Source organism: Anopheles cruzii, chromosome 3 (genome assembly GCF_943734635.1).
Source record: "Anopheles cruzii chromosome 3, idAnoCruzAS_RS32_06, whole genome shotgun sequence".
NCBI lineage: Eukaryota > Metazoa > Arthropoda > Insecta > Diptera > Culicidae > Anopheles > Anopheles cruzii.
The window spans coordinates 29,155,545-29,402,618 of NC_069145.1; the positions used below are offsets into that span (position 1 = coordinate 29,155,545).

Consider the following 247,074-nt stretch of genomic DNA (forward strand, 5'->3'; position numbering starts at 1 on the left):
CTACTAGCCTGACGTCACGCCACAAAAGTGCACGGGTTGTGTCTGCTGCAGGCTCCCGGTTCTCGGAAGGTGTGTATTCGCATCACAGCAAGCGCTGGCCGTGGCCAGGACGCGATTGTTCGCTCCCGATATCGTTAGCGCACACAGGTGCTTCGGAGCCAGCGAAGAAAAAATTGGCGACCTCCCGATGAAAAAGGGAAAAGTGAGCTCAGCGCTTGACACCATAAACATCATTCCGCTGCAGTGGATCGGCCCCCGTCGTCGACTTTTTTTCGGGGTCTGGCGTGTTTGTCCGGAATCCCTGGAAACAATACACGACGGCGGGCGTACTCCCAGAGCCAGAGAGGCAAGTGAGCGCTGCGTGTGTGTGCGTGCGATGCGTGCTGATCGCATCGTGCGGCCGCAGCATGCACGTATAGGGTGATCCATCAAGTGTTTGGATGGTAAACTACCGATTACTTGACTAGTGGCGTAACCGACCGAGAAAAGTTGGCTTGGACGACATTTGGTTTCAACAGGACGGCGGCGTTACGTACCATACAGTGACAGTCACTTCAGAATCTAAACACTTGGCGCAACACCCTATAGTAGGCCGTAGCATCTGCGTGGCGTTGGTAGTGGTGCTGCTGCCGTCGTCGTCAGCGCGAACGGAGTGTAATTTGTGTATGAGCATGTTTTTTTTCGGACGTTCTGTTCATAATTTTCTTAAGCCCTGCCGCCGCTGCGTCGGAAGATGGCCATCGATAACATGGTGGACGCGGACGGGAAGGGTTCAGTGTGAAAAATACCGACACATTAATCGAAGGCGCCGTCCCATTGGCCTCCTCACGCACGGTGGCTGGCTAGAATTCCACCGATTCCGTGTCACGCCGCTGACCCATGAGACAGATGCTAGGGAAGTGGAAATTCCTGTTCCTTGCCTTTTGCTCGAAGATGCGCACCGCCAACTGCGATTTGTTCTGCGATGTTCTTCTGACCGGGGGTCCGTCTCCTGTGCAGATAAAATGCATTAACGTCCGTCGTTATCATGCTACCGTCGTGGCTGAGCCGTTGGGGTCCGTGATATGGCACACTTGACACCGTTTTCTATGCTCCCAGTGCGTCTCACTTTGCCGTGCGAACCGGGCAAACCGACAGCTAGTTAGGCGACCGTTAGCTTCCGCGATCGCTGCGTATGCAACTGGATCACTTCCTACGGCGACTAACGCCATACCGGTTTCCTACGTCGACTCCCTGCCACCCGGTTAATCGGTTCGTTCGGAGAGGCCATTTACATATGCACGCGCTGCCAGTGGTGTGAGCAGGAGCCCTTCGGCGACCGGAGATGGGTCACTTTGGGGCCACCCATTGGCTGCAACAGAGCGTCATGCAAAAGATCGTTCGGAGGTCCTCTGTGTGGTACGCAAAACCAAACTAAACCTTCGTTTCTTTTGCCTTCTACTTTCAGGAACACACGGCCACGGTCCGTGGGGGACGCATTAAAGAGGCAGTTCATCAATTTCCGTTTCCGGATCGTGTGAAAATGGAATGTCGTGCCATCGAGTGAGCTTCCCGTGAAACCTTCTCCCCGCGAAACTGACTGTGCGCCAGTTTAAAGAGTTAAAACGGACCGATTGGGTGTTGTGGTTTCAAAGTGAAAGTCGGTGACAGTGGGGGCGTGGGCGTGGGAAACAAGGGCCCCGTCGAACGGACGGAAGAAAGTGTGGTATCGGAGTGAAACGTATTTTCCATCGGGCCTAAGTTCTCGCTCCGCACGATGGATGATAAAAATTCTACCGGCAGCGGCGGAGGGGGCGGTGGCAGCAGTACCGGCGGTAGCGGGGGCGGTGGCGAAACGAAAGTAATCTATCACATCGACGACGAGACGACACCGTACCTGGTGAAGATACCGCTGGCGGCGCCGCAGGTCACGCTGAAGGACTTTAAGCTGGTGCTGAACAAGCAGAACATCAACTACAAGTACTTCTTCAAGTCGATGGACGCGGACTTTGGCGTGGTGAAGGAGGAGATTGCGGACGACGCGACGATACTGCCGTGCTTCAACGGGAAGGTCGTCTCGTGGCTGGTGACGGCGGACGGTTCCAATCAGTCCGACTGCTCGGAGCTGCAACCGACGGAGATGATCGACGGGCGGCCCACGCTGGCGCAGCTGCGCAGCATGAATAAGCCGACGATCAACAGCATGATGACGATGCCGATGAATCCGCTCACCTACCAGTCGGCGTCCGTCGTATCGAGCGACCTCGACTCGACCAGCCTGTTCGAGACGGAGAGCGAAATCACGCTCGATCGCGACATGACGGAGTGTAGCAGCGTGCAGCGGTTGCAGGTGCGCAAGAAACCGCAGCGGCGCAAGAAGCGGGCCCCGTCCATGTCCCGCACCTCGTCCTACAGCTCGATCACGGACTCGACGATGTCGCTCAACATCATCACGGTGCAGATCAACATGGACACGGTAAACTTTCTCGGCATCTCGATCGTGGGCCAATCGAACCGGGGCGGCGACGGTGGCATCTACGTCGGTAGCATCATGAAGGGTGGCGCGGTGGCACTGGACGGCCGAATCGAACCGGGCGATATGATTCTGCAGGTGAACGACGTAAACTTCGAGAACATGACCAACGACGAGGCGGTGCGGGTGTTGCGTGAGGTGGTCCAGAAGCCGGGCCCGATCAAGCTGGTGGTGGCCAAGTGCTGGGATCCGAACCCGAAGGGCTACTTTACGATTCCGCGCACCGAACCGGTGCGGCCGATCGATCCGGGCGCGTGGGTAGCGCACACGGCCGCACTCCGCTCGCAGGACACCATCAACACGGACCTACCGGAGTCGGTGCTCGAGCGACTGCACGCCGACATGGACATGAAGGACATTGTGCGCGCAATGACCAAGCCGGACAGTGGGCTCGAGATCCGCGACCGTATGTGGCTAAAGATTACGATCCCGAACGCGTTCATCGGCGCGGACGTGGTCAACTGGATACTGGAGCACGTCGACGGCATCGGTGACCGGCGGGAGGCGCGAAAGTATGTCTCGCTGATGCTGCGGCGGGGCTACATCAAGCACACGGTCAACAAGCTGACGTTCTCCGAGCAGTGTTACTACGTCGTCGGTAACGGCATCCGGCAGGACATCTCCAACATGTCCCTGGACGACACGGAAAGTATGCTGAGCGACATTGCGCCACTGCCGAACCCGCCGATCTACATGACGTACTCCGGCAACTACAACCCATCGCACGGCTATCAACCGATCCAGTACGGGTGCACCGGCGAGCGCCACCCGTCGTCCGGCTCGAGCAGCTCCGACATCCTCACCAGCAAGGACACGTCCGCGTCGCAAAGTGACATCGCGGCCGTCATACAGCAGGCCAACCAGATGACCATCGCCAACGCGTCCAACAAGTCGTCCGGCTCGTCGAACCGCGGTAATGAGCAAGACATTTCAGGTACTTCATTTTTCGCTCACTCTCACATCCCGTCCGTCCTGTTGTCCGGACTGTCCCCGCACCGCGGGCGCGTAAGAAGGCGATGGCCTTCGGTTTGCTATCAATCCTTTTCCCTGTACTCCGTAAAACCGGACGTTCTTTTCGTTTCGTTACTAATAATTTTCTCGTTTACTTTTCGGTTCTGCTAGCACTCCGTTACGGTGACGGCACCAGCACTGGAGGTGGGACCCGTTTTCTTTTTTATTTTTCGTCTTCATCTATGGTTCTTTCTTCAAACAAAATAAGCCCGCTAATCCCGCTTGGAGTGTTTAACATACTGCATATTGGATTACAGTGACGCCTTTAATCTTCTTTCACTGACTTCGCTTGCATTTAATGCAAGCGATGGCAACAGCTAGTAATGCTTCCAGTAGTGTACATACTAACACAATTAGTATGAATCAAGAGCCAATAACATTCCAAACTTTGCAAACTAATATGTAGTCCCAGTTCCTCCCAGCTACTCAGCTTCTTTTTTCGCCACACCACGCAAACTGCCGGTGGTGCTAATTAGTCCCACACGGAAGCCCCCAGGGGGGGACTTGTGTCGCCTCTTTTTGAACCAGACTACCAGATGAATATTGTTGTCCGTCTGTCCTTATTTTGTGCTACAATGCCCGGGCTACGAGCTCTCCTGCTGGGGCATCATCGTAGCGTCAGGACACGATGCCGTTGTCAGCCTGTCACACTTTTCTTTCGTGTAAAAATGCATCCTTTTTTGTTGGTTTTTGGTTTCCTTTCCCCAAGCAACCTGTATGATACGTTATCACAAACACTCACACATACACACACGGTTCACACCACTTCCCGTCGTCGTCGGAATCCGTTCCGTTCCTAACCATTCCCATCGAAAGGGGCCAGCAGCAACCTCGGCCCAACGCAATCGCCGTCAAAACAACGCCGCCATTACACGAATTTTCTTTGTTGGTTTTTTTACTTTCAGTTTTGAGCTATTTATGATTTGCTTTCATTTCGATCCCTTCTTTGCCGAAAACAATGAGAAAAACAATTTAACAAAACAATCCAAACGGAACACGCAACCAAACCGAGGCGCGCGCCTCACGATTGGCACTATGTGGTCCTCTGTCGACGCCACCACCAACCCGCTGGACTGACACCATCACCTTCCTCCGGTTTCGATCCATCTCTCCTTTCCATTTCATTCTCCTCTTCCATTTCCACAACCCCACTGCGACCAGTGGCCGAATGACTATTTTGGATTAAATGTCGTGTTGCTGTAAAATTTCCCATTCGAAACGAATCCGTTCTCATCCTAAAATTGCCGAACGCTGACACAAACACACTGCACAACGATTAAACAAAAAATCGAAACATTCAACCAAACCAACCAACCAACCAATCCGTTTTCTCGTTCCGTTCCGTTTGTGGTGTTTTGTTGGTGTCTCTCAAGACTTTAAGACAACGCGCGTGGGCAGCGGCGGCGGTGGAGGCGGAGGCGGCGTCGGCGGTGGCAAGCTGATCAGCACGAACGACGACGAGGGATACGAGGACAGCATCTACTTCCAGCACCAGCCGATTCCGCCGCAGCAGCAGCCGCAACAGCAGACCACCCTGCAGCATCAGCAGCAGCTTCAGCAGCTCCAGCAGCAGCAGCAACAGCAGCTTCAGCAGTCGTTTGGCCGCACCGGAGGCCGCAAGGAACCGGGACACATTTACAACAATCAGTAAATGGGATGGCACCGGCAGCGGCAGCCTACGGTGGCGGGGCATCAGGGCCTAGGCTGGGCGGCGAAGTAAAAGCCAAAATAAAATTTAAACAAAACGGAACGAGGCGCTACCCACGAAGACGGCGGACGACGACGGAGGCACGTCACTTGCGGCACGGAACGACATTCGTCCCGTGTGCCACGCCCGCCCAACAGGTGACCACAGCGCGGTGTATGTGAGCGGCGGAAACGAAAGCTATCGCAAACTATTGGAAAAGCAGGGAAAACACAGAGAATAAGTTAGGAAAAGTATAAAACAAGGTAAAACACTAACGTAACGTAATGTATGTATGTGTGTGTCTGTGTGCGCGGGGATGTTGTGTAAGTAGAGCGAGCAAAAGGGCCGGGAAAATGATAAGAAAAGCGAAACCCAGAGAATGCTTTTATTTGGTAAAGTTCCACTGCAATATAGGGCGATGTATGGCGTTTGGCATACATCATCCAGCACACAGAGGGTCCGGCCAGGGCACATGGCGGAGCATAATTGTTGGTGTTCTTCTCGGGTGCCAACCGCGCAAACACAGGCCGGCAAGGCGGCCCCAGGTTTTCCCTCCTTCTTCTTTCTTGTTTAGCTTCCATTAGCAGGTTCTTCCGAAGGAAAGGAATGGGCTCGTGTTTATGTGGCGTCCTCATTTCACTTCCATTGTGCAACCAGCGGGCGCAGTTTGTGATCTTGTGTCCTCGCTAAGCTGTGGTCACACTGCTCCGCGTAAGGACATTTTAATCGCATTTTCGAGATCGTGGGTTTTTTGTTGGACCCGGCCGGATTTGGTTGCGATAGCGCAGGCAACCGTCTTGGATTCCGTTCTCTTCCGAAACCATTGTAAATGTGTTTATTATGAGTACTTTTAATATTATTATTACTACGATTATTATTATTACGCGAGTATCGATTATTTTATTGGCAAAACGGCAACAAATATATATATATAGATATTTTACAAAACGCTAGAGTATTTATACCGGAACTGAACTGCTATGCTATGTGTGTTTGTGTGTGCGCGCGCGATCGAATGATCGGGGAGGGACAGAACGTATGATCTTATTGCAGAACGTAATTGGAAAAGGTGCAGTAAATTTGACGATGAGCAGAGGCAGTTCGAAAAGGAGCAAAACACAGAAAACAAACTATAAGTTTAAGCAAATTATACGAGTAGCGCGAAGCAGAACTAAAACTAAAACTGGATACATTTAAAACGTAAGGTAATGAACAGGCGGAACCGACTAATACTAAACCGGTGTCAGCGATCGTGATCGTAGCTGTGCGATGCGGTGCGTGCATGATGTGCACCCCGAAAGGCTTGTGCTTTTCTCGGATGGACAAGGCAAGTGCCGGCATCGCACGGGTCACTGGACAAAGCGCGGCCATTTGTCTCACTAATTTATAAACTCAATCGATCGGTGGGGGTAAGATGCAATTTGCGAATGAATTTTTGCCCGTAATCTCGGCCGTATCTCTCACGTAGTCGCAGCAGTTTGTCGCAGCTCCGTTTTGTAGTGGCGTTCAGGGAAACGCGCGAGGAGTCCAGGCGCGATCACGATCAAGAAGTAGCCCGATACCCCCAAGGATAGAAGTGCACGGGGTGGTGACCACAACAGCAACAGTGCGGCCAAATTTCTACACTCACGCGCCCTCGGGTGGACGGAGCAGCACACTAATAGTGGGATCAAAACACGGACAGCACAGCCACTGCGAATATTGCGATCAAATACGAATTTATATTGAGAAGGAAACAACAAAATTTAACAATATACTATTGGCGCCAACCACGGAGGCCACCGTGGGCGGCAGGGGTTTGCAGCACGCAGCGTCGTGTTCTGTGTAGCAAAGTGTGGGAATTAAGGGAAGGAAAATAAACATGGAAAGCCGGAAGATGCAGGATGATGATTATGCAAAGTAATAAAGCAAATGAACTAATTGAACTTGTAATCCACCTAAGCTGTGTCATTAATTGGGGTGCACGCCTGGGTACAATGAAAGAAAGCGTCGAATGAATAAAATTCCCTAAAATCGGTATCGATGATGAGAATTACATTGAATTGGGGTGTCCACCATTTTAACCGTTCAAATTAAACGCGAATCGCTGGCATTTTGATTTTATTCATTTCCAATTTCCATCTCCAATCTCCGTTGGACTAAGTAAACCTTTTTAATCAATTTTCATTTTAAATTTTTTGCGATTTTCCATGTCTTACCGTTAGGCACACCTTCGACGGGCCCGCGCTACACTTCCGTGCGATGTTTTTTTGACAGTCCGTGACAGTCGCAGTCGCAGGTTTATAGTGAGTGGTTCGGTTCGGATTCGGTTGAACGTTGAATCACGATCCAAATTATACCAGCGCTGGCGCTGTAAACAATTCAGATTTGAAAAGAAAACCCTTTGTAGGCGAGGCCGCGTAAGGTCGCTCGCCCAATTTCCGAAATTGTGCAACGTTAGTGGACGCCACGCCAGCAGTGGCGGGTCGGAAACGGTCCCGGAAGTGCCCGGCAATCGGACGGTGCTCGAGTGTGGCCTCCCTGTGGCCGCGGGTGTTCAGTTTCAGTGAAAAACAGATTTTGCCATTCGCCAGGAGCCGTCGCCAGCATCATTCATCAAAGCAGGCGCAGCAAACGGGTGATCGTCTGTCCCGCTCGCACCGCCGTCCGTTGGCGGAGCGCCGAGTGTGCGGTCTCGCTCTCCACGCGGCCGCTCGTTCTCTCCCGCTACGCGGCTCTCTTGCTGTGCGGCGTGTGTGGTACGTGCCCCGCGACCGCGACGATGCTCTCGTGAGAAAAGTGCATAAAAGAGCGAGGCACGGCGTATGCGCGAACGCAGTGATTCTTCTTCGCGTACTCTGCGTAACTGTGTGTGTGTTTGGTGAACCGTGCCCGCGAAAGTGTGTGTGTGTTGATTAGGAGGAAAACATCGCACGGCACGGAGCGAATGTCAAAAACGCACGGAGCGAATGTTGCGCCCGCTCTCTCTGCTCTCCGGCGATGCTCAATCCGCGAGCGAAAACCGTAAACGGGAGAGAGTGACGGTAAAATAATAGTAATAATAATAATAATAATAAAAGAATAAAGCATCTCCATTGACAGCGGCAGCAGCTATTCTGCGGCTGCGGAACAAAAAACGGGAAAAGATGCTTAATAAAGACGGAGCAGGCGGCGCCGTTTCGTGGTGACGGCAGTCGTAAATAAGCGGAATACGCGGAGTCAAAGGAGGCCCACCAGATTCAGAGCTGCCAGCCACTATCGCGGATTCGGTGTGGCCCGTTGACTCATTGAACAGCGAGAACCGTCGCTCGATCCGTCGCTCGATCCGGTTGCAGAGTGCAACGACCAAAGGGCCTCCTCCTCCGCTAGGAACACAAATCCCTACAGGGAAACGGGGAAAAAGAATTATCGAAAGTCAATCCCGTCGGATCGGGTCGGTCTCGCACGCGCGGTAATACGCCCGGTCGCCGTCGGTTCGCATTTCGGGTCGCGTTTCACGATTTTACGGGAAGTGCGCGAAGTTTGTTTATTGTTGTGTTTTTGTGATTGTTTGGTGCGCGAGTGAGTTGGGAGGTCTCTCGTTTCAATTGCAGTCGTTGGAGGTCTCCGGAAGTTGATGCTTGCCCTCGCGGGGCGACATCTGGCGCCGGGAGCGAGAGAAATGGCGCCACAACGTGCCGTGTAAGCGAATCACAAAATACGCCGCCTGAAAACGGATTAAGTCCGGTGCTTTAGATCCGCTGCCGCTGGGACGAGTGCCCATTTGCTGGCGGGTCAGGTCCTCCCTCCCGGGAGCACGAGGTAAGGTGGGCCGTCGTTGGAACGAGGCGACTAAGGCTTGTGGTTGATTCCATGGTTCCGGTTCCTTTTGGGAAGTTACATTCCGCAATTGGAAAAGCAATATTGGGAATAGTTCTGTTAAGAAACGATTAAGATTGACGATTGATAAGGCCGACGATTGATTAGAACTTGAAGAAAAACTGAAATTCTGGTCGTTTATTGATCATTGTCTGTTTATTGAATCGTCTACATAGATCAGACTTTTAGAATAATCAAATCAAACACAGCATCATTGGAATGTTTAGAAAAGTAGCAGTATTTTTGCTGAGCTAACAAATTCAAATTTCCGCGCCATTGATTGGCTCTATAATAAACACAAAGGCGACACAGAGTGAATCTGTTACTTTTTTGTTCCTTTTTTTCACTCATAAAGTGGCCAATCTTCTCCATAAATTGGCGAGTGAATATAATATCTTGCTTCATTTTGTTCCAACACCATAACAAATTGATACTGTGTGAAACGCACGGTCGGATTCTATGGATTTGGTGACCGGCAACCAGAAACCTCACAGAACCCATAGGGAATGGGGAATGTTTTACAACGCATTTCATCAATATCTAGCGAGAGAGCGTGCCGTGCGTGGCTTGCACGAATGGTCTAAAAATGATCGGGAGCTTCCCTTGAACAGCATTCGATGGAACATAAAAAGCCAAAACTAAAGTGAATCTATTGCACAGTAGCCAGTCCCGACGGAAGCGCTCGGTCGCGGCTCAAAACCCTATCCGCCGGCCAATATACGGCGTCAAAAGCACAGCGTATGGGAGCCTTTGTGGAAGCGACGCATCGCCCGTGGGGTATAAAAACTGGAAGCAACAGCCCCGAGAGTGAGAGACACGCAGTCCCAGCATATAAAAAGGGCATAGAAAAGCGGACGCGCCAACTAAACTGCTTGGGATCAGGTAGCGGCGCCAGTGTATGCGCCTTCAGCCCCAGATCAGGAGCGTCCCCCAGCGCGCGAAGGGTGGATATTTATTTCATTCGTTTTAATATTTTTCCCACTTCACTTTTCCATTTCCCGCGACTTCCAACTATCCTGAAGATCCACGAACGCTCTTCTGCTGCTGCTGTTGCTGGTGCCGCTACGATGCTTCCAATGCATTCCGCGGCTGTCCTTCGCACCTCGGCCTCGGCCTGGCTCTATTACCTTGATATGTGAGGAGAATTCATTCACACCAGCTCCAGAGCTCCCGCTCCGGCTCCGGTTCCGGAGAACACCCCCCAAAAAGGGGTTTCGCTCTATCTTCGCCGCGACTCGCCACTCGCAGGTGTTGAAAAATGGTGCTCCGCGAGTGCTGCTACCGGTTGGGACGTTTTTTGCGCCCTTTCCTCTGCACCTTCGAGGTGCTTCCTGTAATTTTTGCTGGGCAAAAAAATGCGGACTTCATCGGCCGGTCCGCGGAGCCGGCGGGAATTGGACAGGTTTCGTCCGTTCCCTCCGTCCGGCGTGCGCACGGGCGCATGATGTTGTGATATGCTGCAGCTGCAACCCGAGGGCCTATAAGTGCGCCACGCTCTAAACGATTCACTTGTTGGTGGAGGCCATTTCTTGCGCTTCGCAGACGGGCGCTCGTTTGCTCCTCTGTGCGTCTTACTCTGCCGGGAGCAGCAGCAGCTACCTTGGAGGCCACCATTCTACTGTCCTCCGCTGCACACGGTGGCCAACGCATCAGCATCTTTATCTGTATATCCGATTCTTAATTTCATTTCCCGTGGCTCCTGTGCCGAGGTGCCGCGGTGCGCTCCGGAGCTTCGGGCGTGCGAACGATAATTCGCTGTTATGTGGCAAATAGCATAAATACGCGCAGAAGATACGCGGACGTTCGCTCGTTAATGAGTTGAGGAACGTTTTGTTTACGGATAGCTGATCATCCTTTTTTTTGTTGGTTCTGCAGGCCACACTCATTTCTGGCTCGCTTGTGAATGAAACTGGGAATCGGAATGCTATAATGTACTGCAGCATAAGCACATTGAAAGGGCCCTCGAAGAGAACAAAAGTCATTGAACTAGCACCATTAGGAGCGAAGCTAATGAGGTTTGTTTATTCCGTGGCGCACTTGAAATATTTTTTATGTGTCTTCGATCGTACGATATTGCCTTAGTTTTTATGCTGCGACCCGTGCCTCATCGTTGTCACAAATAGTGCCAACTCAACTCTCGAGATGACGCGTGCGGCACACATTTAAGCGGTAGAGCCAGGCGAACGGAACAGCGGACAGAATGGCGCCGGAGAACGGGATGTGTCTATGTTTAGTTTATAATTAAAACAGCCCTGTGCCAGTCGGTGGAGCTAATCGTGTTAACCAAATACGACAACTAAGGCCCACAACACCTCCCCCAATCGACACGGTCGGGCGTGAAGCGGCCGTCACCGCGTCTGACCCTCGTCGGGTGTATCGAGTTTCCATCGCGCCCCGTCGCTGTGGTCGCACCGTGAAGGAGCATCGGATACACGCAGTTTATGCTCCCCGAAATGTCACACTTGTGTTTTTTTAATGACGTGTGAAAAGGTGTATAAATGAGACAAATTAAAAATACCGGACCGGAGGTTGGCAGAGGCAACATTCGTTTTTGGGTTCTATCCGTGCTTTCGGCAACCGCAGTATGGGTCGGCCGCAAGTGTTCCGACTGTTTCTTGGTAATTAAAAACGAAAGGCTGGCTGCGTTATTGGTTGCAATAAACTTTCGTTGATTTATGGCGAGCCCCCGAGTGCGTGCGTGCCGGCGGGCGACTTATTGAACCCCGCCACGGCCATTTGTTAAATAACAACCGATACTACGAACGGCCGCCCGGTTCGATCTTCTGAGATTGAAAAAAAAGAACCGATATTTCGAGTCTTGCATCAGTGATTAACATTCTTATGCTGCCACCGTGCCCTGTGTTACCACATCACTCACCGGGCGCTCTGGCCGGAGGCCGAACTTTTCCCGAGCATAAAAACATTTCCATTCGCACCAACTAATCGCCGCGCATTAAGGGCACAATTTCCACTTTTGGTCGTCGCGCCACTGCCGAGACGGCCCTTTTTTCTTCCTCGGCTCAAACCGCTGGAAATTTCGTCACTCAAAGCCGCCGTCGGGCCACTTGTGAAAGGGAAAACCTCGGGCGGCCTCGGGGCGTTAGAATCAATTTTTCTTCCCTCAGCCCCCACCCGTCTTAGGCACCACCCTAAAGGGCCACGAATTTGTGTTCCCATTTCCGGCGTCCGCTACATTACGCGCCCTGACCGGGACGCCCGAGGGAAGGAACCGGAGAAGCATACGGGAAAGAAAAAAAAGTTTCTAGGCTTCGGTTTCTTGCTTTCGCATTATCGAAGTAAATTACACTCGATAATAACTTTATGGTCGGATCGCGCACGGACCAATCGATTGGTCCGGTGGTCCCCCAACTTCCGACGCCGAAGTCTCGAAGTCTGATGGAAAAAGTTGTCGGCCAGTGGTCGGTGGGTCGGAGGCCTAGGCTCGGTACCGCGACCCGAGCTCCGAGCCGGTCATTAGTATCGACAACCGTCGGGTCGGGTCGGGCCGATCCGGACGATATTCTAGTTTTTATTTTTCGATTTTCGGCCCCATTCCGACGGGGGGAAACTTTTAGGCTTTTCGGGGTCTCGTCGGTCGGGTCGCGCTTCGCTAGCTTTTGTGATGATTTATCCGATTTGGGGCCAACGGAGCAGGGTGGCCAACGGTGTGCGTTTCTTAGAAGCGGATCTTTTCTTTTGTGGTTGGTTGGTGGTCTCCAATTGAAACAAACACCTTCCCGGACGGCTGCGACGAGAGAGCTTATCGTCACGCCGTTGGGCCACGATGCCCATTTGCAACCACACCGCTAACGACCACCAATTCCGGGTCGGATTGCGCCTCCGGAACACCTTCGCGCCGTGGCGCGGCTGAGGACGATTGGAAAATTTACCGTCGATTATTGATTGCCTTTTCGCTTTGAGAAACACCAAGAGAGAGAGAGAGAAAGGACGAATGGAAGGTAAAGAAGGACCGAAAGTCGGAAAAGCGTCGGCTGCCGGCTGCCGACTGCCGGCTGCTGGCTGGTCGAAGTTTAATTAGCTAAGTTGTTGATCCTGTCGTGTCCGGTGCCAGGTTAATGGTTTGGGCGAACTGAATTGACCCAGCACCTCGAGACGTCTGCCCTCGTTTGGGTCGTGCCCTCAGTACGGTGGCTCCGTGGCAAGAAGGACAATGATAATGTTGCGCAATTTATTACGATCAACTCCCGAACGGTGTTTTTCACGAGTCCCATTTCCCGACGCACGGAATGAGTCCCGTCGCGCCCCGCCCGGCTGTGTTGGTCGTGAATTTGACAAACGGAATCACATTCAAAATGCTGGTGCTTTTGAGAAGAGAGTAGGAAATATCAAATTTGTTGCACAATTTGACAATTGTTTCATTGTCGCTGCGCTAGATGCTGTCCTGTCGGTTAGAGACAAATTTTTCCTTTTAAATGAGAGTAATTTAACTACGCATTACCAAAAAGTCTGGCACAGTGTCACAAGGAAATATTAAAATCATTTTGTTATGATTTGTATTTTTTTGTGTGAGAAGAATTTCACAAATTATAGTAGACAATATTAATTATTAGCATGTCCGGCGAATTACGTTGTGCCGAATATTGTATTTGTTTTATTAAGCTCCTGGCCCAGTAGTGTATTTCCTTGCCCACCATCGACACCGTTTCGCTTTCTTTAGTGACCTGTCAATATATATTACTTGTTTCTGTTAAAAGGCGCATCGGAACTTACGAACGTTGGAGTTAGAATGCCGGAACCATTGTAAAAGCTTTGACAAAATGACGTATGAACAAAACGTTGCATATCATGTGCCAAAATCTTGGTAATCCGACGAAAATGCCCTGCGAGGATGCTGCCTAGGGTCTGAACTATGCCATGATTGATTGCCTCGTTATGGACAATATGCATGCTTCTGGCTTCATTCAGCTTCTGCTTGGTACAATCTCAAGATGTGCTTATTTTTACGCTCCACTTGTAAGGGGGGTCAGAGCGCTCGTAAGGGTTCCAACTCGACCTCTAAAACCCTTGTACCGACAAACAGCTGAAGCACATCCTTCCGGAATTGGCACCGAAATCCCCATACTCGCACCGAAAACGTTCAGTTTGTAAGATTCAAATCGATCGATTAATCGGTTGAGATGCTCGGGACACGATTAACATTTGCGTGCTTCACCCACAAGCTGTTTACAAGACCGCTTACCGAGTGCTACGAGTCAATAAACACTCAGGTCGGTATTCTCGAGATCTCATAAAGAGACATCGCCCAGGAATTCGGATCCCCACGTGCCACGTTGTTTGCCGAATCGAACCGAGACCTACGCCTATAGGGCTTCGAGATTAGAATATGCCTTTTCCCTTCTGCTCGTCTGTGTGTGTGTGATTTAGCGCGGGAACTCTCGATAAGCTATCGGTTTTCCCATCATTTCCCGTCATGCGTGCCCATCTGGAAACGATGGCTGCATTTAAAATTCCGGCTACTCCAAAAAGAGAAGGCGAGTTATTTGGAAAATTAACTTACGCTACGCAGCAGCAAGCATACCATCGTCGGCTGCCATCTTACGCTCCGTGAAGTGAATAGTGTCCGAACATCTGGACCATTATGGGTGCACTCTGTGGCAACCGATACCTTATGCAGCATGAATTGCACCCAGCTCCGAGAGGCCCAATGGCCTGGATGCTAATTGACCTTCAAACATGCAGTGTGTGAGAGCCTTCCGTACTGGTTGTCTGGTCGGGAGATTAGTAAGAATAAAAAGTTCCGCGCCTGGGATGGGTTAGGAATTCGAACCCAGCTCTAGAAGGGTGGTCTTCTGAGCGCAAAAATTCCGACATGCAACACGCGCAACATCTGCAAACGTTGGCCGCCGGTGTGTGTGTGTGTGTGTGTCGCGAAGCTTGCGTGTGCAAATTGGATGCATAATAAGTCCGCGTCCGTGACGCGACCCAACGAAGAGATGCACCAGCAGATCATCATTCCGGCATCATCATTATTCGGGCGAGCCGTCCGGGAGTGTGGCGTATGTGCCACGGTGTATTATTTGTCTCAAGACGAAGATACGGACAAAGCACCGAATCGGGAAAGAAACGCACACTCACTGCGGCCATAAAGCCAACCGCAGCCGGGAGGGAGAATCAGAACAGATTGGCTTTGGCCGCACATTCGCCCAGCCAGCTACAGTGTCTCAACACAAGACGACTTTGGTCCGACTTTCGGGACGATCGGGTGCCGGTGACCGTTTGGGATTTGTTTCGTCTTTGTTGTGCGGCGATGGGCCTCCAATTGGCTCGTAAACGGAAATACATCCCTTATTGTGATGGTGTTTTGTTGTTGGTACCGGCCGATCTCCGGCCCATCGAGGGAGACGGAAGAGATGCGCAAGAATTTAGTGATAATGTTTGTGGCAGCAGTTGGCGGATATGGTGGTGCGCACTTAAGGCCCTTCGGCCCCCGTCGCCACTTGCGCCGCCCCCCCGTTTGATGTTTATCTCGTCTCGTGCGCCAAAAGCAATACCGATTTTCGTTCGGGTCCGCGCGACGTTTGACGACGCGCAAAGACCACCAAGAGCGCACCGATCTGTGTGGTTGATGTGCGTGAGAACACGCAGACCTCGCGGTCCGGTTCGATTTGCGATTTTAAATTCGTTCTTCACTCGTACGCTTCGCTTCTCGTATCTCTCCCTCCGGGGAGAGCGCAATATGCAAATATCGGCACAAGCGTCGTTGAAAGGCACACCGAAGGTGCCCTCCCGCACAGCAACAAGCAAACAGCTTCCAAGCGGGGTGCGATTTTTCCGACACATCGCGCCTCATCGTCGTCATCGTCGAATCAATGCTTGGCAAAAATTATCGTAAATAAATCAACGCGCGCGGCGCATGTGAAGTTCCGTGGAACACCGGTCAAAGAAAGGCTCGTAATCGGCGTTCTTGTATTTTTTTTTGGTGCGCAATGCATCGTCGGGGCACAATATTTTGATGTCGGATGGGTTGGACAACATTCAGAACCATAACTTCAATAGAGTGGCTCGAATCATGGACGATGATGAATCTGTGACACTTTATGCCTCCGATGCTTCGACAGAAGGGCTTTGGGCTTTTGTGTCAAGCTTAAAAAACATTCAAATGATATTGCAATAGAGTTTTTTAATTCCAAAAGCCAAAATGGTCCTTTTTATGAGCATAATAATAAAAGTTGTTCTCGTGATTTCCTGGAAACAAAATTCATCAATTGCGCCAATCGTCAAGCGCTTTCTCTTCTGCTATTCCCGATGACAATTACTCCATTCCCAATGCTGAGCCCAATACATTCAATACCCTTTTGTCCATGTTAAAAGTGCCATGATTGGACTCGCGGTATCTCTTTGTTATTTTTATACCTCTTTCAATGAGTTATTCTTACACTTTGTTGGTGTAAACTTTGTGATGTTTAGATCAATAACCAAAAGACAATGTTTGCAATAATTTCCATGAAATGCTGAATGCTGAAAGATAACTGCAACGAACGATGAACGCAAGCCATTCTACGGATCTTCACTCTATTCTCGCACCGCGCATTGAGCGCTTCGATTGTGCAATTTAGTGTGCAAATTGGACATGATCGCCACATACTAAACGTCTCTTCCCAACAACCGGCACTGGGACTGAAATTTGGGAACATCTCGCCCGGAAATGACCACCCCGAAAGCGTGTTCGATCGAGTCTCTCGGCTCGCGCGCAACAAGACTTATCTGCGCCTTCCGTTGCAGTCCACCATACTCTGGTCCAAAGCCAACGCCACGCCGCTACCGGCATTCGGTGTCGGCGGTAAGCGCAAGTGAGAATCGTTTTGGAAACTTATGAGTGTGTAAACATGCCGCCGGTGGCCCGGTCAACAAACACATTTGTGTCGATCGAACGCGCGCCGACCGCGGAATGGTGTTTCGAAATACCGGGACCCGCATCGGGTGATTGGGAAAACGCCGCTACCACCCTGGCGGGCGGGCGTACCGCCCGCTGGTGGGTTCGTGCGAGCGAGGCGCAAACATGAGTCACGTGCATATTTATTCAATAAACATTAAGCTATCGATGCAGCGCCAGCTTCTTGCAGTCCGCCCGTCCGCCGACGGACGATTCGTTGGGGGAGAAAATTAGGACTTCCGAGGCTTCTCTGTGCGCCGCCCGACGGCTTCCGATGTTGGTATGGAGTGGCAATTCCGGCACGACCGGAACTAATAACCGGGCGCTCTGGAGGCGCTGCGGGTTGGGTTCATTTAAGCAATTGTCGGATCAATTATGCGTTGTTGGACCGGCGCGCGCGCAGGTATTGGAAACATAGGATTGGCTTGCTTGCTTTTGACGGTTTAAGCTTGCTTCGAGCATAATCGTTTATGGCCGGCGAGAGATAAACGCCCTGTGGGATAAAGTACTGAAAGCAACATTGTTCAACTCCATGGGCAGTAATACGGTGTTAATTAATTATACACAAAGATTGAACTTTGTTGCGTTGGGAATGTTAAATTGCTAAGTTCTCGTCCTCGAAGTGAGCGTATTGTGATGTAGTTTACGATGAGCCATTTGATGGGTAGTTTCAATGCGTCATGCCGAGATATTCTTTGAACTACAAACGGACGTATCGATTGTGGTTATGCTCAATAATTCTAAGAAAGCATAAGTCTCCATGACCCGAAAGCGATTCTATTCAGTTGCCACAATATAGGAATTTTATTCGTCATTAAACGTTTCCACAAAGCGCCTATGTATTGGCTTCTAAATTGGTCAATTAATCTTACCGCTTGGTGCTTCAATTCACACGGCCGTCCGTTCATTGAACGAATTTCTCTGATGGAGATGAAAATGAATGGTAAACCAATTTGAATCCCAGCTAAACTCAATTGGTTCGCACCCGAGAAGAAACGGTTTGCGGAGAATGAAAATATAATTGTAAACTCCATTCTTTTTTGCGTGACGTGATTTCCTTGCAAAATAAAAACCACGATAATAACCATTCACAAATAGAGAAGTGGCCGTCGCGTTGCATGCAGGCGGCCGTGGCACATGTGGCGTGATTTTCCGTGCGGTTTAATAATCAAATCATTTGGCGAATGACTTGCCATTCGTCGATGAACGACTTCCATCGGAATGGTTGCGATTTTCAAACTCGCCCGGCGCTGTTCTGACGTCCGGCCATCGGCAAACCGTAAGCTCGAGCTTTCCACCTGTTTTCCACCCGCACCATCCCCCAAAGGTTTCCATTTGTTTGGGATAATGGAAAACTGCTGTTCGATCGCGGCCCGGCTACCGGACGCGAAAGGCACCATCATCATCGTGGTGCACATCATGTTTGTATGCAGAGCCCATGGCAAGCCGATTAACAATACGCATTTGCATATACTGACGACCGCACGCACGTCACGTTCCAGGCGCGCCCGATCGAGGACCGGCTGGCCGTGGGCCGATTATGTGTCTACAAAATGCACAAAATTGAATAATTGCCAGTATCGCGCAATTAATGATCTTGTTGCGGTTTTAATTATCGTTGCTCCCGTCGACCGGGAACTCTGGCTACGCGTTATCCTTTAGAGTGTTGCCGAGGGGCGTGCCTGTTGTTCCTGTTTTTTTATGCCCTCCGTCGAACGAGGACAAGGACGAAAGCGTTGCTGTCGATGAGCTGCCGAGCAGAAACGCTACCTGACGTGTGCTGGTACGGTTTCTTCGAACTTTTGTGCTTTATGCTGCGTGGCTGACTCGTTTCCTTTACATGGCCGAAAGGGAATGTAAACTTCCCGGTCGGTTTTAAGTGTTTTCTGTTATGGTTTTTGCTATTGGTCGGTTTTATTTATTGGTTTCCAAATGCTTTGAGTTTTGGGGTTCTTTTCATAGAGTTGTCCACATCCTCTTCTTTCATTTTCCAATTTTCAATTCTGTGTTTGGAATTTTTTTTATTATTCTTGTCTTTTCATGTACTTTTTTTATCTTCATTGTCAATCGCGATTTTTTGTATTATTATTAATTGCGCAGCGCTAAACCAGTCAATTTTTCATCGACATCTCGCTCGAAACGTTCGCAGTACTCCGCTGGGGGTTCCGCTTGCAAGGGGATAAAAAATGAGGAATGGAATCGACGGCGAACCCGTACACACAATCAACCTTTTTCCCAGTCCAGTCCAGTCTTTTGGCCAGTGGGCCGTGCCGACTGTTTTCACCGGTGCGGGGCAACTATTTGTTTAATTTCATAACTATGAGCTGCCGGTGCTCAGTGAAGCAAGCGGAAAATTGGTGGGTTCTTCTTAGCGTTCGGTACCACCTCCTTGTCCGCTCGGCTGGCAGCTGACAATCAACCCCAAGGGGATTCCCTCCTCATCGGGCTGCGGGAGCCTCATCCCAACCTGGCCAAACTACAGAAACGCCACCGCCGCCGAAGTATTGCGGGTCAGTGGATGATCCGAAATAAATCACTTCCCGTCCTCGTGGCACCTGGCAACCGCGGACGCGGCACAGTGCGGCTGATTAATTCCGTATCACGTTGCGTGTGTCGGTATGTTCGTTCGACCACCCTACGGCTGGCCGGGTGTTGAAACTTGCCGCCTTAACCCGCTTCGGATTTTGCGCATTTCTGATTCCGACCTATGATTTGGCTTCCGTTAAGTTGGCGCTCGCGGGCGCGCTCGCGCATCAAAAATTAATCAGCTGAATTTTATCGCCAACCCCCCACACTAATGGCAGTGATTTTTCACCACATTCTCATAAATCATTCATTAATCAAATTCCGAAAGTGAAGCCGCCGCGCTGGGTTCTCTCGTGCTCTCTCGTTCCCCGGTTCGGGCGGGCGATGATTGGGCGTTTAATTGGGCTGCTTATCACAAATCACGAACGCGCACCACCAACTTTGGCCAGCTGTTGTGAAGTTGTGAAGAATGTCGGCCACATTGCCGGGTGGCGCTCAATGTGGCCAGCAGCTAATCGCATAAACGGCGGAAGCTTAAGCATTCGTTCACCGGCGATAATCGTACCGCACGATACGATATTCGGGTCTAACCGCGGAATGTTGGCAATTTTTCAGCTCGTAAAGGACAAAACGAACGCCGCACTCGGCGCCACCGGCTTTGGCAGCAGTGGAAGGTTAATCGTTGAAATGCAGTGGATGTGGTTGGGTGGCTTCCAGGGATGTCGGACAAATTTCGTTTGGAGTTTCTCACCGACGCAAGACATTTTACTGGCTGCGAAACAATTTCAAGGTTCCCTGTTTGCGTTAGCGCATCAATCAAGTTCTTCGGCAAACTTCACGGTCACCAATGCGATAACTGAGGACATAGGGAGCAATGTTTACTATCACAACTAATTTAACCATCTTCGTTTATCTTCGTTTAGTTAGAGCATTCATTATAATCTTGGGGCAATAAATTTGTAATAATTGTTTGCAACAAACCAAATTGTTCCTACAAGACACATCGCGTCATGCATGCAATCCGCTGGCAAAGCTGTTCGGAGATTTCGAAGCTGACCAACTTTCGAAGTAGTTCGTCTTTGGGTGACGAGGAGGATGGACTGTGTTAGTTTTCATGTATTTGCTGATAAACCAGAAATACTTGAGCATGTGGAAGTCTATATTCGATGCAGATTCCTGTTTACCTATGTCACCACAATCTTATTAATATTTTAAACTAAGTGTAATAAAATTTTATCTGTCAAACATGGATATCGTATAAATTGTTTTCTATTTAAATTTTTATTTCAAGTTCTTCACCTCCAAATTACTTTATAGTAAGTTTAAAGTTTTGAAAGTTGTGTGATTGAGTCCATCAGTTGATTGCTATTTTTTGCAAAGTTTATGGAGTTCCTGTTATCCTCCATAGATACTCAGTCACACTCTTGACATTAAATAACTTTGGGGGAATTAAAACATTAAACACAGAACACCTAGTTATCAGTGCTCTATCCTGGTTATCAGTGTTCTGGCCCTCCATTAGACCAGTTATGGAACAGTGGTCCTTTTTTGGGAGCCGACCGCAAAGTCTCAGAAGAATGGTCCCTTTTTGCTTAATCCGTAAAACAAAATACTATCTCACCCGTGACCGGAATGGCGCGCCGGAAGCAGCAAAAACCGTGCAGATCCATTACTATTCATGACGTGCGCCGGCAATCGCGGCACACGCCGCCACCCTGCCTTATCTCGTGAATCTTGTTGATCTTCTTAACGAAATATTTGCTTTCCTGGCTGTCAGTCTGCATCCGAGCGGGTCGCAAAAACAGCCGTGAACCGAAGTAAAGCAAAGAAACAATCAATCACCGAAGCTAGTTGGGGCCAAATCGAATTTCTTTTTAATTTTGTTGCAATCTCGTTTTTTGCGCTCTTGTTTTTTTTGCAGAAGCTGCGAGAACCAGCGTAAAGTTGGCGAAAGGAAGAAATCCCGGTACGCCCCAGCACGATGAAGCCCAAGAAGCAACAGTCGGCGGACAGGAAGCAGCAGCAGCAGCAGTCCCAGAGTGGTGCCGTATCGGCGCCCGGTACGCCAGCGGCAACGACTGCCGCTGGAGACACGGGAACAACGGTAACGGCGCCGGGAAGCGTGGTGGCCACCGCGACGCCCTCCTCGCCGCCGGTGCCTGCAGCACCGTCCACCGCCAAGAAACCGGTGAAACGTCTTCAATCAAAAGCCAAAGAAGCGTCTACTTCCTCGACGGAACCGACGGCCGGCGCCGCGGTGGCCGGTGCCAAATCGTCAGAGAAACTTCCAACCAATCAACCGGCGGCCGGAGCGGTAACGGGAGGTTCCAGCACGCAATCGAATAAATCGAAATCGAGCGGTGGTTCCGTGGCGATTGTGGCGAAAACGTTTCATCCTCCAATGGGCGATCCAGCGCAGCAACCGCTGGTTGGCGATGGATCGGAAGTGGTGACACCATCGAAATCTGCGTCTACCACCGCGACCGGTGGTGGAAAGAAGGCTTCGAAGAGCGCGAAAGCTGTCGATCCGTCCGCCAACTCATCAACACCTGGTGAGTCGAAGAAGAAGACAACCCCGGCGAAGACGGCAGCGAAGAAAGTGGCCACCGCGACGGACAGTGCCAACAAACAGCGGAAACAGTCCGCAGCCAGTCAGTCAGCGGCGACAGCGGCAGCTTCAACGGCGGCGAGTTCTGCGGCCAAAACGGGTAGCCCTCCGGAACTGGCGTCACCGGCTGCTGAACGGTTGCGCGAGAAGGAGAAGAAGATCCAGAAGGAGCTGAAGAACCTCGGCGTGTCGGACAAGACGCTGCACCAGATTGACGCCGCGTTCCTGCTGGCGGACGAGTCTGTCAATCCGTCGATCAGCGAAATGGTGAAGACGAAATCGCGCACCACGGTAGCCCACGCAAAGTACGGGCCGGACTCGCACTCGAGCTCGGGGACAATGGGCGTCTCGGGCAGGAAACCATCGTTGACCACGGAAGACGCGCCGACCGTCGTAGCGCCGCCCGGGGACGGTGACGAAAAGTCCCACAAGGAAGCCAGTGCTTCCGGTGGAAAGGCGAAAAAGTCCGTCACGATCAAGCTGGACGAAGAGAAGCCCCCGCCGGCGAAGGGTAAGGCTCCGAAGGGTGGTGGCCGCAAGGGGGAAGAAAAACCCTCTCCCGCGCCACAGCCAACCGCGGAAGGGGCAGGCAAGGGTAAGGCGGCGGCGACCCCGAGAAGCTCAAAGTCCCAAAAGAAGACTCCGGAGACGAAGCAGTCGCAGCAGCAGCAGAAAAAGGGGGCTGCCAGCGAGAAGGGGGTTGCGGAACAGCGCAAGTCTGCCTCGGGGGACTCGGGGGTCGCCAAGCAGGTCAGCTTCGAGCCGGGACGGGGTAGCTCGGTGGAGCACGAGGATCATGAGGAGAAGAACGCCGAGGTCCAGATTCAGATCGATAGCATCGTGAAAGCGCTCGAGCGGGAAGATAGCGACACCGGTGGCGCTGGTGGGGCCAGGAAGGACGCTGGCGAGCAAGCCGATAAGAGGAACGATTCCGCTTCCGGCGCTGCTCAGGGGAAAGGTGCGGAAGTGAAGGTGTCGACACCGGCAGCTGGAGGCGCCAAGAAACAAGCCGAACCGAAGCCGGCTCGTAAGCCGGCCCTCAAGAAGGACACCGGATCGTCGAAAGCGGCCGGCGAAAAGAAGAAGGGTGGCGGTGAGAAGAAGGAGGTTACGTTTAAGGAGCAACCGCCGACCTCGCCGGCCAAGCGGAAGTACGTGAAGAAACCGAAACCGGCCGGCGAGAAGAAACTTCCTGCGGCGAAGGCGGCGAAACCGAAACCGGCAGCGACCGGTGGCAAATCGAAGGCTTCCGGTGGCGGTGGAGCAGGCAAGGCGGCAACGGCGGCCGCCAAGGCGAAGACGGAATCGAAGGGAACAGCTAAGCCATCAACCGTGGCCGAGCCCACGGTGCAAAACGAAACCAGCCCTAAGCCGGCGGACGGGAATGAAGCGATACCAGTGGAGGAGCCCGCACGAAGCGAGCCTTCGGAAGTGGCCACTACCACGCCCGTGAAAATCTCAACGGAATCTCAAAAATCTCAGGAGCCTCAAGCGGAGGACGGTGTTGGTGGAACATCGTTGGCACCGACCATAGTACAGTCCGCCCAACGGGACCGATCCTCGACGGAGAACGACGACGATTTGCCACTGAAACAGCTTCAGGCGAAGACGCAGTCCATCGGACCGACCAAGCAACCGGAGACGCACCCCGCCACGGTGGAACCGGAGGCAGCTCCGAGTAAACCGAACGGAACTTCCGTTGCCACCGTTGCTGGTGCTGCTGCTGCTGCTGGTCCCATCCTAGCCGGACTGCTGAAAGCGGGCGGTTCCGGTGCTAAAACGGCCAAACGTCCGTACGTCCGGAAGAACCCGAACCCGCCCGGTAAGGGAGCGAAACCCGTGCCCGGTGGGTGTGGACCGCAGGGCGCGAAGGCGGACCAGCGGAAGGCACCGGAGAAGAAGGACGTGTACGACTTTGACGACTCCGAGAGCGAAATCGAGGCCCCGGTCAAGGCGGGAAAGCCGAGTTTCAAGCGCAAATCGTCCGTCGACCTGTGCCAATCGTCGCGCGAGGATATCTCCCAGCTGGCGGACGATCCGGCCAAGCCCAAGGAGCCACCGAGGGTAGAGGATGCCGCAGCGGCCAAGCCCCAGGAGGGGGAAGCTAGTGCCGATGAGCAGCAAATGGCGGACGAAAAGGCATCGAAGCAGCCGACGGCGAAAAAGCAGAAGAAACGGCCCGAAACGCTTTCGTCGTCTTCGGTGGTCCCGAAGCCGAAAAAGGAGCTCCGCAGTGGTTCATCCTGCTCGTCCTCCGGCTCGGAAGCGGAAGATGGCCGCCCTCTGGACAACCTGGCGGTGCCGGAAGCGAAGGTGAAGAAAAAAGCGCCACCGAGAAGGGTGAAACAGGAGTCGCGGGAATCCCGTTCGTCCGACAACGATGACGAAGAAGGCGAACCGGTTGGCGAGGGGGAAGATGAGGATGGTGAGGAGCAGGAGGAGGAGGAGGACGACGAGGAGGACGAGGACGACTCGGACGGGTGTTCGTCCGGCGACACCGTGCGGACCCGGATCGCCAAGAAGCGCCAGTCGGCCAAGAAGCGCAACCTGAAGCTGTACGGATTCTGGTCCGGACCGAAGCGGCACCGGGTAGCGTCGCTGAATGCGATTGCCAAGGTACACTGCCTGTACGAGAACGAGCGGCCCGCGTTCGACGCCAGCCTGATGGTTCGCCAGTCGAGCGGATCGCGGGTCATCCGCACGATCACCAAGGACGGAGAGCGCATCAAGAAGGAGCGCATCTGCGACGACGAGAGCGCCGAAGGGGGCGATGGTGACGGAGGCCGCCTGTCCGGTGGGGACGGGGCCAGCGAAGACCAGGACGTCGGCAAGGGTGGCACCGTGCCGTCCGATCGGAAGGGGGCCGGTGTGAAGCAGGAGCGAAAGTCGGAGCCGTCGGCCACCAACGAGCGGGCGGCCGAACCGAAGGGGGCGAAGGTGAGCGTGAAGGTGGAGCCGGCCAAGAAGGAACCGGTGAGCGACCCGGAAAGCGACTCGTCCGAAGAGGAACCGGTTGTGACGAGGTAAGTTCCGTCCTCTAATGCCATCGTTAATTAACGGCGAACCCACGCCCGACCGACACGCGCTGCTGCGGCCATTTTGGCAATTTTCGGAACCGATTATCGTCGACCCTTTTTTGCGGATTGAAACCGAACCGAAGATGAAGCACAAAATTGATATAGTCCGCTAATTTACCCGTTGATCCGTTTCGGGCCTTAGGCCTTTGAGGTTTGTCGATAGGATTTTGAAGAAGGGTTGCCGAAGGATCGAACAAGCAAACGGCGGAACATAGGAAGACGACCCAGAAGTAGATTCGAAAGAGGTTTGTCCTTTATTTTAATCCAATCACTCAAAATTGACAACGAATGAGTTATGGATGATGCCCGTTTTCGACTTATTCAAGCGATTTACGTGAACTTAGTTTATTACAATAATGGTTAACCGGAGGAACACAAGCTTAGATCGAGGCACATTATCCAAATTATGCTACGGAATGCCACGGAATTATTTTAAACTAGTAATATTTTTAGAGTTTTGAATACAGTTTTCTGTGTGCTATTTCGATGCTTATTTTCACAAACGTGCACGTTGTGGGGAAGTCCACGGCCGCAAAAGATCACCGATGGCTCTAGAGCGGTTTTGATGATTACTCAGAAATGCTCAAGATTTTAACTTTTAAATGGCGTGTAATATTAGATCATTAGAACAGCATTCACGGATGTAGATGGTAACAGAGACTTGTTTTGACATCTGGCAAAGAAGAGTAAACAGATAAGGTTAAAAGGTTAATAGAGAAAGCTTCGAAGTTGTAAAAGTTTAGTAAGTCAGTCTCATTTTATGTTACATTACAAGTAGGAAAGTAGTTTCAGTTATCAGCTGTACACGGATCGTCTACTTATCGTAAACAGGTTGAATTGTTATATAAATTTTCTTTTGGTTCCTCACGTGGTCAATGAATTGTTCTAAATCGGGGCTTTACATTATATCCTCCCCAGAACGTTACGCTGCGTCCCGGGATTGCGCGGAGCCGGGAAACACTGGGACCCGGACGGGTCCAGCATGGAGTCGGACATCGAACAACTACCAGACAGTGACGAAACGTACGCACAGGTAAGTCGCTCGCACACGCATTCTTCCCGAACTTCCGCAAGTTCCACAAAACAGTTCCTTCCAAACAGTTCGTATCCTTTCACTCCGTTGCTGATGGCGATGTTTTTGGAATCTCCTTTTCACAAACAGGGCAAGGACACGGACCCGACGCGCAAGCGGAAGTTAAGGAAGAAGGCCGCAGCCCGCAAGAGCAAGGCGAAGCAGGCGGCGCTGGCCAAACAGGAGAAGGATAAAGACAAGGCGGCCGGCAATGAAAAGCCGGAAAAGGCGCCCCCGAAGCCGCCGGTAAAGAAGATCAAGAAGGAGCTGAAGGCCCTCCTAACGGACAACGAACGGCAGGACGACGGGGCTGCCAGTTCCGAGTCGTCGACGGGCTCGGAGAAGGCGGCCGCCACGGCGGCGGCCAAATCGAAAGATGATGGCGCGAAGAAGCGCAAACGGGAGCCAAAGGTGGAGCGGGCCGCGAACGAAGGGCCCCCCGACTACACGGAGTACATCGGCAAGAAGCGGATGGCGAGCCTCAATGCGACCGCCATGCTGGCGGCCACCTACGAAGTGCAGCGAACCCTCTACCGCAACACCGACTCGAGCGACTCCGAGTGTTCGGCCGCAGAGAAGGCGCCCAAGTCGAAGAAGGCCAAGGAACAGAAGGATCAAAAGGATGCGGCGAAGGCAGCGGCATTGGCAACGGCCGCCGCCGCTGCCGCCGCTTCCGCTGCCGCAGCGGCTGACGCTAGAGAAAAGAAGGAAGCGGCCGCAAAGGAACCACCACCGCCGTCGAACGTGGAGGAAGCCAAGGCAGTGGCAGCTGTGCCCTCGGTGGCACCGCCGCCGTCCCCACCGGACTACAAACAGGTGGACCTATCGCTGGGCGGTTGCTGCGATCCGTCGGTATTGGCGTCGTCGTCGATGCAGCCCTCAACGTCGTCGTCGTCGTCCGCCGCAGCGCAGTACCAACAGCAGCAGCAGCAGGAAGTGCTGGCCAAGAAGAAGAAAGTAGTCATCAAGACGGAGCCGATGCGCGATCGCAAGGACGATCCGATGGAGGTGAAGCGTGAAATCGAGGAGGTAAGAACGGACGTGGCAAAAACCCGCCATCGAATGATAAGATCGCGCGTCGTTCGCCTGGAGCACCGGCGACCGGACGATTAAACGTTCTCGCGTCTTCTTCGCGAAGTCCTAGCTTCCCGTGGCTTTAGTTTTCAATTCCGTCGCTTATCTGCTTCCTCTTCATCGCTCACCTGTCCCTCTCTTTCTTTATCTCTCTCTCTCTGTTATAGCCGCGCCCGGTGTCGAGCAATTTGGTTATCGCGCAGGACACGGAAGTCACGATTACCGGCGTGTACGTTAATTCCACGCTCGGCACCAACCAGGAAGCGTACTGCAAGATGCAGTACCGCGTGCAGCAGAGTGTCACCGAGGAGCGGCTGGTGCGTCCGGGCGATGGGGCCCCGCCCAAGTCCTACACTCCACTGTCGGCCCTCTCCAGTATGCGCCCACCGAACGATCAAAGTAAGTTCCGAGAGGAGATTTTCTTAATTTAAATCCTGTTTTTCTGGAACACCGTCGTTCCGCGGGAAGGCTAATGAATGACGTACGTTGGTCGCCTCATGGGTGCGTGCTGCTGTCCGGATGATCTGGACCGCTGCATTAAATGTAACCTTTTACCATATCTTTGTGGGAAGAATTGAGTTGAGTTTTTCAAGGTCATCGTCACAAAAAATGCTCGAAATGCAGAGACTTCCCCACACGAACTCAAGTCCCAAATGGTGTTAGGTTGTGGAAATGCGAAACAAGAAGAAAGCTGTGGTTTGCAAGTAGCAACATCGAGAAACTATTCGGAAGCTGGCCAAGAAGCGATTCACTAGCCACTCTGGATCCCTGGCCTGGCCTTTCCCTGGATCAACCTATTAGTAAGATTGATGCAGTTACATGATTTTAAGAAACTCGATCAAAGGTTTAAATAATGTTTGGTCCTCAAATAATGTTACTTTCGATAATCATCCAGCCTAATATGATAAATCAGCTAAAGCACTATCCACTGTAAGTTGACTGCCGACATGTTGTCGGGGTCTTGTAATGGTTCCATGTTTGATCGGTTATCTCAGAGTCAGACGCAGCTTTGCATTTGATTAAGGGTTTGCAATTCTAACCAGCGGTCACTTGAAGACGATCGATACGTAATTTTTTTCGTATTCGTATTCTATTCGTATTTTATTTTTCGATCTTTTTTCGTAATAGTTTAGTTCCGGCAAGCATCATCCGGCCAACCACCAAAAGAAAGCTGTTTTGCACAACGTTTGTATTTACACATGTCTAGAGGTCAATATTGAACCAGTTTATTAAATTGTTTCTTAGTGCTGACTTTTGTAAAATTACAACAATTACTCAACTACAGCAACCACGTGCTTTCCTTAGTTCCGATAGCCCTTGTGCAGGATAAAGACGAAGTCACTACTCTAATGTAGCCCGTACTAGAGACCTCAAGTGCATAATAAAAATTCTTAAAGAAAGATAAACAACGAGCAAGCTGCAGCCATTCGCTGCACGTTCGAAGACGTGCGTCGTTGTGCCGTGTGCCGGTACCGGGGTCCAACCCCCATGTGTGTGTGTGTGTGCGTGTGTTCGCTGTTTAGCGGCCACAAACATTTACTCTAATGTCCTCGACACTGCTTAGCGCTGCCGCCCATGGGCGGCCCACGGCAGGACTCGGTGGAGCTCCGAATAATTAATGGCCACAAAACCCGAACCATCGCACCGTGCGACACACAGCAGCGGGCGCCCGGCCCGTCGTCCCGGAATGCGGAACGGAGTATGATTGGTGCCGATGAAATATTAACCCGCTGCTTGTTTTGTGGTGTCCTCATGCACGGCCTACCCCAGGGGGCCCCCCGTGTGCGCCGCGAGCAAAAAACCCCTGTATGCCGGGGAATAATTTGCAGTGTCACAGGCATGTAATTGGATTGGAGACGAGTGAGTGAACATTTCTTTTTCGGAAATTACCAGTTGTCGCCGGCGTCGTCGCCGTCGGCAGGGAGGACTAACGTGGCAGCTTTCGAGATCGAATGAAGTTGTTAAGTGCCGCCCAGAGTGGCGCCCTAATAACAGTTATGAAGCGTTGGTAGCGCCGCGTTCGGTTGCGAGCAAGTTTAAAGTTTCGCAAATCAAGAGCAACGTAGCGGCTACCGTCGAGTACCACTCCGGTGACGTCTACCGTAGGGAGTCATCTAACGAACCGATATCCTCTCATAAGCATAGTTCTTGAACTATCACATATAGGATCCTTAAACATCGTTCCTGAATAGTTAACAAAATATGGAAAGTTTTGCATCTTGAAGTGTGCAATTGAGTAGTACTTTCGAAAACTCTGGCTCGCTCGAAGGTGTGAACGCTATCGCTAACACCGTGCTCGGGACTGACGATGTGCCCCGTTATTGATTTTGGAGCCGGAATCGATCGATCATGGCGACGGCGACGCTCCACATATGATGAAGCATTGCCTGGAGGGCGCGTTCGCTCGCACGAGAAGCGTTCGAATTGAATCTTTGCGACTCGATGTCACCTTCTCGCTGGCTTCGGCCGGGATTGATATATCAGATGCATCCGGGCAATGTGTTGCATGTGGTGACTGCAACCGGTTGCAGTCACCAGGCCCACGCTCAGGCACCAGGACAGACTAGGCGAACGAATCCGTAGGTTGAGGACCATTTTCAGTTGGGTTTGGTGAGCCTTCCGCCCCGATACGATGACGTTCGTTGTGCAGAAACACAGGTTCCGGTTACGCCGATTCGGGACCCACCCGTGTACACAGCACACGTACAACCGGGGGGGCTGGGAGTGCACACGTACACAAAAATCGCGCCCTGGCCGACGGTGAGACCGTTCGATGTGCAAACATTCAACTAGCGCGCTAGATTCCTGAAGCCAGAAGGTGGCCTGCCCGGGAGTGTTCGTCCTTGTGCGACCCCGGACCGGTTTGCCTCCCAGGACTCTTTGCCAGCCACACACATACGGTGGTGGGGTTGTGATATAAAATTAATTAAAATAAAATGTGTTTCTGCTCAGCACTAGTAATCACAGCTTCTCTTGCGTTAGTTGATCGCGGCTGGCTACTTGGTGGGAATTTGGGTACAGTTGATTAGGAAACCCACATTTCACGTGAAGTACCGAAGTAGCATGAGTTACTGTATCTGTACTACTTACGCTAATACTTACTACAGTAATAAAAGTGTATGTTATCTCGACGACGACACCAGAGGTCCCTCTAAAACCTTCCGAAACCCGACGACGGTCGGGTTTAAATGGAGTGACGAGTAATCAATTAAAATTTCGGTTTTTATTTATTGCCGCCCAAACAGGTCTATCAACGCCGCCGCTGTTCGTGCCGCCGGCTCAGTGCGACTCCCCGTTGCTCGGCCCACCGCGCCCTTCCTTCTACCCACCGCCAACGTCATCCTCCGGAAGCTCGAGCGCCTTCTGTGCTCCGTTGCCGCACGATAGTCCAGGTACGTACCGCGCCACACGGCGAGCAAAGGGAGTGTGAAAAAAGGTGCATTATGCTGCATGTTTATGCTGCTGTCGGGCGATGCGATCTGAGCCGCCTTTGGTGCCGTTCTCCCGGGCGCATCGTTTGTTGCATCCGTCGGAGCCATGTCGGATTTCGACCAATTCGGAGGGACGGTCATCCGTCGTCCCATGCTGGGGGTGTGAACGGATTATCTCCGGTCGTGGTGTGATGGTGTGGTGTGTTTTGATGGCTAATGCTTCTGTTAGTTCCCTGTTCCAGCCCCCGGCGGCTTGTGGTTCACAATCGGAGTGTGCATGATCTACGCGCCTTGTGTGAATGATTTCAAAATCACGCTGCAATGTTTGGGTTTCCCGATTCCCAATCCCTATTCTCGGGTCCGTCGTGGGGCACTACGCATCCAATATATCATCCCAGTGTGGCGCCCAACGAGTGCGTCCCATTACCAGTCTGGCCGGCCATCGATTGCTAATGATTTCGGGGGCTTCGTTTTGGCCCAAAAAACCTAATGACTTTCCCATCGAAACCACCGAGGGCGTTCCGGTCCCTGCGCTGATAAATAGTGCACCAATATATTTGAGCTCCGTTGCCGAACTTCTAACGCACGTAGAGTCTACGGCCTTTGACGTGGTACTAGCAATTTGGCAGGTGAAATGTAATATTTTACCAAAGTCTTGTCTACCGGACCGTCTCGAATCCGATTGGGGATATCGCTGGCCAATCAACAGGATTCTCGTTTCACGACCCGCGGACTTCACGCGGACCATTTTCGGACCGGACCGAGCGAGCGAGCGCACCGAATGAATTGTATTTCATCCATTATCGTTAATTATAATGCTGAATATTTTCCTTGCAATGTTGTCCTGTCGGTCGCTGGTTAGTGGTCCCTGGCCCTGGCGTCAAGGTTGTACGATCCGTTCCATTTATCGCACCGCCTCGTGCAGGTCTCCGGGGCTGAGGTAACGGATCATTTCCCGTGGACCAAACCGTTCCGAGGAGAGGGCCGTACACTTGGAAAACCATCATATTCTGGGAGCAATTAAATATAATGGATAGTACAAACGTTGTGCAGTTTATTATGCCACAAACCATCGGGGCCCACACCGGGCGTTCCTGCCATGTTTGTGACGCACGCGTCGGTTTATGTGATGCTGTTGCTGCGGCTGCGGCTGCGAGGCAGGAGAGTTGTTTGTTCTTTTTTGGCGAGGAAATGAAAATGTTTTCCCAGCCGTTACCTTTCTGTTGTGACGCTGGTGCGTGGGTCGGTTGGTCGGTGTTGTGCGATTTTTCCTTCACCGAACGACGTCCTGAAACCGTGTTTGATAGGTTGACGCATTGAAATGAAATTGGTTGGCAGGTTCTTAATTGATGTGCATAAGCGTTACGGTTTTTTGGGGTTCATAAACGGAAGAAATCATTTCGTTTCATACCGGAACTTTACAGTTGAAAGGAGCTTACTTATGATTCCTCAACAGTCGTGAGAGCTTAGGAATGAGAAATGTTTTTAAAAGTATACTGTATCAATATTAATCGAAACTACTTTCAACTGGAAAACTTTTACTTCTTTTATGTTGATAAAAAAGATTATGTTTTCTTCATTTTTCAGCTTTCTAGCTTCATAATGAGCGTTATCGTGAAACTGTTTCATTAAAACATGTATATTTATTATTCTTCGATAATTCTTCGACTGCGCAATGACTTGCATGGCTGTAGGTTTAAAAGTCATTTTAGTTGGTAAAACGTCCGTCCTTTTGTATCTATTCATTTGTTTATCATAAAACATTTCAGAATTGCTCAAAATAGTGTCACTAATTATATTGTAATGTTGCACAAAGCTATTACTTTTATTCGATCTGTTTTCGAACGTTTTATTGCAACGCGGACTTCCTTTAAGTTGTTTGTATCAAAATTCCCAATGGTTATGGCTATGGTTATCGCTACTTTTACAATTCCAGTAGCTCCAATTGGTAACGGATCCGCAACCGTAAGGCCCAATCCAATGGGCTGAATTATGTTCCAATTTAAATAAACAGTTATGTGTGTATTCGAAAAAAGTATGCTACCATTTTACGATTTGCATAAAAAGACGATGGCGAGCTCAGCACCGCCGCTGGCGCCGGTCAAGTGGCCCCATTGAGAACACCTCGCTTCGCCGGACGGACCGGCGGAAGCAATCGAAACCAATGAAATTAAAATAGTGGTTATCCATCCGGCGCTGGCTTCCGGGAATCCCGTGCCCTGCTCGTGTCGCCATTGTTCCGGTTTCCAACAAAAGCGCGCGGGACAAAAAGGGACGAAACAAGAAGGGTACGAAAAGCGGCTCAAAGAAAACAACCGGCCACCGGGCCCTCGATTTGGTGTCGAGGGGTGGATCGACCGGGCAGGGTGGGGTGGGCGTCCGGTCATCCGGGATCGGTGTCACAATATGCTGCTTCGATGCAGCCATCGGAAGGCGGCTCGCTCGGCCAGCTGACCAGCATAAATTCCACACCGCCGCCCGTGCAGCGTGCTCCAAGTGTGGACTCCACGGGCCATCGTCCCTGCCACTGGACCGGATGTCGGATGACCGAGTTGCTTCCGGCTGCACGCGTCCCACACCCGCAACACATTTAATTCATTGGCTGTGTGTGTGTGTGGGTGTGGGTCGGCATGATAACAAACAAACCATTTATGTGCATAAACCACCCAAGGCTTAAGCGCGCCGCCGCGAGCCGCCGCGAGCCACGGCAAACTTTTTATCCTTCGGAGCCCTTTTTTGTGTCTGTGAGCCCGGAGTTCGAGTGGAGCACGAGAAAAAGGTCCTTTCGGTGGAGTCCTTTAATCTGTCGGCCGCGCGGTCAGCGCAGGATAACTCACTTTCGCTTTAGGCACCGGCGATGGGGCTGATGATGATGCCTTTCGAACCCAGCAAGCGGCCTTCGGTTATGCGGCGCTGAATGAGCTTTTTCTCGTCTCCTGCGCTGCACCCGTTCGGGACGATGGTTTTTCCCCGGTGGACGGAAAGAAAAGATGGACCCTTGGAAAACCCGATGATAAAATGTCACTTGACGACGGCGGGCATTTCTCTTTCGCTCTGCCGTTGGGCAGCAAGCGAGCAACGAAACAAACCCGGACCGAACCGGATGTGCACAATAAATTGGTTTGTTGTGGCCGGCCGGCCGGCCGCCACCCGTCGGATGGCGCGTGGCAAGAGTTTACGTTCGGTTGGGGAAGAAAAATGAGCCCCCGACGGTCTTGGCCAAGAAAAGGACGGTTCCCAAACAATAGGTCCGCTATCCGGCGGCCCAGTTCCGGGACTGGTGACCGTTGGCTCGCGACAGGACAAAACGGATCGTCCGTGGAAAGCTCCTTCGCGGGTGGAAACCGATCGTGGTGAATGGGACGGAAAGAAAATACCCCCGGAACCGAGCACTAGACTTGGTCCGTTTTCATCCTTTCCGGTGGCACCGTGGGCCGTGTACCGACCATGGTTCCCCAGTTCCGCGTATCGGGAACGATGGAAAATCGAGCACAAAGCACGCACGCATCGGATGTCCTTGTTTTTCCGCCAGAAAGCGGAGAGCGAACCGTAAGGACGTTTGTTTCGTAGCGCCGCGTTCCGGAACGGCAACCGGACCGGAAACGATATTAGTCACGGTAATGATTTAAACGTCGATATTTTGTGCGCCTTCCGAGTTTTTCCCGGGGCCAGCGATTTTCCTTCGGTCGCTATTGGCTTTTCGCCTACCGTAAAGCGATTAGAAATGGGTCGAAGCGCAAGGCATAACGAGCGAACAAACCGGCGCGCAATAATGATGGCCTCAAAACGGTGACGCGTTCGTTGATGCGACATGGAAACATCTTTTGAGGGTCCCGTTTCGGACCCCAGCCAAATTAGCGTGTAATGTGAAATGTTAATTGGAAGCTCTTTTAGTCAGCTCCGTCGTTTGTCGTTTGATTCGCTCGTCTTTATTTGTTTTTTCTCTCGAAATCACCGTACAAAAGATTAATTGCTGAGTACAAAAGGTCCTTCCATCAAAGTGTTTCTTTTTTTTTTTTGTACATAAAACTCAATGGTCGCCCCGTAACGCGATATTGAGAAGTGAAAATGACGTTCAATTAACAGTGAAAAGCCCGCGCAATTGCCGCTGTGCGGCACCCGTTCATTATCGGTATTTAATTATTTGTCCGTCCTTTAATCCTCGCGCGGGCGCCCGTTAATCCCCGCCGGCTGGACGATATCCTTTTCGTTGTGCTGGCTGTTTGGTCCCAATGGGTTGGAAAACTGTAATCCGTCATCGAGGCCGGGCTTCCGTCCAAAGGACAAGAGACGGGGCCTCCTGGATGATGAAACGATGTTGATATTTCAATTTGCGCGTTACGACGATACGCATCGCGCCACGTTCGAGCGTGAAAAAATGGCCCGCATCATTCGGCCCATCGATCAATCGGCCCCAGCAAAGCGGACTGTGGAGCGAGTTGGTTTTGAAACGGATTGCACCTTCACCATCATCAGCAGCAGCGGTAGTGCGACATTGAAAGTCGAAATTCGATTGACAGCGAGCGAGTTGACTTTTGACACTTTGTTTACACACGCACGCAGTGTGGCGCTTCCGAATTTGCCTGCTGCCGAACCGTTTGATGGCCGACAGAGGCGATCTGGCCGATGATCGCGCCGAAGTAGCCGCCTGTCAGTGCTGGCGATACGATCCGAGCGGCCGCAGCATGGAAACTGCAACGAATTTCATGGCTGCGGTGTGTGTGGACAGCAGCATAGCTCAAACGCGTCATCCGTTGCCAAAGAGTCCACAAAAACTTTCCGACTCGGTTGTTTCCTCTGCGGGGCTTTGATTTCATCATCGAAGACTTGACCGGGGTTTTTCTCATCGACGAAGCACTGGTACGGCCCATCGGTTGTTCCCGTTTTTTTTTTGGACCTTTTTCTAATCTACAAAAAGTGAATTTAATTAAAACTACACAAACCGACTACTGCCGTTTTCGAAAGCTTCTCAATCGTCTGAATTGATGGTTGCATTTTGAACTTTAGTCATTCAAAAACTTAACCATTCAGTTTATTATGGAAATACTTTCTGTTTTCGCCTAAAATTGTAAACTGATTAAAGGTCGTTAATTAATTTCCAAAGAAAATTCTAAAAGATTTGTCAGTAAAGTTGTAAAAGATTGGTCGAAACAGCAAGCTGACGAAGCTACGCAAAAGTAATCATAATCAGTAATCATGATTATGATTACTTTTATGTACTGTGTGTTAGCTTTCGTCAAACTAGATGAATGCATGGCAAACAAATATTTACGCATTTGGCAACATTTGCATATCCTGTTGCCTATTTTTTGGCAGGTGTAGCTACTCGATTTCGCAATAGTTTCTATTTATGAAATGTTCACCCGTTTTTTTATTATTCTTTCCATAAAAGCACGTTCATTTGCATTTACCTAATCGCAAGACCCAATTAAATTAGAGTGTTTAAATGGTTCATAAACGTAGAACTAATAACCGACGGCTTTGTACGTTGCCTCGGCACACCTTGGGTCGTGTTGCGTGTTGCGGTTAATGTTTCCCACCACGGTGACGAAAAGAGTAATGCTACAATTCACCGGCGGGACCGGCACGTGCGTGGTTCCGGAGTTTGACGCGATCGCTATCGTTGGGTGGATAAATAAATGTGCTTTGCATGAAAGGCATAATTTAGCAAAAGTCACGGGACCCGGAGCACAGCGCTCTCGCTCTCCCTTACTCTCTTTCTGTTGGCTACCGGATCGAACCGCGGTGATTAGATCGGAGTTGTTGTAAATTTTACTGCCTCCATTACGGCAGTTCCCGGATTTTGCACCTTATTTAAGTTTCCTCTTTCACCATCGGCGTTGTTGCCATAAAGTTTGATGTCGATTGTTTCACCGCCAACCCGTTCGGTGCGTGAGATAGTTTGGCCACATGGGCGTTTTTTTTTTAGTGTGTGCTGAGCGAGAGAACGATTTGCCCAACTTTTGATCGCTTATCACCGGTTGGGAACGTTTTGGCGGTAGACCCATAAAGTGTGCTATAAACCTAAACCACGCGTTGGGTTTTTGTGAGCTGCATTTGATAAATGCCATGGCGAAAGGCGTCTGGGAAGACAATTTTGTTGAAGGTTGAACGCCAATTGTTTGTCACTTTTATCGTAAATGAATTCGCTTTTAAATACTCCAAGAATCACGGTTAGCGTATTGCCAGCAGAGACATCCTTCGCCGTTCCATCGGATCAAGAAATGCTTGTCCGCTCGGTAATCGGGGGAACGTCAGCATATTTAATCATCTTACCCGGTTAAGAGCAAAACATTCACTGCGCTGAAGATGCTTTCGCCGAACCGCCCGCAATCTGGTAAGCGCAAGATTCGCCGTACTTTGGCGGCGTGATTTAATCGAAGCCAACAGAGAGCGCCCGCCGGTCTAAGACGATAATCTTGTTCCGAGCGCACGGTGTGGGTTATGCCGTTTTCTCCGAACTCTGTCGGCACTGAGTAATCGTGCGTCTGCCGTGCCGGGTTTCGAAGAACTTTTGAACATGCTCGGTCTATGAATCCGTGCAAATTCTTCATTGCTTTTCTCCGACGATGTTGAGATTTGCTCTCAAATGCTTCTGGTTTCGGTTGCGATGTTTCGATGTTCGGTTTGATGCACCGAAAAATTGACATAAAGGAAACATTGAGGAAAAAACATAGAAACGTCTCTCCAAAATGGTACCTTATAATTTACTGTTAAGGCACAAATGGAAACAATAAGGTTTGAGGTGGTGATGGGAAGAATTATGGTACGATGAACGCCTGTAAATAAAAGCAAACGAAACATAAGATCCTCAAGTAGAAACTCCAGAAAACATTAAAATTAAAGAACTAAGCAGCGAGTGAAATCGGAGAAGCGTGAACAAGGAGCAACTTAGGCACATACTGATGAACATAAACAACATTGTTGTAATGCCGACGCGACGTTACACAGCCCATCACCACCACCCAGGAGTGGCTACCGGAGATTACGTTCGGTAACTTATCTTCCCGCCCCCGTTCGTCTGAGGCACGGGCCGAAAGTTTCTCGAGTGGGCCACACGAAAGCACTCCTCCCCGGGGCGGGGGCTGGCGGTCTGGCGGACAGCAAGGTGAAGTTTTCCACTTTGCCACTTTCCCGGAAAAACCGGCGCTTTTCGGGTGGAAATTTTTGGAGAATGATAAATGATGTTGCTGCGTTGCGTGCGTGCGTGCGCCGTGCCATCCTCTCGTCGTCGTCCGGAAGCGGGATTAGCCGACCAGCGCGTTTGAGGAGGGACCCAAGGAAAAGCGTAACGTACCGGAAGTGACGTTTCACGCTTGCGGCCATAATGCTGTGTGTTAGCGATTGTGGGGTGAAGTTTTGTTAACGGGAAGAGTATTTTTCAGGCCACACTAGTCCCCGGGGCGGAGACCGAAAATCGATAGCGGATGTCGCCCGCCGATGGACTTGAGATGGATACCTGCATAAGATGAAATATTCGAGCGCTACGAATTCAAACCATAATCCAGACCCCCTCCCTGAGTGTGAAGTATAATAAGGCTGGGCAGTAAGGAGGACCGTTTGTGCATACTATCCCAACACTTGCGGCCCCATTTTATCACCGCGGACTTCGACACGGACCCACTGCGCCAGTTCAATATCTTCCGCTGATGACATTCAACTCTACGGCGCTTCAATCATCCTCCCACCGTTCGAACATTCTTCAAATGAAACTTTCACCAGGTCCTGCCCTTGTGCCGGAGTGCTTGCCATCACCCCCAGAGTCCCAGATCGTTCCACATTACTTTGCCTTCCATCGAGACCCGAACCGCGTTTGGTGGTGCTGGTCACCCGCCTTTTCCTTCTCGGACTTCGCTTTGTAATGAGTTTTGTCCGTCGACGTCGTCACGAATGTGAAAGCTGCCATCAGTCGCAGACCGCTCGTCAGCCGCCCGCTCCCAGCCTGCTCCCAGCCCCCGAGGGGATTGGTCATGGTGCTCCGCCAGGCTAACGTTACAGCGACCCAGCGACGGCGGTGGTACTCCCACGGCTGGGTGCTTCGCAAACGTCATCAATCGGTCGTAACTGTCACTGTCACTGAAACCCGACCAGCATTCACCGCCGCTTTCCCCCCTTGGACGTCGTTGCCTGCGCCATCTGGCGCGGCCAGCCAACAGTCAGGCATTTACGCGAATTGAAATATCAAAGGCCAATCGAATAAACTGTGAACTCCCTCCCCGTCACGGAGAGAAAGGGTGTGTAGCTGCACCCGTCGCTGGACTCCCTGGCAGGGCAAGGTATACGCCACGCCACGATGAAAGCACTGCTCCAGAGAGTGTGTGTGAGAGAGAGGAGTCCATCATGTGGATTCGTTGTCATTGCACCGCCGTCGTGGAGAGGAAGGAAAATAGGGTTTACATGTGGTGCTGGCCCTGGCGCTGGTTCCAGGGAAATACCGCAACTCGGTGCCCGCTGCCTGGCTAGAGGTGGCTGCCACCCGTTCGGGAGTTGGGAGCCGAAAAAATGCGGTGCGATGCAAGAAGCGGCGATGAGTTACGACGGCGATGCCGTGAGCGCGCCGTTCGCCTTTTTGTCGGCAAACTTCACCGGGGTTAAGTATCTTCCCCGCGGTGCTAAAGTTGGTTTTTCCTGCCCGCGTGTCCCGCACATGCAGACCCCGCCAGTGTGTCGTGTCGGGAGCACTCTGTGTGTAGCCATAAAGCAGAATTTCTCTTTCTCTAGGTGCCCCGATGCACTGCACCGGGCGGCAGTCATTGAGGGTGAGATGTTTTCAGTGCGTTCGGTTCCGTTCGGAGCCGAAACTATGCAAATCAGTTGGGGCTGGTGGGGCTGCAGTTTAAAGTGTCATGGCACGAGCGCATGGCCACGTTCGAAGCACCCTGCGGAACGGTGTGGCAGCGATTAGCTTCATTTTTATGTTCATTAGGTTTCATACTATCGCTCGCTTCGGTTTGCTTCTGGCAGGACTTTCTTTGGTTATTCACCTCTCGTTTTCATTTTCATTTACTTTTAAATTTGGCTTAATCGTTGCATTTTTCGCCATCCAATTTGCTCAATGATGTCAATTTAAAAAATGGTTTTTTATTCCCTTATCTTTATTCAACTCTTGTGGAGACCTTTGCTGCATATTTCCATAGTTTTTTTTTGTCTATTCTCATATTTATGTCGCCTTTTACTTATTGGTTGGCTGTTCTAATGAAAACTAATTGTTAAACTAACATTTTTCACATCTATCGTTAAAAATAAATTATAAATAATAAACAATTTCTCAACTGTTATCGCTATTTTGAACTAATTTTCATTTGATTTGAATCTCCCATTTGATTTGAATCCCATGGTTGTGTTGCAATCTGTTGGTTTCTATTAACTATCATTGCTACTTTTTTCTGTGACGTATTTCGGTTCCATTGTTCTGTCTGCCGACATGCCACTGGTTGTCGATCCGACCGACGTGGATCGTGCATCCGGCTTAACAGCGTGCAAATTGTGCAATGATTGTCAATTAATCGAGAGCATATTAACGGCCGTCATCCATAAATTCATTGACTGTACCCCGATGCGCCTCAAATCCCTCGCTTGCTTCGGCACGTCCCCTCGTGTCACGGTAACCGCAACAGCAACAGCAACAATGTGCTGCGGTTGCCTGAAACACACATAAACACAAAACAACGATGACAGTGACTGCGCTTCACTTCACGCGGCATGGGACGACAATTTTTCCCCGAATGCTGTCGAACCGTGGTTCGGTAAAGGCGGTAAAGGTCCCTCTGAGCATGCCGCCTCCCGCCCGTGACATTCCGGGGATGGTGTGAGTGCGGGGAAGGTCAACAAAAATCCGCAAAATGACGCCGCGAGTCGAAACACACGTCACCTCGGCTCGCACAAATGCCGTAAATATTGATACATTATTCAACAATGAATGGCATATTTATATGGGTGCAATCGATGGCATTAAAAACATGATTCCGATCGGCCCCATGCTGCCGATGGTGCTGCAGCTCCGTGTGGTGCTGGATGCGCTGTGTGTGAAACAAATTAAAATAAAGCCAACCGGAATATCGCCACGAAGCGCGGTGTGCACGCCACACTCACATATGGAGCCAGCCTCCCTCTTGCTTTTGGGGTCACGTTTTTGGCCAGACTTTCGGTCCGTTTTGCGGCTGTTTTATTCGTTTTATACGATACTAATGGGTTGTTTTTATCGCATGGCGGCCGTCCCGTCGGTCGGTGTAAGGATAAATTAATCGTCACGCATTATGCGCTTGGCGTTGAGTCCTGGACCGGTCGGTTGTGACATATTTATATGATTTGCGTTTTATGGGTGAGCCGTGCGAATCATAAAACTGTGAGGGAATTGCCGCTGTGAATTACCGAAAATATTTTTTGCGCCTTTTGCGCAACGACAATGGCACAATTTTCGCACAAGGCAAGCATGAACAAAAATGGTCAGCCTGGTGGGTTGGTCGGCTACTTTCGAGTGGTGTGGTCAGCATTCACTCGTTCACCTCTCTCGATGGTACGCGCCGCATGGGCGGAAGTTTGCGGTCTTCCGCTCGGGCACTCTTCAAAAGCACATTTTGTGGTCATTTTATTTACTAACGCCTTACTCGGTTTGCAGTGCATTGCATCACGGTGCACGGAATTCCAAAAGCGCCTGCATTCATGGTTTGATGGTTGATGCTTTTCGTTTTTCATCAATCGGCCCCCCGAACTAATTGACTCATATTTGTAAACTGTCCAATTGTGTTTCCTTGTGTTTGGTATTGTTTCATTGTGAACACACTTAGTTCGATGCTGCAAGCATACGAGGTGTGATCAATAATTTTCGCGACATTTGAATTTTCTCGGGCTACGTATATCCGATTTTCGATTTTTTTGTGGAGTTAGGTTACTACACATGTCAGTAACTTATGGTGAAAAATTCGGCCATTTTGAGTAATCAGTCAATTTTTGACAGCTGTTTTGCTTGGAAGTGTTTTGGCTCATCGTCGATTTTTGTGTACTCCAAAAGTAATTGACCACGAAGCTGTAATTTGAGTTTTGGAAAAAGGAAAAAACAGGAAAAAGTTACAGGGGGCCAAATCTAGAGAATACGGTAGCTTTGGCATCATTAGTGTGTTGTTTTGGCCAAAAATTCGCGCAGAAACCACGATGTGTGAGGAGGGGCGCGACAACCAATTTCGGGTTTCCCACAAATTCGGGCATTCGTAACGGATTGCTTCGGACGAATTGCGCATAACTTGCAGGAAATATTCTTTATTGACCATTCTATCCTCTGGCAACAACTGATAATGCACCACGACCATGCAATCGAAGAAAATTGTAAGCAAAACTGTTCACATTCGACCAAACTTAGCTTTTGGAAGATCACATCTTCTCGGACCTCTGACAAAATTTTGAAGTACCGATAAGCAATGCTTTTGGTCTTAAAAGCTTCACCATGAGCCACAGCCAACATTTCGATTGCGTCCGAGCTCTTAATTTCGTTTTTCACACAGAATTTGATAAAGATTCTTTGCCATCCATTTTTTGGAAGAGACAAAAATCGACGATGAGCTAAAACACTTCCAAGCAAAACAGCTGTCAAAAATTGACTGATTACTCAAAATGGCCGAACTTTTCACCATAAGTTACTGACATGTGTAGTAACCTAACTCCACAAAAAAATCGAAAATCGGATATACGTAGCCCGTGAAAATTCAAATGTCGCGAAAATTATTGATCAGCCCTCGTATACGATCGATAATTGTCCATTTCGTTGTTTGTAAATTGAAGCGTACCATTTAGTGGGTAATTGGTTTGAGTACTGGTTTCTAACAGAAGAGTTATTGATAGGCTGTAGTTCGAAACCATTCGATGCCAATCAAACAATTGTCACAATCGTATACATCTATTTGATAAATGTGTTGGGCATTTAGCTGCCAAAAGGGTGAGCTTTCATCGTGAGTTTCTGTTTTCCTTTTCTGATTGTTTAATTCACTGTACTAGACGGTAACAATATCTTTATCGTTGAAAATCTGTTCGAAATCCTACAGACTCTTCACTTAAACACATTAATTCTAAATCTAAAAGCTTCATCTAAATCTCTTAGACCATTTACGTTTCGGTTCTCTTAAGTTCAACTTATTTGCTCCAACCTTGTTTATTAATCACCTCTACTAGAATTAATTAGACCGCCTCTAGTTCAGTTCACCCGAAACTGATTCGTTTTTATATACGTTCATCATTTTTCTTAGCTACGAGTTCTTGCTCCAAAGTTTGCTTCACCCAAATTAATTGGTTTATGAAGCTCGATTGATCCGTAGCCTCGATTTATGACCAACGTAGAGCATCTTCGTCACCAATTTAATTCTTTTCCCAACCCAGCGGCCGGTCCCCTATTATGATTAACTTACCACTTGCTATCAACCCCGGTGGAAGGTCTCTTAAGGTGGTGCGTCAATTCCGCCAACCTGCTGATCCTGCTGCCGCAGTTGTAGAGATAATAGCAGAGTTGATTAGAATCTGGATTCCGATAATGATGCTTTTATTTCGTAAGCCCCCGACAGCGGTGTCGCTCCGCCGTGAGCACCATTCACGACGACGACGACGGGATCGTGATGTTTATATCTCTCGGGCGGCCTGCCGGAAGCATTTGTCATTCGCCCGCCGCCGTCAGGAACGCAAAAGTTTCTGCACGCAGACAGGGAAAATGGGACATGATAGCAGCAGAGAAGGGCCATCCGCCCAATGTGTATTATAATCCCATTAATTTAATTGTCGCCCAGAACGCCCAGCCTGATGGGTGGGCCGGGAAGAGCATACGTCGTCTAAGTGGTCCGCCGCTTTTTTTCTTCCTTTTTCGATGCTCAACCACTGGCAGAGCGATGGCCTTAATGTGATTTAGAGTACTAGCGAGCAGCGTTCGGAAAGTGCAAAGTCGTTATGCTCTATGCATGAAGTGCCCTGGCACACGGAGCACGACATGATTAGTTACTTCCACCGGCGACCGGCCGGAGTGATGATGGAATCCTTGAACCGTGCGCCTCCGGAACTGGGAGTGATGCTGGCGCCTGCCACTGGAAACATCTCTCTCTCTCTCTCTCTCTCTCTCTGTAGGTAGGCGCTCAACATCTCGTCACAGTGTGGCCCCCCGCGCCACACAAAACCCCCGCACGCAGAGCATGGCGTGGCTGAGCAGGGTGATGATAAGCCAAATAAGCCCCGGCAGAGCTCGCGCGTTCAACCCCTAAATGGCCGACGTGGTAATCGTGTGCGAATGAAGCGCCTTTTGCCGGCTCTGCCAGCGTCTAATCTCTTGCGTAATGCTGCAAAATCGGTTTACGGCGGGTCGATTACGTTCGTGGGGCGCGTGGCGCCGAGACTTTGACTACCGTGACGAGACCAATTTTGATCAAACGCAGATTCGTCTGCCTCCGGGGGATCAATTTCCCGAATAAATGGTTGATAACTGCGCTGCTGGCTGGAAGTAACAATCCCGATTTTGGGAAACTCTTTTTTTGCATCCAAACATTCGTACAGCTGAACGATTAATACATAATTAAAACGTACTTCGTTCGAGTGGGGTAAATAACATAAATTTTGAAGTACGCTTCAAAATATTGTTGGCATTCGAGCAATTTCCCTGCACTTTTCACTCACTAAAAGACTATATTCGCACAGCAGTTCACTAATTCGTTTTTCTCTCTCTCCCTCTCTCACTCTCTCTTTTGCAGGTGAGTCGTTTCAGGTTCTCTTTCTCCGCCACCCATTAGGCGCGTGGTAATTTATTATCGGCCCCGGAAAATCGGCTTTGGTGAGCCGATAAAGCGAGCCGGAAAATTGAATTCCGGGAACGGTGCTGAACGGGAAAAACGGAGCGATGTCACGTACGCGACGCTCGCGTTTCGACGAAGCCAATTCGTGCGGGGCAAGGCACTAACCGTGGCCACTTAATTGACCATGACATTCCCGCCGAAGTGCAGTGCCCGTGCCCGTCGGCAGCATACGACGCGCATCACTTTAATGCTGCTGCTGCTGCTGCTGCTGCTGGGTGGGCACCTGCATTTAGCGCGAAACGGGACGGTAAGTCATCGCTGATGCTGGGGATACGCGCCCACAAATCAACTGGCCCCGGGACGCGCCCGCGTGTGTGCGCGTGCATCCGGAGTGTGCAATGTGTATATCGATGGCTCATTTCGCACACTCATCGACGCGGAACACGCACGCCGAACGGGGCGAGCGCTCCGTGTGGTGTGGTTCTTATGTTTTTGGAATTTTCGCAACATATCTTCGCACGCCAACCGAACAGCGACACACACGTGCACCGGCGCGCGCGCCTTCGTTAACACGCAACCGGTCGGTTCGGTTTCTGTTTAATTATGCGTGTTATCGGTGTGTTATCTTTAACGACTCTCTTTGGGCATCCTTCCTTTGGGGTGAAGAGCAGCAGCAGCCGATGTGGTGGGAGCCGGCTTTTCAGATCGGATCGGGACCGAAACGGAGGGAATGATGGGACGATCTGTGTGTTTCGAGACGCAGCGAAATCGTAAATCTTTGGCCAATTAATTTCTCGGCAACATCTCGGACGGCGCAGAACCGATTGCAGTTTTAATCGTTCGCAAGTCGCGCCCGTTCCGTGTTTTATTGGTCCTTTCTTCGCGGTTCTTGGGTTTTAGAAATAGCAGCCGCGCGCCACACGAGACTAATTGTGGTTGTAGCCCTAAAGCAATAGAGACATCGCCGGGCGCGCGCGATGTGTGGCCATTAGGTGGGTTGAGGGGAGAAGCAAGCCTGGTGTGAAAAGTTCCGGCGATCATTGCGTGAGTCAGGGCGTTTTAAAATGTTACATGATTTATGGCGTAGCGAAGCCAGCTAACGCAGCCGTTTCTTATCAGCGCGCGTACACGGTGGCAGTTAAAGTTTTATTGTTTTTAATATTTATAACGTTCAGTCACGAGCAGCTAGGGTGAGGTTGGCCATTTTTTTTGGTTTGTTTTTGCAGCATAATTCACATTGAGAGGAATTGATGTTCGGCGAAACATGTGTTGCTTTGTGGGTTAGGAAAAAACAACAAGACACAGAAATTAACACGCGTGAACAATAAAGGTTCATCGCGTTTTATTCGCCCACCGAGTCGTTTGGCGTGAAAAATGTGTGAATTAAAAAGAAGGCAACTCTCGTGACTCAGACCACAGTCACGAGGGTGTGTGTGTGTGGGCTTTTAGATCCTATCGCAGCCATGTTCGACATTTTATGGAGCCCACACGCCGTCATCTTTCTGCCGCTTTCGGATCACCATTAGCACAAAGTTTAAATGATGATTTAACGGTGATTACACTGCCTCGGAATCGTGCGATTATCATTTCAAATTTTCTCGAACGAAGGCAACGCCGCCCTGGGTGCGGTATGTGGGGGACAGCGTCACTGCAGCGGCGTCGTTGTGCATAATTTTTGAACAGGTTCTTAATTAAAACAAATGCTTGTCACTTTGACACCTTACACGGAAAGTGCTCCGAGCGACAAAGGATTTACCAGGCGACCGGCGAACCGCAAGAGGCGAACGAATTAAAAATGCACCATCATTTGCCACCCCCTTCCGTGGTGGGCGTCCGGACGAGGTGGAGGGTGGTCACCACTTGTCGTACGCCGGCGAACGATCGCGCGCGCGGTGACCGGTTCGAGTTCCCCGACTCGAGCAAACCGCCAAGTAAAAACAGCATTAAACATAAATAAGTGGCGCACACCGAGAGAGAGGGAGGTAGGCAGCAAAACGGAACGCGAGCGAACCCCTGGCCACCGTTTTGGTTGGCGTGTTTGACGAACCGAAACTCGAACCGCCACCAGGGTTTGCGCCGAGATCGAGTTCCGTTTCTTGCGCTTTGTTTGGGTGGGTTTTTGGGGCCGATGCTCGCTTATGCTTTTCGTCTGCTTTCTCTCTCTCTCTCTCCTCTCTCGCTCTCTTCCGATGCACGTGGCGTTCTGGGGGCTGGCCCGTGACGAAGACGAGACGGCTGGCGAAATGATAAAGCTTGTACTTACTGTCTCATTTATTGTAATTAAGTATGAGAATAACTGTAGTCCGTGAGCGCGAGAGCAACCGAAGGAAGTGCTCGTTTATGGTGCCATTTCGGGCGGCGAGTTGACCGGGCCCGGAACACGATCTCGGAAGCATCGGACAAGGCGAGCTGGCAAAAACAAAAGCTTAACGCGGCCATCGCGAGAATTCGAGACCAAAGAACGACCGAGAACCTCATCGTCGTCGTTGTTCATTTGGGACGTAATTATGCAAAGCTCGATTTAAGGGCAAACCCGTGGTCCGTGACGACGGGAAATCAGAGTCTCGACCGGCCGCGGCGTCCGAGCCCAATAAAAAGCCCCCCCCTCCCGTCGTCGTCCAACCGGTGGAAAGCGCCGGAAAATGGAGGAAAAGCAAAAACACTCCGAGAGCCAATTTCCAGACAGACAGACATACTTAGAGAGGGGAGAGAGAGAGATGGCCAACCAAATGGGAGGCAGCAGACGTAAAAAAGCAGTTTTAAAATGCAGTAACTAACACCGTCCACCGTCTGTGCCCAGAGTACGATCCGGAGCGGTTCTCGTTTCGACGGTTTCGGCCCAAAAGAGACGACCGAGCCGAGTGGCTTATTATCTGAAGGTTGTCACTGGCCGTCCTGGGGAGGCCAGTAGCATCGGAAGCAGGTCCTGCCCGAGTGGGGGCGCACCAGTCTGGTGTAATTATCGTGCTGTTGTCAGGCAGTGCTGCGTTAGTTCTTCGACAAATTTGCCAACATCCGAAGCACGTACAAAAGCAGATATGCCAATTTCACTCGAACTTGTAACGGAACGTCTTTGATGCCATTGCCACAATCCCCTCGAGCGAAACTGTACTCTGTACGCGGTCTCCGGGATTGGTTTGCCAAGATGAATGAGTGAATCGATGAGGCGAACACAAATACAAGCTTCCTGGAAAGCAGTCAAGGTATTCAATGCTTCACATTTCCTCGATTAGTGCTTTCAAAAGTTTCAAAATTAATTGTTACTCGATTGGTAACGGTGCCTCATAAGCATTAGGTAAGCTGGTAGCAACTTATGATGGACCATTCCATTCCGAATTCACCTCTCAGTTAAGCGAAACAAATCAAACATAATTTACTAATTGTAACGTGGGATAAATATACTTATTGAATACGGCAAAATCACAACAATTCCTCTCAAAGTGTAGTGTGGGAAGTCCGTTTTGATAAACGGTAGTTACGCTTCCGAGTGTCATCAAAAATGAAAACAAGCAAACCTGAGCTTGATAAGCTTTGCACCTAGCGAGGAACGGGCCCTCGCTAATCGGCGATTTTTCATAACCCAATATGAAACTATCAACACCACCGGCCGCGGCGGACGGAGTTGGGTGGGGCGCGACAGAATAATTGAAAGCCCTACCAAGGACGGGGCAACGCAGCCGGTTCCGGATATCCTGCGGATAAATGATGGTAGTTGAGCTGCAGTTGGCTGACTGACGGCCGATGATGGTAATAAAACAATACGGCCTCGCGTGTCCTGGAACACCCGTCGGATACAGACACGACGCCCCGCGTTGGTACACCGTTGATAAACGGGGGTAAACACGGCAGGAGCGCCCGGACCCCGGACTCGGAATCGAAGTTGGGTTGATGGATAAATCGCCGGTGGCCCGCGGTGCGCTTTGGTGGGCAACATGGCAGCCGTACAAATGGCAAAACCCCGTAAGCTTCTTTGCCGGCCGGACCGGAGATACATATGGCAAGCGGCAGGTCCTGCACATCATCCTGTGGGGCGCCCAGCCGCAGGGCGGTGCCGGGGCTTACCCGACAACGACGATGTAGTCCAGTTGACGACGTAGATTATGATTATTCTGGATCGGGACCGAGCGCTTGGCTCCGGTGTTTACTTCACCGCGCCATGGCCATGGCACCATAAGTTGGGGATTCCACTCCAAGAAGGCGCACCTGATGCTCTCGCGTGATACGGGCACTTGTTGGGAGCTTACCGTCCAAACACACCGTTGAGTAGGGCTTTTCCCGGCGGGCCACGGGCGGGCAGGGTGTCTGGGTGTGATGGGGAGTAATCGAGTACGTAACGTAAGCGCGCCCAGGTTGTTCTCGGCCGCCCACTCGTTTCGCATAACGACTCCTTCAGGCCCTGATTCCACCGGACGAAGAACGGCCGTGTATGTGCCTCATACGGTTTTGCGTTCACCGGCTCCGGTTAAGACACCAGACCGGCCTGACGGCGAACGGTTTCATCCTCCATCGACACCAGGAGCCTCCCGAGGGCCGAGGGCTCTGCAAGTAAGTGCGTGATGGATGTCAGGTCGGTTCGACCCCACTTATGGCTGGGCCGGCCATTATGGGAGACAGTTTTTCGGGCACCGTTTCGCCTCCTGATGAACGACCAAAACGACCAAAGGCTAAAACCCCGGAAGCGGGTTTCGAGGATCAGACCAAGCTGGGAAAATACAGCCATGTGGCCGCAACGACGCAACAGCTACCACTCGTCCCCCCCCCCCCCCCCCCATTTTTGGTGCGCTTCTGGTGAAAATATGATAACGAGAAAAGTGTTGACAGAATCCGTCCGACCAACACGGCTACACGTGTTGGGTGTGCTGGTCACCGACATGTGGCGCCCTCTGTAGAGCTAGGTGAAAGTTCGTCCCGATCCCGCCGGAGTGTGGGCCGGTGGGTCGAAGCTAGCGGTTTATGGCCGCCAGTTATGACGACAGCGACATCCAACACGTCCCGGGCCCTTCTGAAGTGCTTCTTGGGTTGGGCCCCGACCCTTGTGGAGTACGACGGCGCCACTGACGGAAAGAAGCCGACACCGTCTTCGGTAAAGCCGGGGCATAAAAGTTGAACCACCGTCAAGTGACGCAGCTTTACCCCCGGACCCCGGACTGGGGACTGAGGGAACAGAACGAAGACTTCATCGGTTTTTGGCATAGCTTGGCCCGACGGTTGACTTCTCCTCCGGCCACTGCAAGGCCTGGGCTGGGTGGTCTAGTCAGCGACAGGGGGCACAGTAAAACTGTGGATAAACGGGGCCGTTCTTGAAATTATATTATTACAGTGTGTTTTATTGGACGGAGCGGAACAACCGTACGACCCCGGCCAGCACCGGGCGGCACTTGGCAGAGGTTTGCTGGTGTTGCGCCGCTCCAACATGATGATAGAACACGGTACCGTGGCCGGTGGCCGAGAACCGCTTTCGAAACCGCCTTCGGGAGGTCCCTTAAGTGAATAAATAATCGTATGCGAGGAGGCAGCGCCTTGCGGTATGCCCTGGCTCTAGCCCTGGCGCACAGGGCTACGCCGACATGTTGCTATCGGAAGCCCGTCAGTCGGAACGATTGGAAGTGTATGTTATTTAAATTTAATGTGTGCTTACCTAGTACTCACCAGTTGATGCACCACAATCGATCACTAAGTGTTTGAATGTTGACGTAAACATTCGCACTCTGATTAGAAGTGCGGCCCCGCACAGGAGTGAAGTGCACCTAAGTAATTAATTCGATAATAGGCTTCATCCTGCGGTTAGCATCTTGTTCTATCTTTATTACTTACGGCGTAAACTATGAATCGTTCAGGGATTAGTTGTCAATTCTTTCTGTTCCAACGATTGTGTTTTAGTTTATGTCTTGAAGTTATATGTTTTACATGTCTTGTTTCTGTTTTTGTTCCTTGCTGTGAATGTTTGTGCATTCTTAATTCTCAACAGTTTTACCAACATTAACGTGTATTCCCATCGCATCTGTTTTTTCTTCTATTCGTTTCAAAGCTTATTTGTTTGTTCGTCAACTCATTTCCTTTTCGGATTTAAAACATCTTACTCTTCTTTTTGTATCTTTCTGTGACCATTACGACATGCATCCATGTGTCATTGTAACCTACAATTTTATTTGTAATCTAATTCGTTTTCCTGCTGTGCTATATCGAAACGAAAGCTGGTAACCCTTTATTTAATTACATTACGATACATCGTCGTATATTCTCTGAACTCACGAAGAAGGAACCAGCGCCTAATGGGAACCACGTCATGGTCCTAATCTTTTTGGATCGACCTTCTGCTTCCTCCGGGGGTCATTGAAATCTCCGACGGGCGCGGCATCATCCCGCTTCTACTAGAAGCTGTGGCAGAACTTTTCCGGAACTAATCGGGCAGGGCAACAACTACGATTGGTTCACTCGCAGCGGCACACTGCCGCCGGCCGCCGGCCGCCGGTCAGCAGGAATTCAATCGGACGACCGAGAAGCAATCAAGAGGCGCAACATGCTCCAACGTAATCTTGCTCTGGAGATTGGTCCGGGTCGGAGCGACGGCCTCCGGAACCGAGATTGGTTCCCCGAGATTCCCACGATTTCGTGATTAGCCGAAAGAACTGACTCCTCGGTGTTAGTGTGCGTGTGTGTGTGTGTGTGGTCCATTGTTGGTCCCCGTCGGTGGGGCGAGGAAGTTCTCTTTTTCCGTCTAGTTCCTTTCGAAGAGGAACCGTTTTCTATTTTGTTATCCGCTTGCTTTGCTATGACGGTATTATGACAACGTCTCGGGCGACACCTTCCCGGAGCGCACGGAGTGGAGCTTGTCCGCGGGCTAGCCAGTGGGCTAGTAACGTGTGACCACCATAAAGCGTATGCTGCCCCACCGCTAGACCCCTGGCTTTGGGCGCTGGCGCCATCTGGTATCTTCCCTCAGTCCGCGGTCTCCGCGGTGGAGCAGACATCGTTCAGCCGGCGTTCTTGGGAGAAAGGATTGAAATGGATGAACGAAGGGAACGAAGCGCGGGAGAAAGAAAGATCGGGAACACAGAGAGAGAGAGAGAGAGAGAGAGAGAGAGAGAGTGAGAGCGGAACTAAGAAAAATAGAAAAAGTTCATCGGCCCCACCGGGGGGCGTTGTTATGGCGTGAGAATTTAGCACTTCTGCGGCTTCCACTGACCGCGACCAAGTGATCTGGAGCCGGGGCCGACGTGGACGTTACCAGCGCTTTCGTTCCGCTCTGGAGAACGGCCCGCAACCGTCGGCACCAGAAGCTGCCACCGGAGTCGGAGTTCGCCTTGGGCTATAAAGTCGGCGGCAAGATGATCTTGATATGCCTACGGCTCTCGAAGCGCAAAGAACAATCTGACACTATTGTTCTGTGTGCTTGGCGTGATGAGCTGATGAAATTCAACGCGGAAAGGGTTTCCATAATAAAACCATTTGTGTGTCTTTTATAAAACGTTACGAATAAATTGAAACGGTCTGACAAAAACGGAACTTTAACGAAAACATAGAACGAGGTTGAGACAGAAGCAATAGAATTCAACAGTCACGCAACCAAGATTTTACATGTAGACAGCCCCTGCGAGCAAGCAGCTAATCAGACTGTTGTTAGTTTTTTTAAAATCTTAACGTTTATTGTGAACAATCTGTCATGTTAATAAGGGTTTTCAGTAAAACTGCAAACAGTTTGCTCAACAAAGTAGTTCCAGTCGAGTTCGGGACACAGAAAAGCTTTGGGAAAAGCGAAAACAGCCGAGTGCGCTGCGGTGTAAAAGTAATGCAAACAAACTTATAGCTAATCAAGGTGTCTAAAATTCGTATGCTGGTCATTTGTAAACGATTAGAGCTCTTAAGAATCTTTAAGGAAAAGTAAACGAATTGAGGCGCCATATCAATTGAGCAACAAATTTCACTCTGTGGCCTGACTCTACATACACCCGACTTGACTTTGCACTACCAGAACCAGTAAGCTATCGGAAGGAATGTTGAAAACGGAAGGAACTCGTATTGGAAGATGTTACATTTCATATTGTTCGTCAAAAGTTCCATTTTATTTGGTTGAACCTTATTCATTTCCATCTTTCTGAAATCGTTTAAATTCCGCTGCGGACCTAATCAACTCAAAATGTTTCATCAATGCGCTAATCGAGTTCTTCAAACATCAATCTCGTGCTTCAAGCGGATGGTCACTAAAAGACTCACTATACATGGTCATTGTGAGACAACTGTTGTAACAGACTGCAACCAGGAAAGCCCATTTGGTAAAAACGCGGCGTAATTGGTGCCAACTGCACTTTTTCGAAATGTTTAACAACTGCATTTTGGGCGGTACGCCATGGAGCGCCCAACAGTGCCTGACACTACACCAACCCTAAGGATAGAGCATAAAACAAGCGTGCTAACCGGGGTGGTCCAGACTATCCTTTTCAACATACACGCGCCACCGAACGACGCCAAAACTGTCCGCCGGTGTGGTGCTGCTGCACTTCTGGCATAGAATCCCGCGGTCCTGGAACGCTGGGGGTTCAGCCAAGGTTTTAGTCCCTGCCCGTCGGCACTCCAATCCCATGGAGCAGCATCCGGTTCCGGTTCAACGATTGCAATCGGTCGTGTGTTCGTGTTGGACTCTGGAAGATTCCTTTTTCAGGAAGCTGAAGCGACTTCCAACCGCGGAAAAATAGCTGTCGGCCGCCCGGTCGGTCGGCCGGTTATGTTGCGGTGGGCAGTAGATTTTTCATTTCCTTTTTTCCTGCCTTGCGCCCACGATGACAGCATCATCCGCGCGCACACGCTGACGACTGAGTGACTGGCCGTGCCGTGGCGTGCCGAGCGAGAAGTGATTGATTGATGTGAATGTAATTTGAAGGATTGATTCTCATCTGCGTGTTTCTCGTTTTTCTTTATTCACTGTTTTTCTTTTATTGTTGGTACCGTTTCCGTGCCACTTTCGTGCAATTCCGTGCGCTATTTTTATCGTATCGGCCACCGCAAACATGTTGCCAAGGCTCGTGCACGCATTTTGTCGATGTTTAATCAACTTTTTGCACTATTTTCGTCCGTGGTTTTTCGGTTGTGGTTTTGTTGGTCGTTGTCGCTACTTTGGCCGAATGAATATCGGTATCCAGTGAAAACCATCGCGTAACTTAAGGGTGTCACCAAAGTGCATGGGTGAAAAAAGAGAGAATAAAATGGCACTTCCTGTTGGGGAGTTGGGATGGAAAGAGCTGGAAATTGATCAATCTACGAAGCGATGCTGATGTTTCTGTTTTTTTCCTTGCCCGGTCGATTAGTGTCGCCGCAAAAAGGGTTCTCTATTTTATTCATTCGCCAACTGTCAGTGTCTTTTTGGCATGTCGACCAGCAATGTTTGCCAACTACCAGGGGCATGTTACAGAGTGTGTAATTTTTTTATACGGCCATTTCTCTTCATCATGCACCTGTCATCAGACCGTTTTTCTTTCGCCATCTCTGTGAAAAGCCGTTTCCAAACCAAACTATTTCGACTGTTTAGGTGCCGTAAGAACCAGCATCTGTTTACAAAAACCATGCTGTGTCCACACCGCCCATCTGGTAAATCAGTCTTGTCTGACCGTAGTGACCACACACGAGGCAATCTGATGATGACACCCGGGCGATTGTCACGTTCGCCGATTGTGACCCCATTTTCTATGTCACGGCCTAACGCTGTCATAATGAGTGTCCGTAGTGTACTAAATCACGTCTCGTGCGCTCGGAAAGGATCCTAAGGTCCAGATCATAGTGCGATTAAGTTATTCGGTCTTGGTTTTGGTCTTTTTCGGAAAGTTACTAAAACAGAACTTCGTTCGTTCGTTCTTGTGAATGGCGTAGAATAGTTCCTAAAGTCAGAATCGTCTACATATGTAAATCTTTTTTGAGCTTATACGGTTTCAACAACAACATGCCATTCTCCATTGGAAACCTCAGCGAACCGTGTCCTGCGCAAACACTGACCCCTTCGCTAACTCTCGAATGAACGCGGCCCGGAACGTTGGCATTGGTGTTACCTACACACCGGAGTTGGCGCTGCCAGTGGCACGATCCGTTGTCCATCGGGCGGCGTATCTGGAAAATTCTTCACGCATATTGCGAACATAACAGGGCAGGCGCAGGGTAGGGTGTAGAGTATGTTGTACCGCAGAGAGCTACCAAGGAAAAAGACCATCATCGTCATCGGCATCATCATCGCAATCATCCAAGCATTCGATTTACATTCCAATCGTTCGCCCGAGGAGCAGATTGCCGAGCCCCGTGTTCTCGCGTGTGTTCCGCTGGTGACGTGGGCTTCTCTCTGTACACCGCGATTCGTGCCACGAACACATACACACACACACACACCTAGAGGACGACAGTGGTTTGCCTTCAATTTAGAACCACTCCTGTCATCCAGCCTCTGTCCGAAGTGGCTCTCTCTCTCTCTCTGTTTCTTTCTGGCGCTTTCTGGCATGAGGGTAGTCGCTGGATAAAAAGCGGCTTGCGTGCGTGCGTTGGTTCGCCCCGTAACCTGCCACGGTTTCCGATGGTCCGCCATCATCGTCAGCATCCGCGCGTTTGCGTTGTCAATTGTCGACAGGCCGACGGGGGCTCGCCGACTGGACGAAGTTAATTAAATTATTGACATTTGCGAATTAATTCTCGTGACCAACAGCGTGCGAGCGAGTCGTCGCCCCGTGCAGTCAATTTTGTGATTTTCCGATTCCGTTCCGCGGACGCGCGTATGTTCGGCTCGGCTCGGGCCGGCCGTTTGGTTTTATGGTAATTATTATTTCTCCCCCAAACGGGCTCTAAATTGCTGTACCGGACCCGTGCCAATTGTCAATCGAGTCAGATATGGCCGACGGTTCGAGGCCGGCTGGACACCAATAACGCGGGCCGGGTCCCATGCGTAATTCCAGCCTTTCATCCTTTTTGCGAACTTTGCTGGGGGGCTTCAGAGTTGCATTGGTATTTATGGAGCAATAATGGTTCGGATATGGTGGATAGCGCTGGAAACATTTGGCCGATTCTGGTGGCCTCATCGCAATGGAGAGTGTTAAGAATGTTGAGGGACGTTGTGTCTCATTCTGGAAGTTTCTTATACATGTTTTTGTTCTTGCTCAGTGAATGTCAGTATTTGACCAATCGACGTCGTTTCTTCTTTCAGGTTGTGCAGGTTTCAGATTTTAAATAAACCTTGAAACAAAAGTTGATAAACCTGAAACAAAAGTCTACAAAATTTCGTTCATTACAATTATCATATTCGCTTTTTTCGCTGTCACCCTTTTCCATTTTCCCACTGGTTTCTAGATTAGGGGAAAATTTTGCTTCTCTCGTTCTCTCTCTTTTCCACTCTCTTTTCTATTCACGGAGCTGAAGAAAGTTTTACTAAATGCATCTTGCGTGCTGCTAATTGTTGTCATGTGACAATTACCATAAACCAACGTGTGTCACCCTCCCAGAACGTGTGAACAGGCTCACGATGCGTTTCGTTTTCAAATTTTCCCACTATACTTTGACCCGATTTTCACACAACAACGTGTGAGAGCCTCGGTGTGTGTGCCTGTCCGAACTGTTTGCTTTTTGGAGTAATCTATCTGCCAAGTAAGACTGCCCGGGGGGCGGACTGCTGGGCGGACCAGACAGGCGACGAGAACCTACCGCGGCGGTTCCGCGCTGCGACGGGCGACAATTTATATCGAGTTGACTTCGGGTGGGCCCCGTAAAAACCCCTTTTTCCGCAGCCGCCACTTGAGTGGCGCTTTGTGCAAACAAATGGGCCAACAGCGGATCGCCGGCGGCGGTGGCGACGACTACGACGGCGGAACCCACCGCCGACGGCAGCGGCGGCGGCTGTCACTGTCTCGTCAGCCAAGTCGTCGCGCTCGTCTCCCGGTCTGTCGCTGACAGGGCTAAACAAGGGCCGCGCGGAAAATGGATGGGACCACCATCACAGCGAGTGAACCCACACGGCGGTGGGCATACCGTAAACTTTCACCAACACTACGATACAAAGGGCGTCATTTTTTATCGCTGAACGCGTTTCACGCTTTTGCTCCCGTTTTACAGCTTCGTCGGGGGTTCGCTCCTAAAGTTCCGCGCTACGTTGACCACACTGCTGGTGACTTACTTTCCACGTCGTCGTCTGATCTTGGCGACAAATTGACTTCCGAGTTAACTTGAGCAGCGAGCTGCCAACGGTTTAATGAAGGCAACGGATGAATTTACCGGCTCAATTGTTGAGCTGTTCCTGTCTCTTTTGTACAGTTTGTTTTTGGGTTGATTTTCCTCTATTCAAGTTATGTGCTCGTCTTTATTAAAACTCTGCTTCTTTCGTTTGTTACAATCTCAATTGTTTGCGATTTGATTGTCTACGTTACGTTTTACTTCCTTATTCTTATTTATCTGCCAGTTTGATTGGTGGATTGTATTTTTCATTTATAATCAACTTAATCAACTCAATTGTTCATCCTTTTTCCCTTCTTTTATTAGTTGTTAACCCAAGTGCATCACGCGTAATTTACCTTCGTCAACATTTGTTTTAAATTTTAAATGTGCGCGCTTGAACGCATTTTGCATGTTTGCCCTTTTGCGTAGCACGTCAGCGAAAAAGTCACTGTTGGTGACGAACACGAAACGGAACCGCATAAAACGCGCGAACCCCGGATGCCTCTTTGTCTGACCAACGTCGAGTCCCCGGCAAATGTTTTGCAAATTGCATTCCGGCTCATGCTCTAATCTGGCTACCCAGTAAGCAATTATGTATGCTTTCCCCCGGGCCTCCGGCGCAGGATTGTTGAGAGTGTCCTTTCCGAACGGGCCATAGGAGGGCGCAAAAAAAAAGGATCTCAGGTCCCGTGGCACATCTGCCCTGCCAGCGCCACTGTGCTTGAATGTTCTGGTTTTGTGTCTAGTGTGCGTGTGTGTGTGTGTTTGTTTTTTCGGCCGTGGGACAATTTTAAACAATCCCCAAACCCACCATCGCAGCCCGCGACGGGCTCCTAGTCCTGTTTTGTGATGGTTTGGTTAAAATTTGCGGTCCAGCCAGTAATCCTTTCCGTTCCGGGTCCGCCGGAGGGCTTGCAGGGCCTTGGTTTGTTGTCGCGGACCGTCGGCTGTCAGCCCCCGGCTTGGTTTAGCTTCCCGTTTCCCGTGTGATGTCGCCTCGGTGTGTATCGGCCGGCCGTCGGCCACATCCTGTTGCATAATTAACCGTTTTGCGTGCTCAACGCCCCACGAGCAGGGCTATGGCCCCCACTTCGTCATTCGCGAGCGCCCGCTTCCCACGTATCCTTTCGGTGGCCGTGAAGCTAGGAGGGGGAAAATACCACCGAGCGTCCTTGTGTGTGCAAAGGCCGGCAGAACGGTTCGCTGGGGATGGGAACAGGTAGCAATGAATGACCCGGCGCAATGATGGGAAACTAAGTTACATGACACGCGCTGCCACCTGTGAAGCAGAGCGGCTCCACGGGCAAGTGTGTTTGCTTTCACCCGTGAAGCACTTCGGAAATGATTGATTTTCCGGGCCAGCCATCCACCCGGATCTCGCCCAGCAAATCGTTGCAAATTGCTGTGTTTTGTTACACGGACGGAACGGTGCCGGCCATCCAGGGTTCTAAAGGACTCGGCCAACCAAAGGCGCTTAATGGAATTCTCTCGCACATGCTGGCCTTGGCCCTCTGGTGGCAGCGGCGACTGCTAATTAGGGCGAACAAATTGATGGCGATTAAATTTTACAACTCTAGGCGCCCGCGCGCGTTCCTGTAAACAAATTAGTGCCTGAAAAGGAAGGTGTAAGCACTCAGTTCACAGCGAACTGGTTGCGGTTCTGGGTGCCGAAAGCTGGTGGTTCTTGTCTGAGATTCCGGAAAGTTCTGGCCTTTAGACCGTGTTCAAGAGGGCAAACTTCTCACTTACGTGGCACCGGTCATTAGCGTATTCTTTCGCCAGATTTTGTGGTTTGAAAAAATGTGGTAAACTGCGTGGTCCGTTCGCATTCTTCAACACAATCGACCCGACGTAAGCGTAAGACCTCCGATGGTCGCAACGTGTGGAAAATAATCGGCAAGTAAATTTAATCGTGCAACTAGTCAATTATTAACGCTGCCTGTTGGCCTACATCTAGTTCCTCGCCTGTGCACGTGCACGGTATGTGTCAGCTGTGATCAGCTCAGTCGACAGTATGCTGGGAAGGTGACTCGAAAAGTTCCTTCACAACCCGCGTTCGGCGTTGGTTGCATTTTATGTAATTCTGTATAAAATTCCGCAAAAGCATTCGGCTGTCACTGAAAGGACTCTGCAAGTCAAAAGGTTCACTTCAACGTTCAGCCTCATGATTATCGCATTTTATTTGCAATTTCCAATAGCATAGAACTGTCGCTGCAAGCTGAGTCTGGTCCACCATGACTAATTTCCCTAACCCTAACCCCCTATTTCCCTTACAACCCAGAACAGGACAGATATCGCACCGACTGACAGATAACAGTGTCACTAACCGGTCGCGGTGATTGGAGCTTGAAATTAGCAGCTCCTCACATCGTTCCACAATTTCGCTAATCGCACCGCAACCGCGTCGAATTCCGCGCATAACTCGCGTGAAACTGCTTTCCGCGATTATATTGTCAGCTTCGTGGCGGCGCCAGTTTATTACCGCTGTCCACTGTGCCCGGTTGGCGTTAAAATTGTCAATGTCCAAACGCCACTTCCACCGACTGTCACCGGCCGTGTGGGGGCGCAAGTGTCACCGGCGTTCGCCACTGCTGGCGCAATCCATGAACGAATACTGACGTCTTCGTTGAGCTTGATTTATGCTCGATCGAGTCCGGGCGGCGGCTGCCATTGCTCTCTCGCCGGTTCGGAGCTCGGTCGGGAATTGAACTTCGGGGGGGGGTTGGATGGTTCCGTCGGTGCCGGATTGGCTTCTCCGGCCGCTACCTGACGTCACCGGACGAGCTCGGGTTGGGAAAGTGAAATATTGTTTACCTGATTTGCATAATGGTAATCAATGTTCTGGTCGGAAGGTTCCTGCTTCCTGCCCAAGAACGCTTGGCGTGTGCTCCGGGCACTGAGGACCAGACCAGACCAGCGCCGCACGGTGGCGTGGGTTAATTTCCAAACCATCATCATGGTCCTAAGCCTGCCGCCGACGACGATGATGATGGTGCTGCCGGCGGCCGACGAACATGGAACCGATTGTGCGTGGAAAGTTTTCGATCCGGCTCGTTGCATGAAGACCCTGCACAGGACGGGCCTGGTTCCATCGTTTGGGATGGTCGAGTTTTTCGGGCTTGGAATTGCTTTCGGACGTAGATCTTGGTCTCCTCGACAGAGTTGCTTTTACTTGCTTTTTTTTTTTATAACTTCCCTAATTTCCTGCTGTCACATGGAAGAACGCAGGGGCGTAAATGGACGGTGTCCCGCGTCCGTATTGTCTTTCGGCGGTCGTCTGGAGCATCTCCAGACTTTGTGGACCGGAATCCGGCGACATGGGGCGACAGTGTTATCGGCTTTATCTACGCTGGGGCCCCTTTCACTGTTGTTGTGTACCGAAACCTGCGTCATGTCGAGGGCATGCTCTCAGATATCGCTTTTTTTCGGTTGGTCGGCTTTCTCTTGGCCTGCGTTCACCGTCGGCTCCGGTTCCATTTGTGGTGTGCAGGATTTGTGGTATGCTTCACGTTGTGGTGTCGAGCTGATCCATGTTCTCGCAGTAGCCGTCCCGATCCGAAATTGAATATTGGCACACACCGGCACAGAAACGGAGAGGGATCCTACCGGAGCTCCGCGGCTAAGAGGAGAAGCCGGCGCCGTGCCAATAATCGAAGGTGTCGTGATTTTTGAACGTGTCACCGGTTTATCGTCTGTCGCAATCCGTTCGAATGCCGCCTGATAGCCCCCGTTTTATGGCCTCCTCACCGAAGGTTAGCGCTCACCAACGATGCCCATCATAAAACCCTCCAGGATACCGTATCGCGTGATCCAGCATCCCCGAGGGTGTTCTTCACAAAACCCGACACCGAGAGGCCCGGCGAGCTGTGCGAAGTGCCGTGCGAGGTGTGATACATTATTTTCAACCAAATAAAGCAGCCCCCCGACGCCGCTCGCCTGACTTCGGGACTTGCTTGCCTTCGCAGGTTGTCAGGTGGCCATAAATGTTGTCGGCGCTTGCTGTCGGTGCCGCCCCCGGTGTAAAGAAATAACCGGCCCGCTCGAAGGCGCGCGGCCCGTTCTTGTTTATTTGGGCAGAAGATGGTGAAGATTTATGTTCGAGCTGCACTTTAAATGGCTGTTTGAGTTGGCGCTGGTTGACGGGGAACGGCGCGGGTGCCGCTGGTTGGAACTTTAATTCAATCACCCCAAACTAAGACGGGGGCAGGGTAAGACCGCACGACTTCGCGCAGAACGGCGCGGTTTTCCTCGAACCCACTTGTTTATCGGTAGCCGGTGCTGCTAAACGCTGCCGGCACCGCAACTCTTTCCATGGAGTAAATAATTCCGTCGACCGGTCGGCTTTACCTTTGGCTTCAACATATTTATTAGCAACTTGTGTAAACCCCACCGGACGAAACAAAGTTGCGTTTCGAGATCGTCGGACCGAAAGTTGGTTGCGCGTTGACGCTTTTTGTTATTTTCATTTCAATGCTTCTTCCCGAGCAGAAATTCATATCGTTTTACGCCTATTTTTTATAATTAATCGTTTCATTATGTTGGTTTTTTGTTTCTATTTCTTGTCTTTACTTTAGCAATATTCCTTTTATTTGGTCCATAACACATTCTAACTGAGCACAACAAACCTTCACTTGTTTAATTTTCTTGTTTTACTTTTAATACTATCCTTTGTTTTTCAATTGCACACCATTTGTTTTTGATTTCTTTCTCTTTGTTTCTCCTGTAAGATTGTTGAACGTTATAACGTTTTTATTCGTTTACTTCTTAACTTTTCTTTTACGCGTTAGTGTCTTCGTTCACTTTTGTTATTTGCTACTTCTTTTGTCCAAGTACGGGCATGGGCTCGATGATGTAACACACTAAGGATGAAGCAAGGTCGGCCGGCTTGGAACTTATCACTGCCACCTTGGCGTGTCTAAAAAGATTATTTTCTTGCTCCCCGCTGGCCGATTGAACCCGACGGCGCGGCGCGATGGCCGTTGCAGCGCTCAGTGCACAGGGCGTTTTGTGAAGGTTTCTCTTCTTTCGCCGCAATTGATACTGACACGTTGACGTTGGCGGGGTAAGCGGTGGCGCTGACACGTCTGCGTCATCGTCGCCCGTCGCAGAGTCCTCCGGAAGTGTGTCCTCCCAGTGTGTTCGGCTACGGCCGGATCGAGTCAAGCCGAAATGTGTGCTACGTGCCGCCGCCCGTACCGTGTGGAGCCATCCGACACGTCGTCACCGTGAACAAGAGGAGAGCCCCTCTTGCAAACCAACGAAAACGCGAGAAAAAGCAAGAAAACAGGAAAGGTGGACTGGATTCAATATCTAAAATCGATAAACCCAAGGACTGCTGAACGGGGACGAGGACAGACCGAGTCTGAACGGTACGGTTGTGGTTGTGTGTGTGTCTCGAGGCTCACGCCGAGCTTGGTCACCGTCACCCGGCCGATCCTTTTCGTGTGTGAGTGCGCGCCCTTTTTTATGCTGACGATGTTGGCGCTAATCCAAACATTCCACAAGCTGCTGCTGCTGGTAAGAGCGTAGGGTTTCAAGGATGGCCGCCGCTCGAAGGATATCGCAAAAGGGGCCGTCACAACCGACGCGTGTAGGTCGCTAGTTGCTCTGTTTGTTTGTGAGCATTAACGCCGCAACCTGCTGCTGCTGCTGCTGCCGCTGTTACGTCGAGCGCCGCCTCGTCGAGGACGTGGTGAAGCCGGCATCGCGATTTGGGGTAGCTTGAACATATAATTGAATCATAAAAATTTATAACACCATCGTCTTCTGGCCGTCGCCACAAAGGGGACCTCCGTCGTAGGCCTACCTCATGCCGGGTCGGATCGCGCACCGCCCGTCCCGCACATTCGTCGTCGTCGTGATGGAACGGATTTTTCTTCAGCCACAGCGCACCACGGTGTCACGATTCTTTCGGCCGAACATGGCAATGATGAAGCTGATCACGGCCATGATGATGATGATGACGGTCGAGTTTCGTTTCCTTTTCTTCCCTTTCGTCGGCCCTTCTTCCTGCGTCATGCCGCTGGTTCCATGCTCTTACTACAAGGCCCCGGCAAAGTAATTCGTTAGCGTGGATATGCTCTTCTATTTCCTCCCGGCTTCTATGCGCAACATAATGCTGCCGCCAACATCTTGAGAAAAGGAACAACGCACCAAAGACGACGACAGCGACGACGACGATGGCGGCGAGTTGGAGACGCATTCAGCAAAAGAAGGGCCTATCGATGGCTGAATTAGCTGTCCATAAATGTAAGCATGACTTCATCGGCCGCCCCGACAGCCCACCGGAGGCGGCCGGACAGAAGGCAGGAGGCAGGTTGATGGCCTCCGGGCTCGGGTCGAAACAGGGAAGCATAGGGTGGGGCAACGCTCGGTGGCATGATGTTTAGTATCTCGGCTCGCTATTTCGACAATTTCGTGCCGCATTTCCATTCCACGGCCGACGGCCTTCCGTCGGGCCACTGATTGTGGTATGAGCTCCTGCTCTGCATGGCATGCCCGGCTTATCGCACGCCTCGCTTCCGGAAACTCACAAAGGCCCGCTCGGTGACCGACCTGCTGCCGGGTGAACGGAAAACCATTTTCAAGATTCCATTTTCCCGCGTGCACTGGGAGTGTCAAGCGGAAAAAGAAGGATGTCTTGTTACAGCGCGGCGGCGGCCACTTGCCTGCCTGCCTGCCGCCCATTCGCACGACGGATGATTCATCGGAAATTCTAGTGGCATAATCACGAGACTCATTGCTTCCGCCGCCAGCCCCCTCGGTAGTTTTCCGTTTTGGATTTTCCATTTCATTCGGAGCCTGCAAAATGGTCGGCTGAGCAGGTTGCCAATGTACGACGTGCCGTGCAACATATGCCCCGAGAATGGGTGCTTCTCACGCGTCCCCAGTGTGTGTTGGACCCCTCGATTGAGATTGCAATCGCGTAGCCCCATGAAGAAGGAGCACGGGGGGTAACGGCTCCCAGCGTCGTGGCACGGTACAGGACAATTTATGGTGTTTATTTATCAACTGTGTAAAGGTGCCGTTCCTGATGTAGCCGCCGACCGCCGTGCCGCGGGTGCCGGATGCTTGTGGCTGCTCCCGACGACCGGTCTCGCTGAGCGCTTGGATGTCCACCGTTTTGTCGCAAACGGACGCGCTGATAAATCCTCCGCTTAGTGGGGGCGATTTTCGAACATAAAACGGTCCTTCCAGTACAAGATGTCCCTTGGCGGGATCGCCACCGATTATTGATTTGCCGGAGAATACCCGTTCAGAGCATGCTTCCATTTCGCATATTTGTTTGAGGCTTGTTTTCTTTTCGTTTTCAGTTGTCCTTTTTCATTGTTGGGTTTTCTGTTTTGTTTTTACTTTTCACCTTCGATGTGTGGCGTTCTACTGTTTACTGTTAGTTGTTTTACGACTTTTAGTTGTTTATTCTGTTTCATGCTCCTTTTTTATGTTGGACCTACAGAATAAGATTCATGCATTGGTTGTTATGGTCTTTTTTCTTATCCGCTAAGATTAGCGAACGTTTACGTTTGCATTCCGTTGCGGTTTTACTGATCCAATCCTATGGTGGTTCCTATTTGCTTTGGATTCTCTCCATCGCTTTACGAATTGTGTCGCGTTCGTTCTGATGACGACGCTACGCTTTGCGTTTCATAGCTTGCAATCAGCGTTTTTCCACCGACCGACAGCATCCGTTTATGCTGGCAATGGTCCTTGCATTCATTTTGTACCCTCTCAAAAGGTCTTTTATACGCTAACGCCCACGAACACACGAGGCCAATTACGAGACCGGAGACCATCGCCGTTGCAGCGCCCGGTTGCATTCGTTCTTTGACGATAATGAAGTCGCTCAGCCGTCGAAGAAGCATGCATTAAACCCTCCAAGGAGCGTAACCCACTGGGAATCGGTGCCTTTGGAGCCCGTCCATACCAACGCGCCGCCGAGGAGCTCATACTTTTACTTATTAACCGTGAAAGAACCGCGGGTCGAGCTTTTCACAACACATTTCTCCCCGGTGACGACGATGAGCAGCGTCATCGTCAGGACTTTTCCCTTCCTTTGCTGGCGGCGTTGGAAAATCGTTGCGAAAAGTGTGCCGCTCGCGTGTCGTTTCCATTCCTTTAGTTTTCCGCGAACCGAAAAAAGGCTACTCGGGCCCCGCGACGCTTCGCGTGGAGTGCGCGAAACCGACCAAGAACCAGAACGGAGCCGCGGATCTCGTGTTTTAAGCACGGATGGAACGGCGATTCACTGGAGTGCGACCACCGGAGTGCTGACGAGCATGCGAACCGACTTCTCGGGAGATTTCTTGACTTCGCTCACTGTCAAGAGCCCAGGTGAACGCCAGTGGCTGCAAGTGCTCCGTCTGGCGCGTTCCGGCACGGCACACTCAACCTCGGGCTCGGTGTGTGTCTTTTGCGGAAAACAGAAAACCGATTTCCCGTGCGCCAACCCCTCCACCTGCCTGTCACACCTGCCGTTTATTTGCATGATAATAATTTTCCTCGTCGCAGACACCGACGACCCGACCGCCGTGGTGTGAACTTTGACATTCGCAATCCGGTCCTTTTTCGGCACTTTTTCCAAGGAATGATTCGGGCTTCCTCGAGCGGGCAAAGGACGGCCCGGTCCCGGTGTGACTGCTCTTATTTATTTATTATTTTTTCGTCAACCTCCCACGGCGCGCGGGTGGAAGGGTTTGACGGGCGCCGAGCGACGATTGTGTAAACATTTGGTTTCGACGGAAAACGGAAAATAAAAACCGACGAACGAGGTCGCAGAAGGTCTCGTTCCGTACCGAATCCTATTAAAATAAGGACAGCGCGCACACACACCGCGCGAACCGGAAAACGGAAGTCGGCGTGTCAAGGAAGAAAGACGAGTGGCGCAAACCGGTCGGCGGAAGATCTGGCAAACACCGGGAAGCCATTAGCGGAACGATGCAGCTGAGATAGGATTATTGTGCCTTCGCGGAGCTTTGGTTTGGCTTGGCAGTTAGTCACCGGGATCGTGTACCACCGCGTTATTGGTTCTTAACCGTCTTCGCGCGCCAAAGAAGCTGAACTGCAAATAATTAAAACCAATTTGCTGTGACACGGAATGTGATGAAGGTATGTTTAATACACAGCTGTCGCCACATTGTTTTCCCAACGTCCGTCACGGGGCCGCGTGGTATGCCAAAGGCCCTGCGTTTTTCATTATTCATGGACATTTAATGACACAGCGCCAGCGATGATGCTTTCATTAACATCGATCAATTTGATTTAAGGGCAGAAAATTGTTGCAACGAATTGTGCTGCATTAATGCGACTCATCGGAAGGAGCACGGATGCAGGACATGGGATGGGAGCGCAGGGGTGGCATGCGGCCATATGTAGAGCACGCAGCGATGGACGTTGATGAAGTGCATTACTGTGAGTTTCGCTTTTAATCCGCGTGCCGCCATAAACGCGGAGGCCAATAAAATTAATAAATAATCCGTGCACAGCACAGTGGTCTGGTACCGGGAAAAGCTTCGTACAAAGTGCACGGTGTGTGTGTGTGTGTGTGTGAATATGTGTGTTTGTGTGGGTTATTGGCACGTGGCGTGTCGTGGCAGTTTTACGCCTTCGGGGAATGTTTTATTCAAATTGCATTACGGGGTTGTGATACGCGTTGTGAGTGTTGTTGCATACCATGGTCATTTTATCATAATTTATTTGCATTTTTTTCGTGCAGTGCAGTGTCGTGAGACTCAACAAAGGCTCAGCCAATCTTGCTCAGTTGTGCTTGAATTCGGGTCGAAGTTGAACTTTGATATTTTTCTATTGCATGATATTCTTTTTATGCGACCAAGCTAACAGGATAAAAATAAACAACAGAAACACCTATCTCTAGTTCTATTTAATTTTTCAAGGCTTATTGTTAATTGTCCTTCTTTAGTTCAAATACAGGTACTTGGTACTTGGTACCTTAAAACGGTCATCTTTGAGAAAGACTGTGGCATTAAGAAAAAGTGTGGCCGAGCCTGATACAAACCTACCAAGTCATTATTATTATTGTCAGAATACATTTATAATGGCCTTAAGTTATGATGGCCTATTTCAGTAATCCTTACAAATCTATAATGAATTGCTGTGAAAAAGATGTTTAATTTTGATGCTAATTCATTATGTAGTCTAAACCAACAAACAACATCGTATGAACTTTTATGCGAACCTTTCACTTGATACTGGAGCCGTCAGACTTCGAACTGACGTCTGCCGTCGATCGGGAACCCATTATTCGGTGGGGCGAAGAAGAATGATCAACTGACGAACCACAAAGTGGAGAATATTTCAAATCTGTTTAGTTTTCGCAGCTTCAGTCATCGATTTAAATGGCCGCACTGTGTACGATTGCAGTTTAATTGAATTGCTGCGAGTGTTTTTTTCGTTCCTTTTAGAACATTCAATTCCTGTGCATCCGGAGAGTTCCGGAGCTGTGGGGATGTTTGGGGATTTGTTTTCGAAAATCCATCGACCCTTCGATCACACGTTGAGCCATCCGTTTTCCGTGAGCCCCCGTCCCACTTCGAGTGCTCTCGATTGGCGTTGCTTGCCGCGGTACTCCAATGAAGCGCCTTTAATACAGTCTTCGCTTGCGGTTTGCATAGAACCCAAGCAGTGCACCGTCGAAGAGCATCGCCCGCTGACCACCAAGTGCCCCCGAACCTACCGTTCCGTCTCGCTGTGGCCCATTTTTATTGGCAGTTTTTTCCCCGTTTCGCTCAAAGTGCACCGACGGCGGAGGCTAGCTCGCAAAATAGTGGTGCCGTAGCGACTCGTTCTGCTACAGTTTTGTGCCCGCAACCGGGGCCAGAGTGTCCTTTTTCGAGCCACTCGACTCGAGCATAAAGGGCTGTGTGTGTGGGTCGGTCGAGAGACGGCCGGGATGGGTGCGGACACCCCCACTGAACGAGTGAAGTAAAAATGGGAAAAGTTCACTAAAGCAAACCGTTTACCGAGAGGGCGCCCACTGCCTGTGTGTGTGTGTCCGTGTCCGTCCTGGCCAATGTGGCATCATGTGGCATATTTCGACGAAACACACAGTCAGTACGCTGCTGCACACGGCGATGAGTCCTGGCCGCGAATGGCGTCCGAGCACGTTTTATAAGGACATTTTGTGTGTTGAACGAGCAAAGAGAGCGAGGAGGACCTTTTTTATGATTACGCCTTTCGCAGCCACGGTCTCGTTACACTCCCCGCTCTCCACCCGGCTGCCCCCTGCTGGAGATTCCTCTGCGCATAGCTCCCGGACCTCATTCCTGGCGGTCCTGCGGTTCCTGGTCGAAAGGAAAGTCGGTCGGTCGGTCGGTCGTGTCTGTGCTTTCGTGAAGAACTTTTGCAGCGGACACAGTCACGCCACCGGCCGGCACCGGGGTGAAATGTAAAGGAGAAGGCTATAAAATTAAACAAACACCCGACTTTCAACTTCAACTTTGTAAATTTAGCTGCCAAGTGAAGCTTATCTGAAGCCAGTTCGGTTGCCAGTTCCTGTGGTGCACCTAATTGTTCTACAAATCATCGGCTAGCCGGAATTGGGGAACCTTCGCGAGAAGTTGTTCGCTGTTCGCAGTTGGCAGAGGATTGAAACATCTTCATTCATCGCCATAAAAACTGCGCCACCTAGTTGTGGTTTAAAAACAGGAACTCCCTTTGTGGGGGGCCCTATCATCTGATACAAGTCCGCCCGGAATTCGAGACTCTCGGGTAACGAAAATGGAAATTCAGCCCTCCGCCCAATCTCCCTCGGGTGGAGTTGAATTCCGTGCACCACGACGGAGCACGGACCGGGTGACAAACATAATGATCCCCCCACCGCATGGACCCCCCAATGGGAAGCCAGCGAGCCGTTATCGGCTAAGAGTTTGGGTTGAGTAAAGGGAATACCTAAGAAGATTACCGCACTACGACGATACACGCACGCCGTCGCCTTTGGGGAGTTCTATTCGGGCGGCTTAAGCCGTCTTCTCTCTTCTAAAGTCCACTAGAGCCAAGGGACCCGGTCGAGGCTATGCCGAGAATTTTGATAGTTCTGTACTCCGCACTCGGTTCTGTGGTGCATCGCCGCAGCCGTGATGAACCGCCGTGTCCCATCGGACGCCTTTGGGGCGATTGGCATTTCAATCTCTGTTCGGTTTATTGAGGGAAAAGAAAGACCCGTTGCAGGAGCTATCGGAATCGGGCTTTCGGAATCCGTTTCCGGGCGATGAAACGAAAACATTCCCGACGTGACGGCGGGAATGGGCTGGTTGGTTGGTTGGAAGTGGCCAGAAAACTTCATTAAACCGAATCCCTTACGGTGCCAGTTGGAGCAGGGCTTTTGGCTGGTTGGCTGGGATAGGTTCATTGCGGTGGGTTTGTAGTAGCGCAGCACCACCAAAATGACTCGTCGTTCGAAAAGTGGTACTTCTGACGCATAATCATGGTTATTTAATGTGTCTTTTTATATCAACAATTTAATGGACATGTTTCGTTTTCTGGTCAAACATATCGGAAATCAATCATTCAATTAAAATGCTTTGCAATTTCCCAGCATAAGCTGGAACCGGATACACATGGCGCGGTCCACGGGGAATTCCACGAACGGCGCCAATTGACAGCATTTATTTGCCTGTACCATTATCGGCCACCATCGCCGAATGCGATCGGAAATCAATCTCAATCATTTCCGAATTTGAGTGACGCGTTTACATCAAATGAAATGGAGGCCAATCCAGCCTTGGCACGCTATTAATTAACCGAAGTATGCAACGGCAGCCACCACCAACCGAACGACACGCTGTAAATTTGGAACGGAACAAATCGAAACCATTTTACTATGTGCGCTCGACAAGCTTCAGGTGTGTGTGTGTGTGTGTGTGTGCGGTGCTTGTGAATGTAAAAGTCCTAGTGCGGCGTGGGCACATCATCCTTCTGCCAGGAGCACGAGACCGGGTTTCGAGTCCGCCAGCTGAGAGGCCACATGTACGGAAAGAGTGGAACAATGCTGGCCGAAATCACTTAACTGAGCATATTTCAATTACATATAAATAGTGCTTCCGGTGGAAGTGTTGCTGCGGCGACGACGACGGTGCCGCCGGTGGTTCCTGTAGAATGCATTGAGGCTTACGTCGCGGGCTCCGGTACAGTCCGGACAGGCCATAAGAAGCATGTAGTGTAATCCTGTAACCGCACACGACCCAATTAATACCCCGCAGCACTGGCAGCGCGGTCCCGGCCACTTGGTCGTTGGGAGGTTCGGCTTCCGTGGTCACTGTTTGTTTTTTTGTGATCCTTGTTTCACTGGCATCGCTGCAGAAAATTTAATTCCTAACCTCTTTAAACTCTTTCCCGAAAGTGGAACACTGCTGCCGATGTGCTCCGCGATATGCAGGAAGTGCCGTTCAGTCACTTGAAAAGGATTCGTCTAAGAGTGTTTCTTTGCCTATGAATGTTTTGGGAAAATTTATCTTACTCAAGACCTCAGACTTATCCACCTGAATCCTAATGCTGTAATGGAATTTATCTAATTTTGCGACTGCTACGACAATGGTAAGCCGCCCTTCGCAATTCATTACGATTACGCCACGTACATTCGAGGTGTGAGCAGCGGTGGCCAGGAACACGTCCCAACAAAGCATCCGAGCAGCGATTGTGTTGTGTGATTGTGGCCCAGCTCTGGGACGGCCCACGGCACGGTCATTTGCTGCACCGTGCTTTCTATGCTGGCCGGCGTATGTATCGTGCATGTAATGTCACCACACTGGTGGTCCGCTGGTTAACTTCTGCAGCGGCAGCGACACAGAGCATATGTGACCTGCTTTACTGGCGTGTAATGCTGTGTAATTTTCTCTCATGCTACTCATGGTGCACCACCCTTCAGTGGCTGTTCCAGTGCAGACGGACATGCTGCAAATGATCTGGGCTTCAGATGCTTTAACTCGCCTCTAGCCCGTCGTCTTCTCCGTTACTCGGCCACCGAGAGAGGTAAGCTCTGGGCAGGTGTTCTCAGCTCTAATCATAACAGTATTCATGAGTGTATCACATGCCTGATGATATGTTGAATATTCTATCCTCCGCATTCCTGTAGTTCCACAACCAGCCAATCAGTTCCGAATCGGTTCTTCTCTGCAACGAGTGTCGATGACGGGAAGTGAACCGATCGAAGTTGATTGGGACGTAGAACTTTAATAAACTAACAAACGTTCAATCGTCACACTTAGCTCAAAAGTTAATATATTTTGCTGAGAACAAAATAACTAAAGTTCCTCTCCGAAAAATCTAAAACTTTTACTGCTTTAGGAACAGCTTCGTTTCTGACTTTCGAATTGCTCTGGTCTATAAAAAGCCTCACTTTCAGCCTAAAATGTTCTCCTTCGTCCACTTAAAATTGTAATTTGTGTCCGCACAAAGTCAGAAAAAAACAATCCAATCGTAGTCTAAAAATTGTTGAAAGTTGGCCCAGATATGTACCATCTCAGGCCCGGTAAATAAACCGTAAAGCATCTGACTGTGTTTTTCGCATGAGTGTTCAGAAAAAGAACGAACCAAACTGCCACAAAATCAGTTGAAGCAGAAGCTCTAACCTAAACACAATAACACCGATTAATTGGGCCGTGGTTTGCTACCCGACTTTGGTCGGTCATGGTCACGGCCCGGTCACTCAATCGGCTTATCAAAGGAAGTAACATTTTTCGGCAACATCCGGCCGTTACTGTCTTCCCGAACACGCCGTGATCGCGCTCTGAGCGTAAGCCTCGTGGACCGTCGTCAATGAGGCGATGCGATAAGACCACTAGGTCCGATGCTCGAGCAGTGTTGCTGCAACATCACCTCACCTCGAACGTCGTGATCGCTTTTTGTGGCAATTTGCGGTCGCTGGCAAAGTGTTTAACAGGCACACGAGCGAGCGTTTTTGCGTCGAAGCAAAACTGTGAACAGAAAACTAAACAAATTATTTACGCACCCGCATCCTCGCCGTCGAGCATAAACGAGCATAAAATTTCACATGCTTCCCCCCCGAGCGGTCTCCGCTGAAACTGGCGCGACGCGGGAGAGCGAGAAAAGATAAAGAAAGCCCGAAACGAATCGTTCACGAGGAATCGGGTGAACAAATTTATGTTCCGTCGTCCACCCCCGGGGGCGAAGCATTGGGATGGTTGTTTTTTTCGTGTTGGTTTTCGGCTTCGGTTACCACCAGCGATGGGTTTAAGGTCAACCTTTTTCTTGGGCCAGCAGTCTGGTCGCGCTGCGCTCCGTGTCTCAGCCATTCGACGACGCCAGCCATCGTTCCGTTCCTTCGCGAGACGCTCGGTGCCGTTGACCGCCAGACGGATTCGAAGGAAAGAAAAAATCGAATGTTGCGATTTTGTGAAAGTTTGCGAAGAACCGGAGCGACACGACGGCCACTGCAACTAGGTCACGGTGCCCGCGCGACGACGTCCACGACGTTCGACTTTAAAATGCCTCCAGGATCGGGTGGTTCGTGGCGCGGTTCTGCGGGACAACGAGCACAAGAAAACGCACCACATTTTCGCCCGAAATGCTGTCAAACTTTGCCCGGGAAACAGTCGGCCACCCCAAAACCGGCGCCTGGGTGGCGTGCGGGGCTCGGCTCGGCTCGGCACGAAACATTAAGCAAGTAAAACATGTTGGAGACGACGGGGACGACCAACCGGGGAAGGCGGGGCACGAGCTACTTCTTACTTTACGCCGTCCGTTTTGGCTTCTTTTAAGTGTCGCACCGTGCCTGAGCACAAATTGACAATTGTACACGCCACGCAAGCGTGTTAATCACTTGGCGTTCAACTTTTCGGGGTCTGCGTTTGAAGCCGCGAGTGCTGCTCCACGCTGCTCCTGCCCCCTGATGGGAGGTGTTAAACACCTCTCACGCCTGTAGTGCCACCACCCGAAACCCGGGACCTTTTTGACCCATGGAGCACCGCCTGCCCGACGACGAAACGGAACGGCGGCAGTAACCGGACCGGGTAATGAATGTTTTAAGTTGGCCTTTTAGCGTGGGGCCGCGTAAGTGGAGATTTTGTCGTGCGTCAGGCGAGTGTGTGTGTGTGTGTGTGTGTGTGTGCATGGTTATGCAAATGATGTTAATTTAATTTCGTTTAATTAATGATTGATTGGGCGAGATAAACCGGTCCGGGCTAAACGAGATCACTTTCTCGCCACGCGGGGCTTATCATTTTACGCTAGCACTAGCCAGCCAGCAAGAAGTGCAAGTGGGTTTTGGGATGCATACTGAATGAGTGAATTTTTGGCAAACTTTGAGGTGGAACCAACCAACTTTATTTTTACTTGCCAATATTTGTGACTCACTTTAGTTTTTACGATAACAAAACGTTTGAGTGAGTTGCATATTGCTGTTTGTCTCTCGTTGTAACCTAAACAGCTTTATGTAGCTTGTCAGTAGGAAAGGCAACAGTAGAAATACTGACCTTTTCAAACTTGATACAGGCAGCTTGAAGCTTTAAGGCCAAAAGGGGCTAGAAATCGAAACGATCGTTTTCAACAGTGAATAACTGCAAAATAGAACTTCGAAACCAAACTAAAACATACTAAAAATGTATGTTAAATGTACTCTACAAATTAAAAACATGTCTTGTCCTTCATCAAAAAGGGAAAATGGATGTGATAGGATGTCCAATCGATTGTTGATCAATGGTTCAGCTATACACTTCTATATTCACAATTATTTTACTTTTTCATTTGAAGAAAACGCTAGCGAAGCACATCGTCTGCAAGCTTATGGTTGACATGCACATCTTAGAGAAAGTTTTCGACCATTCAAATGAAATGATTTCATTCGAAAGGATAATAACCATCCTGGTACAGTAAAACGGTTTGAAGTCGAGAAATTGCAGAAGTTGTTGGTTGCAGACCCAACGCAAACAGAACAAAAATGTCCAGAAACACTGAATGTGTACCCAACAGCTATTTCCCTACGTTTAAAAGTCATGGGAAAGTTCCAGACTTTCTAAAAATCTATGTCAAATCTATCTATAACAAATTCTATCAAATCTATCACAAATTGAGCGAACTTCTTGAACGATACCAAAAAAATTCGGTTTTGCATCGGGTTTGTCACTGGCGATTGTATGGCTTTCACCAGGTGAAGCCAGCCCCTCCACTGCAAAGTCAAAACTTAGCGACCGAAAGTCGATCCTCTTGGCTTGGTGTGACCAGCAGGGTACGGTGTATCATTAGCTACTGCAACCAGGGAAAACGATGATGAGGGATCGCTACCGACAACACATGATTGATTTAGGCTTTGCATTGATGAAAAAAGGACCAGACTTGACTCAAAGACATGGTAAAGCAAGATAACTTGGCGTCAAACCGTTAAATGTGAGGCGTTATCCGCCTCACTGCATGCTCCAGACCTGGCCCTGTTAGATTATCACCTGTTTGCCTCAATGGGACATGCACTTAACGCATACACGAATATATTGAAACTGCGTTGGGGACCTAGTTTGTCGGTAGTACCTACAGCGTTAAGGCCTTTGCACGACTTCAATGTCCTCAAAAAAGCATCTCGCAACTTTATTTTCTTCTTCGTTTTCGAGAACCGCATTTTATTGAAGAAATGATTGAAAACACCTACTTAAACAAGTAACCAACCGAGCTGTCGACTCGACCCCGAAAGCGTGAGCCGTGCTAATCCCGTGGCTCCGATGGCCGGGCGCCGGACAGAAAAATATACTACGCACCAAATTAGTGTTGGGACGATTGGCGGAATGTGTGTAAACAATCTCGGGGCAGTCAAACATCTGCCCGCCCCGGCACGCCGTGCCGCGTTATCGTCAACCGGGAGGGGAAAACGGGCGGAAAAAGCCGGCCGGACGCGGGACAGAATATCCGCGAGTCCGCGAAACGCCGTTGGCCGTTGGCGGGCCAAAAATGAAAAATAAACAACGCGCGCCGAGCGGACAGAATGTTTCACATTAATCCGTAAATTCGGAAAAACAGAGACGAAAGCGAGAAAAACATTCACACACATTCCAAAGAGGAAACTTTTCCGGCCACAGCACCGACGACGACGACGACGACAGGTCGGATAGGCAGGTGGGTAGCAGGAAGGAAGGTAGGTGGTACTCTCCGTCCGTCCGTGGACTCGCCAAACCGAAAACGCTGCGATGATGGATGGGTTATAATTACATCCGCAACCGTTCCAGGGAACCCGTGTGTGTGTGTGTGTGTGTGCCGCGTGAGCATATGTCCAGCATACCGGCGGTTGCTGGTCGCAACACATGTGCGATTGCGTGTTGTGTGTTGGTGTGTCCGGTGGCTGTCGCTGCTAATCCGCGTCGGGCGGACATCGCACCGGCGCGACAACACCGGGCGATGTTCCGGCGAGTGTTTTACACTTCTCGCTCCGGATCCGGATCCACCCCGACCCGGCAATCCGAGTTGACACGTCAACATGCCACTGTGTGTGTGGGTGGGTGGGCGGTATGTCGGGCGGCGAAAGTGCAGTAATCCCTGACGACGTGCGGCGGAAGGCTTTGCGACATTGCGATGTCGCCTCGCTCTGCTCGCTGTTGGGGGAAGATTTTTTAATTAATGCTATCAGCACACTTGTCTCCGGCTCTCCCCGAGTGGCAAGATGAACGCCGGTGTCTCGTTAGATTGATTCATGAATATGTTGAGTAAACTGGTGGCTGGCTGGCCTGGCCTGGCGCCACCATCACCTCGGCGTCTATCTATGCATCGGATGACAACTTCATTGCACTTTTCGCTCTGCCTCTCTCGGGTTCAAAGACTGGGCCGCCGTCGTGGGCGTACAGTAGGCTAGAGAGTCTATAAATACTGAGCACATTTGAACCTGAATCTGGGTTTTATGGGGGGTCATAAAAATTCTATCGCCCGACATGCAGAATTCTGCATTTTATGACTTCAATGCGTTGCTTGACAACTGTGCGGCGAGTGGCGAGTCGCAAATTGGCCCGTTAATTAGCCATCCGGCACATTGTCCTCCGGCTAAATGAGGCTCCGGCTCCATTTTTATAGTTCTCTTGATTGGTAATCATTTTCGTAATTTGCATATTCAACATAATAAAAAGTACTACATGGGTTTCGATCTCTTTAACCTAATTTGTGTCCACTCCCAGCTCGTCGAGCGGCTTAAATTCAGTTCATGGAGAGTCATTAAACGCCAAGAACTTTGTCTTCGGTAGGAACAAGTTCCAGCTACCAGTAGAAACGAGCGCTCAATCAACCCATCGTTCACACTGCAACCGGTCCCGGGTTTGTTTACCCCTTAAATAGTTGAGCTGCAATCCTAAACTCCCACCGGCTCGCCGGGACCTGCACGGGCGCCTTCAGCCCCCGAGATTGTTGTCCTTCGCCTCAAATCCTCGTGAGCTGATGGAAAACCTGTTAACCCGGCCCATCATCCATCCGAGACATACAAAGCCACCGTAAAAGTCTCTATAGACTGAGCTAATCGTTTAGAATAATTGTTTTCCTTCCTGCGTGCCACGTGTTGGCCTCCTCGTCCCTCATTGTGCCCTATCGTCGACCGCCTATCAATCGAGTCGTGTCCTTTCTCTCCGCACGGAGGGGAGTGTCTTCGAGTCAAGTTATTTAGAGATCCGTGTCAGCTGCGAACGGGAGAGTAAGCACCCTATGCAACTCACCGAGTGTTTCCTCCCCAATCCCGAGACACGAGAAGGAAGTGAGGGTGGAAGTATTTGCGTAAGCAGCAATCAAACGCCACCCAAGGGTCCGGTGCCGCTGGCTGGCTGGCTGGCGGTGGTGCGACTTGAGCACGACTTGCAACAGTTCCCCAGATAGTATCATCTTGTTCTTTACGTGTTCGCAGCTCGTGATGGGGAGATAAACGGGTGTATGCTGCCTACACGCTCGTCTGCGTTGGCGTCCCACACACACACCCACTCCTGGGGCGGAACTACCTCCGCAACAGCTCAAACGGGGGACGGGATGCGCACCACCGGAAGGGTTATAAAAGTGGCACAATATTTCCCATTATCTGTGTTCGACTTTTGAGCTCGCCTTTTGCTGCTTATGCGCCGGGTTTTACAACTCCCAAGGCTCCTAGGGGCCAGGCTCCCTGGCACGGTACATAAAAGTGGAACTGCTGAATGGGCGGCTAGCTGGTGCGTGAAGCTGTTGTGTTTCCACTGAAGACCATCGCTCCAGGAGCGGCCGTATGGCGGTCTCTTCAAGTGAAGGCTCCGAAAAAGAAACTACCCATTAAATGGTCTTCCATTGGCAATCTACTCAGAAGAAATTATGTTTTTAATAACGATGCAAGTTCTTCCCAGTCAGTTGGTCAAAGTCCGGGCGATCCAGTTCGCTGGGCATTTGGGCAAGAGTTCGAGAACTCCGCACATAACGTAGCTCGCAGATGGCAGAGAAGGCTCCACTACCAGCATCATCCCAAGTGCTACCATTTTCTGGTGGCCGCAATCTCTGCTCGCTGTCTACTCAATTTCTGGTGGCCCCAAGAGGAACTTCCACACATTCTGTGGCGTTTCGGGAGCGCGGGACGTTCACTGCAGGCGGGCCACCGTGTGACCGCAGGCGGTGGCGGCGGACATGCTTATGTTGTACAATTTATGGTCGACCGGTTCCGGTATCGTCGTGGTTTTAGAAGTTGCCGAGAAGAAACTGCGAAGCACCGAGACGTAGCACATACTCTCTGCGATACCAGTTTCAGTCCGCCAGCTGAAAGTTTTCGACTTTCCTAAGTCGTCTTCCACGAGCACGGCAGATATTGCCATATCGCGCCGGGTGGTAGTTACATGGAGTCAATCGGGGGAGAACTACAAACTCTGCCACTTGACCTGCACTGTGTTTGTATTATGTAGCCAATAAAAGTGTCCAAAGTGTCGATTTATTTGTGCAAATTTTACATTAACGTTTATGGATTAGTTTGCGTATATTAACCCAACGTTTAAACCCTTTTCTCGTTACAGGTGAGTCCTTCAATTCTTCAATCTTTCGACGAATTATCCCAACCCGATCCCGTCCTGATGTCCACGATGATACGTCGTTTCTGTAAGTAGCTAATATGTATCAATCACCGTCCGTGCGTCGCAAAGAAGGCTGCCAAATGCGGGGGAGAGGAATCCGTGAAAAGTTTTTCCAATCCAGCACCCAATTATTTTCCACCACGTTCGCTTTCATGGCCCGTCAAAACCAGAGCTGCCATTTCGGGATCGAGTTATTTTCGATTATTTTCCGAATCAGCCGATTTGCGCTTCTTCAACCAAAAAGAGAGAGAGAAGAAGGAGGACGAATTGGCAAACACGACCGGACTTTCCAAGGGAAGGACGGTGTGTTCCATCTTCAAAATAGAACACCACACACGCACGCACGCACTCATTTCTCCCGCAGCAAAAGACCGGCTGGGCCACGTGGCGCAGTTTCCAGTTTTGCAGAGTTGGCAGAAAATGGGCCCCGTTGTCCATCGGCCACACAGCGGATCCGGGCATAAAAACACGGTGAAATGGCGGAAGCGGGACGTGCGTAATAAAATATTATGATTATTATGTGGAGGCCTTGGCGTTTCGGTTCGGCTCACGGTACACTTCAGGTGATTGCACCACCGCCTATGTGGGACGACGGTACGTGAGAGTTTCCCGTTCCGGTGCGCGCGCGCTGGACCTGGACGGGACGGGACGGCCGGACGATGGGAATGGAGGCGATGAACGCGAAAATGGCCGCTGCCGCGCCGTCCCATAATCATGAACGTTTGCCAACACATTGATCGCGCGTCCTCGATGCTGTCGATGTCCTGGCGCTGGGTTGAATGCAAATTTAGAAGGTTTATTATTGTCCCATTTTGCAGGACTCGACTGTCAATTTGCTGTATTCACCAATTGGTGCCCCGATTCGTGTGGAACATTGGCCCACGGCCGACATTAACGAGCATAGGCTCCCGTGCTGCTGCTGCTGGGTGACCCGCTTTCGTACTCTTTCCGAATTGATCTTTCTTTCGAGGATTTCCGCAGAGGAATCGGGAATCGATTCGAAGTTGACGCCACTTTCAGTGTGACGTCATCACTGCTCACTTTCCACCTGCCCGTGGTTGATTGTTTTGGTTGGCGATGTTGCAAAACAGATAAACTTATTCGGGATGAATCATTCGTTTTCCATCGGCCCCGTTTTTCCACCCTCCGTTCGGTGGAAAACAAATCACAAACAAACCGAGCGCACCGAGCTTCGGGTTCGGATCGGATCGAGACTTCGTGAAATTCCCCGAACAACCCTTTGCCGCCCCGGTGTTCGGCTTGCTTGATGTTTGTTTAACATTACGTTTGCGTTCGATGCTTTACGAGCTGCTAGGCAAACGGAAACAGTTCTCTAGTTGAATCGCCGTATTTTGCAATTTATGCGAAAATGTTTGAGCCAAAATCCGTTCGGCCAATGCTCGGGCTTCGGGTTTCCGAGCTCGGTTCACCTCGGATCTGGAAGGTTCTCGTCGGTTCCGACGAACCGCGTTCAACCAATCAGCGGGTTCGGCCGCAACCGGTCGTCTCGGGTCGTGCCATGTTCGGCCAGGGCGAAGAAAACCCGAACGGGGCGACCCAATCGGATGCACTCGCGATCGCGTTTTCGTCGTCAGTCGAGTTCTGTCCGTCAGACGGGAGGTTAGTGTTTCATGTCCTTTTGGGTTGTCCGCGGTTACTCGCGGCGCGGTTTGTTGATTTGTGGTGAACTCATCGGAACGCGCCAATCGCCTGGTGGTGGTGTTGGTGCCGCGGGTGTAACTGAAAATATATTGTGCAACGAGTCCGGGAAAGCGAAGCCGGAAAATACGACGCACACGCCGCGAATTTGCGTCTTATCTTAATAATGCTGATGGTGTAGTAGTGGTGGTGGTGGTGCTTTGTTTTCGGTGTGTCAATTCAGGGTTAAGTTCCGCTTCGTGTGTGCCTACGTTTGTGTGCATGTAGCGCCGATTGTTTACTGCCGGTGACGTGTACACAACGTCAATTCTGACGCCAAACGCGGCAAGTGGGATTTGTACTTCCCCATCTCGGTGTGTGTGTGTGCGTTGCCGCGGTTGCTTTGTTGTTGCCGGTGTTTTGATTGCCAATTTGATGGTTTTTAATGAAATATAAATTTGAAAGTGAGTTGCTGTCTGAAACAAGTCAAAGGTGCATTCTTGGCGACGATTGCTAGATGCCTCCCGGGAGATGCCGTTTGAGGTCGGATCAATAAATTATGAGCGATTCGTCTGTGGTGGCCGTATACATATGAGTGCATAAAACATCGGTCTGTGCCCTCCGTGTGCGGTGTTGTGCGCATCGTCACTCGGAACCACCCTCAGGATAGGGTGCACGCGGCACCGCATGGAAGGATGCATATGCGTCACATTCAACCCCATCCTTGATTGGAGTACCATTTCTGAATGTTCGTACCGTTGTGTCCCCGTAAGTGTCCCTCTGTGGTGCGGCAAAGTTTATTTTACCCTTCGGTCCGTTTAAGATGGAAATTCGGATGGTGCATTGATGTGGAACACCTGCCAGTTGGGAGTTCGCCGCGTTTGTGTGTTTTATTTGGAGAAAGAGAGAGAGAGAAGGAAAGGGTTATGTTTATACCGGAGAATATGCTCACTGGCCAGGGCCAGGGCGCCTTGAAACGCCGCTCTTGGGCGATCAAGTGACCGGCTTCATAATCACATGAAAACCACTTTCTCTTCCACTTCAAACTACGGGGTGCCATTCGGTGGCTCGTGGTCTTTGTGCCTGTGTGTGTGCGGTGTATTAATTTCAATTAATTTTATTTTTAATTATATGCAGCTATCGTGCAAATTCATTAGCAAAGAAAAAAGAAGAAATCTTCCCCAAAAAGTGCACATTTGCCGCTGAGTGAAGTGCATTGCAGTGTGTGCCAGGAATGATTAAATTATAAAGGAAGCAAATTCAATTTGAAAGAGTACCTCCCCAAGGGGCGCTGAAGCGAGTGAGAGAGAGAGTGACGTAGAGTGAGAGAGAAAGAAGAAAGGATCACTTTCTCGTCACTCGCGTGCGTGTTGTTGCGGTTCCCACGGCAAAGGAGTCTCTCCCAGAAGGGGCCGAGTGTGTTGGAGAGTCTTCGTCGGTGTGTGTTTGTGTTCGTCGTATGTGATCAGTCTGCGCCTCAGCAAGAGCGACAGAGGAGGGAGAGAGAGAGGGAGAGAAAATTTGAATCCATCCCCAGACGGCGAGGGAGCCGAAAAAAGTAAATAAATAAATCGGAAAGTGTCCGGCGAAAGTCGGGTCCGCGAGACGAGTGTGTACGTCCCCGCGCGCGCTGTGCTTAAGTAGCACACTCGCGGCCCCAAAACCAACACCACCGGAGTGTGTGGTGGTATTGAAATAAAAGAAAATAATTTCCCAACCAGCCAGCAGCCAGCCGGTTGCGTTTGGCACGCGCGCGGGTGTGGTCATTTCGCGCGAAGAATTCGACGGCGACGGTGTTTTCGTAATCGACGTCGACGCTGTGTGGCATCCAGGAATATTAGAAAAAAGGCTGAGAAAAGAATTACCATCATCGGCAGGAAGAAAGGATAAACGGTACGCGAGGAATGTCACCGGCCGCCAGGAGTGTATGGTTAGTAGCATCCCTTTTCTTGAAGTACATTGTTTTGCAGCGAAAGCCATAATCCGTTCAGCGTCAGCGGTGCTCGATGTTTTATGCGCGGTTATAGAAGTCGGCAAAGTAGATGCGCTCCACCGAAAGTTGGGAACTAATCAACAATTTAGAGATGAGAGCGAACTCAATATCGTCGCCGGTGTCGGGCCAGGTGCCGGGCCAGGTGCCTGTGCCGATTGAATTATTTATGACTTCTTTATCTCGCCTTTGGGCCCGACTTTCATTTGTCCTTTGGAATCACCCAGCTGGCGGCACAAGAGTTAATGAAGAATTTTCCAATCCCGCCATCTCCAATCGCTTAAGTTATTACCCTTTGTTCGCCAGTTGAAATTTAGCACACCGCGTGTCTCTGTGCGGATTCCAACACCGCCCCCGGCGAATCGATACTTGTGATGCTGTTAGAGACGGTGGCCACTTTTATGCTTCGGCCGGTCAAAGTGCCGCCCGATGAGGATTACGTAACTAATCGGCAAATCATGCCCGCGCGTAGGCTAGGAAAGGAGATGAGATGAGAAGAGTGAGATCGCCGCCTCCGGATGTTGTGGGTGGGCTTCGGTTTCGGTGCTTTCAACTTCCTTTCGGGGATGGCGCGGGCCGATGTTGCCTTTTTTTCTTCCCCTAAGATTGAGGCTCATTTTGATGTTTTATTATTTTTCCGAGGTTTCGTGTTCGGCATCGGTTCGGCTCTTCAGCTGAAACCACAATCCCCATCATCCCTGGCCACTGGCAGCAGGCTGGCCAATCGATTGGAGGACCCTTTTTTTTTTGGATAGTCGGAAAGGCTCTCGAAAACCCTCGGCGAAGGCTTCGATTGTTGACTTACTCCGCTGTTTGCGGTTAATGTGATTTTTATGAGCATTACAGCATTACGGTGCGCGGGACCGGGACACCCGGTGGAGCGTGATTTTGGGGGTGGCCCTCACCAAACCACACAGGGAGCGAAAGAAGCGGAACACGACCGTAAAGAACCAATCTTGGCGAGAGAGAGGGATGCTAGCCACGGTCGTAAGGCGACGATTTATGTTTGGGGCCACTAAACTATAAAAAAAGCTGGAGGGAACGTCGGCAAACAGCTTATTCCTGGCTCCGGTTCGTTCGTTGTCGCTTTGTTTCTTGCCTCGCATAAATCACATCATCTGCATAGAAATGCAGAAAACGAATTATCTCCTGTCGCCCGGCGGTACGAGCATAACTATTTTTCCCGTGTTTGGCCGTTTTTTTTGTTTAATGCTAGCATTAGTGTTAGCTAGCGAAGGAAAGGTACGTTCGGTGTCGCAGTGCCGAAAAACAATCTGTTCCACCGACGACAGACGCCGCCGTTTCTGTCGGAATTTATTAGTCCCCTTCCGTTAGGGTTGTGATTTATGCGCGCGAATCGGTTCCGGCGGCGGCGGCGGCGGCGGCGTGGGGCCTATGCTAATATGTTGCGGTGCGAGGTAGTCGTTGATACAGATTTATGCTCTCGAGCATCATCTTTTGCGCGCTGCGCTGAGCTCCATCTGTTCCTGGCCACAAACACACTCCAGCCCAGATGGACTTCGACTGTTTGTTTTGGTGTTTTCTTTATTCTATGTTATGACGCGCGATTATGTGGCACAAATAGGGGCCGCTGGGTGGCGACTTAATACACCGGGCGCGCGGTTTGCCATTTTTTCGAAACGACACTCGGCCTCGGTTTTGGTTTCGCTGGTCACACCAACACCCGTAATGTTCCCGTAGCGTTTTTTTGGCTCTCGGTCGCTCCCTCCCCTTTTAGTTCCGCCGTAATCCGTGGCACAGAACCCACAGGGAGTTGGTTTTTTATGCTGCTGCCTTTCATCGTCGTCGGGCGTCGTAAAAAACAGCCGAGCGAGTTGGCGAGTTTAAGCACCGACTTAGCATGGGTTTGATGCGCGCGCCCCGTGTGTTGACAAGCATTATTATTTATGGTTCGCTGGCTGGCTGGCTGACTCGGTCGGTGGGGTGGGCTGGATGTCCCCTGTGTCACCTAAGCACCGGGGGCTCGCGGTGCACGAAGCGTGGATTTCGGGAAGTGATTTGACACCCAACGCGAGTCTGCCGAGCCCACGAGTCGGTGGGATTTCGGGATGCTTAGTTTAAAGCGATGTTTTCCGCTGGCGGAGAGGACACAGTGTGAATTACAGTGAGGCAAGAAATTACAACAATCCGCCAAATTGTTTCCACTCACTTACACGGCATTTAGCGAACGATCAAAGCGGTGGAGGATTTCGGTGTTGCTTTCGTGTTGGTTTTGGGGTCGCCTCGCTTCGTGGTCGTGATATGGCGTCGTCTGGGAATGGTTCCACAGGCGAAATAGTTGTGTCGCAATTTGAAATTAATGTGGCGGTCAATTAAGTTGTTATCTTTTTCATCGATTTTCGGAGGTTTACTGAACAACATTTTGATGGTAGGTTAATTGAGGTAATTAACATCGCTGGCAAACCCTTTCTTCTGAGCAGAAAGGTATACTCATTCCAGTGAGTTTCCTCAGGGACAGGAGTGGAGACCTCAGGGACTATCTGCTTCATGTCCAGCGAGACTTAGATAGCTCAGGCTCACATAGATAATGAACGATGACCTGAACGAATGATGTCACTGTCGTACAATGTATACGCCTCGCCCGGCTCCTGTGGGCTAGTCTTGTCATGAGAATCGAATGGGAATGATACTCTATTGCAGGCCAATACCGCTCGGCGGTTGCAATGTCGGATAAAGTAGAGTTCCGTCCAATGTCTACCACGCTCCACGGACGCACCTCGAAACCATCCACAAGACCCTTTAAATTGAAGCACTCGAAACAAAGTTGTGGCACTTGTGTCGTTTACCACCACCAACAACATCTCAACTCTCCATCCAATCAATCAATCAATCAATCAATCGGTTTCAATTTCAAGCAAAGAACGCGAAAAACGCGCTTGGAAAAAGCCCGCACCTCCCAGTTTTCCCAGGACACCCCAGAACTCCCATAGCGCGAGTTTGCATGCCTTTGGCCAATAAAACTGTCTCCATGACCGCGCCCCGGGGATGCCGCGTGCGCCTTCTCGAGGACGTCCTTATTTTGCTCGAGAGTTGCATGTTGCGGTGCAATATCCCTTCTGTCTGAAGCGGATTTGGGATTTTGTAGCGCGCGCAGCGAACGGCTGAACATCGTCGTCGTGGTTGTCGGACTCGGGCTCGGGAGTGCTTCCGAAATGTGATAAAAAATGGACGGCTTCCGTCACGATAGTCACTCCGCGTTGCGCACGACGGCGGACGGTCACGTGCCACATTATGACGGCCATTTATGATGCTGGTCTCCGAGGAGAGCGCACGGAACACGCTGGCACGCCGGTTACGCGGATGAAATGACAATTGATTGTTGTGTGCGCCGTTATGCGGTGGGTTTTGAAGCTCTTTTCACCACCACCCCCCACACACAATCGCTGGCCGGTGGTTGAAAATCGATCATAAAATAGCGCGGCCCGCTTGCTGCTCAATTTTGGCGTCGACCCGATGCTCGGCCCTCAGCCCAAAAACGGTTTGATTGGTGGTGTTGGATTTTGTTTTTATATCCGTGTGTGTGTGTGTTGTTAAAAGTATCACGCATTGTTGATCCCAATCCCGGTCCCGCCGGTTCGCCCGTGTTTAGAATTCGTCGCATCGTTTTAAATGTTTTATTCCGATCGTAAAGAGCGATGCTCTCACTTCCGATTCGCATAAAATTCGGGTTTATGTTTTTATGACGGGTGAGATAATTTCATCGCACACGCCAAACACACAAAGGTCATCGATTGTGTTTGTCCTTTTACTGAAACGCACACAGACAGACATGTAGCACGTGTCACGGGCTCCCATAAATTGTCGGCCCCGAAACCACACCGAAATTGATTTGTTGTAAACCCCTTTATCGAATCTTAATTCATGCGACGTGGCCCCGGTCGTCACGGTCACGATCTGCTACGGGTCGGATGGGACAAGATTGGTTTGCTTAACTTCCGGTGGCACTGCCGGAAGAGACGGCACCACGGTTGCGCCGAAGAGATTTCCCGAGAATGATATACTGTGCGCCGTTTATTATTCGATTCGGTTTTGCCGAAATCAAGTTTGTCGTTCAACCGTCCACCGCCTGGGCTACGCCGCAGGATAGCACGGGCACTGGCAGCAGGATTCGCAGGAAACCGGTAGAGTGAAAAGTTCAGATTGAACGTGCTGATCTTCCCCGAAAAGTATCGTGCAGAGCATCATCACCGTCGTAAAGTTGGAGCAATTTATTTGCCCAATTTTGAGCGCTTTCGACACACACAAACACATACAGACCGTGTCATCTTATCATCCGGCGGATGGTGGTGGTCGGATGTCGGAGGCACCCCTTTTGCGGTGGCTGTTCGTGAAAATTGATTTACATTTCGCTCACCCTCAATCGATGAACCGGCGTCAGGGAAAAATATGATGCTTCATCTATAGGTGCGTACTGTTACAGTATTGGACGACACATTTGCCACTGATGTTGATCAGTCATTGAATGCCTCTATTCATTTGAATGGTGTTCGTTTTTGCGTCTGTGACTTCCTTTTTTGGGTTGGTGCAAGTTTTTATCAAAAAGAATAAATAGGAACAGGAAACAGATAATTCAATATATGATTTCTCAATAACGTAACGAAAACGTAACGTAACGTAACTCGTAACTCAATAACGTAACGTAACGAAAGTATAGAAAGTAAGACTTTCCGCGAAGGACAAACCATAAATTCTTTCGGGTATCTGATGAATATCTAGAAAGAAAATTGTCAAAGATTCTTAGGTTAGCGCAATTATGTTTTAATTGTTTGATCTTTCCAAAGAAATTTCCAAAGAAATCTGTTTGAAGAAGATGATAAGGATGACGATAAGATAATTAATTTTAAGATGAATAAAATAAGAAATAACCTATTCCTGCGCCGAGGCACGGTCCAACACTGTGTACGATGGGACTTCCAACAGATGGGACTATGTTTGATTGCACGGCTGGCAAAGAGCGCGGAGGAGGCAACGCTAAACTTTATTGTGCAGTGCAGTGCAGCAGCTACTGATGCCTCGTGCCGTTGAGATTTATTTAATAATTCAATTTAGAGATTCCGGCGCCGATTTGTTGGCCCCGAGTGATGATGTGAGATGGCTTTCAATTTCAAAGTTACACCTTCACGTTATGCTCCGCTGCGCCGCAAACTTATGGAGTGTTTTGCGCGTCGAATTTTGGAATCAAATTTGCAAAACGCAAACAATTTAACCCGGCCCGTCTGAGGAGCGCCAAACTTCCTCTCGCTAATGATGGTAAATCGACAGAGCCGCGACCGGCGGCTGCCGACAGGTTCTTTAACGACCATCACACCATCCCCCCCGGGCGGACGACCTAACTGACAATTTCATTGCACTTTTCGGACACCCTGCGGTCGGTCGGTGTTTGTGGGTGAGGCTGGATTGTTTTGCCGGAGTAGCGCAACACTTCTTGCGCGAGCATCGCGTGGCTTCCGAACGCACAAACTGTAGTTAGCGTACGACGACGACGACGACGACGAAAGTTTGCTTCCGAAACAACTGTTTCGGCAAAGTTTCTCGCCCCGGAAAGCTGCTTTCGGGCGGGCTGCCGTCGAGGAGCCCTCTCCGAGAGGCGCTTTTTTCGGCACCTCAAGTTTGCCCACTTCTCGCGGTTGGCGAAAAGAACTTCGCGGAATGTGAAATTATGTGAAGCTCGTGGCAAGGGCCGGTTGGGGGGGCAAAAAACTATGCAAAACGGTTGAAAAATGATTAGCATAAAATAGGAGCGAGCAGCCAAAGCGACGACGGCGGCCGCGGCGCACAAGAAGCAAAAGAAGGAGGGCTCTTCGCGTCGTGGAATTCGCGTGCCCCTTTGCCCGGAACAGCAGACTTTCGTCCAGCTCGCTCGCTACCTCCGCTGGCTTCTACGCTGGTGGATGGTCGAAAATTTTATGTTAATTACTTCTCACGAAGCTTTCCCGCGGGTCCGGTGGCGTTAATGGGCTAACGGGTGCGAAAGGCTGTGCAATTTGTTCCGTAGCTTTTTTTGTGTGTTGTGTTGTCTGCTTTCGGTGTGACTTAAATCCACTTCAACCACCGAAGCGCCCGGAACGAGTGGAATAATGCTCAAAAGTCGGCATCAGTTGACCAACACTTCTTCGAAAAGCGATTCTCCGGTTTCAGATTCGCAAAGTTCATGCATCGCGGGGTGCATCGTGTGGATGCTGATGTCTTTCCGCTTCATGCTCACGTTCCGCTTTGGTTCGTTCGTTGGCCGAACGATCCAACCAACCATCTGGGAGATGTAAAGGGCTTCACAGACAGAGGTGTGAAATGCATCGTTAGCATCGATTCGTGAACGGGCAATTCCGATCTGGCAACCGGAACACCGATCCCACGATTTTTTTCATCGCAAATTGATTAGCTATTCAATGCATCGTGGATTTTATGATCGTACGAAAGAGCTCTTGCATCGCACTCCTTTCGGCTCCAGCGAGGCGTTAGATGAGAGTTCTGGAGCACGCACAGTGCGACAAGTGTGTGTTCGTACTCAAATTGGATAATTAATCGAATGTTAGAACAACCTTTAAGAGAGTTCCTAATAGATATAATTTTACTCGAAGAAACCCCGATTAGAGTTTGCATTCCCGCGATGTTCGGAAAATAATTCGATTTGTCCTTCGCGCAAAGGATTATTTCCTACATTTGGCTTCAGCTCTTTTCGGCACGTTATTGAGGCTTTATATTGAATCATTCACTTCCTATTCCTATTCATTCTTTTTGATAAAAATTTCTATGTTTTCACAACAAAACAATGAATGGCCACCTGTGTGATCCTTTTTAAATTCAAATCCTGCTTCATTATTGAATGAAAACCAAATTCTAGCGGGATCCTTTTGTAACTTTTCCGCCCATTTTCCAATCGACAAAAGAATGACTGCGCCATACACAGCAGAGAAACAAATTGCGACAGCCAAACAGCCGAATACTGCCGTTCGAGTACCGAGACTTTTTTGCTACACGGTGCTGCTTTCCTATTTAGTCGTTGTTTTTGTGATAAATCTCTCGCCCGTAAAATAGAAAACCTCCGTCCAAACGGCGGGCGCCGGCGAAATCTTGGCTGCGCCATTTCAGGCAGCGACGTCCCTGGGCGCGTCCGTCTTATGCACTTCGCAGACGATTAAATCTCGCTGCTCTGCGCTGCGCGTTTCCTTCACCGGACTTGCCGAGTTGTGTCTTTCCCGGAGCAGCCCGGGAAGACGATACTTTGCAATTCTTATTGCGCCCGGTGCGCGGGCCCGCTCTCTGTTGGCAAAGGCAGTTAGCAGACAATTTGTTCACTGTTTATGCACATCGCGTCTTAGCGATAGAGGGAGAGAGAGAGCGAGAGAGACAGAGTGTTAGAAAGTGTCCAGCATGGTTTGGTGGGTTTGTTTTTTGTTTCAAAGCCTCCGCTTCTTAACGTTCGGAGAAAGGCTTCCCATTGCAGAACTCTCGCTGCGCTGCGTTGAGTGTGAAAAAAGTGCTTCGTGATTTTTCTTTCGGCTTGTGTGGCCCCTCGCGAATAGCTTTTCCTGGTTCCCAGTCCGGCCAAGTCCTTTCTCCAGCGGTCCAGATGGGTGGTTGACATCCATTTACTTTTTTTTCTAATGGGCACAAAGTTTAAGCACTTTCCTCTCTTTGCATTCACTTGGGTGCACTACACACACACACACACACACACACACGCGGCACTCCCTCGCACTCTCCCTTTCTCTTCTGCCTCTGCCAAGAATCGGTCGTCACGATGAATGCGAAACGTGACAAATTATGTGACCATCGTGTGTCGCTCGACTGCACTCGAGCCCGTAACGGGGACGACAATGCAGAATGGAATGGAGTCCCAACGGGAGCCGCAGCAGCAGCAGCAGCAGCAGGTCGTTGGTCGTCCTCTAAATGGGCAAAACGACGACGAACGGTGAAGATGATGATGCAGAAGCGCAGATTGTACGCGCGACGAGAGGCGGCTGATCGACGGCGGGAGTGAAGCATGTGGCAGCAGCATAAACTGCGCAGAGCATAAACGTCGTCGTCTAAAAGTTGGCCCGCTGCCGGTGAAGCCAATTGTTTTCTTTTTCATTGTTGGCCGCTGTTGGTGCTGCTGTTGCTGACTGGCTCTCCATTGCTGCGAGCGCAAGTACGTTGACTTTTGGTGTTGCCACTTCAAAACCCTCTCGAGCATCTGCCTCTGCCTGCGCAGAATGATGGTTAAATTATCAGTGGTTCGTCAGGTTGTGACGCAGGTTATTTGCCGGGTTGCTTCCAAATCGGAATCGAACTTATGATCGCCAGGATGATACCAACGAACGCAACCGAACCCCGATCATTCCGTTCGTTAGCGAAGATGCTCGGGAGACAAAACCTACCGCCAGTCGATTTGTTTAAGTTAGTTTCATTGCCCCACTCGTCGTCGATTGCGCTTTAATTAACAAACAAGCACCAAACACAGCTAGATTAGCACACAAGCGCCTGTGCGTCTCAAGCCTCATTTAATCCTAGCAAACCGAGGTACCCTCAGTGTGCCGACAGTGTGCACAATTATACACCCATAAATAACCAGTTTTATGGGGTTGTCGGGATGGTTGGTGGGAACCGGCCAGAGAGAGAAAGAGGGCCCATACAGTTCATCATCGGGCGAAACAACACCGAAACGCGCGCGTGCAGCGGTCCGCGAACGGGAGATAAAAATAAGAAACCGCGCCTCAGCATAAATTCCCACATCCGCGCGCCGTACGGAGGAGCGCTTTGCTGATGGGGAGGTGCTGATCCGCCGCCAAGACCGCGCCAGCTCTATGCTCAGCGCAGCGCAGGAGAGCATAAAACCCATACGACCAGCGGGGTCGTTCGCATAAGCGCGTTCCCCTGTGCCGACGAGACCGACCCCGAAGGTCAACCGGTTTGCGATTGTTGCCGCCAGAGAGAACGGAGACACACACACACGGGCATGGCCGATGGCACTTTCTAGCTCCTTAGAGTCCTTGCTCGGCCCTAGGGCGCCCTAGCTGTGGCGCGCCTGTGAAGTAACACTTGCGAAGGGCATATTGTGTCGTATCTTTTAATCATGATCACGTACATACGACGATGACGACGACGACGACGCGCGCGATGTGGAAAACCGACCCCGGTCGCGGCGGCGAATCTGGTCGAAGGGATCGAACCCATTTCGTCGTCCATACTGCTCCTGCTCCTGCTGCTGCGGAGGCTGATTTTATTTAATCTTCTTTTGCGCCGGGCTCTCGGCTCTCATATTCGGTCCCCGGCGCTCTGTTGTACTGTTCCCGAGCATAAACTTTGCTGTGGCCTTCAGGTTGGCGAACCCTTCGCCGCCCTTTAATGTTGCGCTCTTGGTGCGCGGAGAAGAAGAAGCAAGGAAAGAAAAACTCTTGCAACTCCTGCAACAACGCCATCGCTGCAACGGGCAACTATTGCACGGGAGGTTTTCATGCTCCAGAAGTCCTTCTACTTTATCCTTCTTATTTATTACCCACCACTGCTTTATCTTCATTCTGTGGCCATCCGAACGGGGTGCATCTCGCTCGCGTTCCCTGTTGCCGCCGCCTGGCAGTGCGGTGTGCGGTGTTCCTGTGAAATTCTGGTGGTCTAGCCGAGCCTGAACTCTGGACTAGGCGGGGATGGCGCTGGGTCGGGGAGCCAGAAAGTGGAAACCCTTATCACGCGCACAAAGTACGAAATGGAATAAACCCCATCAGCGGCCGGCGCATTATGAAATATTTTCAATTTGTTCAAAATTATGCTGCCCTGCCCTGGGTATAGGAGATAGCGGACTTTCGGGGGGTCGCGGTGGTGGAAACGGGCAAAAGGACTGAGCGGTTAGACAACCCTTATTATGTAAGCTCTTTCCATCGCTCTCTCTTTCTCTTTTTCTCTTTGTCGATGGCAACCGAATGTCGGACGATTCGGAGGTTCCACAGGATACGCTTACCTTTAGCAGGAGCCAAAATACAGTAGCGAACTATCGGCTCGGTCCATGGACCGTTCGGTTGACCTCTAATCGACCTGGTCCGCCATATCGAGCGCCGAATGTCTCTGGAGTGTGTTGCAACGTTTCTATTATGGGTTCTTTGCTGCTACAAAACGTTCATTTGTTTGAACTGAATGTCGTGTAATCGCGTCGTCTTCCTCACCGTCGCGTCAGCCATCGTGTCCCCGGCCGCGCCGCTGAGTGTCCCTAATTATTTGCTAAATTAAATTCGTATCTGCCTTCGGCTCGGACCAGCACCGAACTCGCCTGTCGCCTGAGCAATTACACAACGACCACACTTACTCATGTCTCTCTGGAGCAACGCCACGCTGTGGTTGTGTGTGTAAGGCGTGACAGTGGGAGGCGTAGGTCCTGCACTGCTACTGCTGGCTGGTTGGCCACGTCTGGCCACGTCTGGCCAAGTCTGGCCATAGCGACCATGGCAGCCGGTCGACATCCAGAACGAAAACGGGTTTTTTGTCGGGAAAAAGTGTCCCTGCTCGTTACTCGCGAAAACCACCTTGACCTGTGGTGGGTTCCCCATGCCTGCCCCATGACCGCTGATGGCCGCTGCTGAAGGACAAACGAATCCTGGCAAGCTCCTTTCACTTTTCACAGACACACTACGGTCACCGTCGCCGGATGTCGGAGTGTCTGTCTGTCTGTCTCTCATCCCCAGCTCGACGGTCGACCAGTCCTCGAGGTACTCCAGAAGCCAGACACAGACACACCAACTCACTCACTCCGCCCCCGGGGCGCATGTGTTGGTACGTGTGCGAGAGATTATACACTCCTTCGGTGGAATGTGCTCCACATAAGCCTTTTGCCGTCGTTTTATTTTTTCTCTGTTGCGTAGGCCAGTATGTCCTGTGTCGGTCGGGCACAAGGATTCATCCCACCCGACTGTGTGTCCTTGTTCGCTGACATAAATGTTTTCGCTTTTTTGCTTCCCCTAGCGCGCGTGTGTGTGTCCGGGGGCGGTTTATATAACAGGATTTTGGTGGAGTCATACCGACGGTTTGCTACCCTTCTGAACTCTGGAGAGACCGCCGTCGCCTTCGCCGTTCCCTAAAGGCCTCGACCTCTTTTCGGAGCCCTCGGTGGAGCTGACCTGCATGTGTGTGTGTGTGCGTTCGCTGGTGTCCATCCACCGTTCGATCACGCGCAGCCTAACGCGCGGGTGTCCTTTGGTGGACCCAAATGCGTCCGGTGAACGGAGACGGTGATGGCATCTCAGGTCAAGGCGGTCTGGCTGTCCCCCCAATTGTGTAACGTTTCGATTGGCTAGAAACCCCAGCACGATTCGACTGCACACACGTCCCCAGAACGCCGCAGGATGTGCCGCTTGAGGGCATCATAAACGTAAACGCGAAAGGAGTGTGGAAAATTGGAAAGGTCGACCTTTTTCGGTGGGATGGAATATAGCCACCATTTTCACTTACCTTAGGCACCGAAGGCCCCAGAGGGCGCACACAGCGTATTCCCGTGAGGTATTTTCATTTCATTAAAATCAAATCATTTTGAAGTTGGCAGAAAACATCCCACTGAGAGAAAGGGAGAGAGAGAGCGCTCAGAAAGTACGCCATCCGGGCGGGTGGCCGTGGGCGTATTTGTTAAAGTGTCAAATAAACGGCATCGAATGAATGTTAAAGTGTCACATGACGCCAGTGGAAAGGTAGCAACGGCAACGACTCTGCCGGAATGCCTTTTCGACGTCCGGGATACGGAGTTTCGATAACTGTAGCCAACTTCGGCACCGTCTCATCTGGCTGTGGCAATAAATGGCGCGCACGGGTTGGTTTGTTGGCCAGCATAAAACGAGTACGATGCTACAGACTTCCGTCGTGCTGGGGAATTTCTGGAAGCTGGAGGATGGTTTCGGACGATGTTAAATATGCCGCGAGCCCCTCGGGCATCGCCGTATGAATTCAATTCGAAAATAGTATTTCGTAGGCGACAAGATAACAGCCGGACGGCGGCATCAGGATACGCAGGTAGCTCCCAGGCCCCGCAATATTGTCGAGAAAACACTTGTTTAGTGCGAATCGTTGTCTCATCCGACACGACCCCGTGTCAGAGGATCGATCGGACGGATTAATCCGTGTTAGTTTACGCGAGTCGGAGAGAACATTAAAAAGGTGGATTTGATATTCTTCAACCCCAAACATCACGACGACAGGTGACTTCACGAGCAACCAAACCGATCCTGGCCGATTATCGCCAGGATCGAGCATTGGACCCCCGGTATGCCTAATCAGTCATCGGCGCATCCTGGAGCGGCTTCCTTAGGGGACGCCTGGTGTCCTAACACAGTTGTCAGCTGGCTTCGAATGTTCCTCGTGCTACCCTCGTGTGCTTGGGTAGTTAACTACGCCCTCTTACCCAGCTAGACCTCACTTCCATGCGGGGCCTGAAGGCGCTTGAAGGAGTAACAAATTACCGCGCTCTCATTCTACGGCGGCAGCCTGCACCCGTGAAGGGAACCTTTTCTCGGTCGATCATCGAAATATTGTTGAAAATTAAAACCAAGAGCGGCCGACCGAGCGAAAGCCGATTGGTGTCGTAAATTGTGCACCACCACCACCACCGGGTCGGGCTACCCCGTCGCGTGATAATGATCCCATCCCGTCCTGCGAAGGATCGTGTATCGATTGCCATTCGGTAATTCTATTCCTTGTCTCCTCGCCCGTTGTGAGCCCTGTGCGGTTTTGTCGGACCTCAATGTTCCAGCTGGCCTGGCTGGGGCTATGGCGATACCATCCCTCGCCCGGGGCCAGCTGACACACCAGCGGCGTGTTCTCTCCCGTGGTGTCCGGTGGCCACTTCCTGTGACGGGGCCATCATCGAAACAGGTTATTAAAAGTGATCGCATTTTATTTTTTCGTCTTCGGCCACTCTTTACGGTTTGTTGCCTCCAAAAAGTGCATTCAGAAACGGCGGCGACCACAAAAGCGACACGCAGCGACGGCAGCAGCAGGTCGATGCAGGCGGCTAATGGGGTTGCATAATATACGGGACGACGACCACGAACAGGCCGCCGCCATTTAATGTGGGTACAGCAAGCTCCGTGGCAACGAACCCCGTACTTGGTGGTGTCACGGAGGAAATGATGGGCAATTTTATGTACTTCGTTACCATTGTTCGAGGCTTCGGGATCTCGATTCCAATCGTTTTATTCGCAATATCCTATTCCGAAGGTGTTTTTATTTTGTTTAAATGACTGTCACAAGCCCTCCCGGCGCAATAAAAATAGGGAAAATATTGAGTGTGTTCGCTGCGTACTTCCCGGCCGCCCATAAATCATTATCAATTAGCACCCGAGATGCGTATGCGGGCAATTGCTGGTGCCGCGTGCGACCTCCGTAATAAGCCACAAATCAAATCGCGCCGGGACCGGAAACTCCAAACAACGCGCCGCGCGATAAGGCACCAGAAGGCGAAGAGAGGAAGGAAGAAGAAAAAAAAACCCCGTCCAATACTCTGGCCATGTCGGGGGCCCGAGACGAGACGAGTGGATGATTAAGAAAATTGAAAATCCCTCCCGATCGACCGTGCGCGATGAAAGACTAAATTTATACATTAAATCCTTACACACGCCGGCGGCGACGGCGGCGACTCTCTGTTTAACGGTGAGAAAAAATAAAACTCTCTCCCTCCTGAGCAGTAGTTCCATAGGCAACGGGGCGCCCGGCCACCCGCGAGAACCGCCCAACCGAAAGCCAAACATATGCGCTAAAAGCTGATAAGATTAGTCGATTGTTGTGTTCGGTCGGTCGCGGTTTTTTGGGTTTCGGTTTCGATTCGCTTTGGGCTTGTGGACGCGGCCCACATTTTGTCCCCCAAAACATTGCGCCGGTGCTCGCCTTTTCCCTTCTTCTTCGTCGTTGCGTTGCTGTTTAATGTTGTGTTTTATTCTTTGGCCTGTTGCCGCCTTCTTGTCCACAGCGTGTTTCTCCGTTTCTTATTTCTTCGACCTTCTTGAGGGTCGCGGCTTTGGTTTCGGGTTGTTTCGCGATTGTTCCACCGCATTCCGCGGCCGATAACGGGCCGATTCGGGGCGCGATCTCGGGGGGAAGATAATTGTTTCCTCGATTAGCGCAGTAGCAGCGGTTGCGCCCGGGATTGTTTGATGGTGCTGGGTTGGCTTGTGATGGCTCAATTTGCTCGCCACATTAAATTGTTGTCGATCGGCCGGTCGCCGGTGATGGCCAGCTTAATGCCGGAAACCGTTACCCGGCACCCAGGAGGTGACGGAATCGAATCACTTTGGTATCACCCTTTTGCCGCCCGAAAAGATTTCCCAAACCCAGAAAGGATTGTGTGTCGCGCGGTCGAGATTTACCCCAAACACACTCCAATTTGGTTCGTGTCCTTTCGTGACAGAAACATCGCCGAGCGCCTCGCCCGGGAATCGGAACATAAAATCATGAAAAGAACCGAACACCACCAGCACCGGAGCGTTGTGTGCTCATTTGCAATTCCGAGCACGTCGACCGCGTCGTCGTCGTCGTCGCCGTTGTCGCTGCTGCGCGCAATTCCCAAACTACGCCACGGACTTTACGCCGTCGGCAGAACAAAAGCATACGCCGTTGTCGCCGCCGTGTTGGATGGAAACGGAGGGCTAGTGGGACAGTGGACCGGGGGGAAGGCAATAAAACGGTACCACCATCACCGCAACATAAAAAGGCAACCTACACCACCGACCGATACGGGAGAGAGAGAGTGTCCTGTCTGCGGCCCGCGAGCTGCTTTCTCCAGCCGCGCCCTGCCGAGAACGAATCTACAGGGAATCGATCATCGCGCACCGCTGCGACACCCAAATTTACTCGCCCGATGCACTCAACATTTTGTTTTATGATTTTACTCGTGCCAAAGTTACACAATGTTTTCGGGGATCAGCCCACAGCTTGTAAATCACAAATCTCTGACGATTACGGAGATATCGATATCCGACCCCCGTGGAACATCTTATGATTCTCCCAACGATGATGATGATGATGTGTCAAAATACATCAGCCTAAGCGTTTCCGGTCACGGCGGCGCACGGGGGGAGCAAAATTTATGCTGCCCTCTTTTTGGGATTTGGTTGACCCTCAAAAACCGGACGACGACGAAGACAACCTTCGGCCCATTTCCGCCAAGGAAACTGTCCATGGAAAAGGTTGCTTTGCCAGGAAGTCCCAGCTTTTCCGGGCGCTCAATGATTGCGAAAGTAGTATTTGCAGTTGCTCAGATTGTCTGCCGGTGTAAGGCGGAGCTCTTAGGGCTAAGCCCGAATCCTTGGATCATTAGGACCTTAGGACCGCCGGGATACTGCTTCAGCCGCCGAGCCGGTAAATAGATCGATTAGTTTACTGACCGGCGCCGGAAAAGGATAAAATTTTCCACCGATGTTCGCTCAGATGGAGAGGTTTTCCTTTTTCGTCCGGTTCGCAAAAGAATATCGGGTATCGGCCGCAGCATACGCACACCCAAATAAAGCAGCAACCGGATTTTACACCGAAAATGGTTTGTTCGACCGAAGGAGGCCATCTCGTCCTCAGGCCGATGGTGAGCAGCCGGCAGCAGCATGATGACGATTGTTGGGGGTTTGATTGATGGCATTGTTGTTGGGTGCCATGATAAGCTCCGGCCCGTTTCGGTTGCGTGATTGGGCTGAGGTTGAACAGCTTCACTCAAGATCGATGTTTTATCGACTGATAGCGGGAGACAGATCGCGGTCGACTGCCGAAGAATTCCCGGTGGTGATTGGATAGGGATGAATCATAGCTGGGGAGATAAATGGGTATGTTTGCTTTTGCCTTGGGGTGATGAGCACGCGAAGAGGAGCATTATCTCGCCATCGTTGCGTAATGCTATTGACACATGATTGGCAAGGAGGCAAACAACTCGATGTTCCTTTTTCCCCAGTTTTAAAAGGATAATTCAACAAAAAGAAAAGCAATCTCAGCACTGTTTTTAATTAACTAGATCCCGTCCGTTTGAGCTTCTAACCGTGGTCATTGCTGGCTGCACTACACGATGTTGGTCTTGCGATGCATTTAAATTATGCAAATAAATCACACCGACGTGAAACCCGTGCCCCGACGACGTGGCCGCCATCGATTCCGCATCGACGCGAAGGCGCACACGAGTGAATAAGGTGTAACATTTCGCGATTGTGACCAATACCGTCGGATCGTATATCTCACCGCTTAAATCTTGTGCAGGAAGTAGAAAGAAAAAAAATTGAAAGAAATCAAAACCTGACTTTGATCGATCGACCACCCAATTTATGAGGCCTCCCAAAACCGCGCTCGACCGCGAAATATGAATCACATTTCACCATGTGACAGTCACGCGTCGCGCGTTCACATCTCGCGCCCGCGGAATTCGCGCCAGTCGCTGCGCCATCGAACGCATGCTCCGAGAGCGGCCCACGATTCGATTAGCTTTCAATTAAATTTATATCTTTACAACTTGTGTCGGGTACGGCGTTAAATACCACCAGAGACCGCTCTGGGCGCTTGGCGCTCGAAGGAGCTGGTGATTTACAGCTGGCTGCAGCACCGGGGCCTTCAACAGGTTGCCAAGAGCAAACAGCGCCGAGACCGATTGCGCAGTTTGTGGCCGTTTTGGCGCTTGTGTCGTGCACTTTTTGCCTGCCCCATCTTTATCGTGGCCTTCAAGAGTATCTCGAACGGAGGTCTCTCTAGGAGGCGGTCTCCCATGATCATCGTTCGAAGGCTGTGTCGTGATAAGGCAGCCTAGTGCGCCTGGTGTGTTATCTTGCTCGATTGGGCTTCCTAATTTAGAAATGCGCTCACCACTTTATTGGGCCCTTCGGAAAAAAACAAACAAGAAGATCAATGAGGAAAATAACCAGAAACCGACTGCGCGGTTGATATTCAAAGTACGCTTACGGCGCCTGCCTGATGCACGTCATTGGGCGCCCTCTAATGGAGCCCATCAAAGACATGCTGCCAATTGAATATTCTTCTCACATTTTTGCATCATGACCCCCATGATCCGGCATGACAAATGGCTGTCTCCGGGCTCGGCTCCGGGCAATAAAACAAGTTGCTGCTACTCCGCTAATGCACCGCGTACTGCACTTTTGTTTTGCATCACGCAACCAACTGCCTGTGTGTGTACGCGACTAGAAGCCGGAACCATCAGCATCACAATGAGTGTGTTTTAATCAATAAATAAATTATTCCTTCATGACACAAACCGGTGGGGCCCGCGGAAGTCACCACCGCTCAGCGTAGGTTTAATTAGAATTTTATGTCGTGTGCCCTGATAAAAAAGGTGTCATATTGGTGTTGCGTGTGTCATGATTGAAATCATGTTTGGATTGAGGAATGTACATTGCGCGCGAGCAAGCGTAAAAACCGGACCACCGGACCGCTCCTCTCACGATATGCTAATGATATAGTCAATCGACCGAACCCTGGGTCGCCCGGATCCCGTGGAAGTCGATGTTGTCCGGCACTTCGGCAACAATATTGTGTCAGTTAATTTGCCACAATTTCTTTTTTATAACAACAAATCCCCACACTATGCGGCAGAGCGACCACGACGCGGAAGGAAAGGACCACACACAATAAACGCGAATTAATGGCGCGTCGTAAAACGCTCAGAACACAGCGCGCTCATGCTCTGATATGTTTTGCCGCGCTGCCCGTGACGATTATACAGGCAGTTGCAATAAATGAGCAATTTTACGATGGCTCGGTGTGTCGTAGACACTCCAAGATGGGGGAGAAATTTGGAAAGTTGTTCCCAAGTCCTACAGCCCAGCTGCCAAGGAGCTCGCTCTGTTGTCTTCCCAGCATATGTCTCCTTTCTATGCTGCCACCGTGCGCATCACTGCCTGTTTGTGTCGTACAGCGACTATCATGAGCTCGGTTCATTTCAACTATTGGTCTACCATTCTATGGCTCCAACGAGGCCTATCACGCCATACCGGACGGCCTCAGGAGACTTCCTCATGACATGAGCAGCCCACCAGAGCATGTCGAGGCGAACACGCTGCACGACTGCAATGTTATCGTACATTGCGCACAGCTATTTTGGACAGAGCAGAGCAGCTGTTTTTACAACAGATTTGGACCGAGTCCATGCCTCAGATGCATATGTGAGTACTAGGATTATAAAAATTCTACATAACCTCAGCTTCGACCGCCTCGACACGAGATGTGTGCGAAATAGTTTCCTCAGACTTTAGAATGACCTGTGGACTGCTAGTTGACCCTAGTGCGAATCTCCTCAGTTCTGCGGTTGTCGGCGCACCTTCGACCATTTCAAACCGGAGATGACTTCTAGCTTCGGGACACTTATTAGTACGTCAGCCCCACAGGTATGCTTACTTCTGTCATGTACAATGGTCACCTCCAGCTATCTGCGGGGTGAGCAACAAAAATGTCCGTTGCGTGTTGCGTTGGCGTCTCAAGACTTTCGCTCGACACGCACGGCACGCTCGATGAAGGATGCGACGAAAGACCCGTCGACCGGGGAAACCGTCGGGAATGTCGCTGGAGTGCTACCGGATTTTTTGTCCTCCAGCCCGAGCCGAGCACCAAGACGCGGCGACCGCGCAGTGTATGATGATATCACTATCGGCTACCCAGCTTGCCCTTCGTCATGTCGCCCGCCCGCAAAAGGCTCGTCATTACCATTTCGAGCGCTCGGCCGACTCCCTGTTCTCCCTGGTCTTGCTGTGCGGTTGTTGGCGCGCTGGAATCCAATAGAACTGCGGTGGCGAGTGCATTCCGCACAATGCGGCCACCGTTCGTTGCAATTCCAGCTTGCAACGGGTCGTATCCACACACTCCGCGCCACACTGGTCCACCTCATAAATTGGACTCTGGAATCTCGCTTACTGAGGCGAGGCGCGCGCAACGCAAATCAGCCGCAGCGCGCGCAGCAGCGGCAACATTCATTCGCCCGATCGTCGGCGGTGGTGCATTCCTGTCTCGCGGAACAACCTTCCCCCGGGCGGGCAACCGACAATCGATCGGATTGTTACCGCACGGAAGGTTTAGGCATAGAACCCCAGTGTGGACCCCCGTGTGGACCATATTGGTGGGTTGTTCGAGGGCAGAAGCGGAAGGGGTTGACACACACAGGGGTGATCAAGTGTTCCGAAGGCTGGTGCTGGTGGTGTCTGAGACGCGTGTGGTCTAACCACCCGTCGGCGACGGAACCTCTGAAGTGTGTATCTTGTGAAGTAGTAGACGCAAAAGGGACGACTGACGCACAGCAGCCACCTTCACTCGTGTGTGTCTGTGTCGCACTATTTTGCTGAGTTTTTATTTAACCACTCCTCAAGTCGTTTGAAGGTGCGCGAACCGATAATGGTGCTGTTGATTAACAATTAACCTCCAATTAACGCCTCAAATATTACTTACAAACAGGTCGTTCTGCAGTTTATGATTTAACTAATTTCCGTGTCTTTGAAACTACACAGTCTGCATCAAAGTAAACAGGATTTTTTCAATAGGGACATTTTTGGTGGCGCTTCCTTGATGTGGGTTAATGTGTTTAAAAGGTGCATCCTTTCCAGACAAAGCAAAATAATTGCGCCTAAGCATTGAACAAAGAGCCAATATCAAGTTTTGTTTTAAACTCGGTTAAGAATTACACAGTCTGTCTCAAGGTAAACAGGACTTTTTCAATAGGCCTTGGCGCCCGACATTTCTGGTGGCGTCAAAAATCGCATTTTATCGATAAATCATTCCTCGTATTCACCTGATCTGGCATCCTGTGACTTTTATCTATTCGGAAAACTCCATTTGCTGATGAAAGGAAAAAGTTATGCTGACATTTTGGCCATTCAGAAGGCTTGTACCGACATACTCCGAGCCATGCCGGCCAACGACCTAAAATCGTCATTCGAAAAGTTGTTAAGTCGTGCAAATCAGTGTATCGAAGTGGAAGGAGACTATTTTGAATAGAATAAAACGATTTTGCAGCAAAGAAACATTTGTTGATCTTGTTTTGAAAAAGTCCTGTTTACTTTGAGTCCTTTGCCTCGTATAATAGTGCTGTAAACCTCGCATTCTACCAAGTTATTCAGAACTCGGTTTAGATTCTCTGATGTTCCTGAAAGCGTTGAGAAGAACCTTACATGTGTCGTACCTTGCCAATTGCAGGAATTGAACCGATGTATCGAGGTGCGTAACCGTGTGCTGCCCGCTGGGTCACCACGACTCCGAACGTGGAGGCAACAATATCCATATTTAAACGATCACAAAGCTTGCGTTGTAAACGTTTCCCCTCCCACAAACGGGGAACGGATCCGTGTTCCGAGTAAATCAATCAAACATCTACGGAAACCGTTTTCTCTCCGGGTTTACTCTCTGCGGGCGCGCGGTCATCGCCGTCGTATTCAAATTACTTCCACCAGCAGCCACCCACCGTGCCACCGACGATCTAACAACCCGACCCCGGAGCAGTTCCGATGGGCGGCTGCGGCGCCGGCATCGTTCCTACGCCGCAATTTCCATGACGCTGCGCAATAATTGCGCAATTAGCGGCCATCTCCGGGCGGTTGATGGTGAACATTTTCGTGCTCGGCCCCAGCACCACCACCGCCACTCGGTCACGGTCAACCGGGCCCGGGGTGGCAGCGTGCGCGTTTGCCTCAGCGACAGAGAGAGAGGGGCGCATGGCGTGTGGTACCAAAGTTGCGGTCGGAAAGAATCGTAGTTTTGATGCCAAGCCGCCGCCGCCACCGCGGCCGCGGCCGGCAATGGTGCGGATCGTTGATCTAAACTAATTAAAATTAGATTTTCATCCCATTTTCCATCTTTTTTTCCTCGAACCGATTTTCCCGCTCGCTGACGATGATGATGATGATGAAGCGCCCAAGAGTCGGCGAGGCGCGAGGTGAAGTAGCGACAGTTCGGGAACGGTCCATCATCATGCAGCTCGCGGATTTCCCGGCCCCCTCCCTGTTTTGCCGATACAAGTTAATATAATGTGGAGTAATAAAACTGTTTACCTTGGGGTGGCGGAAATCTCGGAAATGTGACATTTTATCGCCTACCAAAGGCCGCCGTCTGCCAACCCGATTGTCCGCGGTACCACGCGGTGTGTTTGCGCTGGCGTGGGTCGTAACTAGCTGAGCGACGAATGTGTTACTCAAAAAAAAGAAACATAATTTATGCGCGTGAAGCGCCGCCCGTGTTCGCGGCCTTCCGAGCGACAAAACGACGCTAATTACCGAGCCGGCCGCGGTGGGCGCGATCTGGGGTGTGCTCTGTCTCGCGGGTTTCTTCGCCGATATCTATTGCTTGCTCGAGTATGCTAAATTATGTGACAAATTGATGAGGGGCGACGATAACACGGTGGGGAAGATGGGCCGCGATTTCGTCTTCATTTTCTTCGGCAATCCTTTCGAAACACAAACGGGGTTTTTAGCGTTTCGAATTACGCATCCCGTTGTTGGCACATCCTGTCGTACTCACCAACACACACACCCTGGAGAGCAGCTCGTATTTCACACTAAAAGCTAAAGGGGGAAAAAATGAGGAACGTGTGCTGGACTGGACGGATGAGGGTGGATCGAGCGATCCTCTTGAAGGGCGGCTCACGTGTCAATCAGGGCGCACTGCGCAGCGGCGACCCACGTAAACAACACGTGCAATCCGCTGCGCAGCGGTGAAGCGTGAACAGTGCCCTCGCCTCCACCCGTTACCACGGCACCCGCGTTCCTCGGTGGCTGCTCGGTGGCGTGGTGGAAGATCAAAACGAAGATCGCGATCACTCACGAACACGCGGGTGCGAGCGTTCGGGCAATTTATCAACCGTGCCGGATGTGGTTGGGCCGGATCCGTGTTGTTCGCGGCTCGGGAGCTGTAGAAGTGCGGGCACATGTGGTCGAAGATTTTTTTCACTTTATGTTGAGCACTCATGAGACCTCATAATAATCTGATCTGATCTCCTAAACGATTGCTTCTGCAAGAGGGACTGGATTGCTCTTTCTTTCTCAAAAAAGCATCTGGTGGCCGGCTCTATCGATGTTGGCGATAATGGCAGCATAAAATGTCACTTCATCGGCCCATCGTGAGACGGGGCAAATGTTTTACGGCGCATCTCCACCGGCCACAATGTGTTGCGTCGAACAACGCTTCGCAGCGACGGCCAATAGAAACAATATTTGATCCTTTTTGAGCCCGACAAGAAAGATAATCATAAAACAGTGGCCGGCGCTTCTTATGAGTTTTATATGCTACACGGGGCGGACCTTCACGGACGGGTCCGTCGCCATTTTATGGTGAGATAGTAAAAACGAATCCATCGCCGTCGCCACAGCTGCTGCGATCTCGGCATGATTGAGCTTATCTAATGACAATGTAGATAGATTGTTGTGCGCCTCGTCGCAAAGCAGCAGCCAGTTGCTACACTTGTTTGTAGCAGGTTGTTGTTGTTGATGGTGTGCTGCAGCATAAAAACCGACACAAAATGCGGTACACACACAAGAAGGTTTCCATTCGGTTTGCTTCGCCTCGGCGCACGGTTTCTCCTGCAGATCCGCAGATCGCATTGTGGCGAAAACATGGTTCATATGGTGCTGCTGCAGCAGCAACTCTGCCGGTGAAGGAAAATGGCGAACGAAAAAATCATTCTGAGCTCCTCTGAACGGAAAAACAAAAAGTAGAAACGAATCCAAAATCGATACACCCCGCGCGCGTGTGTGTCTCTCGGGCTGGGAGGGTTTTTGCATCGTCCTGCCGCAGCCGCCGCCGCTACATTCGCGTGCTGTTTTGTTGGTTCGTATTCATTTATTTGGTGCTTCACGCTGGAAAATGCCCGCCGTCGACCCGGCCCCGTGCCCCCCAGGCATTGCGGGGGGGGCACCCACCAACGGCGGCGCAGACTTTTCCGGCGGACGTTGGTGGCTCTCGGTGGCCCGGAGCCAACTTGGCAAATGGTCAGAATTTATAAATAAATCCACGATCGATATTCTTTTCCCGTTTTGCCGTTGGGCCGTACTGGCCGGAGAATGTCGCCAACTGGTGCGGGGTAATGCGCCGGCCCCTCCGGGGTGCGGTGCGGTGTATCATCAAACCGATCCGCTTGCCGGGCACGGTGCCGGCACGAACACCTTCCGAAATGGGAAACATCTGTAGATTTGGTTATTTTGATTATGGTTCGGTTTTCTTTTGCCATCGCACCGTGCACGCCGGTACCCGTTTTTTCTCCGTGGATTTCCCGCCCCCCGCCGTTTGGGCGGCCATTTTCCATGGAGCGGCTTTCATTCGCGTAATCTGTTTTTAACGTATTTATGCACCGCGGTGCGAGGCGTAATTAAAACGAACGGCACTAAATTGTTCAATTGAATTTTAAACATTCTCTCGAAGCCCGGGTCGAGCCAACATATTGAAAGCATTACATGGTTATTGAGTGAAGCAGGGAAAACTGATAATTTTTTCCATCAGTTCTCAACCCTTTCATACAGGGTGCCAATAGAGTTGTCCTCTGCCTGCAGCCTTCGCACATTTTTTGCTCGGAAGTCGAGCTCTCGATCTGATGGTTGCCACAAAATGTTTAATAAAGTGTGCCACCCTAGCGATCATAAGTTTCTGGCCGAACGCAATAAATAATGTATGAATAGAATTACCACTTCGGTTGAATAACCAACCAAATAGACAAAAAGGAACTCACATATTCACAATGGAGCAGTTGAATCATTAAATCACTTTTCGTTTGATAATTTCAGCACTTGACGTTGCCTCTAATAGAGTTCAGGCGACTAACACTTCAATCCTAATTTAGTTTGTAGTGAGACGAAAGCAGAACTTGCAGAAATGTTAGGAATTGATCACACGACGGTTTCCAAATACTTAAGTGCCATGGGAATGATTAGTAAAATGTCTTATGGGTTCCACATAAATTGAGAGAAGAAAACATTGAACGAAGGAAAACCATTTGCAAATTTCTGCCTGCGTGGCTGAAAATAAAGGGGTTCTTGTACCGAATCGTCACTGGCGCTGAAAAATAGGTGTATTACGAGAATCCTAAACGTAAAAAGGCCTGGATACAGCCTGGTGAACCAGGCTCATCGCAACCACAGCGAAATATTCACTGCCCAAAGGTTATGCTGACTGGGTGGGACATGAAAGGTGTGGTGTACTATGAGCTTTTAAAACCTAATGAAATTATTGATTGATCCCTTTGACAACAATCGATGCGTTTGTAGCTAGCTTTGGCCAATAAAAGGACCAGAATGGGATAAGAGACATGATGAGTTGATTTTTCAACACGCCAACGCTCGACCACACATCCCAAACCTGGTCAAAACTTATCTCGAAAATGTCGGATGGTGGCCATTGCGGGGGCCCCATTGATCAACTACAACTCGCAGTGGCGTGCGCAACGGTAACGTACGACGGTAATTGAGGTATCGCTTACAACGCGCCGACGGAACAAGCGATCGAACACACGTTTCCCGCCAACCCGATCCTTCACTCGGAGACTTTCGGAGACGAAGGTGTGTGGGATAAACATCAAACAGTTTAACCCCTCGGGGGGGGAGGTCTAGGTGCTAAACGATTGTTGGTTTTTTGCTTCCCCGAGAGCGCAGAGAGGAGACAATTGGCTCACCGGCCACTTCCTCCTTCTTTCGACACACACACAAGCTAGTGCTGTACGCGGAAGAAACCTCCGGACGCGGCTAACGAGGAAAACTCTTTGCCTTTGCCTGGTGGCCGTAAATAAATACCTCTTAAACACTTTTGCTAATTGTCAGCCATCAAATTAGCAGCAGCCGCCGCCGCGCCGTGGCAAGCACATCGGCGACAGAGTTCGCCTAGCGGACATGCACCGATGCAATCGACGGTCTCTGCGCTAGTGTCACTCGTGCGCTAGTGACAAACGCACACACACACACACCCGCGACGACTGTGGTGGGCAATTGCGCACCTTATTGGCTTACACACACGCGCTTGGCCTGGCTGGCACTTGGCAGGAACCAGCTTGACTTTTGCCGTCCACCGTCTGGTTCGCCGTCTACAAGGGTGCTGAAGAGCGGCAGTGGCGGTGCTGTACCACCAACCTCTGACCACCCCTGTCTTCTGCCATCTTCATTTCGACCGAGGGCGCGCGTGTTTTGTTTTCCACGCCGCCACCTCATTTGCATATGTGAGAGAATGTAACAATTTGCAAACATAAATCCCTCGGTCACTTTGCGTGCCTCGCTCTCCAGCTCGCCACGTCCCCCCACACCGGTTCTCGCGGTATGGTGGTTGCGGTGCCACAGCATGCCAATGAACGGTTTTGTTGAAACCTACCCCGACCGGTGAGCAGCTGAGCCCCGCGGCCCGGCCCGGGGTGGAGTGGCTCGCTTCTGACACCACGGCACCTTCCATCCCGAAAGAAGGGTGGCCAGGAGGGCGGGCTTCCACGTAACGGGTCGGGCCGTCGCCTCTCAGAAGTCACGACTTTTGCCGACGAGAAAGACCCCGCGGGGGTCGGCGGCCTGCGGCCCGTGGGACTTTTGGCGTGGCGTGAACTGCTTCTTTGTGGCGTGCGCGCGCGCGCGACAACGGTCGATGGTCCTCTCGAGCTCCGATCCTCGGCATCGGCGGCATCGGCACGAACCCGCGCGTCCGGCGCACATTTCGCCCGACAAAATCACGATTTTCGCGCATCGAATGAGCTTCTCGTCCGCTTTCGGTCCGTCCGAGCCACGTTTCGCGATGCGCACGATAGCGGTGTGGAGCACGGTGAACGTGTGTGGGGTCAACCCCAAACTAGACAAACATCGCTCCGAGGCGCTCCGAGGTGAGGCCCACCGCGATAGGAATGTTAAAGGTAGCAATTACCAATCAATCGATCATTCGGTTCCCTCCGCCAGACACTCGGCTCGGTTCCCCCAAAACACGGGGGTCGCATGTGGAGCGGAAGGGGTCTGCAATTGAGGCGCTGCACCGGTTCGTCGAGTGCGGCCTGAGACCTGCTAATGTGACGCACTGACGCCAATAAATAATTTATAGGACAGAGCCGACCCCGGGGCCGTTATAGAGTTGCTACACGCCACAAGAGGCCCACCCCGATATAGAGTTATTACCGCGCCAGCGTTCACGGCGGTCGTCGTCGTCGGCCACCAACCGGCTAGAGAGATAGCCGAAAGAGTGGACAGGGCGCCCGGGGATCGAGGTCTCCGATCACGACCGGTTGGAATCCGGCTCTGGCTCACGCGGCGGAGATACAGCACAGCGTTCGGAGACTGCCCGGTGGCCGCGGTGACTTAGCATTCGGGTCCAGCTCCCCCCCCCTCCGCCCGTGGGGTGTGCACTTCAAAACTGTGGCCCATTTATCACGCACATCCGGCTGATACGGAGAGCTGGTTGGCTCGTGTGGCTCGAGTAATCTTTGGCCACACGAACCGAAGGCAACGGAAAAGAGTTGTGAAGGTCTCTCTCTCTATGTTTCGGACCTATCCGGGGGAGACATCGATTTGGGCAAGACCGGACCTGGCTAGGTGACGGTTTTGGAACGCATCCAAGCGGCATTCAGAAAGCCAATCTGTTCGCCTCCGAAGCTCTCTTACGCTGGACAGGAAGACGCATTCGGGTCGGGTCTCCCTTCCAGATATTGATCGCACGATGATGCGCCACTGCGCGAGGTCCGAACGATTTGTTCGCATTATAAATAGTCCACGTCCCAATAGTCCTACGGCCGTAGCTGCCGTCGTATGACAAATTGAGTCGCTTCGCGCATCGCTGGCTTTCGTTGTCGGAATCGTGATCCCAATTCACGATCACGCTCACAGGCGGACACGGGCGGGCAGTTATTTATGTAAATCAGGCTAGCTGGCTGGAGGTTGGCTTTGGTTCGGTAAATATTTACAAGATTAATTGTGTTTCCTAATAAGAAGTGTGCGTCGAAGTATCGATTCCGCGGGAGTCACCGAGCGATGCCCCACGCCACCTACAGAGGTCTCCTACAGCCGATCGTTGGAGCGATGCGTGTGGTACGCAGCGGAAGATTGCGTATTAAGTGTTGCTTGTCCAGGAACGCGGCCAGTAAAGGCCATCACTCGCATGGCTGAGCAGCGATTTGATTTATGGGCGGATAGGGGATTGCCTGCTATGCGGGGCAATATGCTAGGAATGTGATCTTGTGAGTCTGGTGAGCCGGCTGATTTCTGGCCATAGCTCTAATCTCGGGACGACAGCCTTCTGCCATCTGCAGATTAAACTATTCTGGTAATTTGTGAACTTCATAAAGGTCTTTGTGTGGAACCGGCGGTCGACTGTCCTACTCCTTTGCGTTGATCAATCGCGGGCAATCGCAACCCCCGGTGTAGACCTGAGCCGCACGACCTCTGAGTGTCGCCGGTCTTAATCCTCCGCGGCAGCAGCAGCTGTGTTTGCTTTCCTAGACAGTTGGCCGGCTGACTGCGCGCCTCGCTGGCAAGCCAGCTGGAAGGCGCGCACAGAGAAATGGGACACAACACTCGGGTCTAAGCTGGCAACGAAAAGCTCTATCCCCGACGCTCGGGGATGGCGCAACCAACACCACAGCATTCCACACGATACGGTCGAAAGAGGAAAATAACACACCTTTTTCCGTTCTCTTCCGTCGCCCGGGTGCTTCCCGGGATCCGGATGCGCACCACGCTGCGTACGCACGCGTAGCCCAAATAGCCGGCCCAAAAGGTGCGGATATTTTCTAATTATCCTTTTTCCAGCTCAGTTCACCTCGCTCAACACATAACAACCCCCGGTGGTGGTGGTGATGGTGGCCTAGGGCCGCTTGAGTAAACCCGCCTGACGCCTGACTGCACATTCAAGGATGGCCTACCAGCAGCAGCAGCAGCCGGCGATAGAAAATGCCACAAGATCAAGCTAACGCGCGGTGCGTGTGTTCGAGAGAGAGCTGGCAAGACGGCGAAACGTGCCGGCGGGGACACCCAGGGGCCGGTCGCGCCACCGGAAGGTCGGTCGAAAACGGAACGATTGCCAAGATTAGAAAATGAAGCCTTTTTGAACACGGATCACGGTGTTCGCCTCGCGTTCGTCCCGTTCGTTCGTCCGCGCTCTACCGGCTGCGTGCGAAATCACCCGTGGACTGATTGAATTCCGATTAACCCTGGCGTGTGGGTTGAGCAAACTTTTCTCGAGGGCTAAGGATTAACTCGCCAATAGAAAGTCTTACACAAGTCACACAGTTGACAGCTGGCAGAGCGCGAAGAATGTCCCGCACTAGTTACTTGAGTTGGGCTAACTGTCCCCAAGTCCCAAGTAGAGTCCTAGTTCTAAGCATCAACATGCTGTGAACGCGTTAGCACATCATTTCAGAGCTTTCCGAGCACTCTCTGCTGCGTCCAATCAGCCGTGTTGACAACGCAGCGAAAGCGAAGAACTGACACGGGAAGAAGCTCGATCAAGAGGCCTTCCAGGTGCTTCCAGGTGCGCTTTCAGGCGGTAGTTCCCCCAATTAGACCTGGGCTGCTGCAGCTGCTTCCTTTTCGAAGGGTCGTACCTGCGACGGCCCCGGCCCGACCGGCCTTTTCTTGTTGCTTCAGTTTGCTGTATTGTTTTCGTCGAGCCGCAGGAGGCGCTCAGCGATGACGACGACGACGACCGTGCGGATTGGAAAGATTGTCGTCCCGGCGAAGAAAGGACCTCCTTAGGAAGCGCTTAACGCCGGCTATACCCAAAATTGATGGCCTTGATAGGGGGCGCGCCAAGGAACCGGCGCACCGGGACGTGGCCCGCCTTGGCACGTAGAGTAGCCTGGGTCTCTGTGGGTCGTCTTGGTCGGTCCCCGTCGGTCAAGTTCTGTGAAGTCTCGAACAACGAACGAGCGAAATGACTGTAATTTCAAACCACGCCCGTTCTTTACACGGATCGCGCCCGGTCCCGGACAGGACCCAGGTTCCGGTTGGGCGCCGCCCGTCGTCGTCGCACTCCAAGTTGGGAAAAGTACCTCAGCTAAATGTGGCGGCACTTCGCTTGAACGGCAGAATATCCACGCAAGGGCATACGACGAACATGTTTTCCCTTTTCCGACCAACAACGTCAACCGGGGGCCGACCTGTTAGGGACCTGCCGGGGGCCTGGTGACGTGTGGGGCACACACGACAAGCGTGCGCGCGCGCGCGCGCGCACACTAAACACTTTCGCCCTTGGTTCGCTTACGACGTGGCGTGTAATTACCGATTAATAACGCAAATATTCCATAAAACATTCAATCTTAAGGCCTCTCATGATGTGGTGCTGGTAGCTGTGGGGTGTGGTTGGGAGGACGGGACTACACCGGTCTTTCTGATGTGTCCGATGATTGTGGCGCGCTAGTAGAGCGTTGGCATCAGGCCAAACCGCAGGGTTGCTGGCTGGGAGACATATGTTGTTTAGGGGTGTTTTGACAACCGTCGGACAACGAGCGAGCAAACAGGTCCCCGAGCCGCCACCCTGGTCCGCGTGGTGGACGCGACAGCGCATGTCTTTCTTATCACTGCATCGGCCACTTCCCCGGGCCCGGGCAGTTGAAGCAGGTCATTCGAACAGTCTGAAATATAATCATTTCTTCCGTGACTTCCGAGCGTCGGGTTCCACAAGTCTCGCTGCTCTAGTGGAGGGCCGGACCAGGCCAGGCCCGGCCAGCAACATTGCCCGGCCCTACAAATTGCTGCCGGACACGGCATCAGGATCGCGTTGCACGGTTCGTTGCGACTAATTTACAACTTATCTCCACATCAGGAGCGCAGCAACGGCGTCCGTTCTGCGGAGCAACGTCAAGCTACCGAGATTTGAGGCACACGGGGACCCTCCTTGGGGGAGGTATGTAAAGCTCCCGGCCCGACAGCCAGAGTGAGCGGCAGCAGCAGCTCCCGTTTCCAGCGCGCCCCCCCGGTGCCCGATGAACCGGATCTGCCGGAGTGCCGGGGTGGTCTGCAAACTTCCGATGGCGGTGGCCACCACCGCATGTTTATGCAGTGGATGGCCGCGAGGGGTGGAGTAGGGTGGGCCGTTATGAGCGGCGATAAGTGCGCGACCGCGAAAGCTGTAATTGGTAGCCATTTGCTGCTGGTTGGCGGTGGTGGTCATCGTAATTGATCGGACCGAGGCACCACCCGAGGTGGACGGACGACGGTGGAAGCCATTTATGAGGCCTAGGTATGATTACAACAAACAGCGCGGGGAGCGGTGGGGAGGGTTCACTACATCGCGCGCGGTGCTCGTGCTTATCGCTGGGCCAGCGTCGGCGATCGCCGGTGTTGGTGCTGCCCTCCGGCCGCCGTGTGGGACGATAAGCGAACGCGGAATGTGCGAAAATATGATTTAGCGTCTGCTCCTCCTGGCCCGACTGGACCCCGCCAGCCGGCCAGGAGGGTTTTTTTACGTGAGAATGGCTTAATACACACCTCTCGTCGGTCTCGGGTGTGCCGACGGGTTAGTTGGGGCACTCCGGACTCTCTTTCTCTCTTGCTGCCCACGAAGAACTTTTTCGCACCGATGAAAGGTAATTTATTTAATGCAACGATTAGATTTATGGACAGGGGCTCGCTCGGGCTCCAGAGAACCGGACACGAACGGCCCGCGAACATGAAAGTTAACCTTTTCGATGTCGGTGGCGTTGTCCGGGGAGTCTGTCGGGGGATGTGTTCCGGGTTTCCTATTTCTTTGTTTAACCTTACCGGGCCTCGTCTCGTTTAACTGCTCGCGCGGGGTTGATGTTGAGGTCAGCCGGCTTCGGTTACAATATTTTTATAGCTATTTTCTTATGCATGTTTCTTGTTTTTGTTGATTCAAGCAACAACAAAAATGGCAGAAGTTAGAGAAAGCCAATTCTGACCCAGCGTTGAGACCTTACTTGGATCTCTCGAAGGCCCTTCATAAGAAAAATCCTTTAGATTAGAGTCTCGAGAATGGGCGAGCCTTTTCCTCTTGTTTTTAAGCCACGATCTTGATTCAAGTGAGTGTTGTGAGACGAAGGAGCCGAACGTCTTGTTGAAACGTTTACGACCTAGTACCGAAATATCTCCAAGGAAGCTTTCAATACACGGTCCCGCTAATAAATCGCATTGACTTTTACACCAGGCTCGATGAACACGATTGGAGAGCAGGTACCGTGCCCTAAATCAGTACTGTGTAGTGCAAAATGGCTATCGGTTTATCAGCCCAAAGCTCAAATTTGTCCTATCAGACCGAGCTAAGCTGAGCCTAAGCCGAGGATTTGTTATAGATCGTTAGTGACACTTTCGGAAGCAATTCAACAGATTCTGTAGACTTTTTCCGTTACGTTCCGTTCCGTTTTCGTGTTACAATCGTTTACAGTTACTGTTCAACTTGGTCGTGTTTTGCTTATTTCAGTTATTACTTATTAACCTAGTCTTTGTGATCCATGCTTATCCAGCACGATAAAAGCTCGCCCAATGCATGCCGAAGGCGCACAAACTTCTCTCCCATTCATCGCCATAAACCAGAAGCAACTCCTTCGTTCCCGCACTTTTGTGTGCATTTTGTTGTTAAATTATGCACAACCCAATCCACCGGCAGAGAGGGTGGTTGTCCCACATGAATAGCTAAAAAGAAAGAAGCTCAGCACTCTGTTGGCTCTCAGGTAGATCCTTTCAGCCGGCGAACGACGTTCACATCACCCAGCGAAGGTTTGCACCAAAAACCGCGTTCGTTCAATCCATTGAATGTTCCATCATCCAGAACGCGCCCGCCAGCCAGCCAGCCAGGAGCACCCGATGCTGCACTTTGATTGCCCAACCACCTCAAGCGTGGCTCGTGGCACCCGACCACGACCCAAACGGAGCATAAAACCAGCAGCTGGCAGCCCAGCCTTTCTGCCCATTTGCGCGGGAAAACTTTCCAATAACGCTCGCGCGCGCGCAGCCTTTAGAAGGACCGCGTCGGCGAATTGCATTCGCTGCCGCCGCCGTTGTCTTTAAAGTGCCCGTGACTGCCCTCTAGAATGGGCTCAACATCGTCACCGACAAAGGTGAAGGTGTTTGTGAAAGTTTTCCGTTCGATTCTCGGCCCCGGCTCCGGTTTCCCTGTTGCTTTTCTAACGTTCAATAGGGAGTCGTTTTGTAGCTCCATTCGCGATGGGTCCTAAAGTCGGGACCGGCACTGTAACAGGCAGCCGCTCCGATTTGGAGAAAGTCCGTCCGCAAACCCGGTGGTCACCGGAAGGCACCGGGAAGAGTGCGGTGCCCGGTTCCCAACAAACAGTCGTGGATAGCGGTTGGGAAAAAAGAAATACAAGCAGCACACTTTAAAACAACAAACAAACAACTTTGTGAACCGCGGTCGGACCAAAGAATAGTTCGCCACTGCACCACCGGGTGGCGTTGATTGATTTTCCCATTTTTTTCGATGCGAAATTCACTCGAACGGCAAACTTCCAGCCGGAAGTCGGTCGGTCGGTTGGGGCGAAGTTTGCGCCAAAGTTTTCCAACACTTTTATTGGATTGTTTAATAATTTCCATAACAGCACCGCTTATGGACCTCGCGTTGGATCTCTTGTTCCTGTTGTAGCGTCTTTGAGGTTTCTTCTGTTGGAACACAAACAAATGTGCTGCGACGGGCAACAGTTGCGGAGTCGTCGAGGTGTAGTTAGATGCCCGACCTTAGTCACGAATAATCTCCAACTTCCGCCATGCGACCCGCGAGCTCTCGTCCATCGTCGTCGTCGAGGCGGTCGATGCGCGGCACAACCTCGCTGTCCTCCGGTGTGGTGTGTGTTCGTTGCGACAGACCGCGGCACAGTAACTCCACTCCACGACCGCTCTCCATTTCTCTCTCTCTACTCTATCTCTGCCTGGCCAACTACTTTCGAATGCGCCACCCAAGCGCGCACTGGCCGACCGGCAGTGCAGAGGTTGGTCGCACGATTTATGTCCACTTCCGGTTGGAAATGTCGAGCAGCCTACCGCCCTGGATGCAACGGTGGATGCAGCGGGGTCTGTGTGTAGAGGGAACCGGCGCGCGGATGGGGAGATTTTATCGACTGTCGTCGCCATTACGTTGGCCCATTTTCAAATACCCGCGTCGGTCCCGCCGGTCTCGCCGTGTTCAGTGGGTTGGCTCACTCGGAAGAGTTTGATTGGGTTCCTGGGGCAGAGTATCATGCCTTGGTGTGGGGGAGCCCTCGCCATCACCACTGCCTATTACGACACTTGGTGCCTTCGACCACCACACTGCCGGTTACGCTACTTGTGTGTGTGTGCCACCGGAGAAGAGATTGTCACGGACGCTGTTAAGGTGCGGGGACTTCTGAGAAGGTTTTGCGTATGACGTGCGTAACGACGCCGGTCATGCGGCAGATGATTAACGTTTCTCAATCGCGTTTCGCCGCGTTCAACTCCATCCGGAGAGGACCACCTTGGAACCGGTCACCTGACGAAGGAGGAAGACACGGATCACATCACGCCTATCCACCAAGTGTGACTTCCGAGCTTCCGAGAAGCATTTGGTTGTCGTTCGACCAGCAAACCAACCAGTCACGAGTCAATCTGTTACCGATACTGGAACAGGAAGTCCCTGGCCAAAAGTGTAGCATTTGTAGAACGCTTTTATCCCGAGGTTTGCTTTCCAACATTTGCTCCAACATATCGTACGTCAATCCCAGCGCGTGATCTCTGAGGTCCTTCTGCAGCAGAGTCTGCATTGTTTTTGCACTTTTCCGAACGAGAATTATGCCATGCTTTGACACAACAACCTAAACCTTTCCTGGCAACGGCTGGCTTGTACCGACCGAAAAGTATCCTCTTGAGGCCCACGGCCTCTCCGTCGGGCGCCTAATGAGTTCACCGCCTCTCGTCGGAGAAACTATTCTGGTTGCTGCGCGCGGGTCGCTATGGGACTACTCCGAGGCCCCGAGGGTCTCTCCGGAGGCGTCCGGCCGGTGCACAAGCGCGCCCCCGTTCTTTCGCACTTTTGTGCCCGTGGAACCGTTTAAGGAATAATTAATGGGCGAGCGCGAAGCGGCTTGTTACACGGGGTTTGCTCTGCGCTGTGGTAGCTCCAGAACCGTGTCCCGGACTCCTTGGACTCCCCGGTTCTTATCGCTCGCATCGCTGGCGCGCGAGCAAATCTTCAACGATATCCGAAGCGTAAGCGTCATTGAGGTTGCCATTTTTGAAGGACGCCCACAAGCGCCGACGACGTTCGCCGAGAGGCTTTTAACTGTAGTATAGGTCGTTTTGAGTGAAGAGTGTGTGTAGTTGCACAATTGTGGACCGTGTTGAGTGGATGCTCCAGTTAGATTCGTGTACACCACTCGCTGAGTACCTCAGTGTTCTCAGACTCTCCTCTGCTTAAGCCACTGTAGTAGTTGGTCCTAGACCGACACGATTGACATATCGTTCCTGGAACCCGCAATTAATTAATATTTTTCGCCACTAGAGTCTCAACTTAATTAATAAACCGTACCGTTCACTTGGAGCCCCCCCCCCTGGTGTGAATGTTCTGCTGTTGTCTGTCCGGACAAGTGCTTCAAGAAACTTCTTCCGGCAAACACGGCACCTTCTCCGTTGTACGTTGGTAAGACATCGAGAACCACGGTCCGACCACAAAGTGTGCCATCACAACCTACACTGGTAACCTGTTTGCCTCACCGGAATCTTAAGAGAGCATAAACGCGGTCGTTGCGCCAACTCGGGGGGTCTCAAGAAACTTCCGCCCGGAGAAGCTGGGTGTCATCCGGCGCGAGATGGCTTCACTGGTGTAGAGACCACCACCGGAGTGGTGTCTGGTCGCCGAGCCGAACCGAGCCGAGTGCCGCTTCCGCGATGTTCGTAATAAATAAAGTGTTAATTCATAATTAAGCGGTCCCATTGCACTTAATGGGATGGAAACATAATCGCTTTGCCGGCTGGCTGGCTGGCTGACGGGGCTGGCTTTCCTGCCGTATGACGCAGCGCACATTTCGCAGATAGCGCCCACGATGGCGGATGCTGAAGATGAGACGCGCTACGCAAGACTCGCCCAATCGAGAGCGCGTTCAGATAAGCTGCTGTGCCGTAATGGCGGTTCAGGCGGTAGTTACTGAAAGGTCCCCCCCGTGCTACTGTGTGTCGGTCTGAGCGATGAATCTGGAAGTGGGGTTGTAACTCTAGACTCCCCGGACACTCCGGTTCGGGATGGCTGGATACGCCTGGATAGTGCGAGCTTGTTCTGCACGCCACTAAACGCTTCCTTGCCCGGTTTCGCCGGAGTTACTGGAGACTTCTTGTCATCTTGATGGCTTTCTCCGGGGAGAGACTCCAAGAGTTTCTGCCTGCCTGGACCAGGAAGCTGGAAAGCAATTCCGGGAACATCCGTAATCCGATTTTCAGTTTGTGTTAATATTTCCGCCGTTCGGTGCTCCCGGCGAGGTTTGGTTCCCCTATTTTTTCTTCCACTAACCTTATGCTCTCAATTACTCCCCGGATTGGACAATCTGGATCAGATAAACGCTGGCTGGCGTTGGGGTTTTTTTTTGCCCTAGCGCTTTGCCCTTCCGCTTTTGGCCTAATTCCTTCGCTGCGCCCACTTTCTTGATGTTATCCTTGCGGCGGCCGCTTTTTTCACACCGAGAATTCCTGACTACTGCTGCGGGGACCTCCTTAACACTGGAACCAGTTACACTTCATCCTTCGGACGACCTCGTTGCGAGGAAATAATAATTAGCGTTGACCCTCCGGGAGTCACAGATACGGCGTGCTGTCGGCAAAGTGCTTTATTAACCTGGAACCCGGCTCGCCACCGGCCGACGGGGGTCGTACTTTACCGGCCGGCTGGATGCAACGATGCCGACGACTGCAAAGCCATGCAAACGACACTCGTAATGGGTGCAAGATAAATGATAGCCATACTTGGACAGGCGGCCTCTCAGCCGCTCCTCGGAAAAGGATCCTTGGGCGGCCGCGCGCGGACACCGCTACTCAACAACGCCGCTCAGATTACGGGTGGCGGTGCCAGACGATGGCGAGCCTCTCTGCTGCGCCGTAATCGAGATTTTGCCCTCCATAAGTCCGTAAGCTCCGGTTCTCGATCCGAACTTGCGGGGACTTTTCATTCTCTCGCACCAGAAGCCGCGACTGAGGGCACGGCCCGCGGTCCTTCCACTTCTGCGAAGGATGTTGTTCTGATGTTTTTCGCGTGTTCCGCGCTTTTGCACGGGCCCCGAAGCCGCAGACGCGCGCGCGTAACGTTAATCTGCGAGTGTAAATCTTTATTAAAATTACTTCATTTACGCGGATTATGGGCGCTCGCCTCGCGTGCAGTGGAGGGGTTGCTATCGCCAGGAGGCACACCGAAACTTTGGTCGGCTTTGTCGGCCTTTTTGAAAAGGTGAAAGATTGTAGCCCGAGATTGTGTTCCTTCTCTCTTTCCCTTTTGGGGGCCACCACCAGCACCGCATTTCTTCGGTATCACGTTGTTGAAGGCGACCGTTTTCGGGCTCGACCAACCCGAGTTCGCCAGGCGCCTTTTTTTGGGCCTTTTCACCGTGGCCTTCATTATTTAATTAGATCGCAGTGATTTTTCCCGCCAGTTGTTTGCATTTAACATTATTTTTTTCGGAGTTTATGTGGCGAGTTGGGGGTACCACTTGCCGGTGCCCTTTTTTGCACTTTCTGCTGTTCGGCCTCGGAATGTGATATTAATTAAAATCTATGATTTCGTACCGGCCACCGGACTGTGGCGAGCGTAGCGACTTGTTGCAAATGTGTTGAAGCAAGCAAACGGTTTTCCATGAGTTTTAATGGAAATTTACGGTTGCACTTTGCGCGGTTCAGAAGGTACTTCATTACACTCTGGCGCGGGAATATAGAGCTTGGCAAGATAATACATGAAAAGCCCCTTGCTCCACCCAATTACAGTCAACATACTTTACGTCGGCGACCGAGTGGCAAAAACAACGCTTTTATCCGTTATCATCGGGCAACAAAGTCAACCTCGTGATGACCTAGGTAGTTGCGAGTTCGATTCCCGCCGTGTGCCAAAAAACTCACGATGCTACGTTTATCTTATTCAAACTAATAAAACAACAAGAAATCTTTCGCCATTTTCAAGATCGAAGTCAAAGCTTAAAGAGACGCGCACCTTAAGCCTTGAATATACCCTACGTCGGTTGTTTATAGTGTCTTGTGATACCCTCTCAGCCACAGGTTCAGCCACGGGGCGGCAACTTCAGAGAAGCACCCGTGGCGCGCGCGCGAGGCCACGATCGGAACGACCTTCGCCACCGCGAAGCTCATAAAAAGCACTCAAAATATTTTATTGGCAAAGTTTCTCGAGCGCACCACATAATCTCTTCGGACCACGGACCGTTCACGTTCGCGTCCCTGACACCTTTCGTGGCCACCTCCCTCCGGCAGGGCGTTTCCGGCTGCTCGGCAGCGGCTCCTTCTGCCTTTCGGATGTTTCGGACTTTTTCACACTTTTCGCTCGCCGGTGCGTGTCCTCCTCGGTGCTTCGATGAAACGGCCACCTGCAGGTTCGGCAGCAAAGCGCCGCGCCGACCTGATGGTCCGGTCCGACCGTTTTGGCAGGACAAGCATCAAAAGCGCAGACAGTACCTTCGTCCAGGACCTCATCGGAGGTCATTAATCATCCGGTGAGGGCAGCGAAGAAATATGGTCCCTCAGACCGCGCACTCAGCACACAAGATGATCGATTGTAGGGGAGCGATTTTGTCGAAAGTGTCAAATCACACCAATTGGCCAACGGCTGGCCGGCTACTAATTGCTGAGGCGGTTAAAGCGTTCACCTTTGCGTCCCGTTCCTGTTTGACACAATTTACAAAGTGCGGATAAATTTTCTGTCTCTTTCCCGTCTTTTCCCGTCATTAATCTCTCCTTTAGCTTTGTGCTGTGATTTAATGTCTCAGAAGATAACACCCGTGAGCTCTCGCCCACCTAATGAACTCTTAATCTCCGACCCGGCGGCGGCGACCTGGATGGTTAGGTGTGCTCCTTTTCGCGTGCGCCATCAGGGAAAATGGATCGCCGGAGCTACGGCTTCCAGCGGTAATCGACCCCCCCCCTAAATTGATCCCTCGGTTAGGACATCGTTAATCGTGATTCGCCAACCAACCACCCGGGGGGGCGACCCAGTGAGGGGCGAGATTGTAACCGAAAAACACTTTCACTTTACTACCTGGGACCGATAACAACCGCGGGCCGAGCCTCTCGGGAAGCGCGCACAAGTTTTTCTTTCGCAAAGGCCAGCGATCGAAGTGAGGATCGGGCTCCGCAACTGTCGCAACACCATGTTGCCGGTACTTCGCCGCACTCTGGCCCCGGCTGGCTCCTTTTTGCCGACCAGATCTGGCTTCTGGCTTGGAGTGTTGGAGTTTTTGCATTTCTTGCCCGTCACTCCGCTGCCGAGAGCCAAGAGAGAGAGGTCATGCATATCGGGAGGTCGGTGGAAGACGGTGCTGGCCGTAGCTTTCCCGCCCCGCGGAGGGTGCTCCGGGGTGTATTCCATTTCTTGGCACCGATGGCGAGCAAAAACTCGACTCTCCCCGGCTCTCGGACTCGGATGATAGCATGCCAACTTTCACGCCATTCGAACGTATCGATTACCGATGGGCTTACTGGTCCCCTCCGGGGGATAGGGGGCACCTTGCCGCCCCGCACTCCCTTGCTTTCGCTCGCTTCGGGGCCGCGCTTCCTTCACCGGCCTACGACGACGACGACGACGACTTGGTGGACCAGGCATTCGAAACCGATCATTATCCGCGTCGATGGCTAATTTGATATCCAAACAACGTCTTGCGCGCGCGCGCGCTCGGTCGCGTGACGGCGGGAGTGCGGCCCGTCTTGCGGTTGCCCTTTTTGGGTTGTCTTCGACGATTTTGGAGTACACTCCGCGCTACGCGGCCGACCGATCGATCGATCTCTTGTGGCCGTCTCGCGGTTTTTCGTTACACTTTTCGCTTCCCATTTATGCTTCCCGTTGTTGGGCATCTTTCTTTTTTTTTGTTATGTTGTGCGTTTGTTTTTTTTTTTGCTTCTGAACTGTGCAACGGTCGAAAGGAGTCGACCGGACTGACCTGGCATGCGCGCGTGCGCGCGCGTGTTTCACGAATTAATCAAATTATCGAATCCCAACATCGGTTATGCGCTCGCTGGCCGCTTGTGGGGCCGCTCTTCGCACACCACAGTTGCGTCCCGTTAGCGCTAATGTTTGGCGCTTCCCTTGGCGAAGCGTGTTCTTTCGGGCTGCGTTCCTTGGGCTGGGCAGTGGATCTTCAGTGTCCTGGTTTTTTTGGTGTGTGCAACTTCTGTTCGCGTTCGCAGCTTGTGGAGTCGAATTCCACAACCGTGGCCCCCTTTTTTACCCACGAGATTCAGTTATTTCGTTATTTTGGGGCTCTGTTGGATGCCGGAAAAAGAGAAAGAGAGAGAGAGAGAGAACGGGCGTGCGTAGTCTTAGGTCCGCTTGAGGAACATGAAAGGTTTGCCGATGCCACCGAGGAGGATCATTTTTCATTTTCCTGCCGGTCCGTGGTGATTGAAGGCGCAGTTTCCGTTTACAAGCTGATAAAACACGTCCCACGTGTCTTATGCGGTGGGTGGGAGACTAAAAATCAAAACATCACCATCTTAATCGCCACACACAACATGTTTTGGGGAAAACTCCGAACCGTAGAACCGAACCAAAAATTTTCACCCGGAACTGTGGAAAACGAAGCTCACAGCCGCGCGCAACTTTGGTGTTCGTTAGGCCGCTCGAGCATTAACGGCCGTCGGATAGCGGCAAGTTCCCCCCGAGACGGAGTTATGCTGCGCTGCGCCGAGAATGGGTTCCGGTATGCCTCCCGGGACAGTCGGTCCGAAGTGGGCCATGGCCCTCCACAAGACCTGGGTGAGAGAGAGAGAAAGAGGGAGAGACTGATGGCCACGCCACCGCTCGACATACGTAGGTCGCGTGGACCGAAGATACGTATAAAGTCCCCGGGCCACAACCGTTCGCTGCCGTTGGTCTGCGCTGCGATGGCACACGTACAGACCCCGCCACACGGCACAGGAGACCGGGCACACGTACAGCGCCGAGAGGGACCCCCCCGCGGCTGGTAGTGTCCGGGTCATTTTCGTGGATAATTTTTCATGCCAAACCGTTCCGTGCCGTTGGTTCTTTCTTTTGCCGTTTTGCTTTCTTCATGCACTTGGCAGAGTGAGATCTTCACAGAGACAGCAAGAAAGAGGGACGTGGAATGACAGAGAGAGAGGAAGGGAGCGGCTCCCAGCGTGCCTTCTTCCGAGCACACGACTTCCGAGACGCACGTTTCTGGGAGGGACACACGAACAGTTTGGCATCTGGTGAAGGTCCGCACGGGAAAGGTGGTTCACCATCGCCGCCGGCGGCCACCGAGGGTAGGGTCTCTCTCTCTCTCTCTCTGGTGGGTCTCGCCCGGCCGGATGACCGACACTCGGTCGCTTGATTTATCTCGCACGCTGCCGGCCGCTCGGGTTTTTGGCGATGGCTTATTAAATTATTGCCCCTCATGCTTGAAGTAATTGATGAGCCTTTCAATGAGCCTTATCGCCCGAAGCGGTGCCAGTGCTGCTCCTGCTGCTGCTGCTGCTGCTGCTCCACATCTGTCACATTATGTGGCCAGTGGCACCCATCCTCCCCGCGATTGGATAAGAATGATGTACTACATGGGCCGATAATGTGCGAACCTGAATCATAAATCCGTTCCCGGGTCCCGGGGAGCACCGGGATCTCAAGCTTCATCCACCACAAAGCAGGGCAAGGCACGGGTTTGTCAGATTTATGTTGAAGCTGTTTGCTTGTAAATGATTTATTCATGTTTTACACCTCAACCGTGTCGTCTTAGCCTACAAGTGTATTAGACGAGTGAATAAATTATCCCTTTTCATGAACATTAAACTTTGGAACTATTAGTCTACAACAACTTGACTGTACAAATGTCAAATAAAATATAAAAGCTTCATTTGAGTACCTCACGGAGAATTCAATGACCAATCATGCGATTTTTGCCTAAAACAATGTTTAGTTTGAGGACTCGAGGGGATTTACTGTTTTGTATATGTGTTTTGACCGAATTTGAAATGCAACCCTAAAATTCTAACAGTGAATAGATTTTAATCGCTTGTACTGTCACGGACATGTGTAGCTTCATTATCTCGCTTAAGGGATTAATGCAAAAGTTAAAAAAACAGCTATACGCCATCTTTAAAAAATACCTTAAACTTGTTATAAATATGTCCCCAGAAAATTAAGTTCTTGTCGGTATTCGGAAACTCCTTTTACGCAATTAACAAAGGTCCTTGACGAAAACTTCTTTCATTTCCTAACGAAATAAATCCAATGATCCGTAAGACACAGATCGTCCCGAGGAAGCCATACATGCATTCTTTTGATGACCCAATTGTGTGAGTTTTCAACCCAAAACTCAAATCTTCGTTCCTTCCACAAAACGAGCGCCGAAAGACCTACGGCGGCGCTTCCTGTGCACCCGTAATTAGTACGTCTGTCATCCGCCTCCCCACCGTACACTTACCGAGCATAGGCCGACGTCATCTCCTCGGGACGTCGGATTTGAAGAATGAATTCCCGTTCTCGAGGCCAGAAGGCGATTAAAATTGGCGAATGAAACGAAAACAACGTTTTGACGCGCCCGTGCGCTGCTGACAAACTGTGAAAACCTTATCACAGGACCATGCCGTGCCATCCTGTCCTGTCGCTCTCTGTGTGTGTCCTGTCTGTCATTTCCGACCGGAGGCGTGCCAAAGCTAAAAGCGAAAAAAAAAGCCGCTAGACACACTCCAAAAAAGCGCCGGCATCTCATCAACATCCGTTCGCTGTTTTTCCGGTTGTGCGCCTGGCCTGGCACCTGCCAGCCGCGGGGATCTGTGGATCCTTCGGAGGGCAGCAGCCACTTGGTCCTCTCAGGCTGCGGAGCCTCCTGTTGGTGGTGATGATGGTGTCTTCGGTGAGCCCCCGAGTCCGGAGATATTTTCTCGCCCCAAAATACGCCGGCACGGTGCGAAGACACACTCTTCGCCCTTTCAAGACGACGCAGACAGGACTTGCGATGCGAGGCTGCCGAAGAAGCGGGCTTGCCGAAACCGAAAAGCAAATTGCTTCTCTGCTCGCCGAACCGGACGGAGAGTTTCGCTCCGTTGTTCGATCGTCCTCACCCGACCGATCGTCCTTCCGATAGTGAGGTCCTGGCGTGCGGAGCGAGGTCCTTCGGGAACCGGCCGGTTTTCGCAAAAGCAATTTTCCGCCGACACACCGGAAGCCGGATGCGGGGGGTCGTGGTGTCCGGGGAGGTTGGGGTGATATCCTCGTCCAACCCAACCCACAGCAGGGACAGCAGGGGCCCAGCACTGTGAAGGGGGCAGCGACCGGAACAACCGGAAGCTTCTTGCCACTTCTCGGCGGTCGACTTCCGATCTTCTTCTTCGCTCACTCTCTCTTCCACTCCCGTCGCTACGAACATCCTGCGTCCTGTTTCGGCCGACCCGAACGTGCAGAGGCATGAAAATTAGGAAATCAAAGTGGCGGCTTTTAGGTTTTCGAGAAGTTTCACCAACTTCGACCGCGCCACCGTCGACACCAGGGAGGGAGCCCCGGAGGACGGGTATCCGCGGGTGGGGAGGGCGTCCGTGAGGGGCGGCACGTCGAAGGAGAGAGGCCAAAGGTTGAGCAACTTTTTCGGGGCTCGAAAAATCGATCCACGGCCTTCCTTTTTCCGTCCACGGCCTTTGGAGGAGCGACTTGGTCTCGTGTCATGGGGCTTGGTACATCCACCACCTCTTGCCTCGCCCAGACAGAGCACGCTGTCAAAGCAGTCGCACTTCTTGGGGTGCTTCACACGACACACGAACCCGAATCTCGGAGTCGAACTCCATTCCGCCGGAGGCTTCGTCGAGGAAGTCGCAGATCTCGTCGAAGTCCTAGATTTGCGCCACAGTCAGCCCGTTTGCATGCCGCACAATTGTTTTACGCGCCGTTAAACCGTCCTACCCTCCTTTTTGGGGATTGTGGAACAAATTTTAAACACTCTCCGGCTGCTGCTGCTGCTGCTGGGGATCTCTTGGGAAGTGTGCCAGTCAGCGGCAGTCAGAGTTACCCTCGGAGCTCGTTGCGGAGATTTTGCGCCCAACTAGCCGGCGGGATTTGCTCGTTTCTTCCGGCACTTAACGACTCCACCCGGCCGACCCGCTGGCTTGTTGTAACCTCCTAATTTAATTTCTAGTTGATTCCCTCTTGCCACAAATTGGGCACTGTGACGGTTCCGCCGTTGCGGGCGGGTAGCGGTTAGCACCCTAGTAACGTGAGGGATTACCACTCGGCAGGGCTTCCCGAAGCCGGAGTGTCGGAACAAGTTGGTCCCGGTGTTTTTGGGGTAAAGTAAAATGCTTGCTAGTTTGTGTCACATAATCGTGGCCATGTACACGCACACACAGACACGATAAGCTGCCAAGTCAACGACAATCGATTCAGGTAATTTGAAACGCTTCCAAAACGACCAACCGGGAAAACTTGGGCCGTGCGGTCACTTGCGGCTGGCCAGCAAGTCCTTCGCCCAGCGCCGCACTCTAGTGGGACATGACCTTTGCCGGTGTGTAATCGTGTCGGGGGAAATAGAAGTAACACGCACAACACAGCGACTAATCGACCTAATCCGCTTACTGACGCGCTCCGGTACCTGTAGGGGCACACACGCGTTCGACCTTTTGGCAGACCAGTCAGTCCCTGAGCCACTCCCTAAGGGCCTGGACCTGTTTTCGACAAAATGCACCAAATCTGATCCCAATCTGGTACCGGACGGTGCTGCAGTAAATGCGTCAAACAGGCCGTGTCAGTCTATCGACGTGATCTTGCCAGTTGTGTCTGTGGTGGTTCTTGGACTTGGACACGATTCCGAACTCCGGAATGGGAAGCACGGAAAACGAAGACAATAATTAATCGGAACTGCAAACTGGCACTTCAATGAATCACCTGACACTGTCGTTGACACCACTTGACACCTGCGGGGCGTGCACCGCGTCAAGTCGGGTGACAGATGTGACAGAGGCGGGCTTCAGACGATAGCTTCAGGCGGTCAATAAACGATGGCCACCGGGTCACTTAGGACTCTCGGACAGATCGCTTCTCCGGCATCCAATTTGCCACGTCCGCGCGTCAGACGAGAACCGAGCCGAGGACGCGCGCGATCGAGAACGCACATCCATCACCGACCCCCCGGGGACCACCAACCCCCAATTTCTTCGGCGATAGACATGCGCTGCGGATGCGCTGCTCTCAGGTGGTACGCAAAAACTCGTGCCCTCGTCAAGTGGCACCACTCGATCATCTTCTGTTTCGAAGTTGGACTGTTCCTCCCTGTTTGGAGTGGTCCGGGATCCGCTCAACCTGTTCCGATTCGAGCGCTCCAAAAACGGTGGCAACCGAGAGCGAGACAGACAGAGAGATGACCAGTGGCAAGTTTACGACGGGGAGATCAGGAACGCGATGCCCGATCACGGCGCGGCGTGGCCCGCCATAAATCAATTATGAATTCGTCGGTCGGTCGGACGGTCGGCGCTTCCAAACAGCGACATTCGTGGCAACGACAATTAAGCTTGATTTAATGTGATAGGATAGGACGTAACCGGATTTCTGCGGGGGTTCCCGTCCAGCAAGCAACGCTAAGTACGGCCCACGACGTCGGGGGAGTGTAATTAATGTCCAAGTACTAGTTAGCAGGTGCTTTACCTGTTAGAGCCGGTCAGCGGGTCGCTCGTTATCACCCGGACGCTATCATCTGAACTTTGAACGTGTGCCGCAACGGTAATCTCCTGAGCGATTGCCGTCAACTGGTTCCTTGATTCCACGATGCACCCGACGGCGATTACTGGGAGTTACCTAGCCTCATTTGATACCCGTACCGGGCTTATCCAACAGTTAATGTCCAACAGAATTGAGCCATCAAACCTTGACGGTGGTGGCTGAAGTGACTACCTCCTAAAGGGTTAAGGCGGTTCGGATCAACCGCCGGTACACAGCGGCTGATCGAAGGTAGGGTAATTATCAGGTAGATCAAAACACATCCCTACCCGCGGGACGACCTACCGATGGACGGCCCCCTTTTGGACTGGACTGCTGCCCCGCTTCGCAGCAGGTGTTGATGATTGAAATCAACAGCATAAGCCAGGTAGTGTGGCGGCGCAACATACTGAAAACATAAAATCAGTGTGAACAACAACAAGAAACACACAGGCAGGAGAAAAAAGGGAGGAACTTCCGCCAGACCTGGTGAAGGTTGATGAGTTTGGACCGTTGATGGATGGGCGCGCGCGTACTTGGGGCCGCGCCCGAGCGTATACGGAAGATTAAGAAGCTCGTCGTGTAGAGGGAACCCGAGAAGCGCGGTAGAGCTTCGAGCTCCGAACGAGGAGATTGCGTGCGTTCAAGTTAATTAAGGCCTTAAGTGGGCAGAGCGGCAGTAGCGTTCGGGGTGGGTTTGGAAATTCAATCAGAACCAATTTCGACTCGCAAACGCACCACGACGGCGGTGAGCGAGCGAGCTGGACGAAGCCGCCCTCGGAGGCGGCGGACGGTCGCTCCCGCCTCGATTTGACGCCTTCCCATTTAGCCACTTGCGAGTCTTTCTTTGGTAGTCGCGCCATCTCTCGTAGGTTGTTTCTGTGGATGGATGAGCGATCGATGCTGACGTTGATGAGGTTGGGTCGGTCACACCGCGCGGACCCCGGACCAGAACAGAATGGTCGAGAAACAACGAGTTGCTGCGCGATCCTTTAGGGGTCTAGGATTGCTTCCTATTGCTGTGCGTCTTGAAATTAATATCCCCTCGCCCAAGTCTGCCCGGTGGTCGCCATGCGATTGACGGTGAAGTCGTTGTGGAATCCCATCGGTTCGACCATCGTGTTTGGTCAGCTCTTTCGCGTGGTCACGATTGTCATTTTGCGTAAATGGCTGAAGAAAATCTAAACTCGGTGGTCCACTCGATGGTTGAACGACCGGACGACAGCGGGCAGAGACACACGATCACTGTTCCCGCGGATCCCTCAAGGTCAACGAGACGTCATTGACGACGCCACTGACAGCTGCTCTCCCGTGGTTCCCGTGGACTTTCGGAGCGACCGTAGCTCTAATCGTTTCAATTACACCGTCATCACCAACGGCCACGTTGTGCGGAGGATGGCGACAAATTCGCGAACAAATCCTCCCGTGCATGCATCTGGGACCTTGCCTTGCTCCGGTGGGGTTTTCGGTGTGCCCTCTGCGAACCATGTCTGCCCTCCGGGCGAACTCGCAGAGCAGCTGCTTTCCGCGATTCGAACGCCACGCCAGATCGGTTTTGCTGTCAGTTGCGGCGGGGATCATCATTCATCATCCTTGTGTCTCCGTTTTTGCCGGTTCCGGGCGAGCAGCTCTCCGGATCGGATCGCTAAAATGTGCACGAAAGTTGATACCGTAAAAACCGTAAAAAAAAGAACTCGAGTTGGAGCAGTTCGAGGTGGAACATCGTCCCCGGATACGGTGTTGTGGAAGAGAGCTACACACGACATCGATGCGGATCTTTGGTTTTCGTTACACAGGAAACCAAAGTTCCTGGAACGCTTCGTAAAGTATATATAGGTGTTCCACCTTAACTCGCTAGCAACAGGAGATGATAACGTTCGGGTCGGTTCAAAGTTTGTATAAAAATCCAGGGTGTGGATCCCCGGGAATTGGTTTTAGAGAGAAGCGTTTTAACCCTGTCGCTTTCCGGATGCGGCACTATAAGGACTCTGCTTTGTTTGTTTCCACCGTGAAGTGTTGTTCGGTTGGCAGTGTTTTGAGAAGTACGTAAAATTCCATCAATATTCTGCACTTCTGGTGAAGCATTCTGGGTTCCACAAGGCTCCTGCAGTGGGCGGCGACGCACACGGGGATCACTTTCGGACGACCTTCGGCTGGCGTTCGCACATGCAACTGACGGGAAAAAGTGAAACCAAAAACGACACACAAAAAATGCGCGGATATTTCTGCTCGTTCCCCACTTCTGAGTAAATCTCGGTCGGGGTTCGGCTTCGACGCGCCTGTCGACGTGCTGCTATGGCCAGCAGCATCAGTTTGTTGCTACAGCTGTCTATCCATCGCGACACATATCCCGTGCCGCTGTTCCGTTGGCCACGCCGACCCGCTTCTGTAGGATGTGTCGCCGGATGGGTTTATGTCAAGTTCGACTTTATTTTTGTCTCTGTTTTTGGCAACTTCAGCCGAAACGATAGCTTCCCGCTCGGAAAGTTACGATAGATATTGTGATACATTGCGGTTTCGGTCCTCGACAGCGTTGCATCGTGGGTTAAAATCAATTTCAATATTGCGCCACTCACGTGTTAGTAAAGAATTGAACGCGCACTGCCATTCAACAAACTTGCCGTGACGGAGAAATCTAGAAACCCATCTTCCCCGAACTGAACCCATGTTCATGCTGCTGCTGCTCCATCATGTTTCGTCAATCATCCGGCATCGCTTTACGGTTCGGTTTTTAATTATCCGGTTACGCATCGGCAGCGATCCAACCTTGCCACGCAAATTCATTCGACGCCAACCGGGCTACGACCTTCACTCTCTCGCTCTCTTCGCGGTTCTGCTAGATATCGACTTCCTTCGGCCTCTTTTGTCGGTTCCAATTCGAGACGCGGCACCAGACCGGCAGGGAATGCTAGACACCCGCCCAGGTCTCGTCTCGGTCTCGCGTTTTGCAAATTATTCTGCGCTCTAGCTAGCGAGGCCTCTAAGCACCACCGCCCGTAGTCTTCTCCCACACAGCCGAAGGCCAACCGGAAATCGAATTCTTCCACATCGTCGACACCCGCGGCCGCGGTTGGATTAGAATTTAAAATTTAATACCCACCCCGAAACGTGCGCGCCGCCGACTGATCCGAAAATGGTGTATCGTGAAATAAATAATTTGTGGATTGTTGCGGTCATAAAAGTTTATCGATCCCTCGTTTGTTTGCCTATCGTGCGCCCACCATGGCCGGCGCACACGGACGCCAAGCGAAGGATTGAAGTTCATAAAAAGTCCGCGAAATTCTCCATCGCAAACGGCAGCATCGTTGCTGCCGTTGCTGCTGCTAATCCACTGTCTGATCCGATTGTTGCGAAAGGATTAGCGGCGTATTACGTTTAACCGTGGGGACCCTGGGGCCAATGGGACCAGGCTCTCATAGTGACGATCGGATTTGAATATTGCGTTTATAGTAAGGTGTGAATAAACCGCAAGGTGCACTTGCTTCGTCGCGTATCGCTTTGCTCTAGCTCGCGTCAACATTGACGGCTTTTTGCCTCAGCTTCTCGGAACTCCGTTTTTCCGCTAATCTGACGTTGACGAATGGTGTTTGGACAAACTGTCCAAATATGATAGCACCTTTGCTCTGGGTGGTTTTCGACTTCGTAGTTCGGCAATCCGTCGGTGGGTGGACGGACGTCTGACATAAGGCCAGAGTTTGTGGTTCTTGGAATTGTTCGTTTATTGGTTAAGATGAGATCTCTTTTTTGTGCTATTAAACTGGCCAATAACTGGGGACAAAATGTGAAATATCTGGAGGTGATTGAGCTGTTCGAAGCGCACTCGTTGAAGTAGATTATGGTAAATGCAGCATAAGAAGGCTTCGGCATCGCGCTAGCATAATAACACATCGTTCAATAAGTCCCGAGACTACCATAGAAATGGCGCTAATAATGCCATCCATATACCAGGGTTCGAAAGTACCAACCTTCAGATGAGGTGTGTCAAAATTTGATGTAATTCGAAGCATAACCAAGAAAGCTATAGTGGTCCCCAGCGACCACTGGCTCTTTACGGATCTCAAAAAGATGCTCCAGGGAAAAAGATATGGCTCGAATGAGGAGGTGATCGCTGCCACTGAGGCTCATTTTGAGACAAAAAACAAATCGTGCTACAAACATGGAATTGGAAAAATAGAGAAGTGTGGAATGGTTGTATTACACTTTAAGAAGAGTATGTTGATGAATAAAAAAGAATTTTGCCGATAAAATGTTGTTTTCATAGTTAGTCTCGGGACTTATTGAACGATGTGTTAGCAGATTATGATGAAGGTAGTATCGGATTTCGTGGCTTCCTTCAATCATCGGCAGACGGTGTGCGAAGGCACATTGTTTCTGTACCCACAAACACCCTTCTTCAATTCCTCATTTATCCCGTGCGCATCACCCGGTACAGTGTGAATGAGCTTCTCCTTAATCCTTTCATTCGTGCGTATCATATTTAAAGGATGAGCGTGCCCATTTGCTCAGCATATGAAGTCGGGGATTAGGCGTCCGTAAGCCTAGATGAATCGGGCTTCTACGGGCACAGAGAGTTAGGCCGATTTGGCTTCTTCGACGTCGAGCTCTCGGTTCGACACGCATGATCCAAAAATATCATCTCCCGGAATGAGCATATTAATCCGATGCGCTTTTGTTTCCTCTCAAGCTCAGTGGTATCGAGTTACAGGTTCCAACAGGCCGTCCATTAACTGCCTGAAGCCTGGGGGTCTCGAAATGCATCTTTCCGTTTCGGCATTTTTGAGGTTGTTGAAAACGGTTTTATTATTACCCGTCGAGGTTGGTCGCGCTTTGGCTGTTTTTGTGTGTTGAGCTCTATGCTTTGACACAGGAGTGCCTTCTAATAGATTGTTTTCTTTATGCTTCATTTGGCTTCACTCGGCCCGTGGGCTGACGACGCGGCCTATGTTTGTGTTGCTTGCCCCGCGCCCACTCGTGCGTTGAGCTGCGCAGCGTGTTTATAGTGAGAAAAGGTTTTCAATTTCGATTGGTAAACATAATAAATTGCTGAGAAATTTAAATTACTAACCCGCAGGCGCAGGTTGTTGATCTTATGTAACGGTGGCTGATTTATGTAGCAATCACATGTGGAGAATACGAACAAAATTTGACATATTCTGCAAAGTTGCTACACAATTACGGTGTGTGTCGTGGCACAATGCTTCGGCTTCACCATCGCCGGGCGGATGCGTGCTTCAGCGCAGCATAGATTAATGGTCCAGCATTTGCCCGAAAACGATGCTCAATTTGCGTTGGCTTTGGGCTCTTTCAACGCGTGTGTGCCTTTCGATCAAAGGCAGACTCTATCTCCCGTCCCGGCTCGCCAAGTGGTCATTCGTCTTGGTCTGCGGTGGTCAAATCAAATTTCGGCCACCGCGCCGCGTGGCGTTTGATTTATGGACCGGAAAGATTCTAACCAACCACGACGACCAACAGGCAGACTCGACGAAAGGCAAAAAGGGCCACCTCCGAAACGGGGAGTTATGCTTCAAACGGCGAGAGGGCACCCAGAAAGTGCTCTCGCGCTGTCGCCAGATGTTGCTGCCCTGCGCGGTGGACGATGATGGTCGCCCAGCATACGCCAACAGTGCCGCGTAGGGATGCGTGGGGATCGACAATCAATTAGACGACGCCATAAACACATATCAACGTTTTTATAGCTTGACCATCAAAAAAATCAACGGGGCCAAAAGGGGTTTGGGGCGCTCAAAGATGGCTTCGCCGCGCTTTCTACCGCGTTCCCTACTGCTGTCGATGCTCAAGCTTATGGTCACAATCTTGATGGGGACCGTGGATGGAGAGGCGTCCTATATGGTTATGGTTTTATGGGTCATTTTATTTTCCGGCATTCGGGGTTTCGTTCCCGACGCACGCGAGTGCTTATTTGCGTGGCCAAGTGGTATAACATGGGGCGCCTAATAGCTGGCCGCGTCGGAATCGTGTGAGTGTGCGTAAAAAGGTGTTGCAGTTGGCTATTTGTTGTTGCCTCAAACAACAACCGCATCGCCAACCACTTAGCTGCCAGTATTTATTGTTATTATTATTTATTATCATCAGAACGGGCAGACGGTCGTATGAAGCTCTAAGTTGCAAGTTTTGCACTCAGCGTTGATGCACTATCAGGGTTTGAACTGAACGATGCCTTTCGCTTGGAAACCGATCAATCGGTGCAGCACAGATGGATGATCTACGGACGAGCCACGACTAGTTGACTATCTTCCAAATTATTTATTAAATTGACAATGTCATTCAGTCATGTGAACTTTAAATTTCAATTGGAATCAGGAATTGTACTTAGTCTAATAATTTTTTTGCGTTTTATTCGTTGGGCTTTGGGACTGGAAGCTAAACCGTTGCCCAACGTTTGACAAGCTGATCAAAACAACTTGAAACTGCTCGAATGGCAGTACTTTATCGTCAGTTCTAGTTCTTTAAACCTTTAAAACAAAGATACCCTCTGAACCAACCCGAAAGCGGTCAGTCACGGAGAACCTTCTCGAACCCAGTCTGAAAAAGGGAGTCTATTACCACCTCATCATCTACGTTTACCGATCTTGTCCGACCCAAATCGGCAGCCCATTTTTATTGCTTACTGTCCACCGTCCAAGTCGTGTGTGTCGCCGATTAAATTTTCCATAAACAAGGCACACAACACACCGATGGAGTCGTACGGAAAGCCATATGTCTGCTGTGAAGCTGAATTGCCGGAACTTCCAACGGAAAGAAGCTATCACATCGAGCATCGTGTGTGTGTGTGCTGGTTGGCACTGGGTAGCGTCTCCGAAAAACTATGCTCCTAATGTGTTCCTGTATGCCTTGTTAGTTCGTGTTCCGCCAGAGAGGAGACACCCATTGCCGGCAAGCTCTCAGACGGGCAGCGCAACAGCACAGGGATATCGTAGACTCGATTATATCGCTCCACAGCGTCTTCTGCTCGTCGTCGCTTCCTTTTTTTTGCTATCTGGCAACTTCCTATTTGTACTTCAAACTTCCGGCTTCCGGCCTCCGTGCCGGTCTGTCCGTGCAGAAGGATTTCATGTGTCGAATAGTTTTTCGATCGATACCGGACACACACACACGGCGGCAGCGCAACGACGACGTCGGCTAGGACAGCCGACGGCCGATAAAAAGGGGCAAATTCTTGGCAGATCTACTAAATACGCGCTGCTCCGCTCGGGTGCGCTGGGGCGTAAAACCGGGCCAACCGTCGTCGGTCGGTGGATGCTGTGCTCAAGTTTTCTCAGCGATTTCTTTGCAGGTTTCAGCAACTTTCCACTCGCTGTGTGTGTGTTTTTTCTTCTGCGTAGTGTCGTAGAGCTTACCCAACTCACAAACTTTGCAGACTGGCCGACGGTTGGCAGGGCAATCCTCGGTCTCGCGAAGCCCGATAGCCGAGGCTGTGGGATGCGAAAAGTAGCACCCCGTAATCGACAGGAACGGCGCCTAGGCGGAAAGGCTGCGAAAAATCGACACACAGCAAAATCCGACCGGACCGGACCCCCGGATCCGGGGCGGAAGCAGCCAGCAATAGTTGGCGCAGGTTGGCTCCGGCCTCATTTACACCTCAATGCTTCCTTTCGCACGGGCGCCAAGGATGACGTTTGCTGACCGGCAGTTGCCGAGCTGGTGGTCAGTGAGAAAGCAATAAACGTCGACCTTTTCAGGGGCGGTCTCGCTCTCAAAACTGTCGCATAGGGCTTTGCTTCTCGAAACGATAATCCTTTCATTATAATTCAATTCCTTGCTGTTGTGCTGTCCATCGCTCGGCGTCGCTCACATTCCCCGGAACGGTCCGCCAACGGAAGGATAATAATGATTCGAGTTTGGCACAAGTTTCCGCTCGGCTCGTTGAGCGGCAAGAGAAATGTATTCTGAAGATCCGGTACCGTGTTCCCCAAAGTGATCACTAGATCACTGGCGGTACTTTGAACGTGAACAATAAAAGTATGTTTTAAGTTTTCCTCGACACGCGCCTCCTCCCGCCGCCGAAGACGTCGAAATCCGAACGCAAGGATTGCAGGGTGCTGAAAGTTAGTAGGTCCAATGCTCGTGCATCACAATTTGTGGCCGGCTAGACCAGCAAATAGCTGCTGAGCACTTTCCACACAAAAGTAAGAGACTTTTCATTGTGGCTGTGGCTTCATTTCTTCGCTCTACCGTGGTTAGGTCTACCGGAGGTCCACAGTCCACGTAGTAAACGGGGTTTATATTGTTTTGATTTAGTGTGGCGTAGCGTCTTGGCAGTGGTTGCCGTTGCACCCTCCCCCCACGGCATTATCATCCTGCTTGCGGACCTAACTACCACCGGCCGGCCTTCGGCTCGGTTTATGCTCGATGAAATATGTTTATCTTTCTTGCTTTTCCGGCTCTGTGGCTGTGTGGGGCACGGAGCTTCCGGATTCAACCGCTCTTGAGCCGTCCACAGAGCTCTCGGGTTGGTCTCGCATTAAACCGCAGTACAGTTTTGGAGCCAACAAGCAGTTATCCAAGGTACGGAAAATCCGCTATAATTTGTTGGGAAAAGGGAGGCAACTTGGCATCACTTACCCCCCACCGACGGGGGGCCACTGGGTGTTGTTCGCTTTCACAAGACAGTATAGTGACCCTTGCTCACAGGAGCAAGCTAATTGGGACGTGTACGGGCGTGCGCACGGATTGATCAATTGGTAATTGGTGCAAAGCAAACCCCGCCGAACAACGGCAAACAATCAAACGCGGACAACAAACCAAACCAAAACGGGCCTTTTTCCATATTGCGGCAATCGCAGAGTGATTCAACTTCCTCGCGTCGCAAGTCGGTGGCCCTCCGGGCGAACGTCTTGCGGAGTCACATCACGCTCACGCGTAATGAAGATTTATGCTCCGCGGCGCACAGCGTCCGGCTGAGCGGGGTGGGCAGCAACCGGCGACACAGAGACACGGGGGGGAGGGGGGCTTCGGGCGAGATTCTTATCGCACCTTCGTCTCGCGGCCACCACAGACTATGCGTGCGTCTCGCGTCTTCTTCCTGCTGATGGTCGGCTTCGATTTTTGGCCGTTTTGCTTGGTGTTCGCGATTTCTTCGACCGTCATTTTCATAAATGACTGAGCTCACTCGTTCGCTCTCTGTCTCCTCGGAACAGCGTCAAGGAACAGCGTCGTAGCTCATTGCGTGAGGCACTCTTTCGTGTGTTATTGCTTTCTTGTTCTTCCGTTGTTTTTTGGGGGCCGCCTTGTAAAACGTGCCCGATGGATGGATGTGGCTTGGGGCGATGTTGATCATGAATTATTCAGCGACCGCGTTCGTCGATCGTCGTCGGGCCACGCTCTTTCGCTGCTGCGGCTGTGCGTCCCAGTTTGTTTTGGGTGACCGCCACCGTTCGGCGCGACATACTTAGCAGCATACTTCACGCACACACACACGCACACGCACGCAGCATCATCGCCGTGAGCGAGCTACTTAAAATACCGTTGCCAGTGTTGCGCGCACCACAAACGCAACTAATGTGACAAGCGATCCGCCGCACACACACACACCTGCCCGGCCCGGCGCGCTCCTCTCGAGGTCAGAGTGTTCACGGCGTGGCAAGTGCTAATGTCATTTAGGTGACAAGTTTAGTGGCCACTCGGCGAAAAAACAGTTCTGCCGAGCTCATCACCGTCGCGGACTTGATAGTAATATTGGTTGTTGGTAATTCAACTGACACCGAATGGCGCGCCATCAATGAAACTCAATTAGTTGGTTTTATTAGCACGAAAATGGGTTTACAAATCACGAATTATGAATTGATTTATTGAGCCCACTCACGCACATCCTAATAACTCGGTTGGTATTTTATGTTTTGGCTAAATTTAAACTTTAAAATGGGTTTGCCACATTGCTTGCAGCGTTGATTTGCTTTGCCAACATTTGCCACACACCTGGACCGATTTATTCCAAGGTCCCGACGATGATTTCCAATCGACACCACCGCACCATATTATGCGTCGTCCGTGACAACTGATCAAACTATCGATGGGGACCCCCAGTGCCAGGGGCAGGTTTCGCGCTCGAAGAAGCGTGACAATGGTATTTGTTGTGGACGCCACAAACATTTACCCAATGCTCCTGTGTATGTCCCTGGCGGGTTTGTCGAGGCTGTTGTTTCTTTTTTTTTCTTATGCGCTGCGCCTGTCCGTCTAAAAACCTTGATGCGGACTGTGGAGGACGTGCACATTCGAAAGTCGCAGGTGGTTTTCGGGGTTAGAGCAAACCGGCGAACGACATCTTCGGGCATCAAATTTGCGCAATCGATTAGCAAACTGCTCCCAAAGTCCATTTCAAGTCCGCGCGAACCTAAGATGATTCCGTATCGATACGGGGTGAGCCCCGTGTTTGTAGCGATATCTTTATTTTTGGGCCTTTTCGAGGCTTCTAACCCCAAAAAATGCGACGCGAACGCGGTGCGTTCCGTCGGCGGTGACCTCACACGTCATCGCACGGGCGCGCGGAGTCTGGTCGTTTGAAAAACGTGACCGAAACACACGACGGATGGCGCAGCCATCTCCGCAAACGTATCCGCAAAATTCCGCAAAATTGGCATAACAAAGCAGAGCGGGGAAAAGAAGAGATTCGGTTAAGAAAGTTATCCCGTAATGCAATATGTCGGCCCGGCACACGCGGCGTTCACTCCCGACACATATCTGGCACGGTGTCATCTTGACAGATACATTACGGATGCAAATGACAGATTAAACGCCGACGGCGCGCCGAAAGAGCGCGACTCCTGGCCTCGCAGATAATGATGAGGCTGGCTATGGTGGCCCGCATCTTCGTCTTTCGTTTCGCTTCGTTCGTGGTGCGTTTTCTTTTCGTGCTCAAAAAACCCCAAAAGCCCTGGCCGTTCACCTGCTGGTCAAATCCCCATCGTTGTTGGTTGCTGCGCGAAGGTTTCGTCCTGACGTGTGTGTTGTGGCTTTTTTGCCTTGGTGCAATCCTCTTGAAAGGTGACACACAAGGTTGGCCGGAATGGGTTTCGGCAGCAGCACCCCATTGTTTGACTGTTTGACATTTTGGGCCATTCATTTGTCGTGGCTCACAAATCCCGCCACGCTGCGTTTGTCAATTCCGTGCTCGCGCGCGCAAGATGGCTTAATGGTGGACCGCGTTCCGTTCCGAAGATACGCAGCCTAAAAGGCTGCTACGGGTTCGTTAATGGCGGCATATTGTCTCGCTATCTTGTCGGTGGTGAGATAAGTTAAATTTAGTGTTTTTATTAGGTTACGTTTTACGATCCCCTACTCAGCAGTTGGAGCGTGTTTCGCTTAGCTTGGGGCATTGATTTTGATTTTGCACAACGTTTTTCGTTGTGTTTCTGATTCTGGTTATCGTTTGGTACCAACAGTACTCAAATGTTGTTGATTTCTTCAATGTTTTGGTACTGTTTTGCTCTTTTAAATACTGATTCTTTTCGTTTTGCTTCAAATCAGGACTTTACTATGGATTTGATGGGTTTGATCTTATTTTGATTGAATTTTCATAACTTTCTACGTTCATTTCTGCTCTTAATTGCATTTCTCAACAGCGAATATTTAAGTGTCAGTTTCGACATGTTTTATTCCATTTTATTTTTTGCTCTTTCTGCCACAGTTCAGCATTACCTTAAACCGCCTGTAAACCATAAGCTCTTCCTCTTTTTGTGTGTGAGGCTAGTTTACTGTTTGTCTTTGCCCGGCATGTTCCCACCAGCGGCTTCCTGCCTCTAGTTTGAGTTTCCCGAAAAAAAATCCATTATCCCAAATCTTTTATTTAAACACCCGTAACCACTTTCGCACAGATTTGTTCTTGGTTCTTTCGCCAAAGCCCCAGAACCCTCATACAGTCACGAAGCGGGGATCATAAATTTGCAATTGTTCACAAACTTGCGTCTACCGTGCGCGCTTGTGACCACCGCGGTGTCGGTGGATGGTGGGCATGTGTGTCGCGGACGCAAAAAAAGCGATCTCTCCATAAAACTTCTCCCGTTTGGCGGCGGCGTAGCACCTGAATGTCGTCGTGCTCTGGCAGCCGAGAATTCGGCATGAAATATGAGCGCCAAGAAGGTGAACTCTACGGTGCCGAAACAATGATCATAAAACTCTCGCATTGGGTGCGATACACCACCCAACGAAAGCGACGCAGGTTGGGCAAGGACCAAGTGTTCAGGGCTTTCGAACTCTTCTCTCTGCACAACCCGAGAGCCAAGCTTTACGATAATGTTGCGGAAATAACGTGGCCAGCATTCCAAAAAGCCAGCAAGCCAGTCGCGCAGAGTGTGTCGGGTTCGATCGTGGCGCTTCGGAAGTTTCGTATCGCCAAAAGAAGCAAAAAAAGGAAACAAATCCCCAGAGTCAGTTCGCCAAATCGCAAAATTCAATTATGTTGCCCAGGACAGGAGGACAGTAGTGGGCGCGTGCGAAGCATTGCCGACGAACAAACAAACTATTTGCATAAATCCCGCCTCTCAACCCGGGGCGGGGTCCTCGGACAAGTACGGCACACGGCACCAGCAGCCATTCTTATCCGTGCTACTAATCTTGGGCCTGGTCGCGCTCTATGAGGTTTGCTGCCTGTCGACAGAAGTTAAAACTGCTGGCCCACTCACCGTTCTGCGATCCTGCCGGGGTTCTCAGTTCCCACACTGGGGCTTTTTATGGTTCACTCGACCTCCCGGCTACCCCCAAAAGCATAAGTCTGTTAACCCTCTCTCCCTTGAGGCGCCCCCTATCCTGGCCAGCAAATTAGTGACTACGGTACCGCCGGGGTCCTGGACCGGGCGCCGTGTGGGCGACGATGCGGTGCCGGTGCCCAACCCAAACCGAATTCGGCTGGCGAATGGGTGCGAAATGAAATAACTTTCATTTTGCCAAGGATAAGATAAACAGGTTTTCGGAGTCCGCCAGTATCCGTTGCGCTTTTCGGTCTTTGTCGAAACCCGAAAATGATTTCCACGAAATGCGAGGCGTGTGGCGCAAAGTAGGACACTCGCCCCGTTTTTTGTGGGCTAGCCAAAGTCTTCATTTGAGGCAAACAGCGCTTTGCAAGGACACATCATTCATGATATGAACTGAAATTTTTTAACTGCATTTTGATTAAGCACAGACATTGATTTGATGAACTCCATAACGGTCCTTTATTTGCGTCACAACAAAACAAATTTTGCTTTTTTAAATTAAAATGAAGCGTTTAAGTACTTAAATATATTTGGTTTCTTTAATTTTGTTTTCACTTATTAGTTGATTGATATGATAATTTGCACAAGAAGCGATGCATTTTTTGCAAACACACAGCGGCGGATGGTCAGTGCCAATGGCAAAAACCTATCCACTCGGAACACTTCCCTTCGATTGCTTTTCTTCAACATTTTGCCCCGTGGTGGTGTGTCACATCCTCGAATCGCCACTTCCCCGAGATGGTAACTATATTTACGACCGACCTTAAGTGTGGGGTAAACCGTTTAACGGACGCGCACCACCAAACCAGGCAACCGACACTCACACCGGGTCCGCCAGGATAATTGGTGACCGGTACCGGTCCGCAAAAAGTACCGGTGTCCGGGTTGGAAGGCACTTCCGCTCTGGGCAAACCGCTTTTAACCTTCATCTGACACCTAACCCCCCCGCAGTGAGACCAGCGAAGGGACCACCGAGCCGTCGCGCATCTTGTCGCGTATCCCGAAATAGCAATTCTCTCGCCACCTGGAAAGCTCTCGAGGACCGCCCGGAGGGACATAAAAGGATACCCGCACCAACCGTCTTGTTGATTTTTTTTCTCCTTCTTAAGGGTGGTTCTTTTTTGTCCCCGGGAGAACGGTTCCGTCGCCGCATATCTGGACGTTTATCGGTCCAAATTGATTTTCCGCCGGGCCGCTGTGGCCGATAACGTCCCGATGGCTACTGAATATCGAAAAGGCTAACCGGCGACGTTCAGTCGGTCGATCGGTAGCGTGTCCCTTCTTGGCGCCAGCAACCGACAAACCGCCCGGTTCGCGGAAGGCGACATTCGGTAAGGAATGGGCCGCCAATAAGGCGCACCACACCGCATCTGATAGTGTCTCGTGCGACACCCGCAAGGTTTTGTTTCGAGTGCCCCGGCGGGAGGGCCATTTTGGCGTCGGCAAGTCCAACACGAAGGACGAAAGACTGTGTAGCGATTACGGCGGTGCGCGCTAAAGAGGCACATTGGCAAAAACGGTACCCGTGGATGAGCCGGTGGAAGGTTTCTCGAAGATTCTCCACAATCAGGTGGTTCCATCCGCGTTCCAGAGCGCGCCCAAACCGCCTTATAAGAAATTAATTATCGCCCAAAAATCAAATCCCAGCTCCATTAACGCCAGAGCGCCGCCTGAACGGTGCCAAATCTCTGGCCCGCGGTCCCGCCCGAGAGCAGCTCGTCAAGGCAATTTCATTAAATCATCAAATTGTTATGTTGTTAGGAGCGGCAACCGGCTCCGGAGAGCTCTAAATTAACCTCCAGAACACTTCGGGCCCCATCACGGTCGCGGGTGTAGCCATTTTGAGTAAATAAAGCTTACGAGGGCGCGCAGACACACGGGCAATGGTGAGACGCCTGCGCCGGGTGGGGGAAACATGTTTTTTCCGTCACATTAAAATAAACATTCGGGTGCGCGCGATGGGTAAAGAACCGAACGGAAGGGACTTTCCATTGCCATTCACGCCCAGCCCGGCCGGCGCACTTCGCCTTCGACCCAGCCCGCCAGAGGGCGATTCTCTTGGATACACTTTCCTCCCACCGAGTTCGTTAACGATGATTTGCCTGCCTGCCTGCCTGCCTGCCTGCCTGCCGACTGGTGAGTCAGCTCGCCCCGTCGCCCTCAGGAGGCCCAAAATAAATACCGGCACCATAATTTGTGCTTAAGTTCTACGCCACTTGGCTTCGAGTTCAGACGAGAAGATGATGGTATCCACGAGGGTGAGGAGGATTGGTTCACGTTTTATGGGCTGTCCTGTCCCGCCGCACACGGAAGCCCAGAAGCGCGCCGCTTTAACGATGTCTCTCCAAATCCGAAGTCGATGGTCGCGCGCGGGATCAAGAGATTGGATCGGCGTCGGCGGCGGCGGCGGCGGCGTGCCCTTACCACCAACAAATTAACGCGTCATTTAACCTTCGTAAATGGGCTGTACTACGGCCGGATCCGCGGGGTGCGACTTTTAAACCGGCCCCCTCCAAAATCCGACGACAAACGTCGACGAACTCCTCTCGGCGAGCGAACTCGGAATGGAGATTCGGCTTTTGGAAAACGGAACGACGGCTATCCATCCGGGTCCTCCGGTGCACAATTGGGAGCATCACTAGCCGTGGGTACGCCGGTTTTTGTCACCCCTTGAAGTGAGGTTGTTGAAGTTTTACGATGTCCCCTGCCCTCCTGGATTGATGCGCTGCTCTCCATTTTCCTGGCCCGAAGTGTGACAGCTATTAATTACTGGAGTGTTTGGTGGGTCACGACAACCGTTTATCGGTTTATTATTGTTTTGCTTACTTGATTGACATCTTTTGGGTCTCTTTCTCCTCATCGATATGTTTGGGCGCTGTTGATTTCGATTATTTTCTCTGTTTGCCGTGGATTGGTCTACGCAATGTGCCTAGAAAGACAGTCGGGTAGTTAAGATTCTTGTATTCTTTTGCACTATGCTCACCTGCGTCATCACGAACCATAAACTGCAACTGACAGGACAGGCTGTCACTAGTCGGATCCTGTGTTTGCAGTACTCCCGACTAAATCGTCAGTCTATGCCATTTTTGTCATGGGTCAGTTTACTCCAAAACAACGGGTTGAAATTGTAGCAATGTACGGACATTGAAAATAATCGTTCAACTGTGAAAACTGTGCGTGCTTATTGTAGCCGAATTTCTTCTGACTTCTTTCTGTGGGCTATTCGAAGAGTAAGGTTTTTGCCAGCCAACCGAAACCATTGAAGAACTGAAAGCTAACACCACAGCGGAAATTGTTGCTATTACGTTGTCTGTCTAATGGAAGCGGTCATTTGATCGATATTGTATTCTGGATGAATTGTTGAAAAACGGCATTCTATACGCTAAATAAATCTGGATTATTTGTCAAAATCGACTGACAAATAGCGGAGTTATTTAACATTTGAATACTATGGACCGTGATGGATCACCCTGTATATCTTGAAGTAATACACACTTGTTGTCAGGGAGGTTGTAACGGCCGCACCTGGCATGTAGCAACCTTAGGCAATCTAATGACAATCCACCGCGTGTACTACAATCCGGACGAGGTTTCCATGACCTGTCTGCTGGTGGGAACCTATCGCCATCGAGATCTGGACCTCAGAGGAATATGGGACATGGGAGTTTCGCATTTTGGAAGTAAATTATGTCAAACGTCAACATCAAGTCGCCTGCGACCGATCGCACTTGGCGACTCCTCGAGCGCATCGCCCAAAACATCGAGCCCGCACCGCTGAACGGATTATGGCATCGACCGCTAAAAGACCAATGTGCGCCATAAATACGCGACCGCCGTGCGATTATGCTAACAACACTCTTGCCTACGCACAACCACAACCACACGGTGGTGTTGCGGTCTGTGTGTGTGTGTCTCTCTTTTCCGATCCCGATTTAGATCAAGCGCGATACCCGGCCGCCGCCGCCGCTGCCGCAGCAGTATGCCAAGGTCGTCGTCACGCAGGCAGCGACGACCCCCACGCCGAAGATCGTAATTTTGCGGTGCCGAGTCGTTGAAGCGTCGCCGAACGCGCCGCCGCCACCACCGCCAAATGTGTCCCCGTGTGTGCCAACCCGGTGCGGATACCAACCCGGTGCGAAGCGGATCTACAGCGCCACCTGGCACCAACCACTGTCGTCGTCGTCGGAGCTGCAGTGAGCGCTACCAGCGTTGCAGAAGGCAGCATCTTCCGTATGCCGAGGCCCGGTTGTGATACGGACCCGTGGACTCTACGCTTCAGCTTTGTTACGTTATCGCTCACGGATGCTGAGTCGCTCTCGTTGAGTTTCGCTTGTTACACGCCCGCCAGTGTCCCGTACTGAGATTGGGCACTGACTGGGGATTATATTTTTGGTGGCCCCTATTGGCCGCCGTTCCAGAGAACCGATCGTGCATTACACAGTGCTGACCGAGCGTCAACGTCAACTTCCAACTACCGCGCCCAGGTCCAGGACACTGGGACGCGTTGACGGTTGGTAATCAAATTACCACATCATCCTGGACTACCTTGACCTACCTGAGAAACCGGAAGCAAAGCTTCGGCCACACCTACCTTAGCGGGCCCCCACCCCGTGTAGTTACTGTTCCCCCCAAAACTGGTGACTGGTGATCGATCACCATCGACCATGAAACAATGTAAACAGTGCAGTGCGGACGGTGCTGCCGATCACGGTAAACATGGCGGCGACTGTCAGGACCGTAGACCAGCATCGGTAACGAACGGTGGTGTCCCTGCTACAACAGCGGCAACAGCAACATCGACCACTACGGCGACGATGGCTTCGCCGCTGAAGACGCAGCAGCCGACAGCAGCCGGCAGCGGCGCGCCCAAGTCTTCCACGCGGGAAGTGAAAAGTGAAGGCAAGTCGTCGTCGGCAGCGGCCAGGTCTTCGAAGGCCCCGCAATCGGCGCTGCACCACCACCATCACCATCCGGCGGCGCATCCGTACGGACACCATCCGCTGATGCTGGGTGGAGCCGCTGGACCTGGTGGTAAGGTGGCCAACAAGCTCGCATCGGCCGCCGGAGTCGACTCGCTGTCCGCGCTCCATCTGCTGCCGGCGCACCTACGAGACATGTTTCTGGCGGCGCATCTGCTACGAGGTGAGTGTAACGCCGTCCGATGATGTGCGCCCAGCCACTTATCAGCATCATCCGGAACGTTCCGCGCTGCCGCCCAACCTCGCGTTGGTTACCGGGCACTTTGTAACGAAAAGTTCCAAAGTTTCACAAACACCGCCGGACGACGGCGTCTCTCTGCGCGTCAGGTTTAATCATAACGAAATGAGTTTAAATCCTCGCCACCGAAAGCAAACGGCGGCGGCTGCGAGGCCGGTTGTGTTGTAATCGCGTTAAAGTTTTCTAATGAATCCTTTTCGTTTTGCCCAGAAGATGATTTCATTACCCGGGCTGTGTGTGCCCGAGTGGCCAAAGTTGGACGTATCACGCTCGCCCTTCGCGTCGGAACCGGTACCGAACGGTACGGAAACTTTTCCTTCACCGAGAGCCCCCGAGCCGAGGACACGCGGGTGTCCTGGGAGCCTCTCCCAGGAGGGGAGCAGCGCGCGTTGACCTTTAGCTTCGGTGGCTTTGGCAACAGCAGCACCGACCGGTGACTTCGAGGCAACCTAGGTTTTATTTATTCCCGTTCCCAATCGGTGGAGGGCCACTTCACAACACCCTGAAATTAATTGCCTCGCGTCGCACTACGGTCTTCTTCGCCGTTGTTTCGACCGCGCGACAGACAAACTGCTTCAAGTGTGCGGTGTCCTAACCCAACGAGATCTCTCTCTCTCACTGGCTCATGTTCTCTCTCCGTTGCTCCCGAAGAAAGCACGAGAGTCCTAGAATAGACGATGAAACGTATGAATTATTACCGAGCGCGCTCCGATTGTCAAAAGTTCGACTTTAGCGCCTGGAAGTTATGCAGCACCGTGTTCGCACGCGCGCGCTTATTGTCCGAGAGAAACAATTTCGAGTAAAGCTCCGGCTCCTGGCGAACAACAGCAGCGCCGGAGCGCGGGGCGCAGGATAATTGGAAATAGAAAAACAATGGCCGATGGCACACAACACTCACCCCGGACCCCCTGCAATGAAATGGTCGTTGCAGAACTTTCTCTTCTGTCCAGGACCCGGAACGTGAACCCGCGGCTGGCGGGCTCTATAGAGTGGTGCGCACCTAAATCGAACCGATTGCGGTTAGAACGGTTCAATTTCGCTCCATGACGGCCACTGCCGCTGCCGGTCCGGGTCCGACCGGACCGTCATGATGCAGGATACTCATCAGAATTCAACCTACGTTGCTAGGAACGGACCGGTAGTCCCTGGTTCCAGTACGCAGCAGAAGCTCTCCGGTCTCCAGTGCTACCGGATTGTGGTCGACTATCCAGCATCGTCGGACCTCGTCGGTCGCCGGCCCTATAGGTCACGAACAAAATTGACTTACGATTTGTTACGCCCTCACTGAATGTAGAACTTTGCTCTCTCTCTCTGTCTCGCTGTCTCGCTGTCTCTGGTGTCCGTCGTGGAAGTCGTGGAAGGTTCCCCGGGTTCGGTGCCATTAAAAGCCACACCGACGATCCCGACCCGTTAACGCGTGGCGTTCCACAGAAACTTTTCCAATTTGCAATCCACACGACAGGCGTACGTAGGCGTACCGGGGAAACCTGGGATAATACCCAGTGTGCTGTGCCGCGACACGGCCACAACTCCTGGAGATCATAATTGTGAAAGAAATATCCGTCCATCCCCCGTGTGCAAGGTCCTTCTTTCAAGGTCCAGGATGGGCAATGACGAGCGCGAAACAGTCAAGGATACTGCAACCCTAAACTCGGTTCAACCGCCGCGTGGGTTCCACGAAATAGAAAATTCCAATCACAACACTCTCCACCAAATGGCGACGATTGTTAATTAATAAAAACTTCCTGGTGTCAGGGGTTTCCATTTTTACCGACGACAAAACTTCGCGAAACTGACTGAGCTGTAATTGAATTTCTATTTACTACCATGCTCGTCAACCGACCAACCCGCACTCGGTTGGCCACGATCGATCGTGTGACGAATTTAATCTAATCGGACTTGCGGGCGCCCATAAAAAAAACACAAATGGTGTCCAGCCACACAGAGGCGACCGACTTGGCGATGACTCATGTCGGGGCGTATTTTATCAGCATGCGTCGACATTAGCCCATCGATAAGGTAGCGCTCACGCGAGCGTATCCACAAGCAGCCAGAAGCATCTTGCCCGGAACACCTTTTCATGTCCAACACGTGTTGTGTCGTCGGCGCAGGAACAGCAAAAAAAGCAACGTACTTCCCAGTGATCGAGCAATGGGTCATAAAATTACAGTGCATTTCTAGAGGGCCTTTCATCTCTCTCGCGGTGCACCTCCGTTATTGTTATTGCATCGACGAAACTATAGTCGCTTCCCGAAAACGCGCTGTGTGTGTGCATCGAAAACAATAATATTGGCAAGCGAGTGCATCGTGGCAAACGACTGGCATATAGTTGTCGATTGCACCGATGCAGCCGATTGCCGCCACGATGTGCAGCATATATGCACTCGCTCGCCCCCGGCGTCTTGGAAGTCACCCACTCTCCGGGCGGCCCACAATCCGGTCCGATCTTGATTCCGCGATCCCGACTGTGTTTCGCTTGTGGATGGACACAGATGTTGTGCGACGCGACTTTGAGGTGGCTAAGGTTCCTCCCGCGGCCGCGCGGCCTCCGTTAGTCACCCTCCCGCCCGATGCGCGTGTGATCGGGTGGTGAGTCACAGCCTGGCTCGTGTGTCCCGAGACTCGCAACGGAGTACACCAAAATGCATTATATTCGGTTGTCGGCGGCGTTTGCCTGTTGACGTCGCGTCACCGTCGTCGTCGTCGTCGTGTTCGTTCGCGATTATCAAAGCGAGCGTCCAGCGAATCCAGTAGTGTGTAGGTACTTAGTCACTACTACTGATGGCGCCGCCGCCGCCACCGATGATGTGGTGTACTAATTTAAAAACAATCCGACAAAGACCGGACGCCCAGAACGATCCGCAGTCAGTCGCACGGGATCGGTCGCCGAAGTAGCAACACTTTTTTGGTGAAGAGAGTCCTCAGGACGCCACTCCGTTTCGAAGAAGTAACAAGTGATCGAAAGTGAAGTTGTGTCAAGTGTTATAGAGCATCAGAACTGTGAAACAATTGCCCACAACGTTGTGACTCAATCCAGTTTCCTGAATTCTCAACAACAATAGAAGGTGATTCATTGTGCTGCCAATTTCGCCCCATTCGCTTATACCGCTGATCATGTTCATCCCAAGAACGTAATTCGAGCATGTCTTCCTGTCGTCTCCGCTGTCGCTTGCAAGCATTTTTATTTAAAACAATTATCACTGGTACGATAATCGGCTGGCTGGTGTACGGATTTGGTCGAAAAAAACTGTTAGACTCCGCGAACAACAAAACAAGACCCCTTCGAACGATGCACGTTGCCGGTGACGTGCAACTATTAACGTACGGAAAGTACCACCGCCTAAGCGGCGTGACTTGGTAAACAAACCTGCTTCCCCTTTTTTTCTCTCTCCGCCCTCTTCAAGGCCAAATAGTTGCGACGCAACGAGGGCTCGCGGCCGCGTCACTCGTTGTTTATGTTGATTTCTGTTCCGGCCGATGTTCCCCGGGGTGACTTCTCACTCGCTTCGTTCGGGTGTGTAATCTGAAGTCAACGACGACGCTCGTCGGCTTGAAACTCCACTTTGGTATCGCCTGTTTGGTGACAGGCTCTGTCAGAGCCTTTGAAGAAATGTCTGGACAGCACGCTGTCGGACCCTTCGGGAAAATTCTTTATCCCTCAGGTACGATGAAGACATGAGAATGACATTTGTTCAGCGCGGTCTTCTAAGAGATTATTTGGAACAGGCTCGGTATTATTGTTAATACCTTTTCGGAGTCTGCCGATCAATTTCGATGGATGTCCAATTATTGTGGCCACAAACGCGGAAAGCCCATTTCTTTTCTGACGCAACCACGATCGCGCGGAGTCGATGGAAAACCGCGCTGCCGTTAGTAAACACAACAAACGATTAGCGCTGTCGGCAAGGGAATCATTTAATCATACTTATAAACAAATTAGCCAACTTTCACGAGCCCTGCGATCATGGTCCTGCGGCCGGCGATCTGCAGCAGCTGGAGGATAAAATTACTCCCGGCACAAGATGGCTGGGAAAGCCAGCAAAGTTGCAGGAGATTAATCGTAAGAAAATCACCAATTAACTGCTGACCATCGCGCTGCCATCATCGTGATTATCGACCTCATGATCTCGTGCGGTGTGCGCCCCCAGCTAACGGGTTCATCCTGAGACCGCGTTTCGGTGGCCCCCGAGGATGATGATGTTTGTTCTGCACGGACGGCGGCAGCCATGAAGGCTGCCCCGATTACTTCATCACGGTGCAGAGGAAAGGCTGAAATCAATCCACAAAGGGCCCCCCGTTTCCATTCGCTCGCAGTCGTTACGGAGCGAATCAATCACAAGTAGTAGGACCTCGTAAAGGCCATTCGTGACTGCGAACGTGGCGTTCATCGAGCACCTGGTGGACGGTCCGCACAGAGGCTGTACGGTTTGCTCGATAAAACAATGGTTGAAGTAAGGGAAGGTAGTCCTTTACCGTACCGAGCGCATTGTTGAGTGCATATCGTTGGCTATCTTGGCCTTGAACGGAAAGTATCTTGGTCGGTAATATCCGGTGCCGAAACTGGCTGTAATTGCTTCATTCAAAATGAGTGCCTTAGACCCCTGGTCGTCGGTTGGCTAACAAATATGTTAAAATCATAAAAATTAAAATTAATTGCCCTCTTTGCCAACGGTAATCGTCCTGCGAAGCCGCACCAATCCGCCACCATGTCAATCCACTTCAATCAACTCCCCATAAATCAGCGAATGCGCCAACGAGCGAAGCGAAAACCTCCGAAAACCAACACAATTTTGTTACGAGCAGCAGCGAAACTCTGGCGTCGGTTGGTTGGTAGAAGGTCCTCTGCTGGTCCGGTTGCCCGCCGCGAACCCCGAAACCCGGAGAGTCGGAAAATAATCAAATAATTCGATCAAACCATTAAAACGCCGAGGTAATTACGCTTTAAACTGCCCGCGAGAGCCTGAGATCGGTTTTGGAGTTAACTTTTATCGCTTCCCGGTGTGGTTTCGTCGAGGAGTTTTTTGGTTTTCCTGTGTCGGGTGAGATTTTCGCCAGCGTGTGTCGTGTCTGGGAACCATCCGTTTCAGGGAACCATCCGTTGGAATCTCCGTTTCAGTAGTGCCAACTGCGCCTCTTTTAGAACGCAAGCCACGTTCGTTCACAGGCCCTTGGTAAGGCACTCTTGCAAAAAACGGACGGACTGCCCCATAATTGTGCTCAATTATCGCAACGAGCGTGAGCTTGTGGATCGATAAGTTCGTAGAAGCTGTATAGAAATGGAGCTAATGCTTCGCTTACTTTAGGTATTGAGTATTGAAAACATGAGTAATATTCCTCTATGACACCTCTTCTAGATTTAAAGAATTTTCCAACGAACCTCGTTAAAAGATCCGACACTAGTAATATGGTATTCCCGTTCTGTGGGTTTCGTCTTTGAGTGCAATTACAGCTGGACTTGCATCATCCGACTCGACCCCACAAACTCGTCGATGCGTGTCGCTTACGAACACAAAAACGAAAATGAGATCATCCGCTTTAATCGCCTCTTGAGTAGGAAACGGCGTAACTATTCTATTGAATGAAATGATTTTAATAGGATTCGAATTCGTACTAATGTCATTGGTTCAGCAACTCAATCCTACCCAACCGAATGGCTTAGAACAATCCCTCTGCTCTAGGACCTGTGGTCTTACGACGAATAGCTGCCAACCCCTTGGGATATTTGGAGCCTTCAGCAAAGGGGGTTGACAGGTTGTGTGGCTTCCAATTGATTTCCATAATGGAGGTGCACGAACCGTTTATCGGTTCGGTCGTGCGAACTCAACCTTCGACCTCGTGCTCGTCGCAACGTCGGCGCCCCGTTTTATGGTCTATGAGTCAACACGGCTTTGCGTTCCTTTCGAAACCGGCACCGTCGGCGCAATAGCCACCTTTACTAATTGGTGTTTTGTCCTTCGGTGTCAGGATTAATTATCGACAACTTTGTTGTCGTTTTTTATTGGCCAAATCGCGATCTTAATCCGCGATAATACCAGATTTCTCCCAGAGGTAGACGTTCCGTTCCGTAAATTTGCTTTTGGCGTATCAAAACAAATCAAACGTCTCCATCACAACCGGTGCAACGTGGAGTCCGCAACCCGATACAGGAAGTTGGCCGTTGTACGCCATAAATCGTGGCCCAAATAATTTATTACCCAAAGTTCTCTCGTTTTTTTCGTTTGCACGTGCCAACGGAGCCCCCTCCCGGAGCAGGAGTCTTTCGTCGGGCCGCCTCACAGTTTAATAATTACGCTCCGGGTATTCGGAATGACCTAATTAACATGATCACAGTCCCGCCAGCGGGCGGCAGCACTGCAGTGGCCTGCGCTGACCCACGAGAGTGACCCTACGCCGGGGATGGGCCGGGTGTCCCGGGAGTTTTGGCGAACATAAATCGTATCCCTTACCGAAAGCCTCTCAGAGGCCTAGGAACAGATGGTCCAACGCCCGGGGGCCATCCATCCGTCTGGCTCCGGCCGGCCTCGCGAATTGGCATCCTGCTGGGCGGTGCAATGCTGACTGCTGTGCAATTTGAAGGCACTTCATTTTGGTTTAATTAAACGCTTTTTAGCTTCCATTTCCACCTGCTACTGAAGTCGTGCGGCGAAAACCGGCGTCCGGAGGATTTGCTGTTAATTTAATTCTCTTGCGCTCTCCCTACCTCTCTCTCTCTCGTCCGGTGCTTATGGTAATCCTTGTTCTGCGAAGGTGTCAGTGTGCGAGAGAAGTAAGATGCCACGATCCATCATGTTGGATTTTTGCCCAGAGTTCTTTGCCCACGCGAAGTTGGTGGCTTTAATCTAGATAAGGTTTTACTACTTGATTCCCCTACATTCGGTTCCTGAAGTTTTTAATTCAGGAAAATAACGGGAATGTGTTTCGAACAAATATGGCCGCCGCTGTTTAATAGCAGTAAACTAAGAATAATTAAAAAAATATAGATAAAAGATTCAGAAAGGAATGTTTTCTCTAAATTGCAAAATAAACATGGAAAGACAAATGCAGAAACATTATGTGTTTTCAGTGGAACAGCTCATCCAATTGAAACAGAGAAATAAACAATCCAAATGAGCGACCTCAAAACAAATCAACGTAAATTGTCTAAATACATAATACACAATAAAAACCAAATAAATTAAAAAGAAACCAAAAATTAAGGTAGATAGTATGAACACAAAGTGATAATAGAATACTCAATTTGTTTTTTGGCTGCAACTTTAAATACTGTCTGTCTATCCATCATATGCAAAATAGATTCCAAAAGAGAATCTAAAAATAATGACTCCATTGAAGGAACCGCTTTTACAGGACTGATCTAGAGATTTTCCTGGAACTGCGTTTTACTTTTCTCGAAACTCCCCCTAATCCCACTTAACGCCAACCACAATTGAAAACACCATATGTTCCGGGAGTTTCCGAGCGCTAGAAAGGAAGGTGTTTACCCCGAAGTGATGCACCTTCGTGCCCTTAAACGCTGTTTAAGGGCCGCTTCGCCATCTGTCGGATGTCATTTGGCGTGATCCGGGTCCCGTCTCGGCCCCGGGGTTCGCTTCCTCCATCCTTTCGCTTTCTTTCGCGAGTAAGTAAGTATTATAAAAAAGGGCCCCTATAATTTGTGGTCACTTCATCCGCGCTCCGCGTAAAAGCCTCGCGGACTCTCGGTCAGCGGAGGTCCATTTGGCGGAGACCGAAAATCACGAACACGGAGAGCATAAAAACACACGCCCATTAGAAACTACACCTGCCTCCTACTGCTGTGTTGCAGTGTGGCCACCGGCTCGAGTGGTGTGCAAAAAGCGGTTCCCAGCTGAGGATGGGTCACGGCGGGAAGGATCGTGTGGGGCTTGCGACCGGACGGACGATGGCGCACAGCGATACCCCGGGATCACCGGTGAATTCGAATTACAATTTATTCTTTCCGCCGTCGGGATTTGTCGGGGATTTGGATTCTGCACACCTGCCCCCCCATACCCTGCGGCGGTGGGCGTCGGTGTGTGGGAGCACGAAACGAGCCACTTTGGCGGCCCCATCAATCCACCCAAGGGGGGTTCATCTTCTGACTTCTGCGCCGGAAAGCGAAATTTAAATGAAAAACGAATCAAACTCCACTCTCTAGCATCAAGGGGCAGAGTGGATTGAATAGGGACGACTCGTGACGGAGGGACTCCCGATTCCTGTCGCCTCCCTACCCGTACGATTCTTGCACCAAGCCACTTGCTCATTTCGAAAGGTGAAGATTCTCGCAGTACTCTCTTGGCGAACCTCACAATGGGAACCTCGCGTGCCGGGCACTGCAATTTTCCAGCGATTTCGAGAACATCGTCCGGGGAGACGTTTGTTTAACTTGCCGCCGTTTCGTCGATCGCGTCCACACACTGCCCCACCCGCCACACCAGATGCTGCTGATTGCCAGGAGAACGTTACCACGCTTTGTTCGTTCGGGCATTTTCTTTTACGTCTCGCGTCGTCGGTCTTTTGATTTCTTTGCCAAGAAACGCGCTGCGCTTGGTCGCGGCCAGCACCAACAACAGTCCTCGGGCAGTCTCGGGGTCTCTCGAATCGGCGAGACACTTTGATGATGCTGACGGTCGCTGGTGACGTGGGAAAACCGGCCAGGCTCGGGCCCGAGCATCGCGAGATCGCTCGCAGACGGTTGCGGCGATCAGGTGGAACCGCCACCGCGGGCGCGGGCGTCTGTGATTGATTCCGTCGCTGGCTGACGATTTTTCTGCTTTTTATATCGCCTTCCGCTTCTCGCGACCGAGCACTGAAGGGTTTTCTCGAGAACAGGTGGAAATCTGGGCAGAACAGAGACATCGGAGCGGATGCAGATGTGTCGGGCAGTTGTCTTGTCGTCAACAGCGAATGCTGCTGCTGCTGGCAGGACCAAATTTATTTCTTCTGGGACCTTTCGCCGCTCGGGCAGACGTTGGACGTAGAAGATTCATGACACTGAGCGCTGTAGCGCATTTATTGCGAGGTGAATTAGTGTAGCTATTTTCCGCCTACAGAACCATAGCTTAAGTCGTAACGCTGAAGTAGCTAAACCACGGGGACACATAACGTGATATTCGTGGGGCATAGATCAGCTGGCCGGGACAGCCACCTAGAAGGAGCCATTAGTGGTCGGTATCAGACCGGGGATATATCTGTGTTACGAACCCATCAACATCAACTTAACGACAATAAATACCCAACATACCTTCAAGTCTTCATAAAACATCCTTTATTTCAATACCAATTCTGTTTTGCATTATGTGTTCCTGCTACTACAACTTTTTTGCACCGACGTATCATCAACTTATCTGCTACTGTGTATCCTTCCTAATCCTGTTTACCACACGATTCGACGATAACCTAATCAACCCAAGCGTTATTAGCAGCCGCAGGCTCGTGGCAGTCGAATAATCAATTCACTTCCCTCGCAATTAATGAACATTACTAATTATGATTATGTTTGTATTTGCTTTCTTTCTCTCCGTCCACCAGGTAAGCATCGCTCCCGGCCAGAAAAAGGAGAGGCATTATTAACGCACATCGCATGACGGTCGCCGCCAGGGGACGCCTCATTAGACGCTGGCGCAACAAATCAACTTTATCATCAACAACCGCTGCTGGGGTTGATGCTTTTTCTATGCCCTTGCTCCCCTGTTCCCCGCTGCGCTCTGCCGCTGCGCTCGTAAGAGAAGCCTTTTGAGCTCTCCTTCCAGGTCCCAGCTCCTGGCTGCCGAGGTAGGACCGGGAGGTTTTGCTCTTTTACATCGCCCGAGCTGCTGAAGCTGATGATTAATTCGAAAACTACTTTCACAACCCGAACGCGGGCGCGCGCACTCGCTCACCACATAATGAGTTGCAAACGTTTTTGAGCATTGCAACGGCTTAGGCTTTATGCTGCGCAGCGACCAGGCGGCGCGCAAGATAACGAGACGGTGGCACCGCAACTCCGGGAGCCGGTCAGATCTGATCTAGGCTCCGGACCACGATCAGGAATGCTTATTTTGTAGTGGCCAAGATATGACGCTTTCCCGGCGCACGATGGGCTTGCCACGGGGTCGTTACATAAATGACAGATGGATGTGGGTCTCTGCCGGGCTCCCGTCATACTCGGGGTGGTTTCGTTGCTAAGAGCCGGGACACCCTTCTAACTCAAATCGAGATGGCTTATTTTGAAGGCACATGTCCCCCGGAATGCAATTTGCGACCTGCTTCGGCTGTTTGGTGGTGGATCATAATTTCTTTCTAAAACATAAATTATATAAATGGTCTCGAATCCGTAGACCACCATCCCAACTTGCGAAACCGACAGAGATTTGTATCCATTTAAGGGATGGCCATCCCAGCATCGCATGGATTTTTGGGGCGACTTCCCAGTGGCCATCGTATCGGTCCCGGTCCCCGTTCTACCCAGTTTCATGTTTTCCACAACTTTTCGACAAAGACCACTACCCCCGGAAGGCCAGTTGACAGAAACGACCATTACGAAAGCCGTAAAGTGTGAGGTTTTCGGATCTCTCTCAGGTCCTGTGGTGACACCACACGGCGTTGACTTTCGGCAACGTTCGCGTCGCCCCCTGGCTAGTCACGTTTCTTACTAACCAGGGTGTAAATACTGTTTTTACTAGCCGACGACAAGCCTCTCTACGCGGTGTCGGCCAGACCTTTTTGGCCACCGGTGTTACTGCTGGCAGTTATTAATGCCACGTACGCGAAACCCTTCGGCGCCGTGCGCGCCACCGTCGGCTGCGCGTTGCGCTTTATTGCGGCGGAATATTATTATCATTACCCTCGGTTGGCATTATTATTACTATTGCTGGTATTATCGTTATTATTATGTCCAATAAAACGGCTGCGAGCGAACGAGCGAGCGAAGGAGCGTGAGCGACACGTGGTGTGCGCCAACCTCCTTACCTTGGTGCGCCCTTACGTGTCTTAGCGAAGCGAAAAGAAAGTGCACCGTGCACTGGCGTGCAATGGACGGTCGACGATCGCCGCAGCAAAGCCATGGGAGGTGATGCAGTAAAACAAAACTGCATCTCTCTCTCTCTTTCTTACTGGGTCCTGGCTGCCGAGTGGAGTGTGGCGAAAAACTCCCGTAATGGGCCCGGTCCCGCTGCAATGGCACAGGAAACGACTGCTTGGGGTCGACTGGGGCCGCCGCATGGAGCGTAGCGCTGGTGCAGCCTATACTGCCTTATGTTTGTGGCGGCACCAGCGGTGCGAAGCAACAGCACCGGCAGCAGCCATGCTCATTACATGCATTTTCAATTTAGCCAATTTCACGCGCCACGGTTACAAGTTGATTTGTTTCATCTTTTTCTTCCTTTTTGTTACCACTCTCCTGTGCCACCTTTTCCTTTTTGTCTCCTTTGGCTTGCCACCCAAGGCCCCATTTTCCATTTACGTTTTTATCATCACACTACACCGTTTCGTCGCCGTGTACGACGGCGAGACGACGAGATCCCGGCCCGATCCGGCGAACAACATATCGACAACATTTGACCACACGATTCGGGACGAGCGCGCGCATGTTGCCGAGGGGCGACGGCGATGTGTCCTCGCCGCGGGTCCTCCGGTGTAATCGCTGACTAAATGTGCCAAGCGGCTTGTCGCTAAAACATATTGTTGCCGGAGAAGACGTCTTCGTCGCCGGTGGCGGCGGTGGTGTGCTTGTTTGACAAATTTGAGCAAACGAGTTGGCTGTCCTTTTTTCGTCGAAGCCCAGGTGAAAGGTGATCCGCCCGAACTGTGGTGGATGGACCCTTTGCGCAATCATTTCCGGCGGTCGGCGGTGCAATAAACATGTTGCCAGGTAGCGATGCAAACAGCTTAGCACCTTTCAACCAAATAATAATCCGTCGCCGAACAGTTTCGGAGTCCGCTGGGTTTTTTTGTTCTCTTAATTCCTCCCCAAAAAAAAGAGAAAGGTGTACGCTTAAATGTTTTACTTTCTTCTCGATTTTACGGTGCTTTTTTCACCATTCAAAAGCACTTACTTCTACACATCGGGTAATTAAGTTGATTTATCAATTACTGGGTACTGCCGCGGGCTTGCGGGCGCGCACTGATTGCAAGTGATTAAAATTCCCCATTTCGATTCGATTTTAATTGCCCGCGACTGTTGCCTGATGTTGAGAGGAGGCTTTCTTGATTTTGTGTCAGCTCGCTGCTGCGTGCTCTTTTGCGTGACATTTTGTAGCGCTTTTGGGTGTTTCGAAAGGCGACAGATCGCGCTGTTACATAATATCAGCGCATTTTGGCAAGAGAGCCCGCAGCATATTCGGGTGGCCCGAAATTGCTTCATGCAGTTGCTGCGTTAACGGTTGAAACGTCGTCCTTTTTTTGATTTGTGAAACTTGCTGTAACCAATCCCAGCGTGTGGTGGTCGTTGTCTTTTTGCCACAGCAAAACGACACGAGCCATTGCTTTCCTTAATGAAACATTTTTTGGCCTGTCATGCATTTTTAATGTTGGCTCAAATCCGACTTGTGAATTTAAAAAATGGAGTGCAAAAGTCTGAAACAAACATTTTAGTACCAAAGCCTTGTTTCGATGCTGCACGGAACGTCATGAGCACCGCGATCGTACCATTGCCACCGCTTGAGGGTTTTATAAGAGTTTGGCTTTGTGCCGCCCGTCCGTTTTGTTTTTGGGGCTTGTTTGCACATTTCATTTATAGGTTTTCTGCTTTTTTCGTAATTTACATAACGCACCGGGGCATCGAGAGGCGTAAAAAAGTGTCGCCCTCGGCGGCGGGCGAACTGTCACATTTGCCAGTAACCGACAACTCCTTTCGACCAGCAGTCCGGCGCGTGTAGAAATGACCAGTTTTCGATCGCGTAATCAGCTGCGCGCTCGCTCGCCACCTGCTGCCTGCTGCCGGTCTCTGGCGTCAGACCAACAAAACATCACACCACCCCGTTCCCCGATAAATCCCTGTTGAAACAAAAAAAGGCACAGCAAAACTCCCATCGAAAGCATACACTTTCACGTGACACGGCACGGCACGAAATGGCGAACTGTGTCTGTCGTCGTCGGGCCAACGGGAACCGATCCCCGAAAGGGGGCTCGTCGTGAGATGCGGTGCCGGCCAGAGAAAGCTTCGCCGCGGACGCCGTTGGCGACAAAATTACATAAACGACTTACCAAACCGTGTGATGGGGGGGGGGGGGCCGGCCAGCAGTCTGGTGCTCAACACATATGCTCGCGCGACCCGGAGCGCCACAGGCGCCTGGGGGATCCGCCATAGACAACCGGATTGTGTTGTTTGTTTTTGCTGTTGTTTCAATCCAATCCCGATTTTGGTGGCTCTCGCTGCTCACCTGTGGCAGACCCGGTAACCATCCATTCCACCACCATTTTCGGTTTCGGATTATGGACGGCGCACCGTGCCACGGTGATGGCCATAACGTTACGCGCGGTTGTCGAGCGCAAAACGGAAGACCAAATCTGCGCCTAATTCCAACAAAAAAAAACCGAAGCAAAATGGAACTTTTGACGAATTCAATCCAACAACATTTAAATTGGTCCGCGTCTGCGGCACCGTACACGAAATATGGCGTTTACTGACCCGAACAGATTTGTATTTCCGGGCTGCGTTTGTTGGCTGCCTTTAACTGGCGTTGATCGTTACGGAACAACTGTTTGGAGCATAAACACACCTCGCGGTGTGGAGAAGGTTGTGTAATCAACATGGTGATGCGCGGAACTTCCGGAAAGGAAAATGACACTCTGACGGCGGCCAAAGTAAATGCCAAATTAAGCATGACGCAATGCAGGCAACAGAACATCGTAACGGGCGGCGAGTGTATTAAGGCTGGTTTGCCGACTATCAAGTAACTTTGAATCACTTCTTAAAATGGACTAATGGATTGGATTGATTATCGATCACTGTACGATTCACCTTTCATTATTCCACGTTCCATTTGCGATCTGAACCAGACAAGCAAATGAACCAAGGGTTTTAGTAACTGAAGCAGGATCGTATAAATCAAAGGGTTTACCATCTCATAATAGACAACGCCGTTCTGGTTTCATCCTCAATGCTTTGACCAAACACACGCCATAGTTGTCCGTTTAATTTCCGATGATGAAATTAACAACATCGATGCAAACATCATTAACATGAACATGCTCAGATCCAACCTAAGCACCAAATCGTCTTGGATTTGGTTGGGCGTTTCACTCTCCCACTACGAAGCTGGGTGTTGCTCCCCAATTAAATCAAATGTTGCCACAACTCCAATGCCAGGCCCACACCCGAACGGGCCATTTGATCGCACTCATCTTCCCGCGCGCCCAACGTTCGCCCGCTCGGCTCGGCTCGGAACGAAATAGAATCCGTGTTATGATGGGCAATTGACGGTAATTGCCTTTCTCGCGCTGCGTCGTATGCGGGCCGCCTCCTCCTTCGTCGGCCACATTAATCTCCATTACACACCGCCACCCATAGCTCTTCCGTGGTCGATCCGATCCGATCGTAAATTGCGGGATCACTCCGCGCGCGCCGCGGCCGCTCGGCTCTTCGCGGATGGATTAGGTTAAATCATGCTAAATTACTGCGCCTCTATGCGGTGGCCGGTTAGAAATTTGATTAATGAAATTTCACCTCCAACGCCTGCACTTTTCGGGTTCGTTTCGGCCCGTGTTTCGCGGACAATCGTTCGGTTCCGAAGATTTGCCAATAAATCTTGCCGATGTGGTTTGTTTGTGTTTTTTTCGGCGCATCTTCGCGCGAAGTTTCACGCCCAATAACTGATCGATTAACGGAGCCACCTCATAAATATGTGCGATATGCTGTTGCCGATCTCGTTGAGCTGATTTGCGACAGAGCAGTCATTTATTTTGCGCAACTGCCACTTCTTTGCGACAATTGGGCAGACCGACGGCGCAATGTGATTAGGAGTTGTACATGTTAAATAATAAAGAAGAAGAAAAAACAAACAGATGATTCAGCCCCATGTGGCGGGCGTGCTCGAGTGTCAAATTGATAAATTTTAAAAGTCAAAGCGACCGTTTGAACCAAAATAAAATGACCGCGGAACACCGAACCCCGCAGCACCGACAGCATAATCGTCGCACGGTCCATGCTGCTGCTGGCCGGTGCTCTTTCCAAGTCCTTCTGGTCAGCGGCCACCCCCCCCGACACACACACGCACACACATTCACAAATATCAGACTTCTAATCTGACAGCCAATCGGAATCGATTTATTGCCGGATTAAGCAAATGAATATAAACGCTTGGTGGCGGCGTCGGCGATGGACCGCTAAGCCGCCGCCGCCGCCGCCGCCGCCACCGCCAGAGGTCGCTCGGTGGGGGCAGAGATTATGATGTATTCAAAACCTGTGCTCCGCGGCGCTCCGGACGCGAAACCTGATTTAGATCGATCGACCGAGACGCGCTGCTGTGTGTGCTCGATTTTTTGTTCAAAGTCCGGGTCCTGCCGGGCTGCACTCGTAACGTGTTTAAGGCCGGACCGGAGCGGGTCGCGCGCGATGCACAATTATGTAATCGATTCGGGTCCGCTGAAAGGCGAGATTCTGTTGCGTTTTCTTGCGTCCGCCGACCACCAGGACCGCGCCACAGCTTTATCTTTTTGACGATTTTTTTCTTCTTCCCTCGGTGTGCCTTTTTAATTTTGCTTTATGCTCATGCTTATGGTGGCCCGAGCCGACGGGACCGGACAAGGCAAACCTCTGTGCGCGCGTGTCTGTGCACTGGTGATGGTGGCATACACAACACAACACTTTCCATGGTGGCGGCGGCGCCATAATTTTCCCTCCAAATGGCAAACACTGACAGGAACGAATAAATTACGCGCCGAGGCGCAGTCTGCTGTGGCCTCCTGCACACGTACCTCCGAAAGGTACTGCGCAGCGCAGAATGGTTTCGAGTTTTCAATAATCGCAGCAGAGCCACTGCGCGCGACCGTTCGGCAGCTATTGGCTCAGCTGTGACTCCGGCCGCACGTCAGGTTGATATTATTTGCAAAATTAAAGGACAACAAAATTCGCCACAACAAGAGAACATACCAGAGCTTTTGCAATCGTTATTGCATATCGCCAGGCGCTTTTCAGGCGGCTTGGCTAAATCGCATATTGCCGCGTTGCCTACATCTAAGCGCAGTTTTGGGATTTAGTCGATATGTTTCCCTGTTGCCTTTTTGCAATATTTTTTCTGCCTTTTCAAAACGTTTTGGTGATCCCCGGAATCGATTTCATCATAATATTCAGAAATCGGTATTGTAATCATGCTCCGGTAAATTATCTCGGGTAACACGTGAAGGATAGTTTGGTGCCTTTTCACTAATTCCGACATACAAGCCCAATCGGTTTCCTCTTCGCCTACGACGCCCAGGACACACGTCTCGACTTCGAGCTAGACGCCCTAAATAAACGATGAATGTGCGATGAGAGCGGCACACTGAACTTCAGATCGAACCCGAATTTGTGCCGTGCCCCCCGAAGGATACCGGACTCCGGATGCCGGTTTCAATCGGTCTTCTCTAACCCTCTCGGAAACACCACCCTCCCTGAGGGGGGATGGTGATCGTCGTCATTGGCGACCAACGAACCAGATAACATATGTTTGACATTCGATGCGTATTATAATACCGATCAACTTTGGCCCCATGTTTACGAATGTCGTGCTATTCAAAAACATGACTAGCTTCGATGGTTGGTTGTGACGGAACAGATGGCTCCGATGGCTGGCAGAAGCAGATCTCGGGAACCGCTACTCTCCCTGTGTCGTCGGGTGCAGTTTTGGCAAACGAATCGCATCGAGTTTGCAGGCGGTGTAAACTCTTTACCCCACATCAAGCGGCAACGGCAACGAATTGATGTGTTTTACCAACAATCAGCGTTAATTGAGATGAGCCCATATCAGGCGGAGGGCGCACAACGTAAATGCCCGGCAGGGTATCGCAATAAAAACATAAACATATTTTCTCACAGGCACCGCAGGCGGGGTGAGATTTCGAGTTCAAGCCTCGACCCTCGCGTGGAGGGCCCTCGTTTGGGCCTGCGGCTTGCCTCGGTATGCTTATCGCGCCCACTCGGAGTGGATCCACTCGAAATCGGTACCTCTCTCAGAAGTGGTTCCCAAAATCCGCCGCCGTTACTCTTCGTCGCCGTGTTTTTAACCCACCTTCGCTGCTGCTTATGCTGCTGCCCGCAAGTAACAACACACCCAGTCAGCGTATAACATTCTAATTTACATACGATTTGTTTTCCTCCCGCAACGTGCCACCGGTGCCACTCAACCCCCAGCGCCCGGTGTTACGATGTTCGAGCTGCTGCAGGAGCAGGACGAGCGCGACGAACGACCTCGCAGCTGGGACCTTTGGCGTAACCGGGAACGTTCGAGCAGTTACGAGGATGGTGAATGTTTGTATTAGAATTTTGCAGCTTTTCAGAGGCAGAGAGTGCGATACTTTTAGCGGGAACACGGACGACATCCTTTCGATGGCGGAAAACGGAGAGCGCATAAACCACCGCGGAACGGAAGTAGCTTTTCGCCGGAGTAGCAGATTGGCGCAAAGTGCTAAATGAAACATTTTCAACATTCCATTAATCCCCGGGGAGAGGGTTTTTTTTCGGCCCCCGAGAGTCTCCGCCTGACTTATCTCACTCGAGCTAGCTCGGGTTGTATTCTTCCCTTTTGCTTGCTGTCGAATTCCGTCTATTTTTGCGGGTTCTGTCTACCACCTCGAGCCCGGCGCGGTATCGGTATTGTGGTGCGCCGCCGTGTCGGTTGTTCTTCGTTCGGAGCATAAGATCAAAGGAAGTACCAACAAAAATGAATCCCCCAAAAAAAACAAAAACCAGACGGCAGCTAATGGGCGGTGGACGCAGAGTGGGTGGCAAAGGGAGTTTCCCGTACACCACCCAGCAGTACATTTTTCATTGGATTTTTCCGTTTTTTCTATTTTCTACAACTCTGCCGGATTCTCGTTGCTGCGGTGCTCTCGGTGCTGCGTCTGAAAATCCGGTGTAAATAATTGCGTTCGGGTTTTTGTTTTCGTTTGGCTCGTTTTTTGATTTTTACACTGAAAGTGTTTAGTGTTGTTTGCCATTTTTTGTTGCGTATATTAGCGCGTGGATCGCGAGTAGCTCGCGCGAAAAGCATAAGCCCCGGCGTTCGGGTTGGACTTTTTGGTACAGCACCACCATCATCATCCGACATGAAAGTGCAAAAGTTCCGACTGATTTTGTTTCGGTGGGCGTCAGCCTGCAGCAAACATTTGTTATTTAATTGGGCAAACTGATGCCTAATCGTGTGTATTTCATAGCGAAACAATGGCGAAAGGGCAACGTCCAACGGGAAAGAAAAGTTCTTGATTATTTTTCGCTAAGGTTTCCTCCGCATGAAGGGCAAGTTTGGTGATGAATAATGTAAATGCTTCCATTTTAAAATCCCAACATGCATCAAGAAACTTTAGTTATGCTAAACTTTGATCTACTTTATGAGGTTAGTCTTACTGTCTAAAGTTTAACATCCTCGGTTTAGTTTCTTCTCTCATTATTTTGTCTTTTTTCTTACTATACTAGTTGGATTTAGGAAGAATCTATATACCATTTGTTGAATGTTTGACTCAAAAGTTTAACAGAAACATAGTGGGAATCCTCTTGAATGCCTTAAGAAACTTTACGCTTATTTTGGATAATTTTACAAGATTTCAAGGAGATGTTTCGCTGTCTATTTCTTTCTATTTCCAACACCAGCAACACCAAACAATACGCGTGTGCAAGTTCCACAATATTTTCGACAACTCCTGAGAGATATTCCTTCCACGTTGGCCACAAACTTTGGGCGGCTTACGACCATTTGATGATGATGGTAAGAAATTGATAATTATCGTTTCAAACACCTGCTGCTGGCCGGTGTCATTGCGTAGCGCTGGCTGCTAACGATGACGGACCCTTTATGGGCGTCCTTCTTCAGTAGCAGCAGACACCAGCAGTGCGTTGTCGTGAGTGGCATCATCATCAGAGCGTGTGCATCATGCATCTGGCTGGAAATTGGAGCCAGTGCTGCAAAAACGACGCATCGAAAGACTCGGCGGATCATACGCTCTTCACCATCGACAAAAAGGTGCCGGTGCGCCTTTCAATCTCTGCTCCCGCTCCCGTTGAGATATTAGCATGCAGATTTGCCATCATCAAAAGCACATCTCGGCAAGTCCTCCCGGGCCGTTGCTTCGGTGTTCGACCTCGGTTACAGAGCATATCGCGCTGCTTGTTACGATTACGTCGTCCTCTCGCACAGAAGGTGCTTGCCAGCCAGCGACACATTATCATAAATAATGCTCTCGTCCTGGCGCGCACCAGTCGCCTGCGCCTCGGACGACGGGTGTCTGGCTGGCTGCGTGATCACCCTTCGCCCACACCCGGCCCGGCTCGGTCGTACCGACATGGCTGTGACATCGCTGGCAGTTCGAATGCAGACCGCCGCCGAGTGGTCCTGTGCAAATCCAGAACTTTGCACTATCCAAACCGCAGCCGACGCTCGACGTTATTAGTTGAAACGACCAGGTCACGATGCTGGCCCATGGATTAAGGGGGCCGCCTGGAACTCCCAGGCGTTCCGGGCAGCGAAAAAGTCCCGTGAGAAACGGGACAGGTTTCTGGTGTCCAAACACACATGTCGGCCACCTAATTGTGTGTGCCTTGTAGCGCTAAAAACGCTGTGGCTCATCTTCTCATCCGTACGCCGCTGTTACACGGCCTTTCCGACGTCGTGAAAGAAAACTAGAGAAGGACATGCCTTCCCAGGACCAAAATGGCAACATGTTGCCAAGAGAGCGCTGCGCGAACGGGCGACGGTCACAAAACCAATCCCAAGCAGCCGTCCCTTGCAGCCGTGTTACTGTGTGCAGACGATTAATGTAACAATTCGTATCGAAGGGTGACCGCACGGAAAGCGGAATTCCTCGCTTCGGGAGCGAGAGCTCGGACCGACCACAACCGAGGGGATTGGGAAGACCGTTTGCGCAGTGAAAATGAAATAAATTTCAAGTGATAGGAAAAAATGCGAATCCTGCCAAATGGGCGCGCGAGGCGGGGCTGAGCTGGGCAAGGATGGTATGCCGTTTGGTATGTCTGGCCCATGGGAAGCTCTATAAAATAAACAATCAGAGTACAAACACGCAAGGCCAGAAAGAGAGAGAGAGGGAGGTGCAGCACCGGGGGTTTAGATCGGCGTGCGAATCCTAATTCCTGGTTGTAACCCAACTTGCATTCCTACATTCCGGTGGCACCCTATTGTTTACACCTAATTGCTTGGAAGTGAACAAATAACAACTTGATAGGGCAAAGAAGAGAACACGCGCGAAAGACATTCAAACGATGCCGTGTGCTTGGTGTCGAATTGGTTGATAACCTAAAAAAACCATACAAGTGAATATTGTAGAGTAAACTAACGAATAAAAACATAATTTCCCAAAAGTGGAGTAAAGTTAAGTAAAATGAAAACAATCAAAGTGAAGTGAATCAATGCCCTTACGGGAAAAGTAAAACAAAACATAAGCGAAGTAAAATGGTTGTGAGTCGAAGCACAACTTTTGCTCAAGAACCCTGCTATCACTGCTCGAAACAATTTCGAGCGGATGACGGAAATTGAAACGAAACTTCCATTACTTGCTCAGCTCAAATCTCAGCACGCACACACCTCATGAACTCTGTCGCGCGAAATATACCCATCACTCACGCTTCAGAACTTTGCACAACACGCCAGGCTGCCGCGAGCTGTCTGTTACGTTCGCTTCGGCGCTCGCTAATTACACCCGAAGCCCAGGTTTGTCCTGATCCCGCCATATTAAGATCTTGAACCGGCGCCACTTGAGTGCCGTGGATGCGCCACAGGAAAAGAAGACGAGTTGGTTAACGGCTACTGTAAGGAACTACCTGTCGCTCGGTGCAACGGGCAGAAACTTTTACGGAGCCAATTCCTAGCAGGAAGACGAAGTTCCACCACTCTTGTCGTACCCCACGAACGCGTGTCTTGGTGGGGCTGCGGTCTGTGCGGTCGCTTTTCTCCACAATCTACCCACTTTTTACAAGTCCTTGCGGGGTGTCGTGGCAGTAACTTTTGAGAACGGATTAAACAGGACATAGTTTCCGGTGCGGATCAGACCGAGAAGTTGTTAACACACTGGCGGCTGGCGGTTGTTTATTGGTGCATTTATCATCGTTCGCCGCGGATCTCGACGTTGACCTAACGCGCGCTCAGCGGGAGATGAAGAAAAAGGTTAGATTGTGGTCGCTCGCCCCGGCGCACATTGTGTCCTTTTGTGTCCTTATGCATCACAAAACCACAAGTAATCATACCCGGAGCCCTGTTGGTGTCGTTCGCGCAGGACAATGATAAACGGTGAAATTGTAGCTCCCAGAACGCCCGGGCCACCGACCACTGTAGCTGCTTCGGTCGGTCGAAATGTGGAACGAGGACACACCGTAGCCGCCGGATGGGGACCTCTGGTGTGTTGCACTAGGGAGGAGGTACCATCGCCCGTTGCGATGAACGTTGCACAACCCGGTTTTATGACTCCGGCTTTCGCCACCGGCTCGCTGCCGTCACTTTCTTCGCAATGGCGGCCCGCACCGTAGATGAAGTTTCCCTTCAGGTGGCTGGCTGTGTCGCTGGTGCCACTTTCACGGCCCCGAAAAACTAGGACAACTCACCGCCGCGGAGCAGTAACGCGCTTCGGACAGGTCCTGGCCATTTTATTTTCTTTCGTTGTGTCCGTTGCATGGTCGTGACATTAACCGGGCAGTTACTGTCCTCTCGGTGTAGCGTCTAGACTCGCTGGCAGAACGGGCCACTGGAGAAGAAAGTCCGTGTGCCACGGAACATTAACTCCGCTCGCTGGGGCACCGTCCACCGTAAGGAGGTCAACAAGATGGAAACGATCTCGTTCGCGGCGGTCTTCGAAGTGCTGAGCGCTGGGCTGAGCGTGTCCTGGTCAGAAAGGATTCCTATGAAACCTTCTTTTAATTGTTCAAATAATAGTATATCAAACAGGGCGGCGGGAATACATACTTGACGTCCAGTGAACGCCCTATCTGACCCAAATGGCCTGTCGGATGGCCGGTCCGATCGAAAATTGAAATTAACTTGGGCCAAAATTAATTTACCGGTCGACGTCGGGATGGCCCTGATGAGCTGATTATTTGACCGTTAACGAAAGGCGACGCGGCCCTTCATGCATATTAATGTGCGCGCCATTCCGCGCGAACCGGAAACCCGGCGCACCGCCCCTCCCTCCCCTTGTGTGTGCACCCGTGTGCAACGGGCCGATGCACCGACACGGGGTCGGTCCGACGAAAGAAAGTGCGCATCTCCGATCAATGAAGTCATACTCCGGGCGCGCTGTGGGACCTGTTGACGGTGTCGGGAGTTTATTTTCGCAGCGACCTATCATAAATAACAGCGGACGCCGACGACTCACCCAACGGAGCACAGACAGACAGAGAAAGAGAGGACCGCATTTAAATGAGGGCGAACGGGTGCATGGGCGGCGACTGCGCATATTTCATGGCTGCGCTTCAACATGCACCGGCAATAAATGGACAATTTATGGATGTGGCTATTGTTTGGGGTGGCCACTACATTTTTATTAACTTTTTAATTCACTGAATTGCAGCACACCGAAAGCGAAAAAAAATGGTCATCGATGCAAGAAACAGAAACCATGCTCATTGCAAGCATCTCTTGCAAGTTAAATTGCAAAATATTTACTTAATTGTAATTTATGTATATTTTGCACGAATTATTATCGCAGCAGCAAAACAGTATAATAATTAAATAAGAATATTGCATTAAAGGTCAACAGTCTTATTAAAAATGGGCGTTCATCTTTCTTTTACCTTTTGTTGGTTGGTTTGTTTATGTAGTATTTTAAATCAATAATCAATCAATCATCAATTATATAGTTTTTCCTCTGTAAAACAGGATGAACCTATATTTGGTTAAACTTTAAAGAAAAATCCTGACACGGGCCTTCCGTATAACTTACACAACTATCGGGCGGCCCTTCTAATAATCAGTTAAGTAAACCCTTGCACTGCAAACATAAACCATCCTGAGTCGCAGCGTATGCTACCGATATCAAACGAACCCTCGTGCCCAAGAGCGACACGGCGACTCATTTTCTCTCACCACGCAGCGCTTTTGTGCATCTCGACAATGATAGCAAATGATAGCTGCCATTGCTCGCTACCCTAGCTTCGGCCACCCAATCAAGACATTGATCACGTCCCATTCATCAATGGCTATAAAGTCGGGCTGCTGTGACCGTCTGGCCGCCGGTCTGGGCTGTAAGCAAAGAAGGACCATCCGACAAAGCGGTCCTTGTAATCTTTTCATACTCCGCAACAGTTGCGCCCTCAGACGGCTGTGTCAGACCGGGGGGCGGGTGGCGTATTTGCTTCGGCGTAAGTAGCACTCGTCTCGCCTCGCCGGCCGACCGACCGAATGTAATGTGCCGGTCCAAATGAAGAGTAATGCTTACGAGTGGTCGCTTCATGGCACTTCAAGAAGAGGAAGACAAAAAACAACTTCAATCAGCTAGCCGGGTCCATCGTGTCCTGGTGGATGACCAACCGTCTGTTTTGTCCTTTCGGTCAGCATTTTACGGCAGCCTCTGGCCCTAGCCCTGAGCCCAGCAGCTAATATCAAAAGTTGCTGAGCACACAGCTCACAGTGAAGGGGGGCCACCAGAAGCACACTGTCCATTCAACGCGCTCTATGACATGCAGAGTCACACTTTCCCTCTCTCTTGTTATGCACAATACGGCACCCGATTAGCCTCCATTTCCGTTGTTTGTTGCCTTTTTTTCGTTTGTCACCCCAAAATGCAAGACCCGTAAGTTAAACGTTGCCCAAAACAAAAATGGAACCGACACGGGATCCTTTGCAAGGAGCGGTGTCCCAGTTTCGTAATGAAGACGGAGCCGGACCGACCGAGCGTTGCGCTCTAGTTAGATTGAATCAAATGGAGCAATATCCTGGGGATGAACTTATAATGAAGCGTTCGAAACGGAGCCACTGGCAATGGGCGTACGAGCGGAGAGAGCTCTGTGTGTAGAGAGAGCACAGCGCTAAAAAGGTGGCACAAATGGTGGCTACAACAAGCCAAGGCGCGTGCACTGGGCAAGGATAACGACGACAATCGGGTGACACAGTTCGAGCAGAAGGTTTTTTTCTATCTGGCTTGACTCTATGTTCAACATGGTCCAGCACTATGTGTGAACGACGGTCTCGCCCTGTGGAGCTTTGGATGGTTTTTGTAACTGATGTAACCGATTCGTGGCTGATCCATATTGTTTTCTTTTTGGGGCTTAGTGATATTTTCATAGACTCAGAAACATTTAATGTGAACAATAGTTTTCTCAATTTATTAACACTTCTTAACAACTTAATGAAAACATAAAAAAGAAATGAATAAAGTTAAACAATTAAACAAGGTTATCAATACCAAACAACTACAACATACAACTAACAAATAAAAAAACAAACAATCGTATCAATAAATCCTCCTAATGAGGGAACGATTGGATCAACTTCACTGAAATAATGAACAGGTGTTTAATATTAGCAAATGAATGTTAAGTTCGTTAAATTGAATTGGCAAAACGTGTAAGTTTTATGAAAAACGGCCACACAAATGAAACCAAAATCGTGTTGGTAATTGATAGAAAAATTAGGCGAATCATTTGAAAAGACTGAAAAAATTTTTAAAATCAATAAATCCAAAAAAGAAGAGCACTTCAATCAAGCAAACGGTGCAACAATCACAAAAATAAAACTGCAAAGGAACTTGGAAAGAGAAAAACTTAAAGTCCATGAATAGTAAAAGCACAAAATCAAATTCCTCTTTATTCGTTTTCCGCTTCCACAATATGTTCGCCCGTCGATCGCTTCGGTGCGCCAACTTGTCACCCCCCCACCAGCATTCCGGGTGCAATCTTCGGGCAGATTTTCGCGAAACACCCGGAACCTCTCCACCAAACTCCCGATATTTGGACTTTTCCCGGCCCGGAGACGGTCGAGTCGAATCCCACCATGCACGGGGGCTTCTAAATATTTTATCAAGCAAAATAGAACCATCTCATAAAAATAAAGTGCGTTATTATGATTCCATCGCTTGGTTCTCTGGTCTGTTGGCCTGCTGACTGGGCCGGGTTGGGCTCCGCTGGCTCGCTAGACGACAAAAACGCGACAAATTTGGTACGGAAGTCGGCGTGTGGGTTAGAGCGTGTAGCGGTTGGCTTGAGTTGTTGCGGTTTTTTTTTTTACTGCCCATCCTTGTTGGTGAATGGTTCTTTCAAGACATCGGAGGGATCCGTTCCACATTTTCACCATCATCATCTCGTGGCACGGCCTGCTGCTGTTTGCCATCGTTTGATTCCACACTGTTCTATTCATGGCCCTGCATCCTTCTTTTTCCTGGCTGCTGCGTTGTGTGCTGGGAAACGTGAAGGACTTGGCACCGGCGTGTGTGTGTGTGTGTGTGTGCCGGTCTACGGAACACGAAAAGACGGACGGCGCAGAGCAGAAAGGACGCGAAAAACGGGTATTTCCGCAAGATGACGCAGAACGGCGAAGATTTACGCGCGGTCCCGGAGAGCCGGAGACGGGCGACGGGCGAACGGATAAAATGGAATATTTACGCCTTATTGTGTAATAAAAATCCTCTTTTCATTCATCTCCACTCGGTTTAATATCTCCTTTTCGCCGTTCGCCTCCATCTCCATCGTCCTCGTTGGCGGCTTCGGTTCCCCTGTTCCTTCTGGGCGCTCTCTCTCACGAATGTGTGTGTGCGTGTGTTCGCCTTTCGGGCCATGACTTATCCTTTAACTGCTTCCTGTCCTGTGTGTGTGTGTGTGTGTGTCTATGCAGGCTATGCTGGAGTTCCTGGGCCATCCGTCTCCGTCGACAACGCCTCGTCGCGCCATTGTCGTCGTCGTCGTCCGGTGTCTTTGGCCGGTACCGCGGAGCTGCACTACGGCCGCAGGCCGATGTTTGTCCTTTATTTGTTTTCCCCCCCCCTTTTTATGCCTATGCTCGCAGGACGTTTCGTGTCCTAGTTATGTGGCGTAGATGAAGTCGTGTCGCCGACGGCAATGCAGTTCGTGTGCTCGTGCTCTTACCCTCGCTGATATCCTTCCGTGTGTCGGCAAAGGGTGGCCTCCGCGTAGCGATTTCAAGTGCCTGGCCAAGGCAGGCGAGGAAGGCCGCGCTTGTGCTATAAGATAAAAAAGAGGGAGCCACGGAACACAAGAACCGCAAAGATGTATCATCACGGCGTCTCGATGTCAAGCAGGATGCGATCGGCGTAGGGATAACCACGACACTGCGCCGCGTGGATGGGACCAAATCACAGAGCCCCCGGAACACAGTCACCGTTGTGAATCCCGGCGAATCCTGTGCAGGAAACACAGAGCCAGTGGACGTGTTTCTAGCCCTGGACCGCAATCATTCATCAGTTATTGCTCTGTGCTCCGTAAGGATAAAGCGAAAGAGAGAGAGCAAATTCATAATCCTACAACAATAGTGCATTGTGGAGAGCAAGAAAAGCATGTCTCCTTCTCACCATGTCGTATCTGCAACTCCATTCCTCTGGACGTTGACGCGCTGGTGCAGTTATCACGTTTTCTTGTCTTATTTGTCGCAGAGAGCTTGTCTTCAACACCTTGCAGCTTTCAAAACGGCAATGTTTCTAATGTAATTGATTTACCAGTCGTTGTACCGAGCGACTCTTCATCGATGGCGATGGGTTTCTTTTTGAGTTTACAACTTACACTTTTGCGGTTTTTCCCAAGTCTTTTTTGTTACATGTTCTTTACAGAAATGTTCTCTTCAGAAGTTAAAACATAATACTATTTTGTGAAAATAAAAAAAAACACAAAAAATTTGTTTATTGTAAAATAAATAGAATTTATCATCATTCTACAACTTTTTCATTCGAAGGAGATTAAGAAGAATGGGTGAAAAACGGCAAATGATACAATCAATCGTACGCAAAGCTTTAAAAAAATACTATAAAACACACTGCAACAATGTCAAAAAGTTTAAATCAATCAGTAAAATCAATAAAACTTTGGAATCACTGCGTGTCGTGTCATGTCGCGCGGCACAGCCCTTCTGAGTACCCTGATTTCCCACCAGACGAACAACAAACTGTACCAATCAACTGCCACCACCGATCCATGGGAAACAGAATGTTGCCACAAATCCATATGGCTTACGCGTCGACTCAAAATACGACCCGCCCGGCCTCACTCCTTGCGCGCTCGGTCCGTGTCCGGGTATCTGCTTGTTGCCCTTCTTGTTAACTAGATTCCGGTATCCATTGCTGTCACTCGAAACTTCATCAAAACACACTCACACACACACGGTCGGACGGACGGACGGACGGCGCCCATCAGCGGCGCCATCATAGCACCATCATCGCGCCATCTTCATAAGCATCTTGGCAGTTGGAAAACGGTTGCGACGATTGCCCGTCGGATTGCGGAGGCAATGGGCAATTGGGGACCAGATTTACGTACGATGTGTTGATTTCGGAGGGGCGAAGGCTCGCTAGTGAGTGTGGTAATATAGCATCCGCATGGAGTGCGGAGTGCGCTCCCTTTCTCCACACCAGCCATCTTGGTGTGGACTCCGCCGTTCTGGACCCTTCTTCTGACGACGGCCCAGAGCCATCATATTTGACGGATCAAGTTCGGTACAAGTTGGGCGACGTCCGTTCGGGATTGGGAAGGGTTCTACTTAGTGGTGGTACATCGTAACACGGACACCATGGCGTCGGGGAGATGCCACTTTATGGCGCGCTATATCGACGGTAGTAACTCTCGCTCGCTCGGCAAACAATCTGGACAAATATAAACACCTACGGGACATCCCACGGGTGATTCGTGTGCAAGATAACGTCCACCGCAGCGGCAGCAGTGTCGATATCGTCTCGATCCCCGGGATTGCTTTCTGAAGTTCCGCCTACGGGGAGCGTAGCCGGGAGCACTGGGGGGTGAATCCAATGCACGCAGACGGACGAGCACCTGAATATTCATCGCCAGCCGAATCGAAATCCCTCCTGTGAGGTAACAGACTCACCGACGGTGGTGTAAAACTATCGTCGAAGGCGGCAGCCCCGTGACACTTGGAAAACGGCAGCTTCCGGATCAAATGCGCTCTCTCGCACCCGATTCGTGCACAATTTGCTTGATCAACAGCAAATTTGTGAAAACTTTCAAACCACTCCATCCGCAGACAAGGTGTGCGCAGTTGCGAAAGTACGACCATCATCAGCCACGGCTTAGCGCCAAGACTGGTGCGTCGTCTACACGTTAGTCTGCCTGAAGGCAGCCACGAGCCGGCGACGGTTGAAATTTTATGTAAATGAGATGCGCCACACGGTCCCGCACGGACTCCCGTTTTCTCGCCGTGCCGTGCCACTCTCGGACCACGGATCCCCGGAGCCCGAGGTCCCGGTGGCGGGTACAGGAGGGCTCCCAGTTTGTCTTCCGTTTTGTGCAGAACGCCCTCCCCGGTCGTATCTCCCGGTGGACAGCACGCTATCTAGGGGGTGCCTCGGTTGATGTCACGACACGACGAGGGGGCCTCGGCGAGCGACATCATGATGGTGGTTTTTAATTTGCACTTATGTAGACCTTTTCCACCCTTGATGCTGGTGCTGGGCCGTGTCGTGTCGTCGCTCGGTCCCTCTTCGCAACTTCGCCGCCCCGAGACGCAGGCGAGTGTTTTTGGCGAGGCTGCCGCAATCAGGTCGAAATTAATTTGTAATGCGTGATTAGGTGTAAATTGGTTTGGAGGGATTTAGGACCTGTCATACCCTGCCATCAACATCATCATCATCATCATCATCATCAACAGCAGCAGCAGCAGCAATGAGGCAAGGCAATTCCACGCCTCTACACCTCAGGGAAGGGAATCCTAAAATAGACTAGTCTCTACGGGGGAACCAGACAAGGTGGCTTGGCGCGCGCGGCACCAGGAAAGTCGTATTAGCAAGGATTGGCAAGTAATTAACCTACAGATTAGTAGTAACACCTTGTTCGGGTTCGGGCACAGAAGGATCCACCACCAATTGATTTGCGGAAGTGGTGTGCCAACTTTGCTCACTTTACTGCCTTTGAGCTACGATTAGCGATGGGACTGGGTCTTCGGAACATTTTACCACGTTCCGGTGGTGTTTAAAGTATATTACTTGACTTGCCCCAGTGTAAGCTCTACGGTCCCGTGTCCGACGGTAATTTAATTTATTCAGATAGTAACACAATTAAGTTAATCACTCACAAAGACCTGGAAAGAATGCCCAGCAATCCAACAGAAACGGAATGGACTTACCGGGAATGAAATTACCTGACCCGAAACCACCTGAACCATTGCCCCAAACCCGTGAACATGGAACCCCCGAAACAAGGCGGCTGATGGAGTGTGGCAAATCGTCGACAAGTCCCGGCCTGTCGGCCAGCCAGCCAGTCGGTTCAGGTTTATGTGATGGGGTTCAGGAGTCAACGGTAATAAATAATTCAATCCCACGACCGAAGAGAGCCGCCCGCGGAACGTCGTGATTCGTCGGGGTTGGCCAATGGGGGTTTTTTTTCGCCAATGTACCTTCTCGTTTATCCACCATTTCCATTATCATTATTCATCTGCCAACGAAACAACACCCTGGTACATCGCACGAAAGAAATCGCACCTCGCCGTCGACCCAACTTTCCCGCATTTGGTTCGCCGTGGAAGGATCTGCTGCAGCATGCAGTCCGTGATTCATTACGGCGTAACGTAACCCTGGTGCCGCGGCCGCTCGTGCCCAGCAATCAGAGGCCAACCGACCGCGAAAAAGAGAGAACAAAGAAACCCACTCGCAAAAAGCCCCAAAGTAAACGAAATGTTAATCAGTGCCGCCAACCCGATCACAGGAGCAACATAAATGCGCAACTCTCTCTCTCTCTCTCTTACATACACACATTGGTCCCGGGTCATGCCCGGCGGGGCCATAAACGTCCGTAAATCATATAATTTCGGTGTCGATTTCGTTTGTCGTCGACAAACCTCTGAAAGGCGCACGGAACTCTGGTGGTTGGTCATAAAATATTCATCATCGTCATCCAGCCACAGCCGACTGACCGGGTCAGACAGGCTGCCGTGGTGCCACCTTCTTCACACCTGTGCCCTAGATCGAATCAGAGAGACAGAGAGTGAAGATATATCTGATTTACGTGGCGAACGATTAACACCCCAATCTTGATACGCAGTCGGTGGCCCCCTACCGGAACCAATCGGAACTGCCAGATATTAACGCAAGGACACTCTCTCAGAGTCTGGGCGGATCGGCAAAACCTGGGCTCCCTCTAGGGGGCTGAGTGGCGTAAAACAATTTATCGCAAACTGGATTAATATCGCATTTTATTGGATTCAAATTACTCCGCATGTGCGCACCTCACACACTGTGATCGGCACTCGCTGGAAGTTTGAAGAACGGAACCCGTGGTGCCCGTGAAACGATGAGGGGCCTGACGAAAGGGGCCCACCGAAAGGCAACCCCTTTTGCTCGTTGCTGGAAGGAAACGGAGAGGGCCCTCGATTCAAACGGTGGCAACCATCGAAGAATGCCGAGCGTCGCTCGGAAGTGTCGCTCAGTGGCTTCCAGAATTGCGCCGTACGCCGTGTTTCTTTCCTTTCGGCGGCCAGGGCAACTCCCCGAGGGTCGTGGTAGGAAAACTGAATGTTAAAACATTTTACCGTTACACGCCGCCGGCGGGAGAGGGTGTGTCGCGGATTGTGTTCTAAGACAAATTGTAGCCGCCCGGGGTTGCGGCGCGCGGCGACGAGTCTTCAGGCCGGGGCTCGGAACGCCGGAATCTTACGATTTATTTCCGTTTTCTTTGCGGCCGGAACAATAAAAAAGCGCCCGGACCGAGACGGCGGAGATCGGCTACCCGGTTTTTTTTCGGTGTTCGTTTCTGGTCTCACCCCTTGACATCCGGGCCCATCCGGGGGCCGGCTGTTTAGAGGGGTTTAATGCGTCTCCAGGCGAGAGGTAGATTACTGTGACGCCGTCGTAACCGTCGTGGTTATTATCGGTCCCGGACTCTCTCCCTTCCCGGGGCGAGAGTCGTCGTCGTCGTCGTCGTTAAATCACTTGCGTGTTGCCGACGTAATCTCAAGACGGGAGCGTCTATATTTGGAACACCCTCGAGCAGTGTTTGCGTTGCCGGTCGTGGTGCTGCTTAACTCAATTATCATGATATTTCGTTTTCTCGTCGTGAAGCGACTTACGATCTCTCGGCCGCTGAAGTGGATTTTCTGATCGTTTTACCGTTTTTTTGTCCCGTGACGCAGCAGAGAGATGAGTTGATTGAATTTTAAACAAAATTAATTATCATCAGAGGATTCATTTCTCCGGTTCAGGGAGAAGGTTCAGCCGCAGGCGAGGGGGAGCGAGTTTGACAAGTTCCCGAGCAAACATTGCCGAGCCCTAATTGGTAATACGTACGAATCTCGCCGCAAGTGTGAATCGTTGACACGAGCAGCGCGGGAACAGTCAATTGCCGGCAATGACAGGGATTTGATGCTCGCTGTCAAGTACCCGTTGCAACAAGTTTCGACCGGGGAGAGGGTGCAATCGAAGGGTTGAGTGTCTCAATCTTTCGAGTTCAAAATTACGGTGTTCAACTAACACGAGTACGAGTCGATAGCGATTGTCGCTAATCATTGATCATCCAAAGGTTTCCGAACGGAACGGAAATGTGAGTTTAAACAGGAATAATGTCAAGAGCAATTGGAGGAAACCCCATTATGCGTAACTGTTAAGTAAACTTGCAACCAGCAAGTTTTGTTGATACCAGACTGTTCAATCAATTTTGCGGTTCCACAAGACCCGTGTTATGACCTCAAAAACGCTTTCCACGCATGATTTTTTCGAAAAAGATTTTTTCCACGCATGGTCTGGAAACAGATGGAAGTCGCTAGCGGTCAAATCTGGCGAATATGGTGGACGCTTCAACAATTCGAGCTTTAATTCATAGATTTTTGCTATTGTCAAAAGGCTCTTATGACACGTTGAAGAAAAAGGATGTTTGTCTTCTGCAAACGGGGTCTTTTTTCACGAATTTTCTTCTTCAGCTGATTTAAAAAGTTACTATAATAATCGAAATTCCCTTCTTTCTACTGTACTAAGTTGAAGGCGAAGAATCCTTTTATACCTTTTAAAAGAATTAACCTTAAAAAGGGGGTTTTTAACTTTCCAAAAATAAAAATTCAATCACTGCACGATACTTGATTTTTTCCATTATTAAAAAGACTGACACGTCGATACTAAATGGCTTGGAAACAAAAAAAGAACTGACAGATTAAAATGAAACTTCACCTACGTTCATGTGAAGAGTGTACCAACATAACAAAAAAATAAGTGGGTCAGCAGCAGCGCCCTCTTTTATTGAAGCTAAGAACTTATTGAACAACCAAGTAGTTTACTGCAGGCGGACTAAAAATCCTAGCTAACCTCCACAAATATAAAATATTCTTTCCTGGGCTGCCAGCAACGCGGCCATCTCCGTCAACTGCGCCGCGGTCCACGTCAGCAGCTTAGTAGCGTACGGAACAAAGACGGAACCAATCACCAGTGTACGGGTGGCCAAACTGTGACTTTGTTTGTGCCACCGTTTTACCCTCTTGTCTGTGACGCGGCGCTGGATTAGCGACGTAGAATGAAGCCAACGAAAAGAACACCAGCTGTAAGCTGTTTGTGTGTGTTGGGTGGGGGCTCCTCGATCGGCGTACCACCGAAGGATGGAAGCAAAAACAGCATCATCGTACCCGAATGAAGTGTTCCGTTTGTCGCTAGCTTCCAGCGCTGCGGCTGCTCCTTACGAACAATCATAATCACTTCAATCATCAGCGTCTTACGCGGTCTGGCTGGCTTGTTAGCTTCGGTGCGGAGTGATGGGGAGCCAGCCACCCTGAGACGTGTGGGAAACGCCGTGTCGGCGCGACATGTCAGCCCACGAATCGCTGACGACGAGTGGTGAATGAAAGCGTGACTCGGCTTGGCAAGTAGGTGGCATCCCCTCGGCTGGCATCCTGACGTGTGGAAACGAACGACAAAGGCGACGGGAAATTTGTCGCTCGTGAAAAATCCCCTGTAGTGGTGGTGTCATGATGATGGCCGCCGGTGAAAGGTGAACAGTTTCGCGGGGGTGCGCAACTGAATTCCGCAGATTCTTTCGCTGGCAGGAAAAGGCCACCGTCAGAAGGATAATAAATAAATATCATATGTGAAGGCCGGCGTTCTCACCCGTAGCGGGCAGACGTTGACGTTGATAATGTCGTTGGCCAATTGCCGCAGCATCACGCCCGCGGTGATGAATTGTATGAGCTAATTTTGGCACATCCTCCACGGGCCGGTCCGTGGAAAACCTCTTTTCCGTTACGCTCTACTCGGTGTCCTTTTCACGTGATAATCTAAATGGTTTCTTTTGGCGAGAAGCTCTTCCAAAGAACACGGGACGATGGCCTGCAAGCTCATGAACCAAAGTCAGAGATAGGTTCTCCTATTCGAAGAAAGTAGCTACCATACAGCTTGGTTGGCTTTTGAATTTCATGCAAAAAATATTGTGGCTCAACTATAGAAACACATCCTCGGACCGATCGGAAGCCATAATCTGTCTTTTGCCAGAATTTATTCGATGATTTTTCTATTCGCCCGCGATGAGCTACATTCAAGGACTCCATATCGCTGCCGCGCATCAGCCAATAAATCGTGCAAAAAAATGTGTACTCGTCTCACGAGTTCTCCTAATGGCTTTGATCCTCCCTGACTAAGTGTACGGAAAATATGCTCCGTTTTTTATCATTCTAAAACAGTCTGCTGCTCACCCAAACAAGCGAAACGGAAACACGAAAACACAACCTCTCCCTAGGGCAGTCGTGGCGCCCTAACACCAAACCGGGATCCCCCTTTCTCTATAGTACCCTCATCGGAGGTAAATTATTCTTTCTAATGGGTTCTTCGCCACATGCGGCCAGTGGCGCGCAACACCCTTACGGTTGATTGCACAACGGAGAAGGTCCTGCCACCCCCATCCAGGCAGGGCAGGGCGGTTGGAGGACCCAAAAAGGAAATGAATATTTTATGGCTTATGAAACCGACTTTTACACGCCGATTAAGGGTGTGGACGGCCCTCGGCCTCACACTTTTCCGCCTTGGCGCGCATACAGCTCTGGCTCCGCGTCGGTCGGGTCGGTACAGGCATGGGAAAAAGTATGGAAAATCCTAGTAATTAAACAATTACGCCAATTTCGGTTGACAGGAGATTTCATTTGCAATTTAATTAACTGATAACCGTATCTCGCATTGTTTCGGTTGCCCATTCTCCCACCGGACGTCTTATCTTATCGCATCCTTTTCGTCCACCAAGAAAGAGAGAGCTGGATGGAAGCTGATAAGCCGCCGATGAACCTAAAGCGAGGCGAGGGATTCCTTCCATTGAATAATCAGAGTAGATGCTATGTCCGGGTGTCGAACCCGGTCACCGGTGCAATCCGCTCCGCTTTTTGCAACTTCACACTAACGATCGGTTTTTTTCTCTCCTTTTTGGCAGGTTACTATCAGCCGGCAGGGCCGTTAATATCGCCGCACCTGCTCCCGCAGCATCCGCCCCATCTGTCGCAGCACGGCGGGGGGCCGCTGAGCGGGAGCAAGAGCAGTGGCGCGGAGTCCGAGTCGCCGCTGCAGGGTCCCCCGCAGCCGCCGGCCTCGACCACCGCAGACAGTACGGATAGTGATGTACTGCTGACAGGTACGAGCGGAGCCCCGGCGCCACATCACCACATACCATCCGACGCCTACCATCCGTTCCGGCCAGCTGATGCGGATCGTTGTTTTCGTTCCATCTTTGCAGGTGGTGACCTAGCGCCACGCGGCCCAGGTCCCTACGGCGGGCACCACCGGTACGGTCCGGCGGCCGGGCCACCGCCGGCCGCCCAGCTCTACCCGCGCCCGCTGCAGATGCACTGTCCGCCGACCTATCTGCCGGCGAACTACTACGCCTCGCCGTACGGCCAGCCGCCGCCTCCGCCGCCGCCGCCACCGCACGACATGTACTACGCGCACGCGTACCCGCCCCACTACTATCCCAAGTTTCCGCCGCAGTACTATCCGACGCGCCGCCAGTACTATCCGGGGCCGCCCGGTCCGCCCGGGCCCGAGCACCTCTACGAACAGCCACCGCCGAGCAGTGCGCCGGTGGCACCGCCACCGCCGCCACCGGCCGGGGCGCAACTCGTACCTGCCGGACCGCAAGGCCCACAGCACCTGGACCACTACCCTTACGCGTACCCGGGCTACGGCAGTCCAGGGCCGGGTTCCGGTGGCCAGTGCTACACGCGCAACCTGCAACACCCGCCTCCGTATCTGGGTAAGCCAATGTATGACAGCGAACTCATCTCTCATCTCGCCGCCGAGTACGTCATCCCTTTTGGCACCAACACCAGCCCCGTTCTGCGTGTGTGCATATTTATCTTGTGTGTCCTTTCTCCTTTCTCTGTGTGTGCGTGTTTGTACATTCATTCGTTCGTCTTATAGATTGTTGCATGTTTTTTTGTTCAAGTTTCTTCAAGGAACTCTTTGGGACTACTTAAACCTATTTTTATGTACCCCAAGCACCCCAATCCGTCACCACTATCCTGCGCTTCATTATTCGGTTTTATTCATGTCTTCATGTTTTTTGTGATTTCACAAAGTGAAAGAACTTGATAATCTACCCCAAAGGGAGTGTCCTTTTCGTAGACATGTTAGCCAGATGTGCCTCACGTGTTAAAGGGCTTATGTTAGTCTAGAACTATGAAATCGAAATTTTTTAAAGAAAATCAAATGTAAATGGTGAATAACGCGGGACGGATAGCAGCTCCCATCCAAGTGATTTGATATTATCCTAAATCAGTTTTTACTTCGTGTCCACGCGCATTGTCATGCAGCAATGTTGTCTTACACTGTCTTCTACAGTGTATGCTTCAAATTGATCATTTGTTGTCAGTAGCCCATCAGAAAGTCCTTTTTTGGAGTCCTCCGACAGCAAACCTCGACAAAAATTTGATGCGATTCATTAGCAGTTTTGTTCATCAAGTAGCAGAAAAACAATGATCCTCACGAAACGTCATTTTCAGGCACAAAAGACATCATGGTCTATCGTCTTGAAAAATAAGTTGCAAATTAAATTTATTTTTTTCGATATTAAATCATTTGCCTGATGTCGAAACAACGTAATGTTGCCAAAAACGCATAATTAGGAAAACCAAATTGACAGCTAGAGCCATCTGTTATACATTTCTCCTTCATACTTGTAGATCTGGTAGTTTTGCACTTTATCGTTTCAACGGGTTTGTTATTGCTTTTGGGCGAAAAAAGCCATATTTTACCAAAAGAACCGATTGTAATTCCGGTTCCGGTGTTTGTCACACGTTGGGCTACCCTTTTTTCGTTTTTTGTATCCACTTTGCTCTAATTTCTTCGTTGCACTCGAGTGTCCGTTGTTCGTCCCTTTGTTGTCACCCATTTTATCATCACTCTCCGGAAGCAGCGCCCGTTGGCGTCGGCAACAAAACCGGCAACAAAACAAAACCTGTTCTAAAACCGATTCCGTTTTTCCGTTCCGACTCGCCCACAGATGCGCACTACACAACCAATTGCCCATGTCCGATGCAGTGTCCAAAAAACGTCAATGCTGGGTCCCTTATTGGTATCAAGGCCAGTAAGGGCCCAGTAGCCACAACCAACAACAACAACAACAACACCAACAAAAACAACCATATCGTACAAAGCCAGACGAGCACGGCGGAACCGCTGTCGTCCAGTTCGTACCCGGCATCGTCATCCTCATCGGCGTCACCGGCGCCCATCGACCTGCACGCGCCCATCGCGTCCCCGATGGCCGAGACGGTCCCGCAGGCCCCGGCCGCTCATGCGCCTCCGCAGCACACCTACCCACATCACCACCAGCCGCTGCAGAGGCCACCGCCGGTTGAGCACCATCCTCCCGCTCCACCGCACCACACGGTTCCGTACCATCTTCACCATCCGCGGCACGGCGGAGGTCTTCCGCCGGTGGTGGTAGTAACCACGGCGCCGGAAGTAACCCCTCCGGCTGCCCACCAGCCTACCAAAGTGACGAGCGGCAGCGGCGCCGAAACATCGCTGCAGCATCCCGTCATGACCACGGCACCGAGCAACGGTAGCGGAGGTGGTGGTGGCAGTGACCACCTGCACCCAGCGCAGATGTGCTACAAAGCGGAGCAACTAATCAAACCGGAAACGGCACCGACCACCCTGATGCCGGACCCGATGCACTACGGTGATCCGTATCTGCACCACTACCACCATCCGCTCGGATACTACCACCATCCGAAGTTGGCCGACTTGAAGGACGACCTACACGGGCAGCTGCCCCCGGCACCGCCGGGGTCGCAGTACACGATGGCGCGACTCGAGCCGATCGATCTGCACGTGAGCCCGCCGCGTGGTCCAGCCGGCCTGGGCGAGAAGGCGATGCAACCGGCGAGCCTGGTCGAGCTCGAGGCCGATGGTAAATTGGACGCCCTGCACGGGAGCCTGCTTCCACCGACGACGGTCGTTAAGCGGGAGATGGAAGACTTCAAGCTCGTTTCACTGGCAGGCGATGCCGGTGCGACGACCCTTAAAGAGGAGGCGATGTGCAAGAAGGAAGATTTCGAAGAAAGGGGCCTGGCCATGACGCCGGAGCTGTTGCCCCTGCTGGACGACCGGCCGCTCGTGATCAAGAAGGATTGCGACGACGAGAAGGACAACGTCGGCGGTGTGGCGACAACGGTGACGGTGGAGGGAACGTTTCTTCAACCGACCCACCGCATTCAGCACCATCCGCTTCACCACCATCCGCATCACCACGTGCATCTTGCCTCGCATCATCACCACAGTGCCAGTACAAACCTCCTGCATCATCCTGCTCGCCACCACCACCTGCACCCGCAGCACTACGGCGGCAGCATGCAGCTGGTTCAGCAGCCTCCTGCGGCCGCCACTCTCCGGCCCGAGCAGGCGAGCACCGAAATGGCGGACACCAAACTTCCTATCGCTCCGCGAGACTGCAAGAGTGACCTGGCCGAGCTCGTCCTCACGACGGAGTCCTCGATGGCGTCCGAGGTGCCACCGCCGCCGTCACCCGCGACCACTACGTCCAGCACCAGCGTGATCTGCATCAGCAGCGACACGTCGGGGTACGCCGTGGGCCACCATCCGAGGGATATCAGTAGTGATAGTAGCATTAGTTTTAGCGATAGTGTCAACCCCAGCATGGATGGTGAGCCGGCGTCACCGGGCTCCGGCGCCTTTCCTGCGTCGACCGTCAAGCGGAGAGCGCTGCTGGTGCCGTGCAAGAAATCCACCACCAAGCAGTCGCCCCCGAATAGCTATAAGAATCTGATCAAACGTACAAATGGCGACCACCCCGATGAGGGGGGCGAATTTCGGGAGGACGAAAGTTTGGTGCCGGTCGAGCTGAGCGACGACGACGACGATGACGACGATGAGGAGGACGAGGACGAAGAGGACGAGCAGGACGATGAGGAGGAGGACGTGGAGAAAGTGGAAACGGCGGAACAGGCCAGGCAGGCCGCTCGGATGCGAGCGAAACGAGGCCGCCTCGCGTCGAAGATCGCCATTTGCAAGAAAATCGCAAAGATGGTGGTGCCCGGAGGGCGCCGAAACTGTCCCAGCAGCGCTAGTCTTAGTAGCGGCAGTGCCAGCGGCAACGGAAGCAGGAAGCTTCTGCTACTGACACAGCCGCATCACAGCCGGTGGGCGTTCAAGAACCCTAGTCCGCCCGCGTCTCGCAGGCTGGTGAAGCGAGTGCATCGGGTGTTCCGAACGAGCATCGAATCGCTCCGGAAGCTACCGCCACGGTTGGGAGGTGGCCTAGTGCCCACAGCACGGCGCCAGCGGTTTGTTCGCAAGCTACGGCTTTCGAAGTCACCCGCACGATCGGTTTCTAACGGAGCGTCGGACACACAAACGGCGTCATCGGTTGAACGTGCCAGTGAAGTTACCGTACTGCCACTCAATACTTCCGTCACGGAGGTCGACCAGGCACAGCTCCCGGTTGCGGTGAACAACCCGTTTGACAGCTCACCAGAACCGACGGTCGACGGGGCAAAGGATTCGATCACCACCGAGCCGGTGAAGTCGCCCCTGTCGAATGTCGATCGAACGATCGATCTTGTCGCGAAAGGATACTTTTCCGAGCCGGAAATCCTGCCGACCGATCTGCAAAAGAGTGCGCACTCGCGGTCCTGGTTGAAGAAGGTTAAACAACAGCAGCAACAGGAAGGCCGCTCGCACTCCGAGCAAAGCCGCGGGTCGAAACGTGATCGCGATCGCAGCAGCGATAGCGCCGGAACGAAGAAAACCAAGAAAGGTGCCGCCGCAGCAGCGACGACACCTTCCACCGAAAACTGCACCGTGGTGGAGAAGAAGACCAAGTCCAAGTCTAAAACCCCCAAGTCGGCCGGAGACGGTCTGCTAAACGAGACCGATCAGTTGCAGCCAGATGCGAGTCAGCGAAAAACCAAAAATAAATCCAGTCGCAAGGAGTCTAAAAAGGAGTCCAAGAAAGCGAAGAAGAAGAGGAAGCTTCAAGATGGCTCCGGCGACGATCGTAACAAGGAGCAGCTCGTCGTCGGGGAACCGATTGCCGTGGAGGGTGGACTTGATTCCGCTTACCAGCGCGCGACTTCGACGCCAATTCGTACTCACGGGGTGGACGATACGGAGGTGGATGACCAACATGGGGCCGGTCCGTGCGATGAAAGTGTGGCTGGCTGCCCACTGGATCAATCGTCGGTGATTGACGACCGGGAAACGGACTTCGATGATGCGGCCACGATGCTGGTGGAGGACGACGTGGCCAGTGTCGACACCAGTGTGCTGATCACGCGCCATAATAACAACAATAACATTAGCACCATAACGGATAAGAACAATCCGGCCGACGAGCAGCTGGTCGTGCTGCCCGCACATCCTCTCCAGGCCATCATCGCCGATGGCAAGGAGGGCAGCGAACTGGAGCCACCCGAAGGCATGGAACCGTTCTTGGACGACCCGATGGAAGATCCTGAGGACGTGCTCCAGCTTCAGGCGGGTGTGACGCATCAGCAGCAGCAACAGCTATCGCTACCACCACCACCACCACCAGCGATGATGCAGCCCCAAATGAGCACCGATCGTCCGATGCCGATGCAGACAGACTACATCGATGACTACGAGTACTACGACGAGGAAGATGAACTGCCGCCGAAACGTGCCACTAGCCGGACGATCAAGCGGAAACGGACGCGACCGAAGCCATCGAAAAAGTTCAGCACCAAAAAGCGCCATCGTCGGCCGTCAGCTCACAGGTACGAGGTAGAGGAGTTTATAGTCCCAAGAAGGTGCAGCAATATTCCGCGCTGGAGCAACGGCTGGACCTGGGAGGGGCAACCGTTTCAGGGGAAGGTGTTTTTGAACGTAAGTACTTCTCAGCGTATTGAAAGATTCGAACCCAGCTTCGATGCTAATGGCGGTTTCTTATTGACCCATGTTGCAGAGCGATGATGCACCGGTTCTTCGGACATGCTACCCGGCGATGCGCCACTCGGAGGGCGACATTATCAGACCGCGAGACTGTGTGCTTCTACGGGCCGGCAATAAACGCTCGGAATTGCCGTACGTAGCGAAGGTTGCTTACCTGTGGGAGAACCCCGAAGATGGTGAGTAGATGCAGCGCAAGGAGGCGTGTCCCGTCAGACATCGACGACGAACCTAATGGCAAATGTTTTGCAGGTGAGATGATGATGTCATTGCTTTGGTACTACCGGCCGGAGCACACCGAGCAGGGCCGCCAGAGGGCAGACGGACCGGACGAAGTGTTCGCTTCGCGGCACAAGGACCACAACAGTGTGGCCTGTATCGAGGACAAATGCTACGTTCTGACGTTCAGCGAGTACTGCAGGTAAGTGAGAGCCCCAGAACCCGTCCACCGATGGCAAGTGCACGTATCGAACGTCTCCTTTCATTCGCAGGTTCCGTCGCCAGATGAAGGGCTTCGAGGAGAACGTCGAGGAACAGCCATCGATTGTGCCACCGCCGGTGCAGCGGAGAGAAAACCCACGCCTTCCACCGCCCGTCGTGTCGCCGGAGCTGGTGATGTACTGCCAGCGAGTATACGAATTCCGACTGAAGAGGCTCCTCAAAACCACATCCTAGTGACGGTGGGAGTGTGTGCGCCGGGGTCACGGCAAGTGCACCAAAGACACTGCAGCGGGTGGCCGTACCAGCAGCAGCGGCGCGAAATCTTCTCGCCTTCCCCATCAGCCCACAAACGGCGGAATAGTCAGCGCTCCGACGACCACCACGATTGGTATCGGCGTGGTTTGAGATTGCACAGAGAGAGAGAGAAAGAGAGAATTTTAGAGAGATCCCCTTTGGCACACGAAACACACCCAACCTAACCTAACTTAGTGATGTAAGCAACACGACGGTTCAAAATCAACACCGAATAACCGCAGAGAGCACATATCTAGGATCCCGCGTGCGTCCGCAGTCGATCTACATCCGGTCTAGTCTTGAAAGCACGGACACTCCAAACTTACAGTCAGTGTGACACGCGAACCCGTTTGCCGAGAGCACAACACACACTACTACGTTACTTCCGTGTCCGTTTGTTTGAACGTCCTTATGTGTATTTTGAAACGCGTATTATTTGTATGTACAGTTCTATTTTTATATCCTCTCTCGCCTAATCTACTCAGTAATCTATTTAAAAATCAACACTTGTTACTAATTTGGCTGGCCTGTTACTAATATTATTTGTACATACCCGTTACAAAACTTTAATGTATTTGTCTTGTAGTTGCGCAGTTTGCGCTGTGTGTACTGATTTCCCCAACAAATAAAAACCATACGGTGGCGGAACGACTTCTCCCAGTGCACGAACATTCATCTCAGTTTGCTCCAGTGTACGCACAAGAACGGAAGAGAAATCAAAAGACAATCCTTTTTCTGGGAGGAAACACTAGCGCTGGAGAACGAAACTAAACAAAGTGTAACTACACAGTGGGACCCGGTGCGAGGATCACCGGTCGCATTTGGTGGGTTTTGTCGGCTTGTTAAAGTCAATGCGCCATCGTGCACGGATCCAAACTCAGGATCTTATGGTACGATAGCACAGCAACTAGTACGGCAACTACCCGAAAGCGGAAACCGGAGCAGTAAAGTTGAAAATGCATTTGATATTTAATATTAACCGCGCGGCGAACGATGAGAATCGGTTTGAAATGCGCAATGCGTACAGAAACACTTTGACATATAAACTGCATAGTGGTGTGTCTTTGTAGGGATTCTTAGCCATGTAACAACAATAAACTGAAACTGCACGTGTCGCTAACTAGAAATGAATCCAGCGCGATCGTGTTTACCGACAAACGATATGGAAACGGGCAAAAAATTTAATAGGTATACAAATAAGAGAAACACATATTATATATGAATAAATTATATATATATACAAACATTGATCCTAGGGAGAGACAACAAAACATAGTTAAGCATTAAAAATAACTAATTGTTATAAGACAGGTTAAGCGTATACAGTACCTTATTATTTAAATGACTAACTGTACGGCGGATGGACTTTGCAACGGTGGCCGTTAGAATGTTAGACGACGAGATTTGCGTACAAGATATTAGGCGATCGAATGTTTCCGGAGCAGCAAACATTATATACTCACAGGTGACACACAAAACTGGACTAGAGGACAGGAGAGAACAAATTTTACATTCTATCCGACCGTTCGCGCACCGGACTATGAGTTAAATTAAGACAAATCGGACGCAGCAGATCTGGTGGTGTACGTGAATAGTATCGAAACCGTGAAATGGTCAGTAAAACAACACACCGATTGCGCATACTTTTTCAAACGGCAAATTTAACCCAGCAGCAGGAGCTAGTTCAACTGTAGTTTCGCGTTAGTTTCTCATCAGTATTGTCTTTTTAGCGCAAGCAAACGCTTCGCAACAGCAGTTCTTCGAAAACCATCGTAACAGAATGTGAGTTAGTTCTTTCGGTCGAAATGCAATAGCTATAGTTTAACATCCATGCGTAACGGTTTCCGTGTTTCGTTACAAGATTTCACTGATGGGGCTTGTATCTCCATCCTTTTTTCTGAACCATACCCATCATTCCCTTTTGATAGCGGAGCGAACGAATGTTCGTGCTTGGCCAACAAGAGTAGACAAGCGATTGGAACATTCTTAAACCGTTGAATGACGACATCTGAGGCGCCCGGTTAGGCATACCGTGGGACACAAGTAAACTTGAATCAAAAGAAAAACACAAAAACCTTATCATCATTCGCGCGACTCGACGAATGGGGAGGAAAACAATTAACTAAACCAAATCAACACTTTACAAAATTTTAACAAATAAGAACATAACGTTAGGGACCTTTTTTGTAGCGCAAAGGGCATAAAATGGTAAAACAAGAATATCAAAACAATGCTAGCAGCGCGAACAGCGAGCCAGAGGCAGAGTTTGAATGAATGAGTTTGTTCTTTAGTGATAATATGTGCATTGAGACTAGTTGTAGGTTGTTTTTAGTGTCCTGTTCGGCTTTCGCAGTAATCATTTCCCAGAGCGGAGGGTGTTGTACAGGTTTTCTATTTTCTACGCTGCTAATAAGTCAATTGCAGATACAAGCGAGGGAGGTAGAAGAACTTGCTTGCCGCGAAAATGTGGACCGGCTCAGGACGCTGAAGTTGCGTCACGTAGCTGGCAAGTGGCGCCGTAAATATACCAATTTTATGTCTATACGTCGACACACGTGTCTGACTAAGTACTTTTCAGTGTTTCGGTAAATTTAGTGCCGTTTAACGAAGCAAACTAAATACGCTCTGTAGCCAGCCAATCAAAAATTGCAAACAAAATTTCCATTTGTTTTGTAAGCTAAGTGTTTTATCGACGGTCTGTGGTTTAAACTACCGTGTCGCCGCCTGCCGGGGGAGATCAGCAACATCAGCAGCGTCAATGGCCAAAATGGAAGACGAAACCACAAATATGGACATAGATCTACTATCCTAAGTACACAACTAGCTCCTACGTGAACAAATCAGGAATCAGGAAGAAATAAAACATACGCAAAGAAACTGACAAGGTAGCGACGTTGCCATTTTTATTCAACACTAGCTGTTCCCGGCGCGCGTCGCTGCGCCTCATTTCATCCTTATTTCTCGATTGGGAGGCGTTTCGAAGGACTTCAGCTGAGTTTGGCTCAAATTGCTTGAAACCTATCCAAGTTTTACTGAAATTAACCTAGATTATGTATGGGAGCCCCGCTTTGTAAAGAGGGGAAGGGTTTCAAACATTCATCAGAACATTTCCTTTTCCCCAAAACTCCTGCAGAATTTTGTTCGATTTACTCGAACAATTAACTCGATTTTCCCACGCGATTTCACGCGGATTGGTTCAGTAGTTTTGGAGAAAATGCGGTACAGACAGACAGACAAACATCCATTTTTATATTATTCAACATTTCAGCCGCGAGTCTTTCCAGCGCAAGCTAGCAAATCGGGCACACCGAGAACGGTTTCAAGCAGCAAAAGTGACATTCCATAATTTATGGCAACCCTTTATCCGCACTGGGCTGTCACTGCGGAACTCTCGCTTTCTCGCGAACGTCGTAATTACGCACTCTCTGAGCGGAGCGGAGCCGATATCTCACTCTCCTCGTCGTGCGTACGCTTCACTCTCGTGCGTTTTGGCCCGGCACTCTCTCACCTTCTCACAGGCTGCGGCAGAGCGAAGTTCCTACATCGAAACGGGTTGCTCAGTTGTCGACGACGAAGTTTTCCGTGCTAGCGTTTTCGCTGTTTGTGGGTCGAAACGGCTCTGTTCCGCTGTAACTCTCTCTCAACGTGAATAGCAGAATTATTCGTTTTTCCGTGTACCGTCGTGTTTCCTTGTCGCAAATTCACCAACCAGGCGCTGCGAGAAAAGTGTGGTGTTCGCTGGTTCGCCAGGATACGGAAGAATCGTTCTCGACAAAGTGTGACTCCGCCAGCGGAGTAGAGTACCACCTCCCGTTACCTCGCTAGAGGTTAGTTTCACGCAGCCATTCTACGGTGGGATTGGTGGTACGTTGGAAGCATTGGAAGTTGAAAAGAAGACCTTATCGCACTGACCGCGGGTCCGCGCCAGCAGGATGTTCTGTGGTTTCGTCAATGGTTAACCCTTCCGACGGCCACGGTGGGGTAACTTCTTCGATACGCCGTGCTCGTCGCACAGCGCGTTCGTCTCGCTCTAACGGCACAGCGATTCCATGCGACTCGAGCAAAAGTATCGAAACACATTTCGGCCCGTGAAACATTCCTTTGTAGAGAATATCAGGGCGTGCTGCCAGTTCCGTGTCCGCGATTACGGTGTGTTTTTTCCGTCCGGAAAATCCGACTCCGCCGAAGTGATACGCATTTTCAGCCAACCAACCATCCCCGCAGAGGCTTGCCTGAGCTGATCGAACAAAGTAGCGCTAACGTGTGTAGTTCGGTGAGAAGGTGTGCATGTGTGGGTGAAGGTGCGAAGTAGTGTGCATTCGGGGTTGAGTAAGAGCGAGCGTATGAATGAGCGCGGGCGTAGCTGTGTGAGTGTGCAGGCCGTTTGCGAGATTTATTTTTTCCTTATAAGTTTAAACGGGTGATTTTAGGGCCTGTTTAGAAGCGGAATCGGATGTTCCGAGATAGTTTGATGCCGTGCAGCAATCAGAGGTGCGTGTCCAGCGATGCCGCTTTGCGCTACTTGTGCCGTGCTGAGCTGGCGGGCCAGCTTTTCTTTCAATTAAATTGATTAAATTGATCTGGATTTGACAAAAGCGTAGCAAGAGAGAGCACATGGAGGGCTGCTGAGATGAGCAAAACTCACGGAAGTCGCCAGCTCGCTCGTGAGCAAGCAACTGTGTGAGAGGGAGAGTGTTCCCGTCCCGACTGGGGTCAGAGGTTGGGCTTTTTTTGGTAAAGGGGTCGTAGCAAAAGAACTTCTGCCATTCAGAAAGAACACAGTGATGGAACGTTCTGCCCCATTAATTCAACGGCCCTTGCTGCTGCTCAATCAAAAACGCCTGTGGACCATCGATTACACACCGTCGCTGAGTTTGAGATATCGCGTTGAGAGAGAGAGGAAGAGAGCAGCGCGGTTACGAAAGGAGCGAGCACTTGCGCACTCTCGTCTTGTCGTTTTTGCTCTCTGGCATTTCTCTCTCTCTTTTCACACTTGTCTTGTTTGACAGTAGCAGCGCACACTAGCACACACGCATCGATGTGCAGCAGTAGGTGGCGTGAAAAGATTGTTCGTACCACGGTGCTGCACCACGGGTCGAAGCGTGGTCGTTGGGCAAAGAAATTTCGTCTGTTGCGAGGAGATGACCACTAAAACACGACTCTTTTATCTACCCCCATCCAGCCGAGCCGAGCGTGCAACCCCTTGTTTCGTCCTGCTTTGTCCGTCGCACCACCACGAGTCAAGTAGCCAACAGTCTTCGGGGTGCTAGGCGACCAATTTGACAGCTTGTTGCGAAGGCGCACCGAGGGCCAAGAAAATCAGCAGCAACAGCGCCCAGGCAGTGTGTCGGACTTTGGCTTTGGAGGTGTCAAATCGGTGTGACCTGCAACGGCGGCAGTACAGGATATTCTGCATTGATAACCCAGCATGAGCCCACCGCCACGTTGAGTGTTCGTGCTAAAAAACCCCCCGCCTGGTGCCAAGTGGCGTGTAACTACTGCGATCCAAGCACACATCGTCGCGCTAGTGACAAGTGAAGAAAAGTCGGGAGTCATCGGGCAATTTTGGAAAATTGGTTCGGAATTCCGTGCGTGTGCGAAAGGATACTCTGGTAGCTATCCGTCTTCGTTTGCAGTCGAGACGTGTGCATGTGGCTGTGTTACATCGCACGAAAGCACGGTTCACGGCAACAGGGAGGTGCCTAAGCGCAGCCAAGTGCATCCCACAGCACCGAGAGATCGATTCTGCCCTGCGCCCGCCCGCCAGTCCGTGTGTGCATGTACATACGTGCCGTGTGAGCGTGTGTGTGTTACGCGGCAACCCCTTTCCCGGATTGTTTGTTGCAGGCGCGAATGAACGAGAAGTCGCACTGGCCACCGACCGCGTTCTTTGTAGGCACCGCGAAGGACAAGGATTTGCTCGACGCCAGCTTCCCAATCGTCGTCCGCAGTGTGGTGACACGGCACGGGAAATTGTCAGCCGTAAGCGCACTTTGTAAGCAGCGCGTGAGCGTAAACGTCGTTGTCGCCACAGCGTGAGCCTCAATCCACGCGCGCCCGTCTCTGTGTGTGTGTGCGTGTATGTGTAGGAAAGGCAAGTGTTCGTGCGTGCACACCCACCGGTGAGCGGTGAGCAAAAAGGGTGAGCCGAAGTGATTAAACGCGTGGAAACGCGTGAGAGTGGTGAAGAGTGAGAACTATACGCGCGGCAGCGGCGTACCTGGTGTGGTGTGGTGTGTAGTGGTGTGTGCGAGTAGAGGAGTGCGTGGGTGTCCGAGCAGCTATCGAGGGCGCGTCGGAGAGAGAGAGAGATATTAGCGTGAGTAGCGTGAAACGAAGTGAAGAAAACGGAGCCATCAAACGACAACGGCGGAGACATGAGCGGTCGGCCCAGGACTACCTCGTTTGCCGAGGGTAACAAACAGCCAAATTGTCCCGTGATGGGGGCAATGAAAATAATAAGTAAGTATCCACCACCAGGTACCCCTTCTACGCGCACGATGAATATATGACCGCAAACCGCATGACAAGAGGCCCTACATCTGGTTCGCCCAATGTGTGAGAGCAATCAAAGCAGCAGCCATTTTTTCTCCCATCTCACGGCAGTGAGGTGAGCCGAGCTGTGCTCACAACCGGGAGCAGTGATTACGCTTTCTCTTTCTCTCTTTTTCCGCCGTTCGCCGTGTTTCTCTCATCTGGGTTGGACGACTTTCAAAATGGCGTCAGAACGTGTGAGAGAGCGAAAGTGAGCTCGAGAGCTGTCAGATGTGAGTTGGGGCGCTGGTACAGTGAGATGCGTCGTGTGCGGCAAACAACGGCACGGCCACGATGGGGAGTGGATCTGCCCTTGCCACAATTATCGAATGCACTGCACCTTCCTTATTGGCCGGGAACGACTTTGTTTGCGGGGTGCTGAATGGAATACCAAGTGGAATGTTTTTCGGCACAGGTCCTGCGTCATCTGTGTTTATTTGTCTCTCCTTTTTTGGTCCGTGGCTGTTCGCCGTATCGTTTTAATTTGGTTATCGCAAGGTGATATCGATACCATAGAACGGAGCGTAGCGCTAAATTCTGCTCGGAGGTGCCGGAGTTTCGATCGCTTCCTGGCTGGGTGATAATAAATTACGCATTAGAGTAGAATAGTGCACTCTCGAACTCCCTTCGTATGGCTGGGCGTGATAAAGAGAGGGCCACGAAGGATAAAAAAAATCGCGAAGTAGGCTAAAGCTGCTCAACTTCTCGTAATGCCGAAACGCGCGTGGTCGGCGCCTCACTATGGTCGCGTGCGCTGGGTGAGAGAAAATGAGAACAAAGCCCGCGTGGAACTACCCGCTTTTCTCACTATCGGGAGAGCAGCGTGAATGAAGCATATCACCGGACACACACACACACGAACCACATTATGCCGCAGGTCGGGATCTCTGATTTGTGAAGAGCACAAGAAGAAGAAAAAATGTCGTAAAAGTCCAATGCTTTTCCTTGTTTTTTGGGGAGATTTTCACACCGTCCCTGGCACACGAAAACCCTTCCATCGATCGACCGTCGTTCAAGCATCCAAATCTGGTCCGATTTTCCGTTACCTTACTATGCTCATGCAAAAGGATGATAGAACACTTACCCAGCCCCTTTACTGGCCATCTGTGAGTGTGTGCGTGTGTGTGCATACCGATCCGCTGACGAGATACGTTCATCAAAAATTGGTCCAATAGAGGAACCATGAGGAGGCAATAGAAACCACCACGGTTCGCGTAATGCGACAACCGCAGGGACTAACAAGAAACGGATACATACCGTGACTGGCCAGCAACGTTGGTGAGGCAGAGAAGAAAAAAAAGGAATGCGCGCGTGTCCCACACCGGACGTTTCGTGATTTGCGTGCCCGAGAGGGCGGACCCAACACGGTCGGGGTTGCGGTAAAAAATCAATGGTCGGTTCGCGCCAATGTTTCAGTTTTCAATTTTCCATCCGTTTGAAGTGTGGGTGGGTAGCAGCAGCAGTGTTGGGGACGGAAAACCCAAATTGGATTCGCTGTGTGCCCGAGGGAACACCTGCCCTGGCCGCCTCTCTCTCGTTAGGTGGAGACGCACCACTGCCGAACGGTTTTCATGCTCCGGTGTGGCGTTTCAGCAGCAGCTGACCCTTATCTGTGCGATTGGGCTTGACTCTCGTGGCCGTTTGATTTAGTTTGATTGATATGCCCCTTTACTTTGGCACGTTTGAGCACTAGCGGGGAGATGATAAGAGGCGGTATCACCACAAAAAAAATGGTTTAACCTTTAAGAACACACCGTAGCCGTCGGTGTGGCTTTTCGCGTGGTTTTCTGAAGCTTAGCCAATCTCCGATATTTTTGGCACATTGTCATTAATAGCAACGAATAATACCAAAGCGGGCGACGTTCTGTGCGAAATCAGAAACGCTCGTTCTCCTCAAACCTTCTTATCAGCGGTCACCAATCGCAAACGGGGGAGGTAATAATGTGTGTAGGGTCCGAATTCGGTCACCTCACAGTCATCATCATCACACACACACGTGCGAAGTCCGAGCGGCCACCGCGGGGGAATATTGATGTAGCTTGCTGCGGACTGGGTCTTATGTTGGATATGAATGGCTTGTTTGCGGTTGACACATTGTTTCGATTAAACGCACGAAGTGAAGCAAAAGAGGCCCCGTTTGTCGGCAGGAAACAACAAGAGGGGGTCCTGTAATGAAATCACAATTTTCAGAGTAAATTTTTCCGCTTTTCCCCACTAGAATACTAATGACCAATGCGTCACATGTGAACTTGAAATCGGTTAGTGGCATCACCGGACAACGACGCTCCAGATGCGTCCGTTTATGTTTGATTGGCCTTTGGTTGATGCTTATCGCGTCACCCATTCATCGGTCGCTGCTTGACATCAGGCAACACTCATCGGTTATGCCACAGGACCACTTGTTGTTCACGGAGGCAAAGCCAGTTCCTGCGTTCGGACCGTTTTAGCACATTTCAACTGTGTCGGTCTCGGGCGCGGAAATAGCTATCAGATGGCTTGGTTGTGTCAGTCCTCCCGGGGATGGCCGGGTGGATTTACTGGAACACACATAAATGCACCGACCAGACATTCGATACCGCACGACCGACCGGAGAAGATCAAGCCGGGTCAGAATCGACGAATTCGTCGGACCAGTCGCGGGATAGAAATGCAAAACAACGGACGAGGGCATGAAAACGGCAAGATCCGTCGTGCGGTGGACGGTTCAACACTTTGCACAGTCAACACTTGGTAGCGTCTAAATATAAACGCCCCACGAAACGGCAGGGACTGGCCGGGTGGGTGGCATGGCCGGAGGCAGTGCAGCCTTGCAGCAACCCAGCACGCCCACTCCCTCTCTCTCTCTCTCTAGCTTCGCCAGATTAGTCACCCGATGGATGGTTGGAATCGACACGAAATTGAAGCACACTTGTGCCTGTACGTGTGTCTGTACGGGAAAAAGTGAAAGAGTGTCATCACCGCAAGGGAACGCGCGGACTCGAACGGGCGGGACGGGTGCATCGTCCACCCTCTGCTGCGTTGGCGTGTTTGCATCGATTCTGATGATTCGATGCAACTTCGACCGTAGGCCTCTGCCGAGCTCTGATGCTTGACCACAAAGGCCCAATTGAGAGTGCGATGCTTTTTCCGTTCCATACATGTCCGTCCCATTTCCCACAAACGGCGGGGATGCAATTGCGCTTGCCTTGCCTTGCCTTGCCTGTTGCTGAACGGTGTAAACGAAGGATGAGCGACTCGTCTCTCCGATTGTGCAAATCGAATGGCAATTTTGTGCATCGACCGAGAACCGATAACACACAACCGATTGTCGTTCAATTTTCCATTTGATTCGAAGGCAAACCAATTGGAAATGTCGGCTTACCGTAGGGGCGGAGTGTTTGGTATCAAGCATACCGAACCCGGTCGGTCTAATCATTTATTAAAGGACGACTTACGTCGAACGAATGAACGAAAGTGTGCACCGATAATAATTATTTATTAGGTGTGTGAATAAAGAGTAGTTACAACAAGAATCCTATACCCGAAAAGGCCTGGAAACAGCTTAGTGAACCAGGTCCATCGCAAACAAAGCGAAATATTCACTGCGCAATCGTTATGCTGTGCATATGGTCGGACATGAAAGGCGTGGTGTTTTTTGAGCTTTTAAAACCCTTATGAAATTGTTGATAGACAATTCCATCGACAACAATTAATGCATTTGAAGCAAAGCTTTGGCCATAAAACAACGAGAATGGGATAAAAGACATGATAAGCTGATTTTTTAAAATGACAACGCTCGATCCCACATCGCAAAACCGGTCAAAATCTATCCCGAAAATATCGAATGAGAACTGTTAACCCCGCCGCTGTATTCACCAGATGTTGCTCTTTCGGACTACTATTTGCTCCGTTACATGAGTAACGTTTTGGCAGCACATCGAGTCACTTCTTATGAAAGTATTGAAAAATGGGTCTCTAATTGGATCGCTCCTAAAGATAAGAAGTTCTATCGACACGGAATCGAGGAACTACCTAAAAGATGGCAGCAACTAGTAGCTAATGAAGGACAATACTTTCATAAGGTAGTTGTATGTTTTGATGTTGTTGATGATGTTGTTAGATCACAAATGTCGAATAAAAGTCGCATGAACTAATTCACACACTTAATAATTAGTCATCCAGTTCGTGCGATCCTTTCGGGGCATAAGAGAGACAGACATTTGCCTGAAACGCTTGACGACGAATTTGAACGCAATCAACAAAGATATTTCTGTGACACAACAACCATAGGGAGTGGCCCAGAGTGGATGTCCCGGCAGCAGCGGCAGAGTGCGCAGCTCTTGACCTACTAAACCATATATTATGCCACACGCCGTTCAACACACACGCGTGCGCCGACACACACACACACGCCATCGTATCGGGGCAAGGTGCCCCGGCCCGACGGCATGTGCGTCTTCGCAGGTGCCTTGTCTCTTATACCGTTCCGGTTCCTTTTTTTGCCACAACCCGTGCGGCGAACGCCAAGAAATCCGATTCCTTCCACCGTGCTAGAGGTGGGTTGGGTTGGGTTGGGTTGGGTTGCTTCGTGGCGCCATTCGCAAAATAGGCACACGGGGCTACACAGTTGTATGGCTTTTTTGGCCACGGTTCCGCCCCGAGGGACTTCGGATTTTTTTTCCACTACCTATTTGTGGTGGTCGCTGCTGGGCCGAGAACACGATGGAGCGTTCCGGCGGATTGTGGTTTGTTTGTTGCTAGTCACAAGGCAGGGGACTACCAAAATCCGGCTCCCTTTGCCGATGCCGCGGCGGGAGTTATACATCAATAATTTGTTATACTTTGTTACGTCCCGTTGTTGTAGTAGTCACTTTTCGAGACCCAGTTCGGTGGGGCCAACAGCCACCTTCTGGGTTGCGTTTGTTTATTTATTGATTGTTGTCCTTTGTATGTTTTCAAAATGATTGCCGTTCGCGTGATAAATATTAATTTCATCACTTCCATCGTTGGGAGCGAATGTTTCCGTTTCCGTGGCTTGTTGTCACACATGCATATGTTATCGACGAATATTCATGCCCCGTTCGCAACATGGGCAATGCCTATGATTTTTTTAGCCCATAATGGCCGGGACATAAAAAAACGATGAAGTTCCTATGTTTGTTTCCGCCGGGGGATTAGACAGATGACATTAAACTAGGATACGAACAGGTTGCCAGTTATTGAAGGTATAATGTTTATGTTTTAGCATCGGCACTGGCCAGATTAGTAGCGTTCGATTAATTAGTCATGCCATGATGACTACATAACAATGATTGGTGCAGTGCACAGATCTGTTATGAATTCCTCAACCTCCCCGGATGGCTCAAAATTACGTAGGGGTTTTTTAAAAGTACGAAATAATCAATGTCGTCAAGTGTAGGTCATTGAAAAACTAGGCCATTCTTTGAAAATCCGAAGCGTAACTCTTAACGATCAGCGCTCCAATTCAGTTCTCCTCAGCGGGCCACCTCCAAGGAGATGTCCGGTCGAATGCTGTTCGGTCCCGGTCTTCCGCACGCGTGTTGTTTGTCGTAGGCCCCTTTTCGGCCGACACGCAACTTCTTGCCGCCATGCCTACGTGCCGAAGTGCGCGCGCGCGTGCGCTCGTCGTCGGCTTTCTACGCCGCAAGCCAGACTTAGCCGTCGTCGTCGTCGTCGTCGTTTCAAGAAGCCGCTGCCGTCAATCTTTGGCGCGTGTTAACAAAACATATGCGCCGCCGCGCGATGATGTTTGTCTTCTTCGGCTGGCGGCGTACGTCAGCAGCACGCGACGGAACCCGGTCCACGATGAGTCCCAGTCCAGCGATGATTTGTCCTCAGCGAGTCCCAGGCCTTCGATATGTTGCCGATTGCTGTTCAATTTTTTACACAAACTTGTCCGGTAGCTTTGATTTTTAAATGCTCAAATAATATGCACGCGCCCCCCAGCGCACCCGATCTTTAGCCCCCCCAAACGTCGTGTGTCAAATGGGCGTGCCAGGGCAACCGATTTTCCAGCTCCCCGTTTTCACACGTTCGGTCGGAGGAAGGTTGCGTTCATCAGCGGCATAAAACCCTCTTAAAAGCGCGGCATAAACACGCGAACCGTTAAGAGAGGCGATGGCGGCCGCGTCTGAACCGAGCTCTGACACGGGAACCCCACCCCGGCCCGGCCACGGAGCTTCATCCATTATTAATCACGCTTTCGAAAAGACGCGCGGCCCAAGAAGTAGTCAGGGCGTTGTTGGAAAATGAAAAACCGTTGTTATTTTTCCCGCTTCTCTCGCTGGCCCCGACCGACCGGTCGAGGTGACCGTTCGTGAGTTTTAGACCGTACGCGCATAAAACATTAAAGTTCCCTCGCGAAGAAACGGAAAAACCTCGTGTGGTGTGTGTGAGGGGTCGAATAAAAATATATGGGAAAGAAAACGCGGTTTTATTTCCTTTCTTGTGGCACTGCTCACTGCTGCTACCTCGTGGGCGCTTTCGTGTCTGCCCGTTTTGAGCTTGGAGCGAGGCCCAAATCTCGATCCTATCTGATAATCTGCCAGACACCGGCACGCCGCGCATCTTGAGATGAGCCACACATGTGTTTGCAATTTGTTTGGAACCAACCAACTCGGAAAAAGGTATTCATCGAAGGTGCGGTCCCCACTCCCTGTCCGCCAACGACGTTGCTCGCTTTTCCGACCGACAATAAAGGAAAACAGCCTGGACGTGGACGTGTGCGAGAGAGTGCATCGGTAATTTCCCGACGTTGGGGTCCGACACCATATCCGGCCTCCGGGTGGTGGTGGTGGTGGTGTACGCACCCAACGGCAACACCATTTCGGTCAGCTCTGATTCCCTTCCGTGTGCTGTTTTGTTGTGCACGGTAGAAAATGATAACGAATTAGCCGCACTTTTTGTGTCTGGCTTCGACCTCGTGGCGCTTCCGGGAGGTTAATCCGTTCCGGGTTTTTAAATTTCTCTCCGTTTCGTTGGCCTTGTTTAACCACCGTCGGTGGCCGTGTGCCGAATTTGCGCGGTGCTAGTTCAGTGGAGAGCTAGTAGTGTCGGTCCAAAGTAGGGCTCTCCACCGGTTGTGGGCTAATAATTTATTTATTTGATTTAAAGGCGTGATAGCGCGCTCACTCTGCTGTGTGTGTAGGTCAGTAGGAGGATCCTATCAGCCCAAAACGCGTGCGTAGAGAGGATAGAAGGAGGTTCGTGGGAGACGACCTCCTCACCGCGGACGGAACTTGTGAGCACATAAAACCTCACCGGAAATGGGGACTGTTTTTGCGCCGCTAGCTCTGGGAGTTCGATTTGCAAGTTTGGGTAACGGGACCATCACCAACCGTCATCATCTCGCCATCGGGTTTTCTTTTATTTCTCTCTGCCAACTTTTTATCTTCCGAAAAGCCGGGCGGCACTTTCCTTTTGGGTGTGGTGGGTACACGTCTTATGCGTTCTTCGCTGGCTCGTTTCGATCGGAAACATCGTCTCTAATATCAAGGAACGTGACGTCGCTCCGGCAAAGAACCCCCGGCGGTCCAGCGTACGGTTCTTATCTGCGGCCATTTAGTTTTGTTGGAACGATAAATTTTCACGTTTTATAACATTCATAAATCACCAGCAGCTCGTGCGACGAAAACCGCGTGGAGAGAGGGCCGTTGAATATTTCCCCGGGCGTAGCGAAAAGAAGGATGCGGAGAATTCCTTCATCGATAAGATTAACATTAAAAAGTGCCCTCTTCTGCCCGCTAAGACAATGTTATGCTCCCTGTTTTGGCCGCAGTAAATGTTGCTTTACTGTAAACTAAAAAAAATGTTTTTTTGTTGATTAGGCGGAAAAGCTGTCTTCTTTCTGATTGTAGCATTATAGTTATTGCTAACAAAAAATGCAACAAGCAGCGTAGTTTCGTTGAGCGATTCACGGTGCTGAACAACAACACGACGACGGGTAAGCCAGAGCCAGAGTTTGAAGCCGTGTTGTTGTGTGCATTGCTCGCATACCTGAAGTGCAACCATGCACAATAATTGTGAACACACGCACGACACCAATCGATAAGCCCCGTCGACGAGCTGATGACGTAGGTTTGGCTACAAAACAAGCCAGTATTTTCACTGTACTTCGCATACATTAACGAAAGTCTTTCGTAGAAGTTACAGGAAGTTAGTCGTCGTTAGACGCACCTTCCTTGAACGAGCGCAATTGTGTTCTCGTAAACGTGTGTGATTAGCTCAATTTGTGTGTCAATGAATAACTCGAGAGGTGTATTATCGGCCCATAATCCTTCGTTCACGATAAATAATGTAATATCATAATTTGACTGCCGCTAGTAACTCCAGTACCTGGCACAAGAGAATGGAATTGCTGCTGCATTTGCTTATCGGGGGCCCCCACTCAGTTAATTAGACGATCTGGCTGGCGACCGGAATTGAGTTGGCCTGGCTGGCCCCGGTCCACATTCGAATGTCCGCCTGCTTATAATTTTGTGGGCAACACATTTTCGCCGACAACCTACCATTAGGCGTTTTTTTCTAACCTGTGAGCGCTATAAACACAATAACAGGTCGTCATGTTTCAAGTCGACATGATGTGCTAAATAGGCATTGTAGCGCAAAACAAGACAACACACGACGGGGCGGTTGGTTTGTGGTTGCTGACGGTGACAGTTCTCGGGCGTAATAATTACCACCGGCTCGGGTCGCGATTGTCGCCGTTGTTGAGAGTTGGCTGCGCGGTGCCACCCGTTGTCACTTCAAGACTACTGGGGGTCCCCGGTTACGTCACCGAGGTGTACTCTCTCGCCAGCTGTGAATGCCCGAAGGTAGTCGGCGCGAAGCTACTGACACCTTTAATTGCGGGCTCTTCCGCGACTTCAGTGTCTATCAATGATTGAGTAGTTAAGCACAGACATTTTGTTGGTAATATAGCATAGCTTTCAAGGACGATGGCGGCCGCCAAATGGGCGGTGAAGACTTTAACGTATACCATCGCAGACAGCTGCGCCTTCCTGGCCGAGCCCTCTTGGCATGCGTATTAGGTTTCGGCACCTGATCGTTGGTCTGCATTATGTCACAATGCACAACGATGGTGGTGTGTCTGTCTTGCTGTGAGTTCGTGTCTGTTTTTCGCTACCGTTTTATGCTCGAGCGACGCCGACTACCGACTGAGTTGGCTCAGAGGAGGAAGTGTCTTTATTTTTACATTGGCTCTGGTTCATGGCTTTCAATCGACCGAAGCCGCGTCGCATACCGACAAGTTCGCCGACTTGCCGACTGTTTCGTCACCTCCGGCAGGCGAACGGACTAATCGCTTTGGAAACTATGGCCGGGCCGCGTAACTCTTTCGCGATGCTTATCCCTAAGCACTCGAGGCCCGCGGGAGGACCCGCGCCTAGCAGCTGATGTGTGGTGCAAGGTGACGGGAATCCAATGCCAGCAGCTGTTGTGTCGTCGGTCGTGTCAGGTTGCGCTTAGGGGGGGCTACACGGCGATTGCCGCACTTCTTCCGGCGCGCAACCATACCGTTAGCTCTTTGGTTGGTTCCCCCGTCATCATCCACCTGTTGGCGGTTCCAACGTCCCCCGAGGTGCCAGTTGAAGGGCCGCGTTGTTTAGGAGCTGCCGACCCTGCCTGAAAAGCAGTGATGGTGGTCGTAAGACGTCTCTTCGGTGTGTCTGAAACAGCTGACGTTTCTTGGCACACACTTTCTTCTTCTACAAAAACCGGGCACGCAGACGCCCTACCTTCTATAATGGCCACATTTTCGGGGAGCTTGTGGCCTGAAAGTGGTCGTGTGCTATCAGATAACTGGGTTCGTTAGTTAAAATCTTAAACTTTTAATTACACAACAGCAGGAGGACTCTGGCAACCACGAGCGCGCCGTCATGTTCGTCTAGTGATAACTTTTCCGGAACCGAACGCCACAGAGTTTGAAGCCGGTGAAATATGACGGCTCTGGCGCACGCAGCGGATATTAAATAAACATAAATTAAACACCACTCGCAGGTGGCGCAGGAGCCCAACACCCAATAATGGATTATTAATGGGAGTTTTCGTTTCATCAACAACCACGGCGCGGGTGCGCATCGCGAGTGATGGGGAAAATGCGTGGAAAGCGCAAGTGCTGCTGGCACCCTCTTCATGCGATGGAAATGCTTCCACTTGTGGCGCGATGTGTGATCGAGAGGAATTTTATTACAGGCCGCAATCAATTTGCAGTTTATTTTCCATTCGCTTTAAACGTCTGGCTCTGGCTACATACTTTTAAAAGAGTAACGCATTAGATTGGACCGCGCTTTTGTCCGAATCCTCCCGGGGAGGTGCTGATACGACAAAGCCTGATTGCGCTACGCTTGCATCGCAGCCAGGCAGAGGCACTACCTTCAACGGTAATCGGTCAACCCCGTGTTTGCTCTATAAATAATCTCTCACTCTGCGAAGACGTTGGCAAGCGGGGCACTAAGAAGAAGAGAAGCGCAAAAAAAACGCCAAGACGATCGAAGGCAGATAAGGAGCAGCGCGCGCGCAAGCGGAGTGGCCGGCGACAAACAACACCCCAACGACGCCACCAACGCCCATGCGAGATATCGATTTTTGCATCGCGCGAAGTGCATTCGCGCTGCACCCAGCCGCTGCACGTCACCATTGGCGATTGGGTCGTGTCGAGTCCGAGTTCGAGCCCGGTCGGTGTTTGTGCTCCTATTTAGCAAATCGACGTCAAAGCCCGACCGGCCGACCGACCGCGGCATCAATGAACACCTCGCCGCGAAGTGACGCGTGACGTGGCAAGGTCTCCGCGCTATTTGGGCCACCGATGCAGGGCCGGGTGCAGGAGGGAGGGGGGTGGGGTGGAACTGACCAGGAAGAGGAACCCGAGCCTTTCTTCGTGCTGGCGGGGCGCGCGGGGAGATATGCACATTTTGCACAAAGAAGCAGTGCGCACCTTTAGTGAGTGCAATGCCTTTTTTTCTTTGGCCCCCTTCAAGGTGTGTTCGACGTAAATCGAACACCACGACGACGACGAGCGGTTCCGATTGCCGGGGGCCCCGAAGGGCTACTGCAGCCGCCACCGTGCTGAACTTGAACCCATTTCGCCAGTTTCGGGTATCCCGTATCGGGGTGGGCGCTGCAGTTTATCGTCGGAAATTGGTGCGCGTTGACGAGTTTTCCTTCCGCCGTCTGTCTGTCAGGTCTGCAGGTCCGTGGTTGCTCAAGAGAACGAACACGCGGTGCATTTCCGTTCAGGGTGAAGCTTAGCGGAAATGTCTTCCTTTGTTGTGCATATAAAATAATGTAGGAGCGTCAGTTCCCGATCCGCTATGTGCAATGTGGTGTAGTGCTGCGCAAGATTATTACGGTCTTTAAACGGAATCCACTTGTCACGAATCGAGAAGATCAGAAAATGGTGCATCAAGCGAGGCTGTTGAAAAGTGCTTGATGTGGCTTTTATTGGGCAATGGTGGTTGCTGCCGCGAAATGTGATCCTAATTAAATCCTTTGTTAATTTAACTAACGTTAGTTTGTGAGTGCAGTAACGAATGCCACAATAATCTTGGCAGAATTGTGGTAGAATTTTGGGCAATTTAATTCGACTGGAAGTTATAATGGAATTCTTATTTTGACTAAACGTGGCTCTCAGCTCTTCGTTCAAATCTTAACTTTGAGTGAATTTTTCAAAAGTTAAGATAGATTTTTGATTCAACAATTCCACATCCAAACGCCGGATATTGCTTTCGGTTGGGTCGTGGATGCGCTCTGTTGAGAAGCGTTCGTCGCGGCGAACTTGAATATTTCAGCATCCGTCCGTCTCGTCGCTGTTTATTTGTGTAGCATCTTTTTCATTTCCGCCTGCCGGTGGGCTGGTTGCCGCCTGCCGTTGGAATGGGTTTTTCAAAACGCAATGTTTTCGGTCGGGTTTTACGCCGACGCGACGCGCTGCTGAATCAACCTAAACTGCTGCTCCGTTTGATCCCGGAGGCTAGTCTCCCGCCCGAGTTCTTGTGAATCCAAGTCTGACACGCGCGGATCAACATAAGTCTAGCCACAGTTCCAGTTGGTTTGTTGGTTTTTGCGTTAATTTGGGAACCGGACAGGGTTTAAGTGTTTTTCCCTTCCCGCGTGAATATAGAAACAGTAGTGCTTTGTTGTCGGTCTGACGTCATAAAGTGCAACATCGAAGACGTGTTTCGTTTGAAGTGATTGAATTTTCGTGCACCGAAAACCCCGACGAAAAGACGAGCAAAACTGCGTTCGGTCGTGGTGCGCCGTTGTGCAACATGCTGTTCGAATCGGAATGTGCATTTTTCATGTCTGCCGTCGGTGCGGCTGCGCCTGCGACGACGACGGCGGTGGCACCGGCAATCGTCAGCGCCAGCGTTACGTTGCCCGAATCACCGGAAGTGGCCGCCATTGTCGCACTGTCGCGGGCAATAGCCACCGCTTCCGGTGAACTTTCGCGGGCCGGTGAAAACTCACAACAACACCAACCGGAAGAGCTGCCACGGCAATCTGGTGAACCAATTATTGATACGCAGGGAGCGCAGCAGATCCGGAAGGACGAGGACGTTCAGCAGCCAAAAATTATTGACCAACATCCGCGGCGGCCGGAGGATGCTTCGGGCGAACAGTTGAAGGAAAAGCGTAAAAAGCGGTTCAAACCGAAGCGGCGCGGCCAATCTGTCTATGAGCTGTCCACCACCGCCACTAACGGTATAAACGAGACGACGGAAACCATGGCAGGCAGACCCAGGACCTTTCCGGAGGTGAACACCCGACCGAAGGTGGTGAGGGTCATCACCAAGGCGGCCCTCTCGACGATTATCACCCAGCAGCTGATGGCCAGCGGTGGGCAGGGGCTCGGCGTCGGCATCGATAAGGACGTGCCGTTCGCGAAACCGCCCGTTCGAAAGGCAGCGTCCGCCACGACGAATGGCGCCAAGAAATCTTCCAACATCTCCGGGTCGACCAAGTCAGCGGCGACGACGACGTTTAGCTCCGAATCGTCCGGTGACCCGCTGCCGGAGCACTTCGAGGCCCTGGCCGAAGAAAGTTAGTACTTCCGGTGTTCCGACGATGATGACGACGATGACGACGACCAACGACGACGCTGACGACGCTCCGCGGATCTTTCTAAATCGATGAACCCCCGGTTTTTGTGGGCCGAAGGAAAACTGCCCCCCGACACGCGCGCGCGCCCCCTTCTTGTGTGTGTGTGAGTGTGATGTTGGCTTGCATTTTCGTAGTTTTTTGTGGCGTGTCACGAAACCGAATCCCGGACCCCAAATATGCTTCCCACTCGGATGCTTGTTGTTGGGTGGGAAGTGTGTCGAAATGTCATAATTTTTCATTTCGCGTCCACTAGAGGGGTGTCCGAGGCGGGTTTTGTGTCACGGTATGTGCTCTGTTTCGGTGTGTCCGTCAGGATGATATGCTGCATGTGTTGGGTGTGTTTGGTGTGTGCTGCACTTGCGCGTGTGGACGCTGCAGCGGGGTTGGAGTGTTTAATGTTGTCTCGTGTATGACACTCATTTTATGTATCCCGTTTATTTTACTGCGGTCACGGAGTAGAAGTTTCCTGGGCGATGATGATATGGGACGACGACCACCGTCCGTCCGTTATGTGGAATTTGTGACAGTTTCGGAGTATTGAGGTTGAGCATTCTGTTTTCCTTTGCATTCGTTTGCCTTCCGGCCATTCGGACTTAAACCATTCCTGGAAGTATAAAATCAAGATAATAAGTCTAATGGAAGCGTGACCTTTGTGTGGGGATGCGGTTCCAATTGCGTTGCTATGGCATGCTGTGTCCATCCTTTATGTTCTGGTAGCAGTAAAAGTGTAATGAATTTCATCATGATACGGTTTCCATAGTTGTATAACAACTGTTGTTTAAGTTGACCCCCACAACACACATAATCCTTGAGTTTCTGTTTCGTTCGTTTCGTTTTGTTTTGTAGTTCCTCTTTTCGGTCCTGTTATGGCGACGTCGTCGTTGAGCCCTTTTTCTATAAAAGATTCACCTTCACCATTTTTAAGTCAAGACCCCCTTCCGTGGTTAAATGTGCCGTGCCAACATTCCTTCAACGTTCTCCCAACGCCACGTTTTGCTTACTAAATGGCATCGTTTTCTTGTATGTCGCCACTAGAGACCGCCCTCAGGTTCGGTTAGAGTAGCTCCTAGAAAGCTTTTCCTTTTTAGCGTCTTTTTGTACACTCTTAAGATGCCACGCGACGCGATGACACTCTCGTTTGGAATTGAGAATTTCCGTGAACCCAACAAATTAACGTTTGAAGAAGGACTCTTTCTACTACCGTACCTTCGCGTCGCCTCGGGGCAGCTTTTCTGGACGTCGTGCCTGTTGTGTCCAAAGGTAAATGAAACAAAAAATTCAATTACCATTCGGAGTCTCTGGGTGTCTGGAGTCTCTGGAACCAACCCGTGAGGCGTCAACCTTCGTCCGCTTCGAGCATTGGAGATCTAATTAATTGGTGTGCTGGCTGACTGTTAACAAAATTACAATCTCAGATGAGCCGGAGGTCGGCGGAGCGGTCTTCTATTTTTACCTGGCACTAGGTGACGCGAGTTTCCTAGAAACCGAGCGGCGAAAAGCGGTTTCGGAATATTCGCTCTTGGCCAAAACTTAAAACGCGGACGGGCGGGCGGCGCTTTACTGTCACACCGACCGGTGGAATGCTGTTGTTTGTGTTGCTGCGGTGCTGTGACGGCGGCCCCTTTGACTGGCCAATCGTCGGAGCAGATGTCGGAAATCGACTCACATTCGATGCGCTAGTATGAAGCTTATTCTCCAATGGTCCGTCGAATGAGGAGGGGCCTCCCGAGAGTCGTGCCATGTTGTGTGTCGTGGTTCAAACTGCGCCCATTCGAAATGCTGTGGAAAAGGTGGCCAATGAAAATGCTGCCTCTTTTACAATGTAGCTGCTGCTGAGAGACAGATGACTGGACATTTTTCTAGATGTGCACGTCCTTTCCAGGAAATCGTAATAATAGCGGCTTTATTACAAATTCCTCGCGCTAAACGATGAATCGCAAATCGCGATGTATTGTGGAGACACCTAGACGCAAAATCGAGATTTTTGTGGACATTCCTCTTCGTTGACTAAGTCACCACCGACAGACCGGAACGCGAGAGGACGCGTGACCATTTTTTAATTAAGACGCTCCAATCTGTCTTTATTAGCTGGCCAGCTGGTCAGTCTCCATTCACAACTCGCTCCATGTTGAATGATGGATTGGGCTCTCGCGCTGTGGTGTTGGGTTGTTAGGCACACGGCACGGTAATTTGCAAGGCACGTTCCGCCCTCGTTCGATCCAATACTTTTCATTGGTCCACGAGAGTGACACATGTTGAGGAGCACACTTTGGTGTCTGTCCTAGCCCTTCTGTGCATGATCACGAACATTAAAATTCAAACGCAAAGTTTCTTTAGCTTGCTATTAAAATGTATATTATCATGCATCCAACATTTTCACCACACAATACTCGGCGAGGCGTGTAAGACGCGGTATTAAATAATGTCAGACCAATGAATGAACTGACCGATACACGCGACACCAGATGGTGTCCGTTTGATTTTGTCAATGAACTGAATCGGACATCGATTCAAAAAATCCCCTCCCCACGAAGCGCGCCAGCAACAAAACAACAGTTTGTCATGTTGCACACCGAGCGCGATGAGTCAAACAAACCAAATGGCCCCGATACTGGAAGGACGCTTACTCTCGAAGGCCACCACCACCATCAGGCATCACCCAGCCATTCCCTCATGTAGACACAAAAAACAGGACAAAATTGGACACTGAAGGAAGGAAGCTAACTAACGAGCCAATGCTCCTCCGTGATGGTGCCGCCGCCTCTCCGTTTCCGTATGCCGCGTCCAGTCGCGGCTCGGTTGTGGAAATCTGAGCATTAAGTAAATTGTGATTGACCCCCCACGCACAGACTCTGACTGCACGGCGGGTGATCATTTTCTGTTGCGTGTTGGCGCAAGAAAACTTTGCGCAGGATTCGACCGATGTAGGAAAACTCATGGAAAAATCTTTCATTCCCTTAAAAAAGAAAGTTGTGAAGAATAGTGTTAACAACATCACACACCTCAAGGGCTGCAGTGCATGAGTGTGGAGATAGACCCAGAGCAGAGCTTCAGTCATGGTTTACATTGTGGAAACAATAGAGCTAACGTACACTGGTAAGTGGATAACTGTTAAACTACACCATGTTGTGAATTGTCAAACAAACCGCGCCCAGCGTTTTTGGACCAAGGACCAAGTAATAGAAGTGTGTGTGCGGTTCTTTGCCCGTGATTTCTGCTAACTCATTATGCACACACATTATGCAAATAGAGCATGATTTGCGGAGGAAGGACCGACCGGCAAGGACTTTTCTTTGCAATGGAAATGGAGGCAAACGGATTATCTGCCATCCGTCATCTCCTCCACCTGGCATATCGGCGTGGCGCCGTCACCATAAATGATGCCTCCGTTTGCGGCATTACTCGAAACCGTGCCCGACCCACGCTCGGACACGATCGTCAGAGGGAGAAGTAAAAATGAATTTCTGAAAGTTATCTTAGATCCACGACCGCCGAAGATTCGCGTCCCGGCTCGGGACGCGTCCAGCTGGTCCGCTGCTGCCATTCTCAACAAATCCGTTTATATTCCTGGTACACTTCCTTCAGCAGTGGTGGGGTGTTCGGCGTATGGCGTTTGAATTATTTATCAAAGCTCCGCTCCCTGCATATATCTTCTTTTATCACCGGCCGGCAAAAAGAGACATTCCCTTTGGGCGTATCGTGGAGAGCTCCGTCGGCAGAAGGCACAGGAGCTAATGTTTAAAAGATCAACATTAAAGGATATCCGCGGACGATGGGAAACCAGATGACGCCCACCACTGCACCAACGCGCGTCCCACAGATGCGAAAGATATGCCGAACTTGAGAAAACGCTACTGATGATTACCGGTGGGACCCTAGATAGAGTAATGACGGAAGGCGTCAACTGTTTTCGATCATAGTTCTCGTGGGCCGTCTCAAGGCCGTGTCGTGCCTATCGATTTCGCAACATTTTGAGGACGCACACCACCACCACAGCTGGCAAGGAGAGGTGGCGACGGCCACTTAACCGCGGTTTTGTTTTTATTCATCGATCGATTACACTTCTTACCGGTGAAGTGGCGGGGCGCGCTTCTTCAAGCAGCGCCTTCGATTGCTCTCCAGTGGAAAAGATCCCATCCATATTCATTTATGCTTTCCGCGAAAACGCGATCGAAAACGTATCGATAATGGCGCAGGGTAAGCGCTCTTCTCGATAATGGCTAACGGATGGAAGAGAGCATAAATTCACCGTCAGCTCTCTCTCAGTTATTGGAAGGTTCTTCTTTTTCTCGGGCAAATTGACCGTGGCGCGCTGTGGGATATATGCGCTCTGGGTTGTGTGTAGTGTTTGATGAAGTGTCCGACAAAGGGTCGAGTGTATTACGCAACTTGCTTTTATTTTCTCCTCGTAAAAATAATAATAATAATTACTCCATCTTTATGTTGTTTGTTTGGTGATTCATTGTGGGTTTTCAAAGCAACCTTAAATGTAGTGTAACTCTAAATGTTCTACGATTGCACTATTTGATTAGCATGCCTAAGATCGTTTTGATTGGGGTGTGTGCTTTATTGTTTTTCAATGTCGATTCTAATAGCTGTTGCGTGTTAAACGTGTGCGCGCGCGCTGCTGGAAGGAGGCTGTGTTTTCCAATTTCTTTTATCTTTCGCCCGACAAAAATCGCACCTGTGGTCGTCAGCATAAAGTTAAGTCATCAAACGCCCGTGCGCTGGGTCCGTGTAACGTTTCTTTCGGTTTTTGCTTCCGTCAAAGTTGGAGCCACAATGCCGGGCAACAACCCGCCCGCTATGCAACGCGTTCGTCTAGATGCGGAACAGATCGAGCACATGTGCTACGGTATATTCATTCACCGGATATCGCCATGTAAGCCAGCCCACCCGTCCGTCGGAAAGTGGTCACTAATCTTCGCAGGTGGTGTGCGCGTGGTCCGTCGCATGCGCCCACACACGGCATGTGTCATCCAGAAATACGCCTATCTACTAATGAATAATCCCCAGACATAATAATTTTTGTGGATCCGCACGGGAATCGCTTTCGGCATAGTCGGCATAACATGCGTGCCCTCTTCTTATCATCGATGTGCGTGTCGGTCCGCTGACCAAAACACGAACCAAAATCATCCTTCTAAACACCGCTTTGTTGATGAGAGCTCTGAGGAGAAATGGACACGTCACATGAAACGGCCGGATGGCTACCACCAACTCCTCGTACCCACGTTACCCCCGTATGAAACAATCAGTTTGGCATTATCATTGGCCCATGTTTTATTACACTAAAATAGGCAAAATTCTAGTCTGATAAGAAAACATCAAAGCTCTCAAAAAAAGAAAGTGAATTGAACTCGGTTGATAGTGGGACTATTTGATGACCGCCACGAATGAATAAATCAATCGACGACGTAAAACTGCGCATAGAGTTGTTATTTACTCCGTCAAACGGAGTCACTTTGCAGCCAACCCATCGCTGGCTGTGGCAACTGAACTGTGTGATCTAACGGCAACTGCCGATGGAGCTACCGATTGCGCTGCCCGGATTGCATACTTTGCGGCGTTTTTCGAAATTGCACTGCAAACTGCTCGATTCTGGTTTGTGCTGAAACTGTTTGTCTCTCTACATTCCCTGGTTATTAGTGGGCGATAGTGAACGATGCCAGTATACCCTACTACTACTGCTACTACTACTAAACTCATATATTTCAAGGGAAAATCGTTCATTCAATGCACAGTGAAATTAATATTTGTTCTGCTGTTGGCATTACTTGACTCACTCGTCACTGTCTGATCAGTGGCCCAGGGTCGCCACCCGATTCTAAGTGAGCATCATGCAGCTTATCAGCCGCTCTCTGTGTGCCCAATAGTGAACGACAAACAGCGCGGCCAGTCCGGTAGCCCCATTTCGTCAATCAGTGTCTAAGCGAGTTATCGGCTTCAACCGTAAACTAAATCTCATTTACACACTTAACAGCACCGAAACCGGCAATCACCGGTTAGAAGGAGCTTCGCATAATGTAAGACGCAGTTCTCACAATCTTCCCTACTCTACGAGCTCGCGTACTATTTCCAGCTCGGACCACTCCGGGAAGCCTCGAATCCGGTCTCAAGTGGACTGTCGCAATCAAGGACCAAACTGGACCCACCTTGGACGTGTACGCAAAAAATTATCCAGATTTTTCGCGGTTTGCCGAACCAATTTTCGCCGCCATGCGATCGTTATCGGTTATCGAAGGGATGCGATCATGGGACGAAAATAAATCATTAGCACGTCAGCGCCGGCCCGCGATCATGTCACGACTTTGCGCGGTGTGTCACGCGAAACTGGAACCGAAAGCGCGCCTTCGCCTTGCAGAGAGAGGGAACGTACGCAAAGCTGCTCTCTGCGGATGCACTGCGTACTTTGAATATACATTTTTTGCGACCCCCCTGTTATCTCGCGTTCACCCACAAATCATCCCCCGGACTTTGTACAGTCCGTCTCTACCTGTAGCATCCTGTTGTTTGCGCCTGTCGTTATCATCGGCTGGTCTCAGGTGATGTGCGCCACTGTCATCTGGCGGCGGCGGAGTTTTCGTCTTTGTGTTGGCGACGGGCGGCGTCATCTTGGCTCACGTAATCGTCTTGTTTTTCGTGCTAGCGAATGTGGGTCGCCGTGGATCGCGCCCATTCTTTGTTGGGTGGTTTTTCTATTTCGTTTCATAAAAGGGATGCCGATCCAAAAAGTGCGATTCGTCCACTGTAATTGTTTTTTGGAGATTGCAATAAAACAGGACTGGTACGGTTTGAGGTACGAATTTTGTTATGCATCCGCGCATTTTGTTTGTTTTGTGCACCGTAAACGGTCCCGGTGGTTCCGTTTTGGCTGCTGCAGCGTTCTAATGAGCCACCACGGGCACTTTTCATGTAAAAGAACCCTTAGAAAACTCGCTGACGTTCACGATGATGATGCGGCCGGTGCGCTGATGAGAGGAACTTTCAAGTAGCCCTCCCAAGGAAGCCGCTAGAATCTGCTGACGGTCGCGTAACGCGCAAGAGTTTTCCGCTGGTGTGCCCCTCTCGGGCACGTACGCAGTGCGGTGCCGGCGGACGGCGGACGGTCGTGTGTGTGTGGAGTCGCTCGGGTCGACGGGGTGACGCTCTCGATCATCCTGCTGCAACGTGGGCGAGTGGCTGAGGAGAACTATGTTACGAAGCATAAACTCGCGAACCGGCGACAGGATGGAAACTGCCACGGAAAGGAGGCGGTTAAAACCGACGACTCGTGGTTCTTCTTCCGTTCTCTCCGGGACGGCGCCTGTATATTGTCATTTCGAAAACGTTGCCATGCTTCCGATTTCCGCATGTCTTCTCGGCGGCGGCTTTCGTCACTCTGTTTTGCCTTGGCCTTGCCCATTGCAGATACTCCGGTTGTCGGGGCCCGGGCCCCGTTGATGTTCCTAGCGTTATGCTGCACATCCGTCGTTGTTTCTGCGGAGATAAATTTCCGCAAGGTCGCACATCCTCCCCAGCGCACGACACTCACTACCGAAGGTTCTGACAAATGCGCGCAAAGTTTGTCTGGACTGCGGCGAATGCGGTCCAATTTTTTCTTGTCTCCGTTGTCGGGTTGTGAACAAACAACGCTCTCATCAGCAGCGAATGTTGTTTCTTATAACAAACGTCGTCGAGCCATTCTAAACCAGCAGGACGACCGAGGGTCTGATGTATTTAGTGTGTAGTATTTTGGAGCATACACGAGTCCTGGCTGGCCTGGTGCACGAGATACGATCGCACTTGACCTCGTTCCCGGAATCGATTCGGGCGAACGGGGGCAGATTTTGTGTTTTCGAAGCGAAGCTCATCTTGCTCCACATCGTCACGTCTTGGCGCACTGGGAGCTGGAAGAAAGTTTCGTGGCTTCTGCACGGCATGCATACGTATTAGCTCCGGCCGGTGGCTATCGATCCTGGATTACAACGCCAACCGCGCCACGTGGGTCTGCCAGCAAATGCTGTTCTTCGGGCGCCACGACATTCCTTCATTTTATTCATTGCTGGTTATTACATAAACTAAAATTGTTTTGTGTCTCTCGGACGGAATGCGATTTGTTTTATACTGATTCATTTTCCTTTTCTATCTCTTTTTAGGTAAGTTGCACTGTCGTTGCTTGAAATTAAATGCATCATTCCGTGTTTCATGAAGGATCAACGCGAGATGAGTATGAATGAAACATCTATCCGACATTGATTGCCATTAAATAATTTATGCGACTTTTTTAGCTATATGGTTCGAACGAAGCGACTAGCACATCGATGGGGGCCGGTTAAGTAGCGTGAGGAAAGGAACGCAAATCAGTGTAATGGATCCAACCGAGACGGGATCGTACGCCTGCTTCAGACCTTGCTTACCTCGAATGCGTCACTAAACGGATCAATCCAAGCTTAGGGAAATCACCTTTATTGGGCTTGATCCTGCTGGAAGCGAACGTCGGTTGGGCCCAGCTACTCGTTTCACTCCATTCTCGTGAAACACACATCGCGGGGATTCCAATGGCGCTTCTGCAGATTCAATGACCGGACATAATGTATGCGCGTGCACTCTCGTTCGTGGGTGACGTTCGCCGCTCGTCGTGGCTGAAAGTCAATCATTATTTTGCTTCCCCTCCGTGTGCGTGTGTATCGATGGTGGTCCCTAAAGGCATGTAATTTGCACGATTTCGCAATAACGTTTGGTCGCCGACGCCACCGCCGCCCCATCGTCGTTTGGTCGAGGGACAAGAAATGTTCCCCGCGGTGCCCTCTGACGCATGTTGGTAATGATTGTTGAAAATAACGAGCCACTACATTATGCTGGCGCCACCGCCACGCTCCCGTGTTCCGCACGGTGGCCGCCCTTTTACCATAAATGAAATCTTTCGTCCTTCATAAAGAATGGCGCGCCGGGCGGAGGATGGGGGAGTGGCCCACTGCACTTGACACTTGCCTGCCCGGACAGAATTTACATTTTCACCCTGACCGACGGCGGGTACCAGGAGCAGCTGCCTCGGAAATATATATTGGTCGTGCTTTCGGAGGATGGCCCGAAGAACCGGACGGAGGACGCGTGACTGACCTCGTCGGACGGCAGCAGGTTGTTGGCTGGGGGCGGCTGTGTCCAGAAAAACGAAAGGCTGCGCCCTGTTTATTGCCTCCGGTGCCGGTGTATTTTGTAGCTGCAACAATCCGGTTGCGTTTTTCCTGCCCGCCGCCGCGTGATTTAGTAATATTTGCTGTGGCCACAGGAGCGGTTGGCGAAAGTAAATCCTTGCCAAGGCCACTCCACAACTGCGGGAGCGCTGTGGGGGATTATGGGGGTCGTTTCTTCCTGGCGCACAAGGTTCTTGGAAGAACCAGAATTTAGGTCGAGAGCTCGTTCGACTTTTGACCGAGGCCGAGATCGTCTATCACTCCGGGCGCGCCGGTTTTATTGGTATCCCATCACTCTTGTTGTGCATTCTGTGACATAGCCTTAGGTGCCTTTGGCGGGGACACGCGCTTTGCTGCAACACACATTATGGGGAAAATATTCGCGCGAAAATTAACGCGCGTATTGTGACGTATTGGGGTGGCTCCCAAGCAATGCGTGCATAAATTGTGTGCCGCACCGCAGAACATTGCCAGAAGTTTGCGCACTATGCTGCTGCCGCTGCATGAGAAGAAAGTCGAAACGCGACGTCGGTAATTCAATTAACCAACTAAATACACCGAGGGTCAGCGAATGCGAGAGAGAGAGAGAGAGCGCGCGACCGAGGGAGATGCTAAAGAATAAGGCTCGAGAATGGACACATTAAAGAAACGAGAGAGAGGTCTAGCAGATCCTGGAAAACCTGTTATCAAAGTGCGCAGTTCTATCCTTTATTATCGCCCTTCGCACGTTCTTCACGATTTTGCTACCAAGCGGCTTGCAACCGTCGATCGGTGGAGTTTTCCCCGTCCCACAACCGTCGCTATGTTGGCCACACGAATGTCGGTGTCCACCCAGAGGGCGGACGGGCGGTCGGTTGGCCGTTCCAGCAAGTGCGATGTTGGTTCTTAAGCAAAACGTGCCGATTTTAAGCGCCATTAATCGGCTTCTCGGCCATCCGCTCCGCTCCGCTCTTCGGATCGAACGTCAGGAATAGAAAGAGAGAGAGCGCGAGAAGGAGCCTTCGTGAGTTTTCTCGCGGGAGAGCTCCCTCTCTGGCGAGACCGGAGCCGGATACTGCCCGGCGCGCACTTCGTGATCGATCGGGGGGGGCTAAAGGCGCGCTCGAGAGAGCGAACGTTGTTCGGTCCGACAGAGAGAGAGAAGGAGGCCATGTCCGGCTCCCGTTCGGTGCGGACTGTTCGTCGGAACATTGGGTCCGTGCTCAGTAACAACGAAGCCAGGCGAACGTTTGGAAGTGTTTCGCGTCGCGCGGCAGAGCAACGTTCGCCACACATAATATACCACGACCCCAACGCGCAGAAAGAAGGAAGTCGCTGCTTCCTGCTGTTGCCGCGCCTCCCGAACCCAAGCTCTGATAGTAAATCACTTAAACCGCAACAGCTCCGTGTGCGTGGTGAGGTGAAGGGTTACGGTGAAGTGCCACGGCCACGGATTTGCAACCCAACGACGACGACGACTTCGACGGGTGTTGTCCGGCCTGTTTTTGTTGTTTTATCACCACCCAAGTGGCTTATCACTACCTCTACACGCCCCATTCGCTTGGCCGGTGATCGCGAAGGTAGAAGGAGCGAGAGCGAGTGAAGTTTAGTGTAAGCAAACACGGCCCAAAGAGAGATACGACGACGACGAAGACGACGGTGGCGGTGGCGGGACCCGGTGGTTTGAAGAAAACGTCAACGTCACACTCATCGCTCCGATCGGGGCCGCCGCCGCCGTCGCCGCTCTCTGTGCGTGTGCGTCATCCTCCGCGCTTAAGTCTCGTGCGTCGCCCTCGTGCCGCGCGCCATTGTGCGTGTGTGTTTGTGTCCGCGGAAGGAAGACCGCGTGTCCGTGTGGTGTGTCGCTTTTTGTCGGTTAATCACGGCGGACTTTCGCACATTTTTCGCGCCGCCGGTCGGCCCTCACGCAACCCACGGGGCGGCGCGGTGTTCGAGAAGAGTCTGGAACCGGCGACGAAAATGTGATCCCCCCACCGAAATACATAGAACCGCTTGCTTATCGCCAGCCATCGTCCCCCTCCCGAACGAACGCCCAACGATCGAGAAAGAGCCCCTCATTCCTGTGCGGTCCTGTCCCTCTCACACCCGTCGTTGCATCATTAATCCGGCCACGAGGAGAGGGTTGCAGGGTGCCTCGTTTTCTTGTTTCCCTCGTCCGATGGTGTTTTATGTTTTGATTCCCGATCCCGATCGCCGCACGGCGAAAGATCATCAAGATGCTGCGAGCCACGCACACACACACGCATACGCAAGAGATCACTTACAAAACAATTGCGCTCCGCGAACACACACCGACGAGGCGGGGTGCGTTTTTGTCACTCCGTGAAGCTCCGGAGCGCTCTGTGCATATATTAATTTAGGCCACCGTACGCGCGACCACGACGGTCCCCGACTCTCCCCGATCCCCGATCGACGGGTGGCGCCGGGCGGCGGATTGCCCGTCGTCGTGATCGAAAAAGAAGCGAAGAAAACACACGACTACGTGACTGTGTGTGTGACGGAAACAGTGTCTCTCTCTCTCGCGTTTCTGGTGGAATTTGGCGCGCCCGTGTGTGCGTGTGGGTCCGTGGGCGTCCGTGCGACTGCGGTGTGTGTGTGTGCGTGCGTGCACACGCACTGGACGCGAGGCTCACGGCGGAGCATATTCCGTCGCCGGTAGTTTCTTGTGGGGACATGCACGCGCCCGAGGTTCTCGAGTTCTAAAATGGGTTTCTTCTTCAGAAAACGGCCTCCGTTGACTTCGTTCTGTGTCAATTGTTAGTCAATCGATTGGTTGGTTTGTTTGCTGTGTTTTCCGCAACAATCTGGTGGCCGATCGGTTGTGGGGTGATGCAAATGGCGCATACGAGGGCCATTCGAAAAATATCGCGACATTTGTGGTTTTTTTTTTAAACTATTGGTTTATTCATGAATATCTGTTTTGTCCCCTTTAAAGTAATCCTTCCCATCAGATATTACACACTAATGGCAGGATTTTTTTTCCAATCCTCGAAGTACTTCAAAAAATGTTGCCGTCTTTATCTCCTAAATCGAAGCGTAAGGTCGGCCTTCTATGGCCCCCTTTAGTTTCCGGGACAAGAAAAAGTCACAGGACGCCAGATCTAGGGAATACGGTGGCTTTTGCATCGCTAGAGTGTTGTTTTGGCCGACAAATTCGCACAGAAACTACAATGTTTTAGCAGCGGGGCTTGACAGCCAATTTTTGTCTTTCCACAAATTCGTGCAAATTCCGCATAACTTGCAAGTAATAATCCTTATGGACCATTCTATCCTTTGACAAGAACTCATGATACACCACACCCCTGCAATCGAAAGAAACTGTAAGCAAAACTGTTCACATTCGACCGAACTTGTCTATCCGTCGTTCACATCTTCTCGGCCCTCCTAGAACATTTGGAGCCACCGATAAACGCTGCTTTGGGCTAAAATAGTTTCACCATAAGCTAGCCAGTCAACATTCGGAATGTGTCCGCGCACTAAATTTCATTTTCACGCAAAATTTGATACAGATTCTTTGCCATCTCTTTATGTGGAATATACAAAAATAGCCGTTCAGCCAAAACATGTCCAAGCAAAACAGCTGCCAAAAATTGACTGATTACTCAAAATGGCCGAACTTGTCACCATAAGTGAGTGACAGGAGTAGAAACATACCGCCACAAAAAAAAACAAATATACGTTGCTCGTCGATGTTCAAATATCGCGATACTTTTTGAATGCCCCTCGTATAGTGAAACGTGCTGTGCCGCGTCATCATAACGCTTCGCTCTGTGTGGGGTTCTATGTTTAATAAATTACGTAGCCGTGAGCCTGACGCGGACAATTGCGCGAGTAACGGTGTACTAATTACCGCAAACGGTCATGTCCCAAAACCACCTCCCCTGGCCCATCTGGGCCTCTTCAGAAGAATCGCTTTCGCTTTTCCGTTTTCATCCGGCGAACAGAATTCCTTGAACCAATTTTTTGCACGCCTCAGCCCAGAAGAACGGCGGCGGCATTGAACGTGACAAACGCCTCTCGGGGAACTCCATCTTCCAAGAACTCGAACGGCCGGCCAACCTACACGCGTGTATTACGCACGAAGCGCGCAGTTCCGCCTTAAGACGCGAGCGCGAGAAGCTGGGATTATCCGCGTCGCTACCAGGAAAAAGTGTGTCGCGCCTGTCCGTCCGTCGCTTTGACGGTGACACGGCCACCGTCGCCATCAGCGCGCACCGTGCAGAAATTAGTCACCCGAAGGACGTTGTCGAAATTTAATTACACATCTTCTGTCCCGTCGCCCGGCTCTCTGGTGGTGTGGTGGTCGAAGAGCGCAATTATGCTTTTTTGCCCGGAGCATCATTCAGAATCATGCAGCATTATTTGCAGCAGCCCCTCGGGGCTGGGTGGAGCGTGCGGCACATAATCGATAATGGGGCGCACATTATCCGGACAGAACAGCAGCGCCGTGGTGTGGATTCGGAGAATTCAAAATCAATCCATCAATTCGAAGGGCGCAACCAGAACCACCTTCTGTCGGGTCGGGTCGGGTCGGGTCGGTTCGGTGGGAGTAATTTGTTTGATCCGGGAGAATCCAATTGACATCTGTTCCTGCCGGCTGTGATTGGCAGCGACTGCGGCGCTGGCTCGAGATGGATTGTTTTCGATAGGCACACAGTTTGACGCCGATTTAATGACCACCGATACTTGTGAAGTGACCGCGTCTCTCTTACTTTTTACCACACGCCCGCATCACCCTTAGAAGGTACAATAATGTCTATGTGTTCCACTTCAACTCCCTGGTGGGGGCGAGCCCTGAAGTGGGGCCTCAATGGCGGTGCAAAAAGTAAATAATTTCAAGAATTTTACTTTTCTTCTTTCTATTGAAGTGGAGTACACCCTTTTATTTATTGCGCGAAGCCCTTTTCCGGACGATCCGGAAACGTGACATTTTCCATTTGAAGAGCCAGAACCAGAGCCCCGTCATAATCACTGGCCTTCACATTGCACACACCTACACAAGCCGGTCGTGTGGTCGGAAAGAAAGTCAATATCCAGGCGGAGCGGGCAGCACAGAATCAACCCTATTCTGCCCCCAACAATACCCGGAATGTTTGAAATCGATGCGCCTCGGGGTCCGGTGTGTGCCGGACGACCCATTCTTCCGCCTTGCGAATGTCCTTCAGGGGCTTTCATGTACTTTTTTGACACACGCACACACACACAGGCGATTGGTGTACTGGTCACGGATTGGATTGGGTTTTCTTAAGTAATAAACCTACTGCACCTGGGTGAAAGGGACGATAAGGAAACGATGGAATGACCTGCAATTCACTTACCCACAATAACCAATTGGGTTCGATTGGTCAGTACTGTCCCAGCTGGTGGACCGTTCCGCTTCCGTGAATCTGTCGCCAGTTTCCGTTTCGAACGCACTCGGCAACCTCGCTCGCCAAGGGACGAACCTTCGTCGGGGGAAGGTTTTACTGTTAAATCAATACCAGATCTGTTTAGGCATCTCTTCGTCGCCATTATGACATTATGTGTGCGTGTGTGTGTGGTTCCAAAACCGCCCACACGACGAGTCCCTGACGCGTAACGCCTGACGTGGATACAATTATCGATTTTAATTCGTTGTAATATATTCTTCGCCACATTTTTCTGCTGAGCTCCTCCGGCTTTTCCCCGGCGCATCGCGTGACCCGACCGTTTCCGAGGAAAAAAATCCCCAGAAGGAAGAGCGCGGATTTGATGTCCTTAGGCTCTGGTCCATTAATTTGCTCGAAAGGGCATGCTCCGAATGCTCCATGGCGCTGTGACTCCATTTCAATGGATCCAAGCTCTACCGACGCTCTCGAAACACGAATATGAATTTCACAACATTTGCTGACACCCGACTGCGGTTCTTGCGCCGTTTTTGTTACTGCGATTTAAACACAATTCCCGTCGCCCCGAGCACTCTCCGGGGTGGGACCAATCTCTTTCGAGGCTGCGTGTTTATTTGTGCGTCGCTTGAAGGTAAACAGTAAACTCCGTGTTGTGCATCAATATCCTTCGCCCCGAGCGAGTTCCTTTTGCCCTCTTTGTGCACTGACACACAAGCTCTGCATTTCTTATTTGTTTGGCAAAAAAATTAGAGCCAAAACACCACCACCCATTCGCCCCGCGGGCTTTGCGGAGGACGGAGCCATAAAATGTGCGCCCAACCGAATGGCGACGGTGGTGGTCCGGTCCGCGCTCTCAAAGCATACTTTCTTTTTCCTTCAACCTTAAACTCTCTCGAAAAAAGAAATGGCGAAGCGCGAAATGTGCGCGGCCGCGCCGCGGTGCTCTGCTGCAAGTCGTCGTCGGCCCCGCTGTGTTCCGCTTTTACTCCTCCATCGGCCGTCCCGATGTTTGAGGTAAACTTTAACGCGCGCGCCGGTGGCCGCCCAAGACTTTAAAATAAATCATTCGCCTTCGCTTCTTGCGGCTGTAAGTGTGCGGCTAAAAATAGACTCTCGCGATCTGCGAAAATATGCTGTCCCCGCTCTCCACGCGCGCCCGTTTTATGCTGCGCGCCACAAGAGCAAGACGCAGCGCCGCAGAAGAAAGCGGGAACGAAAGTGAATTATCCCGCGCGGCAGAGAGAGATGGCCGCAGCAGCAGCATTCACGGGGGGCGGCCAGTTCAACTTCTCCTTTTGACTGCTCGCTTCTTATACCGGCCTGTGTCTGTGTGTGTGAGTTTTAATGTACGATCACTCAAGAAGCTGCACCGATCGACCGGAATCGTGTTATGCTGCTCCCCGTTGGGTGTGATACCCGCAGGCGGTCGCGTGGTCAGCATAGAAAAAGTTCGTCGTCTGCTGCGCCGTCAATTTCTCGTTCGCACCCCCGGCCTCTAGAGCGAGAGTGAGACAGAGAAGAGGTATCCCAACGTTTTGATCATCGTTCGTTGACCGCCGAGAAACTCGCGCAGCGCCGCACGCATTTGCGAGCCCCACTGACCCCGACAAGGGGCAGGCAGGCAGCAGCAAAGAGCACTGCACACACTCTTACATATGTCCATTTGGCATCGATCGTCGTCGTGCGTGGTGTGGTGCAATAAATGCACCGAAATGCAGTGAAGGTTACCGCTGGCTTCGAGAAATTCGGGCCACTCTCTTAGCACAGATTCGGTGGTCAATCACACTTGTGGCCTCTTGTGAACAAGGGAGTCTTTGAACTAGACGGAGCTTCTACTGCGGCCGTACAGAAGTCTAGACAGACGTACAGAAGTGGGCAGAATGCTCGGGGCCTGTTGTCTGCGACTAAATAAATTAGGAAGGAGAGCTCTGCCTTCCGAAGTCCACAAAATTTGTGTCTGACTGTACAGTTGACATGGTGACAGTTTGATGTCCTTGCCAATCTTTTTTTTCAAATCCTGGCCTGATTTACATGCCATCTGTGAGTCGATCGTGGGACTCGCTTTCCGTAAATACGCCTAAGTCACAATTATTCTACAGTTCCTTCTCCACTTTGAATGAAAATCACGGTTTGGGATCAGGTATCTGAAAAGAACTGGCATGTCTGATTGTCCTTACTAAGGGAGGGTAAATACGAGAGTAGTCGCTTCACAATTGATTCTATTTGGGGAATGAATGGAAGTTATGACCCACTACCGCCTTCCATTCTGTGTCTAGGACTCGTACCAGACCGTCATTAAGCCGCTGTTATGTAGTGGTGAAAATGGTGAAATCTAAAGGATCATTCGTAACTAATTCGGGTCATTTGTAAGGACTCCAATGAGAGATGATTATCTGGTTTTGCTTTTTACCCGGCTGAATATTTATTGAACTGTCTTTACAATCGATTCAATGGAGGTTCCTGATCGGTTGTGTTATGAGGATGTCCTGCCATTAAAATGAGCCATGGCGCTGTTACAGACTTGTCCATTGTAAGCGTACCAAATGTCCGCAGCCCACCGAGTTGTCGTTGTTGGGATTTTGGCCGATTCTTGTAAAAGAAACGGATCATGGCGTGACGACCATTATTTTGACCTTGGCTCTCACTTTCAACGTACGACGGAAATGGAGCGCACCATGCGGAAAATGCATTTGTCGGGAAATGTTTTGGCCACAAACGATGTGAGGGTGGTCCTATAGACGTCCGAATAATTTTGCAAAGATTTCCTTCCATTCATTGTTGGCTCCATTGTTTTTGTTGAGGTCCGCGGTGGAGGCAATAAACGAAGGGGCATCATTCATATTAACCATCACATATGGTGCCGGTGGTGGGTGTTGATTCGTTTCACCTCAGAGCGCTTCCTCCCCCAGGTGGGTTATCGGTTCTACCGTGGGCCATAGTTTCTTCCCGCTGGCGGTCACCTGGAGAGGAGGAACTACACACATTTGGGGCTCTTCGACCAAGAGCATCGCCTGGGGAATTGAGCAAATTTTATTAAAAATTGCAACTTCATTAAGGAGGGACCACCTGCGCGGCGGGCGGGGCCACGGCACTAACCTTGGGTCCGATCGGTTCGCTAGTTTCTCGTGGCGATACCCATGAAACCGTCTTCGAAGAAGGCGATTTTGTGCCTTCATTTTTATTTCAATTCGTCATTTCGAACGCCGGGCGGCGGCTGACGCAACCCACCGCACCAGGTTTCGTCAGTCAATTCGCGTTCTGCCCGCGATTTTTTATGTTACCGTGTCTTTGAGCGTGTGTCAGCAGTTCTTGCTGTGCTTGACCGCGCCCCGGGTAGGGTTTAATGAACGACGGGGTTGCTCATAAACGACGCACCCCGATGGTTTGGAGGGCGGTACGCGGAATTGTGGAGCCTCCTAAATTCTCTGTGCCGCGCAGAATATGCCAGTTCGTGTCGATGAGGAATGTGTGCGTTGTGCCTCCTGCTGCCTCTGTGTGCGCTGCTACGTCGCACGTTGTTGCCTATCATGCAAATAACGTAGACCCGCCTGAGGCGGCGGCGCGTTGCCCAGGTTCGCAAAACCGGTCCCCCGGGGCGGGCAAACTGATAAAACCTGGTCATCAGCAGCAGCAGCAGCAGGCCTAGGAATTAGCGTGGAAGCCGAGGTATTTCTCCGGCGGCGACGGCTTCCAGAGACGATCCTGTTCTCTCGCCGGTCCATCCATCCGACCGGTCCCCCTTCTGAAGGTCATCCGGATGGCGACACAACCGCGCTTACGTAACACGATGATGGCGCACCGCGAATATGCCTCCCGTCCGCCCGCAGCGTAAATGATTTCCGCTTCCAAATGCGTTGTTTGATAAAATCATGTTACGCAAATCCCTTTTTATGCTCTGCCGTTGGCCGACGACAACTCTACTACGCATCAGCATGGTGATGGCGCCAACAAGTGTGTCAATTGTTCGCATAATCTCCCTGTGGATAAAGAGACGGGGACTCCCGGGCTGGAGAGCGAGCGAGCGAGCGGAAGGAGCAATAACTGTTGTTTTTCGGTCGGTCCCAATTTTGTTGTGGTACCTTCGTTCGTAAACAAATTCCTTCGTTCGCGTGTGTGTGCGTGCTGTGTGCCCGTTAATGGCCGGTTTCTTCACCGGCGGCTGACCTGTCAAAGTCCATCACTCTCCCGCCCGTCCGTACATCAACATCGTCATCCGTTCGTTCGGGGTTGTGGAAGATTGGGGTTGATTGGAGTGGAAGCCAGGATCCGGGCTCCGTCTGTCCGCAGATTGATTTAAGTCGCAATTTCTCGGTTCCTCTTTGCGCTCCCAGTTCTTCGGCACGGCGCAACTTTCACGGCTTACACACAGATAGACACACCTCTTGGGGAATGGCCAGCGGCAACCTCCTGGGCGAAGATTCTGCGTCGCAATTCGGCGATGCTCTGTACAGCCGTGTACCGTACGTCTCATCGCACACGGCAGCCGAAGTGCTAAGTTTCTTGGGAGGGGCTGCGTACCGCCCCGGGTTTTTCTCGCAAAAAAAAAGGAAGAAGTTACAAAGGAAACTGTCAAAAGAACCGACGTTGCGGTTTTGGCCCTGCCCGGCGCCCTCTCCAGAGGTGGGCGCGCGGACACCTTTCACCTGCCACCGTTTAGCCGTTGGGCGCCCTGTTTTGGGTTATGCCAGGTGAGACCCCTCTAGACACACACACCCCGGCCCTGCGCCAGGTTGACCGACGGGGTGCGTCTTTCGCCGTGAGCGGAAGGCTTTTTACGGCAAGTGTTTTTGATGTGATTTTTTACATTTCTCTCTCTCTCTCTCTCTGTGGGGTTGTCGTCGCGCCTCATGTTTAGAGAGTACTTCAAGAGAGGAGACGGCACGTCTCATTGAACCATCAAAAGCTTTGCATAAGTCAGCAGCAACTGGCACCTATACCCATCATTTGTAATTTGTATGCAAATACTAGGTATACGCGCAAGCTTTAGGTCATTTTATGTGTTTTTGGGTGTCTGTACAGGAGGTCAGACGGATGTCCTCAAGAGCACTTAGTCTACGGAACTCCTCAGCCATACTTAGTTTTGAATGTGATGAAAACATAGACAACTTTTTCATTCATTCTTTCATACTTGGGCCAAAATGTGAATCCTCTGTTTGTTGAAATCCTGGCCTCCCGTTAAAGTTTCTTGCGATTGCTGATTTTTTGCTTGCGATCGCACTTGAGGAGTTTGTTTAAGCGCGCTGCTGATAACATAATATTTTGGAATCAAATAAAATAAATGGCAGATAAGTCAAAGTTAAGTCAAGTACAGCAGCATTATTGAGTAGAGTGTGGCTTGTGGGGAGATCGTCTGGTGCCGATCTCCAGTAATTTGTAGTGGACAACTCCCAGCTGGTCCCACCGCACCGAATACAGACTATAAAACAACAGCAAATGCCGTCAAAAAGCTCTGAAAGATAACCGTACACAAAGACATTGAGAGTGAGCGTGATAAGCGAATGGACATTAAAATTAGCGCCCCTTGTTGTGGGGGCTCCAAATTGAACACCACCCAATATTTAACGTCTCTATCCTTGAACTCGATCCGTTGGACGTTGCGTCGATTAAGTAGAACCGCGAACCGCGAACTAAAGATTTCGACCTTTGTGCGTGCGTGTGTGTGTGCGTGATCCTCGTTTAACAGTTTATGTTCCACCACCTGTAGGGGGGAGACCTACCGACCGTCCGTGCCACCTGCACCAGAAGTGTGTAGTGAGAGAAGAGTGTTCATTGTGACGGCGGATTGTGACCGATGGCAGCAATAGCGACGGAGTCGTCGCCTGTAACGCCCTCTGGCGGCGGCGTTCCAACCACCGGCCCTACCAGCGGTCCGACCGTCGTCGTAGCGGCGGTGGCGGCTGAGAAGGTACCGTTCCTGCCGGTGGTCACACTGCCGGCCGTGTTCCGGCGGCGCATGGAAAACCTGAAGCACAACAGCGAGTGCGAGAACGACGAGCAGCGCCACAATCAGACGCTGCCCTCGTTTGTCGACACGAAAATGGCGGCCTCCGACTCGGGCGTATTCCTCTCGATGCAGGACATCGATCGCGAGCCGGCGAGCGACGGCAGCAGCAGCAGCCGGCTGCTGCTCCTGTCCAGTGGCCGCAGCATCGCCAGTGCCTCCAAGGAGTTGACTCCGCTTCGGACGAAAAAGTTGCGACGACCACCGCCGCTCAGCGGCCGTAGGAGTGATAAGGACGGCCAGGAGGATAACGAGGACGACGAGCTCGATGAGGAGGATGAGATGGAAGAAGGAGCCGAAGCGGATGATAACGACGGGGCAGATAACGGCGACGACGACGACGACGACACGGAAGAGGTCGGGCTGACGATGCGGCTCAACAAGAAGAAGCACGAGCTGCGCCTGATGAACCGCACTTGCCAGAGTCTGCCCGACGTTAACAGTCCGCGCCCGAAAGCTTTACTGAAGGTAGTAACCGCCTGTGATAGTACCGATACGGATGGGTTTGTGGAGAGCGTCCTGGGGCCCGAGGACGACGACATCGACGAGCGGCGGCAAAAAAGTAGTGCTACGGCGAAGCGGCCTCAGCAGTTGGCCGCGGAAGTAGTGGTGAGCCCAGCGAAAGGTGCCTCCGTTGGACCGGCGACAGGCGGTCCGTCCGCGGTGAAACCGAGCGACACGGGTGGCGGCGGCAGGACAACGATGGCCGCCGTTGCTACTGATCCACCGAAGCCGGTGCCGGCGCTGGCCGGTGGCGATCCGAACGTGCTCCAGGTGTTCGCCATCGATCCGAAGCTGATCAACCGATACGACGGGCTAGAGCAGACCCTTTACTACATCGACGAGAACGGGAGTCCCAAGATCCGGGAGAAGTACGCCCTGCAGCGGCAGCTGGCCGAGGAGAAGCGCCAGCGCAAGCAGCAGAAGAAGCTGGAGCGGGCGGCCAAGTACGGTGGCTCCATGGACGGCGGCTCCGACCCGGTGACGGTGCAGTGTTCCTGCTTCAGCTTCAGCCGCTTGTCGCGCAAGTTCAAGGAGATGTGTAAGTAGCCAGAGCGCCGTGCCCAAATCAGTGTCCGACTCCGTGTTTGTTGGGTTGACACGGGATTAGCGCTCATTAAAAGCGAGGGACGGAGCGCCGCCGCCGTGTGTGCCGTGCGATAACACTCCGCGTGTACGTCTGTGCTGGTTGCGGATTTGTTGTTGACAGATAAGTCTAATGAGCACACCTCCTTCTCCGCGTAAGGTGACAATCCCCCCGGTCGGCAGGTCTGTGGTTGGTGATAAGTCGTGCGCCCGCGTTCGCGTTTTTGGCGTAGTTGATGAGGTCTTTGTTGGACTCGACCGCATCAACCAGGAGGGACCCCCCTCTCTCTTCTCTGGTTCTGGGTGATATCGTTGCTAGGCTACTGTGCGGATGCCTTTATGGCCAAGTCATTCTGTGCTTTAAAGTTTGCATTTTAAAGTCATTGGTCCAAAATAAGTAAATAGGAACACGACGAGTGAACGCGCACGTCACTCAAGTAATCGTGTGCCGCGTCGTTATGACGTTTGTCCGAACAGTCCCGGTTCTTGTCCGACCTCGAGAATCAACTCGTGCATGTGTTGGGTGCACCTATTAGCCACCCATTATCGACGTGTTGACTATAAAATTAACTAGTCTTCTAGCATTCGAAGGGGGGTAGCGCACCCGTGGCCATTAATTCCCGGTCCCGTCCGGGGGATTCAACAGTAAAAAACAACAAACGAGGAGAGAAAGACCCCCGTAAGTGTCGCCGCTAGGTGTTGATGTCCTGTTTTATGTGCCTTTATTGGTCCGCTCCGGTTTTAGTCGGTTTTTAAAGTACGTCCACGACGATTGAGCAATGTTCGCAGAAGTGGTAACCGTTTGTTGAGTTATTGTACGAATAAGCCCCTAACCTCGAAATGTCGGATGTGGGCGCAGTAAAGAGTGGCTCCGCCTCACATGTTGTGCGATTCTTTTGATCCCATATTTTCGCGCAACCTTGCCGAGATGGCTCGATATCTGTCAATCGTGCGCGGTTCTGAGGTGTTAATGGGCCAGCTTCTTCTTTTCAGGCATCAAGCCATAGCGATGTGTGCTTTTGAAAGTACACAACCAGCTGTAAGATACTCTTTGACGTAGAATTGTTGATTCTTCGAGCATGAGGTTGTGAATTGTCGACTTTCTGTTACCTCATCGATTTTTATACAATTTTGCGCTCCAACAGCTTTGTACGACCTGCTACATTATCCCGCTGAATTCTTTGCTTTTCTAATATAAAAATTGGTTACATTCTTGGAATGGAAATCCTTAAAAGCATCCTGAGCACTGTGTTGATTTGCTCTTCGGTCGGCCGTCAGCCAAATCGAGGAACCAAATCGAGGAAATATTTGAGGAGCTTCTATGGTGAAGTTTTTCGCGCACTTGTTATTAGACTTACGTTTTCTCCTACAATATGTCGATAAACATCGGGTTCGTCGCAGAGTCAGTTTGCGGTGTCCATCCCGTTGCTCTTTTGACTAATCGATTCCCAAAACGTCCTTCAACTTTCACGTTTTTAGTTGCTCAGTACTCCGTTGCGAAAAAAAGTATCTAGCCCGGAGGCAACCTTGAAAATCCACGAGAACGCGAGTCGTGGTGGCCCCGCGCGCGAAACACGTTTAAATGCGACGCGGAACTAATGCAACGCAACGCCCGCCAGCCCGGGTTATTGGCGCGGTACATAGACACCTTCAGCGAACGCGTGTGCTACACATATGCAGGTCAGGCCAGGCCAAGCCCCAGGTCCGGCAGGTTCTCTAGTCCGCCCAGTGTGTCTATTCTCGGGCGGGAATCGTGGAGCGGCGTTCGAAGTCAGCCTCCCAGCCAGCCACAGATCTGTGTGAATTTGGTTGATGGTTCCCGCGGTGCTGCGTGTGGACGTGTCCGGGGGCGCGCTACTTCCGCGAACAACTCCAGCTTCCGCCGTGCTGTTGGGATTACTTTCCCTTTTCGAACGAGGAACACACGGAACTGCGGATGCATAGTGCTTCTTTGGTCATATGAACACTTCCGGAAGCGCGCCGACTGGTGGCTTGAAGTCGACCCGCGGGGGGGAACAACTTGCTCTCGTTGTGGCCGATCAAAAGGAAGCAGCGCAGATGTGGGTTGTTACGGATGTGTTCACGCATGTTTTGCCATGTCAGAGGCAGAGCAGTGGGCTGGCCCCCCAGACACCTTTACCCCGTTGACGAGCTCCTCCAAGACCTACAGTCACAGAGAGACGAGCCAGAGCACAACACCCAAATAGGCGAAACGATGTCCTCTGCTAATCGCGCACACACAATGGTGTTCCGGGCTCTTGGGACCCGTGTTCTGGTTCGGTCATCGCGCCAGGAAAAGCTTCCGTGTGTGTACTGGAGAAGGGTGTGTTTGGTCGAAAAGTAAACAAGCCGACAAGAACCAAGAGCAAGGAAGTGTAAACACGCTCGCGATAGCTGGCCAACATCATCATCGCCGCCATGACTTACGAACTGTTGTTTGCACACCACGGAGGAGTCGCCACGACGGCGAGCGATAATGCCCTCCGGGGACGACAACGACGACATCACAACGGAAAACGAGTCTTCCGTTCTCGTCTGGGGACGGACGTCCCCGGTCGCCGGTCACTCGTTTGTGGCGTGTGGCTTTAATGAGCGGGCTTTAAAGGACCAACCAACGAGAACGGCTTATCACGCTCGGTGCTCGGTTCGCCCAAATCTCCACCGAACCGCCGAAGAACTGGATGTTGTGCTGAATCTTCGGCCACCGAAGCGGGAGGCTCGTCGTCATCCGCCGATCGCTTATCAGGTGCGCTCATCAGAAGGTGATCGTGTCCGCTCAGGAGGAGGCTCTAGTAACAAGCACACGATGCTGCATACAGCACATGCCCCCGAACCTTTGGTGCGATGCAAGTAGCCTTTATTCTACTCATTAGGCCATCCCGAGGGCGTCGATCACTGAACGGCTAAATACAGGAAATAGACGCACTGCGAAAGTAACGACCCCAAGGACGGGGCTCTTACACCTACCAGTCACATGGTCTGGTCTTATGTCCCTCGCCGGGTTATCATCCGTCGGCGCGGACGTCGGCAATAATATTTTCGTACGAATCGCACCGATAACCCCTGGCGCGAAGGTGATCTCCGTGGCCCCCATGTGCCGCCGCGTTTGTTTACGTAGACAGCGAGAGACCGAGGATCAACATCCCCAGATTAGCGGCATTTGCGTGTTAGCACCCAAATCTTCCTTTGCGATGCCGTTTCTGCGCAAAACACAATCGAATGCTAGTTGAAAGACGTTCGACCGGCCGGCGGAGGTCAGCTCCGTTAGTTCCCAAGGAAGTCGGATGCCGATCGGATTACTACCGGAACTAACCGGAGTTGTGTGGAGCGCCAGCGTGCTGCGTGGTGCGTGACTGCCCTCTGCCATGGTGGGGGTGCACCCTTGGGGGCTTCCAGTTAGCAGCGGTGTAGTAGCACACCTGCTAAAGGGGGTGGCCCCCCGACGTCGCGTCTGCTAAAGGTTCAATGTCTAAGTCAATCGATTCTTGCTGTGGCCGCCGCCACACACAACTCAGTGGTTGTGTTGAATAATGAAATAATTCATCAATACTCGCCGAGCGCCGTTGGCGTGTGGGGTGCTTCATGGTGTAGCATACTCCGTGCGCGTGGTCCCATTTTCCCCGTCACGACAACGTCACTTCCATTAAATGGCAAATGGAAGTAATGACCTGTGACCTCCCGGCGGCGGCCCTACGGCAGTGATGACTTTATTTGGGTACCACCCTTCCCGAGAGCGTGGCGATCCCGGTTCAGCGACCAGTGAGGTCGCTCCTTATCACTCGATCCAGTATCGACCGGCGACCTACGAATTGCGTAATGAGGTGGTAAAAGTTTTCCAGTCCCTGACACGTTTCGTGATCTCCGTTTCCCCTACATATGATAGCTCGAGAGCCCGGTGTAATCTTCAACTGATTACGGCACCCAACACTCGTGTTCAGAGCCGGTCAAAACTGGCCATAGCTCGTTGATGCACAATCGATATCTCTGGTCAGTCTGGCGGTGATTCGGACCTTCTGGTCATAAAACACTAACCACAACAGCTGGACGATTAGGAGGTCGTCGGTGGGGCATTTGTACCATGTCGATACTTTGTATTCCATTGATTCCAATTGATTGTCGGCCAGCTCTCTAAGAACCCCCCACTAAAAAAGGGCATCTTTGTAGTTCAGGGTGAGATTTAATCAAATTGACCTCATTGCGCATTCGTTTGACCGGGAGACAGAGCTACCGCGCCTAATGCCCGAGAAGGCACCGTCGTCGGATCGATTGCGGTTCTCGTATTGCCAGTCGACCCATTGTGTCAAAAACAACATTATTATGTTCGGATCCCAAAAGCCACCGATCATTTGAAGGCGGTTAGTAAGGAACACACAGTTCGCCCACCGGGAAAAGGGGAGATACATTATTCAAAACTCTTCCGATCGGGGCGCAACCTTCAAACTTTATTGAGAACCAAGCACAGCACCCTCCCAAGAAACATTTACGTCGTCCAACAACCGGTGTAGAGTCTCTCTACTGGCCAATTAATTCTGGCTCACCTTCGGGAAACTTTTGTGCCGCTCGTGGATGAATAGATGATGGCGGCGGGGCGCCCAGTTCTGAGGGTTGGAATCGATAGTTCGCGCCGGTGATGGACGTGTGGATGTCGTCCAGTTCCCCCCGGTGTCCATTGCGTTGTGAAACTTCGATCGATTTCTAATATGTTCTCTCAATTAGTTCCACGTCTGATTGAAACATTCATACTTGATGAGTGAAGGTTGGTGAATAGTGTTCCGTTGCGGACTCCGGCAACGTCTCTGGAACACGGCGTCGCCGACCACAACAAAACCTTCGTTTTTTTAACTTTGCCACTTAAGTGTCCATCTATGCGCCGAATGTTGTCCTTGGAGAGTTAGAAGAAGGACGCCGCCCAATCCTACGTATGTCTTCTAATCATGTCTCTTTTTCTCTTTCTTTCTCTCCACCTCTTAGGTAAGGACGGCTCCAAAGTGACAACGGTTGTAGCAACACCCGGACAAGGCCCCGACAGACCGCAGGAAGTGTCATACACAGATACTAAGATAATTGGCAATGGAAGCTTCGGCGTCGTCTTCCAGGCGAAACTCTGTGATACGGGCGAGCTAGTCGCCATCAAGAAGGTGTTACAGGACAAACGATTTAAGGTAAGTGCCAGGGCCGGCCCGCCCGACGGCCACCGGCGAAGGTTCTGCCTGCTCCGTGGTGCGGACCTTCGTCCTCGTTACCATGGCCCACGGCGAAGCGAACCATTTTATGAATTCAATTATCCGTTCTCCGTCGATGAACGCTCGCCACGCAGCAGCTCTCTGGCTCCCGTGCTCGATATCAATTTTGCCCCTCCGGCGAAGCAGCAACATGCCATGCCGTATTCTAAGGATTTTTGTCAAGGAAAGTGCGTCGTGATATTAAATTCAGTTGGCAATTTTGCAGTGCCCGGAACAAGCTTCTGGCCGCCTCGTCTCGTCTCGTCGTTGATTGCTAAATTCTTTTCGATTGGAATTCCAATTTGCGACTTTGACCCGTAGAGCAGCGCGTTCACTTTATTAGGATGTAATTGTGATCGATTAGTAATTCGCCTGCCTCTGGGCCAAACTGGACGACCCGGAGTGACTCACGCTACACTCGGGTGCTGCCGGTCAGTCCCCGGTGGCGGCTGATTCACACACCACCGCGCACCTACATCATCCATGAGAGTCTCACGTCACGTGAGAGAGAGTACAAATTGGTTCTGCCTCGAAGCGGTTCGAATTGGAATGATTTAAAAAAATGTTTTCGATGCCCTTGCTGCGCTGCGCCACTACAAGGTGATTCGTCGCACGCAGGACCAAACGGCTGTGACCACACGGTCCCTTATTTTAAGCAACTCATATCAATGCCCCGTGGGAGGTTACCTTTCTTCCAGTTAATGCTAGACTCGAAAAGCGATTCGCGAAAAGATAAACGTAATGGCGCTCTTCATTCAGCAACGTCAACAGCATAACTATTCCGACGCATTAGAGAGCCGCTTTCCCGATAGCATAACACTAACAGGACCTGGAGCTGCCCAGAGCATATGTTGTGCGCCGCTTTGCTATTCTTCGTATTCCTTTAGGGCCACCGGTGTTGCGTGCGCTGGAAGTTCCGTTCGGTGGTATTTTGCAAAAAAGGTTCATTTGGTGTCGCCAATAGCGCTGTACGGCGCCGGTAAACACTAGAGAATTATCGATTGAAGTTAACAAACTCCCGCGAGCCCACTGTGGAGTACAACAAACGAGCGGGTGGCCAAGTTATTTCTATCACCACACAAAACACCCACCCGCAAAATCATTAATTATTCAGCGCAATTTTTTACCGCTCGGTGTGCTGCAAGGCTTAGGCTGGTGAGGTAGAGCACGCGAGGGGCATATTTTCTCGTGCGTGTTTGCGGTCAGGATTCGTTTAGCCAACTTGGCATTCGTCTCTGCGCGTCGTCCTGGGACAAGTCCTAGTTAGCTGTCGTCGTCGAAGAATTGGAATTGATTTTTAACCACTCATTTCTGACCACCCTTTCTCTCGCTCTCTCTCTTTTCAGAACCGTGAACTACAGATTATGCGACGGCTAGAACACTGTAACATCGTTAAGCTAAAGTACTTCTTCTACTCCAGTGGCGAAAGGGTAGGTGTCGATACTAACTACGCTACACTACACGCTCTGGAGTGTATGGCCCCGAATTTAGGTCCCCCGACGCGCTAGCACGCACCGGAGCATCGTTTATGCTAGTGCCGAGTGCGGCGGGTGCACGCAAATGTGATCACTTAGAACAAGATCGTCTTGATCCTTTTCTTCTTTCTAGCCAATCCGCTTCCTACAAGTCAGTGTAATCCTTTTTCGAAATAAGATATTTTTTTTGTACCATCACGATCCATTTCGATCATTTTTTGTCATCGGATCGATATGTTTTTTGGTTATTAATTGTGAAACAGAAGCATCAAAGACTTATGCAATGCTGAATGACTTGTGTATGCTTACTGGAAGGATGAGGTTGCCATTCGTACCATATACTTATCTATTGTTTTTTCTTCTTCTTGTTCCGACTTAACACAACACACACACACTCACCACTACTACCACCATCAATCGATCTCCACCTGTTGAATGAAACAATGCCCCCCTCGTGTTGTGATAATGACGAGCGGCGCGCGCCATTGTTCGAATTTCGATTACAACCCACAACAACCATCACCACCACCCACAACCCACAACCCACAACCCCCTACCAACCCTTATCAACCTACTCCCTCACAGCGAGATGATTTTCCGTTGGACATGGGACTGTTCGCCGGTGCCTTGCAGACGCAGGTAGAGAAAGAGTGTGACAACGGATGCAAATGAAAAGTTGGGGCCACCCTCCACCACCCTCTTCCTGCTGCCACCCACTACCATGTGCTACAAGCGTGTGTTTGTGTGTGTGTGTGTGTATACAGTTGTGTTGTGTCTACGATATGTTTGCCTTTGGGGTACGCGCGCGCATTGCTTATCCCCAACCGCACACCGGCCTAGGATTCGGCGGATCCGCGCGATGCTAGAGGATTAGAGAGCGCCATTGTTGTTGGATACCACAATCACAGTCCATACAGTTCCCCCTCACCACCATCGCTGCGTCTGTCCGCTTGATAGCGCCCCTTTTTAGGTCGGAGGCCATGCTATAAAATCCGTGCTCTCCACAAAAGATGCTCCTAAAACCACACAACTTCCGTGCTCATCAAACAAAGTAGTACTTTTGTGTTAAATCCCGCGCACCCGTGTTTAAAGTAACTGACCACCACCGAGAACACTCAGTGATCACTCTGCCATCCTCATCGTTGGGGTTTGTTTCATGCTCAAAACATGCTCATTTGTGCAACTCCATGGCGATGCGCAGTTGCTTTTGAAACGCATATCATCCTGTTCGGTCGTCGATCATTCCCCAATCCCGAGTTCTTCCCACACTCCCCCTGTTAAAAAAAAACCGATCGAGCGATACTGTGTTTAACGCGCATCGTAGAGTGGCCCCTAACTGTTTCCCTGTTTTCTTCACAAACATTTTTCGTACGCACGCGCTGCAGGTCCCTAATGTGTGCTCAGCTGTGGCGGGACACCACAACTCACCAGCCTCAGTCCCACTGTGTCTTACAACCCAAAAGTTGTTGTTCGTTCGTGTCGAATGAATGCAGAACGAAGTGGCACCTGTTGCCGTCTGCCAATGCGATGCATCTTCAGAGTGCAGATTGGAAAAAGGCCGTTCTACGAATCAGGCCCCAACTATTAACTAGCGCTAGTGGCAGACACAACCTATGGCGCGCTAGGTAGAGTAGTAGATCGAGATGCGTGTCATGTACATTCGCCGCCACCATCCTCACGTGTGTGTGTGTTTGTATTTAACGAAAGTTGTTCTTTTGCCGCGCGCCCTCCATTAGTGCTAAAAGCAGCCACAAAGCGACAGGGCTACTGCCGCCGCCGAGATGTAGACCGCGAGAGAGTACGCTACTACTAACAGAACTTTCTTCCCGTAGCTTTGGTTGAATCAACACAGATCCCTTGTGAATGGCTTGATTTTCTTATCACACACACATCCTCTCTGCTCTGTTCTGCCCCACAGAAGGACGAAGTTTATCTGAACTTAGTGCTCGAATATATCCCAGAGACGGTTTACAAAGTCGCTCGTCACTATGCTAAGAACAAGCAAACGATACCAATCAACTTCATCCGAGTAAGTAACGGCGCCCGCGTCACTACCTTTGACACAGAACCTCGCTCTAACCGGCTCCCGTTCGTTCGTTGCAGCTTTACATGTATCAATTATTCAGAAGTCTGGCTTACATTCACTCGCTGGGCATCTGCCACCGTGACATCAAACCACAGAACCTTCTGCTCGACCCGGAGACGGCCGTGCTGAAGCTGTGCGACTTTGGCAGCGCCAAGCAGCTGCTGGACGGCGAACCGAACGTGTCGTACATCTGCTCCAGATATTATCGGGCCCCGGAGTTGATATTCGGTGCGATTAACTACACCACCAAGATCGGTAAGTATCGCGCATCGCAAACCGGTTTGCGTCAAACGCAACTAATTGCGTTCCCGTTTGTTCGCAGATGTGTGGAGTGCGGGCTGCGTTCTAGCGGAGCTGCTGCTCGGCCAACCGATTTTCCCCGGTGACTCCGGCGTCGATCAGCTGGTCGAAATCATCAAGGTCCTCGGCACGCCGACACGGGAACAAATCAAAGAAATGAATCCCAACTACACGGAGTTCAAATTCCCGCAGATCAAGAGCCACCCGTGGCAAAAGGTACGATCATCAAGTGATACGCGGTGTTGCCACGAGTCCCCGTCCGTGTTTGTTTATAGCCGCGCCGGCCGAGCTTCCTGTGCCTTTGCCGCTAAAATCCGAAACTCCTTCTTCTGGCCCTCTAGCGTGCCTTGAGCCCTCTAGTAACATTGATCAACCTCCGTCAACAATGACCGATCCGCGTTCCCCTAGCTCTCTCTCTCTCTCTTTGTCGCCAGGCAGGCTTCCACTGACACGATCCCATTCGCACGCTTATTGTTTTGTAGTAGTGCCTTCGTGTGGGGGAACCTTAAAAGTGTGTTGAACACTCTCCACTCTTCATGCAAAGATAGTGTTGTGCCCACCACATCCGTTCTCGGACCCCTAGTGTGCAGTCCTAGTGGGCCTCCTGTTTCGCCATTCGTGCTCATCCCGATTACCCGATCGCGCCACCGTACCCGAGCGCCGCACTCGCTGCTGTGCTGATGTGTGATCCGTCCGTGTGTGTGTGTCCAGTAGTTAAGCTATTTCCAAATTTCAAGCGCCATTCAGAAACCGGATATCATTCTCAGTACCGATTCGCTTCGACTCATTTCAGTTAATGCTAGAGCGAATGTCTTTCCCTACCGTCACGACCGAGCACCAACGTATTAGAGTAAGAACTAGAATTGTCGAACCGAAACCGAACTCACCACCTGCACTTTTTAAGCCTCTACCGTTTCATACTACTACTACTCAGGCGCTCAGTTCGGCCACTGCCACAGAACCTAAACACAAACACACAGAGACAGACACCACACGGCCCAGAGGAGAACACACAGATTAACTTGCCAGTCAGGAGGATATTGCTTAGTACGAGGATATTGCCTAATGTCGTGTCGTCCTTTTGCATCGCACGAAGCACAAACCGGCTTCTCTGGGGACGAGGTTACCATTTAAATCAACCTATCGACTGAGCTCATGCCACACAAACACACTACAGATGCCCCGCGCACACAGCAGGATCGTATCAAGCCACCAACACAGCCGCACAGCTCATAAGCGACGACTGCACACAGCACCTCATTGTGGGACACGCGCCACGCATGTGAATTTGTCTCTCTGTGCCATTTGTCACTGTGTTCTGTTAACGTATGTTGGGTTTCTTTAATGCTACCGAGAGATTGGTTAACCGACCATTTGTCTGTGACATTGCGTGCTTTTCTAGCGTATAACGTGCATGATGAAGGGGATTGTATCTTGTTCTCTGTGAGTTTGTGTATTCGAGCAACAGTTCGGGTTTGGCCTGTGGTCGGCTGGTCAGTAGTGAGGCTTTGACGGTCACTTTGATGGCATCAAACTGGATTAGAGTACATCCTAATGACACACGAAGGAAGACTAAGTTTGGTAGCTCATAATCTAGGCCTTGTATGAACCCAATGATTATCATCTTGCTTTCACCGAAAAGGGCGGTTCACTGTAAATTTTCACCTCACCGGTGAACAATGAAATGCTACGCTTTTACGTTCCGTTACAGTTGCGTTCGCTTATCCCGACGGCGTACACAAACAGGAACTGCTTCGAAGCGATGTGTCGTTTCTGAAAGTAGTTTAAATAGGAAATAGGATACATTTACGAAGTGAGGGAAGAAAGGATAACAGACGCACTAGGCTGGAGCACTATAGTTCACTGGGCTACACAATCCCTGGAATCTGTTCAGCTCGCTCCTCGAAGAAGACAGATTGATACGAAACGTTCGGCTTACGTTCTCCTTTACGTTCTCTTTAATTTTGGAAAAACTGACCTCTATTAATGACAACATCCGTGAGTCGAATCGAACCGTTGCTGCGCTTCGTCGTTTTATTGGTTGCCGCGCACACTTGTCCCAGTTAGCACAACGACCACTGTTCGTCCACTCCGTTCACCCCCGTGGGTTGTTCATGCCCCGCTGCGCCCTGTGCACCACTACGCCGCTACTGACACCACGCGTTCCTGCCCCGCCAGGTCACTGCGCCCTTTTATAACTGATCTCCTTCGTTCGTTTTGTTCGTTTTTGCTACCTCTAGCCCGTGTTCCGATTGTTTCTTCACTACCACATCGTATCGGTAACGGGGCGGGCTTCGTTTCGTTTCGTTTCGTTTTTCCTATTTACACTTCCTCTAATGCGCCACCTAAACCTTCCCCCGTGTGCCTGCCGATGTTCCACCGCTCCTCCCCGTGCTGTGCAGCTCGCTGATAAGACCGCGGCGGCCCCTTTGTGCCCTCGAGAGAGGATACTAATGAGTGTTCTTACGTGCGCCCCCTACGTCTTCTTTACTACTATTTTAACTAACCGCTTTACATTGTCTCGCTTTATCAATGACGCTTTTGCGCCTGCTACCCCCACAGGTGTTCCGGACGCGCACCCCACCGGATGCGATCGCTCTCGTGTCCCGGCTGCTCGAGTACACGCCGGGCACCAGGATCACCCCGATGCAAGCCTGCGCCCATCCGTTCTTCAACGAGCTGCGGGAAGGCAGCAAGAGCCTGCCGAACGGGCGCGACTTTCCACCACTGTTTAACTTCACAGAGCAAGGTCAGTTCGGGACATTTCCGTTCCGTGGAAGGGCCCTTTATCATCTCTCTAACCTGCCCGTCATTGTTCCTCCCTTGCAGAGCTTGCCATTCAGCCGAGCCTGAACCTGATCTTGAGGCCCAGAAACCCGAACGACATCGCGGCCAAGGCCTCGTCCAGCGGTGCCTCCATGGAGGGTGGCAGCGGCGGCGGCAGCGGCAACGGAGGTGGTGTGGCAGGCGGCAGCTCGTCGGGTGCTGGTGGCGCGAACAGTAGTACCAGCAGTGGCGGCGGCGGTGGCGGCGTCGGTGCCGGTGCCGGCGGTGCCAGCAGCAATAACGATCCGATCAACCTGCCGCAGCAGTCGTGTGGCGGTGCATCAGGCGGCGGCCCGGACGACATGACGACGACCGCGGGAGGCGACAGCAACGCATGCCCACCTTCGGCAGCTGCCGCCACCTCATCGATGGGTTAGCTTTAAACAACTGTTGCGTGTATCGAAATGTGTGCGGAAACATCAACAAAACTCGGGTCTCTTCGCGCGCCCAATACGCTGCGTCGCGCTGGACGCCTCTCTGCTGGAGGCGCGTAACAACGGAACGGAACGGAACGGGGTGGACACAAAAAGGGCATAAAATCAAGATGTGAACAGAAATTTAAATATAGTCTTGTTTCGCTTTAGTGGAAGAGAATGGGGAAGGTTCTCTCGGTGGATGTTGATGATGGAGAGCCACGCATTGTTGACCCACGTGTAGACGAGTGCAGCAGCAGGCAAACAATAGAACATCGCACAGACAGAAAAAAAGATACAGCGAGAGAGAGAGAGAGAGAGAGTGAGTGAGAGAGAGAAGACAAATAGGATGGGAGGTGACAGACGGCCGCAAGAGACGATTGTTTGAACCTTTATTAATATTATTAATTTTAATTATTATTTAAAAATGAACGAAGCAACGTGTGCGCTGCGCCGCTTCCCTGCTTGCTGAGGTGTGTGCGCAGCGCGTTGAAGGTACATTTCAAACGAAATCCTTTTTTCCTCTTCAAGATCGTGTTGGTCATCGGTTGATGTTTTCTTTTTTATACATACATATATATATATATATAATATATACACCCAAATATATTATAAACGCGCGCCTCCCAGTTTCGTCGTACGAGAAAACTGCACGGAAAGTCGTGCTCTCTGGGAGGGCAGTGCAGTTTTGATGGCCACCCCCGAGACTAAACCTGGGTGCTGAACGGGGTTGAGTGTTATGATGAAGCATTGGTGGCATACCGAATCACGCAAGAGAGATCAAGAATATTTACTAAAGTCAAGCGAAAATCCGGAACACACATTGTGTAGTAAAGAGGGGCAGCTTTCTTCTTGGTGGAATCGCAGAGATATACCTTATAATCGTTAGACACACACTCACACCCATACCTAGGCGACTTGTTTCACCTTTGCAGTACTACGAGACCGGGACAGATATCATGAAAGAGTCATCCTAACCACACTCGAGGAACACACACACTAAAACCTATGATAGTAGATGAATTATTTTAATGATCGCAAAGCGCGCACCGTAAGGTGTGTGTCGAGAAGGGGTTTGAGCTGATCGCGGACTCCGTGCTGCACTGGCCATCTCTCTCCATTGGAGATCATATTGGACTCTCACGCGCTCGTGTGTCCGTTTGCAATATATCTAGCGAAGTAGTAGTGAATAGTGGGACAAATTGGTGAAAATTTGAACCAATAAAGTCCAATAGCTGAAAGGGATGAAAAAATGGCCCATACAACAGCAACAACAACAATATCCTTGCACAGTAAGGACAAAGATACAAAGTAGTAGTGATGATCATGATTCAAGTCGAACCTCCCTCTAGCGTGTAGGCTGCACCCAGAGAGCAAGAAGGATGAAAATATAGCGAAACATAAAAAGGAAACCCAACACGCGCGCATCATAATAAACCGTTCGCTTCCGAGCGCGCGCCCTGTAGCATACTCTGATTGGTTTTTGGTTTCGTGGACGCCGCTGCTGTGTTATGTGCGGCGTTCCGTGGGTTGTGGAAGGCTAGGCTTCCACTCGTGCCGGTGGTTGTTCTGTTGGGAAAGCAAGCAACAACTGCATCAACCTTCGCCTTCGACTAGAAAAGGAAGCTGAGTGCGCGCGCGCGCGTGTGTGTGTTGTGGTTGGTTACGTTAAATAAACGAAACGTATTTTCCCGCAAACGGAAAGCGACGTAGCGTAATATTGAACTTATACGTAGCAACCTGCGACCGAACAGTGGTAAAGTGTTGCCTGTGCATAACGACGGACGTTACCGTGCGGCTCAGCGTGGCTTTAGACGTTAAACCGAGTTTTGTTCGTCGTGACGACGACAATCCGCCGAAAGAACGAATGTGGTGCCACGAGGAAACCCGTCGGCACCCCAGGGATACGGTAGGAGGCTATAGTAAGGAAGAACACGTACGGCAAGTTATGTGTTGTGTAGGAATTTCGAGCCTACCTGTATAAAGCTACTATTAACAAACTCAATCCAGACCACGCTGTTGTGCGCATCATTCATATCTGCGCGTCGGACGATCCACACTGGCAGATCTCACAGTCTCACTGGGCAGTGAGGCTGCTGGCGGGACTGGGCTGGGCACCGCTGACCCTCGGGCTCACGGGCAGTGGTTACGTTGGTTCCCACCACTACTAGATACACGTGGTGGGATTGTATCTTTTCGATTTAATTTAACCTTCTCGTTGTTATATCGGAACCGTTTTTGTCTAAAACAGTGGACAAAACAAACATAACTATAGCTGCATGATGACGCCACACACACACACACACGCGATGGTGTATCGGAAGCTGCGTCACGACCGTTGCTGCCCACAAGATACGGGGGCCACACACGACGCAGTACATATAGGCTATTCTTGCCTGTCTCTTCGTTGCGGGGAAACGAACCGACGAGACAGGAACCGTGTATAAGTTTAATCATGGAATGGTAAATTATTTTAAACCGAGAGAAAAACACAAAAAAATTCAAACAAGAGAACAGAAGACAAACGCGGGAAAAAGGGTCAGAGAGAACGACGCTTGGAAAGAGAGAGAGAGAGGGGAGATAGATAGAGAGCGAAGGGTTATATATCTCGTAAGACGTCTGAATAAAAAATCTTTGTAGTAAATAAACATATAATTTATAATAAATAAAAAATATATAATGTAAAGAAAATTATATACATACTACTGCATAAGTGATTCAGATTCAGATAGTTCACTCAGAGGATACCGTTATTAGCGCCAAAAATGCATGATGCAAAAGGATGTGGAGATCACAATGGTGGAACTTCGATGGCAAATGCCGCCAATTGAAACCATGGCCAACCATATTGCGACCCAATGTTGGTCCTTTGACAAAGGGCTTTCTCTCTAAACTGGTGGCGATCACAAATGACGGCAAAAATGGATAGAGAACAGTAGAGCAACGATGGCGATGGCGAAATTGAAGACAAACAAAAATTAACGCAACCCCAATATAGCAACAGTCCGATTACAAAAACAAATCCAATCACAAGAAATTAAGCAACGTCACTATAGTTTATAGGTAATCTGTAGTCCAGCTCCAAGTCTCTTATGACCACAAAACGAACACGGAAAATCGAGCGGGAGAAAAACGGTAAGAGAAGCAAAGAAAATCAAAGAATAAATTAAAACACTAAACCAGCCAGACAGCTCTAGTGTTTCAACGTATATTACACAAAAAGTCATAAAGAAGTAAAAAGTTGAAAAAAAGTTTAGTAAAACAAAAAACTGAAAACAAAACACAACACAGACAAAAAACAATGGCAAATTTTAGCATAATTCTCACACGCACGCGCACGGAAGAAATAATCCCCCATTAAAAAAACACTTGCGCATCATCGCGAAACGCATCATCGGCTCTTTTAAATTCCCTTTCAATTTCTCAACACACGCGAGAAAACACCAATGTTTGCTAACAGAACGATTGACACAACAATAACACGTTTCCACACACACACTCAACACACAACACACGCCCGAAAGATAAACGGGGTTCCAGTATAATCCAGAATAGTTGTATTTCCGTACGGAAGCAGGTGCGTTCCAGTAAACAGTAAAAAAAGTGCATTGTTAGACAAGAAAAAACAAAGAAAAAGTTAAAACAAGTGACAGGAAATGTAAGTAAATTACAACACTATTATAAATAACATATAACACTATATATATACATATAAAGATTAACCGTATCCTCTTCAAGGGCTGAGTGAAAGATAGAAAGAGGAGCTGCGACCATTTAGATGACATACGAGGAATGTGTAGAGCAGCAAACACAGCAAAACACACAACTGACTAGAACATGGAAGAAAGGTAAATTGTTTTTGTTCTCAAACGTACCACCCAAATTGTCTCTGTGTTTGTTTGTGCCTTCGGTTCGGTTCCAAGCCTCGCTTTTAAGCGTCGTAAGTCGAGCGCGGCCGTGGGCTTTATTCCATGATATGGAAAATCTTGAGAAAAACACACAGCATCGCGCGCCCTGTCCGTTGTTGGTGGTAGATTGTAGAGGTGCTTGAAAGGTTTCGCGTGTACGCCGGCACTGGGAATCAAACTGGCTAGCAGTCATCATCTGCGTAACGGAACGATTTTGTTTTTCAAACCCTCCCCGACTCTCGGACCTAAGAATAACGATTTTGATCTCGATTTGTAAAATATTCGGATGGTTGTTATTGATGAGGGCATCGGAAATGTGTGTACATTTTGAGTGTTATTTATTTGGACCCTTCGTTTCGATTGAAGGTGATCATTGCTTTACTACAATAATCGTACGCTAGTAATTATAAGGCTAAACACGAGACGGTATCACTTGTTGCCACAGTGGGAGTTCTATTGTCGGCAATAATGCTTCGTTCGATCATTTTCTTAATGACCAAGAGATCATCATTAACAATTCACAATTGTTATCAGATAAAGTGCCGTGTATCGCAGGCGAAGCTGATTTTCTTGCCAATTGGCAGCTGAAAACCTTCTCACTTAATTCTTTTTTTGTTGATGCAAAGCAAGCATCCGGCATTAAGATCGTAGCAATCATATCCTGTGCTAAGGCGCGGTCCCAATTCGCAGAGCCGAAAGATACTCGATCTAAATAGCGGGTGTTTATAGAAACCGTTCACCGTGACGCAAATTTCTGTCGAATGAAGATGCCAAGCAAAAAGAACGTTCAAACGAAGGCTATGCAATGGAGAGCAAGAAGCATTGCAACACAAAGATAACTTTCACAGACCACACGCTGTCACCATAGTAACACTGCTGCAATGGATATTGCTGTCGATTTGAGTTGCGCCATTTTACGCGAAGAGAGATAACAATGAAACACCATAGTAATATTAACATTCAGCAAAAAGGTAGCATGTAAAGAACCATGTAACACTGACGTAAGGAAAGCAAAATCATGACATTCAAACGAAGGATTACACACAAGCACATCTATACAGGCATACAATCATAACGGAAAAGTAGCAACAGGTAACCGAATCTTTTCGTACGTTTGAGCCACTTCCAACAAAATGCATAAAACAAAGCCGAAACTAACTATGGAATACTATCAAGAACAGTGCATGAAAATTACTACTCGTAAGCCCTCAAACATAGACGTATATTGTGCTTTTTCTGGAGCAAAAGAACGTATGGAACAGAGATCTCGAAGGCGACGGCTATAGAAACGCATAATGAAGCACACACAGATAAAGGAAATACTTGCAAACAGATTAACGGTAAAAGCCCTCCTTCGCAACAAAAACAAAAAAAACACACACACAATGAAACTGCAGTTCAAACTCAAAATAGTTAAAAGAAGAAACATCTTTCTATAATCCTGTTCGAGAGATTTTTGCCGATATATATTTCCGCTTCGAATTTTCCGTTCCGTGTGCCCACCCGTGTGGTAGGTAGGAATGTTCCGTGTTGCGGAAGTGCACGTTCACTTTTTGCCAACTTTTAGCAGCGTAGTGGTTTCTCAGTTTGTCTTTGTAGGTCTTTCTCCAAACCACATTTCCGCCGGCAGGACAGCCGTTCGATCGGCAGTGTCACGTTGCTGTTACTGCCGTTCGATCGATCGCGTTCGGGTGTTATCATACTTTGCTGTCTTTCAAGTAGTAGTCACTTCTCGATAGTCAATGAAGAAAACGGACCAGCAGACATTTAAGATACTAAAAACAAATATTGAATATAATATTGCTCTCTCTCGTTTTTTTGCCCAAGAGTTACAGAAGGGAAATGAAAAAAGTTAAAAAGAATACAAAAACACGGCGAGAGCGTGTCACAAACCTTTTTCGGTTCTGTTTCTGAACATAAGAAACCCTTTTCTAACCAAGAATGTTATTTCCTTGTAAAACATTTCTTCTTTTTTTCCAAACGATCTTTCTATGCTCTGTAGTTTCCTTTTAGAAGATTGTATCTAACTGTTCACTCATACTTGATTTGTCGCAGTCCCCAATTTTCCTTTACATCCAAACTTGGGCTTGTTTCAAGTTAGTACTAAAAAAGAGAAAGTATGATAGAAAAAAATTTAGATTGTATTTTTAGTACGTATTTAATTACGATAGTGAACGGGACGGCAAAACCGGCAGAGCATGTACACGAGCAAAACCTAAAGACACAGGGATGTTTTCCAGCGAAAATGGAAATTGGTGAAAATGGATCGACTGAGTATACAGGACACAGGGCTCAGCCATCAGACAGAGAGGAAGAGAGAAAGAGAGCGAGAGAGAAAGAAAATGACGATACTGACGAACGGGTTTGTCCGACGAGGCAAGCCGATTGCGGCCCGGAAATGGTGCTGGTTGAACGAAAAGCAGCAAAAACGCAATCAATACCCATTTTCGAACGCTAAAGAGAGTCGAGGCCGTTGCGTAAAGAGAGAGAGAAAGCGTTGGTGAAGATAAAAATCAGTTTTGTAAAAACATGTATGTTTGTTATAGCTTATAGCGAAGGTATTAGAGAGTAAACATGGTGAACACAGTCAGTAGAAATAATTAAACAAATCCTATTTGATGTGTCGCTCACAAGAAGACCTGTTCGACACGAGACGAGGGAATGCAGCCGCAAAAGATGCCGGAGAAAAGCAAAAGACCGGCAAATAATATCGACCGGCCCTGCTAGGTTGCAGCGTACAGCAATTCGGGTGCCGGTAACCGGAGCAGACGAAAATAAAAACTAGGTGAAAAATATACAAAAAAATATTGGGACAGATCAAATCGGAATGGCGGTCAACTAGGGGACGAAGAATATACCATGTAACAGGCGGCAGCAAGTGTACGCGGCGAAAGCATGAGAATGAGATAGAAAGGGTAACAGATAATTGCAATAAATGTTATAACGAAACTGTAAATGAAAAACTATTTCATCCGTCGCGATCGTTCTACTTTCTTCTGTTTTGTACAGAATGGCTCATCTAAGCTTCTTTTTACCATTTGGTTATTTAAAAAAAACGGTTTAATATTTTTCGATGCTTGAACATTTATTTGAAAGAATCCTACATCGTATATCGTGACCCGAATATGGCAGTTGCCACGACTTCAGACTACGCATAGGAATAAGGTTTCTGTTTCGAGTTTAAAAGTCGGACAGTAGGATGATGTTCGAAAGCATGGGCAGCTATTTTAACTATTCTTTTTATTATTTAACAGTTCTTTGTACATTATCGCTTTCAACGAGTGAACTGCACTAAAACCATCACCATCCGATGGCTTGCACCGGCTTAGGTGCAAAGGAAGTCAGCATTAAGTATGTTTTCAATTCCGACTAGCGGACGATGGGAATGGCCTTACAGTTTGCACGAAATGTGGCGCTCCTACCGGCGCAGAACATGCTCACCGTGGATACGAGGGCGTAAGGAAACCCTTAGATGGATGGTTTACGCGCCTCGTTCCTTAGTATCTTTTATGTCCATGTTTTCTTGGGCGTTTGGGGTTCCTTGTTGCTCATGGATTAGTATTCCTCCGGTTTGCTGGCAGAATCGTTGCGGCCACGATGATGGAGGATTCAGGACTTAGAACACGGCTTCCTGCAATCGAAGCAAAGCAAGTGTTTTTCCCAAAATGCGCGCTAGATACAGTACTCAACTTACCGTGCTTGACCAGCGCAAAGATTTCGCTCGCCATCATTGTCTAAATGGCCTAAATTGGCGAATATTTTTATTTTCAAATTTCAGCAGCATTTTCAGCAGCTTTCCGGTTCGCTTGAGATTATTTTGACAGATGCCAAGTGACGTCAATTTAGCCGATAGGGTGCCTAGCGCGAATGTTTACAAACTTGCTTGTTAAGAAATGGAGAATTGGTCTTTTTCTGAAACTTTTTTGTATTTCAAAAATCTCTAATGTGGCTTACATTCTCTGGTGCCCTTATTAAGTTCAATAAGAGTTGTAATAAAGCCGAAAAACAGCCACTGGTAAAAGCGATTGATCACACCCTCCACTACAAACCTTGCTTCGTTAACACGAAACGTCAATCGTTTTGCTTCGCATGTCATTAATTTTCAAAGCCAGCCAGAAAAGCCTAAAACGCGTCTTGACGAGTAATAAGTTTTGGTGCACCCATTTCCGAGCAAAACATCTCCTGCACAGTTTCTACACTACTTTAAGACCCCGACCACGAGCCAAAACTGTGACAAATGTT

The 247,074-nt window shown here is 50.9% G+C and overlaps 4 protein-coding genes across 6 annotated transcripts; all 4 read left to right on the forward strand.

Moving 5' to 3' along the window:
* Positions 1-1,756: 1,756 nt before the first annotated feature.
* On the forward strand, positions 1,757-6,204 carry LOC128271449 (segment polarity protein dishevelled). The gene is made up of 3 exons (XM_053008985.1): positions 1,757-3,446; positions 3,635-3,667; positions 4,897-6,204. The coding sequence occupies exons 1-3, from the start codon at positions 1,757-1,759 to the stop codon at positions 5,172-5,174; spliced, it is 2,001 nt and encodes a 666-aa protein (XP_052864945.1). The 3' UTR covers positions 5,175-6,204.
* A 15,244-nt stretch (positions 6,205-21,448) lies between these two features.
* On the forward strand, positions 21,449-142,921 carry LOC128270180 (treacle protein-like). The gene is made up of 6 exons (XM_053007586.1): positions 21,449-25,098; positions 26,071-26,185; positions 26,315-27,253; positions 27,466-27,697; positions 30,544-30,690; positions 142,782-142,921. The coding sequence occupies exons 1-6, from the start codon at positions 21,449-21,451 to the stop codon at positions 142,919-142,921; spliced, it is 5,223 nt and encodes a 1,740-aa protein (XP_052863546.1).
* A 467-nt stretch (positions 142,922-143,388) lies between these two features.
* On the forward strand, positions 143,389-185,285 carry LOC128270181 (uncharacterized). The gene is made up of 7 exons (XM_053007587.1): positions 143,389-143,866; positions 178,611-178,808; positions 178,911-179,426; positions 180,675-184,543; positions 184,623-184,785; positions 184,859-185,027; positions 185,098-185,285. Exons 1-7 carry the CDS (start codon positions 143,389-143,391, stop codon positions 185,279-185,281), a joined length of 5,577 nt encoding a protein of 1,858 aa, XP_052863547.1. The 3' UTR covers positions 185,282-185,285.
* A 5,905-nt stretch (positions 185,286-191,190) lies between these two features.
* Positions 191,191-242,798, forward strand: LOC128272644 (glycogen synthase kinase-3 beta). 3 transcript variants are annotated; one of them, XM_053010482.1, is made up of 9 exons: positions 204,422-204,913; positions 209,745-209,855; positions 231,574-231,764; positions 233,171-233,254; positions 235,218-235,328; positions 235,403-235,640; positions 235,708-235,901; positions 238,248-238,434; positions 238,515-242,798. In XM_053010482.1, exons 1-9 carry the CDS (start codon positions 204,598-204,600, stop codon positions 238,886-238,888), a joined length of 1,806 nt encoding a protein of 601 aa, XP_052866442.1. In that variant the 5' UTR covers positions 204,422-204,597; the 3' UTR covers positions 238,889-242,798. The 3 variants fall into 3 exon arrangements, with proteins under 3 accessions (XP_052866443.1, XP_052866444.1, XP_052866442.1); XM_053010483.1 differs by lacking the exons at positions 204,422-204,913; positions 209,745-209,855 and adding an exon at positions 191,191-191,803; XM_053010484.1 differs by lacking the exons at positions 204,422-204,913; positions 209,745-209,855 and adding an exon at positions 191,191-191,755.
* The last annotated feature ends 4,276 nt before the right edge of the window (positions 242,799-247,074 follow it).

Coding starts and splice junctions, on each gene's coding strand:
- LOC128272644 (XM_053010482.1), top strand. CDS start 204,598: ATGGCAGGCAGACCCAGGACCTTTCCGGAGGTGAACACCCGACCGAAG. Junction 204,914..209,744: donor CGAGGCCCTGGCCGAAGAAA/GTTAGTACTTCC, acceptor CTTCCGTCAAAG/TTGGAGCCACAATGCCGGGC. Junction 231,765..233,170: donor TACAGGACAAACGATTTAAG/GTAAGTGCCAGG, acceptor CTCTCTTTTCAG/AACCGTGAACTACAGATTAT.
- LOC128270180 (XM_053007586.1), top strand. CDS start 21,449: ATGAAGCCCAAGAAGCAACAGTCGGCGGACAGGAAGCAGCAGCAGCAG. Junction 25,099..26,070: donor GAGGAACCGGTTGTGACGAG/GTAAGTTCCGTC, acceptor TATCCTCCCCAG/AACGTTACGCTGCGTCCCGG. Junction 26,186..26,314: donor GTGACGAAACGTACGCACAG/GTAAGTCGCTCG, acceptor TTTCACAAACAG/GGCAAGGACACGGACCCGAC.
- LOC128270181 (XM_053007587.1), top strand. CDS start 143,389: ATGAAACAATGTAAACAGTGCAGTGCGGACGGTGCTGCCGATCACGGT. Junction 143,867..178,610: donor GGCGGCGCATCTGCTACGAG/GTGAGTGTAACG, acceptor CCTTTTTGGCAG/GTTACTATCAGCCGGCAGGG. Junction 184,544..184,622: donor AGGGGAAGGTGTTTTTGAAC/GTAAGTACTTCT, acceptor CCCATGTTGCAG/AGCGATGATGCACCGGTTCT.
- LOC128271449 (XM_053008985.1), top strand. CDS start 1,757: ATGGATGATAAAAATTCTACCGGCAGCGGCGGAGGGGGCGGTGGCAGC. Junction 3,447..3,634: donor TAATGAGCAAGACATTTCAG/GTACTTCATTTT, acceptor CGGTTCTGCTAG/CACTCCGTTACGGTGACGGC. Junction 3,668..4,896: donor TGACGGCACCAGCACTGGAG/GTGGGACCCGTT, acceptor GTGTCTCTCAAG/ACTTTAAGACAACGCGCGTG.